At 37.1% G+C, this 278,250-nt stretch overlaps 33 protein-coding genes, 2 long non-coding RNA genes and 1 pseudogene across 52 annotated transcripts; 19 read left to right on the forward strand and 17 right to left on the reverse strand.

The window, feature by feature from the left end:
• Window positions 1-1,216: 1,216 nt before the first annotated feature.
• LOC113739632 (protein REDUCED CHLOROPLAST COVERAGE 3) lies at window positions 1,217-14,311 on the forward strand. 2 transcript variants are annotated; one of them, XM_072045512.1, is made up of 23 exons: window positions 1,217-1,639; window positions 1,810-1,871; window positions 2,034-2,126; window positions 2,323-2,395; window positions 4,008-4,352; window positions 4,473-4,537; window positions 4,672-4,803; window positions 5,297-5,338; window positions 5,428-5,955; window positions 6,432-6,586; window positions 7,142-7,646; window positions 7,931-7,993; window positions 8,088-8,189; window positions 8,410-8,727; window positions 8,807-8,899; window positions 9,025-9,126; window positions 9,219-9,323; window positions 10,327-10,460; window positions 10,854-11,037; window positions 11,162-11,293; window positions 11,758-11,870; window positions 11,958-12,036; window positions 12,275-14,311. In XM_072045512.1, the coding sequence occupies exons 1-23, from the start codon at window positions 1,570-1,572 to the stop codon at window positions 13,982-13,984; spliced, it is 5,205 nt and encodes a 1,734-aa protein (XP_071901613.1). In that variant the 5' UTR covers window positions 1,217-1,569; the 3' UTR covers window positions 13,985-14,311. The 2 variants fall into 2 exon arrangements, with proteins under 2 accessions (XP_071901613.1, XP_071901612.1); XM_072045511.1 differs by having other exon boundaries at window positions 1,431-1,639; window positions 2,311-2,395.
• Window positions 14,312-23,852: 9,541 nt separating this feature from the next.
• LOC113739919 (glycerol kinase) lies at window positions 23,853-26,539 on the reverse strand. The gene is made up of 4 exons (XM_027267335.2): window positions 26,282-26,539; window positions 25,949-26,170; window positions 24,675-25,641; window positions 23,853-24,200 (listed from the first exon to the last, which is right to left on the reverse strand). The coding sequence occupies exons 1-4, from the start codon at window positions 26,413-26,415 to the stop codon at window positions 23,955-23,957; spliced, it is 1,569 nt and encodes a 522-aa protein (XP_027123136.1). The 5' UTR covers window positions 26,416-26,539; the 3' UTR covers window positions 23,853-23,954.
• Window positions 26,540-31,436: 4,897 nt separating this feature from the next.
• On the forward strand, window positions 31,437-36,620 carry LOC113739634 (pyrophosphate-energized vacuolar membrane proton pump-like). Its single transcript, XM_027266899.2, has 8 exons — window positions 31,437-31,799; window positions 32,924-33,498; window positions 33,585-33,964; window positions 34,436-34,522; window positions 34,620-34,950; window positions 35,273-35,683; window positions 35,838-35,897; window positions 35,987-36,620. Exons 1-8 carry the CDS (start codon window positions 31,559-31,561, stop codon window positions 36,188-36,190), a joined length of 2,289 nt encoding a protein of 762 aa, XP_027122700.1. The 5' UTR covers window positions 31,437-31,558; the 3' UTR covers window positions 36,191-36,620.
• Window positions 36,621-37,744: 1,124 nt separating this feature from the next.
• Window positions 37,745-41,442, forward strand: LOC113738585 (uncharacterized). Of its 2 annotated transcripts, none has more exons than XM_027265829.2 (7): window positions 37,745-37,953; window positions 38,195-38,292; window positions 38,385-38,509; window positions 38,675-38,771; window positions 39,404-39,513; window positions 40,394-40,468; window positions 41,135-41,442. In XM_027265829.2, the coding sequence occupies exons 2-7, from the start codon at window positions 38,223-38,225 to the stop codon at window positions 41,183-41,185; spliced, it is 528 nt and encodes a 175-aa protein (XP_027121630.1). In that variant the 5' UTR covers window positions 37,745-37,953; window positions 38,195-38,222; the 3' UTR covers window positions 41,186-41,442. The 2 variants fall into 2 exon arrangements, with proteins under 2 accessions (XP_027121630.1, XP_071901614.1); XM_072045513.1 differs by lacking the exon at window positions 37,745-37,953 and adding an exon at window positions 37,990-38,011.
• A 2,948-nt stretch (window positions 41,443-44,390) lies between these two features.
• Window positions 44,391-46,108, forward strand: LOC113739429 (triphosphate tunnel metalloenzyme 3-like). The gene is made up of 2 exons (XM_027266638.2): window positions 44,391-45,259; window positions 45,651-46,108. The coding sequence occupies exons 1-2, from the start codon at window positions 44,640-44,642 to the stop codon at window positions 45,691-45,693; spliced, it is 663 nt and encodes a 220-aa protein (XP_027122439.2). The 5' UTR covers window positions 44,391-44,639; the 3' UTR covers window positions 45,694-46,108.
• Window positions 46,109-48,841: 2,733 nt separating this feature from the next.
• LOC113739931 (uncharacterized) lies at window positions 48,842-55,291 on the reverse strand. Of its 2 annotated transcripts, none has more exons than XM_027267355.2 (10): window positions 54,562-55,291; window positions 53,675-53,740; window positions 53,373-53,553; window positions 52,975-53,171; window positions 52,682-52,732; window positions 52,177-52,268; window positions 51,222-51,340; window positions 50,328-50,419; window positions 50,074-50,178; window positions 48,842-49,082 (listed from the first exon to the last, which is right to left on the reverse strand). In XM_027267355.2, the coding sequence occupies exons 1-10, from the start codon at window positions 54,892-54,894 to the stop codon at window positions 48,945-48,947; spliced, it is 1,374 nt and encodes a 457-aa protein (XP_027123156.1). In that variant the 5' UTR covers window positions 54,895-55,291; the 3' UTR covers window positions 48,842-48,944. The 2 variants fall into 2 exon arrangements, with proteins under 2 accessions (XP_027123156.1, XP_071901615.1); XM_072045514.1 differs by having other exon boundaries at window positions 48,984-49,834; window positions 54,562-55,259.
• Window positions 55,292-58,931: 3,640 nt separating this feature from the next.
• On the forward strand, window positions 58,932-68,836 carry LOC113739635 (uncharacterized). 4 transcript variants are annotated; one of them, XM_072045515.1, is made up of 16 exons: window positions 58,932-58,950; window positions 60,373-60,672; window positions 60,763-60,891; window positions 60,998-61,205; window positions 61,727-61,873; window positions 63,663-63,737; window positions 64,000-64,071; window positions 65,140-65,211; window positions 65,566-65,637; window positions 65,764-65,835; window positions 65,963-66,034; window positions 66,366-66,437; window positions 66,857-67,000; window positions 67,489-67,560; window positions 68,101-68,247; window positions 68,325-68,836. In XM_072045515.1, exons 2-16 carry the CDS (start codon window positions 60,475-60,477, stop codon window positions 68,507-68,509), a joined length of 1,737 nt encoding a protein of 578 aa, XP_071901616.1. In that variant the 5' UTR covers window positions 58,932-58,950; window positions 60,373-60,474; the 3' UTR covers window positions 68,510-68,836. The 4 variants fall into 4 exon arrangements, with proteins under 4 accessions (XP_071901616.1, XP_027122701.1, XP_071901618.1 ...); XM_027266900.2 differs by lacking the exon at window positions 58,932-58,950 and adding an exon at window positions 58,977-59,143; XM_072045517.1 differs by lacking the exons at window positions 58,932-58,950; window positions 66,857-67,000 and adding an exon at window positions 58,977-59,143.
• A 675-nt stretch (window positions 68,837-69,511) lies between these two features.
• LOC140005140 (uncharacterized) lies at window positions 69,512-70,131 on the reverse strand. Its single transcript, XR_011812926.1, has 3 exons — window positions 70,046-70,131; window positions 69,734-69,944; window positions 69,512-69,569 (listed from the first exon to the last, which is right to left on the reverse strand). It is a non-coding gene; the product is annotated as an uncharacterized lncRNA (long non-coding RNA).
• A 4,344-nt stretch (window positions 70,132-74,475) lies between these two features.
• LOC113739636 (topless-related protein 1) lies at window positions 74,476-81,560 on the reverse strand. Of its 2 annotated transcripts, none has more exons than XM_027266902.2 (26): window positions 81,435-81,560; window positions 80,687-80,831; window positions 80,366-80,545; window positions 80,160-80,273; window positions 79,919-80,077; window positions 79,645-79,822; window positions 79,436-79,559; window positions 79,246-79,352; window positions 78,984-79,149; window positions 78,763-78,872; window positions 78,580-78,649; window positions 78,415-78,488; window positions 78,247-78,342; window positions 78,053-78,148; window positions 77,838-77,965; window positions 77,489-77,723; window positions 77,220-77,378; window positions 77,030-77,116; window positions 76,693-76,839; window positions 76,443-76,553; window positions 76,182-76,361; window positions 75,962-76,090; window positions 75,782-75,877; window positions 75,268-75,456; window positions 75,026-75,192; window positions 74,476-74,928 (listed from the first exon to the last, which is right to left on the reverse strand). In XM_027266902.2, the coding sequence occupies exons 2-26, from the start codon at window positions 80,764-80,766 to the stop codon at window positions 74,718-74,720; spliced, it is 3,393 nt and encodes a 1,130-aa protein (XP_027122703.1). In that variant the 5' UTR covers window positions 80,767-80,831; window positions 81,435-81,560; the 3' UTR covers window positions 74,476-74,717. The 2 variants fall into 2 exon arrangements, with proteins under 2 accessions (XP_027122703.1, XP_071901619.1); XM_072045518.1 differs by having other exon boundaries at window positions 78,984-79,158.
• A 21,862-nt stretch (window positions 81,561-103,422) lies between these two features.
• On the forward strand, window positions 103,423-105,827 carry LOC113738653 (amino acid transporter AVT6E-like). The gene has a single exon (XM_027265894.2). It carries the CDS (start codon window positions 103,819-103,821, stop codon window positions 105,277-105,279), a length of 1,461 nt encoding a protein of 486 aa, XP_027121695.1. The 5' UTR covers window positions 103,423-103,818; the 3' UTR covers window positions 105,280-105,827.
• Window positions 105,828-107,454: 1,627 nt separating this feature from the next.
• LOC113739977 ((+)-borneol dehydrogenase 2) lies at window positions 107,455-110,095 on the reverse strand. Of its 2 annotated transcripts, none has more exons than XM_027267427.2 (2): window positions 109,688-110,095; window positions 107,455-108,797 (listed from the first exon to the last, which is right to left on the reverse strand). In XM_027267427.2, the coding sequence occupies exon 2, from the start codon at window positions 108,541-108,543 to the stop codon at window positions 107,701-107,703; it is 843 nt and encodes a 280-aa protein (XP_027123228.1). In that variant the 5' UTR covers window positions 108,544-108,797; window positions 109,688-110,095; the 3' UTR covers window positions 107,455-107,700. The 2 variants fall into 2 exon arrangements, with proteins under 2 accessions (XP_027123228.1, XP_027123227.1); XM_027267426.2 differs by having other exon boundaries at window positions 107,455-108,802.
• Window positions 110,096-115,041: 4,946 nt separating this feature from the next.
• On the forward strand, window positions 115,042-116,116 carry LOC113738357 (uncharacterized). Its single transcript, XM_027265533.2, has one exon. The coding sequence runs from the start codon at window positions 115,196-115,198 to the stop codon at window positions 115,784-115,786; it is 591 nt and encodes a 196-aa protein (XP_027121334.1). The 5' UTR covers window positions 115,042-115,195; the 3' UTR covers window positions 115,787-116,116.
• Window positions 116,117-119,750: 3,634 nt separating this feature from the next.
• On the forward strand, window positions 119,751-120,787 carry LOC113738769 (uncharacterized). The gene has a single exon (XM_027266040.2). The coding sequence runs from the start codon at window positions 119,808-119,810 to the stop codon at window positions 120,450-120,452; it is 645 nt and encodes a 214-aa protein (XP_027121841.1). The 5' UTR covers window positions 119,751-119,807; the 3' UTR covers window positions 120,453-120,787.
• Window positions 120,788-121,093: 306 nt separating this feature from the next.
• On the reverse strand, window positions 121,094-125,490 carry LOC113740233 (protein NUCLEAR FUSION DEFECTIVE 4). Of its 2 annotated transcripts, XM_072045519.1 has the most exons (4): window positions 124,861-125,490; window positions 122,304-123,205; window positions 121,705-121,823; window positions 121,094-121,575 (listed from the first exon to the last, which is right to left on the reverse strand). In XM_072045519.1, exons 1-4 carry the CDS (start codon window positions 125,185-125,187, stop codon window positions 121,358-121,360), a joined length of 1,566 nt encoding a protein of 521 aa, XP_071901620.1. In that variant the 5' UTR covers window positions 125,188-125,490; the 3' UTR covers window positions 121,094-121,357. The 2 variants fall into 2 exon arrangements, with proteins under 2 accessions (XP_071901620.1, XP_027123577.2); XM_027267776.2 differs by having other exon boundaries at window positions 121,094-121,823; window positions 124,861-125,489.
• Window positions 125,491-136,230: 10,740 nt separating this feature from the next.
• On the reverse strand, window positions 136,231-140,206 carry LOC113738696 (uncharacterized). Of its 2 annotated transcripts, none has more exons than XM_027265938.2 (9): window positions 139,823-140,206; window positions 139,446-139,642; window positions 138,494-138,696; window positions 138,110-138,394; window positions 137,970-138,028; window positions 137,840-137,876; window positions 137,696-137,767; window positions 136,934-137,258; window positions 136,231-136,832 (listed from the first exon to the last, which is right to left on the reverse strand). In XM_027265938.2, the coding sequence occupies exons 1-9, from the start codon at window positions 139,947-139,949 to the stop codon at window positions 136,452-136,454; spliced, it is 1,686 nt and encodes a 561-aa protein (XP_027121739.1). In that variant the 5' UTR covers window positions 139,950-140,206; the 3' UTR covers window positions 136,231-136,451. The 2 variants fall into 2 exon arrangements, with proteins under 2 accessions (XP_027121739.1, XP_027121740.1); XM_027265939.2 differs by having other exon boundaries at window positions 138,494-138,675; window positions 139,823-140,200.
• A 1,936-nt stretch (window positions 140,207-142,142) lies between these two features.
• On the reverse strand, window positions 142,143-143,986 carry LOC113738697 (putative UPF0481 protein At3g02645). Its single transcript, XM_027265941.2, has one exon. The coding sequence runs from the start codon at window positions 143,873-143,875 to the stop codon at window positions 142,238-142,240; it is 1,638 nt and encodes a 545-aa protein (XP_027121742.1). The 5' UTR covers window positions 143,876-143,986; the 3' UTR covers window positions 142,143-142,237.
• Window positions 143,987-148,519: 4,533 nt separating this feature from the next.
• On the reverse strand, window positions 148,520-150,260 carry LOC113740091 (putative UPF0481 protein At3g02645). Its single transcript, XM_027267600.2, has one exon. The coding sequence runs from the start codon at window positions 150,173-150,175 to the stop codon at window positions 148,520-148,522; it is 1,656 nt and encodes a 551-aa protein (XP_027123401.1). The 5' UTR covers window positions 150,176-150,260.
• Window positions 150,261-151,338: 1,078 nt separating this feature from the next.
• On the reverse strand, window positions 151,339-154,125 carry LOC113738677 (pentatricopeptide repeat-containing protein At1g80550, mitochondrial-like). 2 transcript variants are annotated; one of them, XM_072045520.1, is made up of 3 exons: window positions 152,358-154,125; window positions 152,170-152,286; window positions 151,339-151,733 (listed from the first exon to the last, which is right to left on the reverse strand). In XM_072045520.1, the coding sequence occupies exon 1, from the start codon at window positions 154,105-154,107 to the stop codon at window positions 152,644-152,646; it is 1,464 nt and encodes a 487-aa protein (XP_071901621.1). In that variant the 5' UTR covers window positions 154,108-154,125; the 3' UTR covers window positions 151,339-151,733; window positions 152,170-152,286; window positions 152,358-152,643. The 2 variants fall into 2 exon arrangements, with proteins under 2 accessions (XP_071901621.1, XP_027121716.2); XM_027265915.2 differs by having other exon boundaries at window positions 152,170-154,125.
• A 1,214-nt stretch (window positions 154,126-155,339) lies between these two features.
• On the reverse strand, window positions 155,340-157,378 carry LOC113738712 (putative UPF0481 protein At3g02645; annotated as a pseudogene).
• A 2,796-nt stretch (window positions 157,379-160,174) lies between these two features.
• On the forward strand, window positions 160,175-162,600 carry LOC113738417 (F-box/LRR-repeat protein 14-like). 2 transcript variants are annotated; one of them, XM_027265608.2, is made up of 2 exons: window positions 160,175-160,333; window positions 160,993-162,600. In XM_027265608.2, exon 2 carries the CDS (start codon window positions 161,025-161,027, stop codon window positions 162,429-162,431), a length of 1,407 nt encoding a protein of 468 aa, XP_027121409.1. In that variant the 5' UTR covers window positions 160,175-160,333; window positions 160,993-161,024; the 3' UTR covers window positions 162,432-162,600. The 2 variants fall into 2 exon arrangements, with proteins under 2 accessions (XP_027121409.1, XP_071901622.1); XM_072045521.1 differs by having other exon boundaries at window positions 160,179-160,400.
• Window positions 162,601-162,852: 252 nt separating this feature from the next.
• LOC113738675 (acetylornithine aminotransferase, mitochondrial-like) lies at window positions 162,853-165,686 on the forward strand. Its single transcript, XM_072045522.1, has 3 exons — window positions 162,853-163,462; window positions 163,949-164,383; window positions 164,988-165,686. The coding sequence occupies exons 1-3, from the start codon at window positions 163,064-163,066 to the stop codon at window positions 165,525-165,527; spliced, it is 1,374 nt and encodes a 457-aa protein (XP_071901623.1). The 5' UTR covers window positions 162,853-163,063; the 3' UTR covers window positions 165,528-165,686.
• Window positions 165,687-171,957: 6,271 nt separating this feature from the next.
• Window positions 171,958-173,552, forward strand: LOC140005030 (uncharacterized). The gene is made up of 3 exons (XM_072045099.1): window positions 171,958-172,845; window positions 172,981-173,064; window positions 173,430-173,552. The coding sequence occupies exons 1-3, from the start codon at window positions 171,958-171,960 to the stop codon at window positions 173,550-173,552; spliced, it is 1,095 nt and encodes a 364-aa protein (XP_071901200.1).
• A 4,057-nt stretch (window positions 173,553-177,609) lies between these two features.
• On the reverse strand, window positions 177,610-183,151 carry LOC140005141 (uncharacterized). Of its 2 annotated transcripts, none has more exons than XM_072045523.1 (5): window positions 182,632-183,151; window positions 179,850-179,900; window positions 179,026-179,088; window positions 178,877-178,945; window positions 177,610-178,332 (listed from the first exon to the last, which is right to left on the reverse strand). In XM_072045523.1, the coding sequence occupies exons 1-5, from the start codon at window positions 183,004-183,006 to the stop codon at window positions 178,048-178,050; spliced, it is 843 nt and encodes a 280-aa protein (XP_071901624.1). In that variant the 5' UTR covers window positions 183,007-183,151; the 3' UTR covers window positions 177,610-178,047. The 2 variants fall into 2 exon arrangements, with proteins under 2 accessions (XP_071901624.1, XP_071901625.1); XM_072045524.1 differs by having other exon boundaries at window positions 177,922-178,461.
• A 7,380-nt stretch (window positions 183,152-190,531) lies between these two features.
• LOC140005142 (uncharacterized) lies at window positions 190,532-195,852 on the forward strand. The gene is made up of 5 exons (XM_072045525.1): window positions 190,532-191,782; window positions 192,698-192,780; window positions 193,481-193,592; window positions 194,426-194,478; window positions 195,365-195,852. The coding sequence occupies exons 1-5, from the start codon at window positions 190,735-190,737 to the stop codon at window positions 195,566-195,568; spliced, it is 1,500 nt and encodes a 499-aa protein (XP_071901626.1). The 5' UTR covers window positions 190,532-190,734; the 3' UTR covers window positions 195,569-195,852.
• Window positions 195,853-207,605: 11,753 nt separating this feature from the next.
• On the forward strand, window positions 207,606-211,920 carry LOC113739639 (probable receptor-like protein kinase At1g80640). Of its 2 annotated transcripts, none has more exons than XM_072045526.1 (10): window positions 207,606-208,138; window positions 208,600-208,770; window positions 208,886-209,136; window positions 209,229-209,361; window positions 209,475-209,538; window positions 209,639-209,762; window positions 209,863-209,965; window positions 210,984-211,102; window positions 211,190-211,279; window positions 211,368-211,920. In XM_072045526.1, the coding sequence occupies exons 1-10, from the start codon at window positions 207,970-207,972 to the stop codon at window positions 211,491-211,493; spliced, it is 1,350 nt and encodes a 449-aa protein (XP_071901627.1). In that variant the 5' UTR covers window positions 207,606-207,969; the 3' UTR covers window positions 211,494-211,920. The 2 variants fall into 2 exon arrangements, with proteins under 2 accessions (XP_071901627.1, XP_071901628.1); XM_072045527.1 differs by having other exon boundaries at window positions 207,608-208,138; window positions 209,666-209,762.
• A 5,705-nt stretch (window positions 211,921-217,625) lies between these two features.
• LOC113739638 (plasma membrane ATPase 4) lies at window positions 217,626-224,170 on the reverse strand. Its single transcript, XM_027266904.2, has 15 exons — window positions 223,964-224,170; window positions 223,033-223,152; window positions 222,838-222,936; window positions 222,570-222,707; window positions 222,128-222,442; window positions 221,472-221,798; window positions 221,257-221,376; window positions 220,757-220,879; window positions 220,565-220,669; window positions 219,931-220,240; window positions 219,141-219,655; window positions 218,812-218,985; window positions 218,535-218,717; window positions 218,249-218,430; window positions 217,626-218,156 (listed from the first exon to the last, which is right to left on the reverse strand). The coding sequence occupies exons 1-15, from the start codon at window positions 224,018-224,020 to the stop codon at window positions 218,060-218,062; spliced, it is 2,865 nt and encodes a 954-aa protein (XP_027122705.1). The 5' UTR covers window positions 224,021-224,170; the 3' UTR covers window positions 217,626-218,059.
• Window positions 224,171-228,039: 3,869 nt separating this feature from the next.
• Window positions 228,040-228,743, forward strand: LOC140005031 (uncharacterized). Its single transcript, XM_072045100.1, has 3 exons — window positions 228,040-228,289; window positions 228,386-228,647; window positions 228,713-228,743. Exons 1-3 carry the CDS (start codon window positions 228,040-228,042, stop codon window positions 228,741-228,743), a joined length of 543 nt encoding a protein of 180 aa, XP_071901201.1.
• Window positions 228,744-228,826: 83 nt separating this feature from the next.
• LOC113740093 (uncharacterized) lies at window positions 228,827-230,055 on the forward strand. Its single transcript, XM_027267602.2, has 2 exons — window positions 228,827-229,338; window positions 229,416-230,055. The coding sequence occupies exons 1-2, from the start codon at window positions 228,853-228,855 to the stop codon at window positions 229,683-229,685; spliced, it is 756 nt and encodes a 251-aa protein (XP_027123403.2). The 5' UTR covers window positions 228,827-228,852; the 3' UTR covers window positions 229,686-230,055.
• Window positions 230,056-232,089: 2,034 nt separating this feature from the next.
• LOC140004879 (uncharacterized) lies at window positions 232,090-232,855 on the reverse strand. Its single transcript, XR_011812704.1, has 2 exons — window positions 232,346-232,855; window positions 232,090-232,239 (listed from the first exon to the last, which is right to left on the reverse strand). It is a non-coding gene; the product is annotated as an uncharacterized lncRNA (long non-coding RNA).
• A 5,120-nt stretch (window positions 232,856-237,975) lies between these two features.
• On the reverse strand, window positions 237,976-238,976 carry LOC113740162 (ethylene-responsive transcription factor ERF003). The gene is made up of 2 exons (XM_027267681.2): window positions 238,682-238,976; window positions 237,976-238,559 (listed from the first exon to the last, which is right to left on the reverse strand). Exons 1-2 carry the CDS (start codon window positions 238,762-238,764, stop codon window positions 238,094-238,096), a joined length of 549 nt encoding a protein of 182 aa, XP_027123482.2. The 5' UTR covers window positions 238,765-238,976; the 3' UTR covers window positions 237,976-238,093.
• Window positions 238,977-243,067: 4,091 nt separating this feature from the next.
• On the forward strand, window positions 243,068-250,080 carry LOC113739640 (nuclear pore complex protein NUP96). The gene is made up of 6 exons (XM_027266906.2): window positions 243,068-243,291; window positions 244,513-247,120; window positions 247,413-247,536; window positions 248,560-248,708; window positions 248,944-249,041; window positions 249,546-250,080. The coding sequence occupies exons 2-6, from the start codon at window positions 244,553-244,555 to the stop codon at window positions 249,742-249,744; spliced, it is 3,138 nt and encodes a 1,045-aa protein (XP_027122707.1). The 5' UTR covers window positions 243,068-243,291; window positions 244,513-244,552; the 3' UTR covers window positions 249,745-250,080.
• A 137-nt stretch (window positions 250,081-250,217) lies between these two features.
• Window positions 250,218-255,677, forward strand: LOC113739641 (uncharacterized). 2 transcript variants are annotated; one of them, XM_027266908.2, is made up of 10 exons: window positions 250,218-250,925; window positions 251,275-251,354; window positions 252,733-252,817; window positions 253,276-253,350; window positions 253,429-253,465; window positions 253,856-253,939; window positions 254,067-254,127; window positions 254,218-254,324; window positions 254,693-254,758; window positions 254,995-255,677. In XM_027266908.2, the coding sequence occupies exons 2-10, from the start codon at window positions 251,342-251,344 to the stop codon at window positions 255,088-255,090; spliced, it is 624 nt and encodes a 207-aa protein (XP_027122709.2). In that variant the 5' UTR covers window positions 250,218-250,925; window positions 251,275-251,341; the 3' UTR covers window positions 255,091-255,677. The 2 variants fall into 2 exon arrangements, with proteins under 2 accessions (XP_027122709.2, XP_027122708.2); XM_027266907.2 differs by lacking the exon at window positions 251,275-251,354 and having other exon boundaries at window positions 254,995-255,091; window positions 255,171-255,677.
• Window positions 255,678-256,261: 584 nt separating this feature from the next.
• LOC113739644 (deSI-like protein At4g17486) lies at window positions 256,262-258,239 on the reverse strand. The gene is made up of 3 exons (XM_027266909.2): window positions 257,808-258,239; window positions 257,161-257,448; window positions 256,262-256,718 (listed from the first exon to the last, which is right to left on the reverse strand). The coding sequence occupies exons 1-3, from the start codon at window positions 257,938-257,940 to the stop codon at window positions 256,480-256,482; spliced, it is 660 nt and encodes a 219-aa protein (XP_027122710.1). The 5' UTR covers window positions 257,941-258,239; the 3' UTR covers window positions 256,262-256,479.
• Window positions 258,240-259,949: 1,710 nt separating this feature from the next.
• LOC113738604 (uncharacterized) lies at window positions 259,950-263,302 on the forward strand. Its single transcript, XM_027265848.2, has 4 exons — window positions 259,950-260,425; window positions 261,173-261,222; window positions 261,308-261,360; window positions 262,303-263,302. Exons 1-4 carry the CDS (start codon window positions 260,163-260,165, stop codon window positions 262,693-262,695), a joined length of 759 nt encoding a protein of 252 aa, XP_027121649.1. The 5' UTR covers window positions 259,950-260,162; the 3' UTR covers window positions 262,696-263,302.
• A 423-nt stretch (window positions 263,303-263,725) lies between these two features.
• LOC113738623 (uncharacterized protein At2g39795, mitochondrial) lies at window positions 263,726-267,870 on the forward strand. 3 transcript variants are annotated; one of them, XM_072045530.1, is made up of 4 exons: window positions 263,726-264,099; window positions 265,153-265,481; window positions 265,934-265,986; window positions 267,382-267,870. In XM_072045530.1, exons 1-4 carry the CDS (start codon window positions 263,893-263,895, stop codon window positions 267,402-267,404), a joined length of 612 nt encoding a protein of 203 aa, XP_071901631.1. In that variant the 5' UTR covers window positions 263,726-263,892; the 3' UTR covers window positions 267,405-267,870. The 3 variants fall into 3 exon arrangements, with proteins under 3 accessions (XP_071901631.1, XP_071901630.1, XP_027121662.1); XM_072045529.1 differs by lacking the exon at window positions 267,382-267,870 and adding an exon at window positions 267,004-267,154; XM_027265861.2 differs by lacking the exon at window positions 267,382-267,870 and having other exon boundaries at window positions 265,934-266,392.
• A 2,139-nt stretch (window positions 267,871-270,009) lies between these two features.
• Window positions 270,010-271,409, reverse strand: LOC113738799 (zinc finger protein 1-like). The gene has a single exon (XM_027266067.2). It carries the CDS (start codon window positions 271,189-271,191, stop codon window positions 270,217-270,219), a length of 975 nt encoding a protein of 324 aa, XP_027121868.1. The 5' UTR covers window positions 271,192-271,409; the 3' UTR covers window positions 270,010-270,216.
• Between the last annotated feature and the right edge of the window lie 6,841 nt (window positions 271,410-278,250).

Below are 278,250 nucleotides of genomic sequence, written 5' to 3' on the forward strand. Positions count from 1 at the left end.
TTACGATTGCTTGACCACATATTGTCCCTACCTCTTCAACCGCAAAATATATGTTTAATTCTTTATCTATTTCACACTTAATCCGAAGTCATACGATCGATGCTATTTGAAAAAAAAAAAATCATTGGGCGTGTTTAGATACATATTTTTTCTCAAATATTATTATTTTATTTTACACATTTTATGATTATATTTTTTAAAAAAATTCACGTATATCATATTACAAATGATTAATCTTTCCTGCACTGACAGTGTATACGCTGTCATCGTTAGATTCATGAAATTCAACTTTTACACACACTTGCAAAAGTTGAATTTCATGAATCTAAGATGACAGTGTTTACACTGTGACAACGTATATAAGATTTACCCTATTACAAAAATTATTGCAATTGTTACTTGGAAATTAGAGCCAGGTCATGTGCTTTGAACTTTGAAGACGTTGGGCATTGGCTGAAAAGCTGCAGTAGATAAAATTTTATGCGCGTCAGCAAACGAGATTTTCGTGAGCATTTCCAAGCTTGCTGGTCGGAAAATGGACTCATTATTATTTAAAAAAAAAAAGGAGCCGAGGAAAACGATGAAGAGCAAGCACCAAGTTAACACAACATGAAACCCGTGTCATTGAAAAAATAAACTGTACGTTTTCGCTTAAAATTGAACCAGCATCTCTTCTCCTCCCAATGGACTCAAAAAGTGCCAAAAACAAAGTAGTCTCAGAAACAGCTCCCGATGGTTGAGAAAATAATACATGTAAGACTCTAGGAGGAGCGGAATCCAGCCAGCTGAGAAAACAAGAAACACGGCCACCATACCAGACCAGCAAAAACCCAGCCCATTTTCACGCCACGTGGCACGAGACTGAACCGTCTCCTTCGTTTCCCCACCAATTTTGTTTTTGTCTGAATGTATATGGGTGATGGGGCTGCCTGCTGCCCTTCCCCCTTAAAAAAAGGAGCATCGCATCTAGTGTGTGTTTTGTGCGTGGAAAAATAAATGAGATCAGCAGAGCCCCAAATAATAAAAAAGAAAAGAAAAGAAAATTGTATTTTGAAAATAAAAATAAAAAAAAGGGTAAAAGAGAGAGAGAGAGAGTGTGTGTGGTGGTCACTGGGTCAGCAGCCATCAGTGTTGTGGTGTGTGTGCGTGTGTAAATTGTAATCTGTAATATATCAAGCAAGCAAGAAGGAGAGGTCAGGATTTCTTACAAATCCACGAGAACCTCAACCTAAAACCCTTATCCTATCTTCTTTCTTTCTCTACCCCTTAAGATTTTCCCTTCACCCCTTTTCTTCCTTTTTATCATCCAATACACCTAATAACACCTAACTCGTACTCCTCTTATCTATCTCTCAGCTCCCTAACTCGTATTCCTTCTTCTTCTTCTTCCTTTTTTTAGTTATGAAGAGCTCTTCCATCCGATTTTGCATGGGCATGCCGGCGGCCATTAATGCATAACTTTCACTAATAATCCAAGTTTCAATCCCAGTCGTATTTATAGCGAGGCTAGCCAGCTCCCTTCAACTCGTTTCTTATACATATTTCCTCTGAAAAAGAAAGAATTAGGATATGGCCCCAAGGTCAGGCAGGGGCAAAGGAAACAAAGCTAAGACTGATAAGAAGAAGAAAGAAGAGAAAGGTTAGAATCTCATATATATGTTACTTTATTATGCCCATGTACTCCTATGCTGGAATGTTTCACATTACACGAATTCTTTGTGAATTCATCAGCTGTGGATTTTTTTTGATATCTTATCATTTCAGAATTCACGATTGATAGCGTCGTTTGATTTGTCTTATCACTTGCAGTTGTACCTGGTGTTCTTGACATAACTGTCATCACCCCATATGAAACTCAAGTCATACTCAAGGTATTTGATTTTTTGCCCATGCCAGAAAGGGTTTAGTTAGTTAATGTGAATGACCGGTCTGACGAATTTGCACTACTGTTTTCTTTGTTTGTTAAGCTTGCTCAGTTATTGATTAAAAGAGAATTTTAACTGTTTTTTTTTTTTTCATCTTTGGGAATCCAGGGCATCTCGACGGACAAGATACTGGATGTGAAGAAGTTGCTTGCTGCCAATGTTGAAACATGCCACCTTACAAACTATTCTTTATCTCATGAGGTGATGACGAATTCTTTTTAAAAAAATAAAAAAAAAAAATTTTCCGTCCGTATAAACTAAATTCATACTAGTATTTATTACAAGTTAAGTCCAGGTAGGTGTATATATTATATGCCTAGTGTTTGGCTGATGAAAAATTTTAATCATGCTTTAGTCGTCGGATTCGATTAACAAAATGGAATAGCCTAAACTGCAGGTTAAAGGACAAAAATTAAATGACAAGTTGGAGGTTGTCACCCTCAAGCCATGTCTGCTGAAGATGGTCGAAGGTAGGTGATGATTATAATACCAATATGTTCAGCCCTCGTGGCTCTTCCTAGTGCCGTTAAATCTATGCTATCTATATATGATTTGCTAGTCATTTTAAGAATCCTATGCATAGTAAAAATATTCTAGCCAATCTATATATATATATATATATGTACGGGCGCACATTCAAGTCTGCATTCGGCGCAGTACAGGTTGTTTGTTCCTGGCCAATGCCCAACTGGTCCTTGTCCATTACTTAATTGTTGGAATTTTCGAGGCTGTGTAGTGGGTTTTCTCGTAGGAGGGGAGGGGTCGAGGGTAAATGAACGATAAGTGCAAGCATTATTATATTATTGCGCTCTCTAAATTTTATATTAAACAAATAAAGCAAAGCAGGGTGCTTTTCAAAATGTTCTTTGGCTTATTATTATTAGATTAGCTGATAATACAACGAGCCATCAACTTGGATTCCTGTGGCTGCGGTCCCGCTAGGTTAAATGAACAGCAGAAGAAGGCATATACTTTTTTTTTCAGAAGAAGGCATCTGCTTGGTCGCACCATTTCTACAGTTTTTACTATATCTATATATGATGTTATAAAACCTATTATGTTTATGCACCATTTGTTGCTCTTTTCCTGTTTTGGCAGCTTGCAAATACTTGTTATTATTTATTATTAGTATAAAAAAAAAATAATGGCCAGTAATAGTAGAAGATGACAATCAGAACTCGTAAACTCCGCATTGGGTCGACCATTCTTATTAATTTAAAGCGTTTGACATAAAAGATGTTTTGTAGAGTCATAATAGATGTACTGACCTAGCAGGTCATAATAGTGTCTTTGTTTTGACTCCATTACACCCGTCAGAATCGATGTACTAAAAAGATGGGTTGGCACTTGGCAGGTCATCAAGCTCACTTTTTCACCCACCACCTAAAAGAAAGTACTAGTAGTCTAAGTCAAGATTTTTTTTTTTTTTGGAAGGAAGTATAAGTCAAGATCAAAATGCCAACAAAATCCTAAAGGGGTATGGAGTATTGAACAAAATATTCTTCATGATAGAAGAAATAAAACGCAATTTGACCAAAAAAAAAAAAACAAAACCCAAAGTGATTGTGTTGTTGCCTTTTTGGACCCTGATATGAGACGGTTCTATAGTTTCTCAAAACACTCTTGATTGAGTCAAAGATCACCACTTTGAGTTTGATGGGAACATTTTTTCATTTTTCATGGTTTTAAAACGATTTTTGGTTCGAATGATAAACGTTTTTGTTTACTGCTGTTTTGGACAACAAACGCACGATCCACGTGGTTGATGTAAAAATGCACCAACACGTATTATTGGTGCTTCGGCATCCATCATTCAGATTTCTATTACCCAAAAACATAATATTGAGATTTTCCCATTTTGCAATTCAATTGTTCAAACTCATCAAAAATTAGTCAAAATTACTGTATGCTAATTTCAATCCCATGGCCCTACATAATACTAGTAGTACTGAACCAGTGGTAATTGCCACGTAGAAGGAATAGAGGGGGAAAAAAAAAAGTACTAGTAATTACCTGTCTTAAACATATTGTCCAATTATTCCTTCTTATTGACAAAATTGCCACTCACTTGTCTTTCCTCAGAGGACTACGCAGAGGTGTCTCAAGTGTTAGCCCACGTGCGGAGACTACTTGACATAGTCGCGTGCACTACACGCTTCGCCAAGACCAGAGGTGGAAGAGCCGCCACCGCTGGCGGCGGAACAGAATCTCGTGCCAAGAAGAACAAAACCCAGCAAAATAGTCCATCTGGCCGACCGTCCTCACCGGCTGATGGAGAAGTCCGGCCACCGGATTCTCCATCGCCGTCGCCGGCGCCGGCGGCAGCCGTAGGTGAAGGCTATGATATGGTGGCTATACACCCGATTCCGAAGCTCTCCGATTTCTACGAGTTCTTCAATTTCTCCCACCTAACTCCTCCAATATTAAGTGGGTTTTTTTCTCTTCCTTTTCCTTTTTCTACTAGTGGAGCATTTAATTCCAAAGTTCAATCTTTTTTATCCATTTTTTTAATGTAAACTGTATTCTTTCCATTTCGGCTTCATGCAGATTTGAAAAGGGTGGATCGTAAAGATGGAGAGATGGGGCGCGAAGGAGATTTTTTCGAAATGCAGGTGCATTTTTCTTCTACTCCTGTTGTTTTTGTAAAGATGTCGTTCTCCCCTCCCCCCCCAACCCTCCTCCTTCTTTTGTAGTATAGAAGTTTTAGAAATTGAGGACGTTGATGATGGAAATTGTGTGCATGTAGATCAAAATATGCAATGGCAAATTAATACAAGTGGTTGCATCAAGAAAAGGTTTCTATACTATGGGAAAGCAATTTTTACAAAGCCACTCCTTGGTTGATCTTCTGCAGCAGCTTAGCCAAGCCTTTGTTAATGTAAGCTATTTTCGTAATGCTTCACTGCTAACTACTTCAGCTGCTTAATTTGCATAGAGTTGATGATATGATCTTGCACTCTTCTTTCGTATGATTCGGTTTTGTGCATGGACAAGTTAAATGTTTGCTGTGGTCAAGCACAAATATTTATTACAGTATATTACAAAGTGTGCCATTTTCCTTTTATGGCTAAAACTTGGATTTTGTTCCGATTCCAACTAATATCTCTACTTAAGAGAAATACCATTTGAATGATGGCTAAATCTTGAGCAATAGTTCCAACTTCCAACTTCATTTCGTGGAAAAAAGGCATTTGTTTGACCGTTTTTAGACTCAGTTAATGGCTACTTTACTGAAAACTTGGATAATTTTCTCCAAATGACGTGACTTGGTTTTTTATCTTTGCATGGCATGTGAGTTCTCCAGCTACAGATGTGTTGAAATGGTACCTAATTTGCTTTACTGATGAGTAATAGCTGTGACTTTTGTGCAGGCATATGATTCATTAATGAAATCCTTTATAGAACACAATAAGGTGACCACTGTTGTACTATACAAGCTTCTATTTTAAAATTTGAATACGATAAATTGGAAGAAGTGAACTGATTACAATGCACTCTTCAGTTTGGCAATCTTCCATATGGTTTCCGGGCCAACACTTGGCTTGTCCCTCCATCTGTAGCCGATCCTACATCGGAATTTGCACCCCTGCCAGCAGAGGATGAAAATTGGGGAGGCAATGGTGGGGGTCAGGGAAGGCATGGAGAGTATGTGTTGAGACCATGGGCTACAGAATTTGCAATATTGGCAAGCCTTCCTTGTAAAACTGAGGAGGAGAGGGTGGTCCGCGACCGGAAGGCCTTTTTGCTTCACAATCTTTTTGTTGAGGTTTCAACCTTCAAAGCAGTTTCAGCCATAGGCGAACTAATGGATTCCACTGCAAAAGGTAGAATCAATTCTTCTACAGGTTCAATATTGCTTGAGGATCGTGTTGGAGACTTGTCTATAACAGTAAAAAGAGATGCAACAGATGCGAGCTCAAAAGCAGAAGTTAAAAATATCTTCTCGGGAATTCCTAACCAATCCTCTCAGGAAGTGACTCAAAGAAACTTACTTAAAGGGTTGACTGCAGATGAGAGTGTAGTTATGCATGTGGGTAACTTCCACTTCTCTTGACACTGCTTTGTTATTCTTTATCACCTGATCCAGCACAATCTTTTGAATGCCAACAAACCATCTTGCCACTCTTTTATTGGAATATTTAGTCGGTACTCATCATACATGTTAACTATCATAATTAGTTGATAGTAAGATCCAGAGTTGATGGGGTTATGGTCCTTCAGGATCTATTTAATTAGAAGGAAAGAGTCAAAAGGTAGATTTGGTGGATTTTTTTTTGTATAATATCTTCTATCAAATTAAGGTCCTAGCTTGATTTTGAAAGAAACTTTTGGATCTGAGATGATTATGTCGAAAGTAGGTGTGCCACCACTCACAACTGAAACATTCTCCTGGCAGAAATTACAGGGAATTATCAGACAAAAATTTATTCCTCCTTTCTCTTCAGTCATTGACTTCCTTTCTGATCTTATCTGAAGAGATTAAGAATATAACTAATTCTGTTGCAGGATACTCCCTCATTGGGAGTTGTTGTTGTGAGACATTGCGGATATACTGCAACAGTTAAAGTTATTGGCCATGTCAAGAGGGGAAGGAATTTAGTGAATAACATAGAAATTGATGACCAACCGGAAGGAGGAGCCAATGCACTCAACATTAACAGGTACCCATGACATTTCTGCTTTCTCCACTTTGAATCTATGAAGTCAGATAACGCTTCAAAATGAAGTTTCAGCTCAAAACAAATTTACAGTTCCTCTTTTTAAGGATGGAAGTTCATGTGGGTAGGAATCCGCCGACCTCATAATTAAACTAGAAATTGTAGAATTGTTGTTTCATTGGGTGGATGGTGGTGCAAAGCAGAAATCTGTACGGCCAACTTTGTTTAAAAAAGAGTTCATATGATTATCAGTTGATACAATGTGCAAAATGCCAAAGAAGTTGCACTTGCACTTGGTTCTGCAACTAAACTTGCACCTTGGATTTCAGAGGAAGTCAAACTCTATGGAATTAATTTTCAAAATGTGGAGCTTTATTTTTGCGTGGGGTCTCAAGGGGAACATTGCTAAACAACTTTTAATCATCCATAATTATAAAGTTAATCTCTTTTAGTAGCCTTGTTTAGTAGATTGAACACAAAGTTCCTGCTGTAATGTGTCAAAATTTGCATAAATGCTCTGGATTTTCATGCTTACTCCGGTTCTATGGTTTTTGGCAGCTTGCGCATTTTGCTTCACAAGTCATTTACTTCTGAATCATCTGGGGAAGGCCAATCACGTAACTCCCATTACTGTAACTTTGAGAAATCAAGGTGCATTGTTCGAAAAATAGTTGAAGATAGTTTGAGTAAATTAGCAGACGAAGCTATGCATGATAGGACTATCAGGTGGGAACTTGGTTCTTGCTGGTTACAGCATCTACAAAAACAGGAAACACCAACAGAAAACAGTTCAAAAAATAAAGAGGATGATAACAAGGTTGAGCCAGTGGTTAAAGGCTTAGGGAAGCAATTTAAAATGCTGAAGAAGAGGGAAAGGAAACCAAATAGTTCAAGTAGCATAGAAGAAAATGAAGAAAGTGGCGGAGTCAGCGGTTCCAACACCAAAAGCAGCATTGATGAGTTAAATAGCAATGACTCTGAATGTGGAAATGAGTTGAGGAATATTATTTCTGAAGAAGCTTATCAACGTCTGAAAGAAAGTGGAACCGGTCTTCATCTCAAGGTATTATTAGGCTTAATTCAACAAACAAAAGTCATGCTACTATACACAAAGTCAATTGAGTGATTCAACCGTTCCCCTCCCACACATGCGCACACACTAAGTGGGAGAAATTATGAGAAGAGGAAGGACACGAGTACATAGAGGGAAACTATTCTTGTATATAGTTTGTTTCATACTTATAAGGGTTCATCCTGTGCCTTTCATTTTCTTTCCTTTTGTGTTCAATGGAATTTGATTGGCCATTGAAATATACTTCTCCTGAGTTTATAAGCTTCTGTTAACAGTCTGTCGATGAGCTCATGAAGCTGGCCCATAAGTATTATGACGAAGTTGCTTTGCCTAAGCTGGTAAGATGTATCTTGGTTCTAAATTGGACGGTTTTAAGAAGTTCTACCATTGTTGTCTGCACAGTGTTATAGCTCGATATCTTGTCTATTGTAGGTTACGGACTTTGCATCTCTTGAACTGTCCCCAGTTGATGGACGCACGCTCACTGATTTCATGCATCTAAGAGGGTTGCGGATGTGTTCTTTGGGTCGGGTGGTAAGATACTAATTCTCTGTTCTCCTCTCTCTCTCTCTCTCTCTCTCTCTCTCTCTCTCTCTCTCTCTTCATGCAAGTTACACATACTCTTCCTCATTCTGCTTGTTTGTATTGTTTACACGTAGAAAACAATCTTCATGAGTATCAAACAATAAATAAATCATTTTCATATGAATTGGATTGGTATTAATTTAGTGAAACTGCTTTCCAAATGAATTAGGTTGAACTTGCGGAGAAGCTTCCTCATATACAGTCGCTTTGTATTCATGAGATGGTTACTCGAGCTTTTAAGCATGTACTTAAGGCAGTTATTGCTTCTGTTGACAATTGGGCCAACTTACCAGTAGCAATTGCGTCATCACTTAACTTCTTGCTTGGCTCCTGCACTGCTGAGGACACTGGTTCAAACTTTAGTGATGATTATACACTCCATTTAGAATGGTTGAGGACATTTTTGGCAAAAAGATTTGGTTGGAGGCTGAAAGATGAGATTCTGAAGTTGAGGAAGTTGTCAATTCTTCGGGGACTTTGTCATAAGGTAGTACTTTCATCAAACTTTTTTAAAAACCCTACCTTATTTTAAGATGTTTATTCTTATTTGTATATATTTAATTCAGGTCGGGTTGGAGTTGGTTCCAAGAGACTATGACATGGGAAACCCAAATCCATTTAGACCATCTGATATTATCAGTGTGGTGCCTGTCTGTAAAGTATGCTCTCTTTCTCACTCTTTGGTGCATGTAGACTCTAGACTGCAATTGATCTTCTGTTTAATTTGTACATTCTATTGGTTAATGGCTTCAGAATAACCTGCTCTTAATATGTACCCTTGCAGCATGTAGGATGCTCTTCTGCTGATGGAAGAAATTTACTAGAGTCATCCAAGATTGCACTGGATAAAGGGAAGCTTGAAGATGCTGTTAATTATGGAACAAAAGTAATATACAAATCAAGTTTATGGTAAATTTCATTGGTTGATGGCCGCTTAGGTATATAATTTGATTTTAATTTGTGTGACTTAATTTGCAGGCTCTTGCGAAGATGATAGCTGTATGCGGTCCCTATCATCGAACAACTGCAAGTGCCTACAGTCTCCTGGCTGTTGTTCTTTATCACACTGGAGATTTTAATCAGGTGAAAGAAGGTTCTTTCATTTTCAAGTTGATGATTTTTAACCATCTTAGCATTATCTTTTCCATTTTTTCCTGCTTTTCTCTTTTTTTTTTTTATAATTATTTTTGCTCTGACAATGCCATGGACAGAATAGTCTTTTTTTTTTTTTTTTTTAAGAGAATGACAAATTATGCTTTTAGAGAAACAGTTGTATTTTACTTGTACTAGAATGACTCCAATCTAACATCTACCTGCAATGGAGTCAATTGAAGAAGTAGAAGCTATACCCATAAGTTTCCATCTAAAAAGCATAGGCACTTGTTAAATCTTTTGATTGCATGAGATTTGTATCTGGTATTTCATGCAGACAAGTGAAAGACACTTATATACTTCTCATTTCATTGTTATGAGTCTGACTTTGTGATTATCCAACGCGAAATATGACATCTTTCCTAAATATAGACCAGTTACAGGGGAGAAATATAAGTGTCATTACATGTTAGCTTTCTATATAAGCATGATATCAGATAAGGAAACAATTTAAATTTTTGGTATATGATTTCAGCTTGTGTTACAATTATGTAGAAGTCAAAAAGGATGCATACCTTTAGATGCTTATTGCTGGTTCCTATTCCATTTCACATATTTTCATCGCTCTACTTTTATGTATAATGAATAATTTTGGAGAAATGTTTTCTGATTTAATTGTTGGAAAGGTTGTGTGCATATATGGACCCATGTCCAAATAGGAATATAAGAGTAGACCGAAGTCAGGGGTAGTTTGCCACATTTTAAGCGCGCCATGTCCAAATAGGAGTATAAGATTTGAGTTCATTAACTGGATTTGCCATAATAAGTGTCTTGAAGTTAATGAAAATTCATAATAGTACTTAAGGGTATGTTGGATGCTACACTTAGTGTTACTTTCGTGTCCATGCTTTGGTTTTCATGTCCATGGTTTGGTTGCTATCAACATAAGCCGATGAAAGTTTCTTCTGCCTGACCATTCCCATTTGTTGTGCAGGCAACTGTTTATCAACAAAAGGCATTGGATATCAATGAGAGGGAGCTAGGACTTGACCATCCCGATACAATGAAAAGTTATGGGGATCTTTCTGTGTTTTATTATCGTCTTCAGCACATTGAGTTGGCACTCAAGTGAGTATCATGCTTCAAATTTCAATTGCATGTTTCTTGCTTTTAAAAGTATGTTTTCTCCTCTTATTGATATCATATGAAGACATAGGCAGGATGGTTGTTTCAATAGAAAAATTTTGGATTTTCTTATTAACATATCGCACTCTTTCTTTCACCCAAAAAGCATATGTAGTGCTTTTTGAAGTCCCTTTTCTGATGTTTCCAAAGCTTCAGCTCAGTGCTTGTAGTAACCCTCATTGTCCCACCTCTACCAAACTGAGATCTTTTCTTTTTGAAATGATTCAAATATCTCTTGCCCTGCGCTGACCCTTCATATGTTTCTTCACTTTTTAATATTTTTCATTTTTTCTCCATACGGTTCCTTTCTCAACCCTAATTGTTATTATATGGCAGATATGTCAACCGTGCTTTGTTTCTTCTTCATTTTACCTGTGGACTATCTCATCCGAATACAGCTGCTACGTATATAAATGTGGCCATGATGGAAGAGGGAATGGGTAATGTTCATGTGGCTCTCAGATATCTGCATGAAGCCCTTAAATGCAACCAAAGATTACTGGGAGCAGATCATATACAGGTAGCTCTCTCTTTTTGCATTTTCGATCAATCACATACTCGTATGTTAAAGCACTTTCTGGTTCATATTCGATAATGCCTACTTTTCCAGTACATAATGATTATGTTTCTTATTGCTTGTGAAGACTGCTGCTAGCTATCATGCCATAGCCATAGCTCTTTCATTAATGGAAGCATATTCACTTAGTGTGCAACATGAACAAACTACACTACAAATTCTTCAAGCTAAACTGGGATTGGAGGATCTCCGAACTCAGGTGAGCCCAAACTTATAGCGTATGATTTACCTTGACGTGGTTATCAGGCTACGCTGCTTTGTCCAAATTGAACTACCCGCTTATTGGCTTTTGTACTTCCTCTTTTCGAGTGTTCTTACCATGCTTTTTGCATACTCATGACATGAAATAACAACAATTTCCTGAGAAGAAAATGATGATACCAATAATGTTGTGCGCCATATGGTTTTGGGTATACGACGTCATGATCATGAGAAAAGTGGCGCTTCATCATGAAAATTTTCCATGCCCAAAAAAAATAGTTTTTTTTTTAAAACAAAAACTACAATGGACTATGATGATTTGTAGAATATAGTATCTTTTAAATTGGGTTAACACCTTACAACTGCACAAAATGTGGTGCTTTTGTTATCTTGTAGTCTAAAAAGAAATGTCATGTTATTGTGATGTCCAAAGTTGGAGAGTGATATAGTAATGAACTTCAGGATGCTGCTGCATGGCTGGAATATTTTGAATCAAAAGCCCTGGAACAGCAAGAAGCAGCAAGGAATGGAACCCCAAAACCTGATGCATCTATAGCTAGCAAAGGGCATCTTAGGTATTAATATGGTATTCCCAAATTACTTTAGTTATAATTCAAGCACTTGTGCCCCTATGAACAAAAATCTTTGATCTTGTATTGCAGCGTATCTGATCTCCTTGATTACATAAGTCCTGATCCAGATTCAAGAGTCACAGATGCACAGAGGAAGCGACGTGCAAAGGTAGGTTTCTTTCCTCTATTTCTCTATATTTTTCTTGTTTATAAATTCACTTTTTTTTTCCTGCTAGCCGAAGTCAGAAATGTGAAGTTAACTTTGAAGAAATTTAACTTTCCAACTCACTCAAGCTAAAGCTTATGTTCCATTAATGTCAGACTGGAATGGATTCAATTCCGACTACAAGATCAACTTTCTCAGAATGCATACATAGTTGACGACGTTCTTTTATGTGGTCTCTCAGGTGTTGCCTGTGGGTGATAAACTCCAGCAGGGGCTGCATGATGATAGAAATGATGAGTCCACAAGTGGTGATGTTATTGATATGATTGTGACTGCAGCAGGAAGTGACAATGTGGAAACAAAGGCAATCAAGGTTCCTATCCAGGAGCCTGAGGTCATTGATAGCAGCATTACCACTTCTCCAGTTATAGAAGAAGTTGTCCAAGATATCAGTTCAGATGAGGGGTGGCAAGAAGCTAACCCAAAAGGACGGTCTGGTAATGGGTCTGGAAGGAAGTTCAACCGCAGGCGGCCAAATCTTACGAAGTTGAAGCTAAACTCTGAATGGCATAATTTTGGAGACAACAGTCAGCGAAAGGAAGCTATTGCACAGGGACGTAAACCATCATCCAAGACTATGTCAGGTGATATTTCTCTGCTGAAGCAATCTAAGACTGCTAGTCTTGGTGCTATTGAAGATTCAAGTAAACCACCAGCCAAGTGTGTTTCTCCAACATCAGCTTCTAAAGTGTCCTTAAATCCTGCCAGTCTCACACCCACGGCTTCCAAGTCTTTGTCATATAAAGATGTAGCCGTGGCAGCACCAGGTACGGTTCCAAAGCCCTTTCTGGAGAAAGTAGAACAAAAGGTAGAAGAATTAAATGAGGCACACACTGATAACCCAATCTCCATTAGTCAACCCGAGACATCAGAGAATGGGAAAGAAAGCATAGCTCTAGACGATGCATTACCAAATCCTGAAGATACAGGATCACCAGTTGAAGGTGAGGTTAATGGAAGTGGTAGCAAGGCAGAGAATTCAACCCCGGAGTTTGAGGATGACTTGAATCCAAATGATCAAGAAAAACATGCAGAAACAAATGGGAGCAAGCTTTCAGCTGCAGCTCCACCATTTAATCCAGGTGCCTACCCCTTGGTCCACTCATTGAGCTCCCCTACGGCAACTAGTGTCTATGATGTAGTAGCAAGTCAAAGCATGCTCACAGAACCAGCGGCTTTCCCCTCAGTTGCGGCTAGAGTTCCTTGTGGTCCTAGATCACCTTTATACTACAGAACAAGCCATTCGTACCGAATGAAACATGGGATCTTAAATTACCAAATCCCTATAATGGAAAGAAATGAATCTGTTTCGCCAAAAACTATGAACCCTCACGCACCGGAATTTGTTCCCAGAAAAGCTTGGGGCCAGTCTGCGGCAACTGAAGGTTCAAAGGGATCTACTTCTTCTGATTCCTCTGGAGACTCTAATGCATCAGATCCTGAAGTTTCCTCAGAAGAGAAGCTTGATAAAAAGGTAAGCAACGGGCTTCAAGAAGCGAGGTCAAAGAAGAGTAGTTCAGATGCTGAAAAGGCTGAGTTAGCGAGACAAATACTACTAAGCTTTATTGTCAAGTCGGTGCAGCATTCTTCAGATTCTCAAAGTGAGTCCCATGTCAGTGAGAAGAAGCGGGAGGGTTCTGCAAATTCTGCTGAAGCAATTGCAAATGACAGTGCAATAATAAAAATCCTATACGGAAATGAAGGAAAGAAAGAAATGGTGTCTGAAGGCAACAAGAATGAAAAGCCAAAAATAGTGGATGTGAATAAGAATAGGCGTGGGGATGGCGAAGGATTTATTGTTGTTACAAAACGGAGAAGAAATAGGCAGCACTTCACGAATGGGGTGAATGGGTTGTATAATCCACAATCTATATGTGCTTCAGTGCGTTGAAGAGGGTCAAGCTGTAATCCTGGAATGAACTAGAGCACAAAGAGTATGATAATCTTCTCCCAGTTCAAGCATGGCGGAGATATCTTTGCATCAAATCAAGAAACAAAACAGTGGCGGCTCACTAGATAACCAGTTCTAGATTTCATTAATAGAGAATCCTGATTTCCTGTTTTGGTTGCTCTAGTAATAGTTGTAAAGTTTTCTTGCCCAGAAATTTTGTTCCCTTCTTTGTATATTATGCAGTAAATGTTTTCTCCTCCTCAAGCTTCTGTAATCCGACGACATTACTGATCTGCCAAAATGATGAGTTATTTTTCAATCTGTCAACTTCGCTTCCTGTAGATTGATGTAACGTTATCATGCAAAATTAACAGCAAAGACAATATGACCAACTCCCCAGTCGATGATAACATCATACTAAGATATGGCCTCAATAGCGTACAATATCAACATATTGACACCCAACGTTGATGTGAACATATTGACTTCTGTAAACTAACTTAATGGTCGATAGATTGGTCTTAAAGTAGCAAAACCGTATGATTCAGAGCTCGAATTTCCACTTGGTTACCCGAATTTTCACATGTCACCATCCAAGAAAGAAAAAGAGAGGATGGTGTGGGAAGGAAAGGAAGAAAATGTGACTCATTTCAACGCGATAGGCACGATGAGGAAAGTCGTTTAGACCACGCAAAGTCTAAACTCAAAACTTAGACGAGAAATTTCCGCAACAAATTTGCTAACAGGTAACAGCTGCTAAGCAAATAATTTCCTTTAGGAGAAAAGGGTTTGATTTAGCAAGCAATTCAAGAAGAGGTCTCTTTCGTTAGACTAATGAAGCAAACACGGTTCTGTACACATATTTCTTGATTCCTAGGCAATCTAAAGTATTAAGTGTGGAATTGTCATATTCGGCTAAAGCGTGTAGCCGTAAAAATGTGGATCCCTGAAGAAAACCAAAGCTCAAAGTAGAAAACAAGAGGGGGTAAGGTTCCTGATGACCCTGGCCCTGCGGCTCGGCCCTCCTTGTCATAATCTACGCAGAATTAAAGACCGACCCGGTTGTCCTTTTCTTGCAAGGCTCGTGTCTCGTTATCATCATCTTTACTTCAAAGGATGAAGATTTTAAAGTCTTTTTTTAAGGGAAAAACTCAGCATTTACTCTATGTTTGGAGGTCGACACTTTCACTGTTCTAACAGACTTCCAAAATAAGATACTTGACCTTAGTGTTATTTGTGCACCTCTAATTCTCTTGAACGCATGTTACTACTGGATTTGGAACTATATGAATGTGTACAAAGAGAAATTCATACTCTATCGCAACTAACACGATCAAAAAATGTTTACTTTTACTGGTAAACAACTCTTCTATTTCTACGTCTCACACTTGGGGAGATCCAAACTGGTTTTCCCCGGCCGGGATCCATTTTAATACTGCATAGCAATCTCCATCTAAAGCATTTGATTGAACATGAAATATATATATATATATATATATATATATATATATATATATATATATATATATATATGACCAATATAGACATTAACTAGAAAGACGAATAATAAAAGAGGCGTCGAGAATTCGTTGTCGGCTACGGCCATTGCACATACATGTTATCCAATATGTTTCTTTCCCTGACTGCTTGAACCATTCTGCTAAGAGGGGTTTTGAATTTGAAGTTGTTTTGTTGGTGCATGAATTTGAAGTTTTGAAAAACACACGAGAATGACGAATTAAGACGCGAATTTAAGGTGGAAACACTTAATCCTACGTACGGCACATCCTATATTGTCCGCAAACTGTCCCGTGTGGAAGTTCTCATGCACTATTGCCAAAAAAAAAAGAGAGAGACTTATCAATGCTACACGTTTTAATCCACTTCTATCTTCAGCATTGCTATTCAGTTGATGGAAACGCCAGAAGTCCACAATCCAAGCAAGCAACTCTTAATTCCACTAACTCTTTAGGCCCATTTTACTTCCCTTTTACCTTTGTAAAGAGAGGCACATTGATCATCACTTTTTAATCAATAAAAAAAAAAAGAATAAGGATAAAAACAATTTTAGGAAAGATAAATGTCATAGAAATTTGGATAATTTTCCATTGAGCTCCATCAACTAATCATGTAAAGATTGTTCCTCCTGTCTGACATTCCCGTTTTTACTAACAAGACTGAGCATATACAGATAAATGCTTGTTCACCGCTATCTCCCTCTAAATTTCTCTCTATATCATGATGATCATATGATTATTACCATTGAAAAGAACTAAGCACTTGAAGCAGGGTCTTCGTTCTCAACAGCATCGATATCAAGACTATTTGGATAACTTGGATGAATGGGAAACAAAGGCAAAAGCGGGGGTGGCTTAGATCCTCCGGGAGTATCACTACTAGTGGGGAGCAAATAATAATCCTTCTCATCAATCCCCTGCATCTCTTCATTCAACGGTGCTGAACAAGTTATCCTCTGCGGCGCTTTTGTATTCCCACAAGCCAAATTTTCCATCGGCGACACCGTCACCTGGTCTAAGCTAAACCCAAAAACTCTTCTGGGCCTCGCGGAAGAACCCGAGGAGGAGGAGGAGGACGATGAGGAGGAGGAGTAAGTGGAGGATGAGGATGATGATGACGACGACGATGATCCACTTTTACCACCACAGTCGAGGAGGCGGCCATTGTTGTTAACCTTGATCTCCGGCACACATACGCTCCGCCTTCGTTCATGGAGCTTGAGGCCTGGTCTCCGGGCACCCATGTCGCGGGAGGGTGGTTTCCCGGCGACAGGATGTGGGTAAACGGCCGGTGGATTTTCTTCGGGTAAAGCGGTGAACTTTTGGACCACGGCTTTGAAGTTGGAGACGTCAGTTTCTATATAGATTGTCCTGCGGCTTGGGGGTTTTTCCTTGACTGAGGAAGCTGGTAAAATTCTGTAGGCATCGTTGGTTTTCTTGTTGGAAGATGGAGAAGCCATGAAAGACGAGAGAAAAAAGATCAAGGTAGTGAAAGATGATGCAAAAACTGAACAGAGAAGAAGCGGAAAATTAGGCATAGATTCTGGCGATCTTTTTCATGTTTAGAAGTAAAGAAAAACCAGATATCAGCAGAGGTCTTGTACAAGTACAGGGAATTAGGCCATGAATGAATTGTTGCTACCAAGTTTCCTGCAAATTGCTATGAACTTATACTTTACTACTAGTAGTAAGCAGGGTACACACTGGAGAGCTTTTGGTATGGGGAAAGAAAGGTGTTTTGTTTGATTTGTGGAAGAAGTCAGTCAAATAGTGGGGTGTTTATATACAAAAGGGAATTTTACCAACCCCGGGCTCTGCCTAAAGGATTGAGCAGCATGGGCTGGAATTTCAACGCTGGGATGCCCTCATTAAATTTTGGTTTGAATAAATGGCATTGATTCCTCAATTAATTGTTATTCCAAATTGGGATATTTGTTGACTTATAGGCCAATTTGATTTTTGTGTCATTACTTTTCCATTCTCAGAAGATTTGTTTGGTTTATGGCCAAGAAAAAATGCAAGCAAGTATAGATTTTCTCGGCTGAGGTGACATTTTAGTACAAGAGTAAAATTAATGTACTTTGATTTTGAGTGGACAACTATAATCTTAAACCTATAACAACATATATTTATGGAGGGAGACCTTGCACCATATATGCGATTAATTTGCAACCATAACAAACCATTTATGGCGGGGAACCAGTCCATCAAAGTTTGGATGGATGCATGCATACAACATACTGCTGCTGTCTTGGATGTGTAAGAACTAACTCACAACTTTAACACAAGAGATTAATGTCAGTAAATCAAACTGTGATTTGTAATTATATATTTTTCAACAGCTGTGTTACGCGAATAAGAATATATAACCCGAAGAAATTGCCCTTGTTTTTTTTTTTTTTCAACACATTAAATATAAAAATATTTTTTAATCCCAAATTTAGTAGAAACATGCAATGAAAAAAAGAGGATAAGTACAAATATGCAGCACCAAAAACATAGTGGAATAACGTATAAAAGAAACATCATGCTTAAAACAAATACTACAAGGAATAGCATTACTAAAGCGTCGGTTCGTTTCCTAATCATAATTTTAATTTCAGAAAACAAAAGAAATTTAATCTACATTATATAGAAACAGACAATAATGTAAACTCTAAGAAGTACCATTAATAGAATGATAATTGATCAAGCTGGCAAACCTTGAGGTGTAGCGAAATGAAACTAAAAAGTCTTGTTGGATATACGAAGTTAACTTCTTCAAATAGTTTTGTTGTCTTGATTTACCAATTTTACATACGAAAAATATATTTGTGTTTGGATTGCATTTTCCATGATTTTTCATGGAAAAAATACTGTAGCGATTTGATGTATGCGAGGAAAAAGGTAACAGGAAAATATGATCACGAAAAACGACGTAATTTTTTTGACGGAAAACAGCAATCCAAACAACAAACACCCAATTATGAGATTCAAGCACAAGCGACAAGACCTCTTACCCGAGTTTAACATATTGTTCCTAATATGACTAGACTTTAAATATGATTATGAACTATATATGACAAATCTTCTTATTATATGATTTGTGAACGTAAAATCATGTTAGAAAATGTTAATGTTGCTTAATGTATATTCCAACAACTTATACAGCAAGTCTACTGATCAAAGCATTTATCCGGCGGGTAAAATGCAAATTAAAGGAAACTTTACCAAAACCTTTAAACGAACTGATAGACGGCGAAAGAGTGCAACCTTGTACTTTTGGAAGCATCAATAGAACAGTTGTTGTATTGAAGGCAATTCGTTACGAAATCATTTTGATGCCACGGAATTGAAATGATCCAGGGAAGTTTCTCAAGAATTGCCTGAAGAATAATAAAACAGTGGAAAGTTGGATTGAGTGTCGATTGGGTGAAAAATGGATGGGCACCAGGCTAGTAGTAGGCAGGGTTGAATTTGTTGCGTGGGCTGGGGGCGTTAAGAGCTGAAAAGTTTGAAAATGGAAGAAGCGGAAAAGAACAATAAAATCAATGGGGAATTTCAATTTAGAGCTAGCTAAGCTAGCTGGCCATGGATGAGTCAGCGGGGCGTTGAAACGGGAAACGAGGAAGACTTGGCAGCACCCACCACAGTGATACATTTGCTCAGATTCCTCATCTCATCTTCTTCCATCCCCGGGACGTACGGGAGACTCTCTGAATATTTCTCATTCCTCCTCTATCTTCTTTCCACTGCGCAACATAGCTGTGCCAGAGAGTTACCCTTATCCTAACACGCAACTGTAAACTAATCCATCCCCTACCCATGAATAGAAAAGAAAAGAACTGTAGACAAATCCAGCATCCGCTGCATTTACGAACATATAAGAAAGAAGTTACTGCACTTCTTATCAGGTAAAAAGTAACTCCAAGACTACTTTTTCATGAGCATAAGAAATCATTGAATTTCATGGTACATATCAGTTGTATTTAACATTTTTGGTTACCAAATTGATATAATAATAAAAAAAAAAACAAGTCAAAACCAAGTGTCTGGTGAATCTTTTTACTTATTCGAAGTCACTTTTGTTTCAAATAGTATATCAACTCCTCAATCACTTAGCATTATTTTTTTGATGCAAGTAATATTGTGGTTCTTGATGAACTTCTGCATATAAGTTTGAAATCTAAGAACGTATGTAGTACGAAAACATGTTAAGACTATGCGGCAAAAATAGCTTTGCTAGTAATTCGTTTACTTGTTACACTAGGGCACATTTTTACAGCAGTTGCACCAGAAAAGTTTTCAACAAAGGACCCTGGTTTCTTCCCTATCGTTTGCGTGAAGGAAATGAACTTTGAAAATGGCGGTCAAAAAGATGCGCCATTCTTGCATTCAGTTCCATTGCTTGGGCTTTGTTTGTACTATGTTTATGCAGTTTCTTTGCTTTACACTTCTCTTCCGCTTCCATGAACGATCAGTTGCTTTGCTGGGATGGTTTTGTTTTTGGTTCCAGACTTTGTTATCTTATCTCACGGAACCTTTCTCTTTCATAAAATTTGAATTCTTGGAATGTTTCGCTTCACATTATCCAATCAGTTGCACCCTTCTTCTTAGTGCCTGGCGCCCTTCTTCTCAGTGCTTTGCGTATTTGCATTTTCGTACATCTCTTCCACTGCTGTGTTTTCGCGCAAAATCTTAGGTTGTATTTGGATTGCATTTTTCTGGATTTTTTTATTAAAAAATTACTGTAGCGATTTGATGTATGTGAGATAAAAAAAAAATGATAGAGAAATGTGTTCATGAAAAACGTAGCATTTTTTCAATGAAAAATGACTGTCCAAACACCGATACAGTCACACGGTAACTAGTACAAGATAGCTAGGTGAAAATTTGTGCTCTGATAGCTTCAAGGAAAAGCAAAAGATTCACTGCCAAATTATCAATTTTCTGTTTAATTTTATTTTTAAGTAATGACAATGAGTGATGGGATTTAAGAAGCGAGGATGACGAAGAAGAAGGATTTGAACTAAAAAAAATTGTTTAATTGCTATTAAGTGACAAAAATCTAAACACGATTGCATAATTTAATTTTGCAATGCCAAAGTATGAGAACAAAGTAGCATTAACTAATTGAGCAACTAATTGTGATGGGATCCAAGAACCTTAATTAATCATCATTCTAAGCCTAGACATTAACGGGCGTGTATCCATTGACAGATTCTAAACGAACAAAACAAAAACAAGAAACGAAAGAATCTATTGCAGTGGTCAAAAACTTAAGTTATTTCGTCCAGGCGTTGCTTTGGAATTCTCAACAGCGCAAGACTGATGTCAACGCAATGCTCAATCATAAAGAGCCCTGTGTGGAAGACAACATGATGGCATGGCTGAATATGTCGCCAAGAAGTTTCAAGCGGACTGGTTATTGAACTGACGAAAGATCAGAATATTTACACGTTCATGTGCTCGAATTCTAAACAAGCCCACCCCTGCTATGATTAAAGATATAACGAACAAAAGGTGGATTGAAAAATTAACACCAAGCCATGTATACATGTCTCCAAACCCTGTGGCTGTGAGGACGGCGCACTCATTATTGGTTCAAAAACATAATAAAGATATGCACTTCAAGACCAATTAAAATGGTAAGAGAATGTATATACACATATAGTGGCCTTGAAAAGAAAGCAAAATTTGACTTTTGAGAATATTTACATTCCCATTTCAAACTCCCCAAAATATTCTATATATGTTGCACAGATTTTTTTACCTTAATCCACTTGATGAGCGCCGTTATTTTTTATTTTTTTTTTTTGTTTCAATCACATCCACAATTACTACCAACTTTTTCATGAGTAGTTATAAAACGAACCTTTTAACCATCGAATTTTGGTTCAATGACCACCAAAAAGAAATTTATGTTTGAATTATAAGTCGGAGGTTCAAGATGAAATTTCAAAGGAGATGCCAGACACCTCTTTAATCCAGTCAGGTCTGCATATTTGCTAATCCGTTACACAACCTTTTTAGGCTCCTCCTGCTTATAAAATATGATAGATTAAGTTATAAAAATATTATCATTGCAAAAAATATATATATATATATAGATAAACTAACTAATTCCTTTTTTGCAGAAACATGGCAGACGAAGGAAGCTCATCATCGTACCATCCAGAAAAGAAACAAGCAAACAACTGTTTGTTTGGCGAATACTCATCTAATTGGGTGCAAACCTCTGACGGAGAACTAAACAACAATCAAACCATTGATAAAGGCCAAACATCAAATTGGGATTGGATTCCTGATGAATCAACCTCAAATTGGATACCTGATGAAGCAACTTCAGACCCGTTCCAAGCTATCGATGAAAACTCAACAATAAGCTAGGTTCAGAAAACTGAAGATAATGAAAATCCATTTTTAATTCCTGGGGACCCTACTACTCACTCCTTCCAAATTATTCATACATATATATATATATATATATATATATATATATATATAAAAGAACCTTTTATTCTTTTTAAACTTTGTGGATTCTATTTTAAGTATCATCATGATATGATATAGACTGACTTTAGTGGAATCAGTCTTCACTGATTACAAAATGGTATTTCTTTTCACATTTTGTCTGTTATTAACGTAATTTTAAAACAAAAGAACTACTATTATGTCAAGGAATCAGTTGATTAAAGTTGGAACTTACAAGGAGAGGAGCAACTCACAAGGTGAAGCCACGCTTTACTTTAGCAACCCATCTAAAGAATTTATTAAAGAAAGAAAGAGAGAAAAAAGAAATACTACTATAGGCATTAGAGAATTGTATTATGGTGTTGCTCCAAAAAAGCTTTGGACAATAGACAAATTCATTTTCTCAAGTATACTTGAATTAGGGAAAATGCAAGAGATTGCCCACCTGAATAGGGAAAAGGGCAAAACTTTCCACCCAAGTTCCGCTGCTTGTACGCGATCACAACTCTCTCGTGATTTCTGTTTATGATCCAGCACCGAAGAAGACAATGAAGAAGGAAAAATCCTAAGATTTGAATGACCCAAAAACAGGATGGTTAACTTCCAAGTAGTTGAGTTTCGTATCAGCCCATATTTTTGCTGCTCGGGAAGCCCACCTAAATTCATCCTTCTCTCTTTCGATAAATAAAATAAATGGTCCAAATATGTTGTGTATGCATATGCAACATTTGCCTGCCTGAAGCATTCAGGTCAAATTACACATTCTCATTTGTCCCGGGACACTAATTGTATGTATTTTGTGATTCTTATCAAATAGTACATCATTTTTTTCTAACTCAGGTGTTGTCTTTAGTTCTGCTAGATCTTCGAGTCTTTTGTAATTGGATGGAAAAAATATGGGTGTGCATTTGAATCTCCCTTTCTTTCTTACATTTAGGGCCCATTTGGATTGTCGTGCTTTTGATTAAAAAGCACTTTTAAGTGCTAAATGTACTTTTGGGCCATTTAATAAATATCATTTCGTAAAATTAGGAACGGAGGTTTTGATGTTAAAAGTACTTTTAATAAAAGCTTAAATTTAGTGCTTTTATTTTACAACCGCTTTTGTGTTTTTAAAAAATAAAATATTTAATTTAATCATTTTATCCTCTATTATGAAACTAAATGAAATGATAAATACATTTAAAAATCTTCAAATAATAATAAAATTCAAATATCAATCTAATAACAATAAAATACCGTTATTTCTTGTCCAATAAAACATGCGTAAAAATAAAAAAATAAAATAAGCTGGAGTTGAAGTGATTCATAAACGAGTACTCATTTATATCCATTATTCAATTATAATCCGCCGAATCCGCTCGAGTCATCCATTTTGACACTTCTAGCCTTGAGGATAGGTGTATGTGTGTTCCACTGCCCAAGGTTCATTATAATGCATTAAGCCTTCTTAAAGCAAGTATAACCATATCCTGGTACTTTAGAAGCTTGAACTTGTAAGTCTTGGGACGAATGAAAGTAGCCTGTTGGTGCGCCAGAACAATTGTCTGGTCATCCAAGGTCTATTGATTCCTCGGTATCACAAGAACTTGACAATTTACATGGCTCCGGATGCAAGGGTAATTTGGCTTTCGGAGACGTCGGCTGAGCGTTTCTGTGTGTTTATTAACAGTATGGAGTACGGACACTTTTTGTAACCATAAAATGCATGGCAAACAAACATTTGAAAGTTGGAACTCTATCTATAGGCATGCAGGACTAATGGCGACCTAAACTGTATCATACTGCAGAGGTTTAGCAAAGGTATTTGTGATTTGCGATTCAAGCATGGTTATAAAATCAGGTCCTTTCTCTTTTCCTGCAAAGTAGTACCGAAAGCGAGGTTCAACCGAAGAAGATCAAGGAAGTCATCCGAAGTAGCTTTATCAATGAGGGAAACGAAGACAATAAGAAAAGATAACCGAAAGTTGAGAATATGTCACATTGTAGGCGAGGGATAATTACAGAGATAAATCAGCTAAATCAAAAGTTCGTGAAACAGCTTTGCACCAAGATTCCACTTTCTTCTTCCTCAATCCTTCCTCTAGAACTGGTTGGAAGGTAGTCGCTTTCTTCATCTTTTCCCCAGCAGAAAATATTTCATCTTCTGTCCATATGCCAACGGCTAATCCAGCCGCATAAGCTGCTCCAAGTGCAGTTGTTTCTATGTCAGCCGGTCTCACTACTGGGTTACCCAGCAAGTCCGCCTGCAGATCATTTTTAACAGAATTGAATTTTATGATTATGATGCTTATCTAGCCACACAAGAACTAATGTTTCCATAAACTATCAACTTAAGACAGAAAAAGTCAGGAAGCAGATACAAGGAACATGGAAAATAAAGGCCCAAGGAATATCCATATAAATCAACTGAAAACATCAAAGGAGCACCAAAAATTTCCCCTATTACCACAGGAATACCCTCCAGCAGTAAAGAGTCAACAGAACAGACATACTTTTGTTAACGCGATTGGTTTTCTATGTACCAAGCCAACATGGAAAATTCTTTGTTTTTGACTAAAGCTTTCATAGAAGAGAACAGATTGCAAACTCGTCAAGTGTAGGTAGATATTCAGCAAGTAGGGATACTATAAAGTTGACAGCAACACGAAAGTTTGAAATCCATGAGTAATTGACAAATGATGCAATTTGATCTACAGATTGAACGTGGAAAAACCTACCTGAATTTGCATCAGAAGATTGTTCACTGTTGCACCTCCGTCCACTCTAAGTAAAAACTCCCCCTTTTCATTTTTAGTCTCACCGGTATCTCCAGCATCTTTGTGCATGGAATCCAAAACATCTTTCACCTGAAAGCACATGCTCTCAAGGACAGCCCGAGCAATATGTGACTTGTTTGTAAACCTTGTGATCCCAATGCAAACTCCTCGGGCATCATCACGCCACCAGGGAGCAAACAAACCATTAAACGCTGGCACGAAATAGACTCCACCAGTCGAGTCAACCTTCGAGGCTAACTCCTCAATTTCACTTGCACTGCTAATTATGCCAAGACTATCCCTAAGCCACTGAACAGCCGCCCCAGCAATAGCGATGGAGCCTTCTAGAGCATAGTTGGTGGGAGCTTTTGGCCCAAGCTTGTAGGCCAAAGTGCTCAATAGCCCATGATTTGACTTGATCGTTTCCTCTCCTGTGTTTAGAAGTATAAAAGCCCCCGTACCGTAGGTGCTTTTGGCCTCACCCTTCCGACAAGCTTGCCCCAACATTGCTGCATGTTGATCACCAAGACATCCTGCTATAGGAATTCCAGTAATCGGCCATCCCTCAGTGATGTTTCCAATGATCTCAGAGTTACTAATGATCTTTGGTAAAATACCACTCGGAATTCCCAATGCATCCAACGTAGGCTTATCCCAGTCAAGTGTTTTCAGATTCATCAGCATGGTTCTCGATGCATTGGAAATATCAGTGACATGTAAACCATTTCCAACCCCCCCTGTTAAATTCCAAATTAACCACGTATCTATAGTCCCGAACAGGGCATCCCCTGATTTCACAGCCTCCTTGACAGCATCAACATTTTCCAACAACCACAACAACTTCAAAGCACTAAAATAAGTGCTTATCGGCAAGCCACATGTGTCGACAAAGTGAGTTCTTCCCCCAGGTAACTCTTGCTCCAATTTTCTACACAAAAACAGATAATAGTACCAAAAGTCAAACCAAGCAAAAATAATAATTATAGCTAATTATTAAGCAAAGTCCAGAATCATGATCAACCAAATCCAATCTCACGTAGAAGCCATTCAACTATGGACAAATACGGGATATGCAAAATATCAAATGTTTGGAAATCCAATAAAACATTAACAGCTAAACTTTTACCTATGCCATAAACCAACAAATTTCTCGATCCAAGAGTACAGTTTTGAATCAGAACATCAGATAAACCAAAGAATCAATAGAAAACTTCATTAAAACATTTTTTTTTGACCTGCAGATAGGGCTGGTACGAATATCCATCCAAACAACGGCATTGTAGAGCGGTCTGCCAGTGGATTTGCTCCAAACAACAGTGGTTTCCCTCTGATTAGTAAGGCCAATAGCTTTCAATCCACCATGAACATTATGTCCTTCTGCAGTCGCCTTATCAATCGCCTTGCTAATACAAACTCTGACGCTCTCAAGAATCTCATTGGGATCATGTTCAACCCACCTACAAAAAAACCCAATACTTAACCCGATAAAAAGATTGAAATTTTCACAAAGTTGGAGAGAAAAAATAGCAACTTTCTGATTATTGATATTCTAAAGAGCGGAACTTTACCCTGCTTGTGGATAGAACTGAGTGAACTCCAGTTGGTGAGATGCGATAGGTTTGGCTGATCGGTCATAGATGATGAATCTTGTGCTGGTTGTGCCTTGATCAATGGACCCAATGAAAACTTCTTCCCCAGGCATTTTTTCTTTCTCCTTCTTGCGTTTGGTTCGGGAGGAAAAGAGAGAGAGAGTTCGTTAACTCGGCTGGAGTCAATGAGTCAAATCATATAGGGGAGATGCGGGAAGGGGTAGAGGTTAAAGAGTAAAATGTGGAGATAACAAAGGGTAATTTTCATTGGGAATGCCGAAGTATTTATCCAATTACTTTATCTAAAAATATATATTTTTTTTATTTTGGAAACTGTCTCCTTCATTAAATATATTTCACTGAGAGCTACAGCTAAGTCAAGTATTAAATTTGCATATAACTTCGATTCTGATTGCATGATTTGAGGGAGTAAAAAAATGTATTTTGGGATAAAATGGAAAAAAAAATCGAACTTGACAGATTTTATGGAAATTCTTTGAACATGAAATATTTTTTTTGGACAAAACATGGAGATATTTAACTGCAACCTGAAAAAGTGGTTGTGCTGGATTTTGACTTCCAAAGTGCATCTACGTGTCCAGCCCGGACCTTCGAGCAACTAAGCAAGTCTCTATATCCTTTTCTCATTTGCTAATCCTTCAGTGACAGCGTGCGTGGAATCTTCAACGACAGCGTTTGTTTGTTGGATGGTAGGTAATAGGTTATCCAATTGCAATTAATTTGGAAGATTATCCAAAATTCTAACCAATCAATCTTCTTGGCTTCACCGATATTGAGGACATGGTGGGTCAGGCCAGCTTCTAGACACACACAAGTCTCCTTTCACTGATTTGTTATCGCCGTAGCCCGCGCTCAGTCATCCGAGTTATTTCCAGATAATGCGAAGTTCCCAACCAAATATTTCTATGTCTTTATATATATATATACTCCTTCCGTCCTATTTTAATAAATTTAATTTTTTTCACATTATTTAAGAAAGAAAGTAATTAATTTTATTAAAAAAATTTTAAGAATGAAAGGTCGCAAGTTAGAATACTTTTCATCACCTTTGTGTGTGAAAAATAAGTACGTATTAAAAATTAGTTTTTGTAACGGGTGTTTTTAGAACGCTTCTTATAACACCTAACATTCATTCGATCTATCATATACATACACATATTAACAATGATTATTATTTCTTGTATTTATACACTTTTCTTATTTAATTTTACCTATTATTTTTTATATTTATTTACTTTCTCTACTTAATTTTATATTTTCACAGATATAACATCTGAAACATAGATTAACGATTGCTCTACAGGCACCCGTTAGACACACTGTAAAAATCATAGTGTTAAAACAAACAAACAAAAAAAAGAGGAAAGAAAAAAATATATAGCGATAAGATTAGCCTTATTGTAACGTATATCGCGGCCTTTTTTTTTTAAATCTTATTGTAACAGATCGAGGCTCGAAAATAGCCACTGTCAATTGTACTCTGCTGCATTTTTGTATTGCATAGCAAAAGGGTATCATTTGCCATGTTTAAGGAACGGTGCGCAATGGTATGTGTGAATAAAATGGATCGAAGCATTTACGGGGGACCTCTTCCTTTCCAAAAAAAAAAAAAAAAAAAAAATGTTGGCACAAGGGCTGGCTGTCAAAGCTTTTCTGGTTGGTACCCAAATTTGTTCAGTCGAAAAAACTTGCAAAACACCGGTTGTGCATGCACGTTTTTTTAGCTTTGTTTGGTGGCGCATATTCGAATAACCTTCAACCAGCTTGGTGGTCTCTGCAATTATTTTTTTACATCTGGACGTACGTGACAGGTTGTTCTAAAGTCCAAACGCAGGGGAAAAAAGGAAAAATGCTGAAATGAGGTACCACCAAAATTCATCAAGTCTCACTCAAACGAGTAAAGAATAACTTTTTTTTTTTTTTTTGTGGTTTTGCAGCTAATAATTTGAAACTGATTCGATACCCTCATTCATTGGTGAGACTTGTGTGAGTTGGTGACGATGGAGGTCTATTTCTTGCGAAACAAAAACCTTAGAAACACTGCTGCTCTTTTACGTGGCCAGGTGTTTCACAATTATTGATCCATTCTCCAACTCAGACATTCTTGCAAGACGAAGGCATAAAGATAAAGGCGTGTTTGAGAAATGGAAAAAAAGTAGCCAGTGACGTAAACAAAAAGAGAATAAAGAAGTTTATGGCAGGCATAGGGATTTGGATGAATCTTTGCTCAGGTTCCTCCCAAAAAAAAAGGGGGAAAAATGGAAGCACGATTATGTCTCGTTCAGGCAAATGGTGCATCTGTCCACTGCCACTGGGTGAAGCTTTTGCTCCACCATAAGCAGAAAGGTCACAGGCTCATAGCGTAGCAATGATCCTTCAACGATTTACAATGTCTAGTTTTAGTAACTAAACTTCTTTTTTTTTTTTTTTTTTTTTTTGGGGGGGGGGAAGGGGGGATTGGTGGGCTCTTAAATTGTCATATTGCTGTTTCAAGTGACTCGTTTTACCCATTTCAACTATTTTTTTCGTTAAGCTAGTCAACAAATCCTTCATCTTAGTTAATTGCACCTACTTTTAAGCATTTTCATCTATTAGCTTCACAAAAAAAAAAGATTAAAAAATCATGACACGTTTAAATCATAGATACACGTGCGAGAACGTCTAAAATAAAAATTATGAATAATCATTTAGCTCGTATCTCTCGTATAGTCCTACGTCTCTTAGAGTAGCAGTATATTTTTTATGTATAAAAATGAGATCGTCTATACAGTATATAATGACTGAGTGAAGACAATTGGCATAAACACTTTTTATCATCTTTTGAACTTTCAATTTTACTCTTATAAAATTATTTTTCACTCTAATCATCTAATCACATTTTACCAATATAAATACTCATAACCATCCTAAGTATTGTAACTACCAAAAATTTTCATTAAATTTTTGTACAAATTTTGTTGTATGTAACAAACAAAAATTATACAAAATTGATTCATTTTAATTATTCTCTAATCGCACGCGCATTGGGTGTGTGCCGCTAACACTAGTATTGATTGGTTGAAGAGGGCTTAATCTAGTGAATAAGATTAAGATTTTAATAATCATAGGTTTTAAGTTTAATCTTCATTCACTTCTTACTTCTTAAAATACTAACCATCCTATGCTTTAAAAAAAGTTAAAATAAAAAGGGTTTAAAGAAAATGAGATACATTGATCAAACGGAGTCCACGTAAACCAAAAACAAGAAAATACTAAGAAATGCATAACTAATTTAGATGCGAGGTGTTAAGTTGAAGGGGTAAGTGGAAGGAAGAAGGATGATACGGAAGAATGAGTGTAAGTGAGAACTAACGGACTCAAGATTTTTTACTTGCACTTTAAAAATGAAAAATGAGCTGACAGGGTAAGTTGGCAAAATTAGATAAGAATGGGTAAGAAGATATGACACTTACATTAATAGTTGGACGATCAATTAGAAAATCCACAAGGAATAAAATTATTTAATTGTTACAACAAAACTGGAACATTTGTGGGAGTTCGGCCATTGATGCCGCGGTTTGTGCTTTTGCGGAGAGTACTGCATAAATGCCAAACTAGACCAGAAGATGATTAGACATCAAATGCCACTTGTACTTTTATACAGCGAATCACATCAATTGCCCCGTGCATTTATTCAGAAGAAGAAGACGATCAAGACATTTCGCAGGATTCCTAAGCGGATTGTACAGTTCAATTATCACTTCTAGATACTGAAATTTAATTATTATTATTTATTACTTCTATCTTTTACTTAGCCATGAGTACTGTTTGTTGGTCACATGCTTTGCATTAAAATATATGTATGCCTCTCAAAAGTTCGGAAAAGACTTTGGAGACTGAAGATAAAATTAAAATTTTTATAAAAAAAAAACAAAAAGATTATCCGATGCTGTCTGTGCACGCCATTCAATACCGCGTAACGACATCTACCGCTCGACCACTTCCAAAAAATGCCATCCTTTTTTTTTTTTTTTGATTCACAAAAAATGCCATCTTCTTTATCCTACGATACAACAGACAAAGCAACTCTAACCTGTTCACACGTCCATTGCCGGCCATGCACCCCCACCCCCGTAAACCGTAGAAGTAACCTTCTTCGAGATGATTAAAATCCATCACGATCCATTCATCGGTTGGTGCTTGTCCAAAAGGGCTTTTCCCCTCAAGGGGGTCATCCTATACTCAAGTTAAATGCAAATTGTCTTTATTTATAACTCATGTCTCACGACTCAATGGTACCACTATATGATTTTTTTTTAAAAAAATAGTATTGAAAAAGAAACTTATTTCCTAATTTATTATAACATTTTTTGAAAAAGAAACTTGTTTTCGAATTTATTATGATACCTTTTTAATAAGTAAGAAGAGTTGAATTCAACATCTTTTAATTATATTTTCTTTCATTTTAACATCAATCAAACTTTTTTTCTAATTTATTATAACATAAATAATGTTATAAAAAATAAAATCAAAGAATGATCCACCTGATTAGTGGCGAATAATGGAGAAATCTCTTTAATCCTTCTTACAAATGTTTTTATCCTTCCAAGAGCCCCACTCAAAATTTGGAGAAAAATGAACAATAAAAAATGGAAGCCCCCGTTTGAAGCACAAACTATTATATGTCCCGCGAGCACTCATTAGCTACTTGTACTTTGCCATCATAGAAAGCGCATGGCATTTGATAGTTGCGAGGAGCACGGAATAGATTCCTCATCACCAACTTAAAAAGCTGAAACGAAAAATAAATAAAACAAATAAAAAAAAAAGAATTGAAAAAAGCCAGTGCGTGTAATAACGCGCTGCATTTAGCCTGCATTCCCGCTAACTCTTTCCCCTTTTAAAAAACCTAATGCAAGGCCATTTTCTCACCACCTTCACCATTCGCCACCTCATCAACAATTCCACACCGCTCGATCATATGGAGTCTCCAACTCTCTAAAACCTCGATCAATCTGACGGTCCAATTGAGATGCCCCACGATCGCTTCCCATAGACCGCGTTACACCATATTACTCCACCTTATCCTGGGATTTTCTCTCTCCACCGAGTATAAAAGCCTCGGCCAAACCCTTCCATTCTTCACAGTGTCTGTGCCTCACTCCGTCTTGGGTTCTAGTTTTCTATTTATCTTTTCCCTGTTAGTTTTCCGGCCGGTTACTCCGGCGAGTTGTCTAGAGCTTAGGTGAAGGAAGGATGGCGTTGTTGCCAGATCTAGGAACGGAGATCGTGATTCCGGTGTGCGCTGTCATCGGAATCATCTTCTCTTTAATCCAATGGGTACTCGTCTCGCGCGTGAAGCTCTCACCGGAGCGAAAAGAGGCGAATAATAACAGTAAGAATGGATTCAATGATTGCCTGATTGAAGAAGAGGAAGGCATCAATGAACAAAACGTCGTCCTTGAGTGCGCCAACATTCAGAGCGCCATCTCCGAGGGTAAGATTTCAGCTGTCTGGATCTCCATGGTGCATTTTTACATCTAATTCCTCTTTTTTAGCTTAAATTGTTTGAGCTTTTCATTGGATTTATAGATCTTTGGTGGAGTTCTGTTTGTTAGCCTGAAAGTAGAGGAAAGATCGAAAGAAAAGTTAAAGTTTCGTTGTTTTTGCTTAATTTAGTTGCTTGTGCTGTAATACTGATAATGAGTGATTAGTACAAATTGAATCTTTGTACTTTTGAGTGATTGTTTTGAGTTAATTTTTTTTTGTATAATTTCTTGGCGGTCATGGAACTATATTGATAATTTGTATCTTATTGGCGGCGAATGTCGGGTTTAGGGTTTCGGGTGGGAGAGGTGGATAGTAACGAGGTTATGGCGTATTTACGTGATGCTGAGGTGGCACTTTGGATAGATCTGATATAGGGAACTGAATACTTTTGTTGTAAGTGCTGTGACTGTAGTTATTTTGTGATAAGTGTACACCGCGATTATTGGAAGATTGGATTAATATTTAATTGGTAAATACTGTGAAAGATTAAGGTTTAACTGGGGGAGTTGATTCGCCACTATCTTTTCCTGGTAAAGCTTTCTAGATTCGTGCTTGCAGTGTTGTAATTGTGAGAGACGGGTTCTTTATATCTTTAGACTTAGGACATCTGCATTTTTCTGTTGATTACAAAAATTCTTGTGTTTTTCATGCAATTGGTTTGTGGATCTGATGATAAATTTCACTGGAAATTTTAATAGCTGGGGTTCTGGTAATATTGGCAATTTGCTTATCAATGACCTGCATTGCTAGGAAGTTTTGGCTGCTCAAATTTTGAACTTTATTGGATACATCTTTGGTTAATATCTGACGTTATCTGACTTGCCTACAAATTTTGTACGGTTTGATGAGTTAAATTTTTACGTTGACAACCTTAAAAAAAATCTACAGAGGCTGCCTTTGATTTTTAAAGAATCCAATTTTTCTTTTTGGTAACAAGGAGTATTAGATTTATAGTTTAATTGCTGTTTCTGGATGTGATCATCTTCTTGATTCTGGAGTAGAGTTGTTGGTACTGTGTTCTGTTTCATGTTTATTAATGCTACAGACTGAAGTTGTGCTTTATTGTGGCAGGTGCAACATCATTTTTATTCACTGAGTACCAATATGTTGGTGTTTTCATGGTTGCTTTTGCAATTCTCATCTTCCTCTTCCTGGGCTCTGTTGAGGGCTTCAGCACAAAGAGCCAGCCATGCACATATAACAAGGAGAAATTCTGCAAGCCAGCTCTTGCAACTGCTGCCTTTAGCACTGTATCCTTCTTACTTGGTGCTTTCACCTCGGTTATTTCTGGTTTCCTTGGCATGAAAATTGCTACATTTGCCAATGCAAGGACAACTTTGGAAGCTAGGAAAGGTGTTGGAAAAGCTTTTATCACTGCATTCAGGTCTGGTGCAGTTATGGGTTTTCTGCTTGCTGCAAATGGCCTTCTGGTGCTCTATATTGCAATCAGTCTCTTCAAGCTGTATTATGGGGATGATTGGGAAGGCCTTTTTGAGTCAATCACTGGCTATGGTCTTGGTGGATCATCAATGGCTCTCTTTGGCAGAGTTGGTGGAGGAATATACACCAAAGCTGCTGATGTCGGTGCTGACCTTGTTGGAAAGGTTGAAAGGAACATTCCTGAAGATGACCCCCGGAATCCTGCTGTAAGTCAAGAGTGCTTTCTTGATGTTAAAGCCTTTGAATGTCAAGGGGAAAGTTGACTTAAAATTTTTTTTCTTCTACTTTGCAGGTGATTGCTGACAATGTTGGAGACAATGTCGGGGATATTGCTGGAATGGGGTCTGATCTTTTTGGTTCATATGCAGAATCATCATGCGCTGCCCTTGTTGTGGCTTCAATCTCCTCATTTGGAATCGATCATGACTTCACTGCCATGTTGTATCCCTTGCTGATTAGTTCCATGGGGATTCTTGTCTGCTTGATCACAACTCTTTTTGCTACTGACTTCTTTGAGATCAAAGCTGTGAAGGAAATTGAACCAGCATTGAAGAGGCAGCTTATTATCTCCACTGCTATTATGACTATTGGAATTGCAATAGTTACCTGGACTTGTTTGCCCCCAACATTTACAATCTTCAATTTTGGTGCTCAGAAGGTTGTGAAAAACTGGTAGGCATTATTTTCATATTGAAAGTCAACAAGGTTCTTTGGAAACATAATTCTCATATTGTTTTAGTTGATTTCTGGAGGAATTGTTATGTCCCTTGTGTTGTTGACAAGCTGACTGATGCCTTTTGCCACCCGGTCACTGCTTTGCTTCCTGGATATAAAATCCCCTCACCCTTTGTTTTATTCTAGATAGTTGTCTTTGGTTCTGTGAATCATACCATTGGAGAAAAAATTTGTCGTGGAGCTTTTTGCCTCTTTCCATTATTTATCTCGTAGTTTCTGTTTTTTATTTTTGAAGGGACACAACCTTAGGTAATTTCAATTAACGTTTATTGACTTTTGGTGGTTCTTTTTCTCTCAGTTTTACTATCCGAGTTTCGCACTCCTGTCAATTTTGCAGCTGCTATCACGATTAGACATCTCTGCATGTATTCATCCAGATCGAGACTGACAGCTTCTCTGGTTTTGCAGGCAGCTTTTCCTGTGTGTTGCTGTTGGTCTCTGGGCTGGGCTTATCATTGGTTTTGTCACGGAGTACTATACCAGCAATGCATACAGGTTTCCATAAGATGAGCATTTTCTTTTACTGCCTTTTAATGCAGTGCTTCTTAGTAAAAACCTGCTTGACTGTAGTTACTTTACTTCAATTTTGCAGTCCTGTGCAAGATGTTGCTGATTCCTGCAGGACCGGTGCTGCAACTAATGTTATTTTTGGCCTTGCCTTGGGATACAAATCTGTCATCATCCCTATTTTTGCTATAGCAATCAGCATTTTTGTTAGTTTCTCGTTTGCTGCCATGTATGGTATTGCAGTTGCTGCTCTGGGAATGTTGAGCACAATTGCTACTGGGTTGGCAATTGATGCTTATGGTCCCATCAGCGATAATGCTGGAGGCATAGCGGAGATGGCTGGAATGAGCCACAGAATAAGAGAAAGAACTGATGCCCTTGATGCTGCTGGGAACACCACCGCTGCAATTGGAAAGGTATCATGATATTTCCTTTTGTGGCCTTATTGCCTTTTGATGTTATTATCTAAACTGCGGCTGAGTGATATTATCTGATGCATTTTGCTTGTTAGGTTTACAATCAGCAATAGCTTGTTCTTTGGATCCCAGGGCTATTGTTCTTCTCCAAGAGTGTGTAGTGTTTATTTTTGGCGTTACCTTTCGTAGTTTAAGGCACATCATGTGAAAAATATCAGTGACTGTAGCTGGGCTCTTGTGCTTCATTAAATTGAACCTCTTGTTGATGGTTTTTTAGTGCTTATGCATTCTTTAAAATTTTACCCTTTTCATTTGTTTCCAGGGGTTTGCTATTGGATCTGCTGCTCTTGTTTCGTTGGCACTCTTTGGTGCCTTTGTCAGTCGAGCTGGAGTTTCAACAGTTGATGTTCTGACTCCAAAGGTCTTCATTGGTTTAATTGTTGGCGCCATGCTCCCATACTGGTTTTCTGCTATGACGATGAAGAGTGTTGGTAGTGCTGCACTAAAGATGGTTGAGGAGGTTCGCAGGCAGTTTAATACTATTCCTGGTCTCATGGAGGGCCGTGCAAAACCGGACTATGCAACTTGTGTCAAGATCTCTACTGATGCATCTATCAAGGAGATGATTCCACCTGGTGCTCTTGTCATGCTTACACCCCTCATTGTCGGTACCTTCTTTGGTGTGGAGACTCTCTCTGGTGTTCTTGCTGGATCTCTTGTTTCTGGTGTCCAGGTATGACATAATTTCTTGACATAACGTTCATTGGCTACATGATCTGTTGCATGGTGCTAAGGTCATTAAAGTTTTTGATAATTCCTTTTTGTGAAGCTGATTTGAGGATTGATTCTTGTTAATTTTTGCTCTTTTGCACGTGATGTTTACACAGATAGCAATTTCTGCATCTAACACTGGTGGTGCATGGGACAATGCCAAGAAGTATATTGAGGTAAATATATGGCAAATGGCACTACAGTGATCACATGATTTATAATATTGAGATGGAATTGATGTTATTTAATTTTGATTTAATGCTAGGCTGGCGCTTCTGAGCATGCGAGAACCCTTGGACCCAAGGGATCTGAACCACACAAAGCAGCTGTTATTGGGGATACCATCGGGGATCCTCTGAAGGACACTTCAGGGCCTTCACTTAACATTCTTATCAAGCTCATGGCTGTTGAGTCTCTTGTTTTTGCTCCCTTTTTTGCCACTCATGGCGGCCTTCTGTTTAAGATATGATGGGAGTGATGAACATATATCAACTGGGGACAAAGATGCTATCCTACTTTTCAAGGCAGCTGTCTATTTTAGTCTCCATCTTACACCACCCTTCGCTTCGTGAATTTCTCCCACAATCAATTAGCTTCCAAGTTAGTTTATAGCTAGTTGATCATTATTTTTGACGAGTCGATGGTGATGATGATGATAATTGTGATCACTGCAGAGTTGAGAACAGATGTAGTATGACAGTTTATAACAGTTAGATTCCTAGCTTCTGCTGTAACGTCATTATTCTTAGCTGAAAGCAATAGCATGGTGTGGCTTATACTTGACTGTTTGCTTAGAGTTCAGAACGGAGTCTGTTGCTTGTCTTGTTTTGTAGTATTACTTTTTATCCTCGAAAGAAAAACAAAAGATTTTCTGTCATTGAATGCATGGCGTTTTGGCATCCCGAGTTACTTTGAAGTTTCTTTTTCAATTCTTTTTACGGTTACTATTTTCTTTCTTGGCTGGTGGCTTTCTGTATTTCCAACATGTTCTGTAATTGGTTATTGCAGCAGTGTGTGTGTGTGTGTTTTAAAGCAGTCCTGCAATGCAATGTGTTATCAAATTGAGTTCGCAGGAAGGCCCGTTTATGTGTCAAGAAAATCTGACTGTTAGCTGCGAGCTTAGTGGGTCAAATGTTGGTTTGAAAGTTGATGTATGAAATTCCGGTTGTGTAAATCGAGGGGCGCACAATTTTTGGACGAAGCAAAAGTTTGAAGGAGTGACGGCTAACAAACAAGAAACCTACGAAAAGAAGACCCAAAAGAAGGCAAAAAACCCGAGAGAGAGAGGTCCGCTTCTCTGTTCTGTACAACACAAACATTAATTTGAATAAAGGGATACAAATCAAGGGATCCCTCTGCGTGCATCTCTCATACTTTGTATTTGCCTCACTTATACCTAAGTAATATTTGCAGATTGAGTAGTAGATGCAACGAAACCAAGAGTTTCAATACGACGTTGCTCATTCTCATTCGCTGTAGAGTTTCTTCTCATTAAAGCTGATTTAAGTGAACACGAGTGCTCTATCTTATTTGTTGTATGTATGCATGTATGTATGAAATTTAATCATTCATCTTATTTGTTGTATGTATATATGAAATTCAATCATTTAATCAGTAATTGAAAATTCGAAAATCAAACTTCAATATGAATTATTATACCAAACTTTAAAAACGAGTTATAAATGGATTTCACCCATATCTTTGTGGCGAATATTTGATATCCGATTTAAGTTGGATTCGATCTTTCGGTTTTTTTAAATCAAAATATTGAACATTCTTTTTTTTTTTTTTTGCCAAAAAAAAAAAAGGCATTTGTAGGCTGCCCAACCAAAAAGCTGCCTCTTTTTGCACCCTAATGCGAGTCAAATACAATGGGCCTGAGTCATGTGCCTGGATGACTAGACGTTAAAGCCCAACCCAAAGATGCAAACAATCATCACTAAACAAGTGTAATGAATGCCTTTTCACTCTATTTCTTATTATTATTAGTTTTTTGGATAAACATCAGAATCAAATGCCGCGTCACCTTGCACAGGCGAGAAAGGTTACCTTATTGATTGTAAACTTGTGGTCCGATGATGACAAAGTTATCACAGTAGAATCCTTTGTCTATGCTCTTATTATCGATTACTGTTATAAGATAGTTAAACTTATATGTCATCACGCACCAGTTCTCTCTCTTAACCGTCCCCAACACTTCGGTCTTCATCCCTTCATTCTTCGAATTTTCAGGTCTCTGCCTATTCTTTTATTTTCGAATTATTAATCCCATATGCTGCAACAGAAACAAGTTAAGAATACATGATTTTGATTGGTGGTGTTATGCTGTTTTGTGAACTTCATTGACTTTCTGCATGGAGATTAAGATTTGTTCGTTTAGTGCTGAAATTAAGATAGATGATCTGTAATCAATAAAAAAAAACCGATTTTGATTGATGGACTTAATGGGCTTTGTTTCTTTTGTTTTTGCTAGTTATTTGATCGCTGCAGTGAGATAGAAGATGGGTAATGCTTCATCCACGCTGACTCAATATGACATTGAAGAAGTACAACGTCACTGTAACAATCTTTGTAGGTCTTCCTTGACATATTCCCAAGCTTTGTTCCTTTTTTCAAGGATGCAATTTGAACTGAAAACTGTCCTTTCCTTGTAATTGTTATAGTTTCCCAACAAGAGATAGTGTCTCTTTATCAGAGGTTTTGCCAACTCGATAGGAACGCAAAGGGGTTCATTTCAGCTGATGAATTTTTATCAGTTCCAGAGTTTGCCATGAATCCACTTTCTCAGGTGGACGTTGGGATTATTTATTTATTTTTTTTTAAATTCTTCTTGTTATTTTATTTTTAGAACCTTTTTGAAATCTAATCCTGCTTAGTTTGTATATCGCTGCTTTTCTGGTTGGCTGTTTTCTATTAAGCGTGTCATTTCGTTTTACTTTGTGGTTCTCTACAGAGGTTGCTTAAGATGGTGGATGGTTTGAATTTCAAGGATTTCGTCGCATTTTTATCAGCTTTTAGTGCTAAAGCAAGTCTAGCCCAGAAAGTTGAAGGTAGGTTCACCATCTCTCTGTTTCTCTTTTGGGAATTAAAATTCCCAGTAAACATGATTTGATGTCTCTCACTAAAATACGTGATTGTCTTTTGAATTACTGTGTAATTGAACTTGTTGAATGAGTAAATGAAGGAGTTGAGTGTGGTTCCTAACGGATGCAAGTTTTCTCAAGTTGGTTTTGCAGTTTTTTATGTTTATCTGATACATATCGAGAGTATTACTTTGGATCTAAAGGAGATCAGACAAATTTTTTTTCAAACGGAATCAGATGGCTAGCACTGTAATATCGTTGTGACGTTTCGTAGGAAGTTTTAGTACTTAGTCTAAGATTTGTTTAATCTTGAGTATTTGGACTTTTGAGTCTCACTATTGTAATCGTGAATGCATATGTGAAAATTGTTTTCATGATGAATGAATTGTACTGTTCCCCTCCACCAACTATTTCCTCTGTGCTCTTTACACTGGACTTGAGTGCAAAAATGAATTTCCAACAAAAGAGTATACTTTCTTGAACATATTGTGGATTGACTAATGTGTTTGGTGGTCAATGCAATGTGTCCCTTGTATTACTTTTCTTGTGTTTTTGTTTCTCCTTTAGCATATTGTTAATCCTTGTGACATGCCTGACAGTTATTTTCAAGGTATATGATTCTGATTGCAATGGGAAGGTGACATTCAATGACATGATACAAGTGCTTCAGGATTTGGCTGGCTCTTTCATGTCAGATCAACAAAGAGAGGTATTTTTGCTGCTAACCTTCCTGTTTTAGGTTACTAGTGGCGATGTATTGCTGAAATTAAGGGCAGCAGCTATCACTAACTTTTGCAGTTCTGGTTAATTTGCTACTTACAAAACATTTGAAGAAATTCCTTGTTTAAGAGGTGTATATACACCAAGTTGTGCCAGTTTTCAAGAGTTAGTAGCATATTCAGTTACTGGTAGATTATGCACAAATACAAGACATATCGGGGAACATTATCTTTAATTCGAAAGAAGCAATCATGACCATGTAAAGCTTCTAGATGGACTTGGAGAGGTCCAGAAGATGGTAGAAATTCAATCTTTCAAAGGGAATTCTGAGATTTAGTTGAACATTGAGAATATTCTGATATAAAGTAATGACTCACCTGTTTAGGTGTAGTTCACTCTGGCCGTTTTTCATACAATTGATAGTTTATGAACTTTCTATTTAAAATCTGGCATTAGCTTGACATCTAGCAACAACAATGATGCCCCAATAGATAGCATGGGGTGTTGCACCATGAGGACACACCATAGTCTCATTACATGGTTTTGCTAGTCTCTTCTCATGCCTAGGACCAAATTCTATCTCCAATTGTGCATAAACAAGTATTCCCAACATAGCAAATTTGTCATAAATCTTGTGTGTACGGTAATTGATGGAGTCACTTAATTTTCAGATGTTGATTCACCTTGGTTGCTTCTGAGTATTTTCTTAAGTGGTCCTTGAATTCCTGAGGTTGCGCTTTTATTTTTTCCATATCTTTTTGTCTGGTTGCTGTACATCAGAGCGTCATATCCTAGTATTCCATTTTCAACTTTGGGTATGGCAACAAAAGCATGACAAGCTCTTGTTCGTTTGATTATATTTTCTGTAGGAAGTATTGGGCCAAGTTTTGCACGAAGCTGGTTATACAAAGGAGTCTGTGCTACTCTTGGATGACTTTATCAAGGTTTGTTTCTTAGTGTAACTTGCAAAAAGATTATCTACCTAAGAATGGGATAGAAGAAAGGTGTACCCGGGCTAAATGACTTGTTTCCAACTCAATTTTATGTTTAGGAAGCCTGTAATACTTACATTTTCCTACTTCTCATGAATCTGGAAATTAGCGAGGTGGAGATGCAACATCTTTAGCTCCATCTATTTGTCGTGAAGGATATGATTTTAAGACTCTTAATAATGATTTGCAAAGGAAATTACCATTGCATAAGTCAAGAGTACTTTCACAGAGAGTAAATGAAGCCTGCCCATCCAGATTATGACGATTCAGTTTTTGAGATAGGGAGCCTATCTACGCCCGAGAAAAATTGGTAAAACATTAATGTATTGGATGGTGTACCTATAGTTGATCCATTTGATACAGCGTTTGCCTATTCTATCTAGACTTCTGATGTTTTCTAGTTTCTAGATCTTGATACTGCTGTAGATGAGATACTCTTGTGTCTGAAACTTTCAAGAATTAGATATCATAATGGTGGTACTTGTCCTTCTCTGTCGTGGTAACAGCCAATTAAGTGATACCTATGTTATATTAAACTGCCTCACTTGGGGCTGCTGCTTGTTACTGTCTATCATAATCTGCTCTCTCAATATGATCATTAACCTGCTTTTGTGTTAGGTATTTGATCATGCTAATTTGAAGATGGAGGTGGAAGTTCCTGTTGACTAGCTAAGCTTGCAGTCTATGTTCTTCTTCTGTAGCTTAATTCAAGATGACTTTGCAGAGTACATCCAGCCGTCCTTTGTAAAACCACAACTCTGTATTAAAGTCATTTGTCGTTTTTACTTTCTGGGTGAAGGTCTTGAAGTATATAGGTTGGACGCTGCAGGAATCACCAAGTGACATGTATTTAGAATAATAAAACCTGTGCATATCTGTAACTTCGTCATATATTTCTTGTTCTGCCACTAATCTCTTCATCTTCACCTTCCTTGTGCCTCTCCTACAGCCTCATGTGTGCTTCATTACACGCTAAGATGTAGATACTTTTCTATTTCATTTCCTTTTTGCCACTTTAGGCTACATATTGCAGTAGGTTTTTTGAAGAAATTGCGGGGGTTAGATCAAATATATATCCAAAGTTATAACGCTTGGAAGCAATGCTGATACAAAGCCTTGACCATAGATGAACAACTTTCATCTGTGGCTTAAAAGTTTAAAAACATGCACAATGTGTATATATGGCCGATATTCGGTACTCAATTTTAGCAGATTATTTTGACACAATTCAGGTCCTTCAAAACTCACCTTGATTGTGGGTTTCTTTAAAATTTGAACCCCTTTTTAGTGCCACATTCACATTCTGTTGATGTCCAGCCAAATTTTCTCAAGGCCGAAAATATTTGTCTACTAGAATCAGTTCTCACAGGAGGCAGGCAGAGTCTGCAAGAGTCACCAACCGACTAAGCACCTTCCTAATTGCTGCTACTATAATTACAGCCGAAACTTCCTGCCAAACATGTTAGAGACAATTCCTGCGGCCGCGGGAATTCAAAATTGTCAGTAACTGCAAGTCTGCAACTGCATCTCATCAATTAATAATTCCGTGATATCTCATGTTTCCTTCAGCCCCCGGCAACCCTGAGTCCCTACTTCTCCCTTGCTATAGGGGAATCAAAGAGCGCTAGTACCAGTATAGATTGTAAACTTCTTTCCTACTCCTTGAGTTATCTCAGACAAGCAACCATCATCCACTTGAGAATCATGTGATCTCACCAACATACATGAACTTAGCCTTAAATTTCATGCATCATTTGTGGGAGGACTTATCGTCCCTAAAACCAAACTTGTGTGATTTTCATGCACATGCATGCTTTGTTTCAGCATCATCTCCATTGTATTGTGTACGTATATACTAGTCTCTTTCGAATTCAATAGCTAAACGTTCTCAATTTCCACGCAAGTTCGGGCAGAGTTGTCGTCATGACCACGTTGTGAGTGATTGCAATCAAGAGAAAAAAGAAAACAATAAGAGGGTTTGATCCATTTGCTCTGGATTTTGGCATGTCAGGCAGCAGGAGCGTTGCTGCTCAGTCACTGGAATTGAGGGTTTTGAATAGAAATCATGCGTGTGAGATCTCATCAGATACAACTTGTTCTGGGAAAAGGAATCACGAGAGGAAGATGCGCGTCAACAGCAAGCTAGTTAAGCAACTGGACGAGAGATTGGGAATTCTTGAAGATGAAGGTGAAATCCTCAAGGGAGAATTCATGAGAAGCATGCAAGAAAGGGCAGAATTAATCGATGAGGTTCGCAATCACTTTGAGGATATGCATTATTATTTTCGTCTCAAAAGCCAAGAATGCGGAGACATTTCCTCCCAAGGAGCTTTGACCATTGAACCTCTCAAGGTAATGCCTCTAGTTTCCTTCCCCGTTCTTGTGTGGTGTGTACATTGATGCTTGGTCCTTCACTTCCCCCAAGGCCCCAACCCCCAAAAAAAAAAAACAAGAAAAAATCAGTAATTTTGTCATTTTTTCCCTTGGTGATGCACAGAAGGAGAGGAGTGGCCTTTTACAACTACTGTGCCAAGAATCAAATCCATCACTTTTAACCAGAACCCTGAGTGCCCTCGGGTCAGCTCGGTGAATCTTCGGGGTATTTTTCGTGAGGCGAGGTATTCAAGTTCAAGAAAATTAGTCCGGCAAAATTGGAATACTCCGATTGAAAAAAAACAAAAAAAAAAAAGACTAGAAACTGAGTGCTCAAGCAGGACCCAGCTAAATATATGACCAGTTCCCAAGCATATAAAATAGTATACTAGTATTTGAGGAATAATGAAATTCTTCCAAGGCCATGGGAATTTTGCCAAGCTTACTCAATGTTTTGCATTTTTGGCATCACTTGAGACTTGGATGTCTAAAAATTTCTGTTCCAGATCTCTTCTATCAGTTGTACCTTTAACGAGCTTATGAATAAAATAACGATCTGTTCAAGAATTTTGCTCCTAAGACCTTTGTCACAATCAGATTTAAATATAAGCTCTCTAATTTTCGGAATCTTTTAACTTTAACCACTAGGCTGCTACACTATTACTTAAAAATTATTAGTTTTAATAAAATAATACCTTGTCGTATCAATTTATGGCACAAATTTTTATCCCCCGAAAAAAAAATTATGCCACACATTCCAATCATTGAAAAATCTTTTAACAAATTTTTTTCTAAAAGAAATCCTTTTGAATCAATTTACAATAAATTAACGCTTTATGCTTTCGTTAAAAAATCCCTATAACAATGTCAATCAAGGTTTCTAATACTGTGACATATGTCAAATTTTCTAAGGTTGTTGAGTTACAATTGATGCTATTCAATGGTTATTGTTTGTTAAATTCAAATCAGCAAATCTCGATATTTAATCATTCGTTGTTCTCGTGCATATAGCACGAGACATAAAGCTAGTTTTAGCTAAAAGAAATCCTTTCAAAACTCTGAAAATAGTTACCGAGTATAAGTGAAAATGTTTGACCGCTGGAAAGCAAGATTTCAGGTAAGTTTTCAAGTGTTAAAAAGTGAATTTCAATAGTATCTAAAGCTAATAAAAAATTGAGAATTGAGAAATAAGTCTTATATGGGTAAAATGAATACTTTATCAGCGAGTAATAGTTATGATTCGCTTTTGAAGATGTCCAATTAAACGGAACAAGGGCAGAACGATTCGTCAGAAAATTGTTTGGATCGATTTTATATAAGATGCATACGACGTAACTTTATATACATACGATATAATTCATTTTTAATAAAATATAATTATAAAACAAAATTTTATAAACCTCACACGTGATATTAAAAATTATATATAAGATATAATTTTATTTTTTTTTTTTATCAAATCTCGACATGAACTTGAGACCGTTCCTGCCCCGCCTCCGATTGGACGATAGAGGAAAGACTCCCAGTCCTAGGAGAATAGAATATTCAACGTACTTAATTTTTTCTGCGCACCAAGCATTTGATTCCGGGAGATTGGAACTTTTTCTGTAGGGCGAGAAACGCCACATATTCACATATCCATCACCCATATCCCCCGCTGCTCCACCAGTCACCGTCCCAATTCTTCCCCTACTTCACCACTAAATCGACTTCTGTTACCAACCACCACCTCCAGCGCCGCCGAATCATAATGGAAGTAGAAGTAAAGCTCCGTTTACCAGACTCAAACGCCCACCAACGCCTCTCCACTGTCCTTTCACCTTTCCACGTCAAAACCCACGTCCAAGAAAACATTTTCTTTGACGGGCCTAACTCTGAGCTGGCCACCAACCTCGCCGCGCTCCGCCTTCGCTTCTACGACCTCGACTCCCAATGCGTCCTTTCTCTCAAAGCAAAGCCAGTGATGTCCAATGGAATCAGCCGCATTCAGGAAGATGAAGAGCCCCTCGACCCTGTCATAGGCCGAGCTAGCGTGGCGGAGCCGTGGCGGCTGTTACTCATGGCCGATCATTCTTCCGAAATAATGAAGAGAGTGAGAGAAGAATATGGAGTTGTTGGAGATGATAACAAGTGTTTGGTATGTTTGGGAGGATTTAGAAATGTGAGAGCAGTGTATGAATGGAGTGGATTAAAATTGGAGCTTGATGAAACAAATTATGATTTTGGGACGTGTTATGAGATTGAATGCGAGACTTCTGAACCTGAAAGAGCTAAGAATTTGCTTGAGGAGCTGCTAAGGAGTAACGGGATTGAGTATTCTTATTCAAAGGCTAACAAGTTCGCCATTTTTCGGGCTGGAAAGCTGCCTCAGTGAGTGCCTAAATTGTAACTATGTATTCTTCCATTTTGATATAAGCCACTCTTCCGATACTATTAGTGTAGCTAATGATTAATACTAAGCTTTAAATTCTTTTTCTTTTTTTTTTTTCGATGACCAAAGTTTGAAGCTTTGGATTATTGCGGTACTAGAGTATATTAAGGTTTAAAAAGCTCTGGATTAGTTGCTACATCAGTTGAGCAAATGGTATCTCTCACTGAACGGTTTGGTCAAGTTAAACTTGCATGCATTTACTCATAATTCTTCCCTCTGGTTTAGTTACCTGGGGACGGAAGCAGCTCTCTGATCTTATACAGTTTGATATGATCAATTATGTCTAACAAATCTTGGTTGTTGAAGGAGATGTTCGCTTTTTGTTTCTAGAAAAATGGGAAGGGAGGGAGGAAGAGGCATACTAAGGCTTTAACATGAGCACATAATATGATTCCCTGGGAGAATTATTCGCATGATGAATCTAACAGCAAAGATCAACACTGGGAGAAGTACGAGGAACTAGTGGTGTTTTTATTTTCCGGGTGAAGGTATTGAAGTGTATAGGTTGAACGCTGCAGGAATCACCAAGCGACATGTCTTTAGAATAATAAAACCTGTGCATATCTGTAACTTCGTCATGTAGTTCTTGTTCGGCCGCTAATCTCTATTCATCTTCACCTTCCTTTTAGTCTCATGCGGGCTTTATTACAAGCATAGCGTTGTACTTAAAAGATATAGATGCTTTTCCATTTCATTTCCTTCTTGCCGCTTTAGTCTACATATGGCAGTAGGTTTGTTGAAGAAGTTGCAGGGGATAGATAAAATATATTTCCAAAGTTATACCACAATGGTGACTCTCTTTTTTAATTTTTTTTAGTTGTAAAAAAATTATTGTAGTACTTTTTTATTTGATGTATGTAAGATACAATGATGGTTGAAAAATGTATTGTTAATGCAAGCAAATAATATACTCCATCCAAACAAAATATCATCTTGTCCATAAGTAAGTCGTCTTCCTTCAAATAATGCTCAATTTAACTGATGAAGCCACGAAGGGAAAAGAGGGTGAGGCATCAGAAGAGAATTAAAGTTACTCACTTTTTCTTCTTTGCTGTATGCTTGTCTTCCTCATCTTCTTCATGGTCGTCCTCCTGGTCGTCATCATCATCATCATCATCGTGTCCATCCTCGTCATCTTCATCACTTCCTCCAGTGCCACTTCCTTCAACCTCATCTGAATCATCCTGATCATCATTGCTCCCTTCTCCAGAATAATCATCATCCTCGTCATGTTCGTCATCACTATTGTCTTCATCTTCTTCTTCATCATCATCATCCTCCAGTTCACTAGCATCCCTGGTTTTAGCCATAGTAACCAAAACCCTTTCGAGGTCACCTACAGGATACCTGCAACACATATAGACACCAATGGTGAATCATCATGCAAATGGCAACTAATTTAGATGACAGATACTAGTAGATATAGAACCCTGATACCTCCTCTCTGATGCTACTAAGCCTTGAAATGCAGTGGTACCAGGAGGTGCACTGTGAAAAAGTAGCGCCAACTCAAACTTAGTCCTCCATGGGTACTAGTGGAACCTGGTAACCTTGCCCTAACTAATGTACAAGTGTGTTTATGATAATCTCACAGCACATTTCGGAAACATCAAACAATTAGAAAAGACAAGTCACAAGTAATAACCACGAACATCAAATCCGTGGCTTGGTTGATCGTAACTGCTGCAAATCATGTGAAACATCAAATTTTAGAACTGAAGAGATGGCCATTCTGAACAAAGATGTCCACAATTTGAAATGAGACAATAATGCTCATAGCTCAAAGCTTGGTCCAACTGTTCTTTAGTATAATCAACAACGTCAAAACAAAAGACAAGTTAAAGGGTGGTTTATGACGTACAGATGTTACTTGATAACAGTGAAAGAAGTCATGATCTAGTTATTGGAAACCATTTCAAACGCTCTAGCAGGGGGAAATGTCGAATAGAAAAACACATTTTCGTTGGTCATTTCCAAAACACATGTAAATGGATCCTACCCTACAGCAGTTAAGTTTCAATGCTTCATTAAACATGGTCATTGGCCCAGTTATGTTACCACCGTAACCAAATAGATCTTTCAAAGAAAAGCAACTTTTCCTGGTTATCATAAAGCAGAAATAATATTCTGAACTTTATGGGAGTTGTTTGGCGATGATTCTCCTTGATATCCCAAGTTTTAGGTACTTGTGGACATTAGTAAGGGGACAGGGAAAGGCTTTTCTTAAATTGCCTTCAATCTAAAAGATAGAAATTCTAGATTGTCAAATAAAAAGAAAATAATGCTCCTAGAACGGGGGTGAAAAAGCCAAAATAATCCGCATGGAAATCGCTGTAGCATTTCTTGCATCTCTGACCTAGTGTATAAGCAGCGAAAAAAAAAAAGTTTCAAGAAATGATAATTCTGAACTGCTTATCCAAGCAAATGCAGAATTTTGATGTAGTAATCAAGGTTAGGAGAACAGACATCTCAAGAAAGCTCTTCAGTCACTATTAGGATAATATATAAGAATGGAGTGATTGGATTCTCTGGAACCTTTTAAGGACAAATATACCACAGAGAAGCAACGCCTTCTAGGTGAAGTGCAGAGAATGTACCATGAAGAAAAGCCAAAGAAGGGACTCTTGAGCAGCCAGAGCTGAACCGACCACAACAGTGCAGACCATTTTCTCCAAAGCAGCTCTAGAAGAGCAGAGACTTTCGAACTCCATTTTCCTTGATATCTTTTTGTTTCTTTTGAGCTTAGACCGGAGACCAGATTAGAAAGAAAGTAGTTGTTGTGGTGGGCTGGGGTAAAGGGAAACCAGAGCGACAAGAGTCCTTTGACGTACCCTGAAGTATGAACTGAGGAGATAGAAAGGGCTATGGGCCATTAACTTCGGATGTGCATGGATGGGAGGGAACATCAATTTCTGGGTTTCTGGACTTTTTCAGTACCGAAATTTGGCTTTTCGTCTGCAAATTGCCCCAGATCTTGGTACCAGTTACCACTCTAAGTCTAAAGCTGGTCGAGGTCCATTTGACCGCCGGTTTCATGAAGATCCCAAGGCAGCTCAAGTCATGAGCATTTACCATTTTTGCACCCCCCAGGAAATACAAGCTCAGCATCATTTTAGCGGCAAAACTAATGGAATAATTTATTTCACATACGCTTATCTGCACAATGTATGTCTGAAATGCTTCAACATATCAACCTTTGGTGGGTGACCAAGATTGCAATTTTTCTGTTACTTCACTAATGAAAATATTCAAGGATGGAAAAGCTGAAACAGGTTCAAGACCAGATTTGATATCCACTAAGATTGGCAAGTTTTACTAGGTTTGCTCATATGAATTGGTAATCGCTCTCATCCGTACGCGTTAGGAGTACAAAATGGCTAATGACCGCCGGGACTACAGACTAGCGGCAGCTTCATTTTACAATACTACCATGAACTTGCCGGAAACTTCAGGAATTCTAGAAAAACATCAAAAGCGAAAGATGATGTGGACTTTCGATTGAATCTGCAAGAAACTCAGGCTTCCACAAGCATATCAGAAAAATTTTTATAGTTTTTATTGTTTTCACCACACAAGATAAAATAGTTAGCTCGTTATTAATTACTAGAGTCTTAAGAAGTGGAATCACAATAAACAAGCCCTAAAGCCCTTCTCCAGCTCCTGTGCGTCTAAGTTCTTTCCTATGAAGACGATCTTATTTACTCTTGGTTCATCTGGGAGCCATGGTCTATCCGGCGAACCTTGGAATATGTCATGTACTCCCTGTTAAACATGATAATAGTTATTACAAACAAGAAGGTATGCCGATCATAAAAAATAAGCATGCGATAAAAGCCCAAGACTGAAAAAAATAAACATACAAGAAAGCATTTGCAAAAGAAAATTGGGCACTGAACATGTTAGCACCATACCATACTCCACTCTACTCTCGAAAAAAATGCTCCAATCGACTCCATATGTGACATTGTCCTATACAGAATTCTAAATTGAACCATATCTTCCTACTTGTTAATTTCAAAGCAGCAAGCTGAAGAAAATTATGTCGTCATTAGAGCCATCTATGTGCTTGGCCTCATTACTAATGATGTAGCTAATGACTCCTATTTAGGCGCTAATCCGGAAAAAGAGCAATCCAACTGGAGCTGTAAAACTTTAAGCTAACCCAAATGCAGTAGTAACCACATCCTGTATATTATTGCGAGATTGAACATTGCCTAATGCCCTAACCAATTGCTTCGGTTAACTTGGGCAGAGAGTTTACTCAGCAGCAGGTAGCTAACAAGTAGAAAGAATATTATCTTTAATAACTTGAACCAAAAACTTTGACACTTGTACAAAATAAATTAAAGATCACCTTGCAATAAAAGCCATCTCAGTGTCCAAAAGGATGAAATGATGAATAGCATCGAGTTATTTCCAGGAAGTTACAAAGAAAAGCAGAGACAGTCATTAGTAAACTAGTAATTGGTGAGCAATGTGACTGCTGCTTTTCCTTCCAAATGTTTCCCCTCTATCTGAAAACCATGTTGGATCAGCTCATAAAATTTTATTCCAAGTTACTCATCATTTTTTTTTTACCAAACCTTTTCCAGAAGTAGTCATATAATAAAAAGGGGAAAAGCATTATGCTTTTTCCCCATCTAAACAGAATTGGGTTTGTTATGCTCATAATTGCAAATTTACTTAGAGAATCATCTAACAAGTTAGAAATATTCAGAGAAAACTCATAGCATTCTGAAAAGAAGTCAATCACCTGGAAGACAAATCGCTCATTCATTCCATCAACTGACAGAAGACCTTTCATACGGTATATATCCTCGCTTCGTTCCAATAACAATGTACCCAGCCAAATGTTAGCCTGAGATATTGAAAGTAAATGTTTTTCAGTCCATCGAACTCAGCAATCTCATCTTGCAATGGATATATTGAATCAATACATATTAAGACTCCCTAAAGTTGGAAGATCAATTAGAATAAGACTACCAAATAAATCACCAACAAACAAACCTTCTCAAGATCTAAGCGTCCTTCACAAACTATGCTGACAGAAGAAACACCAGGGTCATGAGTGTGATCATGAGCATGGTGATCATGATGTTCTGCAAGAATATCCACAATAATTCAACAAGCAATATAAGTGAATGATTTCCAAGATGCTAGCTATTAGCATCACCACTAGTAAGCAAAATAAAGCATATCGAAGTAATCAATCTCGAACCACATGCTTACAGATACATAAAAGAGTCAATAATGCACTATCAGGATACATAATTGGAAGCCAAATAAGAAACCTGCCAAGTTTCAATCAGAAGTCTTACTATTAGCGTTACTCTCATTGTAGGAAAGATGACACTACACTGGATGGGGTGTGCTGGGAGCAACAGAAAGTATGACTAAAGTTGAAAATGCCCACATTTCTATGAGTTTCAATTAGCAGCAATCCAACGGCTCTAAGAAACTCAGACATGGCCAAGGATGTGGAGCATGTGGTTCTCTTAACAAAAAGACATACAGATAGAATTCCATATCAACCTATAAAGGTATTACATATTCAATAAGGAAAGAAAGCCATGGATTCAGGTTGAAACAAAAGAGTTTTTTTGGGGGGGGGGGGGGATCTCCAGAGAATAGCAACTCACTCTCCAGATAATGGATGGTAAACCTTGCTGGACAGAATTGGCGACAAATCACATGACTAAGCAAAGGACAGCTTATGTTTGTGGCATAAATCTATCTAAGCAGCGGCAGGAATCATCTTCAATAACTCAGATGCATGCTAACTCTAATTTCTACTCATAGCAGGCCCATTTAACTCTGTCATTACTGTGTACCTTAAATAGTGCAGAATAATGTCTTAACTTAAGCTATTCCTAATATCTAAGAAATGTAGGGTGGACTTGCCATGTTTATGGTCGTGTTCATGGTCATGTTCATGTTCATGATGATGGTGGTGATCATGGTCATGGCCATGGCTGGTGTGATCTTCCTTAGAACTTTCAGCATCGACAGCAGTTTCAATTCTGCAGTAGCATTAACAAGTTCAAGAAAAGAACGTTCATCAGATGAATGCATGAAGGCTTGTATTCTAAGCTCCAACAACAACAAATTTAACACCTGATCATACCCGACAAGAGTTTAAAGTAATAAGGAAGGTTAAATTGAAATATGAACAGAATTAATTCTGAAACATCAAAAAGGTGTTCAACATCTGGATACATTGTATGAGAGCAGAAAGTGCCTTAGATCAAAGGTTTATATGCTTCTATCTACAAACACCAAAAACTAGTTCATTATATGGCCCATCAATTGTATTTTGAAAAGTATCTTTTATTATACAATTGAAATTTGGGAAACTTGAACGGCGATGTAAATGCCATCAACAAATAATTCTAGTATAGTAAAAACCAAAAACTAATCTTCAGTGTGTTCAATAGCGATATATCAACATAGTATTTCAAGTATGGAGGGCAAACTCAAGCAAGGGGCTGTCGAGTCAATAAAAGAAGAGACAACCAAGAGTACATAATTCCTCAAATTACAGATTCAAAATTTTTCTCTATTATTTTCCCAAAATAGCATTTATGCACACAAATTCATCAGATTAGCTAAAGTAGAAAACTACAAGTTACATCCACTTCTGCTGAAATCATGGAAAGAAACCCCAAGTTTGTTTATCCCATGACAAGAAAAAGAGACAGTGATTATGCTCAGACAGTATAAGTAAAGACATTTTGCAAGAAACAGAAACCATAAATCGGGAGATACACAAACAGATGGCCAAAATATTGATAGAGTCAATAACAAGAAGCAGATAGGCGTCAGAACCATTCTAAAGAAATATTAAAAGAAGTACAACCTTTCCAAGTCAAAGCCTCCAATTCCAAGAACATAATCCAAATCTACTTTCCCAAACTCCGTTCGCTTAAGTTGAGCCATACGGTTAATGTTCTGTCATCAACCATAGCAAACTTTAATCAAAGACTTCACAAAAAGATGCATCTAAAATATGGAATACAAGAACACTAGAATGGCTCCCCCCCCCTCCCAGGCTCCCACACCCACCCACTCCACGCCCCAACCTCCGGGCTAAAGCAAGGTCTAAAGAAAAAGAAAAAGGGAAAAAGTGCTAAAAGAAAAGAGAAAGAAAGAGAAAATCCACCCTTATCCTCTGAACCTCTCATCTAAAATACAGAATACAAGCTCAGTTGAATAGCTTCCCCAACCTCCCAGGCTCCCACACCAACACCCACCACCACCACCCCCCCCCCCACACACACACAAAGGAGGGCTGAAGAAAGTCCTAAAGAAAAAGAAAAAAGGGAAAAAGTGCAAAATGAAAGGGGAAGAAAGAGAACACCCACCCTTATCCTCTGAACCAAAGAGGCAATATCTCGGTCACCAACAAGATCAGTCTGTAAGCAACATAAAAAGAAATATTAGGCAAGATATACAGGTGCAATTATCATAGAAAAGATTTAAGATTTTCAGTATAACCTGCCATAATCTTTTTCAGAATAGACATAAACTATCTAAGGAACTTAAAATAAATTCAAAGTGCAATCAAGCCCTGAATACGTCTTACAGCCTAGGCATTTGACAGTGGGGGAAAGTGAATAAATGGACACTGAATATTGCAAATTAAGAAATTGTCTACCTTGTTCACTATAATACGGTCAGCATAAGCAATCTGCTCGACTGCCTCATTAACTACGCCTTTAGGTTTGACATCATCAAGGTGAAAACCAGCGTGTTTAGCATCAACTAGTGTTACAACACCATCCAGCTTAACATCATTGAAAACCTGATCTTCAGCATAAAATGTCTGAATAATTGGTGCTGGATTTGCCAATCCTGCAATGTAGCAAGAAGCATTTGCACTTCAGTCATGGATACACCATTGAAATACAAGTGCAACGTCAAAGATCCAGTACCAGAGAAAGAGTTAAAAATATCATTGAGAAATATAATAAGCAATTCTTTTTGTCTCTATTACCAAGTATCTTCACCGCATTACCAACACAACACAAAAGTTCTACTTCCTTTGATGCTTACCTGTAGTCTCTATTACGATATGATCAAATTTCCCCTTTTTTCTGTTTACCAATTCTGATATCATTCTCACAAGATCACCCCTTACTGTGCAGCACAGGCACCCATTGTTGAGCATGACAATGTCTTCAATTCCGTCCGCTTTTGCAGCAACTAATGAACCATCAATATCTACTTCACCATACTGTAACCAAGTAAGTAGTTGTAAAGTAGTCAGTTAGATAATCTCAAACAGTTTAAATCCCATTTCAAAACAAAGTCAGAAATGTAGATTATCACGATGAAAGGAAGGCTAGATGCCATACCTCATTCTCAATAACCGCAATTCGTTTTCCATGATCAGCAGTCAGTATATGGTTCAACAATGTAGTCTGTCCATTTCAATGAATTAAATAAAATAATAGTAAATATCCACGTGTTCAAGCTAAAAAGTAAATTAAAATAATAAATAATAAAAAAATATGTGTAGGTTTCAGTGACACAGTGCATCATGATGATTACGATACAAAACAACTTTGGAGGCAAAAAGGGAAAAGCAAAAGATAGCCTTCAGTAGGGCAATGTTCTTAGACTGAAGTTTCGAAACTGTCATCACCAAAAAGGAAAGATACATTAGGAATTATCACATGAAATAGACTGAATTTCCCTCATTTTATTCCTCATTGACATTATGTAGACAACCAGAGGGGCAGACCTAGTGGAAGTAGCTGTTGAACTAATATTCACACCTTATCCGTATATTGAACAAGACTTCCAAGAGTAACCACGTTGCTCCAGAGCTCACCCTAGCATACGATATCCAAATCATTATCTTTCTAACTGTACTTTTATAGTTATATCGGTTGGCCGAGTTATTCTTCACACTTGACTTGGGACTATCGCTCCCTTAACGGCCTTAAAATTTAAAGTAAAGTAAATTTTTTCATCATTTGTACACTACCATAAAAATTACTACAAAAAATCCACCAATCAAGTCCCAATAAAATTTCTAACAGAAAACAAAGTGATTTTTTTAAAATAAAGGTCGCAACTTTGGCACTTAATACTGAATTCTAGCAACAATGCATCACGAGTTTCTTTACTCTAACATTCAAACATCAAACAACAACTATAAAGAATTGCTCGACGAAAATCTCTACACAAACATCAAACACGGCAGCCAGAATCAAAGAATCCCAATATCCCGTGTTACCTTTCCAGAGCCCAAAAACCCAGTGATAATAGTAGCAGGAATTCTATCATCAGGAGGAATCTTAGTCAAAATATCAGAATCCTCGCTCTGAGGTGTCGAAGTAGTAGCAGCGGAGGCAATAAATCTGCGGGAGAACCTTTTCGCTTTTGATGTACAATTAATAGACACAATTCTTGAACGAACTGAAGAGCAGATTGAGTAACTCTGGTTCACAAAAACCTCGTTTTTCCACAACTGAGTAAAGACTGTAGCGCCAAATCGATTGAGAGGAGCCGGTTGCCTCTTGGCTAGGCCCAGAAATGCAGTTGCAATATCTATGGACATTGAAGCCATGGATAATATTCCTCTAGTATTTTCTCCTATGGATTTTTTAGGGCGTTTTCTAGTGGTGATTTTAGGGGCCTGTGGGGTTTTAGAGGGTGAGGTTTTTCTGGATAGTGTGGGGTTGCTGTGGGGAGATGTAACCGAACCAGATAGAGATTGGCAAAAATAATTTATGGGTTTCAAATAAAAATGGGAAAAAATCCTGTTGGATCGGGTCCAGCGCTCAAGTCTGACAGTCGTGGTAACAGAAATTGTACTACGATCCAAGGCTGGGATGAAGATTCTGTCCGAACTCTCAAGAACCACAGCTGCATATGAGGCAGCATTTATAGCTTCCTAAAAATAACAGAGTAGTACTTTTAAGACGGCAGTTCATCATGGTGTATTCGCAGAATTGCGCATTTTGAAGGCACAAACATATTGTATCAAACCCGTTATTAAAATCATACTCAAATATGTTTGAATTAACTGTTTTTTTTTAAGTGATTTTGAAAAATTTTACTGTAACAAAATTTTTAGAATATATTTTAAACTATTTTTAAAAAAATATTTTAAAGTATTTAAAAGTAGTAGAGTTTTTAAAATATATTTTAAATATTAAAAAAATTAAACTATTTTTCAGAATACTTTTTAAAATTTTATAGTATTTGAAAATTTAATTTTTAAAAAACAGAAGGATCCAAATAGAGCAACTACTCTCATTCTAGCTTGTATAAAATCTTTTATAAAATCATTGTAAAAAAAAATCTTTTATAAAATAGCTCCTCATAGCCAAATGTGTAATATCCTTATGTTAAAAACATATCCAACAAACTAAAACCTTTAGTATATATGACGTGTCAAATTGGGCCAATAATGTGTAAAAGTACTAGCTTTATTTGTAAGTTACGAACCACTCAAGAGGGCAACAACCTAATTTTTTTTTTTTTTTTTTTTTTTAAGGAAAGCAACAACCTAAATTTCACTTGATTTGTGATAATAAGAGTTTGAGCCCTTTTTTTTTTTTTTTTTTTGGTTGGGGCCTGGGGGTGGGGGGGAGGAGTCGTAAATTATACGAGAGCTATGATGTTTGACGTTTGGGTCCAGACGTCTAAAAATGGTTGGGCCAAAATTTTGGACCTGGGCGGAAAGTCTTGCTAAAATGGTTGGGGCATGTTTTTAAAATCGGACGTAGAGTTTTGATGCGTCACTGGTGAATCTGAAGAGAAATGGCTTTCACTGGGCTTGGGAGGCGTGGGAACAAGGCCCATGCACACATAAGCTAAGTGCCACTGTACCTGATGCGTCTAACTTATTATCCGAGAATTATTCGTGCCTTGAAGATCATTTTCGATTGGTTGATGTCTTTTTCGGCTCGACTTGTAATTTTGGACTTTCTATCCATCATGTAAATGCATCATCAAAGTCATGAAGATATTACTATAAGGATGCGACGACTATTTAGCCCCCCCAAGGGACCCCCAATCCCCACGTGGCCCAATCCGCTCTCTTTCATAGTACAATAATTTCCTCAGGAATATCATCAAAATTTGCAGTTTATCCTATTCAATCATAAATGATAATGTCAGTGTAGAATATTACATATTGTGTTTTGGGTACAAAACAATGCACATAAAGCCAACAAGTACATAACCAATTCAAATGGGCAAGAGCTAGCCATCAGAAAAAGGTTTAATTTAAGTCCCTTCTTGGCTTTTGGGTGTAACTCAAGAATCAAATCTCTTTTTTGCATTTTTTTTTTCAAACTTTCCTGAAAATTTCAACGACAAGTTCATAGGAGATAGCTGTTTGATCGGATGGTTGTTCAGTTCCTTTCGAATTCTTTCATCGACTCTTTTGAAGTCGCCCGTTTTCTTAGCAGAGAGTATCAGTAAAAATAAAATAAAGAATATCATATCGGAAAAAAATAAAGAAAGCCAACAAGTACATTAACAGAAAAAAAAATATAAACTCAATCTTGATATTTTCCTTGTTATTAGATTTTGAATTTCGTGGCCAGTAATTTGTTTCACCAACCATACCCACCCCTCAATTGCAATGAACAACTGGATAAGTTTAAGCCTGCTGAGCGTAGGTTTGTACTTTGAAAGGTGTCTCGTTTTTTCTTTGACATTTTCAATGTTCAAACGCCATGCAGCATCGGCAGATTCAGCACGCCTCGATTTCTTTTTATCCAAAAAGTAACCATCCATCCGGAAGTGGATTAAGACTAATCTATGTGCGCGCTGCTATGCAGTTCTAACATATTAATTAATGAGTTTATTTAGTAAGTAAAAAATAGCTCCCGAGTTGATTTTTGATGTTTCATAGCATTATTCCTCAGTTTGATGTACAAAACCTATTTCTTCCACAACTCTTTTTTTTTTTTTTTTTTTTTTGGTGGGGTGGGTAATCTTATCAAAAGACTATGGATGGCCCTCATTTGTAAGCCTATAAAATGACAAAATAGTACACCAATTATATAAGCCTATAAGACTAATGATGAATCATTCTTTTAAAAAAGAAAATTTTTTTTTTCATCAGCGTGAATCATATTTCATTGTTGAAGTCCTTGAAGTTAAAAGTAGAATTTTACATGCCAACAATTTACCTTGAAGTACAAATTTAAGGCAAATTCTAAATGTCAAGTTTTTGTAATGTTTTAAACATTTCATTTTTGTGTCTTCTTCCCTCTTGCCTATCATTAATTTGGGCGAGACACTCGAGTCTGGACAGGTGTGCTTGTCTGACGTTGTTGTCTTTGTGGCAATTCATTTGAAACCCCAAAAAAAAAAAAAAAAATGCATTTAAGTTGAAGATTATTCGACTCTTTTGTTAATTGGTATTGATGCGATATTTTTTTAATCTAATGATGATTGATAAACAAATATTATTATTAGTTTTCTTTGAGTATTCACCCTTCCCTTCAAAAGAAAAGCTTATTCTAAACTTGTTACGAAGGAGATAACCATTCATCTTTCCGTAAGAAGGATTATTCATTCATCTGTAAAAATATAATTCCTAAAGTTGGAAGGAATTTTGTTAGACAGTAAATTATTTGAGATAATTTTGTGAAAAAATATTGTCATATTTTTTTAATGTGATGTATGTGGGATAAAATGATTATTCAAAAATGAAAATGCGTAAACAAGATGAAAATAATATGTAATTCAACCATTCAGACAGAGAATTCCATTCCCCAGAAGAAGTGTTACTACTAGACAGTAGTATTACTTAATTTAGTAGAGTCGTCAAATGATGATAACGCTGTGATGATCAAGGATCATGGTAATGATTAAAACTTAATTAAACACCATTTAACAAATTACCAAGAAACATTGCGTAAACAGTCTTCCACGAGTGGACCCAAATATCCGAGCCCGAAAGGATAAAGCAGCTCGGAAACAAAGAAAGAAAGAAAGAAAGAAAGAACGGGGGAAACAAAAATCCCTATACCTCAAATGGGACCCACCCACCAGCCCCGCCTTCGGCACCACCTCCCAAAGTCTTATCTAATCACCCCAAGTGACTAAATCTAAATTTGTACCTCAAAGCTTTTCTTGTTTTCTATTTTGCACCTTAATCTTTTATGTTAAATGCAAATTTTTGTATTTGTCCTATTTGAGTTCCCTGGTATCTTTTTATTTCGAAACTTTCCGAGAGTCGCACTCTCACACTTTGGGGAGCCAAGAGGGTTTGAAATTGACTAACTCGACTCTCTAATAATTAGTTTAGTGTTCGATAGTTTCGATAAAAAATATATATATATATTATTAGATTACATGAATTTATTAGGAGAACTTGTTATAAGTATGAACACAAATTGAGGACTTCTATGTGGGTTATTGTCACGGGCGTTATATGTTTGCTGTCTCATTAACATAACGCTGCCAGTAATTCAACCAAATTAAAATGTTGATCAAATTTAGGGGGTGCAAAGTATATGAAAGAAAAGTTTAGGGTATAAAGTCTAAATGAAAAAATAAGGTGACAAAGTGGGAAAAGCTTCACCCGTAGTCACCAAACTCCAAACCTCAGCCTTACCACGTGGCGCCAAAGCTGAGGCTCGGCTTCAGCACTACCCTTGTACGCTTCTTCTTCTTCTTCTTCTGCTCTCTGGCCTCTGCCACTTTCATCATCATATTTCTTCACACACTCACGCACTATCAGCAAAGACAACACACTCGTACGGAACGAATATAATCACAAATTACTTTGTCTTTTTTGTTTTTCCTGGCTCGTGATTTGGAGTGATCATCATTCATATGATTAACACGAGGTTTAGCTTTAATCCCTTTTCTCTGTCTCGACGGTCATTAAAAAAAAAAAGATATTTTTATGAGTTGATCGTATTCGTTTGTTGTTGTTGTTGTTGTTGTTGTTGTTGTTGTTGTTGTTGTTGCTTTTAAAAAAAAAAAAAAAAAATCTTAATTATGCAAATTGTTTAAGAGAGATTGCTTAAAGCTTTGGACTTTATTCTCATGCTATACTGTACTTGAAGACTGAAGTGTTTAACTGTTTCAGGGGAGTTTAGTAGTTGGATTGTAATCATGGGAATGTGTTGATTTCAAAAGCTTTGCCTTTTGGGTTTAATTCCTCGAAAAAAAATATGAAAATTCTTGAGTCTTGAATTCTAGTTTGCTCTTTTTAATCTTTTTCGAATTTTTTACTTTTTATTTTTAAAAATTTTGAGGTTTCAACACTGAGGAGAAGTCTATATATTTGTCTTAGTGGGGGCAGGAGCCAGGAGGGGTGCAGAATGGAGAGGAAACGATAAAGTCGGCTTCTTTGGCGGTGATTTTATTAGGGGTAGAAAATATAGTATGTTATGAGAGTTATAATGGGTGCTTAGCTAGCTCTCAACTATCCTTTCGCCTTACCTGCTAGATTTTTAGCAGAATTAATTAATTGTGAAGAAAAATTGAAGTTTTGTAACTTAAACTGGAAGCACCCTTATGGAAATTATCTGCTACTCTTACAGTTGAGCAAAATATAAGTGTTTCTTATATTTAAGTAAGTTTCTTTGTGTTTATGATCAGGAATTCCCTTTTGGTTTTATGGATATTTTAGTTGCGTGGTATTCGTGTGTTGTAGAATTGCGACCTTTTAATAGACACTTACTCTTCTGGATGCTCGTAGACTCTTGAACTGTGACTTTAAAGCTCCAACAGATGAGCAGAGAGGCAGAATTTGATTAGTTAACTCTTTAACCAAAAAAAGATTTGAGCATCATCAGTGGAAATGCTTCTTTCATACAGTGGCCTGGCCGATACAGCTTCCTGCTTCAAGAAATTTATGTCATTATAGTGGTCTAATCTCATTGTTCTTCTATTGTTCAATATGGATATCTAATAGTCTGTGAAAATGGAAACTGAGGCATGATATATTTCCATGCTTTTAAAGTAAATGTTTGCTTTTTTATTGTTTTTTTTTTTTTTGGGGATGTGTTTGTCTCTCTGTGCCCAGCATCCTCGTTTAAGCATGTTTTTCTTCTGTTTTGTCCTGCAGGATGCAGTACTAGAATGCATTCCCAACAATTTGGCCATTATATGAGTTAATTTTTGCTTATATGCTGGCTCACTGGCGTTAAAGATTATAAGATATTTATAAATGGGAGGAGCTTGTTCCAGAAAACGAGACCAGCAGGTTGATGAGGACAACATACACAGAGGATTTTCTGGGAGATACTGCAAAAGTGGAAGTTCAAAATGGCTTGGATCCTCATTTTCACGATCTTTGTCAGATGTTAAACAGGGGATAGGGAAGAGCCCATCTCTCATGGAGTTGTGTACTTACAAAATTTGTGAAGTATGTATTTTTATTAATAAGCTTTTATTGAGGAAAATCTTGAACATATGTTATCGAAGGGATTGATTGTTCTGCTTTGTGCTATTACAGGCCATCCATAACTACGGTTCCTTCTCTATGTTGCCAAGGGATGTAAGTCAACAGATATTTGATGAGTTGGTCTATTCACAACGTTTAAATGATGTCATTCTTCAAGCTTTTCGAGATTGTGCTCTTCAGGTAGTTGAACTTCCATTTGTTGAAGTGGGAATTGCTGCAGTGATTTTTGTTTTTTGGGTATTAGGCAGTTTGGCAGACTTGAGAGCATCTATATTGTACTTGGCAGGATTTGAATTTGGGGGAATACCCAGGATTCAATGACAGTTGGATGGACATGATTGCTTCACAGGGTTCATCTTTACTTTCTGTGGATTTCAGTGGTTCAGATGTTACTGATGCTGGCTTGAGCCACCTCAAAGACTGCACAGGCCTTCAAGCGTTGAATTTTAATTATTGTGATAAGATTTCAGACAATGGGATGGCACATATCTCTGGTGTGGTTTCCTTCCTAGCCTTGGGTTATTTGTCACATCTTCATTGATCTGTTAAGAAATACTCCCATGATGCACCTCCTTTTCCCCCTGCCCAGTGAATGTAGATGAAATTGGTTAGCTTCTTTTCTGTGCATCAGTGTGCACATACAGGCACATTTAATTTTCTTGGTCTAGAGGCTTAGCATGGAGTTGATTCTAAGGTTTTAAATGTTCAGTAAAAAATTATGGGAATTGTGCTTATGGAGTACTAAGTAGGGAAATCGGTCTAATTCTTACAGTCCATAGGTGCCTGAATGCTACTTATTTCTCTGAATGATTTGTTGTTCTTAGAATACTTTTACCTGACTTCTAATGGAGTGTACATTGCTTAATGCCGAACTGTGTAAAGCAGCTGTAGCTCTGAATTTCTCTTATCAGCAATCATTTTCTTCGTTTTATGCATTACCAGAACATATAATCTCTCAGGATTATATCTTGGTCCCTGAGTGATTAATCTATGTGCCTTTGGTTCAAATTATCAGGTCTTTCAAACATGACGACCCTGAGTTTCAGGAGAAACAACATGATTACAGCTCAAGGAATGAGTGCCTTATCTGGTTTGGTTAACCTAGTGAAGTTGGACCTTGAAAGATGCCCAAAGATCCATGGAGGTCTTGTTCATCTTAAAGGTTTGTTCCTTGTTTTGCTTTGATTAGAGAACTAATCTGCTGCACGTAGATTGAATTCTGATAAGGACAGCTTGTATGTTTCTTAGATTTAGAATAAAAGGTTTCAACCCTATGATTCAACATGGGGCTTGTCTTCTTTGTGCACCATTTCTATTGCTGGATAAGCTAGCAGATTTTTTGATGTGACAATAAGTATTTGCCAACTTCTGGGTTGAGAAAAGGCATTCATAGTGCTTTTCTTTTTGTTTTATAGAAAAGATCACTTGTTGAAGGCATGTGCGAAGATCTTGGTTTTAGGCAATGATTATCTAGGGTATTATCTGGGTTTCTCTCTTCCTTCCCTCTCAATAGTACATCTTACATTCCATTTTGTTCAGTATATATGGTATACTCTTAAGTTTTATGTTTCCAACAATTTTTCTCAGCAGAATAAAGTCACTACCTAGGTGAGGGCCCTTCGTGCAGACTGTATAAAGGAAAACCATTTTGAGAACCTGATGTTGTGCTTTATGGGCTAGTTTTTAAAATAATTGTGTGAAGAAGAAAGAACTATGGCATCACCGAGAGTCAGATGCATAGTTCAATCCATCTTTTTATGTTGGATAGAACTAAAATTTTAGTGAAGGGATTTTCCTTGTAGAAGTATCTCTGCCATCCTTGAAGGACATTAGCCATTAATGTTTCACTTTGAATTGAAAAAGTTGCTACGTTTTTATGCACTGGAATTTGTATAATAAAGCTTCTTGTGAGCTTCTTGATTGATAAACTTTAGAAATCCTTAAAATGTTTTATTTTTAAAGGAAATACATAAGCATAATAATTAAATTAGGTGTTCTTGGTTTTGTTTCATCAGCTCTGGAGGGGTAAACTTTGCCATGCTAGAATAGTTGTAATCAGCTGAGGGAGACAAATATGTGTGCTTGCACAACGAGGTTGGTTTTGGTTCTACCTCTATTGGATAAGAACTTATCACCAGTAGACAAATATCATCTCAAAAGTACCTATTTTATGGTAATAGTAATCTTGGAGCTATTACTGCTTCCAGAGATTTGATTGTTTTTCCCACCTAAAACGTTGCTCCTTATACTAGACTATGGTTCTATCAAAAGAACTTATTTCATGGTTGAGGATCTTGGGGCTATTGATTTCCCTGAACATGACTGTTCCATCCCTCTAGAACCTTGTCCGTTTATTTTGTATGCTATGATCTTGGATATTGGAAAAGAGCTTCCTTGAATTGGAAAAGACCTTTGGGTACCTTTACATGAGAACTGTGTATACTAGGTTTGCCATTTTGGGTTCTGAGTGTGACTTGGTAATGCATCACCAAAAAGGGCCCACACTGTGTGCATGTGTCGTAACAGTGACTTAAGATTGATGGATAATGCAGAAATTTGGATGTTAACAGGGTAGGCCCCTGGAGAAGAATGTTAGTTCTTACTCATGCCTATTCGCTCTCAAAGGGAGACAGCATCAGATATTTGATGAATCTGATCTCATCTCCATGTCTTTCTTTTTTTCCTGAAAATGTAGGACAAAGGATGTTTTCTAAAGCTGTGAATGGGAGCTTACTAATTTATTAGAGGTTTTATAATTTTCATCCTCTCCTGTAGTTTTTCTCGACTTATTTAAGCACTTGAAAGCAGATGGGGTATAGTAACTCCTGCTGGGACAATTTGTCAGAAGCATCCTTCTTCTAATTTATCTTAATATAAATAGGTTCTTATATTTATAGTGTTTTTGAGAATGGGCTAACGATGCTGAGACAACCTTAATTCACTCTTGGCAGGTTTAACCAAGCTCGAGTCTCTTAATATCAATTGTTGCAATTGTATTACAGATACTGACATGAAGCCTCTCCAAGGTAACTCTTATCCTGTAAAACCTCTGGATGAGTAGGAAATGAATGGGAATGGATGGTGACTCTTTACAGTGACTGAAAAAATTGCTGAAAAGATGCCAAGTAGTGCATGATATAATTTTCTGTTGTGCTAAGTAACGTCTGATGTGATTTTTAATGGAGCTCTGATTTAGACTAGTTTACCTGATCAGTTGCAGTAGAAAGTGCTTTTTGTATGTGATCATATGTGCTAATCTCAAATCATTCTGGATTTTTTTTATTTCAGGACTTGCAAATTTGAAAGCTTTACAAATTTCATCCAGTAAAGTCACAGATCATGGTGTAAATTTTTTGAAAGGTACAGTGGTCTTGGTTTTTATCTTTCTTTAAGAACTTTAGATTTGTATTATGAGTCTTAGAGCTAGTGTATATTTATAGCTGTATTGCTTTGGCAGAAGTTTTATTTGTGCTTAAATTTCTTATCAAATTTGAGCAAACTTTATTCTTACCAATAATGATGTGAAACTCAAATGCTCCATATGTTTGTCTTAGATAGAGATATCAATATTGGCTGAGGTCTGCAGGTTTGTTCTTGAATGATTTCTCTAAAAACATTTCTTCCAGGAAGGGTGCAGGGAAGGAAGAACCTCGGATGGGAGCTTTCAGATTTGAAAATCCAGTCCAATTGAAAGACAAAAGATAAAAATCTTGTCCACTAGGCTGTATTTGATTCTATGTAAGAGAGTATCAAGACAGAACTAACTAAGTGTAGGGTTTTGATTAGTGTCAAAAGGAGAAATTTGTTCAACATTATGGTGCCCTGGGGAACTCAAAGATGGGGTTTATGATGGCTTTTAAATAGTATAGAGGGATCTAATCCTGGGACATGCTTCGTAAAAATCAACAACACGAGCCCCAGTGGGTTAAGCAGAACTGTCTTGGAAAGTCGTCGTTTATTGCTATCATGGCTCTTATGTGATTTTGGTCAGAAAATTGGATTTAGGATCTCCATGTAATTGTTTATTCCAGTCTTTTTTTAAAGAGTTTTTGCTATCCGTGAGGAGTATGTAACTTTTAGGCATTTCAGTGTAAGCCACTAGTTAAAAATATTTACTGAGGGTACAGTTCAGTTTGTAAAAGGTAATCTCTCAGGAAGATTTTCTTGTCAATCTGTCAACTGGTTTTTATTGACTTTCAATAAATTATTTTTTTATGGGGTACCCGTTTGGAAGCACGAGTCAACCACAGGACTCTTCAAGCATACATCTTTTAGCATGGTCCTTTCAGTAATGTATTTGTCATTCTGAATCATATTTGCACCAGATACCAAAGCCAGTTGCTATTTGAACCGCCTATCTTTCAGCTAATATTCATGCATTTGTACAATCTTCTTTGACTTCTGTTGAGATATCTGTTTGCATTGCAGCATTGCACAAGCTTGAATTGCTGAACATGGAGGGTTGCCCAGTTACTGCAGCATGCTTAGAGTCTCTTTCAGGTTCATATTCTGCTTTGATTATCCGGAATTTATGTATGTTTTTTACTAACCCCTTTGATGCTCTTATTCACTAAGCAGCAGGTCCTACTTTTTGATGTTATGCCATCTTGAGTTGATCAGTTGAAATGTCTTTCCCATTTAATAGATTGTTTTTACTTGATTTCTGAAAGAATCTTTATATATGTATGAATTGGTGATTTTCTGTATTTGGGTCGATACCTCATTGTTGAGAACATTTGTTTTGTCATTTTGCCTCCTCCTGCTGAGTTTATGAAACTTGTTGGCATCAGATGAAGCATGTTGTTATTGTCATTTGTGTTAAAATATCGATTCTTTGTTTGCTTGTTCATGCAGCCCTTGGTGCCCTCTTATATTTAAATTTAAGCAGATGTAATTTGGCTGATGATGGATGTGACAAATTTTCAAGTAAGTTGAAACACTTCGATTGTAGACTCTTTTTTTTCCTCTTAAATCAAAGGATTTTATTGACTATGAAGTCTTATCATGTGATGTTTTTAACATCTTCTTGAATGCTGTCTTTGTGATATTTAGGGCTGCAGGCTCTGAAAGTACTGAATTTAGGGTTCAATGAGATCTCGGATGCTATCTTGGTATATTTAAAAGGTCTCCCCCCCCCAGCTCTTTGACTTTTTGTCTTCTCTTCTTGCTTTTGGCATATTTTTAAATTTAGTGGGGCCTAAAGATGAAAATATTTGGAAATATCATATATACTTATCCATAGTTTAAACAGGTTTAACAAATTTGGAGAGCTTGAACCTGGATTCTTGTAGTATTCGTGATGAAGGGCTGGTTAACTTGGCAGGTTAGTGTTGTATGTTGCAAGTTATTTACTCTTTGTTGGTCATTACTTGCTGCATGGTACCAAGATATCAGAAATACGAAGATATGATTTTCATGCACCGGTATCATCTTGGTATCAGGATAATAGCAGATTGATTATGCAATGAACATAATGGTAACTGATGCATATCCTTGTTTGCATGACATTTGGATCCTTGTTCCAAGCCATTGTTGTTGACCTAATTTAACGTGTCTAACCATCGTTATTTTTGTTTCTATTTTTTCCAATTATTGTTTATCTGCTGATGCTAATTCTAAATGTTGACTTAGTCATTTTGGTGTTAAATTTTCAGGCCTTAGTCGTTTGAAATGTTTAGAGTTGTCTGATACTGAAGTGGGAAGCAGTGGATTGCGTCATCTTTCTGGTTAGACATTTTCCTTCTTGTTACTAAGTGAGTGGGTGCAAGAAAACTGGTGAAATTTTGGTCAAAGCTGCAAGCATGTATACGCTTGAAAAATTGGGTGTTGATCTTTATCTAGTTTGAATTTGACAGACCAATCTGTTCTGTGTTTCAAATCTTAACTTTTGTTAGTGCTTGTTTTGTGCTGCTTGCTATTTTAGTCGATATACTTCCACGATAATGTTAAGCCTCTTTCTATTTTCTTTTTCTTTTTTTTTTTTAAATATCCTCCCCCCTTCTCTCTTCCCCCGATGGACCCCCCATGGGGAAGGGAGTTGGTTAGGCAAATTTGGAAAGTTATATAGTGCTAAGTACATGATTTATGATTACTATTATACTTGTATTGACTACTCATATTAGTATTATTATTTATCACTTTGTAGGATTAGGCAATTTGGAGAGTTTGAACCTATCATTTACTGTTGTCACTGATGGTGGGCTTAGAAAGTTATCTGGATTATCATGTCTGAGGTCACTTAATTTGGATGTTCGCCAAATTACTGATACTGGCCTTGCAGCTCTCACCAGTAAGTAATTCTGGGTGGTTATTATCTTCACTTTCCCATACTTCCTCTAGGAAATATGCATAGACTTCTATCATCATCTGTTTATGTCAGAACTAATTTCCATGTCCGCGTTCTTTGTTGACTGGCTGCTTGTGACCAACTAGTTTTATTAAGTTGCCTTCCAGTTTTTAGGGGGTTATATCTTAATGGTGCTTTTTGCTCCATAGTTTATTAGATTCCAGAATTTCCCATCTTGCTATATGCTTGGTACCATGTTTTCTAAAATTTCTCTTTGAGCTGAAATCTGGATCTAGGTTTGTTTGGATTCTTATTGATAATATTTTCCATAGGAAATGAATTTTGTGCTTTCAATATGGTCTCAAATCTGAATTAAGATTGTAGCACAGAAATTCCAATAAATTAGCTGATAGCAAGGATTATTCAGCAAAATATTGCTCCTCTAAATGCTTTTGACTTTTATTATAAACTTTCTTTCTTGATTGATTCAGGTTTGACTGGATTGACTCATTTGGATCTATTTGGAGCTCGAATCACTGATTCTGGAACGAATTATTTAAAATGTATGTGGGTAGTGGTACTCTCTTAATTTCCTCTGGGTTTCAGTTATAGTGTTTTCCTTCAACCTTCTTTTTCTTCTTCTTTTTTTGGTTTTATATAGGAGATTGAGACATGAATACAATACTCATGGATTGCTTATTTAATTTATCTGGCCTCCGCAGGATGCTACTTCTGCATCTTAATGGAAATAGGATTGAGCGTTTAATTTTTTTTCTCTTTCGTCTTTCTTTTCCCGTCTTTCTGGTTTTTGAATGTTGCAAGCTTTACCTTATAATATGGATTTTTTGTGCTGGCTTACAGTTTTCTAACAAAGGATCTTGGGCATAAACTGTTAGTTGTGTAATCTCCTAAGTTGTCTGGATTCTCCTTTCTCCTGGGTGAAAGGAAAGTGTGTTTTGACTGGTTTAAACTGCAGACCTTTTCTTGTTTTTCTTTTTGTGGGTTTTCATTTGGGGCAGAGCGGGGTGTTCTTGAGAGCACCACTTTCTTTGCTTAGCTTTTGGCCTTTGACATATGCTTCCTTCGTTATTTTCATAATACAGGTTTCAGAAACCTTCGTTCGCTAGAAATTTGTGGAGGAGGATTAACTGACGCAGGAGTGAAGAATATCAAAGATCTCACTTCACTTGCGCTTCTAAATCTTTCCCAGAACAGCCACCTGACTGATAAATCATTGGAAGCAATTTCTGGTAGTTTGGTGTAACCGTATTACTTTCACTGCTATCCATTGCTAACAAGTTTGACTTACAATATCTTGTAAATGCAGGGTTGACACAACTTGTCTCTTTGAATGTCTCGAATTCTCGTGTAACGAGTGCTGGATTGCAGCATCTGAAGCCACTTAAGAATTTGAAGTCCCTTACCTTAGAGTCCTGCAAGGTAACTGCAAATGATTTAAAGAAACTGCAGGCAACTCACCTCCCAAATCTGGTGAACTTTCGGCCAGAATAGCACTGGGCTCCCTCCTGGACAACCAGATTATTGTGAATATCTAGAATCTAGTCAGTGATGGGAGTGCTACTGTGAATGATGAGTGAATAAATCTTGCATTTGTTGAACTGTACATATCCTAGATTCTAGAGTTGCTGTTAAGTTGTCTTTTGTTGGGTGTCCTGAACATACTCTCTTATGCTGCCATATGTGAAGCTTTCTTTCGCATCGTGCAGTTAGTATGAAAGAATTGTAAATAAGCTTCCTTGGCAAGGTTTGTTTTCTTGAAATAATCATGTAAGTATTTACAATCAAGAAACTATATAATTTATGGAACACTTTTGTAAATTCTCGAATTAATTTTCGTAGTTGCTATCTTTGTGTGTTGAAAATCTAGAATATCTTTTTTTTATGTATATCCCATGATCTCTGCTATATCCCATGATTTCTGCTATATCCCATGATTTCTGCTTTATTTTAGGATAGAATAATTTACTCCTAATGTATTTTAGGATAGAATAAATTAGCTCCTAATTTTTAGGAAATTACAGATTTCAGGGAATTGACAAAAGTCCAATTTCATTTGTATAAATGTTGTACAGAGTCTAGAACAAGAGATATGACAGAACAATTCAGTTTTCTTTTTTTGTTCATGGTATCAGAGCTTGGGACCTCTTCTTGTCAGCCTTCATTGCTGAGTGCTTTCCTCTCTTCAAGTCTTTATTGCCAAGTGCAATTTCCAGCCTTCATTGCTGATATTTTTCATTAGGCCTTCATTGCCAATTTTTCTTTGAAACCTCCAACATGTCTGAAACTGAAACATCAGAAATCCACTCCAATACCAAATCAGAAGAGACCTCAAATATTCCACAAATAGGGGATTTGTAGAATATCCAGGCAGCCTACAGGCTCAACGGGAAAAACTATTTGAAGTGATCACAATTTGTTCAAACATTTCTCAAAGGAAAGGGCAAAATCAGCCACTTGCTTGGAACTGGACCGAAAAAGGGAGATCCTAAATTTGCTGCTTGGGATGAAGAGGATTCTATGGTCATGTCATGGCTGTGGAACTCCATGTTACCTGAAATAAGCGATACTTGCATGTTCCTATCAACAGCTCAAGATATATGGTCTACTATTCGACAGACCTATTCAAAGGCAGGAGATGCTGCCCTAATCTATGAGATCAAAACAAAGATCTCAGCCACTAAACATGGCAACTTTTCTGTTACTCAATATGCCAACCTTTTGCAAAATCTATGGCAGGAACTGGACCAATATCGGTGTGTTCAGATGTTGTGTAGTGAAGATGCAGCCACCTTGAAAAACTTTATCGAAAAGGATAGAGTTTATGACTTCCTTGCAGGTCTGAATGTGGAATTTGATCAGGTCAGAGTCCAGATATTGGGGAAGGAAAGATTATCATCTCTGAATGAGACAATATCATTGGTTCGAGCTGAAGAGAATAGGCGAGAAGTCATGTTAGAGCCTAAAACATTAGAAGGCTCGGCAATGATTTCTACAAAGTCAAATAAAGATACAATTTGGTGCACGTACTGCAAAAAATCACGCCATACGCGAGATGATTGCTTCAAACTCCATGGGAAGGAACAAGTCCTTAGTCGTAAAGGAGGATTCAAAGGGTGAAAAGCCCACTTAACTGCTGGAGAAGACCAAACACAAGAAAAATCCAACCAGACTGGTATGGGAGAATTCAAGAAAGAAGAAATTGAAAAGCTAAGAAACCTCCTAAATTCCCTTGAAAAGTCCTCTAGTACGTGTTCATTGGCTCAATCAGGTAAGTACCTTAACTCTTATGCTTTAAGTGCCTCAAGCATGTCTTCTCTAGGCTCTTGGGTCATCGACTCAGGAGCTACTGACCATATGACTCACAGACCAATCAGATTTAGAACATACAACCCATGTCCTGGAAATAGAAAAATTACTGTTGCGGATGGATCTCCTATAACTGTTGCAGGCCAAGGGACAGTAAATCTATCAAATTCTTTGTCCCTAAATAATGTGTTGCATGTCCCAAAATTGTCCTCCAATCTCATATCCATCCATCAAATTACCAAAGATCTGAACTGTAGAGTAATTTTCTATACTACTCACTGTGTTTTTTAGGATTTGGTTACGGGGAGGACGATTGGACTTGCTAAGGTGAATGACGGGCTTTATTACCTTGAGGAGATGAGTGGCAACAAGAAGAACAAAAATCAGTTATCCCTCACCTGCTCCTCAAATAATAAATCTGAAATTTGGCTTCATCATTTCCGTCTTGGTCATCCATCTTTTATGCTACTTAAAAGCATGTTTCCTTCACTTTTCAAGAATGAAGATGTTAGTAGTTTCCATTGTGATACATGTGAAATTGCTAAACATCATAAACTATCATTTCCATTGAGTAATACAAGATCTACTAGACCTTTCTCTTTGATACATACTGATATTTGGGGACCTTGTAGAATTTCTAGTATTTCTGGAGCAAAATGGTTTGTCACATTCATTGATGATTGTACTAGAACTACTTGGTTATTTCTTATGAAAGAAAAATCAGAAGTAAGCAGTATTTTTCCAATGTTTCATAAAATGATTTGTACACAATTTGGAAGTTTGATTAAAAGAGTAAGATCTGATAATGCAAGAGACTATTTTAATCAAATTCTCTCATCTTTTTTCCAAAAAGAGGGTATAATACATGAGTCATCTTGTGTAGATACACCCCAACAAAATGGGATTGCTGAACGAAAAAATAGACATTTACTCAATGTGACTCGAGCAATTTTGTTTCAACATAAAGTTCCAAAAACTTTTTGGGGGGAGGCTGTTTTAACTGCTGCACATTTGATAAATAGAGTACCTTCAAAAGTACTAAATAATCAAAGTCCCATTGCTGCTCTTTCTGGTTTTTTCCCTGATTTTAATGTCTCTTGCACATTGTCACCAAAGGTGTTTGGTTGTGTTGCTTTTGTACATGTTCATGCACACCAAAGAGGGAAACTTGATCCAAGAGCTTTAAAATGTATTTTTGTGGGATACTCAAACACAAAGAAAGGATATAAATGTTATCACCCTCCTTCAAAAATTTTTTTTACCTCTATGGATGTCACATTTGTTGAAAATGAACCTTACTCTCAAAGTAACAATCCTCATCCCCAGGGGGAGAGTTCTTGGGAAGATAAGGAATTTCTCCTTGATCTTCAAAGTTCTACACTAAACTTAAAGTCTTTCAAGCCGGACCATACACCAAATTCTAAAGGAGAACATACTAGCAGTGAACCTGAACCTGAATTTGAAGTTGAACATGCCAGTAAAGAAATTGAACCTGATCTTGGAGTTGAGGGAAAATCTAGTTTAAATCCAACTACACCACTCAAGGTCTACTCAAGGAAGAAAGTTCATATTTCTGAACCTGTGCAAATCCAAGAATCTGAACCACAATCAGGTACTGAAAATTCTGTTCCTTTGTGTGTTCAATCTGACTCTGCTCCTTGTGAATTTAATGATTTAGACCTGCCTATTGCTGTTCGAAAAGGAACACGAGAATGCACTAAGCATCCAATCTCAAATTTCGTGTCTTTCCATAGATTCTCTCCACAACATAAAACTTTCCTTACCACCATCAACTCTATTTCAATTCCACAAACACTACAAGAGGCACTTAGAAATAAGAATTGGTTACATGCTATGAAAGAGGAGATGAATGCCCTAGAGAGAAATAAGACTTGGGAAATTGTAAACCTACCCAAAGGAAAGAAAACAGTGGGGTGTAAATGGGTGTTTACTTTGAAATATAGAACTGATGGTTCATTAGAAAGGCATAAAGCTCGGTTGGTCGCAAAAGGATATACACAGACATATGGGATAGATTACCAAGAGACCTTTGCACCCGTTGCAAAAATGAATACTGTGCGTGTTCTTTTGTCTTTAGCTGCTAACTTTGGTTGGTGTTTACAGCAATTTGATGTGAAGAATGCATTCTTACATGGGGATTTAGAAGAAGAGGTGTACATGGAACCTCCACCGGGTTTCAATGAAATGTTTTTTGAAAAGAAAGTGTGCAGGTTAAAGAAAGCTTTATATGGATTAAAACAATCGCCAAGGGCTTGGTTCGGAAGATTTACTAAAGTGATGTTAGCAATGCAATACAAACAAAGTCAAGGAGATCATACTTTGTTCATAAAACATTCAAAAGGAGGTGTTACAGCTCTACTTGTATATGTAGATGACATCATCATCACCGGGAATGATCCAATTGAAAGAGAAACACTCAAAAAGTGCTTAGCAAAGGAGTTTGAAATTAAAGAACTAGGGAGGCTGAAGTATTTTTTAGGCATTGAGGTGGCATACTCAAGAAAAGGCATCTTTGTTTCCCAACAAAAGTATGTCTTAGACTTGCTTAAAGAAACAGGCAATCTTGGATGCAAGGCAGCAAGCACACCCATTGAGCCTAACTTGAGATTGAATGAAGGGAAGGATGATATCACAGTAGATAAGGGAAGATATCAGCGGTTGGTTGGGAAACTGATATACTTGTCCCATACAAGGCCGGACATAGCATTTGCTGTAAGTGTAGTAAGCCAATTTATGCATGATCCAAGAGAGAAACACTTGCAGGCTGTCAATAGAATTCTATCCTACCTCAAAGGGACACCGGGTAGAGGAATTTTGTTCAAGAAAAATGAAGGATTGCTCATAGAGGCTTATACTGATGCTGATTATGCAGGTTCTGTTGTAGATCGTAGATCAACTTCAGGATATTGTACATTTCTTGGTGGGAACCTAGTGACATGGAGGAGTAAAAAGCAATCGGTTGTTGCAAGATCAAGTGCTGAAGCAGAGTTTAGAGCTATGGCTCATGGAGTTTGTGAATTGCTATGGCTCAAAATAATACTTGATGATCTTAAAATCAAGAGTGAAGGACCTATGAAACTCTATTGCGACAACAAGTCTGCCATCAACATTGCACACAATCCAGTGCAACATGATCGCACAAAGCACATCGAAGTTGATAGACATTTTATTAAAGAAAAGCTGGACAGTGGCATGATTTGCACTCCATATGTAGCATCAAATAAGCAATTGGCAGATGTCTTAACTAAGGGAATGCCAACTTCCAACTTTGAAGACATTACATGCAAGATGGGAATGGAAAATATCTATTCACCATCTTGAGGGGGAGTGTTGAAAATCTAGAATATCTTTTTTTATGTATATCCTATGATTTCTGCTATATCCCATGATTTCTGCTCTATTTTAGGATAGAATAATTTACTCCTAATGTATTTTAGGATAGAATAAATTAGCTCCTAATTTTTAGGAAATTACAGATTTCATGGAATTGACAAAAGTTCAATTCCATTTGTATAAATGTTGTACAGAGTCTAGAACAAGAGATATGACAGAACAATTCAGTTTTCTTTTTTTGTTCATTGTGATTATTAGGTAGCTTGTAGCTCTGGCAAAAACGTTCCACTGATTACCAGTCTTTCTGAGTAACTCTCGGCCAGAACAATGTACTGGTGTCTGGTGAACTCAAAAAATGGCAGGACTGTGTATTGGTGTCTGGTGACCAAGTAGCTGCAATTGACGTCTGGTGAGGCTATTACATGTACTCGGGCTTGTCTATTTGCAACAATGGCGGCAATTGCTGGGGAGTTTGTGGTTAGAACTATGAAACGGCAAACCTTGGAGTGTTGGACAAACACAATTGCCCGGGTACCTGATTTGGGTTGACAATCAACTTTCCCTTCTGTTTCCCAACAAATACGAGAGGATATGCCAAATGGGGCAGATGACTTTGGAGAGTGTGTGTGTGTTCCTCTACTGCCACTAAAACCTCAACGTTTATGAGGGTTGAAAGTAAATATAAGATGCATAAAAAACTTGAAGATTTGTTTAGGCCACATCTTGATTTACTGTTAAAGATCTTTTCCACATACCCAAATACACAAAAGGCAAATAAATAAACTGCACATGAAAAATGAAAAAAATTATTTATAAGCAACTCAGCAACTGTCGGACTAATGCTATGCAACCAGCCAAAAACAAATCTGACAAAGAAGGTGGCATCTGCTCGAGCAGAATTTCCACGCTGAGCTGGGCTCTTGAGTAATAGTTGAAATCAACCATTTAAGGGATTCAAATTTTTCTACTTCTTGTGCAACAGAATGGAGCTTGCCAAGAAACAAAACCAGGTAAAATTGGCATTTCCCCATCTATCCAGTCATCTCTGCGCCTGATCAGAGCTTGAGCCTCCAGCTGCACTCGCTGGTAAACTGCTTGCAGATCCATTATCGACCAGTGGAGGGACACCCCATCTGCCATCAGATTCAAGGGGCTCAAAAACATGGACCGCACCATCTGATAAACCTATAGCAAACTGGTTTGGATCCTGTGGATGTGCAGCAATTACAAGTGGCTGGACATTGGAGTTGCTGCACAGGAAGTGAGAATTTTTGGGAATGATTAATACACAGCAGAAGTATGAAACGCAGAGAATTATTTACACTAATACGCATAGTGCAGGAGTACCTTATACTGTTGGGAAGATAAGCAGGAGGACTTATACGACATCTCATTTGTAAGTGAGTTGCTGTGAACACGCACACTGCAGCATCTAAGAAGCTGGCATACACCAGCTGGCTATCGCAAGAGAATGTTGCATGAGAAATTGGAGCACCAGATTCACGCGGAAGCCACTATAAGGAATCAAAATATCAGCCTGATAGCAGAGGGAAGTTCAACAGCTGAGTTTACATGAATCGGCAACTTACCTGCTTGACACATTCCAGTTTTGTTGTCTCATATATGGCAAGCTGAGTCTCGTGGACAACCAGGAAGTGAATCTGATCCTGATGGAACTGCACACGAGTGTCCGATTGTGCCATAGGTGTCCTGCCTGAAGGAATTTGCAAAAATCTAGCCTTTTGCTTTTCCCATCCATCCGAGTTCCACACACATAGCTGCATAGCAACATAATTAGTTAAAAAATCAGAACAGAATCAGACATCAGTCAGTAGTGATTCAGAATTCAATCACTGCTAATAGAATGGTTTCAAGAAGGCTATTTTGAGAATCAAATCCAATGGGAATCAGGGAATTCCATGCAACAAAGAAAAAGCACACTAAGCCAGGCACTTGAAGTTAATGACATTTGCATGGTTGGCTTGTTAGACCCAACCATGCAGAGCGTCCAGCCTGATTTCTTTATTTAATTTAGCAGGAACAATTGCAAAACAGTTCCATCACAAGAACTAAATGACTGCAGGACACAGAATAGTTGTTAACCTGCGCATCTGCTCCTGATGAGACTAACACATTTAGTACATGGGAGAAAGCAAGGCCAGTAATTCTTTTAGAATGGCCTTTTAGCTTGCTTTTCACCTGCAACAACAGAAACGGAATTATTTCATTACAGACTTATTCACTAGAGTCACAAGGATACAGTAGAAAAGCATGTCTACACACCTCATCTACACGAACGTTGTATATCTGAATAGTTGAGTCATCCATGCCAATAGCAATAATGTTGTTATCTTGAGGATGAAATGCTAAGAAAGTAGCTGCAGGAGGTGGAGGCATGAAAGTTGTCATTGTCTGCATTGTCCAGAAGAAACTGAGATTAGTCAAATGAGCAATGAGCATGTATGATAGCATTCAAGGACGACAATTTATAAGCATTTCGCACCTTAAATGTCATCATATTGAACAGGGATATTTTTCCTCCTGACGCTGACATCACATAAGAATCATTCTTAGACAGTGCAAAGCAGTGTATAGCCTCCTCAGGACTCGAATCAATTACATCATTTGTCATTAATATGCCACTTGCTGGTTGCCATAATTGAGGGGACGTACTGGCAGTTGCCTACAGATGAAACAACAGTTTGTCACTAAGATTTCAAATTCCAAATGACCACTGAAAGAGGTAATTTTGAGTTTCTTATACCTTGCCACTTGAATTACGGTCATTTCTCTGCCATTTCCAGAGCAGATGAATGGCATTTGATGCTAATGCTAAAATGGCACTACCTGAATTTGTATACATCAATCTTGATATCTGGCAAGGCAAATGACCGAGCTCTCAATCAGTGAGACTTTATATGACCAACACAACGGGGAGCTTATTGAGAAACTGATATATATATATATATATATGAAACAAGACAATGAGTAAGAACTGTTGTGGTGGGAAGGACCTTTGTCACCCTCAGATTCTCTGGAAGCTTCAATGACCGGCACTGAGAAGGTTCACTAATTTCGGTGAGCTTCCAAATTTTGGATTTGTCATTTGTTTCTTCATTGAGTCGAGGTTTGACATCTCCCAGGTTTCTTGATTCTCCATTCTAATGAAATAATTCACATGCCACCAGAGATATCAAATGCTTGAATTTGCAAGCAACATGAAATGTCTCATGTCTAGATGGTTTAGTTTACCAAGGGATGAATGCTCCTTATAACAGTAGTTACTGATTCCAAAGATCATTAAAATATTCAATTTGGAGATTAATAGTTGAAGTGTCCATAGATACAAACCACTGCAGAAATACTGACAACAGAGGCTACCCTGTCTGCAAGTCCTGAACTATTAGTAGCTGCCGCTGCTATTGGATTCAACGAGGGCTGTAGGATATGAAAATATAGCACATTCTCAAGTCATGGTTCCTTCAAGATTCAGGTTAATATTTAGCAAGCAAAGATATATGCAAATACATATATATACCACCTTGGTTGCAGCCTCAGCTTGTGATGCATCATAAGCAAGATTTTCAAATGTTCGCAGCAATCGAAGACCATCATTATTTGCTAGAATTTTGATCCCATTTTCATTGGTAGAAACAGCCAACAGGATGCCCTCTTTATTGAACCTGATTCGAGGGCTTGCCTTTGATGAGGGAAAAGGAATGGAGACTTAGTCCAAACTTGTAGCACAGTCATGATTATTCCAGCTTTAACATATCAGGAAGATCTAAAAGAAAAAAAGAAAAGACTTACTGGGAGACCTCCATCAGCATCAATAGTTGTCAGAAGTTGAACATTGTCCATATCCCAAAACTTGACGGAGAAATCATCACCAGCTGCCAAAAACCGGTTCCTAGTTGTATCAAACTGCACAACACCCAGCGAACGTTTTCGAAAGCCTTGGTATGTCCTCTTCACAGCACCTTCACTTTCATTCCATTCAACAATGTGGGATTCCCCATCTTTGCTGGTCCCACAAGAAAAAAGCCTGGAAAGCAATCAACCCGACCAACAAAGGAATATGGAAAAAAAGACAATGAAAAGCTTTCAGTATAATTGTGGAAGATTCTGGAATATATTAAACATAATTAATGAGCTTAACCTCGTTCCATCAGCACTATAGGCCATTGTTGTACACCAACGGCCAGGCGCATCATAGTCAACTCGTGATCCCAAATTATCATATAACCATGCTTTAATTTTCCCATCTAGGGCTGTTGAAAAGATAAACTGAAATAAAAATAAAGGCACAAGTAAGCTGATGCTCCTGGAGCTTAGAATAATCAATAGGAATATGACATTTAATAGCTTTACTACCTGAATATTTTCTTTGTAGTGGGGGCACACAGAATAAACTGGAGCCTCATGACCTTCAAAGGTATATTGTTTTGAACCACTTGCCGCATCCCAAACCTAAGATCATCAAGGACGAGAGGAAGTTTCAAATAATCAACTACCAACCATTACAACTCCATGACAGCAAAAGGAATACCTATCAATGTCAAACCAACCTTAATTGTCTTGTCATCACCACATGTTATCACGCAGAGCTGCTTGTGGGGGTGAGAGAATGCTAGATCATTGACTCCACCTACATGAGCATCAATCTGGAAAGGCATAGATCAGTGCAAGTTGAACAATAATGGACTGACAAGGTTTAAATTATTCTCATAATATACCTCCAAATGCTGTCGAATATCATCATTGCCATGATAAGAGTATATTTGTACAATGTGCCTTGAATATGCAACTCCTATTTAAGAGAAAAAGGGAAAAAAAAAATACATCAGACTTGTGTCTCAAAATTCAATGTAAAAATTTTTTAAAAAAAATCAAATCCCTACCAAATAAAGATCCATCAGGGCTCCAAATCACACGGTTAACTGAGACATGAGGATCTTTCACTAGAGCAGCCTGAAATCAACAAGAATGCATCAATTTTTGGAGAGATGCGACAATGTCATTAAGCTAAAGTAAATTCACAAAAAAGCAATGGCCTGTTTATAACACACAGTTGACAATCTGACCTGCAGAGGCATAGTACATGCACTCAGGTCCCAAACTTTGAAGTTCCTTAGTATCAATCTCTTCCTGGAGCCAACTTCCCAAAGTCCAGTATCCCCCACATTGGTACCCACTGTTGCATCAGATTGCATGAATTTAAATCAATCATTAGGAAATACAGCATGATCACCAAGCAAACATCCCGGATCCAAGTTGTTTTGGGGAGGAATCACCGCAACCATACCTAGGAGTAGAGTCTGTTGGATAGGATGAAAGTCCATGCTCATAGGAGATGATCCTTGATTCAGAGTTCGTGCCAGAGTCTTTGGCAAATCATCAGGAACACTAAATGCTTGACTATGACCATGTCCAGGAAATGACACTGGCAGCACATTGACTGGAAGATTTACCTGCACATGTTGAACACAGCATAAAGGATGACGTACCATATGGTACTCTTAAAAGCTAAACTCAGAAAGCAAAATGTATTGGATTCAATGAGCTACCTCTTCAGTCAAACTTATAGGCCTTGTTCTTTTGCTTAATTGATCAGAATCTCCAGATGGGTAGTCCACAGAAGTTGCTGGCGGAGTCCTAGGATGCTTAAGAACGGCTACACAAGGCAATGGAAAATTTTTTCTTGTGAGGAATTCTACTAGAAGTATACTTGACATGTTGAAGTTTAAAAATATTTACCTGGCACAGGTGGAGCACCAATACCTATAGGTCCACCGGAAACAGCTGGATGAGTAACTGCAGGTGGATTAGACATCCACCCAGCAAGAGGAGCTGGAACTGGTGCTGGAGTAGGTTGAAAGGGCTGAAAATATTACCCAATAGAAAATAAGTACAATAAGTGAGAATGAGAAAAATTAATAATTGCTGAATGGGTTCAGAATACTAACCCCATGTATGCCAAGAGGAGGAAAACCCCCAGCTTTTGGTACTGATCCAAGCAAGGGATTGCCTGCAGGAGAGGGAGCACGAGCACCATTTGCTTGTCCACAAGAGTGGTCAACAAAAAGAGTTTTAATGTCTGGATTTGGCCTGGGGTTTTTACAAAGTTGGTGCTGCCAATTTAAGCTGCAATATGCCCACAGTGCCAGTCATGACAACTTCCATATTAACGTTAAAGCTCTGGCACTTGAACTGAACGTTTAAGCCCAAGCAAAAGTTTACCTTTGATTAATAAGAGTCCGTAACCTGGAATTTTTAAGGTTAGGAAACTGCAATTTATCACGAAATAGGGGATTTGCTTCAATAAGCTTCTTGAGCTCAACCAGCATAATTGCTCGGGCTGATTTAGTATCTCCATATTTGGAAAGCTGCTCATTCTCTCTAAAACAATGGAAACCCAACTTAGTAGATATTGCAAAATTAACAAATAAACTATACAAAAATGTTGTGAGTTAATACTTGCCTAAAGTTCTCCAGTGTCAGCAGCTGAGTTATCTCCTTAAAAAGTTCTTCGTTAAAGGAAGCAAAGACTTTAAGATCCTTGACAAGAATTTCAACAGCCTTGGTCCGGTCATGCCTGCAAACAAACATCATTTCACATGAATACACCACGAAAAGTGATCATTTTTACGCTAATAATTTGACATTTACTAGCAACCACAAGCTTACTTATCCAATGCCTCAAGATATTTCTGCTTTCTGATCTCAAAGAAGATCTTCATTGAATAGCGGTTATCATCAACTTTTGTGAAACCAGAGAGGTACTTCTCAACTTCATCCCAATTACCATTATGCACTTCATCCTCAAAGTATTTCATGTTAAAGAAAAACCCAGATTCTTGTTCAAGCCTATCATCAGAAAACTCCATAATTATTACCATTTCATTGGAAAAATGCTCAAAATAAATACATGCAAAAAAAAGAAGCATATTAAAAAAAAAAAAAGAATACACACGTGTATATTTGTGATAAATGCAAAAGACCACCTACTTGTGGACTGTCTCCTTGAACTTTTCCTCATCCAGAAACTGTAAGATCAAGAACACAAGTTCTCTGCTGAGTGATGTCATTGTTATCAAGCTACCTTTGGCTTCAAACACCAGAGCCACAATAAACAGCTAAGATCATAGCAGATCTGCAAAACCCACAAATTGATTTACAATATCATACCTATGCAAATAAATAAATTAATTAAATAATAGGTCAGTGCCACTAAGACTTTGTTAATTAGCGGGTCCAAGCATTTAATTATTGCGGGACACAACCTTCTAAACTCTAATAAAATAATCATAAGATTTAACTTGTCCTTGCCCAAAATAAAGGTCCCTCTTTTAACCTCAACTCCTCTTGCCCAAAGAGAAAAATAACCCAAGTCAGATCATAGAACTGATCTGCAATCCAAAATAGAGGAAAACAAGACAGCACAAGATCATCATCATACAGCTTTCAGCATGCACCGACAAATACATGTGGAAAGGTTGAGCAGGAAAAAGAAAAGCAAAAAGAAAAATAAAGACTTCAACTTTAACGGATCAGAGAAATGAAAGTTGCTTTAAAACACCTTGGAATCCAAGATGAAAAAAGAAAAGAGGACGCAAATGAAGAACCCAAAAAGCAAGTCAAGACTTCTCATCCATAATATAGAACAGAGGATGAGAAGAAAGTAAAAGATTTTTAAAAAAGAAAAAACACAGTTGTACATATACGACATAGTAACAAAGATTCAGAAAACTTCTACCTTAAACCAGAACAGGAACTCGGACAGGGATCAAAAGTCCTATTTCTGCTGGAGAGCTTCTATCTCTACTTTATCTCACTACCCAATCTTGGAGAAATTAAAATAAGACCTGAGTTTTGTTTAGCAAATGTTCATTTTTATAGGCAGATAAGTCAAGCAAGGTAATGGTGATAAGTACTTGCGCTTATCAGTATCTGAAGCTGTGCTTATAATAAGTCCAAGTACTGTGGGCCCCACTGAGCCGGCTACATTTTGTCTGACTCAATCGGCTTGGAATCTTCAGCTAAGAGCTGTCTCCCTTAAGTTGTAAACATAAAAAACGTGGACCGTACCTTATTGACGTACGTTAGCAAATTCTGAGCCGTTGGATGATACTGCGGACCGTTTATTGGGGCTGTGAATCGGGGGTTGTGAAGTGAGGAATGCCTGCAGCTGAGAAGCAGGGAGTAATAATTCGGACAGTGGCTCTGGCTCTGGCTCTGGCTCTGGCTCTGGCTCAGATAATTATAGATCCCTTCCACTTTAAAGTTACAAAGGTTTCTGGGTGACGCGCTTCAAAAATAATTGGTCCAGTTTTGACCGCAAATTACAAGACTTTGCCATTGAATTCTCTTGTCTTTATTATAACACGAGATGCACTGGCGAAAACGACAGCAGATGCAAAATCAATTTTTCGCCGATATTCTGGCGAGAGGATTTTCCACAAACGAGAACAGAGGACTTGCAAACGTTTTCTCTGGGAAAATACCGAGTCAGTACACCGTGTCACTTTAGCGTCTCATCACTATTAAGCACTGCTTGTTCTTTCTAATTAATGAGTCATGGATAATCTAAAGGAGGGAAAGGTCAGACCACTGATTAAAGGCATGAGTATATTATTGTCTTGATCTGTTGTCCACGCGCACGTGGAGGCTTTTGAACTACACTCTAGCCCGATGAATGTTGCATCCTGCATGGAGAGATGTCTTTGCTGACAGAAAGAAAGAAAGAAAGGAAATTTATCCTTTAACAAATGGACATAAATGATGTATACAAGAAGGAAGGAAAATTCAAGAGTTGTGCGAGTCACCTATGCCATCCCTTCTGGACATGTGCTTTATCTGTTTTTAGCGCAAAATGTCAAGAGACTCGGGATCAAAGATTGAAAAAAAAAATTTTTTAAATACACTACAAAGCCAAGGGAGTTTGTTCGGATTGATATGATTTCAGATAAAATAATTTACTTCATAAATTTTAATCACCTTGTTTTTTCAAAAAAATTTATCTTTTTGTTACTCCCTCCATCCCATTCAAAATGTTATTATGTTTTTCATTTTGAAATATCTCAAAACATTTGTTACGGTGAAAAAAGTAAAAGTATCTTTTAGCCCTTTTTTTTTTAAATATAATCATTCTTTCTAATCATATGTATGTTATCATTTAAATTAAAATTTTAAATTTATAGAAATAAAATTGAAATAAAAAAAACACAAACATCACACAATCAAATCACACTTACTATTTTTAAAAATTGAATTCTTGAAGGATAATTAAATAATTGGGACGGAGGGATTGTTTCTGCGATACAGCCTTCGTCTGCCCAACACCGTGAACCATAAATAGTTGCTACCGAAAATTTGCGCTTGTCCAATGTCGTGACCCTTCAAGTTAGGCCATGAATGTTACGGCACTTTCCGTCTTTCTTTTTCTTTTTGTTTTGATTTCTTTGTTTGATTGATGTACGTAATGGCAATTTCGTGTTGCTATGTAAGTGGACAGCTTTCATGTCAAATTTTAAGGATTGATGCTGGAGCTGTAGGTGGGTGGGGACTAGGGAAATGTTTTGACAGTGGTCCATCTCGTCCGAATCATGACATCCAATCTAGACATTCTAGACCTGATCATCGTTGTCTCACACTTCAGTACTGAAGCAGGTTTCGAAGCTCTTTTTTACCAGTTAAAAATTTTGAAGCCAGTGGATCTGGTCATTCGCAAGTTTTAACAGTAGTATTTTGGTCGTTAAAGCAACTATGTACTTGTCTTCGATCGGCAGGGATTAGATGCCTCTTAAGGCTCTGATTAAGGAAACGGACTTGCGGGAGGTGTAGGATGTAACATTTCACGCGAATAGATTCCTAAAGACTTTTATACTTAATTCAATTGTGTCAATTGCATGGATTCTTCTAGGAAACATGATAACCAAAAAAAGATTAAAAAAATATATATGGGTCTAAAGCTAAATTTTATTTGTAAATATGTTAATTTTTTACCCTTGGAATTAAAATGTGAGGATTTTTATGATAGATTACCCTTTTTTTTTTTGTGTTGGTGTGGTTATTTCACGTCTCACGATACGAAATAAGAAAATATTGTATCGTGTACTTTATGATTGTTATCTGGTATTAATCATTAACTCTATGCCAATTATGGTAATCATATCTAAAATTTATGACCTTTGGCATATATATTGCAAATCCAATGAGACAGGAAGCGGTGTAGAATCTACGCGTGCATTTTTTTAAAAAAAAAAAATTCAAGGAAAGACTCCAATTCTTATACTCGTAAAGAAGAAGAAGACAGAAAAGGAATGAATTGTGAATAGAAATTCGTTGCGGAATTAATAATTATCGGACTAACTTAAATTAATTAAAGTAAATGCTTACATTTGCAGTGTATGCTGTCGCGTGTTGTGTGGCTGGCATCCCAAATCCAACAATGGGCTGGACGAGGCATTTCATTATTATTCCGGATTAAGCCACGCTCTTCATTAGTTAACTCTTGTTTGGATGACGTGGCGGCAGCCTTATTTGGACGTGTTTTCCTTACATTTATTTCCAAACCAATAATATTTTCCTTGTTTCTAATCTGATACACTTTGTCGGATTGCGACGTGTTTGGTTTGCTGTGTAATGCACATGACTGCGACATCCGATAAGTATCTGGGAAAAAGAAAATTGAAAGCGAATGCCCCAACTGCCCATTTCCCATTTGAAGACCAACAACACATCATTGAAGGTTTAAACTCCGTTGAATTGCAAGGGATTCTTTTCCTATCAGGCAGTCTAATGTGTTTTTTTCTTTTTTTTTTTTTTTGAATTTCTTGTGATTACATAAATAATTGGCTATTTTAACTTGAGTCTAATAATAGTCGTGCACGTCAATAATTAAGTAATGCCAACAAACGAATACCAACAATCCAAAGACGCCAGGGCGGCACTAATTGATTCGGCACAACAAATTACTTAGAAAAACACATAAAAGAAAGGCGGCAGCAGTAAAATTTAGGGTTAATCATATTTTATGCCCTTAAAGAATACTCCATTTCTCAGTTTACCCCCTAACCTTTAATTTTGCTCACTTAATCCCCTTTAGGACAAAATTGCCCTTGCATTATTTTGACTTTTCATTTACCTTGTTTTCCTTTTTTTATTTCTTTTTCTCTTTCTTCTTTATTCAATTCTTCCTCTTTCCCATAAAAATCTTCACCTTAATGATTGAAATTAAAAAAAGAGGAATTGCAAATATCTATCTTCTCCTTAAATAATTAAAAAAATATTCAAATCACTTTCCTAAAATACAAATTTTTTAGCCTTTCAATTCTTTTAATTTTGGGTTTTCCTCTTTCCTTTCTAGTTTCTCATTTTATTGCCAAGAAAATATCTTAAAATGAAATTGTGACCTGATTAATAACCATCAATTGAAATTTGTGACACGTGGCATCATACAAAAAATAAAATTTAGTTTTTGATGCTTTTTAAACCTTCACCCAGAAATATGCAATTACAAACTCAAAACAAAAATTTTCATTGAAATGAAATTTCTATTGGGAAGGAATAAAGTAGAGAAGAAAGAGAAAAGAAATAAAAGAAAGGAAAACAATTTCATCTTATGATATTTTCTTGAGAATAAAATGAGAAACTAGAAAAGAAAGAGGAAAACCCAAAATTAAAAGAATTGAAAGACTAAAAAATTGTATTTTAGGAAAGTGATTTGAATATTTTTTTAATCATTTAAGGAGAAGATAGATATCTGCAATTCCTCTTTTTTAATTTCAATCATTAAGGTGAAGATTTTTGTGGGAAAAAGGAAGAATTAAATAAAGAAGAAAGAGAAAAAGAAATAAAAGAAAGGAAAACAAGGTAAATGAAAAGTCAAAATAATGCAATGGTAATTTTGTCCTAAAGGGGGTTAAGTAAACAAAATTAAAGATTAGGGGGTAAATTGAGAAATGAGGTATTTTTTAAAGGGATAAAATGTGATTAACCCTAAAATTTATGTTGCATTCAACTTCAAAGTCTATCCTGTAGATTTATCCTTCAAACTGGGAAGTGATGAATCAGGATAATCTCAAATTAGGTTGTCGGCATTTATATAACTTCAGAAATAGGACAGCATGTGACGAGCTCTGTACAGTTTAAACGAGTGAGGACTGAGGACAAAGCAAATTATATCATATCACCTATTCAATTGAGATGGTGGCATTCCATATTACTATTGCATATATAACTTGGACGGTATTTCAATTTATAATTTATTAATTATTTTAATATATTTCTTCTTCTTCTTCTTCTTTCCTTTTGACAAACGAAAGTTGAGGTAATCTAAAAATCTACATTACTTTATACTTTGATATTTTACCTTCAAATGGATAATTCTAATACACTGGCTTTTATTCTAAGACGTAATTAATTTTTAGGAAAATTTTTGTATTCAATTTTACAATTTTAATCTATAAAATGTTAGAGGAAACAAAAAGGTTTTGTTTCATGCCAAATTTTAACTCTAAACTAGAGAAGCATAGCAGTAATTGTCAATTTTAATGTAAATATGATGTATTTGTTAAGATTTGTTAGTATGGCTCGCGAGCAATTTGAATCAAAAAATTTTGATTTGTATTCGAGTTGAATCAAAAGTAGAGCTTGAATTCAAAAATACTCAACTCGTTAATTTGCAAGTTGGCTTGATATTTTATATATATATATATATATACGTATACATTTTATTTTTTATTTTAATAGTATAATTACATATATTTCCTAAAATTTTATTAGTTGGTTAAAAATTATTTTTTATTCATTTTTAAAAAAATAAAATAATTATTTTTATTTTTTAAAACTCGAGCTCGACTTGAATTTGAGTTAAACTCGAGTTTGAACTTTACATTGAGAGCTCGTCCATCTTGCTTGATAAAACTAAGGCCCTGTTTGATAACCTATTTTAACACTTAAATTTAATGAATTCAAATATTAACATATTTTTTATAACAAAAAGTTAAACACATGATTTAATTAAGTGACACTGAATTTTCTAAGTAAAATTTGCTCCCAAAATTAAGTGACAAACTATTCACTTATCACTGAATGTGATATCCACTCAAATATATTAAATTTAATACTTAACAGTTTAATAATTTTATGGATTCAAATTTCAATTTTATCAAACGCACTCTAAATCTCGATTTGACTCGATTATATCAAAATGCGACTAGACTTGATTCATTTGCACTCCATTTATTAGGCATTAGTTAATATCAAACTGGCCATATAAATATACATAGTCACATTTATTATGTTTCTATATTTAGATACATTTTCGAATTAATTGCATTGTTGTAAACAAATGGGTAATTTCATCACACGCCTCTTAATCAAACCCTGTATTTATTAAAGGAAAAGGGAAAAAAAAAAAAGGGTAATTGCAGAGTTGTTTGCGCCTCTCGAGCTTCATCAACCATGTGTACTTAAGTGATAAGTTACTAAATTTAAAGGACAAGTTTAGAATGACACATAAGGGTAGCAAATTCTAGATCCTACTATATATAAGATCGCTTTTATAACCGGTGGGTGTGGATCGGAATGCCAATCTCACGAGAAAGTTCATTCAAGGTTACGTTACACATCGCTTTCCCCAGTCCCAAGAGAAGTCATCTCGAAAAAATGAGACGATACATATTCAACACAAAAGCTGGTAACGTCTGGAAAATGACATAAAACATGATCATAGCACGAGAAAGTGAAAAACGTACGCTATTTTGGTAATATCCTCTCCCCTGCAGCAGTGGTAGTCGTAGTATTTAAAGGGGAGAGAGAGAGAGAGAGAGCATATTAAGGTGTCAGTGTCGGACAGTGCATTATTTACTTAAATTCAATTTTGGAGTATTATTGGAACTTGGAAGTGCGAAACTCCGAAAGTGGGCTTACGCCATAATAATATGACTTGTCCTTTCTGCTCAAGGAGGTGGAGCGGTCCCCACGTGTTCACTGTCCCAAAATTGAAAAAAATAATAATAATAATAATAAAGAGGTAGACTAGTACTAGTACTCCCGAAAGAAAATAGTACAAGACGAAGATGGTCGCCTGAAAAGGTAGGTTTAACCGTTTAAATACTCCACCACTTGATCAAGTTACCTCATGGCTCGTGGCATTGTCAATTGCTGACTCTGATACTCTCCGGTCTCCACCACAATTAGCAGCCCTTCCCTTCCTCCATCAATATCTTTCCCTTTTGCTTCCTTGGGTGGAAAAGTCTTTCTCTCTCTTTTTTTTTTTTTTTTAATAATTTCCTCCGTCTGTTCTCCCTCAGGTGCTCAGTTATATGAGAATTTTCATAAATGAGCTATAGTCTCGAACACGTGATCTATCGACACGTCTTGATTTTAGTGACAACTGGAAAAATCAAATTCATCCGAACTTTTTAATTTTTTTAAAAATACCCATTTTAAAATTTTTTCATGGTAATAGTATTGCCTATAATAATTTACATTATTATGCAAATCACAATGAGGATGAAAAGTGATATACTGCTGTCCTATAAAATTTTTTTTAAATAATTATTTTGTTCTTGATTTTATGTACATGCCTGCCGTATGAGTCTTGATTTTATGTACGCGACTATTTTATTTTATTTTATTTTTTTGCCCTTCCAGAAAAGGATGATTTTCTTGGTAATGGGGATCTAGTACAACGTTATGTGGTATTTTCTCCGTCTCATTTTGGTAGTTCTAATTTTTTTTTTTACACAGTTTAAGAAAAAGTAGTTAACTTTGTTTGAACAATCAATTTAGGTAACTATTTTTCTAAAATACCCTCACATTAATTAGAGTACAATTTTATGGAAACTTGAATTGATGGTAAAAAAAGAATCAACTTTCATTAAATGTGATAGATTTATAGTAATAATAACTTACATTGAATAAGGGTATTTTAGAAAAATTAAAATATAAATACATTTTTTAATTAAAAAATAAACTATAATTTGAAATAAAAAAAATATATAACTATCAAGGTGGACGGAGGGAGTATGTTTCCCGTACAGAGAAGCTGGTTTTTTCTTAAATGAAGAAACGAATGTATTCTGCTAATGTAGAAAACCAACATAAAGGTGACAAATGGATAGTGGTGGGCCAAGCAAGCAAGGACAAGCAAACTTGTTAACCGGCCAGGCATCAAGGGCAAAACCGGCAACATAATTTGTTGTGGGACCTCTCGGAATTGACAATGGCGCGAAATGGTCAGTAAAACCTTCTGTTGGCGCCAAAGAAATGCAATGGCGCGAAATGTATTCTGACGATTAAGATATTTCCAAATTGCCCGCGTGCCACTGGTCAGGAGGGAGATTTGTTATCAAAACTTGGATTTGTTTAAAGGCGTGCTCTATCATTTTGGCAAGTGGCGTGCTTTAACTTTCATGAAAACCACACGCTTTTAAGTTATTATAATTAATTGATATATATGAGATCATATTAGTAACTTTAATCAACTATGTTCGATTTAGTTGACCATGAACAATCATATAAATTAGTCCTATTAATAGTTGTATAAATAAGCCTAAGTAGTTATAATCGTTGGAATCCACTATCTGACAATGATCTAACAACAAATTGAGAGATAACAATGATCCATATCTATCACCATCTTATGAGCTAGCATCAAGGAATCGACAATAGATTAGACCCTTAATTAGTTATAATCGTCGGAATTGACTGTCCAATTTAATTGTTATAATGAGTTGTTATCATCTTAGCCCAACAACGAATTGGGGAATTCATAGGAAGATGATCCATATATACAATCGTCTACTTATGAGGTAGCACCAAGGAATCTATAATCAAATTAGAGACTTAATTAGTTATAATCGTCGGAATTGACTATCCAATTTAATTGTTATAATGAGTTGTTATCATCTTAGCCCAACAACGAATTGGAGAATTCATCGATTCCGATGATCCATATCTACAATTGTCTACTTATGAGTTAGCACCAAGGAATCTATAATCAAATTAGAGACTTAATTAGTTATAATCATCGGAATCGACTATCTGATTAATTGCTGTAATTAGCTATTATCGTTATAGTCTTACAACGCATTAGGAAATTCATAACGAAATGATCCATATCTATTACCATTTTCTTATGAGCAAGCACCACATCTATCGACTATCGGATTGAATGCATAATTAGGTGGTATTTGGTAAAAAGGTTTTGGTATAGAGAATTGAAATAAATCTCATAATCATTGTTTGGATTACTACTATCGGAATTGAAATTTTGGAATTATATCTAAAAATTTGGAGTTTTCCAATTCCCTAGTAATTTGAAGGGTATTGGATAAAAGCCAAGTCTGATTCCCTTTTAGAAACGAGGCTCGTCCCACTACTTGTTAAAAATTAATATATAATTATATAATATATTTATAATAAAAAATGTAAATGTAATTATATTTATAAATATTATATACACATGTATAATATATTATATAAATATATATTATAAATTTATTAATATTATATAATAATATATTATATTAGTTAATTAAATTCATAAGGAGAGGAATTATCATATTAGGAGGTTTAATCTTTATTGCCTTATTTTCTTCCATCTTAGGAGTTTTAATCTTTATTACCTTATTTTCTTTACATGTATATTAGTACTAGTATTCATTTCATTGAATGTGAATTAGTAACACTACTAGTTTTCAGTACACGCGTGGCACGTACTAGATTTAGCATTGTTACAAACTAGTATATCATTACCGTGTATTATATATTAACTTTGGTTTACACGTGTATTAATTCAACTACTTATATCCATTTATTGGCATCTCAAGACCGATCATTAAACACGAATTACAGAGCATGCTTGAACAAAAAATACAAAATAAAAGTCAATGTTAATGACGATAATTACTCTGCATGCATGCAAAAATTGCAAATTAAATGAGCGTCTGGATAACAACGCATAACTGCCACGTTGGCATAACATATTCTTCAAGTATGAACATGGCATGTGGTAATAGTGAATTCTTACATTGTGATGAAAAAAAAAATGATTCTACAACGAGGGCGTATTGTGAATGGTTTTCTGGAATTGGGGTCTTCGCATTCTCAGAATGCGAGCTCATTGAGCTCGCATTTTGAGAATGCGAGCTCAGTGAGAGCTCAACATCAAAATGCGAGTTCAGTGAGCTCGCATTCTGAGAATGCGAGCTCGCACTAACGTTGAAACCCGCAAGCGGGATTCTGTGTTTTTTCTATTTCAAGGTTACCTCGCATGCGGGTTAATGTTATATTTGAGCGCGAGAAGAAAAAATTGGTAATTAGGCTCTTTGGGCATTATAAGTAAATATTTAAATTAATGGCAGTTTTATTACACCAATATTATTGTATTATCATTATTATGATTATTGTATTATTTCTTATGCAAATATAACATTTAATTATTTAAATTTGATTTTATTTTTACAATTTATAAAATTTTTATCACTTATATAATATTTTTAAAACCCTAATACATTTAAATTTGATTTTATTTTTCAAATTTATAAGATTTTTATTTAAAAAAATGGGATACGGATAAGATATCCGGTTGGTTCGATTTGCATAGGTGCATATGAGAATATCCGAATACTCTTTAAACCCGCATGCGGGTTTAAGGAGATTATGGCAACTCTCTGACACACTAAATAAAAAAGATAAGAGCTCGCATTTGCTTCCTAGAAATAATTCCCTAGCTCTTAAAAAAGGAAAAAAAAAAATTGAGAAGAGCTCGCATTCGTGGAATGCGAGCTCAATAACCAGAGCTCGCATTCCACGAATGCGAGCTCTTGTAAGCTCGCATTTGTGAAATGCGAGCTCATTGAGCTCGCATTTAGCTCGCATTTCACAAATGCGAATACCCCCCTGACGGAAATTAAACCTAAAATCACCCTTTTTGTAGAATTTTTTTAAAATTCATCACAAAGTTGGAAATTTCTCCAACAGTCTTGTATGTTTGTCGGCAAGCATTAGATTCTTCATAAGACAAATGGTGTCGGGTTGGGCAGCCCTATATGTGTCCTTATATATGTTAAATTCATTTTTTACCCTTTAAACAATTTATCATTTTTTTAGTTGGTCAAATGAAAGCTTTTACTTCTACAACCGGTATCCAACCACTACATCTGAAATCGTGCCACTTCTTTTAAGTAGGATCCAACGGCTATATTGCACACAAGTCCATCTTATGGTTCAAATTAAATTTCTACCACAACAGACAAAAGAATTATTTCTGTGCTGAAGTGATATCCCAGAGAAGCTAATTAGCCAGGTTTCGAAATTCATTCACACATTGTTCCGTTCACATATTGCTTTCAATTATATCAATCGTCATTGCGTTGAAAGTTGAAGGCACAAAAAACAAACTGTGAATGAGGTAATCAAATTATGTTTTCCAGTACAGCGAAAAATTGGAAAAGATATCATCAATTTGTTTTGTCGTTTGGGGAAACAGTAAATGGTCATCATCAACAGCGGAGGTCTTAATCATCATCATCCATTGATTGTCACGTTCTCAAGCATTAACCAACCACCGGTGCCTATGCGACATTTTTTTTCCCCAAAAAATCAAATTAAGGGCACATTTATTTTCCAATACTAGACACAGGAAAAGACCGAGGGACCATCACACACACACACGCGCATATATATATATATATACATATAGTATGTTTTTGGGAACCAGGGACAATCATAATTGGATGGCAAAAGGGGCATATTTTCCTGTCCTTGCTGTGACCATTAATTCACGATCCTGTGGTTTTTAAAAGGACGGGTAATCTAAGTCGGGCGGTGGCCTCTAGCCCAAAAAAAAAAATTTTTTTTTTCCCCTGGTGGGACCGGGGGCAGTACGAAAGAGATTATTAGGTGTTGAAACTAAAATCATTGTCGAGAGAATTTTTCAGGGGAAACAAATAGAGCTGACATTTGTTCTTGGTCAAATTCAAAATTTCCAGTCATCCATCCGTCTCTTTTTAATGTTCTGATCCTTAATACTAGCAAAGAATTTCAAGTTTAATTAACTCGAAATTCTCAAGATAATTCGTCTCTTTTTAATGTTCTCATCCTTTTATTCTCTCGATCCTCAAGGTAATAGAATGAAACTCTCGTCTCTAGTAGTTTAGGTAAATTCCATAAAACTTTTTCGTTTCCAATTTGATGATATTCAAGAGTTCAACAACTTTGTGGAGTTGTGTTATTTAACTACTCTTAAAGTAGTTCGTCGCCAAATGACTGAAATAAATTTTAAAATTCTACATGAATACAGGTCAACGATCAAATATTTTGACCTGCATTCTAATATTCACACATTTCTGAAAATAGTGATTTATCGAGTTTTTCTTGACCTGTTTAGGTTTGTCTCTTTTTAGTATAAAATAGAAATAATTATAACATAAACTCTATCATGTAGTAACAAAAAAAAAAAAATTATTCGTGCTTTGAATTGCCAGCTTGTCCGTGGTGCACTTTTTCTTCTTCATCCGTACTTGTTTGTCCAAGCACTATCAACAGGAAAGATTATTTAGGATGCCGCAAATGTGCATGTTTGTGATCGGTAATTGACTGCCATTATCTCTTTCTACACTTTCGTGTGTGCTGCCATTATCAACTTTCAAGGTGTCGCTGTCAAATGTCAATACTTTGGCAAGAGAAATTCAAGTTTTACTGTTGAAAACAAACATGGTACACTACTATTTTTCTTTTGTTTATTTTTCTTTTTGGGGGGCGTGGGTGGTTTTGTGGTTTGTAAATTTTGCCTCTGATCCTCTCGTCTGGCTGTCGTGTTCAATGCTTTTATACCTATCAAAGTCAAGTGACTTGGCCAAACCTCATGCTCAAGGCATTATGAATTTCAACCTGTCTTTGTCATTTTTTGTTACTTCTTGTTTCGTTAAAAAAAATATATATATATTTTCCTCAAGATAATGCAACTATGCAGGACGTCTGTTTCAGGAACCCGTGCGAATTGAATGGAGTGTCTTTTCTCTGCTTTTCGGCTTTACTTAATTAATTTGCACCTAATCAAATTAATTTAAGTATTACTTAATTGACTATTCCATCACTGAACGATCTCCCCAGTTATAACCTTCGCCTGTTGCATCATTTGTTTGACAAGCACGTGTGACCTCACTCACCAATTGCTTCATCCTAAAGGTTCCTTTACAGCACTGAAACATGTAAACACCTTCCTACCCCAGTTCACTCACTCATCAGTTGCTACATTTGGTTAATTAGATTATTTGGCTTGAATTCCTGTAAGGAACTTAACACAATACTGAATTGCCACGTTGTGAAAGTTTTGACTCTGCGTAAATGTTTTCCATACTTGAATGATTCTGGGAACCTCGAATTTTTCTTCTTTTACTTTCAGGGGTTATTCAAGGATCCGGGGTTACCACAATCTATATCTATATTTATATGTATCACCAAGGACGGCAGTTTGACGAGGTGCGTCCAAAATCATCAAAATTTAGAATTCTATTTTATTACAATTTCACATTTTTTAATTAAGTAATATTTATCCCTTAACTAATCACAACCACTCCTACGAATTAGCTTTACAAATTACAATCATGTCTAAAAGATATCAACACATGACGTGCGCGTTTGAAAGACTCCTTGCTCCGCATACCTTGCCATTCCAATTAAGATCTTTGACAAGGAGTTTTCACAGGCATCAAAAATTTAAATTTCTTTTTACTATAATTTTAGATTTATTTTAGTTCAATAATCCCTTCTCTTTAATCTTTCCCACTTTTCAATTTATGCGAGCCACAAATCCATAAAATCAAAACTTCAAAATTTTAACTAATGGATGACCCACTAACCTACAAAATCAAAACTCCAAAATTTTAACTGACAGATAATAACCACCCCTACAAAATTACATCTGCAAATCCCAAATCAAGTCTAACACTGATATGACTAATAGTAATAACTAATTGATAATTTAAAAAACTCACCATTATGAAAATCGCATATCTAAAATTTAGGTACCCTTTTGGATTATAATTCCCACAATTCTACGTATCTTATTGTTATGACATATTTTACTCTCATAATTATTCACAAAACTAACGATCACTAACTAATTTTCATTTGTCATCCGCACAAATCAAACATAGGGAGAAAAACATATATATATATATATATATATATATATATGTGTGTGTGTGTGTGTGTGCATAATTATATATATATAATGATATTATATCATTTATACTACTAATTATGCATGTCTATTAATAAAAATTATTAATTATTTATATTAAATTCCTAATTACACTCAATACAAAAACATTTTTTCAAAAAAAATACAATAATAATTTAGTGATTGTATTTGTATCAAAAGTAAAAACTTGATTATTTTATTTATATTTTTTTATCATATTAGATTGTATTCAAATAACTTTTGTTTAATTATTTTTATGAGTTTCAATTGTGAAGTTGCAATGAATAATAATTTGGTGATATGTTGATATTTTAGTACTTGATTATTTGCTCAAATTCAATTATAATGAAATTATATAATAAATTTTTTTAACCCCACGGGTGCCTCCGCGGGGGAAACGGGGCGGGGCGAGGGAATTAATAAGCAACAGGGCGGGGGGTGTGGAAGGGATCCCCGCCCCATTGCTACCCCTAATCCAACCTACATGTATTTCAACTGTGTCTCAATTCCAAAGTTGCAAGATTGCAAAGTAGAAAGCAATTAATTACAAAACGAAACCTAAATCACAATGATTTCATTGAAATATTTCAAAAGGTTTAGCAAGTTTATTTTCAAGAAAGACAAGTCTCAATGAACATTATTTTTTTAGTATGAATTCCATAAAATTCAACATAATCAATTAAACCACCAATATTTACTTTCGTACTAAATATTGATTGGTGTGAAAAATGTTCGTTCAAGATTATCAAATCGAATACATAATATTTGTAAGTATTTCATTTTAAAATCAAATAAAACATGCGATTATATGCCTTTTTTAATATAAATTTCTATTATTATTTTAAGATCTATTTTTTGCAAAAACACAATTTTTGAATAATGTACACATTTTTATCATACTTTGAATTATTAGTAGACAAATCTTATATTTTAATTATATTGGTACAATCTTTTTATTTTTTTCAAATTCACTTTCTCTTTTATTTTTTTTAATAATATAGTATCGTGTGTGCAGCATAGGTATTTATGCTAGTTATCGTGCAAGTAGGGTAGGGAATCACTGACTAGCTAGATCTCCTGGCTCCAGAAACAGCGCCCAATAAAATTTCCACGTCATAAGGTCCACCACGACCCCATTACTTGGTCCACCCAGGTGACCAAGACCCTACGCATTTTCATGCTTCATCACTTGGTTTTATCACACTTACGTGCGCTGTTATCAATCAGCCATCGTCAAATAATGAATAAGTTATATTTTATCACTCGTTATCATTACTTAGTGATCGGCAATTGACAATCTATATCTATATCTATATCTATATGTATTCAAGAAGGGGTTTTTAGCAGAAACCCTCTCAATGATTTCTAAACTTCTCATTCTTTTTTTTAGATTTTTGTATTTATTTTAATACATAAAATATAGTAAGTTATAACCCACCTTATCACCCATCAATATTCCCACTATCTCACTCCCAATATCTTAACTCATCTTACTATCACTCCTACAAATTCTCTATTCCCACTATCCCACTATCTCACTCCCACTCTCTCTCAGTTTCTTATTTGTTTTTGGTTCTCTATTCATTTTGTAAATGTATTGATTTTGTTTCTTTTATGAGCAGTAGTGAAAGATATTATGTGCAGAGACTTCAGCAGAAATCAACCTTCTCGCGGAGAATTGGAAGTATATTCTTGCCAGCTTAATTTTCCAGGTCGGTCCCTCTGCCTTTTAAGTATGTTTTGCTTTTGCTTTACTTTTTGTCATGAATGATATTGCATTGATTTTCTGATCATCTATTATTTCTGAAAATTTTTTACAAAATCCTATAAACGGTTGTTTGTTTATTGTTACACTGTAAAGCAAAGATACTCAATAGTGGGATAAAGTATAAACACAAAATCACAATCACATTTCTAACATAAGGTATTGCTTGCTTATATAATTGCGGATGGTATAGGTTCATGATTGAGGGTTTTACTATTTCTAACATAAATTGTATATTATAAAAATTTATTTGTTTGTATTATTGAAGTTTTTTAAATTATTTTTTATTACACATTTATCACATAAAAAAGGTGTTACGATAGTAGAGGGAATGAAGCCGTTAGCGACATGTGAAAAAATCGAAAAGGACAAAAGCAATTAGAGGGATAATTTCGCACAAAATTCGTGGGTTAAAGTGCAATTTGAGGTATAGATGGGAGACATTTTAGTGCATTTATTGGTTTATTTTCAATAAGTGGTGGTTGGTTTTGCGGAGTTTGGGGGGTCTACATGTACCAAAATATATTTATATATGGATTACTTCATTAACTATGGGTGCTAATAACAATTCTATTGGTGCGCAATTTTCATTTGATTACAACACAATTGTATTAAATTCTATTGATGCTACTTCTATATTAACTATTGTATTTTTTTGTTAACAATTCTCATACAATGTATCACTTACAACACATAAAATAAATACAAAAACTATTTATTTTTTATTTAATATATTTTTTTTCTAGATGAAAGAAATGAAAATATTGCTTCTCTTCAAGTTCGACAGCCATCCGCATCACCAATACTTTTGCATGATCATAGTAAATATGCAGTTTTTTATATTGTCAAAGATCGTGCATTTTCATTTGTAGTACGCATTCCACAAAATTCAATATAGTTAATTAAATCATCAATTTTGACTTTCGTACTAAAAGTGGATTGGTGTGAAGAGTGTTCGCACCTTCAAGAAAGATTATCAAATCGAATGCTTAGTATTTGTAAGTATTTCATTTTAACAACATTCATTTGTAGAAATATATCATTTACTTTTTTAATATAAATTTTAATTTTTTTTTCAGGATCCATCTTCCAAAAAAAGACAGTTCTTGAATGATATACACATTCTATTATATTTCAAATTATTGTTAAACAGATATTACATTTAAATTTTGTTGGTTCAATTTTTTCACCTTTATTTGTTCACCATTTTATTTTTTTCAATAATGTCAGCACCGTGCGTAGCACGGATATTCACACTAGTTATGTATGTATTACGTAACGACGTGCAATACCAACTCCCCAATTAGCTTGTCTATATAGAATCAGTGACTCTCAATTGAGGATCCTCACTTGGGCCACATTTGAGGCAGAGAAAATTATTTGTTCGACTCCTAAATTATTTTTTTTGCACTTTTTAACCTCTCAACAATATATTGTCCGAAAGACTCAGTGTTTGTGGGATGGAAGATTGAGAATTTAAATCTACCTTCGACCTTCTATCACTTTGACATTAACATACGATTTCTTCAAATTCATAAAGACATGTAGTGCACTCATTTAATTCGATTTAATACTGACGAAATCAAGGGGTAATAGAATAGTTCTCAGATAAGTGTCCGCTCGACAATCTTAAAAAAAAAAAAAAATCAATACAGGAATCCTCCGTAAAGAACATATGAATCGAAAATAAACACAGTCTCATCCCACATCGAAAGATCGTGGGGTCTTTACTTTGGGTTTAAGATCCACAGGGATCTCGTTCTGTCATCAATTAGCTGAACGTGGATTCTTTGTGGGTGCCCCTTAGATTGCTTTAGGGCCAATTTTTCATTAACTTCCGTGTTTGTTTCTAATTGTGTGTGTGAGTTATTTCGTTTCCGTAAAAAAAAAAAAAAAAAAAAAAAAGAGAATAGACATAGTCCTCGGATGCGTGGCCGCTCGAAACACCATATGGAGTCGTACTGGAAAAGGTTTAAAAAATCAAAATAAAAGGAGAGATCTCCTTTGTAGACCAACAAAATCCGAAATCATTTTCAGTGTATATCATTTCCCGGGATTTTGACGCATTATTCGAGTTTCTTTTCATATCATCATTCATAATTTTTTTCTTTTGATATACGTTACGGCTTGAGCTAGTCCGGCTTAAGCTCAAACGGCTTAGTTGGTGAAGTCTTTCTTGCAGATTATAGACGCGAGTTCCCTTTATTGTTCTTCTTCTTTTCTGTTCTTCGGTCAAGCAAATAGACGATCGACGCACTACTAAAGAACAGCCTGAAAATCACGTACTCTACGTCCCATAAACACCATCCAACATCTACTACATATTGTACTGAATACATAATAGTTTTCAGGAGATAATGCCATGATAAAGTTTGGGAATTGAGGCCTAGTCTAGAATTTTAGGATTATTAAATTTGCTGTTTAACATTCTTTGGGTAAGCTGGCTTGTTAATATGGTTTGCAAGGGATAGGTTTAACATTTTCCAGCATTTCTCAAGAAGCTTTACGTTTCTGTCTCAAATTCCGGGTATAACTTAAGTATATGCTATTGGCTCTTACTTTGTTCGTGCTCCTTTTACTTTTCCTTGATATCATCCTTCCCTTTTTTTCCCCCCCTCTAAAAACAGACAAATAATTAATAGGGCAAGAAATTAGGGATACAAATGATTCTTCTTTTAAAGTTCAAAAGTGCAACATTTTTATGTTTTCCTAATTTAAAATTTTCGATGAACTCCTTGGCGCATTGAAACTATTAAGCTTCTCAACAAAGAAGGCAATTATATACCTTTGTAGCTTCAAGAAAACGATAAAAATGCTGTGGTTAGAAATCAATATATACTCGATTGGGTACTGAAAGATAATAATTTTATCACACGATGATCATGATTAGAACCTTGATGGATGTTGGTATTAAACACTGGCAGGGCCAGGGCCGTAGATTAAATGACAACCTCCCCATTGGGACACCGCCATACAGGTTTAGCCAGCAATTGTCTTCTTTCTTTTTCGTTTTCTTTGCTGGGGCCGGGGGAGAATTGATGGATTGATTTGAAACTAGTTAGTTAGCAAACCTTCATTCAAGTTTCGAAGAAGATTGATTGAATTTAAGGGGGAAAAAAAAGAAGGGAATTGCTTCAATTACCATATATTGACAAGCAAGACAATATCCTATTTATTAGGATTATCGATCCATCCTTATCCTGTTTCCATGCTGATTCTTCTGAAGCACTATAATCCTTTGCAAGAATCTATCTAAAGCAGCCCCACTTGCCCGAAACATTTATGCGTTGATCTTTCCGAGTAACAGGAATTCTTGGTCTGTATAGTTTCTTGTCAGGGTGGTTGATCTTTCGAAATTAATGGAGGCAACGTCCCTATACATCAAAAGAGAGAGGGACGGAGAAAAAAAAAATAGCATTGAACTTCCACGAGAGCGACGTCGTGCATCCGTGTATACCACACAAATTCAAGATCATTTTTGATCCACCGTTCATTATTGGAAGAGCAAGAGAGAGCGAGTTTTTGCGTTTTGATTGAACAAGTACGAAAGCGATAGAAATGGCACATACGGAGATAATTTGCTTCGTTTCAAAGAAAGGATCGAATTGCATTTGACTAATTGACAAGTACTCGGGGAAGGAAATATTAGCTGGTTACTAGTTCATGTGTTGAAAATCTGTAGCACCTTCCTTCCAAAACCGCGTGGCCATGCTTGATCAAGACAGTTAAACACAGTCAAGATTTCAATTCTTCATCCACAGGTGGCAATGCGACGTAATGGTATTGCTTACAACTTTATGCCACACAGCTATACTGAAATAAATAAATTCCATGCACAAAATTTGATTTTAGTATTTTGAGATCAAGCTCAAATTTGGGTTAGAGTTTCATTAACGGTTGCTCTAATATTTTTTTTTGATTTCTTGAATTAGTCCTCTTGCACTCCTTTGGAAGCATGTTATTTCGTGAGCCGATTGGAGTCCCGATAGAATAGGCTAAAATGGGAGCACGAATATGAATTCCGAATTCTCTCCTTAGCAACCGATTTTCACTCCCTCAAATATTTGACCAGTCACAATTCATCATAAATGTATGACCAGTCACAATTCACAATTAATTCACGCAGAAATTATAGAAAACTGAGACGTTAACGTTTCTGCCTTTTACCTCGACTCTTAGTTGGTTTGAAATTGTTGCTTTAAAGAATTTCATGTTAGCTTGTAGGAGGGACCAGTCAGTCGCTGTGAATGACGAAGGGAAGATGCAATACTGGCTGGATAAGAGTCCATAGCTAAGAGAGGCAAGAGATAAACTTGGATCGTAGGGCGTGGACCATGGACCGCGACGGAGTAACAAAAATTTAAAAGTTATTGCAAAATTTGCGACATAGCAAAAACATGATTGACATAATATATTGACTTGGCTCTGTTACACTTCACGGACGATGAATGATGAATGGCTCAGAGTTGGGTAAGAAAGTCAAAATTGAAGTTGTGCGGATGAAAAATAGCATCATGGAATTCCAACGCAACGCGACAGAAGCGTAAAGATCGAATCCACGTGAACAATAAAATGAATATAACATCTTTCTTTATTGCGAAAATCTACAGAGCGATTTACATCGGATTTCAAGAAAACGGTTCCTATGCCTCTCCCAGTCTCCCTCTCCGCTACCTTTTCAATGCTGTATTTTAAACGTTTTGTTCCAATTGTCATTTTTCTTTCTCAAAATATATTTTCTGAACGTCTTTTCATCATATATATATATATATATATATATATATATCAAATCGATAGAATATATTTTTTAACAAAAAAAATTTAAAAATACGAATCCAAACTAGCGTTAAATCGCTAGCAGCTAGAATCAAAGGGATTGTTTGGATTGGCTTGATTTCAAATAAAAAAAAATTATTTCATAAATTTTAATCATCTTTTTTATTATTTTTTTTATCTCACATACATCACATCACAAAAAATACTACAGTAATTATCTCAAATAAATTATACAAATAAAAGGAGATTGGAATTGCGACTAGGCACGCCATCATTATTTATTGACTATTGAATTGCTACTATTTTTCATGAAAGATTTATTGACCAGTGTGACTTATCAATGCAATGGTAAAAGCTTTTCAAGTGGCAGTACCAGAAATTAGTTGGGTGACAGTAACGTCAGTCGAAGCATTTTTTAACAGATCTCCGATTGTAAAATTAACAAAACATATACTCTCTCTAACTAGTAGCGGTAATATTTTGATATTATGTTGTTGTTCTATATCGGCAGGCGAATGTTTCAGTCGATGACACGTGTACATATATATAGTACCGGGTGCTTTACGCTAACGATGATTTTTTTTTTTTTTTTTTTTTCTTCAACGCTAACGACGATGAATTAATTGTAATACTAAAAAACTGAAAAACCAGAAATGGACGTGACTGGTCCTTGCAGTTGCGGAGTCGATTCCGGTGGTTTGAACTTTGAACCGCATACTGGGTCGGTTTCTTCTGCTGGAACCACCGGGTCATATCTTGTACACAAATTTGAAAAGGCTATCAGAAGGCATAAATAAAAGAACAAATCCGAGGTTCATGAAAACTGTCTGTATTCATGAGTTTTGACTTGAGAGTATTCTGAAAATGAGATTGGAGGACCTAAAGCTTTGTTTAGTCATTAGTCACATAATTAAGTCAAATGATAAAAAATAATTCAATTCAACATTTAAATTTAATGGGTTTAGATCTTAATATTTCAGAAGCATTTGATGACAAAAAAAAAAAAAAAATCTGAATTAATCAAGTGCACGTTCAAGCAAATAAATAGCAGTTTAGACAGCAGAATTGGTGATAATTATATAGATGTGGATTAACTTCGTCCAAGCATTTGTGATAATTATATGTTTTTATTCATACAAGTTAACTGACACTTTACTGAAATAATAAAGATAAAACCAAAACCAAATGGCAAAGAACGCTGCCTACCAAAAATTTGATGAGAGCCAGAAGTCTCAGGCCAAAAATTTTTATTTTGAATTAGGTTTTCAATTTTCAAGAAGGTCACATATTGTCACTCAGATCCAAGGCTCATATGGACCATGAGAACTGGTTTGGCCGTTTGGGCTTTCTTAGGATGAGGGAGATCGCCGCAGGTTTCTTATAAATTAAAACTCCCACATTCTTTACCTCGTGTGACTCGTGACACCATCTGACAATCAAATGTTGAACTTCTTATAGGGCCAGGGCCCAAAAAGTTGTCAAATCCAGAATAAAATTGAAAACACTTTTGCAAGCCAATAGGCATCCACGCCTCCAAGCCCCGATTTAGGTGGGACATTAGTCAAGTCATCTTTTTCTGAAAAGATTTGTCAAATGATTCTAAATGCATTTTCTAATTATTTTTTCACCTCAGAAATATATTACAGTAATTATTTGGAACATAAAAATGTGATCATTCAAAACAGAGTGTAATGGCTTTTTAAACACACCACCATTTCAGATAAAATTTTTTTCCAATAATCTTCTATCCAAGGTTCCAAACACACACACACACAAAAACCCTCCAAGCTCTATCCAACACAGAAAAAGGTCCCAAAAATTCACTCGATCAATGAGATATTCACTCCATCAAATCTGCAAGAGTAGCTGGCTCTTCAGTCACTTTCTTGGGGAAGTTTACAAACCATTCACTTGGAGTTTAAACTAAGCTCTGAACCGAGTAATGACCAATTTTACCAACTTACATCAGGCGAGAGGTGCCCCTCCAGCTGAATGCTAACGCCTAAACTCGACCGCGCAAACTACCACGGATTATTCCGCCAATAGAAAGCTTCCCAATACCAAACCTGTTTACCCTCTATGCATTGGCCCTCCAAAAGAAAGGAAAAAAAAAAAAAAGAAGAAAAAGTCCACCCTTTGACCATCCTTAGATCTATGCTCAAATCGCACAGCCCCTGCCCTTTCCCTCTCTTCCATCGACAATTCAATTAATCTCAATAAATTTGCAGAAACTTGAGTTTTTATTCCCCTTTCTGCATCCAATACCAGAACCATCTCATTCAAAAAAGGTGCTGTAAGTCCCCTTTCTTTTTTCGCTCCCAATTTTCATGGACATTGGCTTCTGAAAAGAGCAGTTTGTAAAAATTTATTAGAACACGCATGGATAGTAATTATTCAGCTATATCCAAGGATTCTGACGTAGAGTTAAAGGTTAAAGATCATGTCTTGGGATCAAAGGACAAGTCTTTCAGATTGATATCTCAGGATGAAGAACTGGGCTATGTGAAACCTGACAACGTGGATGATTCAGAGGTTCGTGATGATCTTGATTTTGATAATTTACCCCTTATTATTGGAGAAGCTAAATCAGGGTCAGGTATTTATGGTGCTGTTTTTAACCTTACCACTTCAATTATTGGAGCTGGCATCATGGCCTTGCCTGCAACCATGAAAGTTTTGGGCTTGGTTTTAGGTGTTGTGCTTATTCTTTTAATGGGAGTCTTGTCTGAAATTAGTGTTGAATTGCTCGTTCGATTTGCGATTCATTGCAAGGCCTCATCATATGGGGAAGTTGTGCAAGCTGCACTGGGTAGGGCAGCTAGGATTTTGTCTGAAATTTGTATTATTGTCAATAATGCTGGCGTTTTGGTTGTGTATTTGATTATAATGGGGGATGTTTTATCTGGTTCAATTAGGCATATTGGCGTTTTTGATCAGTGGTTAGGCCATGGAATGTGGGATCATAGGAAACTGTTGGTTTTGGTCATTGTGGTGATTTTTCTTGCACCCCTTTGTGCTTTGGACAAGATTGATTCATTGAGCTTAACTTCAGCTGCCTCTGTAGCTCTTGCAGTTGTATTTGTTTTTGTTGCTTTTGTTGTGGCGTTCATTAAGCTTGTTGAAGGAAAGATTGAGGCTCCAAGAATGGCACCTGATTTTGGTTCCAAGACGGCCATTTTGGATTTGCTTGTGGTGATTCCTATTATGTCAAATGCTTACGTCTGTCACTTTAATGTTCAGCCGATCTACAATGAGTTGGAAGGACGCTCTCCTAGCAAGATGAATCGTGTGGGGAGGATCACGACAGTAATCTGTGTTTTGGTTTATGCTTCAACGGCTATAGCTGGATATTTGCTCTTTGGAAAGGATACCGAAGCTGATGTGCTGACTAACTTCGATAAGGACCTTGGAATTCGATTTAGCACTGCTTTAAACTACATTGTCCGAATAGGATATATATTTCATTTAATTCTAGTGTTTCCTGTGATCCATTTTTCGTTGAGGCAAACAGTGGATACCATGTTGTTTGAAGGATCAGCTCCACTTCAGGAAAGTAAGAAGAGGTGTCTGGCCCTGACGTTAGTGCTCTTAGGACTTATTTATTTTGGATCCACAATGATCCCAAACATCTGGACAGCTTTCAAATTTACAGGAGCAACCACAGCAGTGTCATTGGGATACACATTTCCGGCTCTTATTGCACTCAGGTTAAGCAAAGAAGGGGTTAGTCTGAGTTTTGCAGAGCGGTTATTGTCTTGGTTCATGTTAACATTGGCAATTGTTGTTAGCGTTGCTGGGGTGATTGGCAACGTGTATAGCATTAAAAGCCAATCTGAGTGATGTTTTTATTTTAGTCTAGAAGTTGTACACGAGAGTAGTTCGGACATGGAGGAAACTAGAGCAAATGGTGGAGTGAGTTTTCAGATGAATAGCTTTGCCGGAGCGGTGGCTTAGTGAGGTGAAGAATGAGCAATGAGCCCTCCCTCTGCAGAGCCAGATAAGATCTTGGGCATATGCCAAATTTCAGCATTGATAGCCTTGCTTGGAAACAGAGTGTTTGTTCCGGACTTTTGGTCATGTTCATTCTACTTTGCAAGCTTAAGAGCAATCAACAATGAGTTTTGAGCAGGCATCCGGATTGAAGTCATTGTTTGATGGGATTGCTGCAGAATTGGTACCTTGTGCTCCTTATCTTGGCAACTTTTGGTTTTGCTTCCACCTCGAGCCTAATCTCTTTTGCTACCATAGAGTATCAAACAGACTTGTAATACTTTTTGGCATTGTTCATTAAGAAACATGCGCAAACCATTTAAAGTTAGGTGGATTACATACTTTGCTGATAACTCGTGTTGGAAGATACGAAAAGCACGCTTAGTTACGGGGATCAATTTCTAGTTCTCACTTGCGTTTGCACTTGAAAAAAATGGTATTTTGTGCAGTGTCGTTAGGTTTTATATTTCCAGCTCTTATTGCAGCCAGGTTAAGCAAAGAAAGGGTTAATCTGAGTTTTGAGGAGAGGTTATTGTCGGGGTTCATGTTAACAGTTAATATCCATACCGTATATAAAAGGAAATGAAGGAGATTGAGATTAGCATGAACTTCCATTTTTGTCCTTGTGAAAACTACTCTTACTTTAATTAACTATACACATGTTGTCAAGATTTCTGTCCATGACTATTTTTAACTTTTAATTACAAGGGAAAATCTTTCAAACGCTTCTTACATTTTATTAAATAAATTTTTTAACCTTTCGCTTTTAAAATGTTAATTTTACATCTCTTATAAATGTAAGTGAGCAAAATTTGATCCCAACTTAGATTTCTGATCACTTTTTGGTTTGAAATCATCACGTAACTCACATGTGATCATTTTTTAGTTATAAAAAAGTCAAATGCCACTTGTTTAAAGGTAAAAATGAATATAGATTAGGTTAGATCTTACATTTTTTAGGAGAAAACTTGAATAAAGTTCGGATTAGATTCCACTTTTTTAGAGACAAAATGAATTTGGATCGCGTCATTTGTATAAATACAAATGGTGTCTAATCTTTTTTGCCCTTGGAAAATGATTATATGTGAATTGCGTGATAGGTTTAGGGTAAACAATGATATGAAATCTAGGTTAGGATCAAATTTTATTTACTTGAATCAGTCGGAGACGTATAATTAATATTTTAGAAATGAATGATAGAAAAAATTTAATCGATGAAATGTGTGAAACGTTTTGAATGATTTTTTTTTTAAACTATTAAAGTATATCTTTTCAACATAATTACCCCTAAATATTAGAAACATAGAATTATTTTATGAAAAAAGATTTAAAAGATCAAAGGTTTGCTTCGGCAATGAAAATTTTATATAAAATATATGACCATAAATATTATATATATATATATATATATTGCACACGCGTTGAATTTGCATTTACCACTAGTTGGCAATTATTGTTAGCGTTGCTGGGGAGTTTGGGATAGCATTAAAAGCCAATTGAGTGACGTTTTTGTTTAGTCTAGAAGTTGTAGACGAGGACACAGAGGAAACTAGAGCGCATGGAGGACTGAAATTTCCGATGAATGGCTCTGCCGGAGTGAAAAAAATGAGCAATAGACTCTCCGCTGTGCCGGGATATGTCAATTTCAGGATTGATGTTGGTTAAGAAGTAGCCTTGAATGGTAAAAGTGTTCGCCCCGGGTATTTGATTCCACCTTAAAGTAAACCTCTGCTTTTACCACGTACCAGTAATCAGGGTCATTGACTTCGTACGTACGAGCCCCAAACACATGCTTTTGAAATTACAATTTTGATGGCTTTTCCAGTGATACCAAAAAGAATCCCTTTGCTCCGTTGCGAAGGGACGAACGATCACTTTAAAGAGAACGGAATTTAAAAGTTATCTAGGGATGCAAATAATTTTTATAATTTCTAAAAAACTTCTGAAATTTAAAAAAGAAGAAAAAGTTACTATTTGCTAAAGGGAAGAGACGGTTACTAAATTACAGGGACTTGCAAAAGGAGAAAAAAAAGCAAATATTGACCAGCGTTTCGCTGGTTGTCCACTTCTGATGATTAGATAATGCGACTACAAGGACCATTGCCCATGTTTAGCAAATATGACCCAACCAAGAGTCCTAGAGCTGGTTTTTATTATCAGACAGAATCGAGGAGCAGAATAGGACAACTGGCCAAATGTCAAATAAAAGTCATCAAGTTACCAACAGCCTGCCCTTAAAACCATATCATATGAATGAAAAGACACGAAGTTTCATCTAAAAACACGGAGCAAGTGATTCACGCAGCTGAAGCCGCCATCAACCATGAGGTTGTCTCCACTTATGTACCTTGCTTCATCACTAGCTAAAAAGAGTACAGCATTAGCAACATCATGTGTTGTCAATTCTACGCCTTGCAAGTTAGCATGCCTCCCAACAAACGATCGAAAACCATCCATTGCGGCTTCTGTCCGCTCATCTTCGGGTAAATGAGCTAGAGCCAAGCTTGTTGCAACTGCATAAGGAGAGACACAGTTCACCCGTATGTTATGCTTCCCCAGCTCCGCAGCTACGTTCTTGGTCAGCCCTGAAACAGCATGCTTAGACCCTACATATGCATGAGGACCTACACCGCCCATTGCACTCGCAACACTACAGAGAGAAACAATCGAGCCCTTCTTCAGCGGAATCATGACACGAGCTGCGTGTTTCATTCCCAGAAAAACGCCTTTCACATTGACATTAAACACGCTTTCGAACACAGATAGTTCAAAATTACGAATATCGGAACAAGGAGGACCTGATACCCCAGCATTGTTCACCATGATGTCAAGTGAGCCGAACTTGTCAACGGTGAAGTCAACAGCACAGATGACATCATCTTCTACTGTGACGTCACAATGAAAATAACAAACATTCAGGTAATCACCAAGGTTCGAACACAGCTGCTGACCACGCTCGTCTTGGATGTCAGCAATACAAACCTTTGCACCATGTTTGTGAAACAGATGTACTATGCTCTCTCCAATGCCTGTAGCACCTCCAGTGACCAAAGCAACTTTTCCTAATAATCTTTGGCTAGGAAGAGAACAATCGTTGGAGCTCGTACTGGACATTATTGCAGGTTAACAGCACCAGCCCTACACCAAAGGCCTTCTATCTGAGGATCATTATCACCATAGTTGATACCCCACAAAATTTTCACTGCTTGGGAACCACTGCCAGAAATTTATTTCCTGTGCAAGTCGTAGCAGGATTGTGTTGGAATAATTAGGTAACCTCGTTGCACTCTGAGCTGCTCTGTTGTCAATCCATCATTTATTACACCAAAGGATTACACTTAGCAGCCGCTTGATCAGTAAACAAACACCTTTCCTAACAAAACCCTTCAAATTTCAATAAGATGAACATAATACTGTACTAAACCTAAAAAATCTAGGAAGCAATTACCAAATCCAACCCCATTAACTTATTAACCAGGGCACCAAGAAGAAGCCAGCTGACAAGAAAACAAATATGATTCCTAGTACTAAAACGCATTCGAGAGAATCAGGTGGGGGGAGGGGTTCTCCAATTGATGATAGAAAGACAAGATAGATGGTTCATAGACGAACTAGAGAGATGAATTATTAGTAAGAGAATGCTTATAGTGGATGAACTTAGAGACTTGATTTTAAATCTTGGGTCAATTTGACTTAGGACTGGGAGTTGATATTGACCTACATACCGAGTTAACTCTCTTTGGGAACCATCGAATTGGAAAGCTCATTGTTTAGAATTTCAGCTTGGTCATCTAGTTGAACACAGACTCACATTCAAGGTCAAGTTGAACCCCATTAGTACCATATCGACGCTGAGCCTCATTTCTAACTTACATACCGTACTTTACCCAAATATGAAGAAACTAAAATCAGATCAAAACGGCAAATTAGAAATTGGAATTTCAAACACGCAGAAAAAGAGTTGTCTATCATTTCACCATGTATATCAGTCAAGAACAAAATGCACGGATCATTGCAGCAGAGACCAGGGACTGGCTACGGGAGCATAAATAAATATAATATATAACTACAAAGATAACCACATGAGCCCCAACAAGGAGCAGACCTAACGAATAAGAAACAGATCTTGAAAGACGAGCAAAAGTGTCACCCAAAAACTACCCCTCAAGAAAATTACAACATAACAAGAATCAAATTCTCCACTGGCCCTCTTAACCTTTTAATCTATCTGGACCAGAAAACATGATACAAATAGTACCTTTAAATGAAAAGTGCAAATCAACAGATTTGAGTTCTTTACTAGTGACAATTGCTCACAGGGTGGTGCCGGAATGGTGTCGGCCACCCTATTTAACCGCAACGGAGAAAGCAGGGAGAGGAACAGGCAACAGAGTGAGAAAACCACGCAGAGGAAGAGGAACGGGCTACAGAATGAGAGAACTACGCAGAGAATAGAAGAGAGAGGTATTAAACGTCCTTTGTCCAACCCCACTTGACTGGAGACGATGAGAACTGGGTGGTGGGCTTGGGGTGTTTGACTGCAGGGGCCTCGTCTAAGGCCTCGTCTAAGTAGTCTTTTTTCACGGACTAAATCCACCATGCGCCACACTTTTACTTTTCAGTCTAAACTAGTGTTGGGTACTCTGTGGCCACACTTTTTACTTTTCAATCATATGATGACCTTTCTAACAAACCAAGGAGCTTAGTGGCCACTGCCAAGGTTGGCGGGGGTGGAAAGTCAGGATCAAACCTGCCTCTCATCATTGGCCATAAAAATGTGGCAAGTCACTTTGAGTGGCTTCCAAACGAGTGCGTCTTGCACTTATTTGGATTGATAGCTGATTCAGTCCCCTCCGATTCTCCGATTCGTTCAAATCCTTCCCTTTTCGTAGCATAAAAATACAAAAATAGTCTAATCATATCGACAAAAAAAAGATCACCTTTGTAACAGAGAATAATAATTTTTATCCACCAAATCCATAATTGAACAAGAAATACTAAAAAATGACGTGCAATTTTTGTATTTTTTTCACTTATATAGCATCTATCTCACTGTAGATATATTTTGATTATATGTTTAGTGGATAAGAATTGAGGTTCCTATTGGGAAACTGGTCATGCAATAGTCATGTACCTTTTTTTTTTTTTTTTCAAGAAAGAAAACCGATTATGTTCCCATTTTGCTTTTGAAATTGTGGGCACCCAAGAGAGGTATGTGCTTTTTGGGCTATAAATTGATCGATAATAAATTTTGGGACTAAATAGACACTTTGTTTTAAAAAATATTTGAGGGATTATTTTGACTGATTTTGGATGTAAAGGACTAAAAAAGATTTTATTCATAATATGAGAAGCCAATTTGGCAATTTTTCCATTTATAAAATCAGTATATGATGGCGACAACAACAAAGTGGTGAAAGTACAATTTACATAGGGTTTCCTAATTCAAGCCTAGCCCAGATAATTGTTTTCAAGGGTAAAACAAAGATTTCATTCATTCAAATCATATATTACGGCTTTGATTAGTAAAGAAGGGAAATCATCCTACCAAACACTTCTACATTTCAAATCAGGAGAAAGTTTTGCTAAAACACACGGGTTAGCAATTTTCCAGTTCTATAAAGATGGAAAATTCTACATCCTTGAAAAAAATTTATAGAGGCTCCCAGCCTTGTCCAGCAAATTGCCAAAGTGGGAAAACCCACTTCATCCGAATTCATTTTCTAAACAACATTAATAATAGCATCACTTTCAAGAATCCTTGAAATCTCAATCCCCGCTTTCTTTTGTCCATTTTAATTTTTTGATGACAGCTATAATTTCAGCAAATTCTAGAAAATATACAACTTTACCAATTCTTTCCACAAAAAGGCTACCTACCAATACCATAGGCTATCCGTCATCATCTCTAACGAGAAAATACCACCAATTCCTACGTCCTCTAGAGTGCGTGTTGCATCTACAGTAACCTTCAAAAAACCTTGCTGCTCTCACTTCTGGAGAACGCCTACCGTCCGAAGAATTCATTTGAGCTAGCCGTCTTATTAATTTCTTGGGCTTGGATAAACTGCTGTAAATATGATTTTGCCCATTCAACTATCACGTGGGGTTTCATTCCCTTTCCTTCACAACATCTTTACTATTACAATTTAGGCCTTCCAAAGCCGAAAACAGATTAGACGAAAGCATATTATATTTTTGATGCACCAACTCAGACACCGTTTACTGTTGTACGACTAAAACTTCAATCTTTTCACAACGAAGAGTGTAGGCTGCACTCTGGAGAAGATCATGGGCCATCTTTCTTAGCCACTACCTACTCTCTGCCTTCTTGGCCAGGTAATTTTTCACTCACGGCCCAAGGTGCTCTGACAGTCAAAAAATGTTCAATGCACAGGCAATGTGTATTTACCTTAGTGTATCGGCATCACCATCCTTCAATAACTCAAGACTCTTTTTTAGGGTGTGCCGCCAGGTCTTTTAATTGCCTCAATCGTATACCATAGAAGAGTCTCATCCCATCCCATCCCATCTGGCCAGGTAGCCTTGCCACCATCCCCTCGTATACCATAGCAGATAATGCTGCAACTTCTACAAGAGCCACTTAAAGACTCAACTCACTCGGGAACGATTGTCAGGAAGATCTCGTTTGGACTGATTTTGTGCAAAATATAACTCTATATGCTTACGGTGTAATTTATTTTCAACAATGCGTAATTATAGAACAAAATTTTGTAACTTTTACATATCATGTATGTGTAAAATGCAACCTAAACTTTACATTTTTATTGATCAAATCTTGACCATGATGAACCTTCGAGAACCATTGCTTCTTGCAGTCATTCCTGTCCCTCCTCCAGAATTTTGCCACCTGACTCCATTCGTACGTACCAATAAAATGATTTTGATTGTGCAACTCTCAGTAGATGCATGCATAACTTTCCCTGCCTAGAATATTCCCTTCCCCGGAGCTAGCCAGTCATCTCCGCCATCCTACTGTTTCCATGTGACCTACTAATTAGTACTACTTGCGTCCTGTCTATTCTTATGGTTGCAATTGATGGAGGGATCATGTAACATCTCTAATAAATTTAGTTTAAATATAAAATCTCTAATTCACGTCACTAACTTATTAACCTTAGTGCAGCTTCAATTTAATTTTTTTTCCCCTTCTATATAAAATTGGCTCCAAATCTTAAAAGAATACAAAAAAAAAAAAAAAAAAAAAAAAGGAAGGTCTTAAACCACAAATTGAAAATGTAAAGCAATAAGTGAGTGGTTCATTGCTTCCTCAAACTCAACTTTACCACCGAACCGAACCGAACCTTCGGCGGGCTCAACCCTGTGAATGAGTCAGTCAGACTTAGAAGTTAGAACCCACCTCCGTCGTCTATCCAGCTTAGCGAAAGAATCAAAGCTCTAATTTCTGCGGGTTTAGTTTAGGTTTCGTAAGCACCGAAGATCATGGGAGTTCCTTCAAGCAAGCAGCTGATACAAGTCCCGGTTTGACAGTGGAAACTAACTAGTAGTACTTGGTTTCAAAACTTTTCTTATATTTGTCGGTGTATTCTTTCTCTTTCTAAGTCGCATTTAGATCACCGTCTTGCAGATTCCTTGATAAGTTTCTATTTCTTTGATACTAAAAATAAGAAGGATGCGAATGTCGTCACATACAATCTTTATCTCGAAGCGAAGTATAAAATTTTCCATTAGCTCCTTCAATAAAAGTAATGGCACAACTTGGCCCACCTCAAGATCGTTTGGAATCATTTGATTTAACTGCATGCAGAATTTGTAAATTACAATTACAGTAAGAAATACATACTCATACTGCTACGTGTTTTTGCCTGTCGCATACTTTTGGTTTTTTAAGAACATAAGAAATGAGTCGGTCCAGCTCTTGATAGATGTACAAAGGGGAAATTTTATATCTGAATGAATGTAAATGATGTGTCGTTAAATTTAAACTTTTAATATACATAAACCTATGATCATGTTGCTGCTAACGCAGTATGATCACTTCTAAAACCTATGCGGTTTAGGATTCTGACATTAACCACGGGCTCTAAGCTTATCCTATGCCGGTGTTTAATTGTATGATAGTAGTTTAATTCAAGACCTTACTGTATATGTATGCAATTCTAGACCATACCACTATAGCTAAAGCTATATAAGTATGTTATTTTGCACTGTAGGTGTGGGGCGAAGAATGAACAAGTTGAAATTTTTGATTCTTTACCGTGGAGATTTGTGTAGTTGGGAAATGATTTTTTTTTGCTTCTCTCTTCTATTGTTGTAGTTTATGCTGACCGTTTCATTGTGTAAGTATGATGGTAAAAAATATTAAATCACAAATTTTACTGCCCCCCGCATGACAAGATTTGGAACGATCCAGCTCCGTTGTCGTCCATTATGTCCTAACAAAATCCAAAATATAATCTACGTACCTCCAAAAGATAGTGTATTACTAGTATATGGTAACCGAAAGTTCGTTGGGAAGTAATGGTCAGCCGACAATAAAAAGATTAAAAAAAAAAAGACGCTGGTGATTGAACAATGATGATGGAAGCCAACACCTAATCACCTAATGCTACGACCTAAATCAAAGTCAAATTATGTTTACTGTTACAATGAAATTTTTAACCAGGCCCATGCGGTTATATTAATGGCGTGTAATACTCGCGAATCTTGTGGCAAATGTTTCCCTTGAAACCCCAACCAAAAAAGGAAAAGGAAAAAGAAAAAGGAGGAATGCTGAGCTAACTATTTTGACAAGGTTACATTGAAGGCTGATTTTGTTGGTTTGCTTTCAAATGGTCGATATCCTGCGCCATTTAATTAACTAGAGAGACAATTCAGATACGGGTGTTAAAAATTGTTTGGTTACTGAGCAAAGTGGCATTGAAGTCCTAAAATTTGAGCTCGCACTATTGAAACTGGAAGTAGTAACTTAGTAAAGTTTACTAAGACGTTCCTCCCTTCAAAAAGATGAAATACTCCTCCAGTCCAGATTATAACAAGTCTTGAATCACAAAATGAGATTATTGGAAGCTATGTTGAGACGGTTTTGATCTAGTGATTAAGGTCGAGAATTTAGTGATTTAGAGGTCTTGTGTTCAAATTTCCTCTCTCCGTCTCCTCTCTTTACAACTCTTTTCATGCTAGGAAAAATTAAAAACAAGAAGAAGAGTAAAGTGCAAGCAGGGATAGGTGAAAATGGCTAGTAGGAGTTTGGTTTTGGTCTATAATTCCTCTTCTAAACTGTGAAGTACGAATACACCACAAATTTATGCGTTTTCTATCATATTGCGTAAAGAGGCGCACTTAGAAATTCCTCCAGGCCTGGATCCATTCCCCTTTAAATCCCACGACAAAATCAACAGGTAAGAGTAGGCCTAATGCAAGATCCATTTGACTCTGTCTGCTTTTTCCCATCCGTGATTGATGGCATCAGATTTCCATGGATTTCTTAGTCCTCACTCATGCCACGAGAACCCATTTCACATTCTTGGAGGGAACAATAAAAATGACTTGCAAAAGACCCCACAAGCCCATTCTTTTTCTTTTAGTCATTCTCAAGTTTTTAACTACCGTCCTATCAAAGCATAAGAAAGAAAACCAAGTCAAGTCACTTAACTCCAATCCCCAGAGTCCCCCTTTCCCTTTCATCATATCTCACCCTCTGCTCTTTTCCATTTCATTGTTTTTATATACATCCCCGCAGATTTCTAACTATCTTCCAGTCACTCTCATCTTGTACCCAGCCATGGATTGGTTCTCATGGCTCTCGAAAACGGGCCTTGAGCCCTCTCTGGTTTATGAATATGGCCTAGCTTTTGCTCACAATGAGCTTGAAGAAGAAGACATAGCCTACTTCAACCATGAATTTCTGCAAAGCATGGGGATTTCTATAGCTAAACACAGGCTAGAAATTCTCAAGGTTGCCAAGAAAGAGAAAGGGACCATCCCACATCCCATGTCTAGGCTGCTCATAGCAATCAAGAGAACAAAGAGGAGTCTTTCCAAGTATATTCGCATGTGGGTTCGGCGAGAGGAGTCGGCTCTTGCACTGGTGCCAAAGCGTAGTTATAATTCAAGTTCAAGATGGAAGAGTGCTATGGTGAAGAGGAACAAGAGGCTGACGGTTGCTAAGCAAAATAGCAGTAGACTCTTGCTTACTAATGGTAGTCCTATGGTGATGATGCCTAGTTCAAGAATTGAGAGTTTCTCAAGCCCAAATATTTATGATCTCAGGGCTGATGACGAGAAGATGGATGCAGATCGCGACGAGTATTGGTCAGCAGCGTTCGAAGAGATCAAATGGGACTCAATGTTTCAGAATTTGAAGCCAACTTGATTGAATTTGGTTCTCATTTCTTTCTTTAATTTGATTACGCCAATCAATTTGAATGGTGAGGGATGAGTTTTTGGTTCTTCCACCAGAGCAGGGGAGGTGTAGGTACTATTGCAATCTTCAATTTTATCTTTGTAGTTTGTAGTAGTTGGTAAAAGAAAATAAGGAATTGTGTGACTTTTCTCAGCAGTGGTGGTGGATGAGTCTTGCAGAGCCCACCAAAAAAAGCATTAGAGTCAGTACCTGTAATCAGATTGTCCCCCCTACTTTTGCATGTTTGTAACTATCTTTTTCACTTCACATAATCAGGTGTAATTATGGGCCTTCCCAGCAGTATCTTTTTCTTCCTCAACTTCAGGATGAGAAACGGAGAACTCGTTAGTATGATACATTAGCCAGACCGGTCGCTTCTTAACAAAAATGTTAATTAGGTACTTGTTCTTCTTCGACGACTGTTTCTGGTAATTACTAGTAGTATATTGCACCAGTTTTGTATGTACTTAGCTCCAAAAAAAAAAAAAAAAAAAAAAGGGGTTGTGCAAACTTTGTTACAATCGGTAATTTAGGAAAAAGTTGCTCATATCTTAGAGAGATCAGTGCTTAGATGAGTGCGCTGCAATAAATGCTGTACAAGTACACAGATGAGAAGGAGATTACTCCTCCCGCAGCTGAACGCCGCTTAGAAATCGTTATTTTAATTATCGCTTCTGCAAAATGTTTCTTAGCATTTAGGAACCGATGCTACATTAAATGTCTCCATAAATAATTGCGAATTTCAATAATAGATCCCTCTCATTAATTATTATCACCTATGCATTGGGATCATGATTTAGCTCCAAATCATCTTAATGCTAGGATCACAGTTTATCCTCAACAGAGAAAAGAACAATACTTAGCAGGATCATAAGAGCTCCATGACTCAGGGCCCAACAATGTGCACAAGGGAAGTGGCCTCTAACCCCACGAAGACTGCCGCATTTGCATTTTGCAGCGGCACCTTAAGACTCCTGATCTATCACTATCTAATCTTCTTGTCTGAAAATTTCTGAGCAAAGATGAACTGAGATCAAATGTGGTGGAACCTGAAAGGATATTTCTTGGCTGGGAATCGGGCACCGACACATGTTTTGCCTTGTGGCATTGTCCCACTGTGCATTATGCATTTACTAGACTGATGCATTAAACCAGTTTGCAGCAATTATGATGGACAAAGCTCTTCATTCGAGATTCTACAGTTACTGGTTACAACCAACCCTTCCATGCAAATGCTTTTAAGCTCTGTCAAAAGTGTCCAGAGTTGTTGAACAAAATCTGAAATTTGTATTCAATCTAGAACTCCCTTCTTAAAGAGATTATTATGGAAGTTTAAAAGTCGAGTCAGAAATCTTAGGGTTAGCTAGGCTAATGTACCTTATTAAAGAGATTTATAAAACAGTACTACTGTATCTGTTTGTGTTAAAGCCTGAGTTCTAATGAAACATCAGAAAAGAATTACATAAACCCGTTATCGGGTGAAATGTCCAAGGAATTTTATTCATGACTAAACACCCTACATCGAACATTAACTGGATCCAGATCAATCGCAGCCATCTTCGAATTTGGAACGCAGTTTGCTTATGCAAATATTTTTTTTTTTAATGCAAGTTAATTATATCAAATTGGCAAAATAAAAAAATGTCAGCTCAAGTAATCACAAAGTAAACTCCACTATTCACAGTTTCATTATTTATGTTAATAACATTTTATGGCTCGTTGGGTACGACGACTTCGTGCTTTAGTTACCGTGCAAAAATTGAGAATATCCAGAAGTGGGAAAATTCAGTAGTCAATTTAGACTGCCATCGGTTTTCAGCTAAATGCTATGCTGGAAAGTAAGCTGGTTGATTAGAAACTAGAATCCTTGCTCCTCTAGAATCACCGAGCCAGAATCCACAAAGTCTTCATAAATCTTCAATTTCGGACGAGATTTTATGTCAACTCACATGGATATAAGCAAATTCTAGTACTAATAAAAGACGATCAGATATTCCACTGAAGTTAAGGCACGAACTAAATGGTAGACGGGGCTTTACAGCCTAGAGCTAAAACAAAGGGAGAGACAACGTTACCCTAATTATACAGGACAATAGCGACCAGCACTAATCATTCACGAGAGAGCGTTCGTGCTAAGAAAGCACACTAACCCCCTATGATGCTATCTTTTAATGATTGAATAAAGTTCAATCATTGTTTGATTAGATCAATCTGTATTGAATGCAAGAATATACACTTGATAACCAAATAAAACACAAAAAAAAAAAAAACAAAAAATGGAGATTGGTGTGTTCTTAACTAGGAAGTTAGAAGATAACTAAGACAGAAATGAAAGCATACACGATTGCAGAATTACAGGGATGCGTTCTAACATCATGATTGCGAGATTGTTTGTCTACTCCTACTGTACACAGGGACAATATATGTTCTGTAGTAATAAGATCCGCACACATGCACAATACTTACAAGTTCGGAGTGGAAAATACGTTTGAGTGTAGTGGTCCATTTTGAAGAAGCATAATCTACATTTTCTCTCCTCATGTTGCCGCAATCTCAACATGATTACCATTATACTACTACTCAACATGAACTCTGGTGCTAATTAAAATAACTAACCATCATTATTCTTGTCCAACTCTGTAATCTGAAAAATGGTGTTTACCAGTCCTGCATGCCCCAAAAGAAAGTAAATCCACTGCGTGGGAAGTTAAATTTACACGGCATGACCAAGGTTTGTAAAATTGGGATCCTACGTAGGATCGATTTTAGTTTCACAGGATCGGATCGTAGGATCGTAAGATCCTACCAAAAGCTCCTAATTGCAATTAAAGGCTGCAATTCTTTGATAAATTACAAATATACCACAAATATTTTCATTTACTTGCAAAATAGAGCCTCGTATTTTACAAATTTACAAAAAAATTGTAGGATCGTACGATCGTACGATCCTACTACGATCCTACGCGATCCTGCATAGATTAATATGATTTGCGACTTTATATACGATCCGGATCGATTTTGATTATCCGGATCGTAGGATCGTACGATCCTACGATTCGGATCGCGATTTTGACAACTATGACTACCTTGAAGTCGTTCGATTAAACTGCAGGGGCATACCCATTTTTGTGTTTTTAGGTAACGTTTCATAAATGGGTAGGAAGATTGGGGCGTCAGCTATAGTTTCCAACAAAAGATGGTCATTTATTAGGCCGTCCAGCCGAGAAATTAAGCCGGGCGTCTGCTTTGTGCTTTCGGCTTGCAACTTAATGCAACCATATTGTTAAAACAGATGCAGCAGAATGGAAGAACAAACAAGAACAAGCAGGAACAAATTTCGGGGAAATTAGATTTTTATTAGAGTTTGAAATGTATCAGATATATTGTACAGAATGAATATAAGGTATATATATACAACCAAATAATCAAAACAGACTGGACCCCATACAGCTCAGCGGAGGTCGAATATCTGATTCAAGGCATTTCAACACATATCATATGCGGACAAATATTAGTTGGTAATTGGTAGTATAATGCTAAATATGTTTGTCCATTTCCCTGCTGATTATGTGGACTAGCCCCGGGATAAGCTGCTGACCCACCAATCTCCTTTTCCCAGCCGTGAATGATGGTGTGAGATTATGACAAAGAATTCCTTAGGTCTCACTTCAACAGCAATGTCACGACTCTTTGCCCAATTCTTGAAGGCAACACGGCTTTAATTAAGCCCAGGGTCCATCTTTTTCTTTTGTCCTTCTCAACTTCAACTGCCGATTCATTCGGGCACTTGTCATCCTTATTCACTCGATCGTTCTTCAATCAATGTCGCAAGTCTCAACCAATTGCTAAAAAGAAAAAATGTATCAATTCACAATTAAAAATTGGTCCGTCCCTAATTGTACTTGCTCTTGGCATCCTACCATGTATATATATATTGATGTATTTCTATACCAAAGTCGGGTGGTGAACTGGTACCACTGGACTCCAAGCGATGGATTGGTTTTCTTGGCTCTCAAAAACTAGCCTGGACCCTTCCACTGCTTATGACTATGCGCTTACTTTTGCTCAAAACGAGCTGGAAGAAGATGACATAGCTCATTTCAATCATGAATTTCTTCAAAGCATGGGCATTTCTCTGGCGAAACACAGGCTCGAGATTCTCAAATTTGCAAGAAAAGACAAAACTAGAAGCCTACGTCCCATGTTACGGCTTCTGATTGCAGTCAAGCAAGCAAAGAACTATGTTGCTAAGCATATTCGCGTCCGTGTCGGTCAGGATAGCTCAGCTCATACTATGATCCCAGTTCCACAGATGAATAAAAGTTCAAGATGGAAGGCAGCTATGCTGAGGGCGAATAGGAAATTGATTCAGACAACTAAGCGAGGCAGGCCTACGCTTCTTGCCAGTGGTACTAATAGTAATACTCCTCCAGTTGTGGCAGGTCAAGAAATATTGATGCTCACAAATGGAAGCCCTCTGGAGTCTGATTCAAGTAGTAACAGCTCATCTGACACTGACGTTCAAGATTTCCATTTTCACAATGAAAAGTTGAACTGCAGCGATGGTGAGTTTTGGTCGAATGGTATTGAAGAGCTCAAGTGGGAAACAATGTTCCAAAATCTGAAGCCCACATGACGATCCCAGTGCTTATACATCATGTGGAATTCTTTTGGCTCTTCCATGCTCAAACTTGAGCAATTTGTGTTCCAAAATAAAATGGTTGTGTCGTCTCCCTTTGTACGCCATCATGCCTCCTTACCGTTTCAGTAATCCTTGTGATCATATCCGTACCATACATAACACGTGTAGTTGATTTCCAATTTTGCTTTTTCTTGTTTGGTCTGTAATTAGCTTGGTATTGACAAAAATGGAGGAAGTCAGTTGCAGATGTTTGGGTGCAGTAGCTTAGTTGCAACCCGTAATTTGTGTTTCTTTAATCTAGATTAATATAAATGCGATGTTGTTATCAACTAGAATGGTTGTGAACCTCGTTTCGATCAGATTAACTATGTTTTTCAACCTTGAGAAATGGGCTTCCTTTGGACACAATTACATCATTAGATTGCTAAATGGCGAATTCTGATTGACTTTGTTTTTACTCCAGCCAAAGTTCCATTATTCAAGTAAGCATTTAACAATTTCACATGATGGTACCCGAAATTTGACCTGCTTAAGGTCCTTAGCGAGTTCTAGACAGGAATTTCACGTATTAAAGAGTGTCACGAATTCTGATCTACTGGCAGACATATATGCTTCGACCCTTGAAACTGTAAAAATGATAACAAAAACAAAACTGTATTCTCTTCATATATGCATCAAACGATAGATATTACGGAAACTCATCAAGCCTTATTCAAGCAACTCAAAATTTTCTACCTTGTTCAAGTTCGTGTTTTGAGTAGTTTAGAGTACCGCAAAATATGTAATTCATATGAACTCTAGCACTTATCCTAAGGCTAGATGTCCAAGAATATCCTCCAAGAACTGAATGTGACTCAATAACATATTGTTTCTAGATAAGCGGAAAGATACTCTAGACATCAATGGCCAGAACTCTGTGGCAGACGGAAAGAGCCCCCAGCATAAAGCATTTGGTAGACTGGTCTAATTCTGATTGTCAGAATTATGCTCAACAGAGCTCCCAGACCACAAGCGCCAGCTAAAACTAGGAATGTAAGCCTATAGCAATCTGGACCAGCACAAGAAGACCCCCCTTGTTTAGCTGCTTCACTGTCATAGACCTGCCCAGCAAGCAGACCTGAAAAGAGGAGTGCACCTATAGGGTTCCCAAGCTGCATGAAGTTAAATATGACTCCGAAATGCCTCAAACCAAAAAGCTCAGATGCAGTTGGAATCATTATGGCAAACTGAAACCCAAAGCAAATACCAAGTAATGCTGTTGCAGCATATAGAGTTCCATTCAGAGCTGAAGCATAAAGAAGAAATGTAATAACCATGAGTATTTGGGCTACAGTCATCCAAGCTGTTCGAGGAATTGCTTTTGACCTGAAATTAACAGAATACAATGTTGAATTACCTGGGAAAGATATGTTAAAAGAAGTCTTATTGTTGAGATATGCCAACTTTTCCTACAGATTTTGCTAGATTATGTTTGATATCAAAATAATTTAGTTATTAGAAGAATAAGGATATTTGTTAACCAAAGATCATGTTGGTATGTTAACAAATATATTAGCTAAGATTTGCTAGTAGAAGAAGATTATATTTTGTTGAGATTTTTAGGATAATTGTTAGTTGGATATTTTGCTAGTTTGTTTCATGTAATCACTATAAATAGTGAGTTGATGAATGTAGAACACAAACTCATTTTCAATCTTTAATACAAGTCTCTTATAAGCTTTTTTTGCAACACTAAAGTGTTGTTTCTTAGTTTATACCCCAAAAAACCAACACTTATCCAGAGTATATAGGTTCCAGAAATTGCCAGAAAAAAGAAATAAGAAGTAAGCTCAGTAATATGATTACCTGACAAAGTATTCCGAAACAGCACCACCTCCAAGACGGCCCAAAAAGTTGCAAAAGCTGAACAAACTTAGCAATACTGTTGCATCATTCAATCCCAGAAGTGAAACTCCGATCTGTGCCAAATTATTCAGAACAGTGACTCCAGAACCAACCCCTAGGAAGTACACAATCCACAATAGCCAGAAATCAGCTTTGATTACAGCTTCGCGAAACTTAAAGTCTTCCCCCCTTCTTGGTCTTCTCTTTTCCTTCACTGCACCTTCACCCATGGCTAGAAGAGTATCCACATCTGAGGCATCATCAGTCTCCATAAAGCTTCCAAGATATGCTGCTGAAGAAGAGGGGGTTAAAAGAGGATCTGCCTTATTTGAATCCTCCCCTGCAATCAAATTACCTGAAGAACCAGTTGACTGGTCTTTCTTTCTACGGTTAGCAGGGAATAGTGTCATTTTTAAGGGAATTGCAAGAGGAAGCATCAAAAGAACAACCATGATAGCCACAAAGATATATCTGATGTAGGCACTTAGAGATAATGTGTCTGCTAGAATTGTAGTAGTGAGAAGGTAAACAGCAAGTAAGAGACTCGCTGCTTGAATGAAAAGAAAATGGACATGTTCTGAAGAGTCTTCTTCAGAAGCAGGAGTACAAGCCCGAACAAAGTACATCATGGCCAAACATATGACAGGAATACCCAATACAAGGAACAGCAATAGCTTCGAAGCTGACCCATCAAGCACCATGGTGTACACCTCCGTTAAAACTGCAGCACTGAGCCCCACATAGCCTTTTAGAATTCCAGCAACCGTGCCTCTACTGACAGGGAAATTCCTCATGTTGGTTACAAGTACAGCTGTGCCAAGCCATGCACTGCTATGTGTGGCAACACAGAGTGCAAGAAACAACTGTCAACAGCATCAGCAAGTGACTGATGAGAACTTCGATATGTTTGCCATAAAGGCAACATTTTACAGAATTTGAAACTTTAATTGAAGATGTCTATCTATTTGACATCTACCAACCCCAGAGAGAGATACTCAGAGAAGAAAAAGAAAGAAATAGTGAACGTAAATGAACAAAAAATGGCTCCTTTGCAGCCTTCTTTGTCAAGAAAAAAATGCCAAAAGAGAATGAGTGCGATGGTAAAACAAGTCATATCTTTCTTAAGAGAACGAGTGCTTGGACACACTGGTGACACATTAAACTAAGGTGAAAAAAAAAAAAAGCAATGATATGTGTAATAGAGTTTTTAAAAAAATTTTAGGTCCTCATCTTTTATGAGAAATGGCAGGAAGGGGTTGAAGGAGCTAAAAAAAGTGCCACATGGACAAGCTCTCTACATGTACAGAGAGCTACTATGCCAGTTAGAAGTAAAGAAGAGGTAAATTTTCAGCAGAAATAGCATCTAATCAAATCAACGAGGTAGAAGAACAAGAACCAATACACAGCAACTTACCCTTGCTTTTTCACTCCACCATGATAGCTAACCACAAATATACAGACATGTATGCCAATCAAGAGTATTAGCAACAAAATATTACCTCATCTCTTTCAGAAATACAAGTTTGGCACCTAGGCATGCTAAAAAATGATAATGAGTCAGAAAAGACTCGATGAAAAAGGCTCTAAGCGAAGATGGGTGAGGGCCACAATCAATTTCATAAATGAAATAGGCAAATGGATGTTTAAATCTGGATCTTGTTACTCTTTTACAAAATTTCTCCTGGCAATTCTACACATTCTGCACCTTAATAGAGATTATAAAATGCATGAGTATGTAAATACCACAAGACATACTCCACAACCATGATTACGTTGCACAAAGTTTGATCTATCACCCAAACGTGGAAGGAAAAAAAAAAGGTGAAGAAAATTCGTTGTCATCACTTGGTTTAAGCTTCAAAAGTATTTATTAAACATGAACCAACAGTACAATGAATACTCTATGAGATGACACATGGAAACAGCTTTGTTGGGTTGATGCAGAGAATATACTATAGTGGTATTTGCATTAGCTCGATTGAGGGATTTATTCAAAAACCTACGAAGTTTCGAATTCTGTCAACATTATAATCAAGTAAACGAACCAACTAGTCCACATCAGAATAACCTACGTCAAAACACAGTAAATTCTTAGAAATTAATTCAGCCAAACATTATAGTCTTGAAAGCATGACAGCATAAGCCATCCATCCCTCAGGAAACTAAAGCATTCTTTGAATTGAAAAGTCAAATATTACAGGAAAACAGACCAAAAGTAAAGAGTGCTCAACTCGACATGTTAGAAACTTGCAGCAGTAAGCATTTGACAGATATCAATTTAGCACAACCAAATCAATCTCAGAAACTATCACAGGATTATCGCAACTACTGCCAAAGAACACCAATCTCATATTTCAGAAAATGAAGTTCCCGGAAGGATGTAGAACACAACAATCATATAATATGCTTTTTTTAATGACAAATACTTGCACAGAATCAATAAATCCTAAAAATGCAAAGTAAGATGATAAATCATAGAAGCGGATAGGGATCGAGACAGAGTAAGAAAAGAACTTACAACCCAGTAAGGCATGTAATGAACAGTTTCACTAACAGCAAGCCACAGAACACCATAACCCAAGAAAGACAGACAAACCGCAACAAGCAGAATAGCCCAAGGTGGGAACTTGTTGCAAGCAATACCCGGGATAATCCCCACGTTTTCTCCAAAATCATTAGCCACCCCAAGCATAGTCAGCTGCTCCTGACTGAGACCCAGTACCGATTTGAGAGCAGAAGAGTAAAGAGGAAATGTATAGCCATTCCCAGCTGCTATTTGCACCCAAACAGCTGCTCCTAATCCCACCCATGGCGGCCTGCTCCCAGCTTTCAAAGTTACTACCATTTTTTTCTTTCTTTTTCTAGGTAGAGTCCTAGAAACAAGAAACTTGGTATCTTCCCGCTTCGTAGAGCTTTTCAGACCCAAGTCATTAGTAACCAGTGATCAAGGGGTTGGATTTGGACTAGTAACAAGTTTATACTGCGTCAGACGGCAATGGGAAGGATTTTTGTCACAATAAAGACAAGAAGAAAAGGGCCGCCCAAAGAAAAGGTCGGTTTGATGATTCTAGTGTTCGCATTTGGTAAAGTGCATTTGATTCGACGGCAAAATGGCATACGAACTTGCGAAGTGCAGATACCGTGAATGGTGATGCCACGTATATCATATTTACAGAAAACTTTTTGCCCTTTTCTTTGGAATAATATCAGAAACCTCCTTTGAGGTTTCTCCTAGTATCACTTCACGCCCCTGAGATTCTAAAAATATCACTTGCATCCCCCTAATAATCGTAAAATAATTGTATTTGCCCTCACTTGATATATGATTCACATATCAAATAAATGGAGTTCAAAAAATAAACAAAAAGAAACAAAAGTCACTTCGTTCTCTTTCTCTGTTCTCTAATATCCTCTCTTGCTCTTTTTTTATGTGATTTTTTTTAATAAAAATTATAGTAAACTGAATTTTGTTTGTATTTTTTTATTTTATGATTGTGATAGAGTGAAGTATGATTACTTTGTGTATTTTGAGTTGATTTTTATAATGATTTAGTACAACTTAAAGGTTTGTGCCATTGATTGAGAAAAGGTTAGAAAAAAATAAGCTTAATAAAAAATCAATTTTAAGCATATAAAGTTGAATTGGTGCTAGAACTCTACAAATATCTATTTTCTTTTTGAAATTTATATTTTTACGGAATATAACTTTGTGATATGATGGTATTACTATATATTGTTTTTGTAGGTGGTAGTTTTTCTTGAAGTGAAAGAGAAAAAGGATAATTTAGGATTTTTTTTCAAAAATTTTATTACACAAATAACAAAAGTAAGGAAGGTAAGTAATTTTCTAAAACATTAGAAGCGCTAAGTAATATTAAGAGAAATCTCAAAGAGATTTCTAATATTATTCCCTTTTATTTTATACCTTTTTTGGGTTCAAAAATTGACATGAAAAAATAATAGCAGCCCTCAGCTAAGCTAACAACCAGCATTTGCGATCATAAGCACACGTGAACCCAACGTTAGCCGTTAGCTAAAATAAAAATTCACCAAACTCACAATGGCCAACCTTAATTTCCACGTGTAGGTAGCACATGCATGTACCGGGAGGCAACAAGTCATTAGTTGAAGGCATTTCTTTAAGTGTGATCAATAGGGACAGCTTTGGAGCATTTTTTTCACTAGGTTAACGAGTTAGTGGTCCCAATAGGCGACAATGGTTTGATTGGGTCGGCCAAGTCAACAATGAATATTTTGGGGGGCAAACTCATGTTTTAAAAAAATTTTAGAGCAATAACTTTATTCGGAGAGATTGAATTTTTTAATTTTTTTTTTTTTACTACTATGTTAGCTCATGAATTGCCTCTATTAGTTTTATAACTGTAGGAGAAATAACTTGACTTTTACCAACACTAGCAAGTTTGAGCCTTTTAATAATTCAACTCGTATTGTCGGTATTTTGATTCAATTCTATCTATCATTGAATCAATTTCACAAGGGATGTTTAATAATAGCGTAGATCCACAATTTCTTCGTAGTCCTTTTCGAAAGTTAATGTTGAAGTAATTTTTATTTACGTTTTTAGAGTTATAGAATGAACATAAGATTGAGATTCTAAAAATAAAAGGTTTTAGATTCAATTACTTCGATCTCTTTCCTATTTCTTAAATCTCGCACTTTCTTTACTAAACCAAAAAAAAAATGGATGAACAAGAAAAAAAAATGCAAACAAGTGATCTATCTTTCTTTATAATTTTATAAAGGTTGCAGGGATGATCAAGATCAACCAACGGCTAAGCTACCAAGCCTCGTTTTTTTTTTGGGGGGGTAAAAAGGAGAATTGCATAAACAAAACCAGAGCACAACAGATGTTACCTAGCTATTACGTATCGTCCCAATGCTGCGAGAGGAAAGCACATCCCTCTGGTGTCTTCATCAAATGCAAAAGAAATATCAGGAGGACAAGTATCAAAAATTTCAAAAGATTTGTCTAAGTTGCATCCTAAACTTTGTAAGAGCATCAGCACAGCACATCTGTTGGCTTCGTGTGATAAACATGCATGATCTTAAACTGCTGGAGCTGCAAAAGCAGGAATCTGCAATCCATGATGATAGGATGTAAATAATGGTCAGGACTGTCATTAGCTTTTAACCGCCAAGGATAAAATGTCAGCACAATCAACTTCTATCTCATGTCCAGATGGGGAATTTTGAGAGATGTCGAACGTTCAATTCTTCTCCACCAAACGTTCAAATCTTCTCCACCAAACGTCAGTCATCTCATTCCTCACGCCTGATGGAACTATGTTTTCATACTCGAACCGGGAATCGACTCGGTCGAGCTTAGGGATCACGAGTCAATGGGTTCGACCCGATTCGATCGGGGGTTAAATCGGATGACGTCATAAATAAAATTTATTTAAAATTTAAAATATTGTATGTAAAATACTTAAGAACATGTTACTATTAATAAATGTATATTTATATATATATTTGATGTTTCAAATATATTTAAAAAGAAAATACAAAGAAATTAGAATGATCAAGTAGCAATTTATATTATTCAATGAACATTAATAAGTTTAGAATTAACATTATAGATTTGATTAAAAAATAACAACAAACTTTAGAACAACATTTATAAAATATGAAATATTTAAGATATATTAATAATTTTTAACAACTTATGGGCCAAAACATAATATTAAAAATGCTTTGACCTTAAAAAAAAAAATTGGGCGGTAGGACTCAGGCTGAGGTCTCTACTACGCAAGCCATGTCAGGTATCTGCTCCAATTAAGAATGCTGCCATTATATCTTTCCATCGGACCGCTAGGATTTCCACCGCTAGTACTTGCAAGCAGCCTTGTTTGAAATGCAAATTTTTAGGACTAAGGCTGAGGTCTCTACTACGCAAGCCATGTCAGGTATCTGCTCCAATTAAGAATGCTGCCATTATATCCATGTCAGGTAGCTGCTCCAATTAAGAATGCTGCCATTATATCTTTCCATCGGGTCCGCTAGGATTTCCACCGCTAGTACTTGCAAGCAGCCTTGTTTGAAATGCAAATTTTCCTTTTAGTGGACTGAAAGCTTTGATATCAAACCGGTTCATCCGATTTTTGACCGAGTTTTATACTTTCGATTTCTAGAGTAACTTGAATCGAACACTTGACCGATTCGCTCCTGTCCGAGTTTAAAAACACAGTGATGGAAAACTCCAAATGTGAAGTTTCCATTGATAGTAAAAGACCAAACTTAGGAGCAGGAAAAAATGCCCACATGGCGGCTGCCAGCTTACAAAAGGTGCCCAGTACACCTCCTTGGGGCCCCCAGTATTCAAGAAGAAGCTTTCGCCGGAACAACAGGGCCTGTGGTACTCGTGCGTTAGCCTCCTTTAACTGAAGGTTTTAACGCCGGAATGAAGGACATCAAGTCTTTTGTCATCAGCTCTGTATGTCATCATGACCCTTGCGGATTCTTTTCTAGGCGATATATGCGGGAATACAGTCTAATTTTCTAGGGAAAATATTTTACATCCAATCAAACAGACCCTAAAATGTTTTCATTTTTCCTTTTTTTATTTTTTTAAAAAAAAAACTTTTAAGCCGCTACAGGGCGGAAAAAATATCAAAGTTTTTTGAATTTATCATGTAATCCATTCTTGGTTTCTTAAAAGGGTCCTGACTGTGGCTGCAGTGAATAGCCCAAAGCCAATCAAAAGTGCATCGCAGCGACCAGTTAACTGATCCGCCTGTGGTTGCAGTGAATTACCCCAAGCGCAATCTAAAGAGCAAAAAGCAATAACGGGATACAGCATTTGCTGGCCAGGTGAAAGCCTGGTTTATTCAATGGCCATCAATCGTTGTTGGACTCGGATATCCAAGGCCTTTTCTTCAATTGCTAATGCTGGCCCAAAATACTTGTGAAAAGAGCAGGTATCTTTGCATTTACAGCTTAAAACAATTGGCTGTTATTAACAACATAATAACTACGGATGGCAATGGGAGCGGGTGCCCGCGAGAACTAATAGGGAGGGAGTTAGGGCGGGGAAAATTCCCCCCCCCCCCGCGCTTAGAAACGGGGCGGGGGAGTGTACCCTCGCCCCGCCACCCGCTTTAAAAAAATAAATATATAAAATATATATGCATATAATTATATATATAATACATAATATATAATTTAATTAGTTACAAACTTATGATAATGATATTATTAGTTATATGTATTATATAATGTCTATTAGCGTATATAATATAATTGATATTATTAATTATACTAATAATTATATATGTATACTAATACAAATAATTAATTGGTTATACTAAATTTACTAATACATTTATACTAAATCCCTAATTAAACTTAATACAATAACATTTTTTTCTTAAAAAAAACACAAGCACAATAATGAATTTATGATTGTATTTGTGCAAAACGTGAAAACTTGACTACTTTAGTTATATTTATTTCATCATGTTGGATTGTATTCAAATAATTTTTATTTGATTGTTTTTATAAGTTTCAATTGTAAAATTACAATGAATAATAATTTGATAATGTGTTGATATTTTAGTACTTAATTATTTGCTAAAATTTAACCATAATAAAATTATATAATAAATTTTTATTAGTCCCACGGAAACATCCACGGGAGAAGCGGGACGAAGCGGGGATAGGGTGATGAAACGAGGGCAGAGAGAATTTGTAGGCAGTAGGGCAGGGGATGGGAGAGGGGTCCCCCACCCCGTTGCCATCCCTAAAACAACCGCTTTGGAGTTTATTGAGGTTAGTTTCTTTGGGTTAGACTAGGTTTAAATTGGCCTCATCTTCTGTCAACCCTTTTGTGTAGGTTGATATGATTTGTTCCCGCTTGATCTTTGCATTTCAAGGTAAAAATAAAAATGGGAAAAAAAATGTATAAAGTATATATAAAAAAAAAAAATTTGCATGGATGGTAAATTCTCAGAGACCATCACTTGCCCCTAGTCCACGCTATACCGGTACACAACTCAAGTCGTTAGTATTTACTACTAGTACTTACGACTCGGTCTCCCGACTATGTTTCTAGCCTCCAACTTTTTCTAAAAACGGCTGAAGAAATCGTCAAGTACTGATTCGCCGAGTTGACTCGAGAAACTCGTCAGAATCGCCTCAACGTTCCAGTCGGAACTCGTAACTGTACATTCGGGGAAAGGCAAAGCAGCAATAGCGGCAGTCACAAATCTTCCGCTTTGGACATGATAGATAGCCGACTCGGCCGCGGGTGGAAGTCGCCCCGCCGTCTGAGATTATGCGACGACGGCCGAATTAAGGCGGTGAGGGCCCGTTTCACCAAATCACCTTCCACGGTGCCAATTCTCACCAGCGAATTCGTCATCGCCGATCTCCTCATGTTCAGTTGATGACTGGACCGGTTATAGGACCCCGTGTGGTGATCATTCCTGTTGGTGTTCTTATGCAGGCTGCACCGGAACGACCCCGGGTGGGTCGTCGGCGAGCACAGGCACGTCTTCTTCTGATTAGATGGCACTGGTCTATTACTTTGCCTCGATTGCCGGGGGGAAACAACGATCGATCGGCCGGGAGAGGTTGAGAAACGGACGGAAGGCGTCGGGGAAACAGATCTGCATAAATTGACCCGAGTTGGAGATGCGGGCCGGGCCATAATGTCGGGTCCGGGTCCGGCTCGGGCAGAGAAGGCCGCGGAAGATGAGCAAAAACGGCCCAGAGGCGAGAGTGAGCGTTGGAAATGGTGCTGAAATCCGGCGCCGGTGGCCTTGCTTTTCGATGATGACGTCACCATCTTGTGTCGATTTCACTTGTGGATTTGAAACTGGAGAGTGTGAAATATTTTTTTTTTAATTATATTCGGGAAAAAGAGTTTTTTTCTTTTTTTTTTTTTAAATTCTCCTAATAGCGCCGGTTGGCTCTCTATTTCGGCAAACCTAAGCAAGACTGAAGCAAGGCTTATATAGGTGGGGAAGGCGATGGCAAGTTGGGAATTAAGTGCATGTCTGAGGAGTTTTTGGTAAAGAGAAGGTGGACCGGCCGTTGGATTAGATTAGATAGATACTGGTAGTATGTCGGGATGGTTTTCCAATGGATTAAAACTCAAAAGAACAAAAAGCTATGGGCTGTCAGATCAAGATCATGACACACCCGAGACGCGCGAGCTTTGCTTGCTTTTGACGTGCCGGGGTATGTTTTATGAATTCTGTCCAAGAATATTGGCAACTGAGGGTGTGATGATGACATTTGGGCCGTCATATTATCGTTTTGGCCGACGGTCAAAGTTAAAGATGGGTAACTTTGGTCAAAGTTAAAGATGGGTAACTTTAAACAAAATGTGATTATTATATAGAATTTTGATTAATCTTATGTATATTGATTATATATATATTATTATTATTATTGAATAAAATTTATATAATTATTAAATATATAACTGTCATAGTTTATATGGTATTAATATATATAAGATTAATTCATATAATTTTCCTTAAACATACAGAGTAAAAATAGCATGTGAACTCCAAATATAATTTGAGCGTAAGGTGCCAAATTTAGGTACTATTTGGATTTCAAATATATGAAATGGCCAGTTGCGTGTGGTACACTCGGATGAGATGAAATTTGGGCTGATGTGTAAGTTGAAAAATGCTAAGGGCGCCGAAACTGGCGCCACTTGTCACTAGATCTTCGGAGCCGGTCAGTTGTCTGACACGCCCTATGTGCAGTGCTCTTGTGAACCTAATTTATTGGACAAGACTATGTCGTAGGACGAAAATATCCTCTGCATTTGGTTTAATTCCTTGCCTTCGGCCGTGTTGGATGCTCTGATTTTTCATAGATATGATGATTAATTTAATGCTAATGAGGAAAAATATCTCAGTAGATATTCTATTAACTCAATGCATTTTTTAATTGGACCATTTGTGATGGAGCCAGTAAATGAATTTACATTACCACCACATTTAATTTGAGAATGGAAAGGAACAAAGAAATTGGTTCTAACATAAAATCTAGTAAATGCGATGGACATTTTCCTTCAAGTAAATTGAAATATATTAACAACTCTAGCCAAAATGTGCCTCAAAAAATTTGAACCAAGAAAAAAAATAACTTCTATACGGAGAGATATGTTGTTTCTCAAACCCTTAATTGGTACCCTTTTATTCTATATTCAAATGTTTCCCATTTGGATAAGTTATGCTGCACATACTCATAAAAACCTGTGGATTTTGAGTTTATATTTAGGCAAATGGTATTGGCACTTCTCAAAAAACTTCATGCACTCCTCAATTTTCTTTCTTTTAAACTTTTTTAGCAACTCCAAAAGTTTTTTTTTTTTTTTTTGGCTTTTCCCTTCTTCAATCATTTCTTTTTGAAACATTTAATTCCATTCCAGATAGTTATCAAAATGGGATGGAGGGAGTAGTTATGTCTTTTAATAATGTTTATAGGGTGGCAAGGGTTAACTCATAAAATTCGATGTTAATCCATATCTTGTCTCCTTTAATCCTTCCTTTTCACTCTAACTATTGGCCACTTTCATATTTAATCATGATTCAAGTTTACAACTAAGAAACGGCCTCCTCCCATGAAAATGAAACCAGGACCATCCCCTTACGCAGTGGAATCGACATTTGGCACTCAATTGCCTTAAAAGCACAAGAAAATGGTGGGCACCGAAGAAAAGAAAGATAACCCATGCAAGTTGATTTAATTAACAAAAATAAATTATTTCACAGCTGATCATGTATCAGAATTGAGTTTGACAATAATATACTAGTATTTCTATAAGTAATCCACCATTCCAGATATGTCCTACAAAGTAATATGAAATTGAGCTGATAGTCATTTATAAGGGGTTAATATCACTTTGTCCCCCCCGAACTTTGGACGATTACCTACTTCAGTCCCTAAACTTCAAAATGAGACACTTAAGTTCCTAAACTTATAAATACCTCCCACTTAAGTCCCTAAACTTATAAAATGGGACACTTAAATCCCTAAACCCTTATAAAATGGGACACTTCGACCACCAACGGTATTCAGGATTTGTTAACAATTTTCCTTAAGTGGGAGGTATTTATAAGTTTAGAGACTTAAATGTCCCATTTTGAAGTTTAGGGACTGAAGTGAGTAATCATCGAAAGTTTGGAGGGACAAAGTGGTATTACATTTATAAGTATCTTTGTAAAACGATCTATCGTATCCAGATAGATAGGTCCTGGCTCGTAGAAACAATTGGAATTCCTTATTAAAAGAAAAGAAAAATATTTTCAAAAGTGAGGGCATAATGACGGCGGAGTCAGCCGTCTGTCTCTCTTTAGGCGTTGGCCAAACGGCTACTTTGTATAACGGCATTTTAACTGTAGGCGTCAATTTTTGGAAGCTTCTGTCAGATGGAGCACCGAGCTTGGCGTCAACAACAACGACGACGTAGAATTGCATGCTGCGTCGCCAGATGACACGTTGTGGCCAAAACGCGGTGAAGTCTGTGGGCTAATTTGACCACAGTGCTGTCAGTTATTGCTGGAAATGAATTGTCCACCACGATGCCATTTCCTTGACAATAACAACAACTTGGACTTACCAATTTTTTCTTTTTCAATATCGACATCAGTGACTTTCCTGCCGGCCCAAGTACCCACAATTCCTGAAGGTTGTTTCACGAAGTTAACCCAACTTAATCAATTGATGATTCAGATGCTCTTCATTATTTTATATCTAGATTTCCAGTTTCATCATTCCAAGGTTTGGAGTTAAGTCCTTTTTTTATTCTTCTTAAAGTTCATATATACCCTCTCTCCATCTCACTTTGATAGTCCTGTATTCCTTTTTTATCTGTTCCAAATTATAGTCCACTTTTCAATTGAAAAATATAGTTATATTTTAATTTTTCTAAAATACCCTTATTCAATGTAAGTAATTGTTACTATAAATCTACCTCATTTAATGAGAGTTGATTTTTTTTTTTTACCATCAATTCAAGTTTCCATAAAATTGTACCATATTTAATGTGGGGGTATTTTAGGAAAATAGTAATCTAAATTTATTTTTTCAACAAAATTAACTATTTTTTCTTAAACTATATGAAAAAAAAGGACTATCAAAGTGGAACGGAGGGAGTAGTAATTTTCACACATTGTATGGAACCAATGCTATGGGCAGTTAATCCCAGCACTACATCTTGCAGGGTCACCAAACACCAGATCCCATGTGGCAAAGCCACGTGTCATATTTGTTTTTGCACAAATTGTGCTGAGCAGTGCTGCAGTAGTGGTATTTGAAAGAGTTAATTCAAGTGGTCAAAATTGTCATTAATTATGTTAAGAAGACGTACGGTAAATCGAGTCTCATACGCATTCTTGCAGCACTCTCTTTATCAAAATAATGACATGATTAACAAAAAACATGTAGTAATTATTAACTTAGTCAGTGGAAGAGTTTGCATGATGCGATGGATCTATTGTCATGGGAAGTTCGTGTCAGTCTTTGATTGCAGATGCGTGGTGGAAAGTGGCTATTCTCTGTTAAGGTATGTAATGCTATATTTAATTATTATTTTATATTCTGCTTGACAAGTGTATTTGGACAGCCAATTATTTGGCCAAATATATTTGCTGATATCACAATTACAATTTTCAATACACCTTTTTATCTTCCCAATTACCTTTTTATCTCACATACATCACATCACAAAAAGTGCTACAGTAAAAATATTTCAAATAACTTGCAATCCAAACACACTCGTTACAATTCATTCAGCACAAATGGAATCCATTAGATAGAAGTGCATGTGTCAAATACAATTTATCACTCTCCGCCACAATCATACCTTTAAAAAAAAAAAAAAAAATCCTTTTCACTCAATTTAATTTCCATCCCTATTCTAGCCCCCCCCCCCCCATGGAATGCACGATTAAAATTATTAATTAGTTACACTACAACTACCAGTTAGGTCCTGTCAAACCAGTTAGGTGGTGCAGCGCTGGGTTTGTTTGGACAGAGTATTATCTGAAATAATTATTATAGCATTTTTTATGATGCGATGTATATGAGATAAAATAGTGATTGGAAATATAAAAAAGTAAATTAAAAAATATGTTTATGACAAAGGCGAAATATTATTTGAAAAAATTTGATTTCCAAACACAAAGCCAGCTGCTGTTTTTGTTTCCATCATGGCTATCGCTTTGCAGGTGTCATAGTTGGCGGAAGATTAGGCAGTGGTTCAACCTACCTCACGCCTTATATATTGTTTTGTTATATAAAGGAACAAATACTTTTTGTTTGGTGCAAGCAGTGATTAACTTTGATTCTAGTATTAGTGTTGTTGATCTAACAATTGAAGATTACGATAGTAATTGGTTTGGTGGTTTACATATCTTGATCCTCAAAGAACCAGATACAATTAAAGACTACTTGGTCGTCCATGATGAAGAGGGATTTTTCATTATTGTTTTTGTTTGAATTGGGGTTGAGAAACAAGATGATACTGGCTCAACTCTTGCAGGCCCCAAATTTGGTCCTGGCCTCACACGCCACATAACATAATTCAGACACTAAAATCCCTCTTTGTGCAATGCACCAACCAGCATTACTCCTAATCCAACGAGGGAAAGATCGCTAGGTAAGATTTGAGATTGGAAATCAGCTCTCGTACAATCAGCTTTGTACCTATTGAGAAAGCTTTGGTTTTAGTTCATCAAGGATTAAAGGTGGCTGTGGATTTATGCGTGATTAGAATTTCAGATATGATAAGAAATACTTTAATTAACTCAGCTCATTTTTATGTCATACAAGCGAAGTTTAGACTTTTGAAGGAGTTATAATCAAGGAGTTTGTTGTTCTAAATGTGGAAAAATAAAAAAAAAAATGTTAAAAACAATATTATTTTGATTTATATTCTCTAGTTACATACAAATACCACCTGCACTAGCATCATCTGGCTTAAACACAAGTAACAAAAAAAAAAAAAAAAAATTCCTAGTCCAGAAGAACATTGGCAATGTGGAAATCCCAGACATTATTTACAGAAGAAATGACCGTACAAATGAATGAACCATCATCACAAACCTAAAGTAATATGGTGGAGCTTTAGCGTGGCCCCTTGCTCTCGTAGGAATCTTGATGAGATCTTGCATCAACCAGCTTGGTATATTTCCTGTGACGCCTTTCTCTTGCATAAAGTAGCCAAAAGATCAAAGATAGTGCTACTGCAGCTGATACCAATGCCAAACCAACATGAATCCATTTACTGAATCGCTTTAGATCATCACAATGGTCGTCGTGAATCCTATTGAAGGTGTCGCGAACAAAGGTGCAGTCCAATAGGTCGGTCAGGAAGGGGCCGTAATGATACAGACCATAGCTCACATTGACAGCAGAAGACATCTGCTGATACATTGAAGGTGTTAAACGACCCACGGTCGTGCAAACATTGTTCGTCGAGACCCGGCACACATAACTCTTCCAAACCTGCATTCAACCACTTATGTGTCCGTAAAATCAGATGCATCTAACTTCATTGCATTCACAGCAGTCAGCTGCTTAATTAATGTGATGGGGAAGCGCAGTACCTGCGTTGCATTGGTGAGGTCCGCTTCGCCGGCTGCGCATTTCCGCGCTGTCTTGTCTGGATTGAACGGATTACAAAGTAGAGGCACCAGAGGACCGGATTGATTGTAGGACAAACGTCCAGCCGCGGGTGGTAGATTCACATTGGACACATTTGCGATGAGCCCATTAACTACCCCAACCAATTGAAAAGTGACGGTTTTGCTCTCGGACAAGGTTTCTTGAGCAGCAGTAGTATCCACACAGGGAAGTATATCATCCAGTGCCGTATGAGCAGTCGGGTTCTTGTTCCATTGATCCATTGCAACACACGTGTCGCCCGCAATACTTGAAAGAAAAGCAGTAGTAGGAAAGTATATATTATGGCAGGTGGAATCAATAGCAATTGCGCAAATGTAGTAGTAATAGAGTGGGAGGACCATGGATAAAATAAGAGGGAAGATATTGATAAACATAATCGTGGCCTTCTCTTGAATGCTGATATGGTGACATTCTACAACTATTCTAGGGTGTGTTTATGGGCACTGCTCATGCTTTTGTTTCAGTGATTCACAATTTCTCGAGGCTGATTTCTTACGTTTTTTTGATCCTCAGAACTTTGCTTTTCCTGCTTACTTTAGATTCATTTCCTGAGAAGATATGCTCGAGAACTATCTACTCAGTAAACAACTCTTCCAGCGGTAAATTGGCGCTCTAAGCTTCCCTAAAGGAAGACGGAAACACATACACAGAAAACAATCAAATGGAAATTCCTTTTGACTCACTTGTATAGAGCAAGAAAGACGCCAGATAAGATAAATGTGACGGCGACCAAAATCCACCCAAGGATAACAAGGCTGCACAAAAGCTTTAAAAGTCATAAAACTTAAACTATTCACAGGGTCAAAGGGGAAAATAATGGCACTTACATGTATACAAGACACTGCAAGCCAAGGATGGAGAATACTGCAACCCATGATTGCACAGTTGGTGTGAGGGCTAGATCGTGACTAATTAATTAAACTTGAAAACTTGACTGAAAAAAAGCAGTAGGCTTACAAAACCCAAGAAGAGCCACAGCAAGCATGACCGCAGCAACCATAATTAGAATCTTCCTCCTGCAGGGGGAACAAGCTTTTATGTAAATTTACAAGATGAAGCTGATAAATTGAAATGAAGGATCCTGTTAATATACTTACACAACATCCAGAATGTCATTTATCCTATTTCTGTTCTTGTCAGTTTCGCTTTTAAGAGTGCTTGCAGCGGATTTGATTTTGGCATCAACTTGGTCAATTCGGTTTTGGACATCTGAAGGTAGAGATACATTCTCTACTCCAGCCTGCTTAGCAGCAGTAAGATAGTCTGACACATTCATAAGGTTGTAAACTGTTGAATCTGCTTGTCTCACAACATACTTCAATATCTCTGTTGTAGTATTGTGAAATCTTCCCTGTCCAGTGTAAAGGACAACAGAACCGACGCTGAAGCAGGAAATGGGAACTCAACTTCAGTACATACAAAGAATCAACCATCAACTGTGAGAAAGAACCAGGTAATTGAGGGAAGGCAGAGATGTTTACATGGCAGCAATGGTGAATAATGAGAGTAAGATAAGAGAAAGTGCATAAGCAGTTCGAGAGTATCCATAACTTCGTCCCCCGAAGCAGCAAAAACAGATACAGGTTAACAGCATGCAAAGGCCAATTGCAACAAACCAGATTGCAGCTACTAGAAACAGAGGAGCAGCAGTAAAACCCGCTGACTGCACGAAAAGTACAACCCGCTGATTGCAAATTTGAAGCAAATTCAATACAACTGCAAGGAAGAGTATCGTAAAGAGCACTGGTGCACCATAAGTGACCCTTTAGGTGATAGATTAGAATTAAGAAACCGTTGACGTCTATTAAAAACTACAGAAGTTAAAGAACAGGAGACAGTAGATGCCAGCCAACCAAATGAAAAAGCAAGTATAAAATGATTACTATGCAATAACAAACATCTTGACAGGAGGGAAGTAGAGATTGTTTCCTTTGCCAATCAGATTGTAAATTGAAAAAATTAAAAAAAAGAAAAGGTTAGCATCATTGAGCAATATTAGAAGCAAAATTCAAAAGTAAAGATTCAGAAGCTATTAGTGCACTATTCTTTTTCCATTTTTGGCTCCTCAGCTGTCCTGTAGTTGGCTATTAAAAGGTAAATGAAAGGAGGGAGGGGTTGGATTACTCTCTCTCTCTCTCTCTGGAGATATGCACTTTGAAGTCATTGGAATTTGAAGGACTCAGAACTGGAGGAGGAATGGTTGTTTAACATTGTATCTTCATCAACACTAATATTCGCTGGAACATTGTCAATCAAACAGAATCAAGGGAAGACAATCACAAATTTTTGCCATAATTCAAGAGGAAAACAGTGAAGAATGGCAAGTTATCAAAGAAACAGCAACAAAATTAGAGAAACTAATATTTGAAACGTATAAAAAAGGAATATAAAGGGCAGAGTTCAATCAAAAAAGAAAAAGAAAAAAAAACTTACGGCAAAGTAATGTTTATTGGTGATGTTCCATCCACCAGTATAGTAATTCAAATTGTCAAGTGGATCTTTTCTGCGCGTTCTCTCGGCAGCCAATACCAGAGATGAGTTTTCTCCGTTTCTCCCTTCCAAAACAGATCTCTTAGTCCTAGTCTTACTCCCCCATGAAACGACACCATGATTAACCTCATTTGCTCCACCTAGTCATAGTAAGCAATGAAAAAGGAAAGAAAAAAAATAATGTTCAGTAACAAAAATACGTCCTCTTGCCGAGTACAAAGAAATTCTGCAAAAATGCAAACAAGAAAAATCCTTCTGCATGGCCACAAAAGTTACAGAGCAGAACTTGAAAACTGATCAAAATGGACTCCAGATTTTACCCGCAAAACGCCTGACTTGAACCCTTTCCACCCCAGATGTAGTTGATGCAGAGCAAGTCGAGGAGATTAACAAGAAGGCCGGCACAATAAGAAGAAGAACATAAAAAGTTGGTCTGGCAGAGACCATGGTGTTCGCTTGAACCTTTCCTAACTGTTACAGTTACTAATTAGAGGAAAATTTATGTATAAACCAAAGATATAGGATGGTGGCTAATAAATGGAAGCTATCCTTAATGAGACCGCTTCATGGGTTATATGCACAGAGCGGAGAAAATATACATATTCCAGAGGGGGAGGGTCCTAACTCCTAAGCCGTAAGCCGGAGGAGATAACCTATTTAGCATGTAACGGTTAAGAAGTGCAACCTAGTACGTAGGACAGGCTAGACAATAGACAATACCAAGTACCAACCACCACGTGGGGAGTTGGGATTACACTAAGAAAGACGTGCTTACAGCTTTTACTCTTCCGTGTTTTGGATCCTCAATGGGAATTATGGGATGCCACTACTAGTCTTGTTCGGTTTTCCTGTCCTATTTTAATTCCAAACACGGTTCAACTGTCCAATATCCACAGGAACGGCTACCTGTCCCTCCATTGCTGTCGTTTGCATGATTTGCAAATGATTTTTCGTATATAGCTTTTTTTTTTTTGGGGGGTCAAACAGCACCTAGTGTAAGTTACTACATGGTACCAAAAAACAGGTAAACCTATTTGGAAGATTGGCACAGGTAAACCTATTTGGTACCCAACCCTAGACCAGAAAAAAGTCTCTCTCTGAAAAAATCTTAGTGAAAATTCATACAAGGAGAGGGAAACAATTAGATTTAGAGTCAAGTTGTTGAATGTTCTAGCGTTCAGCCTTGAGGGAGAAAGGAAAATGAATAAATAGAATGGGACACCACACCATCATTCTAGGAATAAAATAGATATCACTGGAACTGGAGATTGAGGCTTTTTATTCTTTCCTTATGTACTGAGGAAGGGATAAATAGCATTTCGCGTGCTATTTAGGACAAGAAATGCCTTCAACCTAATTATTTTGTGCAAACAGATTTTTTTTCATATGATTGGTTATGGCTTTCTATTTTTCGATTTTTCATTTGATTGGTTAAGGGTTTCAACCTATGTCAAGATTGACTTTTCCTATATGAAGGAAACTTTGGCCAGAGCCACAAGACAGGATTAACCAAATTAAAAGTTTGTACATATAATCCAAGTCTTCATAGGCAATGTGCTTAAATTTTGCATAAGACGGAAGAGTAAAGCACTAAAGACCAAATTTTTGTTCTGAAGTGGACGGGGAGGAAGATACAGAGGGTTGATTACTTGATTGGCACCTAGCACCAAATCATATTAGATACTCCCTATCAATTGCATACTGATTACCAAGATCCCTATCAATTGCAGGTTTCAGTATTTTAAAGTAAAAATAATGTGTGTCAATTAATCAATCATGGCCTGAGATCTCATCTTTTGTTTTTTCAGATTTGGTTGAATCTCTAAAATATGAAAACCAATAAAGTAGTAGTTCAAGTTCTTTACGGGAAAAAAACGAAGCAGCCGGGTTGTCTTGTGGAGAAATGTGTAAGTCCAACTTCTTGGTGAAATTGGGCCCGCTTGCAGGTCCTTATCTTTACTTCTCGATGACTAACGGATCGAACCATTTGGTTCACACATTTATCATTGCCATAAGCACTGCTATTCGTGACCCTTAAATGGATGGATTGTTTTGGTCTGTCCTCAATAGACCAGCCTCCACGCATATGTTTCTTGATTTGTTCTTCCTTCTATTTTTTTTTTTAAAAAAAAAAAAAAAATTCTATTTGAGCGTCTCCTCCCACCGACAACCAAAAAAAAAAAAAAAAAAAGAGACGAGTTCAACTTGGAGAATTGCTCTTTGTCCAACAAAAATAAACTTGAACAAATGATTAAGCATATAGCTGCATATAGTTTCAAATTTCAATTCGTCGTGAGCTTTTTCTTGAAGAATTTACAAAAAGAGAGAGATAGAAAGAGTAAAATATATATCGTCACCATGTGATTATGAGGGATTGTGAGGACTAACATCTGAGTAGCTCCTCCACTCAAGTTTCCGTTGCAGTTAATACCAAGAATCACCACTTAGATTTGAGATTGTGTGGTCAAAACAGGAAAACCCTAGCTGTTCACATGAATTCATGTCAACTGCAAGTTTATGTAAATTAAAGAGCGAAAACGATGTCTGATGAACACTTTTCGTTTTGAATGAGGCAAAGCCAAAAATCATCACTTCATTGTAACAACAATTGGACATGGTATGAATGTGGTATCGCTAGTATTTGCTCATAACTGGTTCGCGTAAATATATCTTTGAGTATAGTACACACCAAAATAGAATGGCGTTCTTACAGGTACAGACTCACATAACAAAAATCACTCATCTAGGTCGATACGAAATACACGAGAACAGCTATAGACCGAGCAAAATGCTTGTAATGTCGTCAACGACAAGAGCACAATAGCAGCAATTAGTGTGAGCAATTGCCACGAACGAAATATATAATGCTTCAAGAATTTACTAGTCTTAATCTGCCACCTTCTATTGTAATACCTGTTAACATCTTCAATCACTTTGTCCAAGCGTGGAACTGTTGTCAATCTCACAGACTTGCTCATCCCATTGCACAGGTGCGCCACTTCTTCATCACTCTTCAAATGATTTAGAATAATCCCTTTTTCTCTGAGAAACTTTGCATCCTCTTCGGTATCAATAATCCCATTCAATAATTCGGTGTAACGTGTAAAAACCAATGGCCCTGATGCATTGCAAGCTTCATATGCAACCAAGTTTCTCAGGACCACCTCTGTGTTCAAATCTAGACATATCTTGGGAAGACGAAATGTAGCCATTTTGTCGTCAAAATTTATGCTGAAGATGCCTTCATTTGTAGGCATGAATTTTACACCGGCTTTAGAGAGCTCAGTTACAGATGGGATTGTGATTTCCTCCACCAGCGGGGGCTTCTTGATGTTGGTGCTGTTCAAATTTTCAGGCTTTTGACCTCCTTTATCTGCGGAGAAGCACATGTTTTCAATTGGTGCTTTCATGAGTTTGAGTACAGGAAGTTTAGAGATGAACTTCCAGGGCAGCTTTAATATGACTTTAATGGGCTTTGAACGAAATATTCTTTTAATCAGAAGCTCCGGGGATATCCTCAGCTTTGAGAGTATTTTCCCGACCAAATGACTAAGTTGTTTAACTTGGCTAGGCTTTCCAACGTAACTTTCTTCAGCTTCTTTGATTTCACCTTCTTCATCAATCTCGGTGATTTCAGATGGTCCCTCTAATTCAGGCACGATCACACGGTACAAGAAGTCTAGCAAATGTGCATAACTTGTCACTTCAACTTTTGGCAATTCTTCCATCACCTTAAATGGCAAAAGCTCCTTGCCAAACCCAATTAACATTGACATTAACAGATTATCTGCCTCCTCCAATGAAGAAAGCTGAAGTTCCAACATTTCCCTCAACAAAAATAATGGAATTTGATTTTCAAGCATCACCATATCTCTGAGAATTGCGTTGTGTACTGACTTTGTTCCTGCAAGATCAAGCAAATGAGACATTCTTGATGAAAGTCTAGTTAGTACTTTACCTTCTTTTGCGGCATAGACTTGAAGGAACTCCAGCAAGAAAGAAGCATCCATAGCCATCATCCAAGCTATGGTTTCGCCATTGAAATCTAAGTACTTGTGGTAGCATGCTCGAATCCTAGGCTCAAACCTTGCCAGCTGGTCCACAACGTCTTGGAACTTCAAGGATTGCAATCGTTTTTGAGTTCTTTTGGCCGAAGCAATCTTGTACTTTTCCATCTCATATAATTCTGATCTCCAGTGATGGTATGGACCTAGTGCAACAACTTGGGGTACAAAACAATCTAAAGCACTGACCATGAGGGTTTTAGGGACACTGAAAATACTCACAGGTAGATCGTTATATTCTTCAAGCTCTTCCTCAAGGGATAACCGGATTTGAATTACCCATCGTTGCTCATCAAAGTCTGCAGCCATGTTGAATAAGCAGATAGCGAGAACTCTTGTTTCAGAGTTGTAAAGCAAAAAAGAAAATCGATGTTTATTCAATGGTGGTCAGTTTAGAGGATGAAGCTTTAACGAAATGCTAAGAGAACTTAACATATAAATAGATAAAGATGTTATCCGCAAAGAGTGACATTTGCGGTTCATTCTAATAACCAATCATATTCCTTGATCCACAATCAGAACTTTCCCCACCTTCTGGCAGCCTAAACACGTATCAACGATAAAGACATTGGGGAAATGAGTTGAGAAAGTCTAAATTTAACAACCGAAAACAAAAAGTTTGGGTCAGACGAATATTAAGCACGTTTATAGCAATTAAATCACAGCGTGCGTGGTAGAACATGCTGTGATTTGTTCTACCGACAATCATCGATTCCATTTGTTATCTTTCACTTTAAACCTAAGATAATGAACGATAAACAGTAGCGTTCTCCTTATTAGTTTATTACTGGAGATTTTGTACTTTTTAATTTGATGTTAAACAAAAACTTTTCACCATTCTGATTTTACAACTGTTATCACTGAATTGCTTTGCTTGTTCTTCTTCTTCTTCTTCTGCCCTTTTTTTTTGGGTGGTTAAGTTCTTGCAAGTTATTGAATTAAACTCATTGACAGAGCATGGGTATTCCACGAACCCTGCTTGGTAGTTCGTACTAACACATTCTTTGTAACAAGCAAACTTGGGAAGCTGCCATTAGAGCTGACAAGAAGGATCCCGGTGCATGCTGCCTTCCCTCTGCGAAGGCCCAAACGGAAGGCCTTTGATGTTACTGCCTGATGTTTTTCTCACGCAGCCGTACTTACCCCAACAACTACTGTTTTACATGTTCCATTTGTCGAAGATTTTGGAAAATCTCACCTCGACCCCTTTACTTTAAATATTTTGTAACATTTGAAACCCATTTCAAAATATAATGTTAAGAAATTCATTTTGGAAGAGATAAGGTAATTTCATTCCAAATTTTTTCTTTCTTATAATTTCTTAAAAAACTTATTTTTGGAGAGATAATAAATGTCATTCCAAATTTATGTCTTATTGTTGTAAACTAGTTGGTATGGTTCTTTAATTAAAATTTAAAATTTTATAAAAAAAAAAGATCAAAAAGCTCTTTAACAGTTTTTGTGTCATTGGTTCGGACAAGGAATCCTAAATTATTTAAAATTATGAATGATTTACAATACTCTAAAATAATTTACAATAATGAAAGTACCTTTTTTGCTCCAGCTTAAAAATAACACAAACACGTTCATATATAATTTTTAGCATCTTGTATTTTTTTTTAGCTTTCAAGCCTTCGATTTGAACAAAAAAAAATTAAAAAATTTAACAAAATGTAAACGATTTATAAAACTCCTTAAGTTAACTCAAAACACTTTTTGGTAAAGAAAATATTAATTTTATAACTTGCGAAAATTTCAAATAAACTTTCAAAAGTCAACTCCTCGTAAAAATACACTATAACTTGTCTAATCAGAATAATCCTTTACATTTCCTATTTTTGCTTTTAAATAATTATTTATATCCTCACATTTTAGTAATAACAAGTAAGACAACAAAAGGGCAAATTTGAAATCAAATCATATTTACCCTCTCAAAATGAGTTTTTAATATTATATTTTCAAATGGGTTGTAAATGATCATATAAAGAGTTTGAAAGAGGAGAGACGAGTGATATTTTTTTAAAGTTTGAAGGTAGCAAGTGAGATTGTTAGAAACTTCAGGAGAGGTTTCTGAAATTATTCCTTAGCTCAATAAAGGAAAACAATGACCTCGGAATCGCAGTTGAAACCTCCAATTTCCCAAGAAACCTTTCATGCATTTGGATCCACCTTAGACTAGTTCCATGCTCCAAACACATTTCATCACAGATCTTTCATTCTAATGTCCACCCACATACAACAAAGTAACGCCATTAATTCAAAACACGAATTAAAGAAAACCGCTTAGCAAAGTAGATTGCAGCATCTTTCAACAGATGGACGAGCAGAATCACTCACGCAGTCACTTTAGGTGCAAAATAGCAATTTCCCTGTGATGGAACACTGACTGTAATTAACTATCTTCAGGTCCACCACTTAAATATCAGCTTGGTCCCAAGTTCTATCCTGATTCCTATGCTTTTTTTTTTTGTTGATTAATCTGAAAAAAAAAAAAAAAAGCATCGTGAAAAACCTGTTAGCCATCATTTTCTCATCACACTTAGTCGCCATATCAACCACAGCGTTTTGCGCGAAAGCAAATTCATTTGGACTCATTCCATGTTCTTTCATCTACTTCCGGTTCCAGACAAGGAAAACGGGAATATACAAAAGACAAAAGGTCTAAATTCAACAGTAGAAAAAACAAAAAGTTTGGGTCATAGGAATATTGTGCACGTCTATAGCAATTGAATCACAGCATATAATGGTTACAAACTTGTCAGTGCAATCTTCTTGTTTCTCTCTACCTTTAAGCCTAAGATAATAAACGACAAACCATAGCCTTCTTCTTAGCACTTTGTTATTGGAGGTTTGTGCTTCTAATGTGATGTTAAACGAAAACTTTACACTGATCTGATTTTAAAATTGTGTCACTGCATCATTGCATTACCTTTTTTTTTTTTTTATTTCTTTGTAGTTCTGCGAGTTGTTGAATTAAACTTATTGACAGTGTTGGGTATTTCACTGATCTTGAGTGGTAGTTCGTACTAACACAGCCTCCTCTAGGAGAAGCAACCTTCGGATGATGCCACTAGAGCTGATAAGAAGGATCCCCGTACACGCATGAGATTGGGGGATCATTTCTAGCACTGCAAACAAAGCGAATGGAATCGGCTTTTAACCAAATCAAATTGAGTTTTGACCGGGTTTTATCAAGTTCGAACTCGACTTCAAATTCGACGAATTGTCAATTTAAAACTCGAGTTCAAAAAAAATTTTTATTTTTAAAAAATAAATAAAATAATATTTTTTCTTAATAAATAATAAAATATTAGAAATATATATATAATTTTTCTATTAAAATATATATATATATATATATATCCCTCACGAGTAGGAGTGCAAACGAATCGAGCCGCTCGCGAGCGGTTCAATTCGAGCTCGACTCGAGCTCGATCAATATGAGCTTGAGTCGAGCTTAAGCTGGTCGAGCCAAAGTCGAGCTCGAACTCGAGCTCAAAACATTAAACTCGTTAGGCTCGCGAGCTCGAGTATATATATATATTTTTTGTATTTTTAATAGTAAAATTACATAAATATTCTTAATATTTTATTATTTATTAAGAAAAAATATTATTTTATTTATTTTTTTAAAAATAAAATAATTATTTTTTATTTTTTTCGAGCTCGAGCTTGAAAATTACCAGCTCGTCGAGCTCGAGTTTGATGAAATTAAGTCAAGACTCGACTCGATAAGGCCAAAACTCGACTTGTCTTGGCTCGTTTGTAGCCCTACTCACGAGCTAATAAATTTAATATTTTTGAACTCAAATTTAAGCCGACTTGATCTCTACTGATCGAGTTCGAGTCGATCGAGTTTTGACTGGCAGGCAGCACGCGGTTTGCAGCCCTGGTCCTTTCCTTTGCTGCTGGAGGACAGATGGATCGAACATTTCTCCCCACATTTATCATTGCCATATGCACTGCTATTCGAGGGCCTCATTTGGATTGTGATGGTCTATCTTCAACAGACCGGTCCCAAGGAATACTGATTTCTATATTTTAAAGAGTATATAGTCACAGAACTATTTGAAATGACACCATCTGGTCGTTCATCTCTCTCTTTTTTTTAAAAATAAAAATCAAGGAGCTCACTCAACTCCTCAAAACGAGCTTTTCGGGTCATATCTTCTAATTTAGCCAGTAAACCAACTGAAAAAAAGCACGTTTGTTTTCAGGGACAAAAATATCTTAAAATTCTGGTCTTTTTTAATTGGTTTAGTAGAGAATGACCTAAAAGGCTCGTGATAAGGAGTTGAGTGGCCTTTTTGATACCAAAAAAAAAAAAAAGTTAGCTGACTGCACCGTGCCACTTTAAATTGTTTGGTGATCGTTCTCCCCTTCGACTCTTTTCTAGATTCATCTTGAGCTTCTCCTCGCGCAAAAGGAGGAAAAAAGTTTCAACTTGGAGTACTGCTCTTCGTCCAACAAAAAAGAGATCGACTTGAACAAATGATTAAGCATATAGCTTTAAAGTTAAGTTCATCACTTCAAATTCATCGTGAGCTTTTTCTCCAAAAAATTTCAGGAAACAAAAAGAGTTAAATATCGTCACCATGTGATTCAGAGATTGTGAGGACTAGCGTTGAATAGCTCCACTCAAGTTCCGGTTGCAGTTAATACAAAGAATCACCACATAGATTTGAGATTGTAAGGTAAAAATCGGAAAACTTTACCTGTTTGCATAAATTCATTCGTATTGGTTCACGACTACAAGTTTATGTAAATTAAAGAGGGAAAATAATGTCAGATGAACATTTTGGTTCTGAGTTAATAAGGTAAAACCAAAAATCATCACTTCATTGTAAAAACAATTGGACAAGGTATGAATGTGTTATCACCAGTGTTTGCTCATTACTGGCATACGCAAATGTTCTTTAGTATTCTTACAGGGTCAGATTCACATAACAGAAATCACTGAGTTTGTTTGATATGGAATATACGAGCACGGCTATAGACCGAGCAAAATGCTTGTAATGTCATCAAGAACAAGAGCACAATAGCAGCAATTAATGTGAGAAATTGCCACGAATCAAATACATAATGCTTTAAGAATCTACCAATCTTAATTTTCCACCTGCCGTTGTAATACTTGTTAACATCTTCAATCACTTTATCCAAGAACGGAACTTTTGTCAATCTAACAGACTTGCTCATCCCGTTCCACATGTTTGCCACTTCTTCATCACTCTTCAAACGATTCAGGATAATCCCTTTTTCTCTCAGAAACTTTGCATCCTCTTCGGTATCGACAACCCCATTCATTAGTTCTGTGTAACGGGTAAAAACCACTGGCCCTGATGCATTACAAGCTTCGTATGCAACCAAGTTTCTCAGGACCGCATCTGTGTTCACGTCTAGACTAATGCTGGGAAGACAAAATGTAGCCATTTTGTCGTCAAAACTTATGCTCAAGATACCTTGATTTGTAGGTACAAATTGTACACCGGCTTTAGAGAGCTCGATTACAGATGGGATTTCGATTTCCTCCACCAGTGGAGGTTTGTTGATGTTAGTGCTGTTTAAATTCTCATTTTCTGGCTTTTGATTTTCTTTATCTTGAGAGAAGCACAAGTACTCAATTGGAGCTTTAATGAGTCTGAGTACAGGTAGATTAGAGATGATCGTCCAGGGCAGCTTTAGTATGACTTTAATAGGCTTTGAAAACAATATTCTTTTGATCAGACGTGCCGACACTTTGTTCAACTTTGATATAATGTTCCAGACCACATAACCAATTTGTTTAACGTGGCTTGACATTCCAAAATAACTTTCTTCAGCTTCTTTGATTTCACCTTCTTCATCAATTTCGGTGATTTCAGATGGCCCTTCTAATTTAGGCACGATGACACGGTACAAGAAGTCAAGCAAATGTGCATAATCCGTCACTTCAAATTTTGGCAGCTCTTCCATCATCTTAAATGGCAAAAGCTCCTTGCAAAACCCAATTAACATTGACAGTAACACATTATCAGCCGCCTCCAATGAAGAAAACTGAAGTTCCAACATTTCCCTCAACAAAAATAATGGAATTTGATTTTCAAGCATCACCATATCTCTGAGAATTGCGTTGTGTGCAGACTTTCTTCCTGCAATATCAACCAAATGAGACATTCTTGATGATAATCTAGTTAGTACTTTACCTTCTTTTGCGGCATAGACTTGAAGGAACTCGAGCAAGAAAGAAGCATCCATAGCCATCATCCAAGCTAAGGTTTCACCATTGAAATCTAAGTACTTGTGGTAGCATGCTCGAATCCTAGGCTCAAACCTTGCCAGCTGGTCCACAACGTTTTGAAACTTGAGGGATTGCATTTGTTTTTGAGTTCTTTTGGCCGAAGCAAGCTTGTATCTTTCCATCTCATATAATTCTGATCTCCAATGATGGTATGGACCTATTGCAACTTGTTGAGGTATATAACAATCTGGATCGCTGACTTTGAGGGTTTTGGGGACATTGAAAATACTAACAGGTACATCATTGTCTTCTTCAAGCTCTTCCTCAATGGCTCGACGGATTTGAATTATCCATCGATCCTCATCAAAATTTTGATTCAAGCTTGAATCCATGGTGAATGGACAGATAAGACTTCTTGTTTTTGAGTTGTAAAGCAAGAAGACAATTGAAGTTTATTCACTGGCGGAGTTAATTGGTGATCGGTTTGGAGGATGAAGCTTTAATGAATGCAAAGAGAACTTAACATATAATAAATAGGTAAAGATGTTATCCACCAAGACTCAAATATACGTTTCATTTGATTTACCTGTAAAATATATAATCATATTCCTTGATACACCATCTGAATTTGCGACACCTTCTGCTGCGGTATATGCTCGCATGAAAGAAAAAGATGAAGAAAAAATGAGTTGGAAAAATCTAAATTTAATAATAAAAAAAATTTGGGTCATAGGAATATTATGCAAGTTCATATATAACAATTAAATCACAGAATGTAATGATGGACTTGCTAGTAGAATATTCATTTGTTCTGCCATCAATGCCTTTCCTTTCTCTTTCACTTTAAGCCTAAGATAATGAACGATAAACAGCACCCTTCTCCTTGGTAATTTGTTATTGGAAATTTTTAATTTTTTTAGTATATAATAAAACAAAAGCTTTTCACTATTCTGATTTTACAGTTGTATGACTTTATTGCATTACTCCTTCTTTTATTATTCTTGTCATTATTATTAGTTTATATAAATTCTAAGAGTTGTTGAATTAAACTCATTGAAAGTGTCGACCATGTCACTAATCTTGCTTGGTAGCTCGGAGCAACACGTACATTCTCTCTAACAAGCAACCTTGGGAAAATGCCACAAGAGCTAACAAGAAGGACCCCCGTACATGCATGCAGCTGCCTTCTGCCAAGGCCGCCTATGATCTTATTTGCCTGAATATTTTTCTCGTTTGAATATATTATATTGCAATCACCCTGCTCTAATCGACCAGACCAAAAAAAAAAAAAAAATCACCCTGCTCTAGCATTCCTTCAGCCATTCCATTTAACAAGTACCCCACTTGTTACATTGAGCCATTACCTTCATTACACTGAAGAAGATGGGCTTATTTTCGCCTATAACTATATGTACAACCTTCACTTTTTACGTAAAACTTGCCCAAAATTTGACGATGCTCTGATTAAGCACCCTCTTAAATCAGCAAAGTTCCGATCACATGAATAATGCCAGACGGCCAAAATGCCAGACAACCACCCGAAGAAGCAAACAACTTAAAAGAACAATGTCACCATGTTTAAAATGAAATTGTCTTTAAATCTGTTCGGTGGTTCCTCTTGCAGAAAGATACAGAGAATAAAACTGAAATATGTGGTAGGATTCAAAAACGAAGCAAATTATCAGAATAGATGTCCACGAGCTGCAGGCAGCAGGTACTTGATGTATTGCACCCTTTTGATACAGCATCATGTTGCTTCATTGAGTAAAAATCCATAGCTAGAAACCTCTCAGGCTTTTCGGAATTCTCCCACTTAATCTTTTACCCCTAGCATGCGAGCCAAGCGTAAAACTGTTTCCATGTCCGCATGTGACGTGTCACTCACACACAACCGGAACATAAGTAGACTTTTGAAGATACCAAAAAAGAAACAGATTAATAACAGATTACCTGCATGGAGTGATTTAGAAGTCAATGCATAATATTTCATCATTTAAGAACATAAGCAAAAACATAAAACTTCTCCTCAGAATCTTCCATTTCAGCTATTAAAGAAGATGCCATCTTTTCTACATTTTAGGAAGCTAGTATGTCCAAATGCACATACACTGTTTGTGAAATCCGCAGACCTTTCTTTAGTTGAAAATTGATCAGAGAAATATCAGACGCAGCTCCAATTTCAAGGTCTAAATTTTGCAGTTGTCAAAACCAATAGTATGAAATGCAGATCTTCTTAAATGTCACGAAAATATTACACCTTTCCCTAACGTATTTGTTTAATTGAGTTCTTAGTAACTAGTGAATATAAACTTCTATTCCATCAAACCACTTACATAGCACAATATACTGAATTGAAGAGCAACTGAATTTGAAAATATATGTTTACCATTGCCTTATCTTGATTGGTCTAGTAAATGAACGTCCTGCTTGGGATGTAAGAATCTCGAAGTTGTCTTCCATGCAAGGGACTGAAAATACAATCTCCCAGATGTGGTAAGCAAAACTGCAAAACAGGAACATTCAGCTCCAAAGTTTCATGATCACACTTTCAGCTTTATAAAGGAGAACCATGACCTTGAAATTGCAGTTTAAAACCTCCAATTCCCCAAGAGACCATTCATGCATTTGGATCCACCTACCCATGTTCTCTGCGCCAAGCATCTTTCACCACAGATCTTTCAATCTACTGTCCACTCACAAATACCAAAGTAAGTTTATCAACGCATTGAACACGAATTAAAGAATAACACTTGGCAAAGAAGATTGCAGCATCTTTCAACAGATGAACAAGCATAATCCCCTGACGCAGTCACTTGAGCTGCAAAATAGACATTTTCTTGTCATGAAACAAGAAGTGCAGTCAACCATCTTCAGGTCCAACACTTATCAGCTTGGTCCCAAGTTCTACCCTGGGCTTAGCAGATAACCCTTTAGCCATCATTTCCTCATCATACTTGCGTGCCATATCAACCATACCCTTTTGCACCAAAATATCAATCAAAGCATTGTAAGCAAATTCATTTGGACTCACTCCATGCTCTTCCATCTTCTTCCAGACAAGCAAAACAGGTCGTAGAAAACCCCACCTCCCAAACTTCCTCATAAGCATGACATATGTTTCCATTGTTGGCTGAACTCCAGTTTCAATCATCCTATCAAACAACTTTAAAATCTCTCCAGGCTTTTGAAGACATCCAAAAAAGCAATTATACGTTCTTACATTTGGCTCACAACCCTTGTTTAACATCTCATTGAAAAATTTATGCGCATCCTTGTACCTCCCATTTTCACACAAAAGCTTCAAAATTGTGTTATAAGTCACTATATTTGGTAGAAAGCCTAATTCAATCATCTCTCGGTAAAGCTTAAGTGCTACATCTACCCCTTCTGAAATCCCAATAGCCCGAACAAGTGTGTTATACGCCACTACATCCAACTTAACCCCCTTCGTTTTCATCTCCTTGAACAATTTCACTGCCCTCCAAGGCTTCCCACTCTTGCATTGTATATCCATATATATAGAATAAGAATGCAAGTCTTTTGGAATACCCCTTTTATCCATTTCTTCCCAAAACTCCCTACATTTCCTCCACCACCCAATCTTAAACCACCCGCGAAGAATAATGTTGTATATTTTCGTATCCAATTTGTAGTTTAGCACTTCAGCGCAATCTCCATTCTTTCCAAAGCACAATTCTTCAGCTTCTATCACATGCTTATATTCACACAAGGCATCAATCAAATTCGAAAAGGAACCTTCATCTTTCAAATTAAATTCTTCCATTCTAGTAAAAGTATCGATAGCTTCTTTGACAAGATGAGCTGAAACATAACGCTTAAACAGAATCCTAAATGTTGTTCGATCAGGCTTTGAAAAAGCCGAACTTTTCCTCATTTTTTCAACCAAATCCCATGCAATATCAAATTCAAAAAACTTACCAAGAATATCAATGACCCGGTTGTAAGTTTCGGTCGTGTGCTGGAACCCACATTGGATTTCGACCCAATTGAAGAAATCGAATGCCCTTTTGCAGTCATTGTTGTATGAAGAGAGTGTTTCAAGAACTGTGGTGGGGTTGAAATCAAGAAACTCATGTGCGCTGTCAGGGGAGGGTTTAAGAATGGTTTTACTGGAGGAAAGATTGGAATTTGATGGTGTTTTTGGGGGTTTTTCATTGAAGTATGAAGTTGAGTTCTGGAATTTAGCTACAGAGAGTGGATTTTTGGAAGCAAATGTGTGGAAGGTTAGGAAAATTTGGAGTTGGGAGAGAAGAAAGTGAGGAAAATTGTAGGAATAGAATCGAGAGGAAATTGAAGAAAACATTTCTTGACTGTTTACAGAGACGGCGAAAACAACTAGACGAGTACAATAGCGTTGTGAAATTTGAGTTTATGGGCCGGATATGGGCCGGAAGTTTTCAAGTAATCTGATTGGGCTAGTAAGAGGCCGGATATGGGTAATTAACATGGCCACTTGACTTTACATTCTTGATAGTATTCTTGAAGCACTCCATTTTTCCCCCCTTTCAAACCAAAATTTACGTAATTGTGGAAGAAAATTTGGATTATGCAAAAAAAAAAAGGTAGCAATTCTACACAAGAAAAAAATTAATTAGTTAATTTTGGGGGCATGAGAAAATAATTTTTCAGTAAGGTAATCCCTTTTTTGAGTACAACACAATTGGTTCTATATTAGAGAAAAGGGGAGGATGGACTTATCTAATCTATCGAGAGATTCAAAGGGAAATAAATAACATGCGATCATGTTCCACGAAAATTCTGGAAGGGACACATAGTCAGGGGATTTGACCTCTAAGCTATGCCTAGGGAGGGACTTAATCCCTTTCTAGTGGCCTACTGAACTAGCTGAATTGGTTAGGCAATCCTTTTGCTAGTCCACCCTCTCTCTTTCTAAGCGTTCAGGTGAAAGAATGATAATATCAATCCATTTCCATTATTGCCTTATCATCTAGTTCACAGAATAAGACGATGGAACGTAATATATTGAATTGTTGATGTTTAAAAATTTTGAATTTGACATGTAATCATGTTTTTCCCAAATTATTTCTTTCTGATAAAGTATTAAATTAAGAAAAATGCACATATAGCATGTTGTAAAAGAGGGGGGCATGGAAAAAAAAAAAATAGAAGAAGAGGAGGGAGGAGTGCTCTTATACGCCAATAGCCTTCATGCTTTTACAGGTAATCTATGATTATAACGCGTATCTCAAGAATTAAAGGTTATGAATTTAAATTTTATTACATATAAATTTGTTCTCCCACTATTTATATGTACATTTATGTTATTTTCGTATTACTATAATTCTTGCAATTTATAGATTAACTTATTGGTTGTATTACTCTAATCATTGTGATTGCTGCTTGGCCTATCAAAAAGAACCAGTGCAAAGTATCATACTTGCATCAACCGGCTACAAACAGCAAGTCAGCATCCAAAACTAAATGAACATGGCTACAGACCCACATTTTCATAAAACAATCGAAAAATGGTAGAGGAATGGCATCAATCTTTATCCTTATTTCTTGGCAAACAGATCACACTAATTTTCAATTCTTCAATCTTTCTCAACAACCATACATCATTAGGGCTAACCACTGAAAGTTTTGGACCCGATTGAATATTCGAGGACAGCTATAGACAGAGCAAAACGCTTGTACAGACATCAATAGCAACATCAGAATTGCAGCAAAAAATGTTAAAACTTTCCATGACTCAAAGACATATCTTGTCACGAATTTCTTGAATTTTACTATGAACTTTCCATTGTAATACTTGTTCACATCTCCAATGGCTTTATCCAAAAGCTCCACCTTCGTCAATCTGATAGATCTGCTCATGCCATTCCACAGTTTCGCCACTTCTTCATCCCTCTTCAAATGGTTCACAATTATACCTTTTTCTCTGAGAAACTTGACGTCCTCTCCAGTGTCAATAATCCCATTCATCAATTCTGTATACCGAGTAAAAACCAATGGCCCTGAGCCAAAAACCAATGGCCCTGAGCCATTGCACGCTTCATAGGCCACCAAGTTTCTCAAAACCACTTCCGAGTTAACGTCTAAACAAACCACAGGGAGATAAAAAGTCTTTGTTTTAACATCAAAGTCGATGCTTGAAATGCCTGCATGAGTTGGAACAAATCGAACCCCAGCCTTAGAAAGTTCAGTGACTGATGGAATAATTATTTCCTCCACCAATGGAGGTTTTTCAAACTTTTCTCCAGCTTTAGAATTTTCATTTTCTGCTTTGCCCTCTTCTTTATTTAGAGGGAAGAACAAGTTTTCGATAGGTTGTTTCAACAATCTTACCCCTGGAAAGTTAGAGATAATCGTCCAAGGCAACTTCAAGATAACTTCAATCGGTTTTGAGAGCAAAATACTTTTAATCATTCGTACCGGACCGCAATCCAACTTAGAGAGTGCGTTCCACACCATGTCAAGAAGTTTTTTGACATGGCTCGATTTCTGGGAGGAATGTTCTTCACCCTCCTTGACTTCATCATGTTCTTGGTCAACTTCTGCTTCCCAGATGGTCCTTCAAATTTGGGCACGATGGTATGGTACACGAAGTCTAGCAAATGAGCACTCTTTGTCATGACTTCAAGAATTGGCGATTCTTCAATACACTTAAATGGAGAAATCTCGTCGTAGAACCCGGTCAGCATCGAAATCAGCAGCTCATCCGCCAAGTCTAGTGATGAAAGTTGGAACTCTAACACCTTTCTCAACAGGAAGAGTGGAATTTGATTCTCTAGCATCACAATATCTCTAAGGATAGCATTATGAGCTGACTTTTTGCCTGCAACATCGATAAAATGTGACATGCTCGAAGAGCTTCGAGTCAATACCTCACTTTCTTTCACAGCATAGATTCTCAGGAACTCAAGCAAGAAAGAAGCATCCACAGCCATCATCCAAGCTAAAGTTTCACCATTGAGATTGAGGTATCTGTGATAGTGAGCCCGAATCCTTTGCTCGTGCTTCTTGAACTGGTCAACGACATGATGAAACTTGAGATTTTGGTTCTCTTTCTGAATTTTCTTAGCTGCTGCAACCTTGTATCTCTCCATTTCATAGTGCTCGGGACTAAAATAGTGGTACGGGCCAACGGCAATTTGCTGGGGTATATAGGAAATGGGATGGCTATTCAAAAGGGTTTTAGGGACATTAAAGATGCTAACAGGGATTTCAATTTCTTCTCCAAGCTCTTCGTCCAGTTTTCGACTGATTCTAACAACCCAACCATTTTCATCGAAAGTGGACTTCAAGGTTGAATCCATGTTCATTGGAATATTGGAGAAGGTGTACTTGGTTGTAGTAAATTGGCTCATCGTATAGCCAAGAGGAGGAAGTATTTAATTGCCGTTCGAAAAATGGAAAGCAAGAAGAAAAAGAGGAGATTATGATTTCATGGACTATTAGAGTACGGCCATTCCCACTTCTGACTTCCCATTCTTATCCCAAATTTGATTGCTTCTAAGAGGAGAACTAGCAATTAATTAGACAACACGAGGAGGAACAAGCATATCCATGTGAGCAAATATAGCAATTCCACTTGTTTGGTCATAACTCACAGTGCCGATAATAGTTTCTTTAGTCAGCCCTTCATCTAATTGGCTCACTGTTTCTCAGGTTGATGGACTGTCGATGTCAAGACGTCTTTCTATGTTGGAGAAAGCCAGCAAACGCAACGCGCGTAAACTTTCGAGGTTGGGTTAGAACTTCTACTGTTAACCAAATATCAATATAATCTATGTTCATTTATCAGTTTTTCTTTCGCACTTTTAGATGAAGAGAAGAAGAATAGGTATTGAGTCACAGGAATATATCCATTGATAGGGAGTTAGGGACTGTAGTTTCTTAGTCCCCATTCTCACCCTCATCATGCATGGAAGATTACATAAATTTGTTGAAGAAAACAAGGTCAAAAAATTTGGTCCTGATAATTACCCCAACAGCCCATTGACCGACCTTCACCATGTATTTATGCACACATGCTTAGTAATCTTGAACGTGGCAATTCTTTTATAATCTCACATGTGTGTATGATTTTTCTTTTCGTTTGGTATACTTAATTAAATATCTCCATCTAGAAGTTAAAAGGAAAACGAGAAAAAAGGTTTGGTCAAAATACTCGTCTAATCAAAATCCAGGTTCTACCCGTTTATTTTTACGTTTTAGCAAGAGCAATGCGGGTTTTTCTTTCTTTTTTTCTTTTTTCTAAGTGGAAGGTTTTAAACCTAATATCTCCTATTTATAACTTTTTTTATCTTACCATTCAATCTAATCATCCCTGCAGTGTGGTTTAATTACCAAGAATTTAATTCGTCATCAATTAAACGTAAATCCCTGGTTTTTGGTACTTATCTACCTTCTTAATAAGGTCTACATGAAAGTTTTTTTTTTTTCCTTCAAATTCTTCATTCGAGTTTGACAACGTCGAATATTAACAGGGTGGGCGGCTCTATATTTGGTTTTCTCTTTGGTTTTTTGACTAGGTAGGCCATCTTTCATTATCAATACAGCATTTAGCTCTAAACTCAAACGAGGCTGTTATATATCACAGCATAAATTATTTACACACGTCAAATGTCCCAACTTAATCATAAACTAGAGAGGTGCATTGTTATATTGATCCTGTAGCAATGCAAGATCATCAATAGGTTAGGACTTGGGAGATAACTTGGTCCAAGTTTTGCGCTTAAGATAGCATGAGCTCGTTCCAAACAACATTGCATGGATGAAAGGGGCATAATTCCTCTTTTGGCCTCCTCTCCATTCTCAAAATACAAGACTACAAACTCGTGTGCCACATTAATTCAACTACCTGAGATTATCAAAACTTTCTAATTAATGGTGCTCTTTGATTACTCGTTGTTTTGCAAATCTAAGGCAAGTACCAAGTCTTTCATCCGATGACATGCATAATAATTTTACAGCAAATACTATATACACTGACAGTGTATACACTATCACCGTTGGATTCATAACATATATGCAAAAGTTAAATATTAAATTCAAATTTTACATATATAGTTGTCATTCATCCAACGCTGTCAGTGTAGGAAAGATTAATCTATAATTTTAATGTAGTATGCCTCCAAACCTCTAAAGAATTTATCCCCTTTAATTTGGCAAACAAAATTCACAATGGTTGTTCCTAGCTAGAACGGTAGAGTATCTATAAATTATATTACAAGAAGCCAAAAGATTACTACTATCTTTTCCTCCAGAAGTAGCAACTAGCAAGATAACTCTCTTTTCCTCGTTTAGTAGTAGTCACTAGTCATGTGCAGTTTTTTTTTTTTTTTTTGTCAGACACAGGGGTGTCCGGGTCAAGACCCGAAGGCGGCCCGACTAATCCCCTGCGCCCAAGTACACCGCCACCCCAAGCCCACCGGGAGTTAAGTGGGATTCAACCACTTGACCTTGGAGTTCCGGAAGAAGCTCAAGACCAGATGGTCTAGCCCCGGGGGCAGTCATGTGCAGTTCATATTACACAAAACCTATGCATTTCTTCATCTTTAAACTCGGCATTGGATATGATCTTTAAAATTAATACTCCCTCCGTCCCACTTTAATAGTCCTGTTTTTCTTTTTTGTCTGTCCCAAATTGTAATCCACTTTCCAATTGAAGAATGTAGATATCTTTTAATTTCTCTAAAATACTCTTATTCGATGTAAGTTGTTATTACTATAAACTACCTTATTTAATATAGATTGTTAGTATTTAAAATAACCTACTCTATTTAATGCATTTAGATTTTTCAAAACATATTGATATATGAAAAGCCAACTTTATTTATTGTAAGGGTATTTTAAGAAAATAGCAATCTAAATTTGTTTTTCCAACAAAGTTAATTACTTTTTTCTTAAACTGTGAGAAAAAAAAAACTAGAACTATCAAAATGGGACAGAGGAAGTAACTTTATAAACCAGACATTCAGCTAGGAATTGAAACGTTATAAAGCTTTTACCTCGGATTTATTGAATTATTGGATGAGGAAGACCCACCAAAACCAAAGTGATAATACTATTAAGATTTCAAAAAAAGTGAAATGAGAAATTTTTTTTTCTCATAGTTACTTAATGAGTATTTGTTAGTATATTTTATTTAAACTTAACTTTAAAACAATATATGTACACTCTTACAATTATTATTCTCGTTGCATTCAAAGACATATCAAAGTTAATATCATCATTTTTTCGAAAAAACTAATACCTATAATATTTCATTTTAACCGGTTTAAAGTAGGTCCAAAAGCTAATGAATGAAAGGGCCTGTTCTAGTCGAGCAAGTTGGCCTGTGGGCCTGCTTCCATGAAACTTCCAACACTTACTTGCCGTGGATGTCTTCTAAAAAGGAAGGAGATTCTTGTAGCAGATCCGCTCTGAAAATATCTGTGCTGAAGCCCAAAATATATCTACAGTACTCGTCTTCTCCATTTTTTTCCCTAGTCCTAGACAGTACCATAATCACATTACAATAACAGGAATTTCAGTTACACTTTTGTCATCACCAATTCCAGGTACATCTGAATGCCTTTCTATCCAGCCTACCTTTGTCTCGTGGATTCTTAGTGTTCTGATTTGCAGGTTGATCTTCTCGATATCTGAAACTAAAGGGAAAAAAAATCCCAGAATTTTGGGTTGTATGCACTCATGGTCTGCATTTTATTTGATTGAGATTTGCAACAATGTTAACCTCTGCTAAGTTGGGGTTTACGTGTATCAGAAAAGAATTGAATCACTTCGTCCTTCATCTGTTGGCTGTAAAACTTTTGGAGGGATTCTTCCAAGTGCGCCCTTTTGGGATACTATGATTATTCCTCCCGCGCCGCTTTTTCTGGTTTGGGGTGGGGGCGCTCTATCGTTCTACGTAGTATGTTGGGGTTCGGTTTACTATTTTATTTCTTAAGTTAGTGTAAAGTGGCTCTAATAGTCTCCTTGGATTTAGCTATGATTGTAACTCGTAAAGGGATTTTGGACGATTAATTTGAGTACCAATCACCTAGTATGTTGCTTTGATCCAGTTGTTTGTGATTTTTTTTGTGATATTTGATTTTTGTGTCCCTGATGAGTTCTGGCATTGATTTGAATTTATTTATCGGCAAATTGGCCATCTTTTCTTTTCTTTTCTTTTCTTTTTTAAAAAAAAAATTTGTCATGGATAATATCTCTGTTTCAGATCAAACCTAATCGAAGAGGCGTGTGGTAGCAATGGATTATCTGCCTGATCAATTACTTTGGGAGATCTTGGACAGGATAAAGAAGACCGCAGATAGAAACTCTGTATCACTAACTTGTAGGCGCCTTCACAAAGTGGATAGTGAACAACGAAAATTTATCCGGGTTGGATGTGGATTGGATCCTGCCACAGAATCCTTGGCTTCTGTCTGCAACAGGTTTCCGTACTTGGAAAGGGTGGAGATCATTTACTCTGGTTGGATGTCCAAATTAGGAAAACAGTTGGATGATCAAGGGCTTGGAGTCCTTTCCAGTAACTGTTCTTTGCTAAAGGATCTAACCTTAAGTTACTGTACCTTTATTACCGATGCTGGTCTAAGTTCCCTGGCTTCTTGTTCTAAACTTTCAGCACTCAAGCTGAATTTTGCCCCAAGAGTAACTGGTTGTGGGATATTATCTCTTGTCATGGGTTGCAAAAAGCTTGCAGTGCTTCACCTTGTTCGATGCCTTAACATAAGCAGCGTTGAATGGTTGGAGTATTTAGGCAAGCTTGAAACTCTTGAAGATCTTTGTATTAAAAATTGTAGAGCAATTGGAGAAGGTGACCTGATTAAGCTTGGACCAAGTTGGCGGAAATTAAAGCAGCTACAGTTTGAGGTTGATGCAAACTACAGATACATGAAGTTTTACGATCGGTTGGCCATAGATCGGTGGCAAAAGCAATGGATCCCTTGTAGTAGCATGTTGGAGCTAAGTTTGGTGAACTGCATCATCAGCCCTGGAAGGGGGCTTGCATGTGTCTTGGGGAAGTGCAGTAACCTGGAAAAGATTCACTTGGACATGTGTGTTGGCTTGAGGGATGCTGACATTGTTTGTTTGGCACACAAATCAAAAAATCTTCGATGCATATCACTTCGAGTGCCTTCAGATTTTTCACTTCCCCTTTTGATGAACAATCCATTGAGATTAACTGATGAGAGCTTAAAGGCATTGGCTGAGAATTGTTCACAGCTGGATTCAGTTAGGTTGTCTTTCTCAGATGGGGAGTTTCCTTCATTGTCCTCGTTTACTTTGGATGGAATCCTTGCTCTCATACAAATGTGCCCAATCAGGGAACTTGCTCTGGATCATGTGTACTCTGTGAATGATTTTGGTATGGAAGCTCTTCGTTCAGCAAAGCACCTCGAGATCCTGGAGCTTGTGGGATGCCAAGAAGTTACAGATGAGGGGCTACAGCTCGTAGGCCAATTCCTGCAATTGCGTGTTTTACGGCTCAGTAAGTGTTTGGGTGTTACTGATGACGGATTGAAGCCACTTGTTGGAGCATGTAAACTGGAAATGTTAGTTGTGGAAGATTGTCCTCAGATATCCGAACGAGGTGTCCAAGGAGCTGCAAAGTCTGTGAATTTCAGGCAGGACTTATCATGGATGTACTCATAAATCTTTAGGAGTAAATTATATATCATTCTACTGTTTCTTTGCTCCTCATCCATTAAGTGTGGGTGTGTTTGTGTGCCATCATGGTATCTATCATGACAGATTTGTATATTTGAAGTTTGCAAGTGTAATGGCTATATCCACAGTTGGATGTATCATAGTTGTTTTGGAATGAGGGGAGTATGTGTTTGGATATCTCTTTTTTTTTTTTTTTGTTAAATAATATTTCGTTTGCATGATAAACACATTTCTCAATCCACTTTTTTAATATTTTTAATTTTTTTATCTCACATATATTAAATTACAAAATCAATTATTTAAAAATAAATAAATATTTAAAAATAAAAGGGAGAAGGGGGGCATTGGGGGAAAACAGCAGCTTAAAATTTTGCTCCTTATTCCCCCATTTCTGACAAAAAACCAAATTGAAAATGGTCTTCTTTATGAAGGAATGTTGGACCAGAAGTCGTGATTACAACACAGTAGCCAAAACACGTCTTAACAGTGGTGACGTCGACTCGATCAAATCCAGAACAAACCTTCGCCCGCCCCTCTGCTCTTCGTCCCGAATTCTCCATCAAAATCCGAGCCTCCATAGCCCAATCCCACTAATTTCAAAACCCTAAAATAAAACCATGAGCAGCTCCATTCATCTCTCCTCCATCAACTCAATTAGTTTTCGCCATTCTAACCGTCAAGTTTTGTCCCCATTAGCCTGCCTTAACGTGGACGTCCGAGAACCAGATTCTGGCTCATCCAAGCCGCCAGCTTTAAGACAAAATGCTCAAAGGGCTAAAGAGACTATAGAGGAGGAGAAAAGGGTTTTGGTGGGGACCTATGCTAGAGCACCTGTTGTGTTCTCCAGCGGCAAAGGTTGTAAATTGTATGACGTTGAAGGTCGAGAGTATTTGGATTTGAGCTCTGGGATTGCCGTTAATGCACTTGGCCATGGTGATCCTGATTGGCTGCGGGCGCTTACTGAGCAAGCTAACACCCTTACCCATGTCAGCAATATATATTACTCAGTTCCACAGGTGAAGTTTTCTTCTTCTTCTTTTTTTTTTTTTTTTTAAACTTTTTAAGCTTCTACTTATGTTTATGATGTGACTTTATTAAGAAGTGGTGTTTCATAAGCAAATGAAATTCTACTTGAAAAATGGATTCTCTTAATTAGAAGTGATTGATATGGCAATTTTTTTTCCCTGTGATTTTGAAGGTCTTTTAATTTGATTTGGAATGTGTTGGAGGTTTAAAATTGATGTGGATTGTGGGAGAGGAAAAAGAAAGTAGTAGAACGTAGTATGTTGGAAATTAAGAGCATGTGCTTCAATTAGTTTAGTTGTAAGTGTTCTAGGACTTCCTGGAGTAGTGAATTTGATTGTTTGGCGAACCCTGGAAGGTAAGATGGTAATGGTTGTTCGGTTCAATCTTGAAACTAAAACTCGCTTGTGTTCGACATTTCTCTCTCGCTTTTGTTATGTGCAAAAACAAATGTTACTGAACCTATTGAAAATTTTCAGGTTGAACTTGCCAAGCGTTTGGTTGCTAGCTCATTTGCTGATCGTGTTTTCTTTACGAACTCTGGCACGGAAGCAAATGAAGCTGCAATAAAATTTGCAAGGAAATTTCAGAGATCTTTGCACCCGAGCGAAGAACAGCCACCTGTGGAGTTCATAGCCTTCAGCAACTGCTTCCATGGAAGGACTATGGGAGCTCTTGCTTTAACAAGCAAGGAACATTATCGAATTCCTTTTGAACCACTGATGCCTGGAGTCAGCTTTTTGGAATATGGTGATACCCAAGCAGCAACAAAGCTGATAAGTAGTGGCAAGATTGCAGCTGTTTTTGTAGAACCTATCCAGGGTGAAGGTGGTATATACAGTGCCACAAAGGAGTTTTTAAAGGCATTGCGTACAGCCTGTGACAGTGCTGGGGCTCTTCTTGTTTTTGATGAGGTAATTAGTGTCTCAGGAAATTATAGCTTTTCTTTTATTATTATTAAAACATGCATTTGGGCACAAGCAACATTGAATACTAAGTGAGATACAAGAGCCATTTTTTGGCGAGAAGCAGGGGCAAGAGATTAGAAAGTCCAAATTTCACAGTGTGTCTTAATAGTGTGCATAGGTGCAATTCAGATATCCCATCCTGTAGCTAACTCTGGGTGGTTATTTCACGTTTATCTTTTTGCTTTTATATGTCTTGGATTTTCATTAAAGGAGTTACTTGACAATTGTTGATGCTTAGATTATGGGAAGCCTATGAAACAGTCAAAAATTGGGATTTAAGATATGGAAAAATGGTGTGATAGTATGTTTCCTGTGTTCAATTTAGATAAGAAGCTCTCCTGCTTGTTAATTTATTGAACTCCTCCATCTGATGTGGTTCCTAGTGCAAATTCTCAATTACTACAATTGGATACTTATCCCTAACCCATTACACGGTAAATTAATTCTGAAAAGTTTGAAAGATACGGCCACTAAACATCAGTGCTGAATGTACTCATTTGATTACTTCTTGGTGTAAAGAGTGACACCTAGTGCTTTCGCTCTCTTCCAGGTTCAATGCGGCCTAGGAAGGGCTGGTTATCTTTGGGCTCATGAAGCTTATGGCATATATCCAGATATGATGACTCTTGCCAAACCCCTTGCTGGCGGTCTACCAATTGGGGCTGTGCTAACATCTGAAAGAGTTGCTGGGAGCATTAATTTTGGAGATCATGGTAGCACTTTTGCTGGCAATCCTCTTGTCTGCAGTGCTGCAATTGCTGTGCTGGATAAAATCTCAAAACCTGGGTTTTTGGCCAGTGTCTCCAAGAAAGGCAAATATTTTAAAGAGTGGTTAGTTAAGAAATTAGGGGGAAATGCACATGTGAAAGAGGTACGGGGCTTAGGGCTTATCATCGGCATAGAGCTGGACGTATCAGCCTCACCACTTGTTGATGCATGTCGACAATCTGGTCTTCTCATACTCACTGCAGGGAAAGGCAATGTCGTTAGGCTTGTCCCTCCATTAGTTATATCAGAGCAAGAACTAGACACTGCTGCCGAAGTCTTGCTCGATTGTCTGCCAGCTCTTGATGGAATTGAATTGAAGTAGCTAGAAACTGATGAGAGCTTTAAGTTATTTGTTAGATGCTGGCTTGTGTATGGCTAATGGAGCCCTGTCGGTGTGGTAATATACGCTTGCCACTGTCTTGTATCAGTTGCCTGTAGTGGTTGTGAAATCCAAATATGTCGCGATGCTGTAGTTAGGACTTGGGCTTGGCCCCTCCACTCCATTAGTTATACTCATTTCCTGCCCACCACTTCCTTATCACACCTAATCTGATAACAGTACAAATTGAAACAAAAAAGAAAAAGGCAAATTGGAGGGCAAAATGGGGGAGCCAAATCCAAGTGTAGACCAAAATCCTCTTGTATTGCGCAAAACCTCAGAAAACACATTTTGCACCATGAAATACATGAATACGGACGCGTGATTCACAGCGTAAATTGGAATAAACGCTGGGCATTAACCAAACAGTGCCTACCCGTTTCTTGATCCGTTCTGGGAAAGGTGCAGAAACCACATCTCCCAGATCAATCGATATCTCTGATGCTGATCTTGCCATCTGGTCCCTTGTAACATATATTTACACCAAAAACAAAAAATAAAAAAGCTCTGAGCATGACTCCACAATACATCTTTGCTTCGGGCAACTCCTCAACACCAACAGGTGTGGTAACAATGGAGAAACCATCAAAATCTAGAATCATCAGTTCATCGGAAAGTGTGGGAAAGCAATATAGGTTACCTTCACATGATGCAACAGGAAAGCCGAAGGACGTATGCTCAATCGTCACAGTCTTCGTCAAAAGCTTGCTCAGTCCAGTTGTTGTCACCTGGCCTGCAAAATCTTAGACATGCCTCGTGTCCTCGAGTGAATGCCACCCATAACTATGCAACTTGGATCGTTTGCCGACTGCGACAAGTTGCAGTTGTATTTCATGGATAATCCTGCCCAGGGTGGCAGTTGATGTTTCCATTGAAAACAATCGTTCGAGTCATTATTCTCCATGTCTAACATCAGCAACCAGCCGTGACTGCATGGAAATGTATACTTGTAGGAATAGCTCTATTGTAACAAAAAGATTTCTGGATAAACTGAAGAATGTTCGAGGGCATGCAATTCGGAATCAGAGTCAAAATAAAAATTGTTATGTATCAAGAGATGAATTGTTATTAGGCCCGTCAATAGGACCTAATAAGCCAAGCTTTCACAAGCTCGAACTCAACTCATTTAATTTATATTATTTTCGGGTTTCGAATTAATAAATGTGAAACTCATACTCAGCTTACATAATATTCCGGGTTGTGAGCCTTATTCAGGTTTAGCCCAATCTCACTTATTACTCCTTAATTTTCTTAATATAATTACTATAACTATTAAGTTATAAAACTAATTTAACATTTACAAAATTACAGTATTAAAACTAAACATTAACAAATAATAGTTCTTAAAAAGTATATAAACCAAAAAATTTTCAACAATATTTATATTTAATTCGTTCAAAATACATGAAAAATAATAATAAAACATGCGGTTATATGTCAGTACATCTTTAAAAGTTGGAACTTTTTTATAACCTTTTGATTTGAATCCAAACATGCTTGATGATTTGTGTTTATAGACCAAAAAAAAAAAAATCAACCAATATTATGCCAATAAAAAAATTTACTCAACTAATAAGAAAAGTTAGAAATTCAGTTATGCATTACAAATATTGACTCTCCAAAAAACTCATAGAAGAGTCTTCAGATGTATATTTGTATTTTGTAATTTATATATATTTAGTATTTAGTAATACTATATTTGGATATATAATTATATATAATATCAAAATATAAATATTATATATATATAGGTAATTAAAGGGTCGGGCCTATATCGAGTTTGAGCCTAATAAGATCCAAACTCGGCTCATATTTAATTCGGACCTAATTTTTAGGTTCAAACTCAGACCAGCTCACTAAAAAGTCGGGTTTATCGGACTTTTTATTAGGCCAAACGAGCCGAGTTCGGGCTAACCCAGCCCCATTGACAGTCCTAGTTGTTATGTATAAAGAGATGATATATGAACATCTCTTGATACATACAATATTAAGTTTGTTAATTTGAGAAAAAAATTTGTATGTATCAAGAGATCTTATACACATTCAATACAACATATAGAAAATTAATTTGCCAAGTATGCGCTCTTAGGAAGTCCACTTTCCATAGGGATGGCAATAGGGATGGGTGCTTGCGGGTGCCCGCCCCGTGAGGGAGTAATGGGGCGGGGGTGGGGGTGAGGACGGGGGGAATTTTTCTCCCTCCTTTTTAAATGGGGCGGGGGCGAGGATATTCCTTTCCTTGTCTCCCGCTTCAATTTATTAATATAAATAAATGTTATATATTATATAAATAAATAATAATAAATTTAGAATATTTGGCAACTAAATATAACTTTTATCTCATTTCTATCCAAATTCCTAGTTGATATTTAGTACAAGTATGTTACGCATTTGATGAGTATTCCCAAATGTTATCGATTCAATCCAATTGAGTTTCTTTTTTTTTTTTTTTTGGTGTTTTATGTCAACACTTTTCTTGTTTCATTTTTCTTTTTTCATTTTTTTTCAACTCCAAATTTTATTTTATTTTTTGAATTTAGGTTTGATATATTGAATAAAGCCTTCTAGAAAAAAAATCAAATCATCACTCGCGGATACTTGCAGGGGAAATGGGGCAAGACGGGGCGGGGCAGGGGCAGGGGCTAGGAGGAAGAAGGCGGGGGATGGGGATGGGGAAGTTTTTTGGCAACCGGGTAGGGATCCCCCGTCCCGTTGTCATCCCTAGCTTTCTAGCCTAATTTGTACTAAAACTGTAAATTGTTTTGGTTAATTAACCAAACCTTTTAGAACTTTTACTTTAAGCACATGGAATAAATAAGCATTGAGTTTCTGGTGGTCAGAGTAATGAGATAATGGAAGCTACTAACACAATTGTTTGCGTTGGTTAATCCTAAAACAAATGAACTCAGGATCCACCCTCCAAAAAAAAAAAAGAAAAAGAAAATCTCATCTATGGGCCATGTAATTGGGCTGAATGTTAAGGGCAAAACTGTATTGGCAGATGGGACATTTTCATGAATGGCCTTCATAGTCACGTTCCAAAGAATTATCCCCACATATAAAAGGATTAAACGAGGTTTACATCGCACTATTCCAAATTGATGATAAATTCGACACTCCTCCCAGCATTGACCATGAAATTAGTTGGTCGAAGCGAAGGGTCTTGACTCTTGAACTTGGGTCTTAACCAGGATGTCCGGTAAATAGAAGTGAAATAAAGGATTTCAGATTATTCACCGTTTGCGCAGCTCAAGAATTATTACTATTAATTTCCCGTTTGACCTCTAAACATCTTCTCTTTTTTTACCTTAATCAACACCGATGCGGCAATACATCAATAATTAATACCAGAAAAAAAATTGAAGGAAAAGTGATGTGGGCACAAATTAAAGAACATTTAAAAAAGTGCAGCATCAAATAATCCCAAAAGTCCGGTTTTTGGGATTAAATTTAGGATTAGGTTTAATTAACTAATTTCAAAAATTTTTAAAAAAAAAAAAAAAAACCCAAAAGAGACCTACAAGAAAATCGAAAAACAAAAACATTAGGCAAGCTTGCAATTCCCCATGAATAATGAACCCTGAGCTTGGCAAAAATTGAGTCCCACTGACGCATAATAACATAACATGCGCGTACAACCGAACTTTTTACAGATCTCATAAAGAGATCATAATGGGCATACGTTCATTATTGTCTCTTCTGCCTTTCTTTTGGGTTTCTTGAGTTTCTAATATCTTTCTCAAATTCCAAAGCTGCAAGGAGGATTGGGGCTCTGGGAAACAAAACCATGGTCCAGCTCTCGGTCCAATTAGTGTCTTTTACTGCGCAGAACACTAAAATCTTCTCGATTGCATGCTCCAACACTGCAACCCTTCTTGGTCTTGGAGAACTCTTTAGTTTCATCTTTTTTGAGAAAAATCATTTGGGTGCGTGATCAGAGAGCGTGCTGTGGAAGACATAGACAGACATTCTCTTCTTTCTGTTCCCAGCGAATGTTTCTTTAAATTATCATATACTACCGTATGATGAAGATAAGATGAGCCACCTCCCCTTCTTCCTTAAAGGGTTTGCCTTAAAACGGCCAACAATAAAAAGTCTAAAGCAGGTGAACTCACAATATCTAATTTGCCAGTATCAACGTTCGTTAGGGCCCTTTGTGAAAAATTATCAACATACTAGTGTATTATTGATTGTTGGATAATATGAAAGATTACCCTTCACTAATTGGGACACGGACCATTTACGACTTCATCATCAGCAATTGGAGATGCATTAATTTACTCTAACAAAAAAAAAAAAAGTGTGCAGGAGCGGATTATAATTAAGATTGCTGCAGTTTCATCATCATTGCAAAGAAGCTTAAGTGGAGAAGTGGAGACTTCACGTATGGCAAAAGAGAATGTCGTATCATGAATAAATGTCTCGTAAGAGATGGAGTGGCCAGAATGAGAAATTACTTCCGTGAAATAAGCCGATTTTGGCTGTGAAAAGAGGGAGTTAGAAAGATTGACAACGAAATGCAGCCAGGCAGCAGCAAGACCCCATCCCTCCCCCCCCCCCCCCCCCCCCCCCAATTATTTTATTACTGCGCTTCCGACTGTAGTCAGGGGGGATGCTTACGTTACGACAAGAACTTGTACTTGAAAAACTTTGATGACCAATTTATTAGCATACTCAAATCTCAGGTATTAATTTGATCATTTGTCAAAGGGCTTTTGTTGATAGGTCCCATTTAACTTGACACGCTAATAATTAATATTTTGTCTTACCTTTATACATTTTCCTTGTTTCGCTTTATTTTTAAGTCTATCGTTAGACATCTAAGGGACAGGCCAACCATCTGTGATCAACATGCCAGGAAGTTATTGATCAAATGAGAAAGTGAGGACTTCTCCATGCCAGCAAGTGTTTTTCACGAGTCAGATGCTGCTAAAACCCAAACCTACCACAACTGATTCGAGAATTCTTTAATCTCAATCTTTTGCATGTTGCAGGGGATTTGATCCAACTAGAATTGCGTGGAACTAAGAACAACTGACGTTATGAAATAATTAATGCCACCAAGAGAAGCTGCTGTGATCTTTGAAAAATTCGTATCCCCAAATATTTCACATGGAACCATCAAATGCGATTCGATTAGAAGTTAAACCCTATCATCATCCCTGCAAAGACAAATGACCCTCCAAGCCAAATCCAACAGCAAAAGGTCTGCACCCCACCAAAAAGATTACAATTTACAAGGCCATCATCGACACTGTTAAACCCATATTTTGCCTCACCCAAACCAAATAGCCAGACCACGCAAAGCCCTCGAAGACTGATGTGATCAAAACCATTCATGTGTCTCAGGCACGCAAATGATCGGATCGAACGGAGCCTTATCCCACTTCATCAGGGTCCTCAAGCTTCCATATTGGTTCTTGAATGGCACCATACGGTTACAGAAATGCACTTCCGCAACACCCAATTTCTTCCGCGGTTAAAGCGGTGCGCAATCATGGCAATCAAAGCCATGCAGTCAAACAATCTTTTCGGCTTGACGCCACTGTGACGCTTTTTGCCACTACAAGTCACGTAATCCATCGGCTACTTGATTTTCTGACCTCCTAAAATCCCCACCCCCTTCTCTTCTTCATATTAATTCTTGCGCTCACTTGACACCCACAACTCTTCATCTAAAGACTTCTATGTCCCTCACCGGCCAGCCGCAGCTGCCTAGTCCGCCCCTTCATGTGTAAAATTCATGCACCTAGCAGCCTGTTTTGATGTCTAAAGACATCGATCCATGTACTCAATCAGCCAAAAATCAGGGATAAAACCGATCATTTGCTTAACGAATTGGTCTAAGAAATTTTGTTAATTATGTAATAACTTGATGATTTATAGCAACATTTTTGCACATGCAAATATGCAAAGAAAGAAAAGTACAATTTTTTTTTTGTTGTGTCATGCAATAACTATATAGTATTTCAATCGTATGCCCATAATATTTGTACAAACACCCCCCCCCCCCCAAAAAAAACTTTTTTTTTTATTGTGTGTGGTTGTTTTCTCAAGACGTAGCTTGGGCTGAGATCTTCCGCTCCTATAAGCCCTAAAATATTCCAGAGGGGTAAATGGTAAATAGACTAGAGTATATCCCCTCTGCCAAGGACGGACGAGTACAGGGCAAAATAAAGAAAATAAATACACTTGACAGATGGTGGTCTTATCGAATTGGACAGGAATATCTAAAATCTTCAACAAAATCTAAAAGTTTTTGATGATCATCGATGCTTAAATAATTAAATTATTCATTCCCGCTGGGTATAAATTGTGGAACTGCGAGTTTCATTAGTATCATTAAAGTTCTGTCTTTCCAACTTTTTCTCAAATGTCGAGATACGCTTATGGCTGCTCATCAGAACCTGAGCCTACAACAATGAACATAAACAATCCCTACCTCAATCCAAGCGCCCCTTACGTTCCTAAACTGCAACTGTTTGAAACAACTGATGAAAAACTGCTTCCTCAAATCTGTGCTCAATATAATGGCCATGCGGGACCTTTGCTCTCATTTTCTCCATTTTCAAGCTCAATTTTTGTTGAACCACAAAGCCAAACTCGACTCTCAAATGAGATATCTTGGCCTTCTCCTTCAGTTGCGGATGATTGGGATGTTAAACCTGATAACAAACCGCCAGTTCTTGAAGGAATTGCAGCGGTTGTTGGAGAGCATGTTCTTTATGGGAATAGCAACATTAACAAATACCCTGCATGCAATGGAAGCTCTGACGGATCAGAGAAGTTGTTCAGGCCTGGGGTTGAGAAGGGAAGACTTGGAGGAGGAGTTGGTGGAGTGCAAAAGAACTATAGAGGTGTAAGGAAGAGGCCCTGGGGAAGGTGGTCAGCTGAGATACGTGACCGTATAGGGCGGTGCCGCCACTGGCTGGGAACCTTTGATACTGCTGAGGAGGCTGCTCGTGCCTATGATGCTGCTGCTAGGAAGCTGAGAGGTTCAAAAGCTAGGACCAATTTTCAAATTCCACCTGTTTTACCTTTGCCCTCACCAACCTCCTCGTCTTCATCTTCTGAAGTCAAGAAAACATGGGCAAATCATGCTAGGCGGAAGATGAACAAGAGTCAGAAGTGTGCTGTTGTGACTTCCGTTGCTCATCTTTTCAGCTGTAATCCGGCTAATGAAGCTAAAGGGAGTGCGAACTTGGAGCTGGACTTGAAATTGGGTGACAGTTTTAGTAACAAAACTAGGGCTTCTTCCATGGTTGTTTAGCTTTATGGTTTGGCAGTACTACTATATTAGTACTAGTATCAGTAGTACCACAGTAGATTACTGTGAGAGCCTTTTTCCGTTACTGTTTCTGAACTTACTGATAGTGCTGTTAGCTCATGCATGCAGATTCTGATGGCTTCTACTAAGTCTAGTTCTCGTAGATGGTACAAGTTTTTTGTTGTGTGTACTGCGCAGGATGAAATCTACGCGGTATGAAGAGTATTGGGGTATTGAACTCAAGTGTGGCTTAGTTGTGCTATTTCACAGATTCCAGCTTAGTTTCTTCCAACAAACAACCCTTCCCAATTTCTGATTTTACATATTATTGCTCAAAAAGACAAAAAAACCAAAAAAAAAAAAAGTCACGTTAATTCGGTCCAAATATTTCTTAATTAAGCATTGGTATTTTGCTAATTTTCGATCGATTGAAGGTTCATATGTGAACGCTTACACACACCTTGTAATAACTAACCCTTCAAGTCAGATAGAAGCAAAACTTCAAATTTTATTCTGTATACTGTGTAATCTTAGCCAAGTATAGTGTACCTATGCTTGGTTCTCCTCCCCATTCGCAGGGAACTCTACCTGGGAATATGGAGCTCCTCGAACCATGTATTAGTGTAGCGGTTAACTGCCCGGGGCCGACTTCTCACCCCGGCATTTCATGCAGCTTCCCGTCCGGTCATGGTATAAAATGAGGAGGTATTGCTCAAGTGTTGAGTACTGGCCGCTGGGCTACAGATTCCAAATCACCACTGTTTAATACCGGAAATGGGTGTTAGGGCCAACTCTACTCTTTTCTAGCTGCTGCAGCTGACTAGCAGTACAATGACTTTTTTAAGGGTACGGAATAAGCCCAGGAAAGGCATAAAAGTAGTAAGTCCTGGGGTAGGAGTAAAAGCGATTAGTGATGGTTGGGTTTGGGACTTGGGAAGGACGTACTGCTTGGATGACGAATTGACGAGTGTGACAATTTCAAAATGGGATAATTTCAGAAGCCTCCCTGACGTTTGTAATAATTTCAGAGAACTAGCTTCAAGTTTATTAAATTACACCTAACTCCCTTGCTTTCAATATTTATATAACAATATAGGCTCAAAAGGTTATATTTTTTCTTAAAAAATCCTAAACGACCTTTTTTGTATAAAAATAAAACGGAAATTATTTTGCAAATTACGTTTTTCCATATCTTAACCAAATTCACTATACTAACAAACTAACTTAACAAATAGTCTAATGTCAAATTCTAAACTCAAGTAATTTTATCATCATAGTCATAAAATTGATTCTCCCAAAGCATGCATTTAGTTATGAAGATTCATTCCATCCTTCAAAAATATTCTTATCATATGGTTTTGTGGAATGATCAAACTCAAAATCAACCGCTCTTGTATTTGCATAATTTTTAACATAGGATGACATGATTTGATTCCATATAAGTGGCTCAACTCCTACTACACAAGCCACGTTATGGTTTTGAAGAAAATCCTTAGAGGAGATTTAAGCATGGATTGGATTAACTAAACCGTGTGTTTGGACAGGAGATTATTTGTCCAAATATATTTGCTTACATCACCATTACAATTTTCAATACACATTTTTATCTTCCCAATTACCTTTTTATCTCACATACATCACATCACAAAAAGTGCTACAGTAAAAATAATCTCAAATAATTTACAATCCAAACCCATATTAAGTTTAACAGAAGGAAAGGCATCATTATGACTATAGAGATTTTCAAGAAATTCATTTTGCCAAGAATCAAAATTCTATTTACAACGAATCACACCCCAAATTTCAAATCTATTGTCCATACCTTCTCAAAACAAAATAATCTAACCTACCATCAAATCTCTAAACATATTAACGTCTTAAATACAAGGAACAAATTCTATCTCCATAGCGAAACCACAACTAATAATTGTCAAGCATAAAAAGAAATATAAATGTACTTATTAACATATTAGAAAAATTTTTGGATGGATGATAGACATATTAGCAAATTTACCGATTTCAATCTCTCTTCCTTTTTTGGCCAATGATTGCATTATTATTGTGCACCTCTTCATCTCCTTTTAGTTTGACCATGAAATCGAATTTTACTTCAACCATTAAATCTAATCTCTCAGTTAAATTTGTGATTTGACAATTTCAAAGAGAGGAAATGAAGAATAAGAATATATAGTATAATTTGAGGAATCACTTGTGGTGTGATTGGCTGCTATTATAAGTAATGGCCGGTGGTAATTTGAGAACGAATTATAGAAGGAAGGGATTAATTGATGAGAACAAAATGACAGTAAGTAGGATATAATTTGTAAATAGGATAGTCGACGAGGTCAAATTTCTTTTTCTTTTCTTTTTTAATTTCATTTCATTATACTATAAATTACTTATTAAGTAAAGGTCATTATAGTCATATTATTGTGACAAGGGAGGTCATTGTAATTTGTAAAAGTTGAGAGGAGCCGAGTGAAATTGTCATAAACCTCAGGGGAGGTTTGTGAAATTATGCCTTTCAAAATACACATTATTGATGGCAACTAGGACGAGAGTTTCGGGGAAGTAAAGGCACAAGGGATTGTAAAAATAAAAATAAAAATAAACTAATTAAGATACTACCATACTATTCCTTCAGTGGGGGAGTAAACGTGGACGTTGAGCGCTGAGGACGCCATTGAACTTACTTATTGTGAAGCACACAGAGCTAGCCATAGCTGTTGCTAATCGACGGGAGGGGGGAATACGAAAGGGCATGGTGGGCTAAAATGTCACATTTAAGTGATTTATTTTAAAAAATTCAAGCGAGTGTGTTGTGCATCCGTTTGATCTGGTGATGGTTCAATCCCTTCCGGATTATTTCTAGATCTCCTTAGGTCCGTCCCCTCCCTTTAGTGTAGAATTGATTAAATTATACAATAATTGTCGTCTGCGAAAAAAAAAAAAAAAAAATAGGAAGGGGCATGAATACTGTACAGTTCAGTGACAACTGACAACCGTTACCCTTGAATACTGTAACACTTGCTGAATAATCTGTTATTCTACGTAAATTTTTTTTTTTGTAAGTGGGAGGAGAGGGTTGGATTGAATAATAAAGTGGAAGAAATTGTGAGTAAAAAGTATTGATGACAGAAATAAAACAAGCGTATGCAATCAGATAGCAGACCTTCAATTTACATCAGTAATTCCTTGTTAAAGTACACACTAACCACTACCGGCTAAAGCTAAGTTCCATCTCCGTTTCCCAGTTCAACTTTGTCCGTGGGAGGGATTCTTCTCCAGCTAGCAATTACATCCTGAGCTACAGCAAGCACATCTGCAACAGTATCCACAGCAACAACAGGCCTGTGTTGAGAGATCGCCTGATTTCTCACTTTCCATGTATAGCCGGTACACCGTTGTAGCAAACACCAGCCTCCTGACTCGATCGGGAAAGAGTTAGAGCTACAATGTTCACACAGCCACCTTATTTGTGCTCTTCTCATTCCACATCCACTGCATATGCTCCTTATTATTTATTAAACACCACCATCTCTTCAATTTCACCCAAACTCCTCCAGACGTTGGGTGATTGAATATCATCACACTTTCACTATGAAGTTGTATAAATAATTAACAATAAGAAGTAACAATTTGTACAAACATTATCATATCGTTCAGGAACAGTTGCATTCTTGCTCTTTGTGGATAGAATGGGGGGAATGCCATTTGATGCACGGATGGAAAGGCAGGCAGACTGTAGTTTACTGTTCATACAGCCCATGTCAGTACTATTGAAAACTGGAGGGAAGGGGGAGCAAATCGTCCGTGTCTAATTACAGCAACTGGCGTCATCCGCGCCAATTTTGACATTAGAGACTGCGACTGTGCGCCCCTCGTAGCAAATCTTCAATGATGTCAAATGATCCATGCTGAGTGTATAAACCAACCCAGATATTTGGCTCTAAAATGTTTTATCTGTTTATATGCTACGGAATCATACTTACAAACACCCCTTACTAGTTTCCCAAGCTCCACTTCCGATTTCATTCATTTCGCCAAGAAAGAGAGAGAACAAAAGAACTGACGACGAAGTCGTCTAAAAATGCCAGTAATCGATAACAGAAAGGAGTACACGTGTGGTTGTCTTTTTTCTTTTCCTTTTCAGCACGCTAAAAAATGGAAGTGGAGCTGAAGAAGTTAAAAGGCCTACACAGTTTTGCTATTGGCGATTAAACATTTGGGTTTTATCATTTATGCAGCGTTTGACGAAATTTGCTGCGCCCAAAAGCCTAACCACCCCAAACAAGACATCGAGAACATCTGCACTCTTGCTTAATTAATGACGCCCTTAAAGCCCTGATCCCAACTAATGACGGACAAGCTCAGCATTTTCTCAGTAAGATCGTGGACCGGACGAAAAGCCCACTTTTCTCCGTTGGCTTGTGCTCTCTAAATCTTTGCTGGACTATCTAAAGCAGACACACCGCCTTTCCTTGCCTCCTCATTGAAAACAGGTCACACTTAATGACGGATAAAGCAATTACTCAAAACAAATGTTCATTCATTACACTCTAAACACACACTTCCGCCGATTAAAAGTCGGTGCTTTTACTCGAACGTTACCATCCCCCCTCCAGCTGTATATTATTCCCCACTTCTCGGACTCGAATAGACAGTTTCGGGTCAAGAACAGCATTTTTCAAGCAAAGCATAAAAAACCGAAGATTCAAGCGGCTGGAGCAATTAGAAGAGCATAAAGCAAGCCAACCATGAGAAAAAGAGGAGAATTCATTGACGTTAAATTTTTTCTTTAGATAGTAGGATACCTAACTTATATTTTTTCTATGAGAAATAGTTACATCTTATGTATGTATATTTCCTTTCAAGAAGGAAATAGAAGGAATGAGGGCTGACCCCAAAGAATTGAACATTTTGAAACCTGCGAGGAAAGAATACAGCTGCCGCAGCTAAACAGTTAGGATCTCTACCCTACACCTCAACGAATACTAAGATCCTAACTAACCCCCAGTACCTTCAAATTGCAGAACACTTCCCTTCTGTTCGGAAAGTGGTCGAGGTAAATTTGGTCCGTAATTACGGTTAAAATACATCAGCCTACAACAAAGTTAGCACTTATTAGCCTAGATGTTGCTCTTCATATTTATCCCGCTTCCTCCAAGAAAAGTTATTCGTGTACTCCCGTTCCTTCTAGCATACCCCACACAAGGCGTCGGAGCTGGAATTATCCTCAAAAGGAATGTTTAGATCAGGAAGCACAAATTTACTAGCTGTGAGTTCCTTGTTCCCTTCACAACAAGATACTTCAGCAGATGGTTGCACTGGTCCTTCCTCTTCATTTCTTGCAATTATTGCAGGTAAGAGTGCCGAAACAGGGTCCACACAAGCCATCTTCTGAACATGTTGATCCAAAATTGCCTCATCAGACTTGACTGTCGGACCACTTTCAACTACTGGAGGCGCTTGCAACTCAAGCTGCAGAAAAAGAGGAGGGGAACTGTCACCTATGGGCAATAATTATGGAGGACAACATAAACAGTCTTTTGCAAGTAGATTATCCCTAGTACAGTGTACTCCAGAGGCACGATGCTTGAGAAGCAATTCCTGCACCAATTAATAGACAGCAGAATTTTGAACCTCCAATTCCACCGTAAAAAAATCTCTTAAACTAACAGCCAATTGTATGACCAGACTCAAGTAACATGTTTCCATCACCAACTTTAGCTGTTTTACACTCTTCTAATTTACACGTACCTTTTTGTTGTTATATAAAAGACCTATAGATCTCGAACATGTACGGACAGATTAAGAATGTCGCAATTATTAAGCCAGTAATATTTCAAAATGTGTTCATATTACATCCAAACGTGACTCACTGCTAACAATGACAAATCAAGCTACTTTTCTAGGCAGACGAATCGACTAAAGTTTATGAAGACCACTCAAAATGGTAAATTAACAAACTTCCTTACATAAGGCACATCATTTACAGGGAACAGTCAGCATCGTGCTAAAATACCTTTATTCTCTTGAAGTTTTCATTTCTAGCTCTCTCCTTCTCCAAATTGAGACGTATAGTTGCCAATTCCTTCAAATTTAGACAAATAATCAATCAGCGCCGTAAGCAAAATAGAAAAGAAAATAATCATTTGAAAGTACAGGAGTTACCCTCTTCAACTGCCTTCTTTCCTTTTGCAACATGTCTTCCTCCTCTTTGAGCTCTGCTAAAGTCTGCAAATCAAGAAGGAAATTGAATTACCAAGCCTAGTTGAAACCAATAACAAGCCAATTATACAAGGCTCTGCGTATGAAGTGTCTCATTATTTCCTGTTGACTATAACAAGATGATCTCTTCAATGGCTTAAAATGCAAAAAAATCTCCACTAATCTGTCTGTGTGAACACAAGAGAAGAGATGAGTACTGATTTTCCTAAACCAACCTCCCAATTCATAATTATACCTGCCATCTCTTTCAAGGGAAGCTAGGACAGCAAACAGTGAAAAGACCAAATTCTACATTATTGTTTAACACATGCTGGATAGCTTACAGATACAAAACCCTGATCAAATTTGGTAGATGATAGGGGAAAGAATTAGTTGTAGGTATTAACACGTGATTGTGATGCCAAATGGCCATTTCCTCATAGTCTAGAACAGCTTTCAAACAAGTTAATGAAAAGGATATGACAAATCAAATTTCTCCCAGACTCCACATAGTTCACAGGGCAACATTTACAGCAGTACAGTTCAAGAAAAACAAGAATGCAACCTTTGGGAAGGATGTATCCATTGGGAAAGATGTATCCATTGAATAATTCGCTAAATCTAGGGGACATTCTAAAAATGACAAAAAAAATCCAGTACAGATTGTGCTGCTTTCTGAATGCAAGCTGCTTGAGGTGAAAAACTTACTACTCTTTTTTATGCTTGGTCCAAGTAAAGATGCCTATGCTGCAGGACCGATATGATCATGCGGGAATCAGAATTATTACCTTCTTCTTTCTTGACCTCTTGTTGGTGGCATTTTCACTCGTTCCTATAACCTGAAAGCAAAAAGATTATGATTTCAAGTTAACCATTAAAGATGAGTTGAGGAAATCGATTATTGAAGACTGGGCAACAAGCAATTTCATAAATCCAAAATTTTGTCTTCACCAAATCCACTAAAAATCACCAAGTAAATTACTTTTGCATTCATGAAATCAGATCTGCCTTTTGACAAAAGAATCTATTCAGTAAAGCATGTTGCAGTATCAAACTACTAGAGCTGAATGCAGCAAAGCATAGAGTTTCATCCCTCAACGCACACGAGTAGAATCCATAGGTGAAAAATAGAAGTGCATGTAAACAGAATTGCACATGCAACCACGGGCACACGGTCAAAACTCTGCTTGGCACTGACTCAATACACGAATGGTAAGGGGACCCGAAACTTCCTGGCTGCTTAGACCACGAAACTCTCGGGGAGGAAAAACCATGACCGTTAATAACTAGCTTTCCACAATCAGCCCATGCACGACAGACTTATAAAAGTCGTAACGATATACTTTGGCTTGAGAGTGGGAATAAATGCAGGCAGGGAATTTGTAATGTAAACTCATTTGGTAAAACAAGTCAGCAGAGGAGGGCACTATAGTTTCGTTGAAAAAGTGGTCCCCTCGATGACTCAACCAAAAAGCCAAATGTAAACCATACGCTTTACTTTTCAGCTCTCGCTCGCTTTGCACCTCTTTTTGTCCTCGGTTTACAAATCCCCCACCATGTTCTAGTATTAAGACACTAATTTGACCTAAATCCTTTTGGATCAACAATATAAAACATAAAAATCTTTTTTTTCAAAAAAAAAAAAAAAAAAACCAAGTTAATAAAAAAGACTAAAGAAACTCGGTGACAACAACATATATGCAGAGTCTTAATCACCACCTTTATTCTTCCTTCTACAGAAGAATCAAGAAAGAGCTGATCTTTCCTACTTTTGACTGCGTCAAGAGGATAGCCCAGACACAGGGTACCGTCATACAAATCGTACCTATATGTAAGTTAATTCTCCATTAAGAGTCTTTCTATACAAGTTAGGCTGAAGCGATAATTTGCCGAGCAGTGAAAAGTCTATTAGCAACTAGTATCGGTGCCCGTTTGATTGGAACCCTCCAAAACAAACAACAGAATCCAAAAGATAAATACACGTACAGTTGTGCCTTGTGCGTGCCTCGGAACGTTCGCAAATTTTGTGTACATTTGGCGTGAGATATGGAGTCAATATCACGACAAACAGATCCGAGTGGATACTTCTTATTATTAGGTGAGGCTGCGAACTAGAGAGAGAGAATTAATAATCGGCTACCTGCCACGTAAGCCCAAGCGGCACCTTCGTACCAATAACACCATGCCACTCAGGAAACTGGTCCCACCTAACTGGTGAGCATATTTGTCCAAAATTGTGCTTACCGCATAGGATCCCGCCCACCTCAGAGTACCAAATTGATTTTTTAAATATTAATTTTTTTATTTATAACCACTAACAACACTACACCAAACTGAACGCAGACCTATCTTGCCATGAAAGCACGCCACCGATTAAACAGGTCCCAGTACCAAGACCCCAGGCCCAGCAGCCCATCTCCAGCAATGAATATATGCTGTTTGACCAGAATACCCCTTCAAGAGATGCTGGTGGACACTAGTCGCAGTATGCAGCTGGCGAGAGAGGTTTGACTACGTGGGCTTTTTCTCTTTCCCCTTTTTTTTTTTTTTTGCCCGGGGGGGGGGGGGGGGGGTGTTGGGTGGGATTGGTTTGTTGGAGGATTTTACCAAATCCATTGGCTCAAAGGAAGTGCCAGCTCCGACAAGGACTTGGGGACGGTTTCTCGGTCCATTCGTGAATGACCACAAAAGGCTGGATACGTTTACGGAAGGACCAGATTACCCTTATCCAGAAGGGCAATTTCGTCATTCGGGAAAGTCCATAAAAAGTACTACCATGACACGAAGACGCATAATAATGGGGCTTCGGCTGGTGAGCGGAAAGGTGGTGAGAAGAAAACGTGATGAGTCATTCGATCTACTACTCTTCCTGTCCCCAGTCCCCAGTCCCCAGTCATCCCTTCTGACCCATATGCGTTCAATGAAAGTCACCACCACTTTTTCTTCTTTTTAAACTACTCCCCCAAGAAAAAACACAAAAAAAAATTTACAAAATGAAAATAAAAATAGAACCACCCTATTGACCTTTTTCCTTTAAAAAAAAACTAGTAGTATATACTAATAACGAGAAAATATTCTTCGGAAATATAAAATAATTATGGGCCAGGCAGCGACCGGGTCCGAGTCCGAGTCCGACCCCGACCATCGGAGAGTTTCGAATCTGGTACAAGGGAAGTTTATTTTTTCTTCCCCCATGCAAAGGCGGAGGAGCTTGTAGTGTTGTCAGTTTCAAAACTGAAAAAACGGTGACAGGTGAGATTGGAGCACGCCTCAACCCTGGACACGTATCCGTTAATACCACACTTTCCCCAGGGCGTTCAGGTCATTTCGTGCCAACGAATCGAATGACACGAAAAGCTAATGCAAATGAAGGCCAAAAAAATTACTAGTACTACAGAAGTTTCCTGAAAACAGAAGAAAACTAATTAATAAGCCACGCATCGGCGACCGCGACAACCCCACCACATCCGCCGGCTTATCCGTCGGCGGCGTGGCGTTGAACTCAGGCGAGACTTGTTGCGAAAAAAAAAAAAGAAGAGATGGGGATGCTGTGAGATTGGATAAACGGACCTTAGATCTTGAGATGCCGGAGCGTTTAGAGGGGCGAACTAACGGATAAGGACGGCTGGACTCCTCCTCGGGACCGCCATCGACGGAGCAGCCGCCACTTCCGCATCCACCGCCCACACAGCCACCACTGAGAGAGGTGGCGCCGCTCCATGAGAGAGGCGTGGTAGGACTAGCCCTGGGAGCCTGGTTCTTCGCCTGAACTACCACAGCTTTAGAGCGCCTCTGCCGGACGCTCCACTCGAGCGATAAAGCCGGCTTTGCTGGCAAGGGCGGCGGGGAGGGCTGCGGCTGCTTGACTTGCTTTAGCATAACCAGCAGCTCAGCAACCGCCGTGTCATCCACCGTCGCCACTTTGACCCACTCTTCGTCGCTCATCTTCGTTTCTTATTCGGTCTGGCCTTTTTCTTTTTTCTGGACTATTACCGTCCGTTTTTGGGGACAGAGAAAGAGACAGAGAGAGAGAGAAGGGGAGATGGAAATGGAATGAGGAAAAAGTGCGGAAGAGGGCAGGGAGAAGAGGAGAAGAGAGAATGGTGGTGGCAAAGAAAATCTGAATGGGAGTTTAATAGTAGTAGTGTAATAAAAATAACTGCTCAGCAGCATGACATGAGTTATATATATTTGTATGTGCGAATTTGTACATATTTGTGTGCGTGCGCGTGGGAGTGTGAGTGTGTGCGGTGAAGATGCCAACTTGTCAATTCACACCCCCTTCCTCCTTGTGTTGTTGTTCTGTTGGGGTGCGTGTCTGACCGTAGTGGAATTGGATGGATTTTGGTACTTTTTCTTTCCTTTTCTTTTTGATTTTTTTCCTCCCTTTCTCTTTTACTATTAAAAATTATTCTTAATGATGATCACCTACTTTTCGAAATGAACATCCCTTATGCAACAAGGAATTTGCCAAACTTTTGGGCTCTGCTCATAAAATGAAAAATAATAATGGATTAGCAGCTCTTTTCATCTGATCAATTATTCTTTGATGGTTTGATAAGTTTTGACTTCCCACGACTGAAAAGATTAGAGCCAAACTTCTCTCTATAAATAGTATGCTTATCAAATTAACTAAAACGACTGAATAAAAGACACACAATTTAAATATTTATCAAAAAAAAAGATACTATAATAATTTTTTTTAAACATTTCTTTAAAACTCGCATCACTACTATTTGGTAGTAAGGGCCCACTAGTCAGACGTGGCAAATGCGAGAGGTGGAGAGAACGCGCTGCAGAGAGGGTGTGGGACAGAGAACTCCATGAGGCGCATGGAATGGAGATGTTGTGTGTGTTGTTGGTTGGGTCAGGGTGCTGGGTTTAATCCGTGGAGGGGGGGACCTACAGAGGCTGGTTGATGAATAAATGACGCCGCATGTGAAACGCTGTACCACAATACTACCATACAGTTCAATTTGAAGCAAAAACTGGAATCAGGTCTGGGGGATTGGATCGGGCATGCGTTATAGAGGCGAATTTTAACTGCTGCCTTCTGATTTTATGATTGATGCCATTTATCGTATGACGAAGAATTTCCCTTCGTGGATGATGTTGAAAAGATTTGGTGCATTAACTTTCAACTATTGTCCTTCGACGAAAAAAAAAAGAAAGAACTATCAACCACTACTGCAATCAAGGAGAACAACAACGGTCTTGAGGAAGAAAGGATTGCATGCCAATCAATTCACCTCATACGCAGGTTTACCCCGTTAAAGCTCCAATTTGAACACCAATATGAGCCCAAGAATACATGAAATATCCATTTTCTTCCTTACTCTAAAGAAACAACATATTAATTCATGTTACTTAAGTTCGATTCAGTTTGGTTACGATAGGTTGGATTGATCGATTAAGCTAAAATAATAAATGAGTCCAGATCGAGTACGAGCTGGGCTATTTTAACTCGACTTGTCTCGTTTACACCCTTTATTATTGAGAGTGTTGTATTGAGGTTTAGGAGTTAATAATATCATCCATTTACAATTAAAAAGGGGGAAAAAAAAGGTATTGATTAAGATTTGAAGAAAGTTGGCTCTAAAGATGATTGGGTTGGAGACTAACAACTTTTTTATTACAAGTTCTAAGCCTGACAGGCGAAGGAGTAATAGATCAGGGACACACAACTCCGTTATCATTTTTTCGTTAAACCTGTGACGGCATTGAAATTTTTTTTTTAGTATTCGACTAGTTAGTATTTACAGATACTAAAATTTGTTCCAAGGTATGCTAGATTTGTCGTAGACTCTACATACCATACGAGAAGCATTTTGACGGTGCATCAGTAAATCGATGAGCCATTAATATACCACACTAGAATCTTTGATGCATAACTTGAGAGAAAACAAATTTTACCGTTGCGTTTTCCTGATCTCACAAGTGTGCTTGGACTGTAAATTATTTGAGATATTTTTACTGTAACACTTTTTGTGATGTGATGTATGTGAGATAAAAAGATAATTGAAAAGATAAAAAGGTGTATTGAAAATTATAATGGTGATGTAAGTAAATATATTCGAGCAAATAATCTCCTGTCCAAACACACTGAAACCTTGTTTGGATTGTTATTTTCTGTCGAAAAATTGCATCGTTTTGCCGTGATCACATTTGCCTATTACCTTTTTTTCTCACATACATTAAATCGCTACAGTAATTTTTTCATAAAAAATCATGAAAAATGCAATCCAAACGGGGCAAAGCGGATTAGATATTGCAAGAAGAAAGAGTGAACCAAAATTGATATAGTAAAAGTCAACAACTAATGCTCATAAATTAGGTAGTGCGATTGCTGGATCGCAGTTGATGGCTCTGTCCCTTGATTACGCCCGGTTGTGGTGATTCAACAGGAAGCGGCAGCCCACATCTCATCGCACGAACTTATGCTAGCACATCGGGTGTGGCTTTTTCAAGCATTGGCACAACTTTACTAAAATATGTAAATCCAATGCCATGCTAGTTGTCAAATTTGCAGCCCAATCATGTTCGTCGATGTTTATTTGTTTATGTAGCGTGAATATTCATGCATTCGTCCTTTTCCCTTTAAAAGTAGGGGGAAAAAATTAAAAGAACTGATTCAAAGTAGTAGGGGGGAAAAATAGAAAGAGTGACGCGCAGAAAAGTTATGCTTGAGAACACATGGAGCCAATACAGGATTTGGGTGTCTAATTCCATAAGGCGAGCATCCATTTCTTCAAGGTGCAGCTCACTTGGAATAGAAAGTAAATATAGAACAAATATTTATTAATGTACGTATAGTTGTATGAGCCTCGTATAAAATCTCACCAGATTCGTAATAAAAGATTCATCTACTTCTCCTTTCACAACCTTGATAAATTTTCTCTAGATTTTCGTTAAGTTGAAATAAAAAATGAACAATGTTTGTGAGTTCCAGTGTGTAGTGAAAAAAGTTTTTTCTTTTAAAAAACTTATCGGCTTGGCTTGTGTACTGAGAGCAAATTAGAATAGACGAAGGAGAATACCAATACAAATTGAGTCTCTTTCTTTGTTTAAGTAAAGTGGTGCGAATTATTTTAAATTTGGATTTACAAACATATAATCAAAGTATGCGCTGCTATTTTGGATTTTGTCGATAGTAGTGAGGGCAATTTTATTTAAGTGTCGGGGCGAGCTTAAAAATTTTATATAAAGATATGGAGATTTTGGTGGGGCAATTCTCCAATACTCAAATTTTATAGAAGGGTAGTATGGGCCAATTATCTGCCTGTTCTTAGAAGTGCAAACGAGTCGAGTTGAGTCTAATTTGACCTAATTAAGTCGAGCATCAATTTAGTTTTATGAATTTCAAGCTCAAGCTCTCAATGTAAAGCTCGATCTCAAGTTCAACTCAAATTAGAGTCGAGTTCAAGCTTAAAAAAATAAAAAATAATTATTTTATTTAAAAAATAAATAAAATAATATTTTTTTTAATAAATAATAAAATATTAAAAATATATATATAATTTTACTATTAAAATCAAATATAAGTGGACTCGCAAGTTAACGAGCTGAGCATCTTTGAATTCAATTTCAACTTGATCAACTCAAACTCGACTTAAATTCGATGTTAATCAAACTCGAATCAAGTTCGGACTCGAACTATTCACAAGCGTTTGCACCCTCAGCTGTCCCTGCCATATTTCCACGAGTACATCCTGAGGCCACACTCAGATTATGGTTCTCGATAGACAAATAAACCCAAGAAATGAAAATGAACCTTTTGGCATGCAGACTTAAGATTGGAATGCAGCAGAGAAGCTCGCCATGTATACATAAACAAGACAAGGGGACCACTGCCACCCGAATTTTACCAAAAAGAAGCCACTATTGCCTTTGTCATTGGAGCGTGGCATGTAACTCAGGGTCTCTTTCAAATTTTCAAAAACGCAGAAAAATTTACTGTCAAGTCAATAATCAAGATTTTTTTTTTCTTCTATATTGTGTCCTAAAGTTACTGGATAAACAGATAAAATAGATATGCACCCACTTTAAAATTCAAAAAATATTATACTGTACCCCCTTGGATCGTGTAAATTTTAATTTTTGCATATGTCTAGGCACCTGTCCTACCCCCTTATAGAAGAGCCCATTACCACATTTCAACTAGCTGTAGATAACAAGTCCAATGCTCAGAAACAATTAATTGTTTCATTCATAAGTAAATCAATAATATAATTAATGTTTCTGGAAAACAATATAGACTGGATTCACAAACCACTCATCAAGGGGACGGGATGGATTGGGAAGAGGCTTTTTTTTTTTTTTTTTTTCTCACAAATGATCAAGAACACACGCACACAGTTAGATTAACACCCGGAGAGTCATCAAAAAACGGTCCGAAACAAACAATCTAAGAAGGACCTACAAAACAATCGGATTCAGCCAATTGATGATAGAATCGATCACCTGTGGACGTTAAACTCACGGACTAATGTCCCACGATCTTTCGATGTGGGATTGGGAGAAGGCTTGAAACGTGGAATACATAATAATGAGGAGTGCCAAATTAATAAAAGGGTCGGCTCGTTTGCTTGCAGCGTAAAAGATCAAAGATAAAAACATCAAACCCTAAGACTTTCGGCGATTAGTGGACGCACATCTGTCTCTACTGTTGACTTTTGGCCGCAGAATTATGTACTTTGACACTTTTAAGTTTTAACATTCAAACTCCGGTATATGTTGCAGCCTGTTCATGTTATCTTGCGAATGGAAATGAGTCTAAACAAATCAAATATATTAATATTTAAATTTATTTAATTATTTTTAAATTTAGCTTATTTATTTATTGAATCGAGATTGAATGTATTTTTTTAATCAAAATTATCAACTATTTTTGAATTTGATTTGACTAGTTAACGAGTTAAATTTGAATGAAATCTTACCAAATCGAATTTAATTTGAGTATCAATTAGTTTAGTTCATCTTTCAATCGTAAAAATAGTGATGATTAATATAAATATTTTCGTCATTTTTTTATACTTTCAATTATATCTGTAGACATAGTAATTTTTATCTTAATCACAATTGTAAACACAATTACTCATAAACACCCTAAGTACGGTAACTAATCAAATTAACTACTATGACTATTCTTGTTTCTTTTATTTTCTGAATTTTTATATAGTATTCAATTTTTTTTGTCAAAGCCTTTCGTAAGGCTTTTGTTATATAATATTCAATTTGAAATACGTGATACCCGTACTCCTATTGTGTTTGACTTTGAAATTGTGAAATATGTCGAGTGTCAACCCTATGGTCGAGTCGGGTGGAGAAGCCGGCTAAGTAGCGCAGTGTAGTTGAGTCCACTTGGTCTCCGCGTAAAGAATCAGTCTCTGACTGAGACTGCTTTTATATTAGGTTAATTACATTTACCTCACTTGAGGTTTGATCATATTACCAATCAATCCCTATAATTTATTCAAATAACGGTCACACCCTTTGAATGATCAAACATTCAACAAAAACCCCCTTAATGTCGAAAATACCCTTATTGAGATCATGTTGCATTAAAAAAAGAACATATTTTTATTTTATTACCCTAAAGCAATCCAAAAAAATAGAAAAAAGTTTTTGCTTATTATTTTATAAAAACCATATCTTTGCTTCCATAAATAGTTTTGAATCAATAATTATTTTAAATCTTAAAAATGAATATTAAAAATTAGATAAATTGAAAGAAAAATAAAAAAAGAAGCAATTATTTTTTTCGGCATTATTATTCATCCTCTCTCTTTTATTTTTTTTTCTGGGAGAAGCATTAAAATCTTTTGAAAAGCTATTTTTAATAAAAAAAATTATATTTTTTGTGAATATGTCATCGAATCGTTATAATATATTTTCTTATAAAAACTTTAAAAATAACAATTCAAACGAGCTCTAAATATTTCATGAGCTTTGTTTCCAACGTACACAAACTTTTTTTGGCTAAAGCTTTTGTGCACGGAACTAATAAAATGGTCGCGGATATATATATATATATATCTATTCAAATGTGGGTTGCAAATTTCTATTTTTATGGCGTAGAACATGTAGTCTAAAACAGCATTGAGAACAGCTTCGGTGACGTACGAGTGAGAATCCCGGATTAGCTCTTCCTTGGCTGCGGGAACCGTGAATCACTCCACCGCCATAAACCTAAATATGAGATTACTCTCCTACTCTTTACAGTTCTTTTCACTTATTTAATGGATTTTTTGACTTTTCGTGGCTTTTGCCAAAGTGGCCTACGACTTTCGCTTTCCTTTCAGATGTACTTGTCTTTCACGACCAGATGAGTTTTGCCACTCAAGAAGAGAAAAGCGTTACCAGTTTCGCTTTCCACCATTCAGTGTAGTTTCCAACTTCTGGGAGTCCACGACATGATCTCTCTCTTTTTGTTTTTTAGAATGTATGAGTGAGGTTCACAACTAAGGTGAGAATTAAGCAAAAGAAAAACTGAATATGCTTTTGGATTATACGAATATTGCCCTAGCTAACTCTATAATGCGCTAGCTCCCAAGGATTAGTTGGAGCGGTCAGTTCCCTCTCTTTAGAGTATGGTAGACTTACCTGGACAACCAGGGTTCGAGCTTCCTTGTTACCATGTTCGGAGTGGAGTGGGGCCTCCTCTTTTGGGTCGGAGTGGGATTAGTCGGGCCAAAAACCCGGATACTCACTCTATAAAAAAAAAAAAAAACTGTATAATGTGCTGTTCTTGATCCAGTCCAGGAAATAGAAGTGTGTGCGCATTATATATCTTTTTTTTTTTTGTGGTTGCACCGACTTAATATAATAATCTATTCTAACATAGTTTAGAGAGAGGGAAAGGAGGAGTCTAATCGATGGAGAACCCGTCAGAGGCACTTATTTGAAAGTGATAATCACAATTAAATGATAAGGTAAGAGACAAAATTTTAAAATATTGGGAATGACGAACAGTCCAAGAGACTGTTGGCGTGTGCGCATCATATAACAGCTAAACAAATTCGTAGTGTGCTTAAAAGTGTACAAAATTTTCGTACACTGCTAAAATGGTTTTGTTTTTTTGGCCATAGCTTGTATTGACTTGACGGGATGGATTAATAAGTCCTACGAGCTAGAAATTTTCAGAAAAGGAAAGCTTTATCGAGTATACAAAATATAAATGTAGATTAGAGTGATGTACTGATAAATATTTTTAGTTTTGATAGAATAAGATTATAGTGCATGGACGGCAATTACATAAACAACTCTTTCTCTATTGATCTGCGCTACGTCTAGTCTGTTGAGTATTGACTTGTTTCTAGCACGTACTAGTAGTTAAGTGAAGACCCTTTTTTTTTTATAATTATAATTAAAGAAGAAGAAAAAGAATTCACAAAAAACTTTTATTAAAGGAAAAGAAAAAGAATTGCACAAAGAAAAGAAAGAGAAGAGTTGCAATTCACACAATCCAATCGAATAAGTCTGTGAAATGAGATAATTCCCCTCCCCTCCCCTCCCCTCCAAATGAGCCGGGGCGAAACACCAATTCTCCGAACCCGAAGAGCAGTAAAGAGTGGCCTGTTCCTGTTAGTACACTCGGCTGAATAGGTGGATACCAAAATTTCAGGTTCCTTAGGGTTTCCTCAAGCCTCTGCAATCAAATCTCCGCCACGCATTATGGCGGCAACCACCAAGCTCCTCCAACTCCGCCCTAAAACCCTCCCCCTCACCACCACCACCGCCACCACTCCAGCCGCCACTTCAGTTCATCTCTTTTCATCCTCCACCACCCCTGACCCTGACAATACCCCCTCCCCGCAATCCAAACCCCGTCCGCCACCACCACAATCCCAATCCCAACCCCAACCCCAACCCCAATCCCAATCCCCATTTTCGTTTTCTTCTTACTTCAATGATGTCAAAGCCAGCCTCAAACAGCAACAACAACCACAGCAATCACAATGGAACCCTCAATCCCAACCCCGTCGAAAACCATTCTCTTTCGCCTCCCCCGTCTCAAAGCAATCCGACCAGATAGAAGAAATCCGCAAAAATTTACTTGAGTTTCGCCTCCGTTCTGCACCCCCTCCTCCAACACCACCACCTCCTCCATCCTCCACTTCTAGCACTACTTCTGCCCCGAATTCCTCCCGGCCCATTTCGTTTCAAGAACTTTACCAGCGGGGTCTCGCTTCCAAAGGTCAAGAGTCCGCCCCAGGTGCCTCGGAGGCAGTGGTGAAGACTTCATTCAGGACTATCCGCGACAGCTTAAATCAGCTCAAACCCTCTTCAACAAACCAGAGTCAAGGGGGTGGGAGAATGAACAATGCCATGCCCATCTCGAGGTGGAAAGAGAGTTTGACGACGAGGCCACTAGACCCAAGTTTGCCATCTTTGCATCAAAGGGGGATTGGAGGGAGCGATCATTTGCCGCCGTCGGTGTTTGGGCAGGAGATGAAGGGGGAGGACGCGAAGGATGGTACTCAACTTCAGACGGAGTTTGTGAGGATTTATTCCACTCGAGAGTTGGGCGAGAAGCTCAGGGCGCTAAGGCCCGAGAGACGGGACAAGAAAGATTGGTTTTCATTGGAAGAGTTGAGCGAAAGGCTGGTGAAGTTGAGAAAGATGGAGGAGGAGGAGATAAACTCGAAACCTGCTGGTGCTACCTGGATGACTTTGAGGAAAAGTCTTCAAGCGATCAGTGAAACTCAGAGTGAACCCAAGAGTAAGTGTAAGCTTGCATTGTTTGCAGCACACCAGACATGGAATTGGTAACGCTTGTGTTTAATGTGCCTAAATTGTTTGTCTTGATGATATATATATATGTGTGTGTGTGTGTGTTTCTAATGGGTTTGTCCTTAGATTGGTCCCCTCGTGCCATGAGATTATGCTATTGGGGTTTTAGGTGGAGGAAAATAAAATGTAGAATGAGTTTATATGCCGATTAGTTTGTAAGCTTTCAGCTGTTGCTGCACTCGTGATTACTGTTCTTGATATGCTAGTAAGTCGATTAGCAAAGAGACTCTGGGAAGTTATGATCGTCTGCATGTATTCTGAAAGCTTGTTGAAAGTAAGGGGCTGGATTTATTGCAAATTTGTGATTTATATCCAACTTGTTTCTCCTGCTCTTCTGTTCTGTTACTTACCTGTGTCCTTGAAGAGCTGTACTATTGGAAAAAATCCATACTAATTTCTGTTTGGTGGTTATTGTTCTAAAGGATAATTCAGCTATTAATTAGGTACTTACTGTACTATATTTATAGTTTTGGGATTCTTTTTTCCATTTTCTTAGTTTTAGTGAGTTACAGCAGTTTCACAAACTCAATTCAACATTTTTTTCTATTTTTGTTGTACCTAATAATCAGAAATATGGAAGAGTTATCTGACACCGAAATTGAGTACAAGGAAATTTTCTGAAGATAAATGTTGTGCCTTGTGAATTTTAACGAAAGGCTAGATTATTATATCGTTATTCCTGTCAGCTAAGTTGCTGGAACAATTACTGATTGTTAGATAAGGATTTATTTGTTATTGCAAGTCTGTGTGCGAGTTTTCTGATTCTTCTTGATGCATGACTGTGATAAATGATGCCTATTCTTCTGTATCAATCCATGGTTTAGTGATCTATTAACTTTTACAGAGCACAACATTGCTATCTTGGGCCAGCTTGCAGGACCTCCACTCTACATGTCATCTCCCCCAAAGGAAGAATTAGTTGAAAAGGCAAGCTAGTCTTTTCTTGATTTGCTAGCTTATGGTCAGGCTTTTAAAGCAAATCTTTTACTGTGTGACTTTTTGTCTGAATTTTGGGTGACAGTGCATATGAAGTTTATCCAAGCTAGTTCTGAATCCATGTGAATGGGTTTTTGTTGGATAGTATACCTTTGGATCACATGTTTCAAATTAGTCGTTGAACTCCATTATCTGAATACTTTGATTTTCATGGCCTTGTATGCATTTACAATTTGTTTTTCAGTCACTAATTGCAAGACTGATCTTGTTCTTTCAAATTCAGAATGCTTAGCTATGAATGAAAATTGCAGGAAATTCTTTGGTTCTGTCACTTCCAAATTAGTTTACAAATGCTTTATTCAGCATTGCATTGGGATTATCGATAGTTCAGTATGGTTGTTTCCATAATTTTGTGTTCAGTTTTTTTTTTGGAATACGGAAAATGGAGAATGAACCTGAAAATTTATGATCTACAGCATTTGATTGCTGTTGCACGTTTCAAGATTCCAATTTTTGTACCCATGCATCCCATCAGTTAAGAGAAGCTATAGTGCTTAGTAAGAAACAAACTATACAATCTAGAACTTTCTGCCTTCAATGAACTTTGACGTTAAAACTTCCGTAATTTGTTTAGTTGTTGCTATGCATTATTCCTTAATCATAATTTTGCCTTTTGCTCTGAATTATGCAGTATTTCCACCCTGATCACATGTCAGCTGCCGAGAAATTGAAGCTGGAGCTTAAGAAAGTGAGAGACAAATTTAAATTGTCGGAGTCAGATTGTGGTTCTGCTCGTGTTCAAGGTGAGTTCGCTGAATTCGTTCATAGTGTTCCTTGTGGAGGATTGACTGGATCCAGCTTGCTGCATAGCAAGTGGATTCAGTTGGCCAAAGTTTGCTGTCTCTTTCTCATTTCCTTTTGTATCTGTTAGACTCTAGCTTATTTAAGAAATTTTTTTTGGATAGTTACTGTCTAGTTAATTTAGTTCGCATTGCACTTGCAGTATTTCTTTGCTTGCTCTTAAACATTTAAACAATGTCATCCCTGCAGTTTTAAATTTTGTTTTTAATCACAAGACCTGAATTTGGAGTCTCCTCATGCTCTACTTGTTAGGAAAACCAAATTAAAAGATTTCTTTCTCTGCTCAAGTTCAATTATGTTTCTTAATTTGGGATTTTTTTCCAGAATTTTGCTTGTTCTTGTTTTTGGGCTATGAACCTTTGCCTCAGAACTGTCAAATCCATCTTTTCCTTTTGAATTCTTCATTCTCCAATGGCTGATGGATGTGTAGAAAATTGAAGCTAACTGGGGTGGATAATGGAAATTCATAATCTTTTCCCAGAAACCGATATCTTCAGTCGAAAGGATTATCCTTTTTACTTATTAAGTATTTTTATTATTTTTATATGTGGACATTAATAAATCCTTTTCCATGAGTTCTTTATCTATTTCTTTCCTTTTCCTTTCCTTCTAGGAAGAGCTTTATCTTTTGCATTTTTCCCACCTTTTTGGCCAGCCTTTGGCCAGCCTTTTTTCCCAGAAGTTCAGCTTGTGTCATGCACCAAGTACAGAGGCATGAAATGCCACCATGATTATGGTTGCAAGGATTGTTTCTAATCTTTTTGTTGTTCTGCAGTGGCACAACTCACAACAAAGATTAAGCACCTATCTACAGTTCTGCACAAGAAGGTCAGCATTTGGCTAAATATCTCTTCTTTGGGACCTCTATGAGGTGGTCCATAGTTGTCTTTCAACAAATTGTATCTGTAGCAGCTTTAATTTGATCATACATCTCAGTTTGAGTGATTGTTTGTTGATAAAAAAAAAAAAAAGAATAGACATTGCTTGTAGGTGTGGCTAAACTGAGATGATAACTTATCACTTTCGAGAAAAAAAGATTCTGAATTCTTCAAAATGAACTTCAACCTTCAAATATTGAAGCCACTGTTTGAGAAATGACCTTGAAATTTTTTTGTAAATTTCTCTGCTTTGGCTGATTATGACTTAGTTTCCCAGTTTGAATTTTTATGCCTATCTAAATTTTGACAGCATGGCCATGGGGAATAAGATCAAGCTTCTAATAGGTCTACAATATTTTAACTCCAAGTTCCTCGTTTCGATCATCACTAGATTTTCTTGTTTAAGTTTACTGCTTTGTTCTCGCATATAGAGTTTTGCTTCCGGAAATGGTCAGTGGATACTCTGTGGACTGCAATTTGGGAGGCCGTTCTCTGGGATTGGGGGTTACAAACTAGATTAACTTGTAAAAATGGTGAACTTGCCTTTTTGCTTGTTTTACATCTTTCATACTCTGCGGTTGCAGGTAGCAACTTCAGTAAGCTCTATATGTAGAAGTGTGCTCTTGGTTTTTGGCTATTATTCTAGTTCCATAGTCATAATCCATAGCGTTTGCCACATTTTTCTATGGACAGCGAATATTTTCTTGAACTTTTGAATTTTTTTTTTAATCAAAATTTCATTTCTTGCTCCTATGTCTCCACTGTGCTCCATTGTCATAGTATTTGTCTTGCTGCCTGTGCTCTCAAGTCTCACATCTTTCTTATAATGGTTGTAGGACAAGCATTCTCGAAAAGGTCTTGAAGAAATGGTTCAAAGGAGGAAGAAATTATTGAAGTATTTGAGGAGGACTGACTGGGATTCTTACTGCTTCGTTCTCTCAAAACTTGGTCTTCGTGATAGTCAGGACGATTATGCCAAGAAAAAGAACTATCCGTCCAAAAAGGACCATTCTGGTAAAAAAAAGGCACTTAAAAATTAGAGCATACTATCTCTCTGTTTCTTCTCATTGGTTTTGTTCATTGCTTCATCTGTCCACATTGGGAATGATGGCTTAGATTTCTGGTTGCCATTGTCATCCCCTGTTCTCTGCAATGTCAGTGTACTAGTTCTCTTGATGTAGTGAAAGTGAAAACTTTGATATCTAGATACCAATCTTGAGAACGTCTAGGTAGAAATCACGTACAAGAATGGTGAGCATACAGTGACAGGTACTGTTTGTGCAGTCCAATTTTTTCTTGTTCAATAAAATGTTATGTTATTCCTTGCTGCTGTATTAATTATTAAAATTTTGTCGTTATATTTTTGGTGTGAACATGGTTTTGCTGAAGCTAGTAAATAATTTTCCAATGATTCAGCAATCAGCAGCTCGCCAGAAGAAACCAACTCCGTTATCTCATTGTAGAGTTGTGTAACCCAATTTTAGTTCAAAATTAATCCAGTTGCCTGATGAATTACTGAGCCGTGGTTAATAAACGGACGAATTGGTGCCGAAGTATGCAAGTTTCAATGGTACAAACCTAATGCACCTCAGACTTTACAGTTTTAAAGCCTTGATAAGTTAAACGGGTATAGCTATGAATAATGAAGATTATAAATTGAAATCTCGTAGAAAATTAGTCACATTCAAGGATATTGGGAGAAAAAGAATCTGCAGCACAAGTAATACTTACCTAGATTCTGGTATGTAGAATGACTAGTTACGTTATTTCACTCAATAATACTTGAGAAATCTATCCTACCAAGAAAGCATATTTAATCGTTGAATGGAGGCGAATCTGGTTGCGGGGGATCCTCAAAAGGAGGGATAAAAGGCAGTGGGGGACTTTGTTCTTGCACCACCGGTACAGCATCCGGTGACGGTGGCGCAAAGACGAACGGCAGCGGCTGAAATGGGCTCTCGGGTATATCAGGTAACAGCGGAGGTGCAAAGAAAACGTCGGGTGCTTGTGGAAGTGGAAATGTTGGTGACTGAAACACACCCCCGTCATCTGCTGGAGGGCTTGGAGTAAACGTGAAAGGCAATTCAGGTGGAGTATAAGACGGGATAAGTGTTGGTGCTGGTGGCGTGAAAATGATGTCTGGGCCGTCTTGTGGTGGAAGAAAGAAGTCTGGTGGAGCAGATAATATGGGTGCAAGAGGAGGTGCTGGGGTGAATATATCTGGCGGCAAGTCTGGTATTAGTGGTGGAGGAGAAACTACGGGGAATGTTGGAGAGTCTGGGTTGGTATCGGGTGGTGATAACCACGGAAAGACGGGTGGTTGTGGCAGTTCAGGGGGTGGGGGTGAAGGAACAAGTGGTGGTGGGGGGAAAATAATGGGGAGGTCAGGAGGAGGAGGGGATGGTGAAGGTGGGGGTGGCGATGGGACCAAGGGTGGTGGTGGTAAGGGCGGAGGTGGCGCTGGTGAAGGTGGTGGAGGGGATGGGGATGGTGGGGGCGAGGAAGGAATTGCAGGTGGTGGGGGTGAAGGTGAAGGTGATACAGGTGGCGGTGACGATTGAACAGGTGGCGGTGAAGGGACTACGGGTGGAGGCAGCGATATGGGTGGTGGTGAAGGTATGAGCGGTGGTGGTAGCACTGCAGGTGGAGGGGAAGGAAGTAGCGGTGGCGGTAAAGGAATAAGTGGAGGAAGAGGAGGAGAAGGCTGCACAGTTGGCGGCGGTAAAGGAATAAGTGGAGGAAGAGGAGGAGAGGGCTGCACACTTGGTGGCCGCGGCGGAGTCGGGCGGGGAGAGGGAGTTGGCCTAGGCAGGAAAGGGTTGTTTCCGGAAGACCTTGAGAAAGGCCATTGGCCACAGCTTCCAAATAAATATGAATAAAGGGGGTCACAATTTGATGATCCTCCTGATCTTCTTCCTCCGCTGCTGCCTCTTCTACTGCCACCACTGCTCCTCCTCCTACTGCCAACTCTATTTCTTCTTCGAGCACTTCTTAGTTCTTGATCCTCTTCTTGTTGACTCGATTTTGTATGGTTATCCTTGGGGTGATTTCTGGAATATTCTGCAAATGATGAATTGACAAACACCAATGCTATCAGAGTCACTACCAGTACGTTTCTTTTCATCCTCGGTATTTTTGTTCAGTATTGCACTTGTCTACGTTCAAGAACTGGAGAGCATCTCCGCACCAATTCTAGTAGTAATACTCTGCTTAAAACAGAAGCAAACTTAATACGCCGCCCACCTCGTATATAAAGACCAGTAGTCGATAAATAAATTAAGCAGTAATTAATACCACTACTACCAGTTCTAGCACTTGAGTAGAGTTGATACAGCTGCTGCTGGAAACCAACTGGAGCAGTAATTGAAGCCAGCTAAATGCTACGAGTATCGATGCAAATGGATTTGGATGGAGACACTACCGACTGAGGATATTTACTGTACATTACATGCATGCAGCGTCTGCGGCCGGGGTTGGGGTGGCGGTCAATGGGAAGTGTGGCCGTGTTTCAGGTTGCAGTTGAAGGGTGGGCGGAGGAATGGGTGGGAATTCAATGAAAGGGTTGCCTAGTTTTACGTGCCATTTTTGACATGAACAATCATCCTTGAATGCCTTTGCAAGAGTTATGCATTTGCTCTCAATAATGCTTCCTTGAAACATACGTACATACATGTAGTAGTACAAACGCACTCCCAAATCTTCTTCCTTTGGATATTGTGTCGCACTGTCCTGAGAATTTCGTTTCGGATTGCCTGCAATTATGTCGTGCAAACACCGAAGGAGCTACCATTCAAACCGGGTTTTGAACACCGGACCGGAATAACCAATTCAACCGCTTGAATTTCGAACCAACATTATATTGGCCGGACCTATGTTGAATTTGAAAAACTAAGAAGGTTCTGTTTGATAATTCAATTCAATATTTAAACTTTATGAATTCAAATCTTGATGTGTTCAGATGTGTTTGATAACCAAAAATTAAATATTTGAATTAATTAAATGACACTGAATTTTTTAGGCAAAACTGCTCTAAAAAAATAAGTGATAAACTGTTGACTTATCACTGAATATGATATATACTCAAATGTATGTGATATAATACTTAATCATTCAATAACTTAATAGATTTAAATTTCAGTTTTCAATTTTATCAAACGTGCAAATGAATCGAATAGTAAAATACCAATTAACTCGGTCTAAACTAGTCAAAGTTGAATGATTGAATTGGTTACCACTAATTTCTTCCTTTTTTTTTTTTTTGTTTCATAGTTCAGCATCATTCAAATTATTTACTATTAATAAAATAACTAAAAAAAAATCTAAGCATTTAACGTGGACAATTGAACCGATTGAAATGCAAAATGAAAACACATTCAATTCATTCATCGGTCTAATTTTTAGAACGATGAATTTAGTTGAAGACGTATGATGGATCTATATTCGGCTGAGCCGGTACAATTACACTCGCCATTTTTTGAAAATTTTAAATTCACTTAAAGAAAAATGTTGTTGCTCTAAATTGCAATGAGTCGACAGTTTAAACTTTAAAAGTACTGTAAAGATGTGGGCTTTTGGAATTCTATAGGCTAGTAAACTGCAATATAAGATGTACTATATTGTTTACTAAAATTTAAGAAGATTTCTCTGCCGCCAGTAACTTCTATACTTGCTTTTCTTTGAAAGCCATCAGATAGATTACTGTGAAGCTGCACAGTAATATATGGCTATTTGGTGGATTAATACTTACAAGTAGTTATTTGGTGCAACCCATTTGTACACTAAAGGTACATGTGTCACCGTTTTGAAGGAGAAAAAATGGTTATTGATTATCATTATTCGTCTGTCAATTGTGTTTGGATTGCAATTTTTTGGAGTTTTTGTAGAAAATATACTGTAGCAATTTGATGTATGCGAAGTAAAAAGATGATCAAAAAATGATATAGAGATTTTTTGATACAAAATTCCTGTCCAAACAAGGCTGTGCGAAGATTGTGAATTCGGCTTTCCAGCGTCTAATTGTGGTGATGTTCAAGTTCAAGTGCTCAAATCATTTATTTGAGCCTTCAGCAGCCACTCACCACCTCAAATTATGAGACCTTTTTCGCTTTGCTACGTAATATGGATCACGGACTCAAATGGTTGGTTGTTGGTTCGACAGTTCCTCATGAGCGGTTCTTTTCTGTTCAATTTAATAGTATATATAATTTCATTTTTTCAGATTGTAAATTACTTTCAATAGGTTTCTATTTTATTCGACTCGAGGGTTTTTGTACACCAACAACATATACATTGCTGCTGTATGCATGACAATTAATCAAAGAGAAGGGAAAAAGTGGAATTTAAGAAGCAGGGAAAAAAGGGCAAGAGGAGATCTAAAGGGGATTCAGATCTGGGCTTTCTCGACACGCACACACATATATAATTTTTTAATTTAATTATCCATTCCAAGTGGCATGCCTAAATAAATAGAATTAATGGGGTCACATGAATATTTGAGTTTTAACCACCATATTCATATGCAACAACACTTAACTAAACTAATTTTCTTTCAGAATTTCTCTCTCTTCTTTCATGACAACCTGATCATTTTTAATAAATTTGAATTACTACTTTTTATTATGATTTCCCTCTTTCTTCTAACAAACTATTAGTATTATTTTTTTCAATTCTGTAATAAGTATATTTTATTCATATGTATTAAATTTATTTAGTTGGTACTTCATTAACGTTGGGAACTGTGCCGTTACGACATTAATGACACTCTTAGTTTTTATATCAAGGGAAGAAGGAAGGAATCAAGAAGAAAGCATGCTTGTCATTTTCCGCAAGGACAACACATTATGAATGATGGAATAATTTACGACTGCGTGTCATGTGCAATTATATATAGTAATTAATTAAAATGTCTAATAACTAACTAACCCGATTGTTGTACCCGGAATGAGCTTTTTTATTAACCAAAAATAATGATGATAATTATCATAATCAAACGTTAAAAGTGGCATTAGCAATCATAAAGTAATACAAAATGACGTTTGTTACTTGTTTAATTTAGCTAAATATGCTTTAATTGTTTCGCTTCAAATCAAAAAGAGCTTCATCATCGAGCTGGACCCTTGAACAACAACACTAAATTTGACTGGTTAGTCATTTCCACAACCTTTTCTCTGAAGCACGCAACTGATTAGTCATTGCCTGAAGTTGGCCTTAGGATTATGACAGGACATGCTGCGAGTATTTATGAACTATACATAACTTTTTCATTTTGGACAAAAAAAAAAAAAGAAGAAGAGGAGGAAAAAGATACTACAAAAAAAAAAAAGATATGTTAATGCGGAAAGAATTATAAATAGAAGGTTTTGGAAGGAAGAATAAGTTGGATGGTACGAAAAAGAAATATTATAAGTGAAATTGTCTCGGATTCAGCGTATCGCACTTAAACTAAAGAAAAATAAAAGATGTTGAATTGGGAATCTTATATTTATATATAAAAAAAATACTAGTATATTTTAAGTTACATCTTGAATTATTCTGCGGGATCCACTGTACAACTTAAAAAGTTCTAATTGTGAATGACAGCTTGGCTGTGATTGAGTTCAGACGACTGCAATGGTAGTTGCGATTCAAATGCATTGAACTGGTCATTATCATCAAGATAGAAAAATTAATAGGAGCAAAAAGAATTGTTATAATTCCAATTTAGTGCTTTATTCAGCTCCCGTTTTGAATAATTGAGTTTTAGTATCGGTATGGTAGTCTTCAATTATATTTGGATTGAGAAATTGGACCAAGAATTTAAAACCCACTTCAAATCGCTCTAGTTGTTTAGATTATTTAAGAGGCATTAGGATTTGTAATTAGTTAATTATTAAATTACATTTTAATTACTAAAATAATTAGGGATGTGCAAATTTAAGTAATTGTAACAACCAGAGGCATTTGAAAGGATTTCAAAATTTTCATCAAATTCCTCAATCCAAACGCAAGAAATTAGAAAAACTGCTAACAAATCTACAACAACTAGTTCTCCTATAGGTAATACAATTCTACTAGTGTGAATACCCGTGCTACGCACGGCACTGATATTATTGAAAAAATAATAATGGTGAACAAATAAAGGTGAAAAAATTGAACCAACAAAATTTAAATGTAATATCTGTTTAACAATAGTTTGAAATATAATAAAATGTGTATATCATTCAAAAACTGTCTATTTTCGAAAGATGAATCCTGAAAAAAAAATTAAAATTTATATTAAAAAAGGGAATGATATATTTCTACAAATGAATGTAATTGAATGTTGTTAAAATGAAATACTTACACATACTAAGCATTCGATTTGATAATCTTTCTTGAAAGTGCGAACACTCTTCACACCAATCCACTTTTAGTACGAAAGCCAAAATTGATGATTTAATTAACTATGTTGAATTTTGTGAAGTGTGTACTACAAATGAAAATGCACGATCTTTGACGATATAAAAAATTGCATCTTTACCATGATCATGCAAAAGTATTGGTGATGCGGATGGCTGTCGAACTTGAAGAGAGACAATATTTTCATTTATTTGATCTAGAAAAAATATATATATTAAATAAAAAATAAATAATTTTTGTATTTATTTTATGCGTAGTAAATGATACATTGTATGAGAATTGTTAACAAAAAAATACAATAGTTAATATAGAAGTAGCATCAATAGAATTTAATACAATTGTGTTATAATCAAATGAAAATTACGCACCAATAAAATTGTTATTAGCACTCATAGTTAATGAAGTAATCCCTATATATTTTGGTATATGTAGACCCCCCAAACCCCGCAAAATCAATCACCACTTATTGAAAACAAACCAATAAATGCACTAAAATGCCTCCCATCTATACCTCAAATTGCACTTTAACCCATGAATTTTGTGCGAAATTATCCCTCTAACTGCTTTTGTTCATTTCGATTTTTTCACATGTCGCTAACTGCTTCATTCCATCTGCTATCACTTGTATATTTTAAATCAATTTTTAATATTAAATAAAAAGGAATGTATTAGTTTATAATATGTTCATAATGTAGATAAATTATTAAATTTGGAAAATGGCGTATGTTCTTATAGGCTTCTTTTCTTTCTTTTTTTTTTTTGGAAAAATGAGTTTGTTCTTGTAGATTTTTTTTTATTTTTTGGATACAGAATTGTTTTTTAAATATTTTGGTTCGTAGTCCCTACTCTATTTAAACCATCTTTTAATATCCAATTCAATATTGTCTTTTAATTTGGCAGTCTCTATAATTTTTAATTTATTCTTTTTGTTTAAATTCAGTTAGAATTCAGAAATTTTCAAATATCAACAGAAACCAGATTTTTTTTAAAAATCACTGTCTTGAGTCATATAGAGCGCCGAAATATGAGTCAGGATTATTTCCTCTATGCAGTTAATTCCTGATATCTGATATGATATATAATTATGTCCGCTGGGTTTTTTTTTTCATATAGATATCGTTAGGTCTTTGGCATCACTACTGAACATTATCCAAGCTTAGAAGGATGCGTTTTTTCTAATCCAGTGGATGCAAAAATACAAAAAAATGAAGGTAATATTGTGACTCAAACTCTAAAAAGTAGGATACCATCTTTTCAAGAAGTTTCATGCATTCTTTAGCATTTCAAAAAGATGCAACACATAACAGTTATTTGAATGCTAATAAACTCTCTTTCTACCAATTTTGAAAGTCCACCCGTTAAAAGTGAAGTGAAAATTATTGCAGTCAATACAGAGAGAAAATAATAAAGAAAAGAAAGGCTAGAATGCAATTTTGCCAAAAGGATTTCTGACGAAATTAAAAATTAATCCAATTTTAATAATGGGCGTATAGTGCCTTAGTTATTAGTAGTATCTGAATTATTTTTCTCTAATTATAAACCATTTTTTATTATCAAAAAATATTTTTTTATTTCATGCACGATCATTTTTGGAATAAAATTATGAAAATAACTATCGTAACACCTTTTTTATGTGATAAATGTGCAATAAAAAATAATTAAAAAAATTCCAGTAATACAAACAAATAAAATTTTATAATATGCAATTTATGTTAGAAATAGCAAAACCCTCAATCATTAACTTATACCATCCGCAATTATATAAGCAAGCAATACCTTATGTTAGAAATGTGATTGTGATTTTGTGTTTATACTTTATCCCACTACTGACTATCTTTACTTTACAGTGTAACAATAAGCAAACAACCGTTCATAGGATTTTGTAAAAAATTTTCAGAAATAATGGATGATCAGAAAATCAATGCAATATCATTCATGTCAAAAAGTAAAGCAAAAGCAAAACATACTTAAAAGGCAGAGGGGACTGACCTGAAAAATTAAGTTGGTAAGAATATACTTCCAATTCTCCGCAAGAAGGTTGAATTCTGCTAAAGTCTCTGCACATAATATCTTCCATTACTGCTCATAAAAGAAATAAAATCAATACATTTACAAAATGAATAGAGAACCAAAAACAAATAAGAAACGGATAGAAAGTGGGAGTGAGATAGTGGGATCTATATCTATATGTATTCAGGAAGGAGTTTTTAGCAGACACCCTCTCAATGACTTCTAAACTTCTCATCCTTTTTTTCTAGATTTTTGTATTTATTTTAATACATAAAATGTAGTGGGTTATAACCCACCTTATCACCTATCAATATTTTCACTATCCCACTCCCACTATCCCACTATCTTAACTCATCCTACAATCACTCCTATAAATTCTCTTTTCTCACTATCCCACTCCCACTTTCTATCAGTTTCTTATTTGTTTTTGGTTCTCTATTCATTTTGTAAATGTATTGATTTTATTTCTTTTATGAGCAGTAGTGGAAGATATTATGTGCAGAGATTTTAGCAGAACTCAACATTCTTGCGGAGAATTGGAAGTATATTCTTACCAATTTAATTTTTCAGGTCAGTCCCCTCGGCCTTTTAAGTATGTTTTGCTTTTGCTTTACTTTTTGTCATGAATGATATTGCATTGATTTTCTGATCATCCATTATTTCTGAAAATTTTTTACAAAATCCTATGAACGGTTGTTTGCTTATTGTTACACTGTAAAGTAAAGATAATCAGTAGTGGGATAAAGTATAAACACAAAATCACAATCACATTTCTAACATAAGGTATTGCTTGCTTATATAATTGCGGATGGTATAAGTTCATGATTGAGGGTTTGCTATTTCTAACATAAATTGCATATTATAAAAATTTATTTGTTTGTATTACTGAAATTTTTTTAATTATTTTTTATTGCACATTTATCACATAAAAAAGGTGTTACGATAGTTATTTTCATAATTTTATTCCAAAAATGATCGTGCATGAAATAAAAAAATATTTTTTGATAATAAAAAATGGTTTATAATTAGAGAAAAATAATTCAGATACTACTAATAACTAAGGCACTATACGCCCATTATTAAAATTGGATTAATTTTTAATTTCGTCAGAAATCCTTTTGGCAAAATTGCATTCTAGCCTTTCTTTTCTTTATTATTTTCTCTCTGTATTGACTGCAATAATTTTCACTTCACTTTTAACGGGTGGACTTTCAAAATTGGTAGAAAGAGAGTTTATTAGCATTCAAATAACTGTTATGTGTTGCATCTTTTTGAAATGCTAAAGAATGCATGAAACTTCTTGAAAAGATGGTATCCTACTTTTTAGAGTTTGAGTCACAATATTACCTTCATTTTTTTGTATTTTTGCATCCACTGGATTAGAAAAAACGCATCCTTCTAAGCTTGGATAATGTTCAGTAGTGATGCCAAAGACCTAACGATATCTATATGAAAAAAAAAACCCAGCGGACATAATTATATATCATATCAGATATCAGGAATTAACTGCATAGAGGAAATAATCCTGACTCATATTTCGGCGCTCTATATGACTCAAGACAGTGATTTTTAAAAAAAATCTGATTTCTCTTGATATTTGAAAATTTCTGAATTCTAACTGAATTTAAACAAAAAGAATAAATTAAAAATTATAGAAACTGCCAAATTAAAAGACAATATTGAATTGGATATTAAAAGATGGTTTAAATATAGTAGGGACTACGAACCAAAATATTTAAAAAACAATTCTGTATCCAAAAAATAAAAAAAATCTACAAGAACAAACTCATTTTTCCAAAAAAAAAAAAGAAAGAAAAGAAGCCTATAAGAACATACGCCATTTTCCAAATTTAATAATTTATCTACATTATGAACATATTATAAACTAATACATTCCTTTTTATTTAATATTAAAAATTGATTTAAAATATACAAGTGATAGCAGATGGAATGAAGCAGTTAGCGACATGTGAAAAAATCAAAATGAACAAAAGCATTTAGAGGGATAATTTCGCACAAAATTCATGGGTTAAAGTGCAATTTGAGGAATAGATGGGAGGCATTTTAGTGCATTTATTGGTTTGTTTTCAATAAGTGGTGATTGATTTTGCGGGGTTTGGGGGGTCTACATATACCAAAATATATAGGGATTACTTCATTAACTATGAGTGCTAATAACAATTTTATTGGTGCGTAATTTTCATTTCATTATAACACAATTGTATTAAATTCTATTGATGCTACTTCTATATTAACTATTGTATTTTTTTGTTAACAATTCTCATACAATGTATCATTTACTACGCATAAAATAAATACAAAAACTATTTATTTTTGATTTAATATATATATTTTTTCTAGATCAAATAAATGAAAATATTGTCTCTCTTCAAGTTCGACAGCCATCCGCATCACCAATACTTTTGCGTGATCATGGTAAAGATGCAATTTTTTATATCGTCAAAGATCGTGCATTTTCATTTGTAGTACACACTTCACAAAATTCAACATAGTTAATTAAATCATCAATTTTGGCTTTCGTACTAAAAGTGGATTGGTGTGAAGAGTGTTCGCACCTTCAAGAAAGATTATCAAATCAAATGCTTAGTATGTGTAAGTATTTCATTTTAACAACATTCAATTACATTCATTTGTAGAAATATATCATTCCCTTTTTTAATATAAATTTTAATTTTTTTTTCAGGATTCATCTTTCGAAAAAAGACAGTTTTTGAATGATATACACATTTTATTATATTTCAAACTATTGTTAAACAGATATTACATTTAAATTTTGTTGGTTCAATTTTTTCACCTTTATTTGTTCACCATTTTTATTTTTTCAATAATATCAGTACCGTGCGTAGCACGGGTATTCACACTAGTAGTAGGAAAAGAGAATTTGTAGGAGTGGTTGTAGGATGAGTTAAGATAGTGGGATAGTGGGAGTGGGATAGTGGAAATATTGATAGGTGATAAGGTGAGTTATAACCCACTACATTTTATGTATTAAAATAAATACAAAAATCTAGAAAAAAGGATGAGAGGTTTAGAAGTCATTGAGAGTGCTAAAAACCCCTTCCTGAATACATATAGATATAGATTTCCTTATCCCTAAATCTTAAGTAAATCTTCCCCTAATCTTCAAACACTACTAAAAAAAATAAAAATAAAATTTAGACGTTATCAACCGATAACTAGCAGTCGCATTTTAGATATTTGTACTTACTATTTACAACTCTCAAAATCACTTTATGCATACCAAGAATTTGAATATCCTTTTATTTATTCCTACAAAAAAAGAAGCAAGCTTATCTTAGGATTGTTTTGACACTCAATTTATATATTATCAAGAATTTCAATGTTATTCTTTTTATAGTGTAAGTGGGAGGTATTAAAACTTTTCACTTACGCTTTTTCTCCCGTCTCCCAATTTTAATATCATTTATTTGCTCCCACGGCCAAAAAAGAAGGAAAAAATTTATGTTAGAATGGTTTTGCTACCTTAACCCCAAAAGAATAAAAATAAAAATCAGTTACACCAATTTTTTTTCACCACTAGTTTCCACTTTACAATAAAAAAGAAAAGGACATTAAAAAGAAGAATCCTACTTGCCACTTTCCACTTTTTCAGAAACCACGACCCGGTACGTGACTGTCTTTAAAACAGGGGAGGAGGGCACTTTGGCATCATCTTTTGATAACCGCCACATGATTGTCGTGCAATTGACACTCCTTTTCTGGGTTTAAAAAAGGCATTGGTTTTTCCTGCCACTTTTTCTTTGTCTTTTCTGGGGACCAAATTGCAGACAGATGCAACACGAAAGACTAGGAAGACTGAGATTACACATCCAAAGTTTTTGTACTGTTCTTGCTGCTTCAGTGCCACTCTGCAACTACATTTGAATTGAATTTCAAAGCGCTCCATACAAAGTTACACTATCAGACAATAAAGACAGTTTCATTGCAAATCCCATTTCCAAGATTTCCCATTTCCCCCTGTCTGTTTGAAAATCTGTAAGAGGGGTTGATACAAAAGACAGCGAGAAGAATCATGAAAGTTCTGATTTTGGTGGTACCCGTCTTGATTTTCAGCTCACCTTTGCTCTCATTTCCTGTGGATGTGAAGCCAAACCCTCCTGTTTCTGACCCTGTTCTTCCTACTGAGAAAGAGCCCCCTGCTTTCCCTACTTCGTCTCCTGGTGTGGAAGCTCAATCTCCAGGTAATTCAATAATGTCTTGCCATGTTTCTGGTTTCTACTAGCACTTGATTGTGAATATGAGTTCATGCTCGTTTTGTTGTTAATTATTGGATGACTACTTCAAGTTCTGAAATTATGAAAAATACTGATCTTGTTGCCGTTTTGGATATATTTGCTAAATTTTCCCTTGTTCAAGGAAATGGTCGCCTTATCATTGAGAGTACTATTTTATCGTACTTCTCTGTGCTTTCAGCAAATCAGGATTTGAATTTGACACTAAAACCTGTAACAGCTCTGTCAGCAAGTACCCATCCTTCCCCCGATGACGGTTCAGTTGGGGTGCTTTGCATTGAGAAATGTTAAGCAGGAGAAAAAGATCGTTGTAGATGATTGATAAGCTGTTCTTTTTCCTTTTAAAGTCGTAATGCTGTCTAAAGCCCTTTCTTTTTTTGCCCTTTTTTGGTCCATCTTGGGCTTTGAAGGAGAGGCGGCTGTCAGGGCAGTCCATCATCAGGACATAAACAAGAAAATTTTAATTGCACTCGTGGTTTCTGCAACTCTTCTTGGTGGAATATTATTATTGCTGTCGTGTTTTTGGTTCTACAGACTCAAAAAGTTAAAGAGTTCCGATACAAAGGCAAACCAGAACTCAAGTATGATGCTTTCTTCAAGATGCCTTTAAGTCCTTCTAATTTCTTTTCCCTATCTTATTTGTACATTCTGTAACTTGCATTACAACTTATTTTGAGTTTGGATTGCTTTCTCAAGATGCTGCAAAAGGGGTATCATTGGGTCCAATTTTGGATAAAATCACTTCTTCAAAAGCTTTTGGAAAGAAAGGTTCAATTGCTCTTATTGAATACCCTTTGCTAGTAGCTGCAACCAGCAACTTCAATGAAGACAATATTCTGGGTGAAGGTGGATTAGGATGCGTATATAAAGCTCAATTTAGTGATAACTTCCATGCAGCTGTCAAAAGACTCCATGGTAAATGGCAGGACTCCGAAAGAGAGTTCGAGGTAAATTCCAATCGACAATTCTTGAGGATTCTATTTGATTTTATCCATTTTGCCTTTATTTCTATTTACTGCTTTCGTCATTGGAATTGCAGAATGAGGTAGATTTGTTGAGTAAAATCAAGCATCAAAATATAGTTTCAATTCTAGGGTACTGCATTCATGGAGAGACACGGTTTTTGGTGTATGAATTGATGCAGAATGGGTCTTTGGAATCTCACTTGCACGGTAAAATGCCTTCCTACTTTTTGATGTATTATATTATGTGCATTCTGCATAATGTCTTTTGGTTTCTCAATTTGTGTTTCATTAAAAGAGATTAAGTTTCTCCTTTACTTTAGGACCTTCTCATGGATCAACTTTAACTTGGCATCTACGGATGAAAATTGCTCTAGATGTAGCAAGGTATGACATTGAGGAGGATCTGTCCCTCAAGATGTTACTCAACCCCCCAAACCACCCCCCCCTCCCCAATAACTTTTTGGCCTGTTTCCATTTCTTGTAGACTAAGATGTATCTCTGAATTGACTAGAGGACTGGAGTATTTGCATGAGCGTTGTAACCCTCCGGTGATACATAGGGATCTCAAATCCGCCAACATCCTCTTGGATTCTACCTACAATGCAAAGGTGAAATGTGTATAGGAGCTATGCCTTCAAATTCCTTCACTTTGCAAATGGAAACTTGATGAGTATTTGTGATAAGCTAATGAATTCCACTTTCATACAGCTTTCTGATTTTGGCCTTGCAATTAGTGGCGGGAACCCAAACAAGAACAGCATAAAGCTTTCAGGAACTTTGGGTTATGTTGCTCCAGAATACCTCCTAGATGGTATGATAGAGTACCTTAAGATTTGCAAAATTACATTATGTCAATTACATTGTTGCAGCTAAAGTTGTCTGTTCATTCTTTTGATTTTGTTCTGTTGACATGAGCTTGAATAAAATTTTTTTTTTCCCTATTGGTCAATGGAAAGATCATACTTTTGAATAGGCATCTGCTGTTGCTTCTTTTGCTAAACAAATATCAATCTTCCTGGCGTAATTATGCATTTGAGTTATGTTTCTTGGTTTCAAAAGGTTTTTCATTACAACCCGCACTGGCATCTTAAATAATAATGACCTTGGTGCTGTATCACAAATACATGTTGGATGCCCCATGATAGGGATCTAAATAATGACCTTGAAACATCTTAACAGAGCCATATCTTGATTGCTGGATCAATTTCAATTATCCTTCTGAAAACTGTTGTCAGTCTCTGCTCTATCTTCCACTGTTCCTGTTGTCTCGTACTTGGAAACTTCCAAGAATTACTGCATTCAATGCTTATTGTAGTTTTTCTGCAATCTTTTTTGGATTTTGATATCTCTGCAATCCTTGATTGACGGACTGCTTGACCTGAATAAGTTTTATGTGTCACTTTTAGTGCACACAGTTGAAGCAGAAACACTACGTGGGCTGTTTTTTGCAATCAAAAAACAAAATTACTATTAGCATTTTGCTGATACGGGACTTCACTTAAAAACAAAGATTATTTGGCATCAAAGTCTGGGCCTTTGAGGAGCAAGCATTAGGTTGACCATATAAAGTATAAACACTGTTAAGCTGAAGTGACTTCCTTAATAAGATAGGGCAATGAGGATTTCAGTTGTCAGAGGTGGTGGTAAAAATCCCTTTCTGAGAAGATAGTGTCCTCCTTTAACTTTAAAAACTCTGCTGCTGTTGCCAATGTTCATGAGCCATGTATAGAGAATGCCTTGTTCAGTAACTGCTGATGCATGAGCTTTTATTTAAAATTGTTCTGTATGAAAAAAGAACTTTTAACTGTAGTTGTTTAATTGACGTTTAGGTAAATTAACTGAGAAGAGTGATGTATATGCATTTGGTGTTATTCTACTGGAGCTTTTAATTGGAAGAAGGCCAGTAGAGAAAATTACTGAAGCTCAGTGCCAGTCTATTGTTACATGGGTAAGTTCTCCCTAATGCTTGTCAGTTCAAGATCTGGTATCTCGGTAAGCATACTTTCTGATGCAATCTTCCTTTTTCATCATGCAGGCCATGCCTCAGCTCACTGATAGGTCAAAGCTTCCCAAAATTGTAGACCCTGCCATCAGGAACAAGATGGATTTGAAGCACTTATATCAAGTTTGTATTAAGACAACTTTTTTGACTGTTTAGCAGAATAATGCCTTCTTATCAATTACTGATTCAACTCCAATTATTCCTCTGGTAGGTTGCTGCGGTTGCTGTCCTGTGTGTACAGCCAGAACCAAGCTACAGACCATTGATCACAGATGTCCTTCACTCCTTTATTCCCCTCGTTCCTGTTGAGCTTGGAGGATCATTAAAAGTTGCATAGTTGGTTCTTGCTCGTGGCTGAACCTCGCCCAGATGCTGTGCTTTCTGCTGGAAAATATACTCGATGAACGGCCGCCGTTTTTTTTTCCTCTCTTTTTTTCCTGGTTTTTGATAATTAGATGTACTTTTGCCGGAATTCTTAGGATAGAGAACACATGGCAGGACGAAGTTTTGACGTCTGTCAATGTAAATATAAATCTATCGATAGATTTCAAAAGTGGAGCATCGCTGCAGTCTCATGATCTGGATTCATACCATCCCATCGTCACATTGCAAAGTCGCCTGAGTGATGGAACAAGGTCTTCATTTTACGGGTGTTACCAAAGATCCGTCTTTTCTTTTCTCTTCTGGCTAAAGAACAGTGGAACCTGATTGACTGTACAAGTAGCCCTCTCAATATGTTACTCTTTTGGGCATCTCTTTCAATATGTTGAGACCGTATCCCTTTCATAAGCTCCGGCTATCGATCGATCCTTCACGGAAACCTACCAGTTTAGAAGAACCCTTTAAACTTGAGAACCTCGTTTTTAACACATTTGAATTAGTTACGACTAAATTATCATGTAAATGTACATATTCAATCATTCACCTATAACACTTGGTCACAACTCTTGTAATAAATGAATGAGTGTTCATTAGCAGACCTAATCAAGAGAATCTCTCTCTTTGTAATCATTTTGATGGTCAAGGATTTTCTTTGATCCTCTCACCAACTTCTCAAATGTCTAGATACATTTTTGCCATTCCGATCCCCTCTCTGCAAACCAGATCTTACCATCGAGTCCCACTTCACATGAAATGTTCCCCATAATTAATGCCATATATTAATGCAGCTATATCCTGTGCTACCTAACCTAATACGGATTATCTGTACTAGCTTGCAAAAACTCCGGCAGCTTTCTTTCTTTTCCGGCAATTTCCCGTATCTGACTCTGAGTCCGAATTACTAGCAAATGTTTAATGCCCCAAGTGTAGATGTATATTAATGAAGGATATGCTATCAGTAAGTCTATGCATCTTTCTTCGGGCGTGAGTTTTAACGAGACCACGCCTTCAGTTACATCGTTCCTAAACCAAACCGGCCATTTAGTAATCATAGGTGAATTTGATTGGTTGCAAAATATAGCAGTTGGAGTTTTCTTGCTCCATGGCCAAGAGCGAGGGGTCAAATTTTTATACTCTCAACCATGATTTCCCCGCCTGTGGAAACTGGTTTTTTACATGGTCTTGAGAAGAATTATGCAGACAGGAGTCACTTTGGCGAGTTTGTGCACAGGCGAATAGTTTCCCAGAATAACTCCCCGGCTGTTTAGGATCAAATCCATATCTGCGGAGGAAAGTTGCCGACACATTGGTACCTACCTCTGAACAAGAATTTGTCTTTACATCACATATGCTAATATTCAAGAAGTTTGTATCTTGTCGACATTCAGACTCCATTTTGTATCTAGTATTTCCCAACGTAGCATAGTTGTCGCGGTGCGTATTGCCAAACAAACGTTGTTGAAAATAAAAGGGATAATTTCCGAAACCTCCCCTGAGGTTCCTGACAATTTCACTGAGCTCCTTTGAGGCTTGAAAAATTATACATACCTCCCTTGTCATTTAAAATGACAATTTTACCGTTAAATATTTTAATGAAATTCCCTTATTTAGTATGCTTATACTTAGAATGAGTTTTAAAATTATTTTTTTCATTCTTTTTCCTTCTTATTCCTTTTTTTTTAAAAAAATTTTTGACCAATAAAATTGTAGAACTACCACTATTATTTTTAGTTTCTATTGTAACCAAATGTCGATCTAGTGATTTTTTTCACGAGTTAATTTTATATGTAATCCAATGTTTTTGCCGATCTTTATTTTCTATTTTTTGGTACTAAAATTAACAATAAATCAAAAAGAAATTGTCCAAAATCACTACCAAATTATGATAATTCCACTACCTGAAAAATTTATAAACTCTAAATGAATTATTTCAACATTTTCCTTTCTATCTTATAAATCTAAATCCATAATAAAGTACCATCAAAAGTATCCCAACATAGTAATAAAATTATTATTATAGTTGTTTATTAAATAGTAGCTATGGACATGAAAAATTTGGCACATTTGTCTTATAATTATACTAGATAATTTTATAATTGTATAGGGAAATATATTAAAACTCATTACACAAGGGCATTTTTGGGTATTCATTTAAAAAATTGACCAAATCAATATTATTTTAAGATTTTATTACTAAAACCATCAAATCGAGGGAGGTAAGTGTAATTTTTTAAACCTCAGGAGAGCTCAGTGCAATTATCAGAAACCACAGGGGAGGTTTCTGAAATTATCCCAAAATAAAAAGAATATAAACCTAGCTGCACTTCTCATCAAACAACTCACAGCTTCTCAGAGATGCCAAACATGATAAAACGCATAATTCACTGTATCTCAAAGTCTTAGCCGTCCCACATATTCCTTCAATTTGATAAAAAAAAAAAAAAAAAGAATGAGAGAAAAAAGAAATGTGGCCATTGCAAGATGGTTGTGTAGGAATAACACAGAAAATATGTTTGTCAAGATCGTACATCCGGGTGGTCATGTTGAACTTCAAGATAGGCCAATTATTGCTGCTGAAATAATGCATCGAAATCCCAAATTTTGTGTTGCCTACCCAAATGTGTTCAAGCAGCCATGGGCAGTTGTTGCACCCATGGTTCGCCGTCGCGGGTCGCGGTCACGTCGCGGTCTCGGTTGTTCCACATCCGTCGCGGCATATCAGTTAAATATCGGGTGATACGCACATTATAGTATATAAAATTTTTTTAAAAATCTGAAAAATTTACTAAAAATAGAAAATACCATTAAAAACACAATTATCAAATTAAATTTACTAAATACCTACATTATCATATATAGTTACTGATTATTAAATAAAATAATACTGTCATTACCACAAGGGTCTATAGCATTAGTAATAAATGATTTTAGAATTAAATGTATATTCTAACTCTATTTTATATGAGATAAATAATTATATATAAGAATAAAATTATCATATCTTACATAATACAATACAAATCTCTATACACAAAGAAAATAACAGTATTTATTTAATACAATAAAGAAACAAATACTTGTCAAATAATATTATGAAATGCAAAGATATAAAGAAACAAGCATTTTCGCTTAATTACTTGGGCCAAACTTGAACTTTAGGTGCTTCCAATTTTTCCTCCTATATTTTTCCCTGATCCGGTACAAAAGCCCCAGCTTCTCTTAGCATAATAAAGCATGATACGTTAATTGCATGTTACTTCCAAGACAAAACATGCAACAACAGCTTTTTTGCACCATCCAATTGTCCTTTTTTCAAATCTTTTCAGCTTTTCTACAAAGCAGGACCCATAAATGAGAAAGGACAAAAGAGAAAAGACATCCCAAGGAGTAGCAACAGATGATGCAGAATCCAACTCAGCAACGCTGTCTTCCACTTCTTCAGCAGCCAAGGAGAGTATACGATCATTGCAACTAGTGTTGTTCCTCTCAGATTTGGCCGTCCCTTTCTTCATTTTTTTTCCAATTTCCCTTTCGCCCTTTTTCTCCTCCTTCACGGCCAGACTGAAGACCCCTTCGCCCGGTACAGATGACGAAGAAATTGAAGATGCCTTCAGCTCCAGATGTGATATTCAGCAGTCAACTTCATTCTTTTTTTCACTTTCCCTTTCCCTCTGTTGTCTCCTTCCCTCTCTGCCGTCACCCTCTGTTTTTCTCCTCTCCTTCCTTCATAGCCGGACGATGAAGAAATTGAAGAACCCCTTCAGCTCGTTTCTCCAAATAATCACTCCAGATACTGCTGTGATCCTCGTTCTTTCTTTTCCCTTTTCCTTTCTCTCTGTTTTCTCCTTCCCTCTCTGCAAAAGGCACACAGAAATTGACGGTATGTTTCTCCCCTTATCCTCCTTTTCCCCTAAATCTTGTCTTTGTGGTTGAAAAAGAAAACAAAAAAGCATGGGTGGCCGACTCTCTGTGTTCTTGTTGCTGTTTATGATCTGACCGGTTTATATCCGAGTCGAATCCGAGAATTTGGCCGGTATCCTTCTACACCGTTCTAACTCGGTCAATATCAACTGATTCGGAGCGATTCAAATCGGATATGGTATAATCGGCGTTTCGGGTATCGGTATCGGAACGGCAGGGACTGTTCCGGTTATGACTCGGCCGAGTCATCTCGGACTCGGCCGAGTTGGCGAACCATGGTTGCACCAGAGACCACCCTCATGCCTGGACACGAGTTCTACGTAGTGCCAATAAATACGGTCAGGAAACTTCAGTTACTTTCCATGAAGTACTCCGCTTCTCAGGTTCTACAAAATCAAACAACCACCACCACCCCGAATGGCATAAATGAGGGAGAGATTCACGGAAAGCATTCAGGATGTTTCTTGTTCATAAGCGGTAAACATCCTAATAAAGTACCTTATTCTTGTCTTAGAAAATCTGATAATGGTGGAATAGGAACTACTTTGAAGGAGAGGAAAGGTGATAACTGCTTTACATTCTTGATTACTGGAATGAAGATGAAAGCCAGTAGTAAGGATAAAAGCAAGGAAACAGGATCTCCAAAGAGCTTTGGATCGTCTGAGACAGATGCACTGGCTATCGGGAGGACCATAGATCATGCAAGCAGTCCTAAAAGATTATCGTCTTTTGATCGCTGGCAACCTAGTCTAGAGAGCATCACTGAAGAATTTTAGAATTGTAGATAATATCTCATGCATGTTAAGTTCTTTACACACACACACACACAAAAAGTACGTTAAAAGTGTTTTGTTATAAAGGTTTCTAGTATTAATGCTCAGCATAGTTCGGAATGAAAAGGGATATTTCGATCTGATCCTCTTCAAACGGGGCACATCTGTTCACATTCTGCTTACAAAGAATTTTCTATTTTCGAGTTCATGAAACTGGAGGGATAGACTCGTAAAGCAATTCAAAGAGACCTACTAAGGAAAGGATTCAAATCACGTGTGAACTGGAATTCGGAAATATTAATGCGATCTTAAATATGCCAAGCAAATTTAGTACCAATATAGATAATAGATTGCCTTCTTAACAAGTTTCTTTCTAATAGAGACAGCATAGAGCCTGGAGTTCTAGGAAACAGCCCCAAAAATTTTCCAGTATCTGTGCTGTTAACTGATAAGCATGTTATTTATCTACAGATTGGCCACAGAAATCAGGCAACCGATGATGAATAGACAGCTTTATTCATCAGAATTGATGACGGTCCAGTTGACAGAACTAAGAATATGAAAATTAAGCATCTCAACAAAATTGAACTTGAAAGACACAAAGCAACACATTATTCTCATTTGAGAAAATGTTCCTTATTTTGTCAATTTTTTTTTATCATGTAAGTGTTAAATTTCAGATTAAGATTGCAAAATTTCTGCGCCTTAGTAGAATAACACAAGACAGTGAAAAGCAAGAAGCCAAACAAGAGAACCTTGTAGACTTTGGGACTGGTGCAAGGCAACTAATTGACAGCTGAATTGTCTACATAAGCTAACTAAACTTCATATGTATTGTTCATCATAGTTTCTCGTTTCTATCGCGTCAAAATATAACATTTCCTTCGTATTCAACAATTTGATCAAGATTTTAATTAGTGCAAAAGATTAAACGTACCCTCAGTCTAAAATATCTGTCACATATCTAGTAGAAACGAGAGAAAATTGTTATTGAATTAGAAATATACTAGGAGTATAACATTTGATCTTTTGCCAACGTGGCCAAGAATATAGGACAGGACATCTAACTTGGAAGTCCAGCAAGTTAATGAAGTAGCAAGCTTCACTATGCACATTTCAATGAAACTAATAGGTAATAACAACAACAGAGATATCATATTTAGAAAATTAGATGTGGTAGCTAGAACATTTTCCTGTGATTTGCTCTCGATATATAATTGGACATTTTGCTTTTGGTAGGTTCACATCGAGTGAAGTAGGATAACATTTGAAACACATTTAACGCAGAACGAATGTCTTTATTTGGTCGCTATTCAGAAGAATCTGAAGGTAGAAAACACAGTGCTAGATGAATCTCAACAAAAAGTATGTTAAGCAACTGCATAACTGCTGCATACTAATTTCTAATAACTGTATACTTAACGTGAAAAGGCGCAACAAAAAAAGCTTAGAAATGCGGCTTTGAAAAATAGCCTGACTAGTAGCAAAATTCGATATGCCAAAGCAAACTTGACCACATTAGCTGCCTAACACAATGAAATAGCACTACGATTGAAAGCCACTGCCCAACTAGCTTTTCTACTGCAAGGCTCCAACTTCTATCGGTTGGTATCTTCCCAACCCTCAAATTATCATCATCCCCACGAAATCTAAGATTCGACAAGAGAAAAACAAGGGCATAAGAAAATCTAATTTCCTATTGTTTTCTCTTCCCAAACTTTTCTGGGAATGGACAACTAAAGTTTTCATTAATAAACCGGAGACGGAAAAAAGAAGACACGGAAATTTGTGAATAATTGGGAGTTCCCACATCCTCTTTTGCTCTCATCTAAACTGTGTAGTGTTGTTGGATCGTCTCGATGTCAAGACCCTTGAGCTTCACCACTGATTCCACATGCCCCTTGAGCGTATGAAGCTCCCTTAGCCTTGAAAGCCAAAGGAATACAAGCAATAAGGCAGGAAGCACAATCAAGAATTTAACTCAGTTTACGTTTAAATCCCCAACAAGGGAAATTACCTTGCGACCTCAGCACGTTTCTTGGCCTGTTCAGCAATTTCAGACAACTCTCTATAGTTGTTTTTGTCATTCAAAATATCCGAGTTCTCTGGAGGATGGAGGCCATGCAATGTGCGCTGAGCCAAAGCCCATTGTGCCTCCCTTTCTCCCCTACCATAATCCTTCTTTGTAGTGAAAGCGGTCTAAGAACCAGATGATTTGAGGCAAAGATAAGCACGTATTCTTAATCTGGGCAAGGATAATAAATGTTTTTCGTTCTTGATGAATAAACTGGTGACAAGATTACCTTGTTCTGAAGTAGGTTATTCCAAGCTCTGCCGGTCAAGCAATATCTTATAAAAAATTTCATTACATCCAGAGGGATGTAAAAGATAACACTATAGAGCCAAATCACTCCAGCCCATCCCCAGCCTATGCCATGAATATAAGCAAATTCCCAGTTTGCGTAGACCGCAATCAAAGTGGCTATCTATGGATACCAAGGAACCAATCAGCAGAATATATATATATATAGTCACAGGAATTTAGGGCGAAGGGAGGCAATAAGGATGGAATAGACTTACCAGTTGTGCTACTACAAAAGCACCCACGAGCAGAAGGCCAGGACGTTCTACAAAAGACCAGCTCCTGGACCGAGTAACAAAGATGAGTGCTTGACTAACAATACTCACTTGCAAGTAGAGTGCTGAATTTAGCTCGTGGTGCTTGTCTCTGATTGACCTTACACCAAATTTATCCTGGCATTTCAGTTGAAACATCAATTTTGGCAGGGAGGAAAGTGAGAGATTAGGATATCAGAGAAAAGGACACGAAAAGGACACCAACTGCAATATGCATCTAAGAGATATCCAAGAGGGATAATCTAGTTTTTATTGAAAGAGTAGAACCTTACCGAGAAGAAATTTGAACCTTGTGCAGCCCAAAAGAAAATGACAGTCATCACAGCAAGATAAGTGCCCAAAACTATACCAGTAGCAAAAATTTCTCTCAGCTTCCATGAGTCGGGCATGGGTGATGGTCGCACCTTGTCTTTTGAAATGGTCATGATGGTTCCATCATTTAGGATGGCAATAATTAGAACCATGAATGGTGAGAAATCGAACTTCCAAATAAGTGCAATGAGCATAAAACCAAGGACAATTCTGATTGTAATGGAAACTGCATATATGGTATAATTCTTCATTCTCTGGAATATAGCTCTACTTGTCAAAACAGCACTAACTATCACGCTAAGTCCTGGCTCTGTCAGCACTATGTCTGATGCACCCCGGGCAGCATCGGTGGCATCAGCCACTGCAATTCCAATATCAGCCTTCTTTAGTGCTGGGGCATCATTCACACCGTCTCCTGTCATCCCACAAATGTGCTTTCTCTCTTGCAGCTTTTTCACAATCTCATATTTATGTTCTGTATTCATCCTTAGGTAGTGTTAGAACATTTCAAAGAACTATTAGCTGAACATATCAAGTAAAACGACTCAATCACTCAGCATTCCTACTGGAGAGGCTAAATGCGTGCTTCTTCACTACAGCTGGATTGCAAAATATAAAACATAGTATCTCAAGTCAAGTGTGACTTAAGCTTCTCCAATAGCAACTTCATAAAACTCAAAACTCTAAGCGGAAGGTTTGTTGGATGTAAAAATGACAAGACATTAAAATAGAGAGAGATGGCCGGCTCACCAGGGAAGACGCCAGCAAAGCCATCTGCCTTCTCAATGAGCTCCTCAACAGGAAGGTTAGAAATGGTTTCATCTTTGTGTTGACCGAGGAGGGACGAAGAAGGATACATGTTGATCCCCATGCCAAGCCTTCGACCAGTCTCCTTGGCAATGGCGAGCTGATCGCCAGTAATCATCTTAACATTGACACCTAAGTGTAAGGCACGTTTGATGGTTTCTCCACTATCATGCCTCGGAGGATCAAAGAGAGGCAAGAGTCCCACAAATACCCAGGGTCCTCCCTGACCCTCCTTGGTCTTCTCTGGTACGGTCTGCAAAAGAGGGACAGGCAAGTTTAGTAGTACTAGGTACCATTTGTAAAGCTGAGAGCCCAATTATCATAGCCCAAGCACAACAGCCCGTCGTGCGAGCCTCCCACAGGGGCCCACTATGTCAAAAGCGAAGTATTCTCTTAACCTTTAGCCTCACACTCTACTGCATTATTCATTCTAGTTCCCACGGTCTTTCTACTAATAATTGACGTAAAAACAGTCAGTCAAAATAATTAATTTGAATTGAACTTGACCTCTTATTATGAGTTCTTATCAAAAATTGACCAGAAAAGTAACCCAATTAAATGAGATTCACTAGCTTGCCTGTTGGGCAACAGCAAGAGAGCGAAGACCCCGATCAGCAAACTTGTCAATTATAGAATGAAGTTTCCTCTTCATATCTTCCCTTAGGCCACATAAATCAGCAATCTGGAGAAAGATCTCAGATAAATAGGCAAGTGTTAGACTTGAACCTAGGATCAGATATAAGATAAAACCCTAGACTTTGTGTTTTACCTGTTCAGGAGCACCTTTGCTGACTCTATACCAATCTCCACGGGAGTCAAAATAAGTGATAGCAGTGCGTTTGTCTACAGGATTAAAGGGAAGAAAATGCACCTCAGTAATATCCGCTCTTGCCTGGTAAATTCAAGCATCAAAATCAGCATCATAAAAGGTCAATGATTTATGCAAAGTAACGAGCTTGGGGTAGAGGGCGATGACAATCCATGTTGAATGACATTAATGCAAAAAGTTGATTTAGTTTCACATCATGTACAACTTCTATCAAGCTAGAGGTGGAATCAGCAGTGCGGATGATTATAAGGGTTTTTTACGTAACCTTTCAAGACATAAGTTATCAAAGCTACACAATAAAATGGGCTCATTCTTTTTCATTTTTTCAGTCAAGTTGCACCTGAGAGGTCTCTAAGTTGCAAATCAAAGTCTGATCATAGGATCCAATGAAACACTTCACAAGTACAGCGAATGTGAGAGAAGTAAAAAACTGTTTATACCTCTCTTGGATCAGCCAACATTCCAACTATGCAAGCATCAATGGCATCTTGATTCTCCACCCTGGAAGCCCTAGCTCCAAGAAGAATTACAGTATCCCTATCCACATCTTTTGTAAACACCTGCACCATGTGACAAACATTAAAGAAAAAAACTGAAGTTGGCTGAAGCTCAAGCTGATTCATATTGTCTGTAAAAGCTATAGATTGGGACCAACCTCAATTAGGTTCTTGTCTACTGTAAGCTTGTTTAAAGTGAGAGTTCCTGTCTTGTCACTACAAAGGACATCCATCCCAGCCATCTCTTCTATAGCAGTCATCCTCTTGGTGATAGCACCTTGCTGTGATAGCCGGTGGGACCCAATTGCCATTGTCACGGACAAAACTGTTGGCATAGCAATTGGAATGCCACCAATGAGAAGCACCAAGAGATTATCAATCCCATCTCTATACCTGCGTTTCTGAATTGGGAACATCACCACCACCTCTACCATTATTCCCACAGCAATGGAACAAATGCAGAAGTTGCCAATGGCAGTCAACACCTGATCGAAACCATCAGAATGCAAGTCAGAAAATGTCAAATCACCAAAAGTTGAAATAGATGAATGTTTGATGTCAAGCTATGGGAAGATCTCTATTTGAGTAAGTTATTTTGCAAAAAGCTTGTTGGTGATGCAAAAACTTCATTCAGAATACGCAAGTCCCAGAAAGCATCGAGGCTAAAAATAAATAGAAATCACCTTCCTGAAAATGTAATTTTCGCGTTCCTTTTATCTTGTCATTTACGGGTTTGTGACTAATGTCTAGTACTTGGTGTAGAATATCATTATCAGCTCACATAATGTGTGAGGCAACAATATAGAGAACCTACCTTCTGGAAATGGCCAACTTGGTTGGTGCTGTCAACAAGATGAGCTGCTTTTCCGAAAAAGGTGTTAATTCCAGTGGCGATCACAACTGCCTCAATCTCGCCTTGTTTACAGGTGGAACCAGAAAACACTTCGTCGGCTGGGTTCTTTGTCACGGGCAGCGACTCACCAGTAAGGGCAGATTGATCAATCTTGAGAGGATCCCCCTCCAGGAGACGAGCATCAGCAGGGATGATATCTCCCAGCTTGATGCTTATTATATCACCTGGGACCAGTATGGCCGCTTCCTGCTCCATCCATCTACCATCCCTCAACACCTACACAAAACAAATATAACAGCATACACCAATTCATAATTTGTTTATCACACTGGCTTTGTTGTTGGATTCAGACTTTGCTTCCGGTAATTCAAGTTGTCCACAACCTTCTGCTAACGAAAACTACCTTTGTTTTTGGTGCAAGACCGGCCATTAGAGCTGCTGCAGCATTGCCAGCATTGTTTTCTTCAACGAAGCTTATGGTGGAGTTGATAACCAGCAGAATTATAATGCCAAGAAAATCTTGCCAATCTGGAGGCTTGCCCTGCAAGTTTTTCATTGTACTTTAAGAATTAGGGATTTAATCCAAGACTAAGAAACCGATTAAATATTTTGGGTATGGAAAAGAAAAGAAAACTAAGGAAACAAGAAAAACAAAAAGGTACAAGAAGCACCTGTCCATTTGCCAAGGCAATGGCTATGACTGCAGCTGCTTCCATGACCCATGACAAAGGGTTCCACATAAAACCCAAGAACTTGAGAATTTTGCTTTCCTGTTTGAAGAAATTTTTAAACGAGTTTCATCACCGTACCCATAATAACGAAGCAGGTAAACTTGATACAACTGAAACAGAGCAAATGAAATTTGCCTTTTTCTCCTCTAGCTTGTTAGGCCCAAAGATTTGGAGCCTCTGTTGTGCTTCCTGGGTGGTCAATCCTTCCCTTGAGCAATTTAGCTGTTCAAATACTTCTTGAACCGGTATGCTCTCCTTTACGTGAGCAAAAACAAAACCCGTTAACAAACAGCACCTCTTAGTGCAGATTGCTTAGTGAATGAGCTCAGATAATGTATTCTTCCATTTCTTTACAAAACTTTAAAATTTTCACCTGATCATTTATACGTATGTCTATACACTAGAAATAAACACAGCAATATGAAATAAACCATTTCTCGACCCTTGAAAGTCAATTTTCCGAATATCAACCCTTTCAAAATATACAATCAGATAAAATAATCAATCAGAAAACAAACCCCGAATCACTTATATAAATTAGACATGGAGTGAATTTAGTAGTGTTTGACGTGCAGGTTGATGCCAAACAGTTCTCAAACAGGTGACATGAATCCACGGCTCATCATCTTCTCTCAGATGCAAACATTTGTAAACCAAAAAAAGTAAAAGACGATACTTGAAAGAAGCAACAATAAAAATTGAAACATATATCACTTTCGGCTTGCGAGTACTAACAGCAAATATTAATGCATCAACTTAACCAAATAAAAAAAAGAAAAAAGAAAAATCGAGACAGCTTAACTAAAATAAATCTAAAAATTAATATCGGAACAAGATTTCTTTCTTTCGGGTTCAACTTTCATAATAGCGATTTTCGAATCTACTGTTTTGAAAGAACAGCCGCAGAGAATATTCATACGTATATAATATATATATATATATATAGGCAAGATATAAACGCATATCAAAATTAATAATCAGAGAAAAACAACCAGATATAAGTACGAAGAAAATAAAAATGGTTGCAATCAACGAAACAAGAGAAGCAAGAAAACAGGCCCCGTACAAGATCAACATTCTCCTTCCTAATCTCTTCCAAGCTGATACTTCTGTTGTCCGCCATCGCTCCTGGGAATCTTCAAATTCTGTCCCCTTGGATTCAATTGATCTATGATATACTTACGTAAATATTTCTTCTCTAAATTAGAGATTCAAAAAATTGATTGTATCATGGAACTGCATGGCTCTCGACTTCTACTAAGTCACAACTTGCAAATACTCTCCCTACTAGTTTACTATTATATTATTATTATTATTATTTTTTTTTTGTGGGTAAAAAGATAGTTGTGATGGGAATGGGCTAAATATATACGAGGAAGAGGAAGAATTTGATTCCTTTTCTACTATCAGTTTCCTTCTTTTGGTAAATTCTCAGCCTTTGCTTTGTAACGAACCTACACAATCGCTTTGTTATATCGCAATGCTATTTTTTCAGCATGTGTCGAAATATGACTCGGATGTGATCGTTGAGATAATTCTTACTATTACTGTATAAATTACTGCAATTTACATTTCCAGGTTTTTGGAGGACTTGAGTGCAAAATAATGGACAGATGGCCTCGTTGATCATAAACAGAAGAATGAAGGAGCGGGAGTCTTGTCAATTTTGTAGCCCAAGTCATTCGGCTGAGTGTGGCTATTGTCTAGTATTTTACTATTCCCTTCTTGAACGAGATTTTTTTTTTTTTTCCTAAATTCAAGGTCAAGTAATATGAGTCCACGTATCTGTTGGATTTATGAGGGTTTAATTTTGAGGCAATTGAGGAAAGCTGGGGATAAGCATGAGAGGATGATGATGATTTATAAAAGTCAATTTTTGAAAGTGGAATAAATAGAAAATCAATCCATTGGATTTGGGATGTGGGATTTGTCAGTTTAAAATTTGTAAGTTAACGGAAGGATTTCTTACTTTAAAAGAATAAAATTTACTTGATTTGTTGAGATCCTATAGTATTGCGAGTTTTTACTAGGTCAGATTGCGTTAGAATACTGTCTACTATTTCACTTTTTAAGCTGTATCATTACATTTACCAAGGAGTCCACTGGCATCTGGCAACTGCCAATAATAACTTTTTCTCAGTGCAAGTAGTATTTTGTCTAGAAGACAACGAAACCTACATGAGAATTGGAAAACAACGGGTTAATTCCATTTTGTCCCTTCAAACTTTGGGCGATTACCCACTTCAGTCCCTTAACTTCAAAATGGGACACTTAAATCCCTAAACTTATGAATTGCTCCCAATTAAGGAAAATTGTTGACAGAATCCTGATTGCCATTGGTGGTCGAAGTGCGTGGCAAACACTCTCCGTTAATGAAGATGGGGGAATATTGTTACTGAAAATGATAAGGACATAAACGTAAATTTGGGTCGTAAATTAAGGACAAACAAAGACAAATTCCAGAGAAGGGAAAGTGCGAAACAGTCAGAGAGTGGTCGTTTCTTTCCTCTGTCTTGGATGAAAAAATAGAGAGGAGGGGTAAAACCAAAGTGTGTAAAAATTCGAATGATTGTTGCTGAAAAACACTGAAGATTGCAAGAATGGGAAGAAAGCGAGTCAATGTGAGAGAAAAAGGGTCCGTGTCCGCAGCGAAACAATGGAAAGCAAAAGAGAAGACAAGTACTGGTATGAGAAAAATATTTTAGAGTTTTTTGTGTACTTTAATTGAATTTAATAATTGGAATTTGGGTAAGAATATACGGTAGCAGTAGAAAAACGTTTTAAAGCCATAAGGATTGTAGAAAAGTTAGGGTTTTGGATGGTTGTGGAATGCATGTCCAAGGCATTATATATTTTTGATGGTACTGTTAGTGGGTCTGCATATTTTACTGAAAAGTGAGTGTTGTGGGAACCCTAATGTTCCTTCTGTTGAAGACATTGTGGTCCCAAATGCTAAAAATGTTGTTAATAATTAATGGGTTAATTATTAAAGATTTATTTTTTTATTTAACCAGAGTGTGGTCCAAATGACATTTTGCCCAACTCATTTTCCTTGGCGATACACCATCAGGGTGAGTTCAGAAGCTCTCCCAGCAAAGAATACGTGGGAGGAAGGGTAGACTATATAGACAACTGTAATGCTGAAAAATGGTCACTACAAGTGCTTGATGAATGTGCAGTAAGACTAGGATACCCGAAAGATGCTCGTTTTGGGTGGTATGGTAGGATTCCTGGTATGCCGCTTGAGACTGGACTATATTTTTGCATGTGTGATTGGGATTGTGATCTTCTAGTAAACACATTGCCACTGAATAGAGTGGCAGAGGTTTATCTACAAGTTGGCACTGATGATAATCCAGTGAGGTTTCAAACTCAAAAAACAGAGTATGTAGACATGCCTGAAGGCCACAAAACTTCTGCTAAGCAGGATACAAAAGATAAAGAAACATCTGAAATGGACAGTGACATAGCAATACTGGAAGAAGTTGACTTCAATGATATGGACAACAGAAGGAAAAATGTGGCTGATGACAACAGTAATGAAGTTGCTACAAACAGTCATGAGAATTTTGATTCCAAAAGTCCTAATTTGCAACAAGAAGAGGACAACAAGAGAGATAATGCAGGGGAAGAAGCACAAATGGCAACTGATAATGATATCCAAGCTGATGAGACTGATGTGCAGGCTGATAATAATGTGCAGGCTAATGATGATATGCAGGCTGACGACAAGTTCGATGATCCAGATTATACGGGGCAAGTTGAGGAGGATGTTTTATTTGATGAAGCCTTAAAGATTGGACAACAATTTGGCGTGCATAAAGGAGCTCCTGAAGTTGGACCTTCTACCAGCAAAGACAGAAGAAAGAAGAGAGCAAGTAGGGAAGGAGAAGCTGTTGACGAAGTAAATATTTGTGATGAGCCTGACATGGTTAATGTGGAGGATATGCAGTCAGAATATGAAATAGATTGTTCTAGAGAGTTGAAGAGTGAGAGTGAATCCGAAGACGAAGATGGTCGTAAGAGAAATAAGAAGCCTAAATTTTCAGTTTTTAATGAGAAAACTGAAATGAGAAGTCCAAGATTTAAGGTAGGCCAGAGGTTTTCATCAGTTGTTATTTTTAGGTTGGCTGTTAGAATCCAGGCTATTATGGAGGGAAGGGATGTCCAATTCATAAAAAATGACACATATAGGGTACGGGTGAAATGCAGAGGCTGTGAATGGCAAATTTTTGGCTCAAAAATGCAAGGTGAAAACACTTTCCAGATCAAGACACTTAGCAAGGAGCACACCTGTGGACGTGTCTTCCATAATAGAAACATGATATCAAAACTAGCTACCAGGTTGTTTGTAGATGAGGTGAGAAAAACACCATCCATGACAGTCCAGGAGCTCATGACTAGGGTGACTGAAGAATTAAATGTAGATTGCAGTCTTAAACAAGGCTATAGGACAATGAAAAAAGTAAGAGACATAATTGAAGGCAGTCATGAAAAACAGTATGCATTGTTAGAGGACTTCTGTGGTGAATTGAGGAGAGCAAATCCTGGATCGACAGTGTTCGTTGAGACGGATGAGGATGAGGATGGGATTGTCAGATTCAAAAGGCTTTACATGTGCTTAGAGCCATTGAAGAGAGGATTTCTAAAGGGCTGTAGGCATTGGATTGGGTTGGATGGGTGCTTCTTAAAGGATACATATGGTGGACAACTACTTACAGCCGTGGGTATGGATGGAGATAATAAAATGTTTCCACTAGCTTTGTCAGTTGTTAGAGTGGAAAATTATGACAATTGGAGCTGGTTTTTGGGATTGCTTGTACAAGATTTGGAAATATCAGATTCCAGTAATTGGTGTGTCATGACTGACAAGCAAAAGGTATGATAAATTGTATTAGCACTTATTTATACAGCAACTTTTTATTTAATAACTCAGGTACAACTTTTTATTTAAGCCAAGTTGTATTCAAACGTGTACAGGGACTAGTTCAGGCAGTTAGAGACAAAATGCCACAAGCTGAGCACAGGTGTTGTGTGCAACATCTATACACCAATTTCAAACAGATTCATAGAGGCCTGCCCTTAAAAGAAAGACTTTGGAAATGCGCAAAAGCTTCTTATGTTACCCACTGGAAAGTCGAAATGGAACAGTTGGGGCAAGAATATGCAGCTGCGCATTCTTGGCTTGATGAAAAAGATCCCAAAACTTGGTGTAGAGCCCATTTTAGATGTGGATTGGATTGTGATATTTTGGTAAATAATATGTGTGAGTCCTTTAATGCAGTAATTTTAAAGGCCAGGTCACTACCAATCATATCCATGCTGCAGACCATTTATTTGTACCAGCTGAAGAGGATGGAGAGGAACAGGGAAGCAATGTCCAAGCACGAAGGTTAAGACACATTTTATTTATTTACTAGTATTAAGGTCAGTTCATAATTTCTTTGAGAAATTTATGACCAATTTATTGTTTTCATTTTGTATTCAGGTCTTCTTTGTCCAGCAATATTTGAGATATTGGAAAAGGCTAAGCAAGAGCAGTGTATGTGCATAGCGTCATATGCTGGGACAATGAAGTATCAGATAAGCTGTCCATTTGAGGAGCAGTATATTGTTGACATGGCTGCCAAAACCTGTTCATGTAGAAAGTGGCAATTAAGGGGAATACCATGTGGCCATGCTGTAGCTGCCATCAACAGGAGACATGAAGCACCAGAGAAGCATGTTTCCAACACCTACTTGAAGATCACGTATCTACAAAGTTATGAACCTGTACTTAATCCAATCAATGGTCCTAATTTGTGGGAGCACATAGACCTTCCAGCAATGAAGCCTCCGACTTATAGAAGATTTGCTGGAAGGCCAAAGAAAATGAGAAAAAAGGCTTCAGAAGAAGACAGACGGGACATCTGTGTCAATCCAACTAAACCTCACAAGGTTAGCAAGGTTGGCACCATGATGAGCTGCAGCCGCTGCAAAAAATACGGACATAACAAAAGAGGATGTCCGGATAAAAATAAGCAAACCACTGAGGGGACAACTACAAGTTCAGCAAAGGAGAACAGTGATATTGGAGATACAGGCCCATCTATGCAGCCAAGTACTAACGAGGCTTGTCCAAGTGATGTGACCGTTGACATACTTGGAGTAAGTACGCAACAGAGTCACACAGGTCCATCTCAAAATTTGGATGCCAATCAGCCAAAACAAGGGGCACAAGAACCAGTGACAAAGAAAGGAAGAAAATGCTCATTTTGTCGTAAGCATGGTCACTCAAAGAATAGTTGTAAGTTGAGGCAATGGACCTTTAGAAGCTCACTGGACATGACTGGAGACTTGGGATTCAAAACTGTAAAAATACGGTCTGATGATCTGGAAAACCCATATAATCATGCTCAAAATAGTTCTGGGCATGTGGAAAAGAGTCCTACAACAACTCATGTAAGTGGTCTCCATACATCAGGTATTTATTTATGGGTGTCATGTCTTATTGATTCATGTTATGTGCTTGTTTGCAGTTAAGCTCCAAAGCTGATGGTCGCAAACTTTATTCCCACAGCCACGGAGTAACGATGAGAGCACCACACTCATACGTGGACTTGGGGACAGCCTCTCATTCCAGCAGTGGACTTAAGCCAGCACAATTCACATGGCAAGGCAATTTGTGTGTTAACCTGTCTACATTACAGACAGCTGCGGGACATGCGAAGGAGTCACTTGGAATTGAAAATGTGCAGCTCCATGGGAATGGAAACCAATCTGTTAAGTTGGGAAAATTGCAGCAATAGGCCAAATAGCCTTCAAGCATGAACTAACTGATGCTGGACAAACCAACTCAAGAATTGTACAGGCATATAGCCTTTTTTATTTTGCAGATACAATCAAATTGGGCAGTAAAAGCCTCTGTTTTGCTAGTCCAGATGTGGCGAACTTTTGTTCAACTCATATAGTCCATTGGAACTAAGAATTTTTTTGTTAATATGGAATTTTTGTTAGCCTCTGTTTTTGGTAGCCTCTGTTGTGGAACTCATATAGCCTTTGTCTTGCTAGTCCAGATGGGTGAAATTCAGAGGCTGTTAATGTGGAATTTTTGTCATTCCTGGTATTGCTATTATGTATTGGATGATTTGTTGAATGATCAAAGGTTTTTGCTGAAAATTTTATGTTCTGAGTTGATTGCTGTTGTTAATGTGACATATATTACTTGCAATAAACTTTACAAATTGGGACACTAAAATCCCTAAACAACAAATTCTGATTACATAGCAGGTCCAACGTTCACAATTATGGGACATAGCAGGTCCACTATATCCCTAAATTTGATACAATACATTTAAAACCCATCTACCACCACTCAGGTCATTTCACAAATACATTCATCAGACAAAGCTTTCACCAGTCACAAAAATTTAAAACAATGTGGTACATGTTCACAAGCAAGATGGTGAAAATCCCGACTGTATAATAACGCTGAAACCCGCAAGCGGGATTCTGTGTTTTTCCTACTTCAACGTTACCTCGCATGCGGATTAATGTTATATTTTATGGCGAGAAGAAAAAATTGCTAATTAGGCTTTTTGGGCATTATAAGTAAATATTTAAATTAATGACCATTAAAAAAAAGGGTTGTATAAATTGGCAGTTAAGTTTTCAAAATGAATTTGGACGAATTTGTAAAAAGTTAGAAGAAATAGGTTGTAAACGAGTAATTGGGTTGCCAAACTCGTTTTCTGACTTGTCCATTGAACTACATTTACTCATATCGCCCAAGAATAGATGGGTATGGGAATCATAAAATTTTACTTATGGATATAAATAATTGGGTAACGCAACCGACCCAATTAACCCATCTACCACCACTCAGGTTATTTCACAAATACATTCATCAGAAAAAGCTTTCCACCTGTCACAAAAATTCAAAGAAATGTGGTACATGTTTACAAGCAAGCAGGTTAACATCCCGTCTGCATAAGAACGCTGAAACCCCCAAGTGGCATTCTGTTCCTTTCCTATTTCAACGTAAGATCGCATGTGGGTTAATGTTATATTTGATGGCGAGAAGAAAAAATTGCTAATTAGGCTTTTTGGGCATTATAAGTAAATAATTAAATTAATGACAGTTAAAAAAAGGGTTGTATAAATTGGCAGTTAAGTTTTCAAAATGAATTTAGACGAATTTGTAAAAAATTAGAATAAATGGGTTGTAAACGAGTAATTGGGTTGCCAAACTCGTTTTCTGACTTGTCCATTGAACTACATTTACCCATACCGCCCAGGAATAGATGGGTATGGGAATCATAAAATTTTTCTTATGGATAAAAATAATTGGTTAACGCAACCGACCCAATTAACCCATCTACCACCACTCAGGTCATTTCACAAATACATTCATCAGACAAAGCTTTCGTCCTGTCACAAAAATTCAAAGCAATGTGGTACTTGTTCACAAGCAAGCAGGTTAAAATCCCGCATGCGGGTTAATGTAATATTTGATGGCAAGAAGAAAAAATTGGTAATTAAGCTTTTTGGGCATTATAAGTAAATATTTAAATTAATGACAGTTAAAAAAAAGGGTTGTATAAATTGGCAGTTAAGTTTTCAAAATTAATTTAGACGAATTTGTAAAAAGTTAGAATAAATAGGTTGTAAACGAGCAATTGGGTTGTCAAACTCGTTTTTTGACATTTCCATTGAACTACATTTACCCATACCGGCCATGAATAGATGGGTATGCGAATCTTAAAATTTTACTTATGGATATAAATAATTGGGTAACGCGACCGACCCAATTAACCCATCTACCACCACTCAGGTCATTTCACAAATACATTCATCAGACAAAACTTTCACCTGTCACAAAAATTCAAAGCAATGTGGCACATGTTCACAAGCAAGATGGTTAACATCCCGACAGCATAAAACGCTGAAACCTGCAAGCGGGATTCTGAAAGTGCTGGTAATTACATAGTCAGCAAAAGCAAGAATTTCCTTCCTGCACCACTCAAAAGGTCCACTACTTAGCAATGACAGACAAAGGTGGTCCCATATTTGAGCAAACAAAACGGGCAGTCCGGCATAAGCAGTTGCTTCTTCTACAACTCATTTTGGACATTCTCCCCCAGATTTGAACAAAAACAACCACATGACAATGGCAACCCAGTGGATAATCAAGTACATCCTTAGCTTCCTTACTTTCGATTGTTGGCACCTTGAATTTTCTTTCAACCTATCCAACTCAGCTTCCATCTTGTTCATCGACCTTAGCAGTCCAGGTATTATTTCTTTTGACCTTTGACACATCTCAGGATCAACCCAATCCCAGTATATGCAGCCTCCTTGTTCCTAGTTTGACAAGAACATTATGTTTGCAGACAAGATTAGGTGGCTGCAATTCATACAAACCCAAAATAAAAAACAAGTATAAACACAAAACCCTAATTTCCCTTACTCTGTACTTGGCATATCGACAAAACCTTCTTCCTGGGTTCATGGCAGTCCATGATGTCATCATCAATGTTTGCTTTCCACAATCACAAAATTGCCTCACCATTTCTCTTTGTTTGTTGAACCATGCGTTGGGTTCTCCTTTTCTTCTTCCTGCCCTGTGGATAGCAGAATGACAGCTTGGGTCTCTCAGCATACCGACCTGAAGTGCCCTTTTATGATTTGGATCGGGTCTACATTATCCATCTGAAGTGGGTAGCATGGAGGGAAACTTTCCCTCCATATTTCACCATTTTTTTTAATCTATATATGTGATTTTTTGTGAATTTTCATTGTTGCCCTCAGTCAAAGGACAGTGTTTGCCACGCTCTTCAACCACCAACGGCAATCAGGATTCTGTCAACAATTTTCCTTAACTGGGAGCAATTCATAAGTTTAGGGATTTAAGTGTCCCATTTTGAAGTTAAGGGACTGAAGTGGGTAATCGCCCAAAATTTGAGGGGACAAAGTGGAATTAACCCGGAAAACAACTGTATAGGGTTTCCTCAAAATCAAAAGGTCTAGCTAGCTCTGGCCTTTTACAGGTTTAAGTCGGGGAAGCATTTAGCATCCCAAACACGTTGCAGTTGAGACGCGGTAGCCCAAGTTGTACATAAACTTTGAAAGGCCTTTTCAAGACCAACCCACAAGCTAAAACAAACCCAATCCTTAAATCTTAATAAGAATTGAATTAAAAAGAAAGAACTAACTCAGCCATGCTAATACGACTTAGGAGAAATAATTTCTTTTAATGTCACATATTTCAAATTTTAATTCAGTGTCTCAAAATCATAAGAAGACTTTGCAGTTTGTAACACTTGAAAGACAAATATTTTCTGTGGGTATGCCAAGTATTTTCGGTTAGTTTCTTTTGATGAGCAATATAGCGAACTATAGCAAGTCCAATATTGTCACTTTATATTAGGGCCGTAAACGAATCGATCCGCCGCGAATGACCTAAGTCCGAGCTCGACTTGAGTTTCGAGTCGAGATCGAACTGACAAAGTCGAACTCGAGATCAAAAATACTAAACTCGTTAACTCGTGAATCAGCTCGAATTCAATTGATTATATATTGATCGAGATCGAATCGAATTTGAACTAACCAAGTCGAATTCGAGTTCAAAAATACAAAACTCGTTAGCTCGCGAGTCGGTTCGACCTCGATTGATTATATATATATATATATATATATGTATATTTATTTATTTTAATAATAAAATTATATATATTTATATTTCTAATATTTTATGATTTGTTAAGAAAAATTTATTATTCTATTCATTTTTAAAAAATAATAAAAAATAAAATAATTATTTTTTTTATTTTTTAAAACTCGAGCTCGACTCGAATTTGAGTCGAATTTGACATTTTGAGTTCGTCGACTTCGAGTTCGAGTTTCGTAAAATTATGTTGAGGTTCAATTCGATTAAGTTGAAACTCGACTCGACTCGAGTCAACTCGTTTGCACCCCTACTTTATATAGAATGACATTGTTCTCAAATGATTTTAGATTTTAATTTTGAAAAAATAATTTTATTGTGTTCTTAACTACTTTTATATTCTAATTTTGAATTTTTTAAACCTAAAAGGGTTCAAAATCAGAAGCATCTATTTTGGTGCTCTTTTATTCTGATTTTTTAAAATCAACTTTTACACAATCATAAGTAGTTGAGAACAAAGTCAATATACATAGAAACTCTCTCTGACCATTCTGTCATGCATGTCCACAATTTCTATACCAAGAAAGGATATATATATATTTTTTGACCATTTGCAATGGCGCCAATCTAGGGAGTTGGATTATGTCCTCTTGCATGTCTCTACCCTAAAAAAAATTGTTTTCTCTTTATCTTATATTATTCGGAAAATGAGGATTTATCCCTGCTTTCAACCTTATTTCCTTGCATCAAGATATGATAAATAAATTGATTATGTGTTCCTCTGTAATCATCTTTGTTATCCTTCTTGTCGCATTCATGATATTTCAACCTTATAAAATTGGACTCAAGAAATTAATCTATGTATATTGGAAAATTACTTAATAGAACAGAATAAACCATGTTTAGACTGCTAATCGCGAATACTACTATTCCAACCTGTTTTTCCCAATCATGTCGTAAAAAAAGGAAACAAACTGTGCTGAAAACTGGACTCCGAAATGTTAAGTTCAGGAGTAAAGGGTCATGTCCCACATTGGTTTGAGAAACGGAGAAAGAGTGATTAATATGTAAGTAAAGGTTCAAGACCTAATGATTTAAACTTTTGGGTTAGATTTGGGTTCCTAACTTACACATTGGACTCTTTGGTAGACTCTCTCGAGGTGTTTCTCCCTAATAAATTGGTATCAAAACTCACCTAACAAATTGGTATCAAAACTTCAGATTGTGAGATTGGATTACTCATGGGCAAATGAATTTTTCTCGGAGTTGGATCGGTGAAAATTCTCTTCTTGATAGTAAACCAAAATGCAAAGAAGTTTGGTTGGTGTTGGACCAGGTGTGCCATATGTTTGACAGGGGGTCCGGTTGATGTTAGACTAATGAGCTAAAGGTTGGCAGGGGGTTCAAAATATAGTTTGAATGTTGAAGAAGAATATGTCCATATTTGGGAGAAGAAGTAACCTTGGTGATAAAGATGAACTTGCATTGAGTATTAAGTGGACTCGAAAAACGGTTAATATGCAAGTAAGAATCCAAGACCTAATGATTTAAACTTTTGGGTCAGAGTTGGGTTCCTAACTTACATATTGGCCTCTTTGGTGGACTCTCTCGAGATGTTTCTCCGTAATACGAAATGTAGCAGCAAAAAACAAAATGCGATTGGAGCTAGTTCAACCTTAGAATAAAAACCAGGAGAGAGGTGAATCCGTTAATGCTCCGTCTTTAATATCTAGCTGCAAACTTCTAAAATGCGAGAGCTGATGCTGGACTTCAACAAAAACAAGAAACATTGAGTGAAAAAGTCGATGATAAGTTGTTTTCTTGCCGACAATAATAATAACCAAATAGAAAGTGATAACAGGACTGAGAGAGAAGAGAAGCCCACAAAACTGAAGCTGATTACTAAAAGGGAGGACCTGATAGGATAACATGGCATTTGATACCTAACAGATGGTTGGAGGAGCAGATCATGTGCCCCCTAACATGAATTTTTGGCTCTTCATTAACGTAACATGGTTGCACATGTCCATGGATATGGCAAAGGTTCAGAGTCTATTAGTTGACGGGAGACATTGCCCGTCCAATGCCCATATACAGACGTTGTGTCCGTGCACGTGTGTGCGGGCATGAATTCTCACTTCTATCGTACATATACTCCCGAAATAAAACGAGGGCTGCAAGGAATTGGCCTGATAGTCCACACAATTTAGTGCCATCATTTGTGGTTATGGTGACATGACAAGGAACAATTTACGTGATAGAGTTTTTGATAAAATTACTTGTTTAAGTATGATGTCGTTAGATATGTGCTAAATGCATTGAATAGCGCGTGATTATAAATTTTTTTTTAATGTATTTAAAATATAATAATTACTCTAAAAATATCAATTTTTCACTTCTGCTAAAAAAGCACTTTTGACTGCATAAGTTTTACTTTGCTCTAAAAATATCAGTAGTTTTGCGCTTCTACTAAAAAGTACTTTTGATATCATAAGTTTTACTTCTAAATTTATGAAATGATTCTCGCCAAATATCTTTAAAACAAACTTTTATCATTCAAAAGTATTATTAATTATTTTACCAAAAGCATCACATTCACAAAAAAGGCTCTTAATCACTTTTGGATGTTTGTTGCTTGTTGATGTAAGTTTAAGAAGTTGGACTTCCTGTTACTCTTAATTACCGATTTACAGATTATCTAAGACTGGACTCTCCGGTAATCATCATCTCGCCCTAAAGTGAACAGGAATTTTTCATTGTCCACTGTCCTCATATAGAACAGGGATTACGTACGCTTAGATTATGGAAGATAAATTTGTGATGTTTCCAAATCTGGTCTATTCTAATGAGTAATCTCAGAAGAAGAAGAATTATCTGGGTGGGTTCTTGATGATATCCAAGAGAGAAAAATTAAGTGAGCCGGATGAAGATAGGGTGGACCTGGGGGACCAAAAGTCGGCTTTCCATATAGGGTCCAGAAGGCCGGGTTGCCAGAGCTGAGCAGCACAAACCATACGTGCTGAATACTAGCATCATCAGAGATGTAAAAGCTGGTGAGAGGCCAATGAGAATGTTCCCCAGATATGCAAATGCATCATCATCAGCCCCAAAGCGTCAAGCTCTGTTCACATCGGACAGGGTAACTTCCAATTTTCACGAGTCACGCATTATTGTTTAGTAAAGGTTCTTGGGAAAAAGCATCCCAAGACGAGACTAACATTTGGTTCCCACCCTTGTTCTCTCTTCTTTCTATATCATTCTCCCGGCTCCGGGAGGATTTCTGGTTTACCTGCTTGTACTCCCGAATTGACATCTGATCAGAACATAGAGCTAAACTTTGTCCAGTAATTTTCTTGATTAATCAATTTTATCATGTTACATTTTTACGTCATGAGAAAACTTGATCCCACCTAAGATTAAAAGGGATATTTCTGATTACACATCGAGCTTTTTCTAGAAAGGAAGCTGCCAAATTGGTAGGGCGTTTGCAGTGTCCGCTTTCTGCTTTCCACACTCCTAGAGTTAAGCAGTTGATAGAGCCTCCAACTCGTGTCCAGTGCAGCATCATTCGTGAATTATTAGTAGAATACGTGTAGAAACAACTGTTAATTGATTGAACATCTGAAAATTTTGAAAAGACTAAAACTTGGACAATTGTATTTACCGGCACTAGCCTCATCATTTTGCCCTCCTATAATCAAGGGCCTGGCAGGAGGCATCCAACTGGGCAGAATGACTAGTGCATTAACGTGTAGGAACAACTCTGTTTACTGGTTGAAAAACTAAAACTTGGGTGAAAAAAAAAATTATATTAACCAGCAAGGGGTGATTTTTCAAAAGCTTTGACCGCAGAAGTTCTTCTGGAGAAAGTATCAAAGCTCAAAACCTATTTTGTTTAAATTTTACGTTCAATTTTGTTTAAAAATTATACGTTTTCAATGAATATATTTTTCAATCATCTTTTTAACTCACTACGTTAAATCGTTATCGTACATTTTTCTACCAAAACTCCAAAAAAATAATAGCAATCCAAACGGGTACGAGGAATGGGTAATCACGAATGATGAATTATAATCAGTTGGTGGGCATATGAATTATGATCATGTTCCTCCATCCTTAGCAAGCCGGGACACACACTAGATTCGATAGGTACAGGCAACGTTTGACTGGATATCACCACAGCGGTCACTGTTTACACAACAGGGCTACAACCACTTTTACCGAATTTTGACCATCGAAAGCTTTGTTCCTGAACCTGATTGATAATTGTGATTCCCCTGCCCCAAAAACCAATTACTAACACAACAAACAACCACATCGACAAAAGTTGAATGCTGTCTTGGATTATTACTGATATAGTACAACGTTATAGTTTTAGCTTCTTAGTTTAGACAATGCGCGTTCTTCCATTAGTGCGGGAGAAAACGAAAAACTGAAGAGGAATGCTACCTTTTGCTATAGTCAACATCAAGAGTTCCCGAATGCCTTTATCAAGGCATCTAAGTTCAACAAGGATGCTCTAATAGAATTTAATAATGCTACATACATAGTCTAATTCTGCATAACACAAGAAAGCTCAACTGGGCTATAATCGAGCAACTCCTGGATCATCTGCTCTATATGGTCATCTTCAAGTGACTTGAATTCTTGCCCACTGAGACCCTCCCCCTGGCTTTCACAGCGATCCTGATTCAGCGGCACAACAAATTGCATTTCGCCATCTCTCTCGCCAATGCCATCAAGAACCCTATTCCCACGAGAACCACATTGCTGCTCTTGATTTTCCTGAGCAAGCACAGGCCTCTTGTTGACCATCTTGAGAGAAGTCATGTGGCATCTTTGAAGTTTAGCTATTAGGGTAGCAGACAGAAACTTGGTTGAGGAGGAATCAGGATCACTGTCATTGTAAGCAAAATTTGTACGCGCTCTAGGCCCACACATGAGCCTGGCTGCTTCATCATAAGCTCTGGCCGCATCCTCTGCTGTCTCAAATGTGCCTAACCATATTCGAGTCTTCCTATAAACATTAAAACAAAATGCAACAGCACACTTGTCAGTATACAAAGTATGCTTACAATTGATCAAGAACTCAATATGGTAAGTAGTAACTAAAATGAAGAGAGAATACGTTATACGTACAATAAAGGATGGCGAATTTCGGACACCCAAGAGCCCCAGTGCCGCTGCCTGACTCCACGATATCGTTGTTCTGGTCTACCCATGGCTGTAACACGAGCAAATACAAAAGGGTTTTTGATAAGAAGTTGAAAAATTGCGGGTGAAATGTGTTGAGGAAGAGAATATAGTATCACTAGACGGAGATGCAGGGGAGGGGGTTGAAGAGCAGGGGACTACGGGTTTTTGTAAGCGCTCATTTCGGCCTTCACCCTTCAGCTGGCAATCAATATGGGACTGGGCCCGCGAGGCTTTCTATGACTTCTTTCCGATGGTTATTATAAAATTTATAAAACCGAGAGTTTTTCATAAAGTGAGACTTGAGACACAAAAGAAGTATTTGTAGAAAAGGTTGCCTAGAAATATTTATTTCTGTTGGAATTGAATTTAGCACTTGATTTTGTCAGTGAGAGATGTATCAGGTAGCTGCATACTCAGGATTGTAGATATTCTTGTTTGACAATTGCATGAATGGCTGAGTAGTGCACTCTCTCTCTCTCTCTCTCTCTCTTTTTGGGGTAGGACAATTGTGTGCCAGTACATAATCCGCTTTAACAAGCTATTTGATAGTTAACTCCCTGAGAAACGACAGGCAAAATTGATTCTTGCCTGTCAAAGGAACGTGTTGACATTCTACTACACCATTATTCTAAACTTGTATTCGCTTATATTTGTGATGAATATGCAAAACCCGTTTGGACCAGCCTTGTTTGCGGACAAATTTTTTGTCAAGTTTGTCTATTACAAGTTTTTTAAAAATTTTAACTATAATAATCTTAAAAAATTTATTAAAAATTTTAAACTATAAGCTTCAAAATATTTAAAAAAAAAACACACTTCAAAAATTTTTTTAAAAACTTCTAAAGTACAATTTTAGACAAACATAAAAAAAAAAACTTACTTGCCAAACGGGGTTGTAGTTTTGGAGAGTTTTCGTTGAGAAATATCCAGTAGCAGCGATGTAGTGTATGTGAGTTACAGAGATGATTGAGTGATATTTCAAGAAAATATTTTATTAAAAAAAATAGCAATAGAAAGGAGGCCTCGATATTCATAATTGAAACGCATAAAAAAAAAGTTATTTTCGTCTATCTATTATTGCTAGATATTTGTAACAGAACGACGTCTGTGAGCCATAAGGGTGATAGATGCACCAAAATGTAGGTGAAATGTACCTTTCTTCAAATTTAAGTGTCCGTTCTCTATAAAACACTAGGGAATGGCTGGAGGGATTTTTTTTTTATGCAAATAAGAGCTAGAGGCACTATGCTTGTAATTTATTGCACTGCATTATGGACAAAGTTACGTGGCTCACATCACATTTACTAAACATAGGAAACCTGCCCATATGCCTCATTCTAAGGCAAAGACAAAAGAAATTGTAGATAGTAGTGTATCTGTTCTGTTTATGTCAATTTTACATGCATTTTACGGGCGTGGTGTAGTGTTTGTAGCTGCTATTTTTGACCATCTTCCCTTGTGCTAGATTACGCAATCCAAGAATGCAACAAGGATGTTGACGTTGCTTTCTTTTTTGGTAAGTTGTAGTACAATTGTTTCCTCGATGACCATTAAGCCAATAAGATCGGGTCATTTCTACCTTAATGGTGACCACTTGATGCCCCTTCAAATTGCAGGCCGCCAATTGATAATAATAATGACTCCTCGAAACTTAATGCTTGATTAATGATCCATGTTTCAAAATGTAACGTTTAAGTAGTTTGTTTCAAAAAAAAAAAAAAATTGATCCATGTTAAGCGTCTCGAGTTTTTTTTTAATATATATATTATAACAATTTGATATATCTGAACTAGAAAAATAATTGAAAAATATGTTAACAAAAAATATAAAAATTTTTCTACGGAAAACAACCATCCAAGAGGCCAACAACTAGTGAAGACCATGGACAAGATTTAATAACTCTTTCGAGTAATTGTTATTAATCTTCGTTGCAATAATGCATCTTCAAGAACAACTCCAAACTAGGGGAAACACTATAAGTTAACGAACATCATGATATTGGAAAAAAGAGAGAGAGAGAGAGCAGTAGTGTTTCAAGCATGATCAAGTATCTCGTGGTTTCTTAAATAAACAGCTAATTAAACAAACTATATATGCATGATTTGAGTGGTGGTATGTACGTCGAGGAATAATGTGCATTTCTTACAACAAATCCAATCATGCATGCAAGTGTGCTCTCTAATTTCATTCGCACGCATTAGAGAATTAACACAGCTTGGGGTGCAGTTAAAATTACAATTTACGAGCACAATAATAATAACGTTTTTTTAAAAAAAAAAAAAAAAAGAGGGTTGATGATGATGATACCTGATTTTATACACAAGCACAATGATATCGCTCATGCACAAATTTTCATGATGACTTTCATCGCACTAGAAGAAAATTTCTACTAGTTTTGTCCATCCGCGCTCGGTGTATCAGGTATGCCAAATTGTCATCTAATCAAATCTTATCACTTTCCTTTTCGTGCATGGTAGTCTATGCTTGACAGAGAATGGTCGACAAAAGAACCTGCAGGCTATTGATTTTTCCTGCAATTTTGTTTTCAGCCATCACATTCCAACTCTTCTCTTTTGCATGGACTAGTTCCAACTTTATACGTACCTTTCAGACTAGCTTGAATTGGTTGTATCACCAGTCAAATTTTAAGTTTCCAGAAACATACAAGGCAATTAAGTTTTTTGATCATCGCTCATGCATGATATATAATTAATCTTCCATATGTGTCTTCAAAAAATGAGCTTTGAACTCCAAAAGGATCGCAATTTTCAAGGATGCTAAATCAAAGCCGTCTCCTTGAGCTCTGACATTTCTGATCAGGCATTATTTGCAGGGACGAGGGGCCTGGACGGTTGTCAGAGACAACCGTTCCAGGCAGTTCACGGTCAGGATGAAGCTTCAAAAATTTGTGCGACTCAGATCACGTTTTGTAACTCAATTTTCACGTCGTGTGGGCCTACAAAAATGTTGTTCTATTTTACTCGCTGTTGTTTAATTGTTACACCTTGTACAGATGATGTTACACCATGTACAAATGGTGTTACACCTTCCGGAGCGGTTATTCTGACAACCGCTCCAGTCCCGCGTCCTGTATTTGCAGGAGCTGCCAAAGACTGTTGCCTGCGTTATCCTGAATTCAAGAAAACGAAACTTCTGCTCGTATGAAAACATCTTTTGAAATGTTAAAGATCTCTGAATGAATGGAAGACTATGAAGCCCTATATATATATGCATAAAACAATCACAATCTGCTAACTAATTGAAAAAAGTAAGATTGCGCGTGCATTGAGAATCAGAGAGATAAGAAAGATCCAACCCAAAAAAAATAAAATTTTTTTTATTTGTTCCTTTCTTGACATACACTCAATGGCTAGAGAGAGAGAGGTCACCTTTAGATTAATTCTAGGGGGCATTTGTGTTCGTCCAACATTATAAAACATATCACAAAGTGATTCACTTCTCTAATGCAATTCTAATGATTGTCAAAAGACAAGAAAACATTAACACCATCCATTGTGTGCCACTCAGCAACTGGGCCATGCTATGATTGGAGGATTGGAAGTGAAAGGTAAATTTAATTTGATCGAATATGCAGTTTTAATGATATGTTACCTCAAACTTTTCTTTTTCCTCCGTAGTCCAATCCGAGTTCGAGGATTCACATCTAGCAACTTATTTTTGTCCAAATCAACATCCCATAATTTGACTCAAAATACTCCAATCGCATCAAAAAAAAAAAAAAAACAACACTTCTGTGGTCGGCTGTGGACTGTAAATGAAACTGAAAATGAACTTGACGTTACAATTAATGTTGAAGTTGAGTTTCAACTTGTAGCTGTCTCGACACGATTGCAATAGTTTTTGTATGGTTGTTGAATTAATTATAAATCGAGCTAACTTAATTTTGAGTAGAGCTTGAAAAACCTAATTTATATGTGTAATTGTGCCAAACTAAAATTCAAAATACCGTTGATACTGGTGTTCGTATTGAGAGAAAAAAAAACTTAAATATCTTCTTACAAACTTAAAAAACCCTGATGTTAACATCGAAACTAGATGAAGGCACGTTTATGATAAGTGATGCATTAGTTTCATATGTAGAATCGATTTTAATAAACTTTTAAAACAAAATAAAAAAAAAAAGCTCGGAAATATAGTAGTTTGGATCCTTTAAAAAGTTAAACAATTACCCAAAAAAAAGAAAAAATTCAGTTACCCAGCCCACCCAATTGGTTCAACAGACCCAAAAAGCATTTGAGCAACCTCCACTGAACAAGTTAAGCCCACAAGCCCAATGCCAATACCCGCTCCTTTCGAACCCCACGGCCACCATCTCCCCTCTCCTCACCAGCACAGTACCCGCTGCCCTGTCCTGTCCTGTCCTTCCCCCGCGATAACCTTCTGCTTGCCTCAAGCTGCTGCAGTCGCCCTCCGCCGCCTGTCACCTTCTCCTTGCTCATGGAAGCTTCGCTCGCCATTCTCATTCCCCTTTTCCTGTTTTCTACCCACTTGCTAATCTTTTAAGGGTTTTCAGCAGACGAGTTTGGCCTGAGGTATGGAGCTTCGTTCATGTTGTTGGTGTATTTTTTCTACATTGAGCTCGTTCAATGGATTTTACTTATCAGTTTGTTCGGGATGCTGTTGGAGTATTTTCATTGCCTTTTATCACTAATTTTAGTAAAGCTGAATTTGTTTAAAATTTCGTCCCGAGTTGAAACGGTTCGAATCGGACAATTCCGACTTTTTTGACGCACCACGAATCGTGACCCACCGATTGTGGAGTTGATCGTTCTCGAACGGCCAGCTAGTTCCGGTGACAACTAGTCCGATGCGGACAAGACATTGAAGCATTTCAATAGCCCTTTTTTTTCTGTGCGAAAATTTTTGGCGGTGTCAATTGGTTTGGGCTCAATGATGTGATTTTTCGAAAATATTTTGGATGATTTTCTGGTATATAAGTCAACTGCACGTCCAAAAAAAAAAATTGCAAAGGCACTTTTATGGTTTGCGAGCTTGCCCTCGACGCAATGTTTCTAGCGATTAGGCACAAAAAGTAGTTTTGAAGGACTAAGGGTGAACTCCATGATTGCATAGTAAATTCCTGTTAGATTCACAATTGAATTACTCCAGAGAATTCATTTTGTATTAGTAAAGTTCACTTTTTGTGGGACTTGTGATCCTGCTGCTTTCGAGGGCAACTAACTCTAGTTTTAACTGGTACACTTCGTGCAAGTATAAATAAAAAATTTGTTAGTTATTCTTAGTGATGCATTCAGTCAAATGATCAAACCCAGTAGATAAAAATGACTCCATGTTGGTGGCAAAGATTGCAAACTCAATGTCTATGAAATGCATTCAGTGGTAATGGTTGTGTATGATGTGGTAGCAGAGTGTCTATAAAATTTATTAAGTTTTAACAAGTAGGTTCCTTAGAGAATAGGTTCCACATTTAACCATGTATTGTTAATGTTGGGCTTGCTCTTTTACTTTGCCAATTGTAGGAATTTGTTTGAAACGATTGAGTTATAGTTTGATGCCCAATATTGAGGCTAAGCTATATTCATGTCCTGTTGCTGAATTGCTTGTTCGTGTCTTAATATGATCAATTGCCGGGGGTGGCCCCATTGTCTGCTGGATTTTTGAATAATGTAAAGTGTGGAAAAGAATGAAGCCTATTCTTTTAATTAAAATTTTGTTATGCACAATGTGATGGTCCTTTTCGAATATGTATATGTAATTTTCTGTGATATTCATTTTACATGTGTTGTTTTCAGAGGCTTGTGAAAAGCAAAGTTCCATAGATTCAGCACAAGGATGGAGGCTGATTTGGGGAGTTTGGATCTTCTTTTACTAACTCCATATCAATGTAAAAGAAGAAAATTATCTCCACATGGAAAAGCTGCTTCTTTGTCATGTCAGGATCTGAGTAGGATTGAATCTTTGTTCCCAACCCTGCAATCAGCCGATTATTTCACTGAACCTAGCTTGAGTAAGCTTGTTACTCAGGAGGCCTTATATCCTGGTTATTGCAGCAGAGTTAGGGATTTTACTGTAGGAAGGTATGGTTATGGATGTGTAAAGTTTATTGGGGAGACTGATGTTAGATGGTTGGATTTGGATCAGATCATCAAGTTCTGGAGACATGAGGTGGTTGTCTATGAAGATGAAACTACCAAGCCTGCCATTGGTCAGGGCCTAAATAAAGCAGCTGAAGTAACTTTAGTACTGCAAACAAGAACTTCAAGAGATAGCTGCAAAAACCAGTCAACAAGAGTTGTGGAGAAGCTGAGGCTCAGCACAGAACGACAAGGTGCAAAATTTTTGTCTTTCAATCCATCAAATGGTGAATGGAAATTCCTTGTTCAACATTTTAGCAGATTTGGTTTGAATGAAGATGATGAAGAAGACATAACCATGGATGATGTGACTACTGAAGTTCAAGCTCCTTTGGAAATGAACAGTGGAGACATTTCAGACATTGATGAAGAAACTGCTTTTGTTGATGCACCTTCACTTTCACATTCTCTTCCTGCTCATTTAGGGCTTGATCCCGCGAAGATGAAAGAAATGAAAATGTTGATGTTCCCTTCAGAGGAAGAGGATGAGGAATCCAATGGCATGATTTCATACCAGAGGGAACGACTGAATAAAGAATCTGTGAAATCTCCTTTAAGACAGTCTTCTCAGCAGATAGTGAACAAAGACAGTCCTCCTTTAGTTCGCAAGACCCCACTAGCTTTGATTGAGTATAACTCTGGAAGTTTTGGCTCAAGCTCTCCTGGATCAATTTTAATGGCCAAACAGAATAAAGGTGTCCTCCTAAGGACAACAAAAGCTGAAGGTTTCAGGCTTGATCTGAAGCAACAAACACCAATAACTGGTAACCATTCTGGGAATATTGTTGATGCTGCATTATTCATGGGCAGATCGTTTCGAGTAGGCTGGGGTCCTAATGGCGTTCTTGTTCATTCTGGTATGCCAGTTGGCAGTAGTGGCTCTCAAAGTGTTTTATCTTCAGTAATTAATTTAGAGAAGGCTGCAGTGGACAAAGTAGCACGAGATGAAAATAACAAAATTAGAGAGGAGCTTGTTGATTTTTGTTTTGAGTCTCCACTTAGTCTTCACAAGGAAATGAGTCATGAGACGAGGGATGTTGAAGTTGGATCCTTTAAACTAAAGCTTCAAAAAGTTGTCTGCAATCGATTCACACTCTCAGAGATTTGCCGTAGCTATATAGGGATTATTGAGAGGCAACTTGAAGTTACAGGGTTGTCTTCTGCTTCTCGGGTTTTACTGATGCACCAAGTAATGGTCTGGGAATTGATAAAAGTTCTTTTTTCCTCAAGGCAAATGAACAGACAATTGAAATCTGTGGAAGTGGACCATGAGGGAGACATGATGGCTGATGCTGGGGAAAGTTCTCCTGAAGTTGACTTGGATGCACTTCCATTAATCCGGAGAGCTGAGTTTAGTTACTGGCTTCAAGAGAGTGTTTGCCACCGGGTACAGGAAGATGTGAGCTCCTTAAATGAATCTAGTGATCTGGAGCACATATTCTTACTCCTAACTGGCCGCCAGTTGGATGCTGCTGTGGAGTTGGCTGCATCTAGAGGAGATGTCAGACTAGCTTGTCTTTTGAGCCAGGCTGGTGGGACCACTGCCAACCGTTCTAATATTGTCTGGCAGCTTGATATTTGGAGAAACAATGGGATGGACTTCAATTTTTTTGAGGAAAATAGGATGCGTCTTCTTGAATTGCTTGCTGGCAATATCCAAGGGGCCTTGCATGATGTTAAAATTGACTGGAAGAGGTTTCTGGGAGTGTTAATGTGGTATCAGCTTCGACCTGACACTTCTTTACCCATTGTTTTCCACACATATCAACAGCTCCTTGACAATGGAAAGGCTCCATGTCCAGTTCCGGTGTATATTGATGAGGGACCAGTAGAACAGGCAGTAAAATGGCGTGCAGGAGAACATTTTGATCTTGCTTATTATCTTATGCTTCTTCATTCTTCTCAAGAAAATAAGTTCGGCTATCTAAAGACCATGTTCAGTACCTTTGCTTCAACAAATGACCCACTTGACTGCCATATGATTTGGCATCAGCGTGCAGTTTTAGAAGCTGTGGGCACTTTCAGTTCTGATGATCTTCACATTCTTGATATGGGACTTGTTTCTCAGTTGCTCTGTTTGGGCCAGTGTCACTGGGCGATCTATGTGGTGCTCCACATACCCCATCACAAGGATTATCCTTACTTACAGGCTATGCTTATCAGGGAAATCCTCTTCCAATACTGTGAAGACTGGAGTAGTGATGACTCACAGCGACAATTTATTCAGGATTTAGGAGTTCCTTCAGCATGGATGCATGAAGCTCTAGTAAGTCGCTCTGTTTCTTTCAAGTCTGTACATTCCTTTAGCTTGGCGTAGATTACTTGTGTTATGGTTGGGAAGCTGCAGAGATTTTTCCCAGCTCTGACAGGTTTGAGGAATTTTTATTTTGGGCTTCCTTTACAGGTGCAGTAGAAATGTAACATTAAGGAGTCAAATTGACTCGTTCTGCTCCACTTCTGGTTGTCATAGTTCATTTGCTTAAAGGGGAAAAATTAAGAGCACTATATAGGGGTTCCATTCTGCTGATCTTTTTTTTTTCAATTTAAAATGCATGCAGGCAACGTACTTCAATTACTATGGAGACTTTTTCAACGCCCTAGAACACTTCCTTGAATGTGGGAACTGGCAAAAGGCACACTCAATCTTCATGACTTCAGTTGCTCATTCTCTGTTTTTGTCAGGTGAAAGACTCGAAGCTACATTTTCTTTTTCTTCTATCTATTACTTCACTATGTTGCTCATACTGGCTGATACAATTTTTGTTCTTTTGGAGCATGTGACAGTAGTTTCCCTCAAGAATTAGATGCTTGCCACCTTATTACCAAAAAATTTACAAGTGGTTCAGATATAGTGCCTGCAAGGAGAAATTTGGAGTTTCTTCACAGCATGCTTTTGAATTGATTTAACCATTCTATATTTGTGTACATTGATTATAGCAGCGTAGGTAGAGTCACATGTCTCTGCTTTCTCTCTAGTTGTCATTAGTTTAGAACTTCGATTAGATCTCTTTTGAGAAGGGAGGCTTGGTTAATTGATTTGAGCTTATGCAAGTTTGGCACACTTGAACTCCTGGTATGGTAGCATAGAGAGGGTTGAAACAATTTTTCAACCTAGTTTTTCAAGGGGAAGCTCAGTCTGAGTTATAGGTCGTGTCTTTCAAATTTGACCAAATAAAAGTTTGATGAAGAAAACTATAAATGTTATTTTTGTGGGAGCTTGGCATTTTTTTTTTCACTATATATTCCTAGTTTACTGTTCATAAGGCTTAATTTTTTAACAATAAGTGGTAGCAAATAGTGCTAGTCCTTTTCTTTTTCTTTTTCTTTTTTTAAAATTAAACACTTTATAGTCTTGAAAGCGATAACACACTAATTTTTTTAGAGAGACCTTTCTAATCCATTAAATGTTGAGTTATGCTCCTACAACCGGTACTTTTAGGCAACATTCTGTGTCAGAATGAGTCTGCTTAGATTTGCTTTTTAATTTCCTAGCTTGGTATGATCTCTTCTTCTTTTTGTTTTTTTGGTAATATATATTGTCTTCGATTTTATATTTGCACTATTTAGGTGGTAGTAGAACATTCTTTTCCATTAAAATATTGGGCAATCATTTACATTCTGGGCCAATGGTTTACATCAAGAGATCTTCTTTGCTGCTGTTTGATGGTATTGTTTAATCTATTAAAATATCCCTACTTTTTGCAGCCAAGCACTCAGAGATATGGCGGCTCGCTACTTCCATGGAAGACCACAAGTCAGAAATTGAAGATTGGGACTTAGGAGCTGGAATGTATATTTCATTTTATTTGTTAAGGAGCTCTTTGCAGGAAGAAAGCACCACAATTAATGAACTGGTACAATTATCCTTGGAAAAGCTGCAAATGTTTGTTAGGGCGTTCCATATCTCAAGATTACATGTGTCAGCTGAATGAATGATTTCAATGTTAAAACTCAGATCTCACATGTCATGAAAATTTCACCACACAATTCTCCTTGACATGTTCCCTGATATACCATTCTCTGCCTTGTGTTCCCTCAGCATATGTTTGTGCTTTGTGTGAGGACTAATGAGCACGGTGATGGTTGCAGGATAACCTAGAGAACAAAAATGATGCCTGTGCAGACTTCGTTGGTCGAGTGAACAAGTCTTTGGCAGTTTGGGGTAGCAGATTGCCTACTGACTCAAGGTATTGATAGTATTTTCTTCTTCCTTTTTTTTCTTTAATCCTTTGGAATTTCTATTTGGATACGCAAATAAGGTAACTATACATTATAAATGTGTATAATTTGAACTGAAATGATCAGTTATAGGATGGATTTTGCTTATTTTCTACTTCATCTTTATCCTTTTCTCTTGGGGGGATGTTGAGTTAATGGAAACATGGAAGCAAGTTGGACGCTTAGCATTGAACTTGTTCATTTACCTTGTACAAGTAAAAAAAATTTTGTATTTGGATAACTATTTTGTCCTTTTTCTGTGGAGCTCAGTGAAGTTGAACTAAAGTTTTTGTTTAAAATTATTCCAATCTCCTCCTGTGCTATCTATAACCGCTTTTCTAGTTGATGTGCTGTATAGGGCATCATCTTGCTTTTGATTTCCTGTATTTTTACGGTTCTTGCGGGTTTCTTGTTTATTGGATTGTTCCTTCATTTAATTATTTAAGCATCTTCACGACGTACTGGCGTCTCAGGGTGGTTTACTCAAAGATGGCTGAGGAGATCTGCAATGTGCTTGTGTCTGAAAGCGGTGAGGGTTCAGGCATTGAAGTTCAGTTAAGCTGCTTCACGACCATATTCAGAGCACCCCTCCCAGAAGACCTTCGCTCATGCCATTTGCAAGATGCCGTCTCATTATTTACCAGTTACATCTCAGAGGCTGCCCCCCAGTAGTTCGCTTCGCTTCCACTTTGTTTGGCCAACCTTTTGTGGTTTTAAAGTTTCGGTATTTGTATGCTAAAATTCAGTAGTATCTTTGTACAATTTTCTTGAAAGCCAGACAATTTTTGTTCTTTCCTTTGGAGGAATTTTGGCGTGTAATTAGATTTTTGAAGAGGTCGGGTGACATATACGGCATGTTAGTAGAATTGAAGTGTCAGTCTGGCTGGTTGATAGAGCACACGGACGTATTTCAGGACCTGATGATGACCGGAGGTGGACAAATGGCTACTTTCGTGCCATCTGAGCATTCCATGGGAAGTCAAGTTCTCAAAGTTCATACATGCCAAATTAACGTAGTATATTTTATTGCTTTGCCACTTACCCTGAAAAATACACAATTTACCTATTTTTTGAAATCTATTTTGCTCAAATTTTTCTTTGGGAAAGGGGATTTTTTGTTTTTTTTTTTTTTGGGGGCATATAAAATTTTACAAAATAAAATAGAAAAAAACTAGACCAATGAAGAAGTGAGAATTTACTTTTATACCAATTGATTGATACCGATTCTTCTCTTCCAAAACTTGTCTAAGTTTTTCAAATTTGAGTTAAAAAATAAGAAAGTTTCAAGACTTCAAGAAAAAGAATAGTGCAGGAAAATCTCGAAATTCACCACCTAAAGTGGACAATTTTAATTAGTGAAAATCAAGAAGTAAAACGTTTGAATTTGGACATTCTAAAACTCTTTTATTTTTTGTTTTTTTTAAGGTGTAAAGTGGGAATCTAGGAAAATAGAGGGTTGAAAATTGGGGAATGCTCAAGTAGTCATCAGAACAGAAGACGTCACCAATCCTTAATCAGACAACGACCGATACGCGCACCCGCTGCTACAGTACGCCGCTCTTTGCTCTTTAAAATTAGTAGAGTAGCAGTACAGCTACAAATTGCGGATTACTAATCCAGCTCAGGAGTCCCTCTCTCTCGAGTCGGGGGAACAGCTTTTCGAGCGACGACTGCCTCAGCATCGTTCGCTCGAAGGGTTAAATTCCGCGTAATCGCAAATTCTCTCTCTCATCTCGATAGAGTTCTCGACGAGGAGGAGCAGAAGAGGATGCCTCGCAATTCATCAAGAAAAGGTCCCTCCAATTCTGCTACCTCCACCAATTCTTCCTCGGCGGTCGATCTCTTTCGCTCTGGTGATGATCCTTTCGTTTTTTTCCTTTTAATATATATCTGGAGTTGAATTCTTTCTTTTATAAATTGGAATTTGATCTTCTTCCCCTTCAAAAAATTTTTTTTTTTTTCTGATTGACATATCAGTAGTGTTCATGATGACTTGATGCTTAATTCTGCTTAATTGGACTGAAACTCCCGTATGGGAAGTTTTCTCTCTGTCGCGCATTACTAATATCTATGCTGACTTAAAATATTTCTCTTTGCTTTTTTTGGGTACTTTTATTTTCGTTGTTTGCTTTTTCTTTCTGCTTTTGGAAGCTCAGTTGGTATGGATAATATTTAATTGAAGATTATAGCCATTGTTTGCAGCTTTTTTTTTTGTTATAGAATTTGTGGTGGAGCTAGATTGGCGTGTCATTCCAAGGATAAGGCTTGAATGTTGTGCTTAGGTAAGTAATTATGCAAGGAAAATTGTGATGACTAGAGTAGTTCTTGGATTCTTAGATTGAAAATTTTGTAGAGACCTCATACTATAGTATTTTGAATTTCAGTTCTTTTGATAAATTTCTTTGACTAGAATTTCGTGTTGACTTTGTGTCAAAGGACTGCTTTTGATCGTTCGCTTTGAGGAGAGTGGGAGTAATCGAAGTAGAGGCTTATGATATGCTCTTATGCTTTCAAATTTGGATCACTATTAGCTTCACTAAGAAAGAAAACAAAAACATAAGGTTGAGCTTGGGAATATGCTGTCTTTGTGACATGTCCTCTTCTTTGGTGAACTTACATCCTGGATGATCTACTTTTGAGTTGGATATCAAGCCCAGTTAATGGTTTTCAGAGCATGTCGATTTGATAATAAGGGTGTGAACTTTAGCCTAAAAAATTATCAAGGTATGATTTTGAGGTGCCAGCTAAGGACTAAGAGAGTAAAAGGACACAACATTGCATTTTCTGCTGCTTGAAGCAATTAGCATTGGAATAGCCATAGTTCAGGACGGGTTAGCAAGAGTGGCTGGGAGGTTGGGAATGTTTTGGACTGCACAGAGTCAACAAGATGAACTTTAACAGGATAACTTGTCTTCTCTAGGCTGACAACTTCATGGTCTCACTATTCTTTTTATCTTTGTTCTTTTCTTTACTTGTCAATTAACAGCATAAACTTGTCTTCTTTAGGCTGAGAACTTCATGGTCGCTGTTCGTTTTCTCTTTGTTTTTTTCCTTTACTTGTGACCTTGTTTTTCCTTTTATTTTCTTTTGTTGGTGATGGTTAATGGAAGAATAAGGGTTACAGCATATAGTTAAATGGTGCATATCTCCCTATTTCCCCTCCACCCTCAAAAAAGAAAAGAAGAAGAATTCAAGAAAAGATCTAGTGTCAAAGACTTGAGAAACCCTCATATAAACCATTTGTTAGCCTTCTGCCTAGGACTTTTGATGTCAGTTAATGATTGTAAGAAAATAATGATATTAGGACATTTGCCTGAGCTTCTTGGTGAAGTAGTGTTGTATTCTACATCTTAAACTCAATTGAGTTGTGCATTATCTTTATTTTTCATATAAACAAAAAAAATATGAACAAATTTGCTCGTTTGGCTGATTTGTTGTAAGGTACTTGATCAGTTTAATCTTTTCAAAATTATTTTCTTTTGGATAACTAGTGACATTCTGAATTCTAAGAATATGCAATTATTATAAATTTTTCGTGTCATTTGCATTTACTAGCTGATAACGGTGATATTCTTGTCATGTGATATGATCTTGTGATACAACAGAAAATTTCAGCACATTAAACTCTCTTTTTCATCAGTTGTATTTTTAATTCTTCAGCTACAGGTAAAGCTGCCAGCAAGGAGCTGGAGCGAATCGATCAGCTCTTCTTTTCATATGCAAATAATTCATCTGGATTAATTGAGTGAGTGTGCAAATTACATTTCCTATTCTGTCCGTGTCATTTGAGCAAGTCTGTGAATTACATTTTATATTCTGTCCATGTCATTTTGTGATATATTTTTCACCCTACTGATTGAATTAAATCTTATAATCTTCATCCATTATTGGGATGACACTTCTCTCAGACCATCAGTTTTCTGCTTTTGAATCAAGAATTTTTCATGTTCATGCTGTTCATCGTGTCATTGACTAGGTTGACTATATTTTTTTTTTGACGAATGGCTGGAAGCAAATATGAGTTCAAGCAACAATAGAAGCACATTGAACATTGAACATTTCACTTCTTTTCACATGTTCTATAACATGTGTTAGTGATTATGCTATAAGAATTGCTGTCTAGTTGAATACAATTCTAAAATTCTCTCTTCTTAGGAGTTGGGTGATTGTATAATTGTCATTTCTGATTGTTTCCTTGACTAGCCCTGAAGGAATTGAATCTTTTTGTTCTGATTTGGAGGTGGATCATACTGATGTCCGGATATTAATGCTGGCATGGTAATTTTTCTTTTCAGTTGTGATTTTCATTCACATAGTTTCTTGTAGTTCTGAAATACTGGTGAATGTTAATCTCAGGAAAATGCAAGCTGAGAAACAAGGATACTTTACCCTGGTAAGAAAGCAAAACCGAGAGCATGAAGTATTATGATAGAGCACTATCTGTTGTGGCTTTGGCTTCTTTTGGAATGGAATCATGTTTGACTCTTTGATTTTGATATTTTTAACTGCAACAAACCTCTTGGATAATGACAATTAATAACATTAAGATGGATGAGGAGTTGCATCTTTGTCAATAGTGACCGCAGACCAACTATTGAAAAGATGACTAGCATCTGTTTGACTATGCCTTTGGGCTTTTGGCTCCTAAATGATGCTTCATTTGTCGTAATATGTGAATGAAGAGAATTAATTTTTATCCTTTTAATTGCTATGACTCTTGAATCCAAACAGAGCCCTATGATTTTCTAGATTTCTTGAGTTAATGAAGCCACTCTCTTTCTAGGATGAATGGAGAAGAGGTCTCAGAGCATTGCGAGCAGATACAATTGTTAAACTGAAAAAAGCACTTCCTGACCTTGACAAAGAGGTTAAATTATTTTTACTCTACAACTTTGATAAGCTAATGGTATCATGTCTTGATGCTCCCTAGAAAGAGAGTGACCAAGGGAGATTTGGTTAGTTTTGCTTTAACCTTTTTCCTATGTATTTTATAGGTTAGGAGGCCGTCAACATTTGAGGATTTCTACACATATGCGTTCCAATATTGTCTAACAGGTGAAATTCTGTCTGTGCAAGTGTTGTCATGTTTTTGAAATTGGTACTCCCCTTTTCTCCTTCTCACCTTCTATTCTCTGATTTTTTTAGAGGAAAAACAAAAGAGCATTGATATTGAGAGTATATGTGTTCTACTGGATCTTGTTTTGGGATCCCGATTTGGACCACAAGTTGACTATTTGGTTCAGTATCTTAAGGTGAGTAAATATTCTTCTTTCATAACACTTAAATTGAAAGTTATTCTTATTCCAAGATAGCCATATCATTCTCAGGACTTTGCATTTAATTTTAATGAAGAAACCTTATTCACATAGTTGTTTTGCTGCCCTCTTTTTAAGAATTGAGTATTACATGATCTTAGCATGTCTGTGGTGTATGTGAACTTCTGCAACTTGCCATGATGTGGTACCACAGAGGTGACATGGTTCCTTTTTGTCGTAATTAATTATTATTGTTTGCAATTTGAGTTAATTTTACGGGAACCGCTGTGGGATTTTATTGTTTTGAGCAAGAGGTGAAATAGGTAATCTTTGCTAATACTTTTGTGGCTTTGATTTTTCTGCAGACACAGACTGATTACAAGGTTATAAACATGGATCAGTGGAAGGGGTTTTATCGTTTTTGCACTGAGGTAGGTTTGTGTTGGTTCTTTCATTTTTATTCCCCAGATGTTTGTCAAATCTTCTGGTATAGATGATCATCTCGTATTGGGATTCATGTTGATGATTCTGACACTGGTCTAGTTTGTGGGTATCCTCCGTTTTAGTTACATGAACACCCTATATGTTAAATTACATTGTTTGTAACCTCATCCCACTGCATGATTTTGAATTCTTGACCTTCTGAGCTTGATGGTTCTTGTGACAGATAAGCTTCCCAGACCTTAGTAACTATGACCCGGACTCTGCTTGGCCCTGGATCTTGGATAATTTTGTTGACTGGATGAGAGCGAAGCAGGGTTAAGGTTAAATTTAGATGCAAACTTAGCCTTCCTCCCCAAAATGCCATCCTCAAAGTAAGTAATCACGTTCTCTATTCCATAGATGGGGATGCTCAGCGGTCTCAAATGTGACAAGAGGCGTCATTGCACAATCTATTGGCTATGTGACTTTCACGTGTGTGCGGGACCAGATATGTTGATCCTCAAGCACAAGTTTAGCGCATGGGCTGTTAAGAGTCTTGTCACAATATTATGCTTAGCATTGTTATGAGATGAATTCAGATCTTCTTGGGAGAATGCATTACCATTATATGACATAATTGATATGCTTGCAGGATTCAAGCAAGACTATACACATCAAGTTGGCTGCCTTCTGCACCATGTTCTGTTTAGAAGCTTTTGCTTTTATTTTTACTGATTGATGTTCTTTCTTTCCTTTTTTTTTTTTTTTTTTTATTGGGTGTGGGGAACAGATATAAAATGAAAGGTGCCTTATTCCTGCAGAACTGAATCTCTTGCTAGAACAGCTTCGCATCTAGTTGCTTCTGTGTTATATGGAAAACTTGTTACTACTATATAAAAGTTTCAATATAGTCGTCTGCTTGTGTTTTGCGCTCCCTGTTCTTTATTGGCATTTTACAGCTGCTTTATACGATGCCTTGAGCAGATTTAGCGGTGGCAGGAAGATGATATGATTGAATGGTAAGCTGGTGGGACCTGTTTCAGGTACTGCTGGGACTTTTTGCAGCTAAAACGCAGAAAGTTGGGGGACAGTGGTCGGTAAATCGAGAAAAGGAGTCCCCATAATTCAAAAAGCAGTTGAAGTAATATCTACTTTACACGCAAATATTCTCAAGAAATCAGCCAAGCCCCCGTGACATTGGATGTGGAATACCATGAGTCGATTAGGGCCAGCAACCGCTAATGAGGAATTGCATGTCTTAGTTTGGTTAACAACTACTTTTGACTGTTGGTAGATGCCCTCACCCTGGTGCTTAATTCCTCAACGAACTGGATTTGACGGGAGTAAACCAGGAACCTATAAATCTATCTAACCAGCGTGAATGAATAACAGAAATGTGAAAAATCTGGGTGTGAAGCGACCCACTTTATATTTTGAGTTCCTTTAGTGTCTGTAAAATGAAAAAGAATCAGAAATGGAACGCCCAACTCACTGGATGGAACGCCGAGGCGTGGTTCTAAACACTTTAGTTATGATATTATGGCACAAAAAAAATGGGGTCCGACAAGTTAATGGTACTTTTTAGGTGCATTTTCAGGTCCAAATAATCCAAGGACTCTGAATGTACAAATATGACAAAAGTTTCTTGAGAGGGGTAAGCACTATAGATCACCCGGGATGGGGGAAAAAATTAAAAAAAAAGGTTTCATATAAACCCACATGAAGACATCTAGGAAGAACTAGAGCCAGGAATCAATGGTGAAGATGGAGGATGAGAGGTTCTACTTGGATCCCTATTCGTTGAATCTTGTGAGGATGAAGATGACGATGAACTTGAAGGCGAATTCGATCTTTTTGAGCGGCTCCTGAGTTTCGTTTTCTCGCTATCGCAGACCTTGTCTTCGATTGTGTGATGACCAACTTTAGTTGTGTTTAAGGTCACTGGAATGATACACTTGCAGAAGAAACCTGAGAGCCAAAAGAGAAGATACATGATGTTTTTAACTAAATCCGACACGAATAGACTCCCAAAAGCTTCTGCTAATTCAGGTAATAAGCATCAAATCAAATGGATGTTCGTAATCGTTCACACACACACACTCTCAACTTTAAATGCAGAACAACCAAAATTTGCATCTTTTCGTAGACCTTGAAATCTAGTAAAAAAATGTGATGGATTCGTGAGTTCTGGTATCCTTTTCAAACGGTAAGCAAAACTACTAGTAGTTTTTAGCCGAATGTTCTATTTGGTTTCTTCTTATAAAGAAGAAAAAAAAAACTTCGAGACTCAATCAAAACCATTTAAAAGCAAATTACAGCACACAGTTCTAGGAAGATTGCACAAAAATTTGAGATAAAAAAAAAAGAAAGCACAGAGAAAGAGGGAGAAGGTTGGGATGGAGGCTTTTACCTAGCTTGGCAAGGCGATTGACCCAGCTGGGAATTGGATTCCCAGTGAGCTTAATGCAAGCATCATTGCAGAAATGGTTACAATTCTTGGTTATGAGATTGTACGCATTTCCTCTGTACTTTTCAGCAAGCTCCTCCATCACTCCCCTCACCTGCCCTGGTGTCATTTCCGTCCATCCCATCAACAGCGCTTTCCTAAACGTGAATCCATCGCACTGCTTTGGTCCCCCTTCGAAAATTCCGGTCGTCGGATACTCATGAGCTCCAAATGCATACTCCACCCCGTGAACTGCCAAGTTCCATCCCACCCACATGATCATTAACCATTTTTACTCTGTTTGTAACCTTTTCCTTTCCTTTTCCATCTATGTAGTTATTCCTTTTCTTTCTTTGTCCCTCCTGTTCAAGCTTTCCTACGGTGTAACTTGTTGCAATTGAAATAATCAAAGAACACTTTTCTGCTCAATCTAATCAAATTCTATGTGGGTTTTTCTTTTCACCAACTATCAAGCCAATGTAGATCTGAATTTGCATAGATTCAGAGCTATAGATAGTAGCATAACAGTTACGTCTTTCAGTTAAAAATTTTTTTTTTTTTTTTTTAAAAATTCTGCCAAGCTTGAGAGAAAAGCAAGAACGAATTCTGACCTTGAACTCCGGAATGGTAGACCCCGAGGCCGAGCCAATAAGCATACCCATTAATGGATGTAAGGTCATAAACATTCAGGTACACTGGCACTGTTCCGCGGCCATTTTTAACTGAACTTTTTCTGCACAACATTCTTGAATTTACTCTGTAGTGAAAAAAAAATTTGAAAAAGAATATGCAAGAATGAATATATATATATATATATATATATATATATATGCACTAAAATTTGAATCTTTATTTGATGATGAAGAAGAGAGAAAATTGAGTTGAGCAGCTTTCGTGAATGTTATCTGTGACTACAAACCGGCGGCATATCAGTGCCGCAGCGTCTAATTTTGGCGGACGGGAAAGAATATATAAAATCTCGGGGAAGGAGAGAAATGGCCCTGAGGTTGAGTGGGAATTACAGCAAGGACCTGAGGTGATTGGTTGGAATCCCAGCTGTGTAAGTGTAATCTAATTTTTTAAAATTTTGAAAATTCTTTTTGGGAGAAAGTAACGTACATTCATTATGAGAAGTAGTGGCAGGATGTTTATTTTATTGGATTGATTAGGAGGTTAGATAGGGTGGTGAAGGGGGTTTATGAGGAGCTTAAAGCAATTTTGATTATATTAAGGTATGATTATCTGTGATTATTATTGTATACATATTGGTGCAAAGAATTGACAGAATGTGATAATCCCTGGTGCGGAGTAAGTTGTTGGGACTGGGCCATGCAAGAATTGATTTTTGATAATTCTCCTTGTCCTCCTACATCTTCTTCAAGAAGCTCTTTCTTCTTTCTTTCTTTTCCTCCCATTGCAATTAATTTCACAATTAGTAAGTGAAAAATGCAGCATCCTGATTAAATCTCTAGTAGGGTAACGGCTAATCTATAATTTTTTTGTGTTTGGATTGTATTTTCCATGATTTTTCATGAAAAAATTACTGTAGCGATTTGATGTATACGAGGGAAAAATGTAATGTGATCACGGAAAACAACGTAGTTTTCCGACGGAAAACTACAATCCAAACAAGGCAACCTCGGAATCAAAGGTTTGAAATTCTGAAGATAATAAATATGTGTGTGTGGGTTTTTGTCGGACTACATATGTCCAAGAGAAAGGCAGTATATTGGTTTCTCGTTTCCTTTTTTTCAGTTCTATGCCTTGATTCTGACTCTCATGTTAGTCACGGAGTAGCTTCATTTGTCAACAGTCAAAGCCAAATCAAGAAAGTGAATTTGTCGAGAAAGATTTGCTTAAACAATTAGCATGAGTGAATGGTGTATTCAAGATTTTTCACTATTAGCAAAGTAGATCTTGGCTTAATAGTTAAAATTGAGATTTCAAGGTTCAAAAATTTTAGATTCAAATTCATCTTTTCCATTTTCGTTTCTTAAACACCACCATCCCCCTGTTTACAACCAAAAAAAAAAAAATAGAAAAAAAATCTCAAGATTAACGCCCTAACTCAACCCAAACCTCCATAATCACCATTGTTAACAGCATGAGTGCCACCGGCCACCACTTACTACTACTGGCTTCATCTCATAGTTTTATCTTATCCTGAGGTACATCATTTCATAACTACCATTGCACCAAATCAGGTTGGAATAGTAGGCCCATTTTATGCTAATGCTGATTGAAATTGTTTTAGTACTAATGATGGTTCATTTGAAAAAAGTGGCAGCACATAGGAATCAAAAAACCATAATGTCGAATATCATTTTCTTTTCTTTTCTTTTCTTTTCTTTCTTAGGAATAAAGACCTCATTGGAACTCACATCGATTAAGGCTTCAGATACAATTTCAGGAGTGGGGACGGAGGGAGGTAAGGAGAAATAGGTGATGGTCGAAGTGGGTAAAAGTTATTAAAATGACTATTGATTATCATCAGTACACCTTAAAAAAAAAACACAATTTGGAGAAAATCGGAATTCTTTGTGCCCAAAAGAACCTTTTATTTTATCTCCATGTTTAAAAAAGAAAAAATTGTTCAATTCAATCTTTCATTCTCTCAAATTAGCACGCATACTTGGTATGCTTATGAACATATACTTCAATGAAAAATTGCTAAAAGATAGATCATGTCCAAGCCCCGATTTGGTTGATCTACATAAAAGATTTGAAGAAAAAAAATTAAGGGACTTATTCTGCCAAGTTCCGAGACTAATTCAGCCAAATTGGCAAAATTTCAGAACTTGATGGACCAAAACTGCAAAATTTTGAGCTCGAATCCTGATCTTCCAGTCCATTTTCTCCGCCCGGAAGCGAATTTAGGAGTAGCGCTAAACAAAGGACTATTTATTCGGCATTCCCCACCAAAAAAACAAGCATTGTTCCCTCTGTGAAATGCTGATGACTGAAGAATGAGAAGCAGGGGACAGATATGGGGCCTATTCTCAAAGCGATTCAGACGCTTTCAAAGCAGACCCTTTTGCACCAACAAGCCCTCCAACGCTAACAACAAGAATGGCACTAATATTATTATCAAGGAGGAGGCTAATGCTGCTGATGAGGCTTCTTCTTCATCTATAAGCCGACAAGATGCCTATAAAGAGCTGGAAAACCTCAACTTCATGACTGCTGCGAAGATTCTCTTTACCACTCCCCCCAAAAACAAGAAATTTGGGTACAGTTTATAGGGAGTGCATTCATTTTACTTAATACGTGGCATGCTATTAATCTGTCTTTCTAGTTGATTTCTTTTAGGCATTTCACCGAACAGCTTCTGCACGTGTTTTTTTGACTAAATTGTTGGTTGGATCATGGCAAAGTTTCCGTTTTTATGGGATTGTTGTGAGTATTCCTTTTGCGAAATTTACCTACGACTAGTCTTATAAGACGTGACTAATTTATGTTCCGAAAGAGGCTTTGCTAGCATTAGCAAACTTTATGAAGAATTTTTTGTGATGGGAACGGTCAATGCTTGAATTCGTTGAAGCTTATATACATTCTTGGTGCCTATTCCTGGCAATTGTTTTCGAGCCTTTGGAGGTAATGGCTCATTCCTTGACTGGACAGTGCTATTACAATTCTTCATAGCTTTTCTGTAGTATATCTGCATATTATGTAAAGATCAAATGGAATGCTAATTTAATAGTTATTGAGCAAAAGAAGGGTTGAAGTGACAGCAGAAAAGCATAAAAGAGGGAATCTGTTGCCTTCTCTTATGCTTGATATATTGACTCCGTAATCATGGCCTATCGAGGGAGTTGGTACGCTCTCATATGATTTCCATACGAGGCTTCTCAAAGCATTTTTATCTGTGTTCATACTGTTGCAAGACGATTGGTGACCTTTTATGTTTTGCTGGAAAATGGCATTTTTGTTACCATTGCTCCCGCATTCTCCTAATGTATTTCTCATTGATGGTCAGGCTTGACTTCCATCTGGTACAACTCTTCTTTGCCTGCTTGCCATCACTGGGTACTTACAATCACAAACTCTCACTGTATAATTGTTTTTCAAGTTGATAAAGGTGTTAATATGTTTTTGCTGTTTTCCCTGGCAGCTGTGTATTTTGTGGCTCAGTATGCTCGCTCAGAAATGAGAAGAATGGATGCGGTATGACAACCTTATCTTTTCACTTCAAAGGCGCATTGCTTTGACAGTTTTGCTTTTCAATTATAGCACAAGCTTCAGCAAATCATGATTTAGTTGATGATGTGAGATTTGATTGAACTTGAGACTAAAAATTGCCCTTTTGCACATTTAAGAGTCAAGCAGACATTGAACCATTTTTATCCGATACATCACTGTTTTCAACATAAGATATAATTGTTTTCTGAGGTTTTAGATTATGAATAATGTTGGCTGTTGAAGAGATTGTTAATATACTCCTCATTTTTGCTTAATACCAAGTATTTTCGGACACTAAATCAGCTGAAATAAAAGGGCACAAAACTTGTTGCACCTTTAAGAGTCAGGTAGACATTAGACACTTTCTATCTGATATTTCACGGTTTTCAATAAAAGAGTTAACCGTTTTCTGAGGTTTTGGATTATTAATAGTGGTGGTGGCTGTTCAAGAGTTTGTTAATACACTCATCATTTTTGCTTAGTGTCAAATCAGCTGGAATAAAAGGGTACAAAACTTGGTTTCTGAAATGATGGTGTTTGTGTTTATTCGTATGGCTGTTAGGATTTTCTATTGCAGGCTTCCTTCATGACTACATTCTTCAATTTAGGTTACGACTGGAGTGCTGCTTTTTAATTGAAATTAAAAACAGTAGAAAAGAGTAAGATGTTCAGCTACATATTCCGGATTAACTAGAAGTACCTATTATCCTTGAGTGATATCGATCATGAAGTGATATTCCAATGAATTGATCTCTTTCGCAAATACTTCCTGTTTAAACTGGATATGATATAAAATACTTTTCAAACTTTTCTCCAAGAACTTAAACTCTTAAGCAAGCAATCCATCATCTTATGGTGTCAAGTTGTAGTTTTGCACTGTAAATTGGCTTCTTATTGATTATGCTCCCACTGAAAGTGCAACATCAGGAACTGGAGGTGAAAAAAAAAGCTGAAGAAGAGGCAAAAGCAACAGAGAAGGCTGCCGAAGAACAAGAAATGACATCTGATCCACAGCTTTTGGCAGTAAAGGTGAGACTAGATAAGCTGGAAGAGACGGTGAAAGAAATTGTGGTGGAATCAAAGAAAAAATCAGCCGATCCCAGAGATAAGGGTCAGGTTGATGATGGTGGAAGAAAGCAACCAACAATGGTTAAACCCAACAATAGCGCAGGAGATGCCAGCTCTTTTAATGCTGCTAAGGGCAGCCCCAGCAAAGAGGCTGGCGAGGGTAGGACACCATCCACAGCACTCACTGATGCTTCGCAGGGTGATCAAAAGTCCAGCAAAAACTACGAGCCCTCTTCTGATGTAAAGAAGTGAAGAGCGATTAGATTGAATTTTGATCAGATTTGTCAAGCCTTTTTATACATGGGCAAAAAACATTTTTGCAGCAAGAATTGGATGGAAATTCGGAGACTTGTAAGAGCCGGAGAGGTAATGAGCATATGTGTCAATTGCTCGGATAGATTGACAAGTAATCATTTTTGAGGGACCAATGCTGTACGATCACTGGAACGCCAACCCAGGCGGGCTTTAGACATCTAGAATCTTGAATTTCTTGGAGGCTCTACATGGAGCAGTTTTGGTGATTGTAGCTTTTCCCAATCTTTTCAGGAGTTCATTTGGATTTCATGGCTCTACCTTATGTATAAGCGAATATGCATTTTGGAAACCATCTTCGTTACTTCACAGTGCAGTAATAATAGAAAAATTAGAAATTAGCAACCTATTGCTCTTGTCAGGTGAGATAAAGTAGAATTGTGCACTTTGTAAACAAATCACTAGGAATATTCTGCACAATGTGGCAGACAGTCATATGTGTGTATCTGGATGAGGGGCAGGAGCGGTCATCAGGTGGACTGCTCCTGAGCTGTTAATGGTCGAGATTTGGCTTCAAAAAATTATACGACTCAGATCATTTCATGTATCTCGTTTTTAACAACGCATGTGGAGTTTACAAAAATTTGTTCTAAAGTTACACGTTGTGCAAACAAAGTTACGTCGTGTGAAGATAAAGTTACGCGGTGTGCAAAATACACAAAATCGCTAGGTGCAATCGTTCCTGTCCCCGGTCCGTCTGTATCTTGATTAACCTCCAACCACACTCCCATCGTCAAAAAGAAAGAATGCTCTTCAATTGCAGTTGATGCCTTGCTGCATAATACCTCCGACGAACGTTGGTGCATGCATGCATTTAGGTTAAAAACAATTATGTTGTTACAAATTTTTTGATCCTTTTAATTGCAGTCTTGGATTCTATTCTTTTAAAATAGTGCAACTTCAATATTTGGCAAGTAACCAAAAAAAAAAAGGACCAACATGACTTGGTCCAATATATTTCAAGCCCATTATACCCCGCAAGGAAAAAGATTGCTCAACAAAATCATTTCACGGTACTTGTCTCTGATGTCGGAGCTAGGGCTGGAGGGCCAGGGAGACAGGTGATAGACCCTCCTTAAACCCTCAATCCATCATCGGACTTGCCACAGACCTCACACAGTAACACACGCAGAGATCATGGCACATCGCTTAGTGAGACCTCTACGAGGGACCACGACAAGACTTCTTCAGCAGCTACAGTTGAAGTCCTCCAGTGCACTGAACCCGGCATACTCAAGCAGAAATTACATATCAGAGATGCGAAAAGAAGCATTTGAGGGCAATATTCTCAGACTTCTCCGCAATGAAACCCAATACGAACTCGACCACTCTCCTCCCTCCCGGGTACTCATTTAACCTCGTATACTATTATTCGCTGTTACTGTTCCTGTTCTGTTTCTCATCAATTTCCCTTGCCAATAACCAAAGTTATGTTCTTTTATACCTGAATTATTCCGGGGTTACGGTTTACTCATTTCTTTTCTCTTTTTTTCTTTTTTTGGTTAATTGACCCTCTATTTTTTTTCATCAACTGTCCTTGCCAATAGCTAAATTTTTGTTCTTTGTCGCTGAATGATTAGGGAGTTAGTGTTTCACTTACTTACCAAAACCCCCTACTTATTTATCTATCTTTCCAATCCTTATTGCTGAATTATGTGAAGCTTCGGTCTTGATCATCGACTTTAGGCTATTTGGTCGCCTCTGGAGAAGTTTTAATTGTTAGGGATGTGGGATGCTTGCCCGATCGCCTTTCTCTTATATCCCTTGGCAAGATTTTAATTGGTGAAATAACATAACATGATGTTAAAGCAAATCAGTGATGGAACTGGACCTAACAGGAATTCTTCTGTCTGCTAAATGGGAACCCGAACACATGAAGTCCTGTACAGAGTGGTATCTTATGTTCTAAAACTGGTCAGCTAACAAAATACAAGTTCATAGTAAATTTTCTGGGGTTAATTAATTTCTCCTAAGAGATTTGTACAAAATATATCGCCTGTAAAATCTAGAAGGAAGAGATGATTTTCAATTTTTAGGACAAGTTCGACCATTGTGAAGTAAATGTGTGCTGCTGCTGCCTTAGTCAAGCATCATTCTCCATGCTATGCAATGACTGGTGAATTGTTGTTTTAAATTAGTTAGAAGGTTAGTCCAGGTTACATGGCGCTTATTGTATCAAGGTTCCTTTGAGTTTGTTTCAAGCGGAGGTACCACTTATTAATCTTGTAGGACTGTGGCAGAGAACCTCTTCAAATATGTAGAAATATGAGGGATGAATATGAGAAATGACTAAATTGTGACGTTCAAGGAAATATGTAATTGACAATCACAATTGACGAAACAAATGAAGGGATAGAAGCAACAAAGCACATTCCAACTGATAATCTCTTATTGCAGCCTATTCCAGAATTTCACCTTTTTACAGTTGATGAAAGGCCTGGAGAGCAGTGGATCAGATTGAAGAAGAAATTTGGAGAAACTGAAGAGATCAAAGTTGATGTAACAATGTTTGATGTGTCTATCCCAAAAAAGAAACCAGGTGGTGTTGTCACAGAGGATGACGTGCAGCTTCGTGTTACTATGATTGTCAATATCTGCAAGGGGGAAGGTGTTGATGTTTTGGAGTTTGTTTGCTCTGCATGGCCTGACACCATCGAGATTCGGAAAGTTTATGCTCGTGGACAAAAACAGATTACAAGTCCACCCTACATGGGCCCGGAGTTTAAGTATGTAATTGTTTTGCTTTGCTTCTTGAAGTCATCATGATTTAACCGAACATGGTCCTTGTCTCAAGTGTTATTGGTACTTGCTTTCTTAGAACATGATGTTGTATATTCAGGAAGAAGGATGTAATGCTACCATTTTTGTGAAAGCTGGTGAGAAGTAACAATCATAGCATACAGTATTTACTATTTGTATCCTGTATCTTGTTTGCCGCCTCAAGTGAAGGGAACAAAGAAATGGAAGCCAAAGAAAAAAGAAACACCTGAAGAAATGGATTACATTTGTATTAACCTGTTGTATATGTATATATAAAATTTTCCTAATGGTACAAAACTATCTGAAAACCAGAAACCATGGTGTCCTTTTTCTTTGTTTCTCAGCAACTGAGGGTGGAGCTTTAGCCCTTCATATTATGCTTGTTCTGATTTGTATTTGTGGTTTTTTCTATATGCAGGGAATTGGATGATAAGCTGCAAGATTCGCTTTATGATTATCTGGAGATAAGGGGTATAAATGATGACCTTGCTGCATTCTTGCATAGTTACATGAAGAATAAGGATAAAACAGAATTTATTCGTTGGATGGGTACAGTCAAATCTTTTGTTGAGAAGAAACAGTAGTAGTAGTCAGGCTACACTTATCACTAGTTGCGGTATCTAGATCATTTGATTGCAGTATAGGAAGGATGAGACTTCATTACTTGTCATCATCTTTGAATTTCACCTCAAGCGTAAGATGTGTCACCTCAATTTTAACATAAGATTGGAAGTAGGCTGACTTTTTCCCGGCTTTTCTATTGGCTGTTCAATTTTCTTGGATTTTCTTATTCTTGTAATGTGGAGTTGAACATTAAAAAGATTCTGTATGCTGTACAAGTCAATTTATGAAGTTCTGACAGATTTTTCTGAGCAAATTTTTAGTTGGTTGCACAGCTTGATTGTTTGTTTAGATAACAGAATAATCAGTTTGATAGATAATGGAGATCATGATTTCTGACAAACCATATGAATGCAGCATCGTACTGTTTTATGTGTTTTGTTGCTTCTTATCGTCGCCCAACAAAACTCATTAATGTCAGGGTATGTTTAGATTAGAGATGATCAATCATCAATTCTCATGCCAGTGTCACTTATTCTCTGTTGTTTCCTTTTCTTTGTTTTTTCCCTTCTTCCTGAATATCGATTGAGTATTTGGTATGATAACTGGAGAAAATAAACACGCGGTTAAAGTTGTCAATAGGGAAGAGCTTACCTGTGAATTTTGGTATTACCAGCAATAGTCTTCATCAAGGATGAAGCATATATTACCATGTTGATTGTTAATTTAGTACCTTTTAGAAACAACAAACGTGCTTGTGCACTGTGCCGACCTTTTGATTGGAGATTTGTTGATTTCACCTCCTTTATAATAACCTCATTAAACACAAGGCCTCATTATGAGCATCTGTACATGATTCATCTTGGATTTCGCCAGTATGAAGTACCGATTCTGCTGCTGCTACTATGGAAGTATGCCTATTTGCAGGTCCTTTGCCTTCTTTTTATTCAACAATAAAGAGCGGGGCTGTCTGGTAGGTACTTTTAGTTTGTCAACTTCGCAAGATTGTACCAGGAATACCTTTTTTTTTCTTTCATTTTTTACTCTCACTGATTGAAAAGACTGCCTAATTTTGCTCTGAATGTTGTGCTTGCAGTTTCTAATACTTTCACAGAGTTATTCTTTGGAGGTTAAACTTAGCAGTTTCATTTTTATTCAAGATATATATATATATATTTTTTTTTTTTTGTGGGGGATTGGATCTCTGGGAGGAGCAGCTGACCCCTCATTTTCATGGGGTCAATTTAACTGAGGCTCCGGAGGGATAATGAAAGTTACTGAAGCTATGACCACATTTTTCTCCAGAACAGGAGTCTCCACTGAAGTGAATGTAATGTTTTCTCAAGCTAGCTTTACAGCAATGGGCAGGTGCTGATGACATCATGCAATGGATATACTCTCCCAGTTTCAACAGGTGCTTAATGTTTGGTATGTGTGAAAGGATGTTTGATATCATCCTAAAAAACAGTTGTGTTTTCTGAGGATGGGACAACCAGATAATTGGCCCTTCGTTAAAGAATAGATAATTTGAGCCGCATAATGCCTGAAGAGAAGAACCAACTTTCGTTTCCCCACCGTAGCATACGTCTGTTCGTTTCCCACCTAGCGTACACCCTCGTTCCTGGTCTCTGGGTGTTGAACCCACGGTTCAAGTTAGTCAAAACCTACAGAATAATGAAGCTACACGCTTCTTCAGATTATTAGGGGGTCAAACTTCAGGATCCCTGATCAGGATTTTGTTTGTTGAGGCAAAAGGTTATTTTGATCTGAATATATTGAATCGTTTTAGTGCCACCGACTAACAAATTTTGCCCAGAGAAAGAAGAAGAAGAAGAAGACTATGACAAAATTGTTGACAAAAGCTTAAAATTGTTGACTTAATTTGGTATGTGTTACTTATCACGTCTCCAGTTGCTGCTTGGATCACATTAAGGACCCTGAAACGCATCTAGTCAGTTCTGTCGTGTACAACATTCTCAAGTATCTCAAACTCTCTTTCAAACAGAAAAATTGTACTCTTATGTTATTTCAAAAACACGAGCTACTGAAACATGAGTTTCAAAGATTTTGCATTGAAAGTCTGGACACAATTAATTCCAATGCCTTTAACCTGGCCCCATGCCTCCACCGAACGAGCAAGAAGTTTATTAGTATGATGGTAGGTGGTACAAATTTTTTGTTTGAACCCCCCCCCCCCTCTCTTCCTCCTGCTAATTAGACCACATAACTTTACAATTTTGCATGGTACCTTAGGGGGATGCCATTCTCTCAAAAGGGCTTGCTTTCTATAACAGTGCTCGACTCTGAATTAGTCGAGGGTTTAAATATAATCACCAGACACTTGAAAGAAAAATGAAAAAACTTAAACTAATTATTGCCCCACATTTCTCTAAATAGATTTTGGCCAAAATTGGAGAAACAAGAAGGTTTCCATATATGTGAAGTTTTAAGTGAAGAATTTCTACAAATTTTTTTTTTTTTTTTTGGCGTTCTTGCCATTAGCATCACCATTCATTCAATTTCTTGCACTCGTTATCGTTTGTACCAACTACTACCAAGCCATCACCATTAATTTAAACAAGATTACGCATTGATATCAATTTAAGACTTCTACTTTACACACACACATATATATATATATTTTGGTCTGAAATTAATTAGTTTGTGCACATACACGAATGATCTTTTTTAATGACATCTACCAGATCTTTTATTTGTTTGTAGAGAACACGGTTTACAGTTTGCATCGGACAATTTAAGGTGGAAGATTAATCTGATTCCATATCTCCACGCACAAGATATCCTGTAATCATCTCATACCATTTAAAGATGTGATTTTAGGTAGTGGCAGAAAATTATTATGCCCCTCATCCTGCAACCTTAAATTTCATCAAACAACAGAGAAGTCACATACCACGAAGCTTCTTTAATCAATTGTGAAAATCATTGTGGATCTTCTTTCTTGAGACGCAAAATAATATATACAGGCTTACATAAAAATCGCCCATCATTATTAAACAAGGGATTTTTGAGTTACGTTACTCTCGGATAATGACAAGAAAATTTTAAATATTTTACGTGCATCAGATGTGTCTCCAGTCCACCATGGTACTAGCTAGCCTAAGAGATCTCTTAGGTAACAAATCAAGGCAATGAAGATTTACAACATTTTAATTAATATAGGAAATTAAGTCGATGTGATAGCATGGCTTGTGGATCATAATTATTGTAGAACTCTCAATTTCCACATGGCTTTACCTAACCATTGAGGAAGACCTCTGCATAGATGGTCTATTTCTTCGCCTGCAGGTGGGTCAAAAACCCTGTCGTTTAGCAGAGTCTCGGCCCTTCTAGGTTCTAACGAGCACTACTTTCTACTGCTACACCTTTTTTTTTTTTTTTTGGTTTTGTTGGAGCTAATGTCACTTCAGAGTGGTATATTTAATCAGCAATCATTCATTCATTTAACTGTACGGACTGATGTTTATATGCAATACTGGGATACTGAAACCCATGAATTGATACCATTAATTAAAAATGTAATCTTCAAACCATGTAGTTGTGGTGCCCAAAAGAAGCATATAATGGGAATCCTGACAGTTTCTTCAAATATCATGGATCATGTCCCGTTTGATATTTACTAGGATGACAATTAAAGGCTCCATAAAACCATCATATATTTCCATGTTTCTGAAAATATTCTGAGGATCAAGCAACTACTTGGACTTGGAGACTTGTTTCTTTTTCAGCCAACTGTTCCTCAAACAACTCTTTCGTTTTTTTCTTTTGAAAATTTGCATTAACATATACCGCAAAGCGTTCTGCAAAAAAAAAAAAAAAAAGAAGCTCTATGGAAGGAACGAGATGTCAAAATTGAGCACATATGATAATCTAAGCAACGCAAATTGATCGCGAAAGCTATACACGATAGAATCTGCCAACTGCCATAACGATAAAAATAACCAATTCAAGAATAGCAAATTCCTCTGTGGCTAATAAAAAAAATAACAATTTTAACATCTACTAATTATTTTAAAAAGAAAAAAAAAAACAGAATCCAATAAGAAGGAACCCTAGAAAAAAAACTGTCACAAAAACAAATAAGCTGTAACTACTGGTGCCACTAGGACTACTGCTGCTCTAGAGTTTGAGGGACAAGTCGAGCTTTTTCAACTCTTCTTGACTAGTTTTCAGGTTAGGAGGAGGACCACTGTCCCATTTGTACGACCCTCCAATTCCTTCAACCACAGGAGCAGAAAATTTTTGATTAATATTGGTATCAAACCTAGCAGCCCCACCAATTGAGGAAGATCCCATGTGATAATTTTCCGGTGCAAGCCTCCCAATCGCCGGTTGCTGATCAAGAGGCTTTCTAGACCATCCAGCTTGCCCATACATAGGTGAAAAGCCAACATGATTGGATGCAAAATAAGCCGGCTTGTGAATCATGGAATGAGCCTGAATCCCAAGAGACCTGTTGTTGTTGAATGAGCCATGCAGAGGCAAAGAAGCCATGCTTGGGTAACGCTGCAACAATGAATCGTGCCCAAAAGCTGCTGCTGCTGATGAAGATGACGCTCCCCCGGTCGAACCACCAATCCGGTTCCCTCTTTTTGCGATTGTTCTCTCACGTTTATGTGCATTTTGATGGCCTCCAAGAGCCTGAGAACTACAGAATTTTCTCTGGCAGTAGTTGCAGGAAAACACCCGTCGCTCGGGTTCTTGATTGTTACTAGCACTATTATTGTTAACCCCCAGGGGATTAATGGCATCCGTACTAGCACTAGTACTTGAGGGATGATTAATCTGTGATGAAACCCCCATGCTGTTGTGTAGACAATCTATAAGGTTGAGTTCAGGCTTCAAATCCTTGGCGCTGGCGAGGCTTAAATCCAAAGCGAGATGAGGGGTTTTGACATCTTCTTCATCATCTTCTTGCTTGTGATTTTGATGTTGCACTTCTTCTAATTTTGGGCTGTCCATTGATGATGAGTTATTTGGGCACGCAAGAGAATTAGTATCGGAAAGTGAGGCTATGGTTGAAGAAGAAGAAGAAGAAGCGGAAGTTTCATGAGAGAGATCGCATGCCTCCTTTCTTGTTGTTTTTGCCTTCATATGGAAGAATTGATGTGAGACTTTCCACCTTGCGGGTGAAGATTATTGGGATAAATACAAAGAAAGTCGTAATACTTATTGATTGAGAATAAATGCTGTGGCGCTATGTATAGAAGGAAAATATACAGTTACAGGATCTTATTACGGTAAGAATTGTGAGACAGACAATGGAGAGAGCTGGTATATCTATGCGTCAGCAAGCTTTTGTTTAGTTTTGTTTCAAATTCATGAAGGACACCAACACTTCTTTCCCTGGCATATATACCCTATTATTATTCATTAATTAACGTTTTCTCTCATCTTTCCACTCGCCTTTCCTTATGTTTAATTTTTTTTTAATGTATTTCTAAATTTTCTTGCCTTTTTGGTCTCGCCCATTTTGGGGACTTCGGTGGTTGTTTCATGAAAGAAGGCCTAAAGAAAAGGTGATCTTCCTTCTTAGTGTTTTGGGGGTGCCCAAGTGTTAGCATTTTGAAATAGACCTTTCCTTGAAAACATGTGGTTTTGAGCCGAGGTACGAGTTGGAACAATGACTTCCATTTTCTTTATTCCTTATCCTTCTTGCTTGCGAACTGTAACGTCATCCAAAGTGTCAAAAACATGCATGACCGCTTGATGTGCATCAGGGTAACACTCAAAGTTGCGATTGAAAAAATCACAGCCACTATCTATCTATGGGGTTTCTTTTTTTTTTTTTCTTTCCTTAATCTTGATCTTATTTCCTTCTAACAAACAGATGCTTTCTTCTATTCCTTTGGATATTTTGTTGAACTAGACTTCTTAACCCCCAAAAAATTACATGCGTTTAAAAGTCACATGGCAAGAAGTACGTACAGGTATTAAAGAAGGAATGATGTTTGCCTTAAATAATCAGCGTCAATTATGCAAAGCATTTGCATTAATTACTTCTAAATCAAGAGGGATTTAATTCTTCTTAGGTAAGTTCACCTTCTGACTTAAGGGGCATCAGTCAGCTACTACTACATTCCGGATGATAGTTAATCGTGCAGTCGTAATCTTCTAAAAATTCCATCCACATTGGTTACTGGTAAAATGATTACCAACTTGCATGGCATGGATTTGAATATAGCTGATATAAAGACAAAGTTCAATCTCATCAAGTTGGGAAGAAAAGAAACATTGTTGATAACGAATAATGTAAGAGTGGTGGTGTTGCAGGTTTGTCACAATTTTAAAATTTGTAGTGCGACAGTACTCATAATTAATATAAGCATGGAAAAATAAAATAAAAATTACCGCTGCAATCAATAGAGCACGCTGAGCACATAAAATATCTTTAGAAGCTAGAAAGAAAAATTAATCTTATAATTAATTAGTATACAAACTAAGTAGCATGTCAAATTAATGGAAGTTAATTACTCGATATATTTTTTTTTTTTGTTTTTCCTTTTTTGGAGGGGAAGCTATAAAGCACAAATCAGGAATATATCACACATCCACTTCATGTGGAAGAGATTTTTATATATAGTAGTATATATGGCACGGTGCTTTTTATGGCAATATTCAAAGATCATGTCATCATTAAGCCTGGCCTTCGCAAGCAAAGCAATGAATACATCTTGTTTCCAGTAATTTATTCCACTGATCGCTAAGAAAGAAATCATGCGATTTTCCCACTAATTAATTGCATTCATTCCAATGGAAATGAATCCTACACATTAATTGCTTTGCACCAAATACCTTGACTGAAATAAATACTGTGTGCACATATATATATAAACCATATACTATGAGCTAGCGGCGCTCTATCATTATTTTCGCTCGTATATCAACAAATTAATATAAGTTTAATAATACCCTCTTGAGGAAGAAATTAATTATGAGTCTCATTTCTTCTAGATGCTCCGTTAACTAAATTTAGTCATAAAATAATTACCAATATCTCACCACTGATTACTCGAAACGAAGCCAAACATGATTTCAATTTCAAAACCCTTTCTTGGCAAAGGAGAGTAACTTTCATTCCGTAGTGACAGGCCGGCACCTTTATTGGGTGGTTTTTTAATTGTAATGCAGTCGAATTTAATTATGACAAGGATTTGTTAGGTAGCACTCCACATTGAAGAGAGAATATATTATGATAGACTAAAATGAAACTTGCTCCTCGGATCAGATCTTGGGAGCGAGCTGAATCATTAGTGGCCTAGGAATCTTATTTCGCTCTTGTCGATGTCTCATGATCAATCTGCAATACACAACAGGTAGATGAAAGAGTTCCGATAGCTCTTCACGAAGTGAAGTCTCTGCTTTGTTTGCTTTGACAATAATTCATTCAGATGTGATTGCTCTAATTAATTAATGGCGTATATCATACTGCTATTACTAGTTCACGGTCACGAACGCAATTAACTACCACATCCTTCTGTCTTTTCATTTCTTGGTTCTTTCCATTTAATTTCTTTCCCCTTTACAATAAATAAAGGGACAATAACGGAAAACCTCCTCTTCTTTAAGTGGAATTTATTGAGATATATTCGACCACGAGATGCAGGAATACAATGTTAACTTTGGCTAGCTAAGCTACAGTTAGTTCGGAGAATGTGTGTTCACAAAAAATGTAAAAATATTTTCTTGAAAAACTGCAACTCGAACAATTAGACTGTAAGTTGAAGTTGCAAAAAAATTAAACTGAATCCACACTTGAGTATACATTAGTGTTTTCCGTTGTTGATAAATTTACTAATAAATATTTGATGAGGGAAATTAGGTAATTTGGGAGAGATTAATTTATGGTTGAACAACTGGAACACAAATGTTTATATGTAATGTATCTATATATATATATGTGCATCAAAAAATCCTCTACCTACTCTAAGTTAGACTTCATCGGTCGGATCCGTATTGCGTTATTTCATTAAACATTTTGTCAACCGTGAAGAACATTTTGCGGATGCGGAATAATTCAAAGGCCTTCGTCAGTCGGAAAAGAAAATAGAAAAAAGATAACCAATAGCCCAATAGCATCAATGCCCCGTGCGCAAATAGGAGTTGTGTTTTGTCATGCAGCAGTTGGAAATGCGACAAATGGCCGACAGGTAGATGGGGGAAGCTGATGTATAAGGGCCTTAACGTGCTACCTCAGTGCCATCCGACGCTGAGATTCATCTCTTTGTAAGAATTATTATCCACACAACACAATCATTTCCTATATATATATGTATGTATGTATGTATTAATCTTCTGATAAACATCGTTTTCACCGAACACTACTGTTAATTAAAGAAAAGGGAGAGACGTATTCTCATTGGAGAAGAAAGGGATCAGGAAAGAAAAGGACATTAGTTTGCAGTTTTAGTTGGAAATTATTCAGTGCACAATAACCATCATGCTTGGCGGTATTATTCAGTACACTAAGAGAAGATGAACACTGAAAAAACTAGCTTTGAAAACTGTGGTACCGTAAAATTAGGATGAAGTCTCACAAGACAAATAGTAGTTTCAATCCCCACAATCCAAGATTTTCTTTAGTCCTCCCCCTCCCTCCCTCCCTCCCTCTCTCTCAGATAAAGAATAATACCGGTGTGTTTGTTTGGACAGGAGATTATATATTGGAAAAGAATTTTTAGAATAGTCGCATAGCCCGTGCACTGCATTTTAGGATAATATGATATACGTAAAATAAAAATTTATTAAAAACATAGTGGCATGATATATAGCTGCAGCGTAGGCTACTCGTGAGTGTGTGTGTGTGTGTAGTGTATTGCTATACACAGTTTTTATACGTACAAGTGTTGGTTCGTGTCACGTATTTACATGATGATAATGAAACTTGTGTTGACAATCCCAGCAGGATGAAAAGGGTATCCGCCCAACAGCACACGGTCGATTGTGATAAACTAAAAAGGCTAAAACAAAAATAACAAATGCACATGCATGCAGTGTCTTTGGATGACATTATGGGGCAATTGTGAAATGTGGGAGAAGCCAAGGGGCTTTTACGTTGATTCCTTGTTGGGTTGAGCTTGCTTGGTCTAATCAAACACAGCAAGTCTAGATAATAAAGCTGGTTAGATTTCTTTGTCTGCATATCTGATGCAATCAACATCAGAAAGAAATTTTGAAGAGAAAGCTTTTGTAGCCTTTTCTATCGCGGTCTTTCAGTTTCACATGAAAAAGGCAGATCACAAAAGAAGAGGAATATATCAAAGTCCAAACACCACTTCAACTATGACGCCTCCCGTTCCTTTTTAAATGTCACATTCAAACCTACAGCATCTCCCTATTTCACTTTACTTGTTGCTCGGAAGTGGATCCCCACCCCTCCCCCCTCTCTTTTTTTGAGTCAGTATATACACTAGCCCTCTACCACAGCCTCCTTAGGCTCCCCATCCCCCTAGATTAGGATAGAATAAATTATATAAATGTATCATTGCTGACAAAAATAAATAAATAAATAAAAACCCCACAAAAAATAAAAAATGTGAATCACAATTTACAATAACCGCTGAAAAAAGTGAATTAAACTAACCCCAGCACAAATTGCATTAAATCCTTCTCTGAACTACAGGCTGGGTGTTCAAACTAACCCCACCATCAATGAAAAAAAATTTAAAGTGATATCAGAGCATCTTTTTAATTTAGTCAGATCTGCGTACTCGTTAACCCCTTATAATGCTATCATTGCCGATTAAAAAAAAATGAAAAAAGGTGAATCACAATTTACAATGCCCATTTTGCTAAATGAATTTGACAGCAGGCCAGGGTAACGGGCATGGTCAGCATCGCGCTGCTCCAGTGGATTTGGAAGAAAGCGCTCGCCCCTTAGTCTTCTTGGCCCATTTGGCTTGCCCAATCAACAACCCGCCCAGCCACAGCAACCCCCATATTTGATACTTTTAAAACCTAGAAAATCCCCCCAAAAAAAAATGGAAAATGGAAAAGTATATACGTATTTCTTATTTTGGCTGGCATGATACTTTCAGCTAAGTAAGGTATGCTGAAACTTGGTTGTAGACTCCCACTTTCAAGTAGGTAATATTTTCGAAAGGGTTGGGATCTTCTTCGTTAAATTTCTCTCCATTGTTTATATCTTAATTTATATAATATTATAAAATTGTGTGATTGTGCCTTTATTTTTATTTTTTTTTAAATCTCTAAATCAACATACTAAAAAATGATATGTATTTTTTTTGACAGTATCTTGACATTCAATTTAAAATAAACATTTGAACAGTGAGATATGTATATATAGGTCAAAATTATGAAAATAATTGCAATGATTAATTAGACGGAAATACTTGGTCAATTTCATGCAAAATTTTATGTATAACTGACACAAGTAATGAAATATATTATAAATCGTGTTGATTTTCTAATATAATTTCTAAATTAATTTTATTAAGACGCAATCGATAGAATCTCTCTCCAATGCAATGCAATGGAGAGAAGTCTAATCTTTCTCAGAAAACCTCATTTCGAGAGTGCGTAGGACTCTACACAGCCATGCCGTAGAACCTTCTTTCTCAATTATTATAAGACGCTACACAACCTTCTCAATCATTTTCACTCAATCGATGGATATCCAAGATATACAAGGCCGACAAATTTTAAGCACGAATTTCAAGTTAACTCAATGATAATGCCATACAAAGTCCAAAAGATGACCTGGTACAACGTCTTGTTACAAAAACCAGAAAACTAAAGATAATAATGACACTCAGAACTAAGGATGAAATGTAAGGACGAAGGAAAGAAATGCACAAGCAACTGAATTAAGGACGGAATTAAAATTTTTTTTTTTTTTTAAAAGGAGTAAGGATGGAACGACAGTATATCTTTATATTCAAATCTAGCATGCTGGCAATATTGACAGTCCAGATACATGCACCTTGCAATAAAAAGATGGGATAATTGCAGAAACCTCCTTGAGGTTTCTGACACTTGCATTGACCTCACATGCGATTTGAAATATTGCACTGACCTCCCCTAAAATTATTATTCCTTTGCAAATTCAGTCCAAACGATTAAAATATTATTTTATGGAGTGAAATTAAAATTTTGTACCAGATTTGTCCTTTACGCTACATGTCCAATGAATGACAAAGTACTACAAACCAATTAACAATTAATAAACTTTTTCCAGTTGGTAATAATTAACAATCAGTTGGTAGCGATGACAGTATCACTACAGTGCGACGCGGTGAACAGTATCACTACAGTGCGGCACGGTGAACAGTGTCGCTACAGTAGCGATGAACAGTACTATGCTACAGTACCTTTTTTTTTTTGAATTGACACACAAACTGATTTGAAACAAGAGTATGTGACTCGAAACACAAAAGAAAAGAAAAGCATTCTGGTTGCACAAAAGAAAAAGAGAGAAAGAAAGAAAGAGGAACCAGAGTTGGATCACAAGAAATAAGAAACCTTCTTGAAATAGGCAACCTTCTTGACAAAGGAAACCCAAACCGCCTTGGATTTGCTAGGGCAAACCCTAGCCACCACCAAAGCTGTCCACTTCAGACTTCCCTTGCTTGAATTGGGGAAACCAGCCGCCAACACCAAAACACCCATAACCCAAAATCACCCACAAAAAAAATTTGATCCCAACTTCCAAAGAAAATTCGGCCGCAAGCAAAAAGTGGGTAAAGTCCTTCTAGGATACTAAATTTCCGCCATCTTGTTCTTGTGTCAATCGAACCTTGCGTTCTGTCCACACCACAAATTGGTATCTTGAGTCATTTTTACAGATTGCTAAAAGTGTCCAAAAGGAGTCCGTCCTGATCTAGTCTTAGAGTCCTTGTCGAAGTCAAACTTCCCCAACATTTGAGTCACCCTTTTGCGGACTAAATCAGAAAAAAATTCCAAAAAAATTCTTGCTTGTATAATTGCTATTTTGAGTCATCATTTAGACTTCAAATTTCCAGATTCTCATACACCACTTTTGGGGACAAACTTGGTTGACGTTTGGTTGAACTACTTGAGGGAAATTTCTGATTTCTTCAAGGGGGCAATCAAGGGTTTTGGAAGTGAATGGTGAGATCATTAGAGTGTTCTAAACACTTGAGGATACACGAGAGTGAGTGAAACACTTAAGGG

Source organism: Coffea arabica, chromosome 4c (assembly GCF_036785885.1).
Source record: "Coffea arabica cultivar ET-39 chromosome 4c, Coffea Arabica ET-39 HiFi, whole genome shotgun sequence".
Lineage (NCBI taxonomy): Eukaryota > Viridiplantae > Streptophyta > Magnoliopsida > Gentianales > Rubiaceae > Coffea > Coffea arabica.

Coding starts and splice junctions, on each gene's coding strand:
- LOC113739632 (XM_072045511.1), top strand. CDS start 1,570: ATGGCCCCAAGGTCAGGCAGGGGCAAAGGAAACAAAGCTAAGACTGAT. Junction 1,640..1,809: donor GAAGAAGAAAGAAGAGAAAG/GTTAGAATCTCA, acceptor TATCACTTGCAG/TTGTACCTGGTGTTCTTGAC. Junction 10,461..10,853: donor CACATTGAGTTGGCACTCAA/GTGAGTATCATG, acceptor ATTATATGGCAG/ATATGTCAACCGTGCTTTGT.
- LOC113739919 (XM_027267335.2), bottom strand. CDS start 26,415: ATGCCTGGGGAAGAAGTTTTCATTGGGTCCATTGATCAAGGCACAACC. Junction 25,642..25,948: donor CGTACCAGCCCTATCTGCAG/GTCAAAAAAAAA, acceptor GTTTTTGTGTAG/AAAATTGGAGCAAGAGTTAC. Junction 24,201..24,674: donor ATCTTCTGATGCAAATTCAG/GTAGGTTTTTCC, acceptor AATGATCTGCAG/GCGGACTTGCTGGGTAACCC.
- LOC113739634 (XM_027266899.2), top strand. CDS start 31,559: ATGGCGTTGTTGCCAGATCTAGGAACGGAGATCGTGATTCCGGTGTGC. Junction 33,965..34,435: donor CAGAAGGTTGTGAAAAACTG/GTAGGCATTATT, acceptor CTGGTTTTGCAG/GCAGCTTTTCCTGTGTGTTG. Junction 34,523..34,619: donor TATACCAGCAATGCATACAG/GTTTCCATAAGA, acceptor TCAATTTTGCAG/TCCTGTGCAAGATGTTGCTG.
- LOC113738585 (XM_027265829.2), top strand. CDS start 38,223: ATGGGTAATGCTTCATCCACGCTGACTCAATATGACATTGAAGAAGTA. Junction 39,514..40,393: donor TGTCAGATCAACAAAGAGAG/GTATTTTTGCTG, acceptor TATTTTCTGTAG/GAAGTATTGGGCCAAGTTTT. Junction 40,469..41,134: donor TCTTGGATGACTTTATCAAG/GTTTGTTTCTTA, acceptor CTTTTGTGTTAG/GTATTTGATCATGCTAATTT.
- LOC113739429 (XM_027266638.2), top strand. CDS start 44,640: ATGGAAGTAGAAGTAAAGCTCCGTTTACCAGACTCAAACGCCCACCAA. Junction 45,260..45,650: donor CGGGCTGGAAAGCTGCCTCA/GTGAGTGCCTAA, acceptor TTTTGTTTCTAG/AAAAATGGGAAGGGAGGGAG.
- LOC113739931 (XM_027267355.2), bottom strand. CDS start 54,894: ATGGCTTCAATGTCCATAGATATTGCAACTGCATTTCTGGGCCTAGCC. Junction 52,733..52,974: donor ACCGTATTATAGTGAACAAG/GTAGACAATTTC, acceptor TGTTGCTTACAG/ACTGATCTTGTTGGTGACCG. Junction 49,083..50,073: donor ATGAGCGATTTGTCTTCCAG/GTGATTGACTTC, acceptor CATGTTTAACAG/GGAGTACATGACATATTCCA.
- LOC113739635 (XM_072045515.1), top strand. CDS start 60,475: ATGGGAGGAGCTTGTTCCAGAAAACGAGACCAGCAGGTTGATGAGGAC. Junction 65,212..65,565: donor ATGCTTAGAGTCTCTTTCAG/GTTCATATTCTG, acceptor TTGTTCATGCAG/CCCTTGGTGCCCTCTTATAT. Junction 66,035..66,365: donor AGGGCTGGTTAACTTGGCAG/GTTAGTGTTGTA, acceptor TTAAATTTTCAG/GCCTTAGTCGTTTGAAATGT.
- LOC113739636 (XM_072045518.1), bottom strand. CDS start 80,766: ATGACATCACTCAGCAGAGAACTTGTGTTCTTGATCTTACAGTTTCTG. Junction 79,823..79,918: donor CGGACTCTTATTAATCAAAG/GTAAACTTTTGC, acceptor GGCATATTGCAG/CTTAAATTGGCAGCACCAAC. Junction 75,457..75,781: donor CATCAGGAGCAGATGCGCAG/GTTAACAACTAT, acceptor GTTGCTATGCAG/CTATGTGTGTGGAACTCGGA.
- LOC113738653 (XM_027265894.2), top strand. CDS start 103,819: ATGGATAGTAATTATTCAGCTATATCCAAGGATTCTGACGTAGAGTTA.
- LOC113739977 (XM_027267427.2), bottom strand. CDS start 108,543: ATGTCCAGTACGAGCTCCAACGATTGTTCTCTTCCTAGCCAAAGATTA.
- LOC113738357 (XM_027265533.2), top strand. CDS start 115,196: ATGGATTGGTTCTCATGGCTCTCGAAAACGGGCCTTGAGCCCTCTCTG.
- LOC113738769 (XM_027266040.2), top strand. CDS start 119,808: ATGGATTGGTTTTCTTGGCTCTCAAAAACTAGCCTGGACCCTTCCACT.
- LOC113740233 (XM_027267776.2), bottom strand. CDS start 125,187: ATGGTAGTAACTTTGAAAGCTGGGAGCAGGCCGCCATGGGTGGGATTA. Junction 123,206..124,860: donor ATTACATGCCTTACTGGGTT/GTAAGTTCTTTT, acceptor TGCTGTTGACAG/TTGTTTCTTGCACTCTGTGT. Junction 121,824..122,303: donor GTTTCGGAATACTTTGTCAG/GTAATCATATTA, acceptor TGTTAATTTCAG/GTCAAAAGCAATTCCTCGAA.
- LOC113738696 (XM_027265938.2), bottom strand. CDS start 139,949: ATGGTCTCTGCCAGACCAACTTTTTATGTTCTTCTTCTTATTGTGCCG. Junction 138,697..139,445: donor CCAATAAACATTACTTTGCC/GTAAGTTTTTTT, acceptor ATTTGCAATCAG/CGGGTTGTACTTTTCGTGCA. Junction 137,259..137,695: donor GTCTTTCTTGCTCTATACAA/GTGAGTCAAAAG, acceptor TTTTCTTTCAAG/TATTGCGGGCGACACGTGTG.
- LOC113738697 (XM_027265941.2), bottom strand. CDS start 143,875: ATGGCTGCAGACTTTGATGAGCAACGATGGGTAATTCAAATCCGGTTA.
- LOC113740091 (XM_027267600.2), bottom strand. CDS start 150,175: ATGGATTCAAGCTTGAATCAAAATTTTGATGAGGATCGATGGATAATT.
- LOC113738677 (XM_072045520.1), bottom strand. CDS start 154,107: ATGTTTTCTTCAATTTCCTCTCGATTCTATTCCTACAATTTTCCTCAC.
- LOC113738417 (XM_027265608.2), top strand. CDS start 161,025: ATGGATTATCTGCCTGATCAATTACTTTGGGAGATCTTGGACAGGATA.
- LOC113738675 (XM_072045522.1), top strand. CDS start 163,064: ATGAGCAGCTCCATTCATCTCTCCTCCATCAACTCAATTAGTTTTCGC. Junction 163,463..163,948: donor TATATTACTCAGTTCCACAG/GTGAAGTTTTCT, acceptor GAAAATTTTCAG/GTTGAACTTGCCAAGCGTTT. Junction 164,384..164,987: donor CTCTTCTTGTTTTTGATGAG/GTAATTAGTGTC, acceptor GCTCTCTTCCAG/GTTCAATGCGGCCTAGGAAG.
- LOC140005030 (XM_072045099.1), top strand. CDS start 171,958: ATGTCGAGATACGCTTATGGCTGCTCATCAGAACCTGAGCCTACAACA. Junction 172,846..172,980: donor AAACTAGGGCTTCTTCCATG/GTTGTTTAGCTT, acceptor TCATGCATGCAG/ATTCTGATGGCTTCTACTAA. Junction 173,065..173,429: donor CGCAGGATGAAATCTACGCG/GTATGAAGAGTA, acceptor CCCCATTCGCAG/GGAACTCTACCTGGGAATAT.
- LOC140005141 (XM_072045523.1), bottom strand. CDS start 183,006: ATGAGCGACGAAGAGTGGGTCAAAGTGGCGACGGTGGATGACACGGCG. Junction 179,089..179,849: donor AGAGGTCAAGAAAGAAGAAG/GTAATAATTCTG, acceptor CTTGATTTGCAG/ACTTTAGCAGAGCTCAAAGA. Junction 178,946..179,025: donor AAAGAAGGCAGTTGAAGAGG/GTAACTCCTGTA, acceptor CTAAATTTGAAG/GAATTGGCAACTATACGTCT.
- LOC140005142 (XM_072045525.1), top strand. CDS start 190,735: ATGGCGGCAACCACCAAGCTCCTCCAACTCCGCCCTAAAACCCTCCCC. Junction 192,781..193,480: donor AGGAAGAATTAGTTGAAAAG/GCAAGCTAGTCT, acceptor TGAATTATGCAG/TATTTCCACCCTGATCACAT. Junction 194,479..195,364: donor CTACAGTTCTGCACAAGAAG/GTCAGCATTTGG, acceptor TAATGGTTGTAG/GACAAGCATTCTCGAAAAGG.
- LOC113739639 (XM_072045526.1), top strand. CDS start 207,970: ATGAAAGTTCTGATTTTGGTGGTACCCGTCTTGATTTTCAGCTCACCT. Junction 209,137..209,228: donor ACTCCGAAAGAGAGTTCGAG/GTAAATTCCAAT, acceptor TTGGAATTGCAG/AATGAGGTAGATTTGTTGAG. Junction 209,763..209,862: donor ATTCTACCTACAATGCAAAG/GTGAAATGTGTA, acceptor ACTTTCATACAG/CTTTCTGATTTTGGCCTTGC.
- LOC113739638 (XM_027266904.2), bottom strand. CDS start 224,020: ATGGCGGACAACAGAAGTATCAGCTTGGAAGAGATTAGGAAGGAGAAT. Junction 220,241..220,564: donor CTCTTGCTGTTGCCCAACAG/GCAAGCTAGTGA, acceptor CCTCTTTTGCAG/ACCGTACCAGAGAAGACCAA. Junction 218,431..218,534: donor ATAACCTACTTCAGAACAAG/GTAATCTTGTCA, acceptor TCTGGTTCTTAG/ACCGCTTTCACTACAAAGAA.
- LOC140005031 (XM_072045100.1), top strand. CDS start 228,040: ATGGAACAGTTGGGGCAAGAATATGCAGCTGCGCATTCTTGGCTTGAT. Junction 228,290..228,385: donor AGCAATGTCCAAGCACGAAG/GTTAAGACACAT, acceptor TTTTGTATTCAG/GTCTTCTTTGTCCAGCAATA. Junction 228,648..228,712: donor AACACCTACTTGAAGATCAC/GTATCTACAAAG, acceptor GGGAGCACATAG/ACCTTCCAGCAATGAAGCCT.
- LOC113740093 (XM_027267602.2), top strand. CDS start 228,853: ATGATGAGCTGCAGCCGCTGCAAAAAATACGGACATAACAAAAGAGGA. Junction 229,339..229,415: donor AGAGTCCTACAACAACTCAT/GTAAGTGGTCTC, acceptor GCTTGTTTGCAG/TTAAGCTCCAAAGCTGATGG.
- LOC113740162 (XM_027267681.2), bottom strand. CDS start 238,764: ATGGGTAGACCAGAACAACGATATCGTGGAGTCAGGCAGCGGCACTGG. Junction 238,560..238,681: donor GAAATTCGCCATCCTTTATT/GTACGTATAACG, acceptor TAATGTTTATAG/GAAGACTCGAATATGGTTAG.
- LOC113739640 (XM_027266906.2), top strand. CDS start 244,553: ATGGAGGCTGATTTGGGGAGTTTGGATCTTCTTTTACTAACTCCATAT. Junction 247,537..248,559: donor TCATTCTCTGTTTTTGTCAG/GTGAAAGACTCG, acceptor TACTTTTTGCAG/CCAAGCACTCAGAGATATGG. Junction 249,042..249,545: donor AGATTGCCTACTGACTCAAG/GTATTGATAGTA, acceptor CTGGCGTCTCAG/GGTGGTTTACTCAAAGATGG.
- LOC113739641 (XM_027266907.2), top strand. CDS start 250,841: ATGCCTCGCAATTCATCAAGAAAAGGTCCCTCCAATTCTGCTACCTCC. Junction 250,926..252,732: donor GGTCGATCTCTTTCGCTCTG/GTGATGATCCTT, acceptor TTAATTCTTCAG/CTACAGGTAAAGCTGCCAGC. Junction 253,466..253,855: donor AACAAGGATACTTTACCCTG/GTAAGAAAGCAA, acceptor CTCTCTTTCTAG/GATGAATGGAGAAGAGGTCT.
- LOC113739644 (XM_027266909.2), bottom strand. CDS start 257,940: ATGTTGTGCAGAAAAAGTTCAGTTAAAAATGGCCGCGGAACAGTGCCA. Junction 257,449..257,807: donor CTACCATTCCGGAGTTCAAG/GTCAGAATTCGT, acceptor GGAACTTGGCAG/TTCACGGGGTGGAGTATGCA. Junction 256,719..257,160: donor CAATCGCCTTGCCAAGCTAG/GTAAAAGCCTCC, acceptor TTTGGCTCTCAG/GTTTCTTCTGCAAGTGTATC.
- LOC113738604 (XM_027265848.2), top strand. CDS start 260,163: ATGAGAAGCAGGGGACAGATATGGGGCCTATTCTCAAAGCGATTCAGA. Junction 260,426..261,172: donor CCCAAAAACAAGAAATTTGG/GTACAGTTTATA, acceptor ATTGATGGTCAG/GCTTGACTTCCATCTGGTAC. Junction 261,223..261,307: donor TGCCTGCTTGCCATCACTGG/GTACTTACAATC, acceptor TTTCCCTGGCAG/CTGTGTATTTTGTGGCTCAG.
- LOC113738623 (XM_027265861.2), top strand. CDS start 263,893: ATGGCACATCGCTTAGTGAGACCTCTACGAGGGACCACGACAAGACTT. Junction 264,100..265,152: donor ACCACTCTCCTCCCTCCCGG/GTACTCATTTAA, acceptor CTCTTATTGCAG/CCTATTCCAGAATTTCACCT. Junction 265,482..265,933: donor TACATGGGCCCGGAGTTTAA/GTATGTAATTGT, acceptor TTCTATATGCAG/GGAATTGGATGATAAGCTGC.
- LOC113738799 (XM_027266067.2), bottom strand. CDS start 271,191: ATGAAGGCAAAAACAACAAGAAAGGAGGCATGCGATCTCTCTCATGAA.